This window comes from Eptesicus fuscus, chromosome 6 (assembly GCF_027574615.1).
Source record: "Eptesicus fuscus isolate TK198812 chromosome 6, DD_ASM_mEF_20220401, whole genome shotgun sequence".
Classification (NCBI taxonomy): Eukaryota; Metazoa; Chordata; class Mammalia; order Chiroptera; family Vespertilionidae; genus Eptesicus; species Eptesicus fuscus.
Window position 1 is genome coordinate 39,344,771 of NC_072478.1, and position 285,948 is coordinate 39,630,718.

Below are 285,948 nucleotides of genomic sequence, written 5' to 3' on the forward strand. Positions count from 1 at the left end.
GGTGATTTGGACAAAATGACAGGTTGGACTGACTGCTATCAGGCATTACCTCCAAAACAAGAATTAGACTCAATTACTCTACTGCACTGAAAACCCTAATGCCTACCAGTCAGCCAGGAGATCATGTTTGAGTTGTGTCAACTGTGGTCCCCCCACTCATGTACCTACTTGAGTGGCACCAACAATTGTTACCAGGGCTGACCAGCAGACCCAGAGCGACGGATGAATGATTACCTCTGACACAGGATTGCTGTGAAAGAGAGGGCTAAGGGACTGGCTGGCTAAAGGAACCAGACAGCCTCGGACGCCTGCCTCTTCAGGCTTTTTTTGTAACTGCAATTTGAGATAGAGTTTATCTTTTAGATACAATCAGTAGGGTAAGTAATCTTGGGAGGACACATGTGTCTGCATTGTCCTTTAAGCAAGGACACCTAAAGATTAAGCCTAATGATTCCTGTAAACACCCAAGGGTTCGCACATACACAGACTTGTTTGGAAAGGTCAAGGAACAATTAGGGGCACCGCCTTCAGCCAACTCCCCTAGGTTGGAAATTCCTTCTTAAGAACTTTCCAACCAAGTCTCCTGTGCTCCCCTACAAATTATAAATGCATTTTTTTTCTAGGGCACAATGTGCTTTCCAGAGACTTTAATTCTTATGTGGAAGCCAGGCATTAACTTGCCTCCCTCCTGAAAACATAGTGACACATACTTTAGGAGTAGTCAAAAACAAAACTTCAGCCCTGGAAAGTATTCAGGTAACTTTAACTCACCAGCCAAAATTGTTATGGATGAGGGAATTGCTTAAGACTTCCTCCTGTGCAATTGTTAATGCATCCTGCTCTGCTTGGAGTAAGCCTTGAGCCAAGGGAATTTCCAAGGTAAACTCTGATGTTTATAGGATTTGTTCAGCTTGGAACTCAGGGTAGTGGGGAGAGGGATATGGTTGAAGTTGACTCTATGAATTGGACTTATCCTGGTGCTTGGAGTCTCATTAATAGCAGCTTTTATGTAATACTATATGAAACAATCTGAATAGATTTGATTTTAGCCTCTGTCAATCAGATTAATCAGTGCAATGGCATAGTCATGGGAAAATTTACCAGAAGCTGAGACAGTTGGATTGAAGGGTGGCCCCTAAAAAGATATGTCCATGTCCTAGTCCCCAGAACCTGTAAATGTGACCTTATTTGGAAAAAGTGTTACAGGTTAATTAAGTTAAAGATCTTGAGATGAGATCATCTTGGATTATTGAGGCCCTAAATTCAATAACAAGTGCCCTTATAAGAGAGACACAGGAGAGAAAAGGAGAAGCTCACAGGTAGACAGAGGCAGAGATTGGAGTGACGGAGCTTAGAGTCACCAGAAGCTGGAAGGGACAAGGAAGGATTTGAGTCTTTGGAAGGAATGTGACTGTGCCAACTGTGTCAATTGCTGGCCTCTGTATACAAATAAATTTATGTTGTTTTAAGATACCCAGTTGGTGGTAATTCATTAAGGCACTCTCAGGAAAGTAATACAATGATGTTGAAAGGAGGGTTGGATATTGTTGGGGGGAAATTTTTCCATGAGTATCTCATTTTTCTGTGTATCTTGCATACACGGCACTGGCTGCCCTTTATTCTAGATTGTCTTGGAACAGTCTTGGAAGATATGGTGTCTCCCTTCAGAGCAAAGGACAGGTATGATTACCCCTTTAAAATATTCGGGTTCCCTAAACTGAGTTTCTTCCCTGTAATTCAATCTACTGTATGTTCAGATGTCATCTGGCCCTCTTCACATCACCTGTGGGAATTGGGGCTTGGGGACCAGTGTAAAATGCTGATACTTTGGTAAATGCTATTACTGTGAGTTATAAAGGGTCTGTTGTCTCTAACCCCAGGAGTTTCATATCTTCTACCAACATCCAGGAAAATGGAAAATTAACTTGTTAGTTTGAATGGAGGTTAACTCTCAGCCTCTTCACAGTTACTGACAGATACCATTTTTAAATCTCCTGTAATTAGTCTGTGAGTAACATTTTAGTTCTGTCTCCACCTTTTGTAAATGCCTAGTTTAATTCTATCCCCCTTACAATTTTCTAAAATCATGTGTACATTATTTGTCAAAGAAGCACATAAATTGTAAAGAGGTTGATTTATTATAATATTTTATGTTTTCATCAGTTAGGGAAAGGGAGTAAAGAAGAGAGAAATTTTGCTTTTGAAAATCTGCTGAGTCAAAGGGTAAAGACATTGATGAACATCTGAACGTGAACCAATTTTATTGTCTTCACAAAGTCATGTGTAGCCAAGGATGCTTTTGTTAGAATATATCATTCCTACTTGTCACCTCAATTAGATGGAGAGCTGACTTGTTGACAACTCTTCAGGCAAGAGACACATCCCGCTCCCAGTCTCCCCGCCTCCCCCACCAGCCCCAGAGAGCTGAGATAAGGAATCGCATTGGTGCATGTTGAACTTTATGAAATGACTAATTGGTGCCATTTGTGGTTAGATGTTGTAAATGCATCATATCAGCAATCCTGTCATCATTCAATACTGGGCAGGAGAAAGGAATAGGAAGAATGTTTTACTTAACAAGCCTGAGCGGGTCGGGCAGGCTGGAGGCAAAGTCCTGAAACTGTCTGAGTTTGTCTCTGGCACCACCCATTCCTTTTCTCCTGTTAGCATCTTTCACTGGGATCTTCATGCTACCTCCCAGCTGCCTCGGGCTGTCATACCCCCAGTGCCAGAGCTCTAGTCCTCCCCCATCCCTAACATATCTTCAAAACATACCTGCCCAGACTTTCCAATTGTTCCTGTTGCAAACTAACACCACCCCAGTCATCAATCAAAGCCCTCACAAGAGCCACAGTAGACCCAGGTGGGCAACACAACCCAGGTGGCCATATGCCAAACCTGGGAAACTATCTTTGATAGGTTGAATTGAGAAATGAATTTCTATGTTGTGTACACTCTGCCTTTTACTTTGAGGAAAGCGGGAGAGTAGCCATGAAGAGGGAGGAGAAAGTTCAGATCTTGCTGTGACCTTCTCCCAGCTTTAAGGCGGGGAGTGTGTGAAAACCAGAGGGCCAGACACCACACCGCACAACTCTCTTCTCAGCCACACACACTGTGCCACCTGCTTGCAAGGACTTCACTCGAGACACATTCACTCTGTGACTTCCACTCCCTGTGGGCACTGGGACTGTGGCTGGAGGGGGTGGGTCCTCAGGATCTCTGGGAGGCTCACAGGCAGTGATGCAGTACAAGTGAACGGGACCAAAATGGAGAGACAAACTAATTACTCTCAACCAACAGTGACAACCATGGCTTTTATCAAGACTGTCTCAGTCATAAGGGACACAAACCCAAATCAAACTGGTTCCATTAAAAATGGGTTTAATGACTTAATAATCAAAGTCCAGGGTGGGGTGCATATCAAAGACTCAAGAAACTCCAGTGATGCCAGCAAGTCTCCCCCTGTGTGTGTGTGTGTGTGTGTGTGTGTGCCTCTTCTCTCTCCTCTGCTTCTCTCTGTCAGCCTCCTCCTCTCCCACCACATATGGGTGTGTCTCCTCTGGTGCATGGGTCAGAGAGCTTCCAGCTTCTATCATCCTTGCTCAGCAATTGTAGAGGAGAGAGTGGTTTCTGGCAAGTGCTCATATATAATCCAAGGACTCTGAGTTCCAGCATGTTGGGACTTCTTTCTGACCTGGGCGGCTGAGTCACTCACCCAATCCTACACAGTGATAGCTTCACCAGGGCTAGTGGAATAAGGAAAGCTAAGCTACCTAAAGGATGGTCAGTTCGTTGGGGAAGGGGGAGAGTGAGAGTGTGGAAGTGGAGAGCCGAGCCGGTTCTCAGAAGAGATGCCTGCTTCTAAAGGCCCATGTGGACACAGCTCTGATATGGCTGTGGAAACATTGGGTGCTTCCAGATCTGGACACCTGGGTAGCTCAGGTAGGCCAACTTAATCACACAGCTGGCCTGGGGTTTGCCTACCACACTCCGGAGTTTGGCCAATTTCTGATCACTAGTGTCTTGGGCAAGCACTTTCCAAGGTCCACTGTCAAATATTGCTGGGTCATGGGAAACTGAGTCCCTTCTGAGCTTCAAGGAGACCAGGGCCCTTTAAGCATTGCTGACTATTGATTTCTATATTGTAGGCCACACCTGTTGGCCATCATTAGGATAGGGCAGAAAATCCTGGCATTCCTTCTCCCCACTCCCCACTCCTATGCTCCAGCGGATATAACTAAGGAATCAAAACACTTCCCCCTGAGCCAGAAAGGGCCTCATTCTCCAGGCAGTGGCTCCCTGGTGTGGGTGTTTTTACTGAGGTGAGGGCCTATTTGTTATCCCTGTGCTGTGCTGTCACAAGCCAATTAATTGATAACCTCTTTTTATTAGGCCTTGACCAGTCAACCTAGGCAGCGCCTCCGTGGAATTCCCGTTGGTAAGATTTCGGGCAGGCTGCACCAGATTGAAAAGGGAGCGGGGGCCCGTGTTCTTTGGGGGATGTGGCAAGCGCTGAGCATTGTGGAAAATTCTCTGTTGTTCAGACCTTGTGTGGAAAAGGCATACGAGAACAATAGGTAACCTTTTTTATCCAGATTTTTCCAGCTGTCAGTATACATCCTGTCTCTCCAGATTTTCCTATTTAAGGCTGAATAAACTGAAACAACAAACTAGGGACCGTGACATTTGTTGTAAGTGTGAAAAGCATGGCTCCAAAGACGCCGATTTTCTGTCGGAAAAATGGAAGCCAGCCTTGGAAAGCAGCTCCTTTTTTATCTCAATTACAAGAAAACACTAACTTTATAAAAGAATATGGGAGATACAAAAAGCAACAGATTGGACAGTGTAGAAAACTGAGTTTGAAATGTAAAACACAAGTTTAAGAAGCTTTCCCCAAACCAAAGGCGTGACGGTGAAGAACAGGAATGATATGAATAAAAACAATTAACAAACTTCAGTTATGGATACAAACCTGCAGGAGGTCCAGGTAGTTTTAGAACTGAGCTCTACCGAGCTTTTAAGGAATCTTTGTCATGTATACACTGTTTTGAAGAATAGAAGAAAAAGAGGAAGTTTTCCCAATACATCTTATGAGTCTACAAAAATTCTCAATATCAAAACCAGATACAAACAAGGGAAGAAAAAAGAATTATAGGTCAATTTTACTAATAAATATAGAGTTTTAAAATTCTCTATAAAATGTTAGTAAATCAAATCCAGAAATGTATAAAACAAGAGTCCATCAAATAAATGCAAAGAAATAGGATATTTTAACATTAGAAAATCTGATATAATTCAACATATTATCTGGTTAAAGAAGATAAACTATCTCAGTAAAGCAGAAAATGCACTAGATAAAATTCAGCATTCACTCATAACTTATAAAAAGAGAAATTTAGTAAACTAAGACTAAAAGGGAATTTCCTTAAAATGATGAAGCATATCAGTCAAAAGTCTATATCACACATGGTGTTTTTATGTTGAAATGGTAAACTTTTTCTTTAAAAAATCAGGTACAAAAATGCCAACTATGAACACAGCTATTCCACACCGCAGTGGAGACTGTAGCTGCCCAGGAATGTGGAGACAACAATAGAAGGGATAAGGCCTAAAAAGGAAGACACCAGCCTGTCATTATTCACAGACAACATGAGTTTCTACATTGAGAATCCAAGAGAATCTATAGATTTTTAACGTGTTATTAAACACTTTACATGTTATATATAATAGCATGTGCATGCGTGTTTAGTGAATAATATTGAATGCCTACCTTCTGCCAGGTACTGAGCTACATGCCCAGTGTACAGTAGTGAGTAAAAGAAATAGGGACCCTGCCTTCACAACTTATAACCAGTGAAGGAGATAGGCAGTTAAACAAAAAGGTAATAATACAGTGAGATAAATGTTATTATAGGGGAGGACTTTGAGATTCCAGCAGGAACCTCTAATCCTGTTCAAAGAGAGGCAGGGAATCAAATACATCTTCCCAAAGCAATTGAAATATGATCTGAGGTTTAAGAGTTGAAAGGCAGTTAGGCAAAGAGCCTGGGAAGAGAGTTCCAATGGAGTGCCAGTCGGAGGTGCTAGAGAGCAGAACACGGTAAAGGTCTGTGTAGCTGGAGGTGGGGGGTGAGGCGAAGGGCATTAGAGCCTCAGTCCGTAGTGTGAGCATGGTCCTAAGGGCAATGGAAGCCATCAAAGCATTTAAGCAGCTTCCATGTTAGTGAAGTGGAGAATGACTGAAGAGAGGATGAGTCAGACTGAAGCTAAGGACAGTGGTTAGGGGCACATTGCAGCAATCCAGACAAGAGATGATGGTAGCCTATACAAAGGGGAGGCTGGGAGGAGCTGGATCGATTTGGGATATATTCAGAAGAGTGGGTCACAGGACTAGGAGCCTTGTTGGATACAATGTGTGAAGGAGGAATGACATTCAAGTTTTATGCTAGGATATACCAAAGACTGGAAGGAAATGTACTAAAATGTTAAAATTATCCATTAGTTGTGAACTTATGGGTGATGTTTGTTTTCTTTTTTATATTCACCATTTCCCAGTTTTTTATAATAAATGCTTTCATAATCAAGAAAAGGGGATGGCCCGGCCAGTGTGTGACTCAGTATTTGAGTATTGACCTATGAACCAGGAGGTCACCGTTTGATTCCCAGTCAGGGCACTTGCCCACGTTGTGGGCTCCATCCCCAGTAGGGGGCGTGCTGGAGACAGCCAATCAATTATTCTCTCTCATCATTAATGTTTCTACCTCTCCCTCTCTCTTCCTCTCTGAAATCAATAAAAGTATTTTTTTTAAAAGAAAAGGGGATGGATAACCATATTCTTGTTCCTAACATCTATTCCTTAGGATTCGGCTCTCTTCTAGCAAAACTATTATAATCCATGCTAACAGAATAATGGGCTGGCCATATGCTATTTTTCCATGTAAAGTATTTTGCTTTTAAAAATTGGTGGTTTCTGATGGCAATTTGTAATTCCAAAGAACTTTATGGTTTGGAAGCTAGCAATTAATATGAAAAAGTTGGGAACCCCCAAGTTTTGCAGACCACTACTGCTTACCAGTGTGGTGGTCTTGGGAAAGTTACCGAATATTTCTGGATACACCTCCTGTCACACTTTCAGTGTCAAGTGACCTAATGTGTGTGAAAGCACTTGTCAAACGCCATACTCATGTTAGTAGTTATGTGGCGTTACCTACAGGTAAAGTTCAAACTCCTTTCCTGGCATAAGTCCTTAAACAACCTTCCTGAAATTAACCCTTCAATTCTATCTTCTCACACTTCCCTCTTCTGTTAGGTACTCCCCGTAACTATCCTTCACTTTCTCAACCCCTTGTACATTGAGTATTTGCAAAGACCGAGGCAGTGGTGCACATATTTTCAAAATGATGCCTTAGAGCTTAAGTGATCATGTGTTTTGGTTTGCCTGTTGTCCTGGCATCTCATACAGTTTACATTTATCTTGAACAACTGTGTCTTTTACTGTGCTCAGCTCCAGGGACTTTAGACCTACTTGCTCTGCTAAATCCCCGTGGACTTTGGATTCCATCCATGGGCTCAGACCTTGGACATGTGATCTCTCTTCGATCTTCAGTTTACTCATCTGCATATTGGAAGTAATAATATCCACCCTGTGGTGATTAGAAATAATATTCATAAAGTGACTGGCATGTAATAGGTACTTAATAAATCAAGACCAATATTCCAGAGGTTCTGTAGTAATTAGCCTGATGATTTTGTATTTTCCAAAAAACAAGCAAAAATGCATTATTATCATCAATATGACCAGCTCTTTGGTGAAGGAGGAATATATATTTATTTTTAAAATAAAGATCTTTGTATTCTTATACTACAGGCCCGGTGCACGAAAATCAGGGAGCGGGCCTAAGCCAGCAGTTAGACATCTTTAGCGCTGCCACAGAGGCAGGAGAGGCTCCTGCTATCGCAGCTGCGGCTTCTGGCTGAGCGGCGCTCCCCCTGTGGGAGCGCACTGACTACCAGGGGCAGCTCCTGCATTGAGCATCTGCCCTCTGGTGGTCAGTGTACATCATAGCATCCAGTCGTTCTGCCATTCAGTTGATTTGCATATTAGCCTTTTATTATATAGGATAATGTACAGTTTTCTGTGCTCAGTCTATGTAATTCTTTCACAAATTGACTGTAATTCAAGTAATGGCCAAATATTCAATCAACACAAGAAGTTCTCCAAATCTTTACCACCCACTGAATGTTAAACAAGAGAAAACCTCATTCATTCACCCATTATTCCTCTCAATTCATTTTATAGTTAAAACTAGGTTTTCAGGCACGATGGATAAAACTTGGCAACGCTGCAGGGGAAGGAAAGGTGGAGTGTTAACAACCAGAGGAAAATGTATCCACCAGTCTTCATCCCTTCCTGACAAAGAATGACATGTACTTTCAATTAACACGTGCCCCCTGGGAAGTACAGAATAAAAAAGAACCACTCACTGTGTAAATAAATGCAAAAATGCTTTTTAAAGTTATATTAAAATTAGGTTTCACCCTTTCAAACATCTGGTCTGTGAGTTGGGTCTCAAAACCTTCAGGAGCTACTTCCTCCCTTGGGATAAGAAGTGTCAGCAGCAGTAGCTGTCAAGTGCTTCAAAGGGCTGAGCGGAGATAAGGCCAGGAGGTCCTACCCCGCAGTCAGTCATCAAGGGAGACCAAGGCCCTGGAGGCGCTGATTGGCCCTTAGCAGTGAGGAAGGTCCAGGGCTGGACTGCTGGGGCAACTCGACATTTTTCCATTGGCCTTTGAGGGAAGGAAACGTTTCTTTGCCCCTTTCTAAGACCAGAGAAGCAAAATTCCATTGTCCATTGTCCCTGGAATTCTGACAAGAAAGGGTGATCTGCAAGCACTTGAGCAGCCTGCCTTGTGGGGACTTTGAACCAGGAAACAGGTCCACAATAGGACAGAATGACACAGTCACACATGGTGTGAGGGAAAATCCAAAGAATCAGTCAGCACAGATGTGAACTTAGTTGCATAAGCTGCAATGTTCCTGTGGATTCTTTCTCTCAGAAATTGAGCCTTATCTCATAGACAAGTAATTCCTTTCTCTATTGCTGCTTGGGAAGCCCTGTGAAAATAAGTCAAACTATCGATATATCTATATTAATCTTATTCTCTCTCTCTCTCTCTTTTTTTTCCCCTGACAGCTATAGGATATCTTGCCCATAATCTACTTGGATAATTTCAAGAAATTATTTCACTTTTAATTTTTCTTTTTCTACTTTTGGATATCTTCCTTTGACAGTTAAGGAAGTAATTTGTTGACAAATAGGAATGGCTTTCAGATGGCTTTTTTTCCCAGGAGAGAAATTTCCAAAACAGGCTGTAAATTAAGATAATCAGATGCACTGTTTGCCAGAGATGAATCCCAGGATTTTAATGTTTTGAGGCCTTTATATAGAGCTTTTAAGACCTTCCAAACTATGCCTTCATCTCACCTCTATATTTAGGATTGAAATGGGATCCTGGAGAATTAGATGCCGTGGGTCTCCAGGGGAGCACACGCTGTAGCAGGGACACGGCACAACAGTCACGTATTCAGGCAACGAGTCCAAGGCTGTTTGGTTGCCATTCAAGTGAGCACATTGGGAGCCTGGAGCCAGAATCAGGAGCTGCAGAAAGCATTTGCACTTTGGACGCCTGGAAAGTGCGGGCGGGTTGGGAGTCCTGCACGCACAGGTCACCTCTGCAGGGCTCACGTCCTTTCCACTTGAACTTCAGCACCACGTGTCCTTTCTTTTCCTACTCCGTGAATGTAGACTTGTTCCCATTTCTGCACTTTGTTTTTTAGCAGAAGAATTGGCACCATACCGATGTTCCTACACTTCACGGCAAGAGAAGCATGTGCATGGGTTTTATCAATTCATGAGCTGGAAACCCATACAGTTCGAACTGTTTATAATTCCTTGGGTGACACATGAAGTCAAGAAGTGACATTTTACCTGCGTCAGAGGCCTGAGGATCAGGTCCTTTGGTTTTGATGTCTCTTTGTTTTACCGCCTAATGAAGGGATGAAGGGGCAAGATGTTTAAAAAGCACTGGCTTTAGCCCTGGCTGGCTTGGCTCAGTGGATGGAGCATTGGCCCAAGGACTAAAGGGTCTCGGGTTAGATTCTGGTCAAGGGCACATACCTTGGTTGCGGGCTCAATCCCTGGCCCTGGTTGCATGTGGAAGGCAAGCAATCAATGTATCTCTCATTCACCAATATTTCTTTCTCTCTGTCTCTCCTCCTCCCTTCCACTCTCTCTGAAAATTAAAAATATCCTCGGGTGAGGATTAATGAAAACCACTGACTTTAGAGACAAAAGCAGTTCTGCTTATCAACTGTGTGATGTCTGGTAAGTAATTTCTTTGTACCCACCTGCTTATTGGGGACAAACATGCAGTCTCCTTAGGTGGTTTTGAGAGTCTCCCAGTAACAACACCTGGCCTACGGTGGGCAGTCAGTAAATAGTGGTTTCCCTTCTTTGCCCCAGAGTTTGATCCAACAGCTCTGGAACATGTTATTCCAGCCTATTCACTAAATATAAAATGAAAACCAAGTGGTTCTTTTTGAACACCAGAAACACACAGGAACACAAAAACAGTCCCCATCATGTGCTCAGTACTGTTAGGTGCACGGAGGAATATTTTAAAACTATGAAATATGTAAATAGCACCACTCAATAAGCAAAAAAACAGCCTAATTATCAAGAATATATAAAGAATTCTCACAACAATGAAAAGACAACCCAATTTAAAAAGGGTCTAAAGATTTGAATATACATTTTTCCAAAGAAGATGGCCCACAATCACATGAGGTTCCACTGTCCACCAGGGAAATGCAAACCAAAATCACAGTGAGATACTACTTCACATCCACTGATTGGCTATAGTTGTTTTTAAAAGGTAAGTGTTGGAAAGGATGTGGATACACTGGTACCCTTCACACTGCTAATAGGAGTGTAACATAGCACAGCTGCTTTGTAAAACAGTATGGCACTTCCTCAAAATGTAAATTATAGAGTTACCACATGACATAGCAGTCCTACTCCTAGATGTATACTCAAGAGAATGAAAAACATGTCCATATAAAAACTCATATATGATACTTCAGCATTATTCATAATAGTCCAAAGTGGAAGCAACCCAAAAGTGATATACTCAGACAATGGAATATTATTTAGCAATAAAAAGGAATGAAGTACTAATGCATGCTACCACATGGATGAAACTTACACTAAGTGAAAACATGCTAAGTGAAAGAAAGATTACATATTGTATAATTCCATTATATAAAATGCCCAGAATACATTAACATGTAGAGACTGAAAGTAGGTTAGTGGTACCCAGCCGGTATAGCTCAGTGGTTGAGCGTTGACCTATCAACAGTTTGATTCCCAATCAGGGCACATACCTGGGTTGCAGACTCAATCCCCAGTGTGGGGCATACAGGAGACAGCCAATCAATGATTCTTTATTATCATTGATGTTTCTTTCTCTCTCTCTCTCTCCTCTCCTTGCTGAAATCAATCTTAAAAATATTTTTTAAAAAGAAAATGGACAGGAAACAGTATACAAATCAGACAAAAGTAATTCATTAAAAAAAAAAAAGTAGATTAGTGAGTGCCTATAGTGGGATTGAGGGGGGTTGTTGGGCATTGGGCAGTGAATTAGTTTCCAAGGCTGCCGTAACAAAGAATCACAAATTTGGTGGCTTAGAACAGAAATTTATGCTCTCATAGTTCTGGAAGCTAGAAGTTGAAATGAGTGCTGAAGGACCTAGAAAGAAGGTTCTAGGGACCTAGGGAAGAATCCTTCCTCATTTCTAGCTTCTGGTGTCTGCTTTCCTTGGCTTGTAGGAGCATCATTCCAATCTCGGTCTCAGTCTCGCTCTCAGTCTTCTGTGTGTCTGTGTCTGTGTCCAAATTCCCTCTTCTCATAAGGACATCAGTCTTACTGGCTTTGGGCCCACTCTAATTGAGAATGATCTCATTTTCACTTGAATACATCTGCAAAAAAATCTGTTTCCATTTTAGGCCACATTCACAGGTTCTGTTGTTAGGACTTGAACATATCCCTTGGGGTACACAAGTCAACCCACAGCATGCAGAAAAGGGGAGTGACTGCTGATGGGTATAGATGTCTTTTGGGGATGATGATATGCTAAAATTGATTGTGATGATGGTTGTTCAACTACAGATATACAAAAACTAATGAATTGTACACTTTAAATAGGTGAATTGTATGGTATGTGAATTATATCTCAATAAACCTGTTATTAAAAAAAACAGAACTATAAAACATGGTCCCTGCCCTACTGTAGTTTATGGTCTAGTGAAGAAAACCAGTTTGGCCATGTGAAACAAACAACCGAAGTCGCTGTAGAATGACATGTCAAGTCATGCAATATGATTACAGATACTAGAAAAGAGGGAGATGAATGAGAGCAGCATAATCCCAGAGACATCATAGATAAGTTGTGATTCAAATGGAACCTTGAAATATGAGTAGGACTTAAAATTACTTCTCCAGGAATTTAGAGTGGCTTGAAGTTCCCTCACTATTCAGCGCTCTTTTAACTTCAGGTATTTACATGTGTGGTCCCCTCCACCTCCTTCCTTTCCCCCCTCTGGCACCCTGGGCTGCTGGCTACAGAAGCCAGGTCCTTGGCTTGTGGTACTGATGTTGCCTGGATGGCAGGGTGGGGTGCACTTTCCTGGCTCTCCCCTCAGTCCGCATCACACCAGGGCAGGGTGCAGAGGCGGGACTTTGCTAAAACAGAGACTTCATGTGAGTCAGCTGATCGTGGGAGGGCAGTTTAATGGTCTTTCAGATGCTCTGCTGGGAAAGAAATCCAATCTCTGCAAAAGGCAAGAAGGAGCAGGCAGGCCCCTTCTCTTGCAAGGAGCCAGCACTCTGGGAGGGCTGAGGGGAGGAAAGTATGTTGAAGTGTGGGGAAGAGAGGACACAGAAGCCCAGGGACTCATGGGGTTCTTTGAGAGCTTTCCTGTTCGGACTGAAAGAGACCCATTTCCCTGGGGAGAGTCCAGATTTGCTTTTGTGTTGTTTTCTGGGCTCTATGTGGCTGAGGGCTGGAACTGAGTCTTCTTCATTATAGTATCTCCCAGACAAAGCACACCTCCTGGAGCCCTCAGTAAATATTTATTTGAATGAATATATTATTCAGTTTATTTCCAGCTCTTAGGCACTGCTTAATATGCCACTTAATACTACCTTAATTTCTGAAGAGAAAGTAACAGGTATTTATTGTAGGACATTATGAACATAAATCTTGATAGAGAATGATTTTCATACATTGTACAAAGGTCAAGTAAAAATGATTATACATTAATTATTTTTAAGTAATGCTGTTAGCATTACCAAAGGCTATCATCATCATATTATGTAGGATATTATATTATACGAGAGGCCCAGTGCATGAAAATTCATGCACTGGAGGGGGGGGGGTCCCCTCAGCCCGGCCTGCCCCCTCTTACAGTCTGGGAGCGCTCAGGGGCAGGAGGAGACCTGGCGATCAGGGGAAGGCGATGCCCCATCACAACTCTGCTGCTGCCACTGCCGGCAGCGCAAGTCTAGGCCAGTCCTGGTTACCTAGCCTCGGGCGGCCCTGGGCGGCTGGGTAGCCGCCATCCCAGGCTTGCCTGTGCCTCAGGCCAGCCCTGGGCGGCTGAGGGACTGAGGGGACTGGGGGACTCTGGAGGCAGGCGCATGGAACAGCCTGACTCGCCTGAGGGTGGGCCCGGCCGTGCTGCGCGCTTGCCGCCCCAGCGGGGCTGAAGGGACTGGGCGCTGCCATCTTTGAGGGCGTGGCAGTCAATTAGCATATTCCCTCCTTATTGGCTGTGGGCACCGCCATCTTTGTGAGGGTGTGATGGTCAATTAGTATATTCCCTCTTTATTAGATAGGATTATATTATATTGTATTGTATTATATTATATTATATTATATTATATTATATTATATTATATTATATTTTATTATAAATTCCCTTTTTTCAAGAAGCATATGGGGTATTTTATAATAAGTAACATATAAAAATGGACAAGGAATTCTCAAACTTAATTGAGCATTAGAATACCGGGGTGTTTGGTCAATGCAAATTCTTGAATCTCACTTCTAGAGATTCCGATTAACAGGTCTGCAGAGGGGTCCAGGAATCAGCATTTTAAAAAATACTTTTATTGATTTCAGAGAGGAAGGGAGGGGGAGAGATAGCAATATCAATGATGTTTCTCATCAATGAGAGAGAATCATTGATTGGCTGCCTCCTGCAAGCCCCCTATTGGGGATTGAGCCCGAAACCCGAGCATCTGCCCTGACTGGGAATCGAACCATGACTTCCTGTTATAAGTTGATGCTCAACTACTGAGCCACACCGGCCTGGCATCAGCATTTTTAATAGACACCTCCATAGTCTTCTATTTCTGATTCCAGTCGCTTCCGATTCTGATGCAGGTGGTTCCTAGATCACACTTTGAGAAAATTTTCAATAGAATCCCAAAACTGAAAATCAGGATCAAAGAAAAGAAAACATATAAGAATGGTTCCCGAAAGGATCAATGCAATGTCTCTAACATTGCCTAAATTTATTTTGAGGTTCTGAGCAACTCTTGCAGAGAGAGAGAGAGAGAGAGAGAGAGAGAGAGAGAGAGAGAGAGAGAGAGAGAGAGAGAGAGAGAATTTATATGGCTGTTATTGGAAGAGTGAAAGTGTACTATTCCTGAGAAGAAATAGTTTTCTATCAATAGACACTACAGATGGTTTTTTCATAAGTAGTCTGCCCAGGCTTACTCCTCAGGTTCTTCAGGGCTGGGCGCAGAAAGAGATGTTTGCTGAGCGGGAGGTTGTCATCAGTGGCTCTGCTCTCAGAAATGCAGCAGCGGGAGTGATGACAAACACACAGAGGTAAGTTCTGTACAACAAATATTTATTTGCCATTTACCAAGTGCCAGAAACTCTGCAAAGTTCTGGTGGAAGAGAGAGCCGCTCCTGAGAGGCTGGCCCCCTGGCAGGTGGGCAGCGTCACGGGCTGTAGACTGGATGTGAGCATTGTCTGACGGTTTGTGGGAAATGCCGAGCTGGTTGGACAGGGGCAGGAAAATGTACCTTTCAGTGGGGTGAGCTTTTCAGCTTGCAGAATCTGGGGTCTGGCCTGACAGGAGCCCCCCTCCCCCCATGTCAGAGAGGGCACCCTAAGTGATGATGTCCACTGTGACCTGTCTTTCACATGAGTTAGGTTCCAGATTAGGGAATAAGAAAAAATTACATTTAATCAAAATTACTCTTGTAAAATTCCTCATATTGTCCATAAAATAAAGTGTACATATACAGGGTGGGGCAAAAGTAGGTCTACAGTTCTGAGTACACAAAATACAGAGTTTATTCTTGTATTATTATTTATTAATTATTGTGTTATTTTTCCATATGAACAACTGTAACCCTACTTTGCCCTACAAGGTAGAACCCTGAGATATGTAATTAGTAGAACATGCAAAAGGAAAGTTTTTACTTATTTTAAATTACATCATTTAAGTAATTTTCCTCGTCCTACCTACTTCCCAAGCATAAATGGTTGCTTCACGTAAATTAAAATCATGTATGATGAGATGGCACTGAAATGAATAATGTCCTCAATGGGATTTTTCTTTTTTTTGCAACAAATGCAAAACCAGATTTTACCTGAGAGGTTCTTACAGCCCTCTTCAGTAAAATGTGAATGCTTCACATGAAAGTATAACTCAGTGGAGATGAGTCTAGCATTAAGCGCTGAGTTACTGGGGTCCAAGAGATAGGGTTCAGTGGACTCACTTGCCTGAAGGTAGAATTTAGAGAGCCTCGAATTGCCAAATTCTAAATACTTCGTCCTTATGACATTTCCCAATTACTGCCCCTCTGCAAGGCTCTTTGTAAGAGTTGGGTGGCACCCAGTTTAATTATTTGCTGCCTGGCACGGGCTGAGGCACTGGTCTTCTATTTCTGATTCCAGTCGCTTCCTTTAGGAAAGCAGCAGAGGAGATTGTGCAGATGATGTTCACATAGGACCGTTGTGGAGCCTGCTGTGTTTCCGCCAGAAGAACAGAAGGTTATCCCATATCCACAAAGAGGGTGGGCACACATACAGAGATTTTTCTCAGGAGCACCTTTGGGTCCACCTTAGTACTTACTTACTGTACGCATTCACTTACTGTAAACTAGATCCCGAGTTTCTAAAATAAGGCAGAAATAGTTGTGGTCTGGACAAATGTTCTAAGCAGATGCTAGTGGTTGCCCACTATGAACGTAGAAACCATTCAGGAGCGAATTGTCTAATGGTGAGCAGCATGGTGTTAAAACATACGGCCATTTGCCCAGATGGTGTGGCTCAGTGGTTGAGGGTCAACCTATGAACCAGGAGTTACTGTTTGGTTCCCGGTCAGGGCACATGCCTGGGTTGTGGGCTTCATCCCCAGTGTGGGGTGTACAGGAAGCAGCCGATCAATGATTCTCTCTTGTCATTGATGTTTCTATTTCTCTCTCCCTCTCTGTTCCTCTCTGAAATCAATAAAAATATATTTAAAAAATAGATAATGGCCATTTAAATAAGTCCTAAAAGGTATTATGTTTCTGACTCAGTCTATCTCCAACTTGCTTGCATTTCCTGGCTGGGTTTTGGCCTCACATCCACACTCTCCCTGATACCTGAACCTTGGCAGCTCTTGTGTTGGGGCCCCCCTTCTCAGTGTTGACAGCTCCTAGTGACCTCACTTAGCTCATCAGCAGAGATAGACTACCTCCTTTAAAACTAATTCCCTATGAATGGAATTCTAAGACAGCACTGTCCCGGAGAGCCTGAATAACAGAATGAAATCTCAAAGGTACTCTAAGCCATCATAGGACAACTGTTATTTTCATGCACTGGTAGCCCGTTTGCACGAAGATTCGTGCAATAGACCTTCATTCACCTGGCTGCCTGCACCAGTTTTCTGCCGGCACCGGGGACCCAGGCCTTGGCTGTGGCCACTGCCTTCTACCTTCTTTCAGGGTCCTGGCTTGGCCCTGGGCGGTGGCCTTGGGCTCAGCTGCACCCAGCGTCCCTGCGACCCGATTGCAGGAGCAGACCCCCAGGTCGGCTCGCTCCTGCCATCAGAGCAGGCACCCGGCTGGCGCCCAAGGCCCGGAAAGCCCCGGGCGGCTTTCCGGTCCATGGGCTCCGCCGCACCGCACCCCAGCCGGGTCCCTGCGATCGGAGCAGGCACCCGGCTGGCGCCCAAGGCCCGGAAAGCCCCGGGCGGCTTTCCGGTCCTTGGGCTCCGCCGCACCGCACCCCAGCCGGGTCCCTGCGATCGGAGCAGGCACCCGGCTGGCGCCCAAGGCCCGGAAAGCCCCGGGCGGCTTTCTGGGCCTTGGGCTCCGCCACACCCCAGCGTCCCTGCAACGGTTTCCTGGTGGGCGTGGTTGATGGGCGTGGCTTGGTTGTTGGGCGTGGCTTGGGTGTGGTCAATTTGCATATTTGTCTATTATAAGGTAAGATTCTTCCTCCTCCTCCTCCTCCTCCTCCTCTTCTTCTTCTTCTTCTAATTTCAGAGAGAAAGGGAGAGGGAGAGAAAAATAGAAACATCAATGATGAGAGCAAATCATTGATCGGCTGCCTCCTGCACACCCCCCACTGGGGATTGAGCCCAAAACCTGGGCATGTGCCCAGGACCCTTCAGTCAGTCCACAGGCTGACGCTCTATCCACTGAGCCAAACCGGCCAGGGCTTTTCATGCATTCTTAATACAAGATTTCCATGTGCAACATTATCCTACTCTGACAGTAAATAGTAGCTGTTAATTGTGATTTGGCTGACATAAGAGGTCTACTTTACTATTTAATTTGAGGAGATTATGGCCTCACTTAGCTTTCAGGCTTTTGTGCTTTCACCCAATTTGAAATAGACGTACAGACTGGATGCCTTTGAAGTCAGTCTGCTGGGCCAACCCAGTCGTATGGATTTCTGTCTCCTGTTTTGAGAAATTCCTGGGGTCTTTACCGACAAGATTCATGGGCCAGTGTTTAGGTAGTTTCCTTGGCATGTGCTCTAATACATACACCAGACTAGGGCCCAGCAGCAGCAGGTCTTTCAGAGGTGATGGGGTGTAATTCTAAAGCTGTAAGCATTTTACTAAGATGTCTTCACTATCTCAGAGACTTTCTAAATAGGGCAGGTCCCCAGTCTTCCTACAAAATAGTGAGCCCACCATGTTGATGGATTGATCTTCGATTAGCCTGGAGACACCAGATTGAATTAGGGTCACTATAGAGCAGACAGAGCGTCTGAACTACTAGGTAGTGGCCCGGAATTCTCAGAGCGGGCATTGCCTGTAGAACCACCTGCCTGCACCTGAAAGGGAACGGTGGACATGAATTGAGTGCTTGGGCGCCCTTCTTTGCCATATCTGCCACTAGGTCCCTTACGTATTGGTCATTGAACCTGATGACATATGTAGGATTTCATACCTCTGTTAGATCAGGAAACTGAGGCCTAAGATGATTGGAAACTTGCCTGAGGTCATATACCTCGTAGTTGGCAAACAGAATTAGGATCTGGGGCTGCTTCCATTCTTCCACATCAGCCTGTCATCCTGGGAATATTGTGAGAAAATTTATAATCACATTACTAATTCTTATATGAAACTAACAGATGAAAACAATTTGTGTTGTGTGTGTGTGTGTGTGTGTAGCTACCTAGGTGCTTATGCTTACTCTACAAATGTGTTCCATAAGGTTTACTCAAATGAAGTGTTAGACATGTGGAGCAGTTGACTTCGAACTCTACTATTCGTTCCTCTTTCCCTCTAGGGCCTTCACAAATAGAAAGGCTTGATATAAGACTCACCAGTCAAATGTGGATCTGAGCATAACATTTATATTCATGGTTTAATATCGAGTGAATGGCTTTAAATATATTTTTATTGATTTCAGAGAGGAAGGGAGAGGGAGAGAGAGATAGATAGAAACATCAATGATGAGAGAGAATCATTGATTGGTTGCCTCCTACATGCCCCACACTGGGGATCGAACCTGCAACCTGGGCATGTGCCCTGACTGGGAATCAAAGCGTGACCTACTGGTTCATAAGTCAGTGCTCAACCATTGAGCCACACTGGGCATGGAGTGAGTGGTTTGAGATTGATAAATGGCTGATCAGCATTTCCAGGAAACCACGTTTGAGAATGAAGCCTAGCGCTTCAATCTGTCGGGGTCTTCTGCTCCCTCCTGAGATCCAGACGTTTGCAGCCCACTCTGTGCTCGTACAGAGCAGCCACAGCGAAGCTCAGGCTGGCCTCATCTTCCCAGTCCCCCGAAGGGAGAGGAAGGAGGGAGGAGGAGTGCTTTATGCACTGGGGACAGGAAGTGAAAGGGAGGTGGTGGCTGTCTGATGGCCAGCAGGCCCAAGAGCCACCGGCGACCTGGGGCCTGAGACACAAAATCCTATCTTCTAGCAAAGCCTGGCCCAAGGAATGCCAGGCCTTCCCTCATCGCATTAGCCACCCCTCCCTCACATGGGGAGGACAGCAGGTGTCCTCGGGCCATACTCCCGTCTCATGGCTGGGAACAGAAAATCCCATCCTCTTTGGAAACATGAACAGCGATGATCCACGTTCTTGAGCATTTGAGCTATGTGGAGAGCAAGACTGAAAACCAGAAATAAACAAGAGGCTTTGAGCCAAGACGAGGTCACGGTGACAATCTTGTTATCCAAGCAGACTGTTCAGGGTCAGAGGATTCCAGGGCCTGTGAGTGTCTACCCAGAAGCAGGTGGCATCATCTTCTCTCAGCACAGAGTTTTTCTTAGAATTTGTTTGGATTTAATTTCTATTAGCTTGCTCTTATTTATTTATTTATTTATTTATTTATTTATTTATTTATTTTGCAGTGAAATCTAGAGCTTTATTGGAAAAGTATTGTCCTATTTTTATATAAAATGATTCCAAAACATTATCTTACTGCTTAGTTTAAACTAATTTGCACAACCTTCCAGTGGGCGTTTGAACATACAAACACTGATGTTGCAGCTACTACCCAATTATAGCGGCTAAAGGCATAATTTTGGTTTTGCATTTTATTTGTGCAGTGATATAATTTTCCATGGTAATTACAAATTTACATCAGTCCTATTTCCAATTTGGTGCTTGAGCTTACTTTTTCAACAGCACAAAGTGTAACTATCATCCATTAATTACAGTAGCTAACACTTAGGTGGCACTTTTCACGTGCCAGGCACTGTCCTCCAAACTGAACTCACTGAATCCTTCCTGCAGTCCTATAATGTACTTGCTATTATTAGCTTCACTTTACAGGGGAGGAATGAGGTAAATAAACATTTTGAAACCTATTGTGCTTTTATAAGAGATGGGGATATAGTCTGTATTGCATATTTATGTATGTGTTTATTATACACACACACACTCACTAGTCAAAAGTGTGTGTGTATAATAAATATACATATAAATATGTATTCCCTATATGCTCCCTGGCTCTCATACATACACAAACTCCCCCATTATTAACATTCTTCACCACAGTGCTGTTACATTTGCTACAATTGATGAACCTACACTAAAAACACATCACCCAGAGGTCAGAGTTTATGTTAGGTTCACTCTTGGTGCTGTAATTTCTTTTTTTTCTTTTTTTAATATATTTTATTGATTTTTTACAGAGAGGAAGGGAGAGGGATAGAGAGTCAGAAACATCGATGAGAGAGAAACATCGATCAGCCGCCTCCTGCACACCCTCCACTGGGGATGTGCCCGTAACCAAGGTACATGCCCTTGACTGGAATCGAACCCGGGACCTTTCAGTCCGAAGGCCGACACTCTATCCACTGAGCCAAACTGGTTTCGGCGGTGCTGTAATTTCTATGAGTCTGGACACATTTATACTGAGTTGAACCCACCATTATAGCATCAGACAGAGTAGTTTCACAGCCCTACAAATCCTCTGTGCTCTGCGGACTCATCTCTCTTCCCCCCAATCCCTGGCAACCTTTGGTCTTTTTACCGTCTCCATACTTTCACCTTTTCCAGAAGGTCATATAGGTGCAATCACGCAGTATGTAGCCTCTTTTACTTACTCACAGGCACTGAAGACTTCTCCATGTCTTTTTATGGCTCGATAGCTCACTTCTTTTTTAGCACTGAGTTATTCCATTGTCTGGGTGTACCACAGTTTATCCATTCACCTACTGAAGGACATTTTGGTTGCTTCCAAGTTGTGGCAATTGCGACTAAAGCTGCTATAAACATCCTTTTGCAGGTTTTTGTGTGGGCATAATTTTCCACACCTTTGGGTAAATACCAAGGAACATGATTGCTAGATCATTTGGTAAGAGCATGTCTAGTTTTGTAAGAAACCACCAAACTGTGTTCCAGAGTGGCTGTGCCATTTTGCATTCCCACCAGCAATGAGTGAGCATTCCTGTTCCTTCACAGCCTTGATAACACTTGGTGTCAGTGTTTGGGTTTATGGCAATTCTATCAGGTGCGTGGAGGTAATTCTTTGTTGTTTTAATTTGCAGTTCCCTGATGACACATGATGTGGAGCATCTTTCCATGTGTTATTTGCCAAGTGTATATTTTCTTTGGTTAGGTCTGTGCTAAGTTGTTTGGCCCATTTTAAAATTGGGTTGTTTGTTTTCTTTCTTCTTTTCTTTTCTTTTTTTCTTTTTTCTTTCCTTTTTTTTTTTTGTTAATCCTCACCTGAGGATATTTTTCCATTGATTTTTAGGGAGAATAGAAGGAGAAAGACAGAGAGAAACACCGATGTGAGAGAAACACATCGATTGGTTGCCTCCTGCATGAACCCCAATCAGGGCCCGGGCCGCGGAGGAGCCTGCAACCAACGTACGTGCCCTGACTGGAATCGAACCCGGGACCCTTTGGTCCACAGGCTGATGCTCTATCCACTGAGTCAAACCAGCTACGGAGGGTCGTTTGTTTTCTTATTGTTGAGTTTTACTAGTACGTTGTATTTTTTGCATGACAGTCCTTTATCAGATATAGCTTTTGTAAATATTTTCTCCCAGTCTATAGCTTGTCTGTCATTCTCTTGACAATGACTTTTGCAAACAGGAATATTTATTTTAATGAAATTAATCTTATCATGTGCCTTTGGTGTTGTATCTAACAAATCATCACCAAGCCCAAGGTCATTTGAATTTTCTCCTATGTTATCCTCTAGGAGTTTATAGTTTTGTGTGACACATGTAGGTCTGTGGTCCATTTTCAGTTTATTTTTGTGAAGAGTATATAGTCTGTGTCTAGATAACTTTTTTTGTTGTTGTTGCCTGTAGATTTGTAGTTCTTTCAGCATCCCATTTGTTGAAAAGACTACCGTACCTCTGCTCCATGATTGCCTCTGCTCCTTTGACAAAGATCAGTTGCCTATATTTATGGAGGTTTATTTCTGGGATCTCTCTTTTGTTCCATTAATCTATTTGTCTATTCTTCCACCAATGGCTTACTGTCTTAATTATTATAGCTTTATAGTAAGTCTTGAAATTTCATAGTGTCAGTCTTCTGACTTTGTTCTTTTCATTTATTTTGTATTGGCTATTATGGGTCTTTTGCCTCTCCATATAAACTTTAGAATCAGTTTTCTTTTTATCAACAAAACAATTTGTTGAGATTTTGATTGGGATTGCATTGAATCTATAGATCAAGTTGGAAAAAATTCACATCTGGACAATATTGAATCTTCCTATGCATTAACATAGAATATTTTTTCATTTGTTAGTTCTTTGATTTCTTTTACCAGAATTTTGAAGTTTTCCTACTATAAATATTGAACATATTTTGTTAGATATATAACTAAGTATTTCATTTTGGAGGATGCTGATGTAAATGGTATTGTGTTTTTAATTTCAAATTCCACTTGCTCATTGCTGGTGTATAGGAAAGCAATTGATGTTTGTATATGAACCTTGTATCCTGCAACCTTACTACAAACACAGATTAGTTCTGGGAGTTTTTTAGGGTCAATTCTTTTAATTGTTTTCCACATAGATAATCATGTCAACTGTGAACAAAGACAATTTTATTTCCTCCTTCTTAGTCTGTATACCTTTATTTCTTTTCCTGTCTTACTGTATTTCTAGAACTTCCAGTAGAATGTTGAAAAGGAGTGATGAGAGAGAACATCCTTGCCTTTTTGGAGTTTCTCACCATTAAGTATGTTTGCTGTAGGGTATTTGTAGATGTTATTTATGAAGATGGAGTTGCTCTCTATTTGTAGTTTTCTAAGAGCTCTTATCATGAATGGGTATTGGGTTTTGTCAAATGCTTTTCATGTATCTGCCAATATGATCATGTGATTATATTTGTTTAGTTTGTTGATGTGATGGATTGCATTAACTGATTTTCAGATTGCCAGTGTCCCATGTTGGGCTTCCAGTTTCGAGTGTCCCTGCCACGTCCTGTGTGGTTCAGGGTTCAGGTTCAGGGTTTGGGCTCTGGAGGAGGCCTCACACAAATGAAAGAGACTAGACAAGAAAGTATAAATTTGGGAATATTGGGGGCCAGGCGGGAGCCCAACTCAAGGGGAAGGACTCCACCCTGCCCTGGCCTTGCAATCCCTTTTATTAAGACTATGGGATACACCCCTAGCCTTTAGGCAGGCAATTCCAATAATAGCCAGTCAGCAGGAATTTACATAAAACTAAAAGATGGAAGTTGCTTTAGCTACCATTGTCTCAACTAAACAGTGGGTGTTTGGCTCTGACCTTTCAGAGCTTCCAGGTTGACCAGCCTTCCAGGTTCCTTGTCCACACCTCTCTGCTAGTGAGGACAATGGGCGGCTTCCTACACAAATGTTGACCTACTCTCACAAACTAGAGATAAATCCCACTTGGTCATGGTGTGTAATGCTTTTTATACATTATGGGATTCAATTTGCTGTTTTGTTGAGAGAATTTTTGCATGTATGTTCATAAGAAATATTGGTCTGTAGTTTTTTTGAAATGTCTTTGTATGATTTGAGTATTACGGTAATGCTTGTCTCATGGAATGAGTTAGAAAGTATTTGCTCTGTTTCTGTCTGCTTAAGGAGATTGTGGAGTGATGATATAATTTCTTTATTTAAATGTTTGGTAGTATTCACCAGTGAATCCATCATAGCTGGATGCTTCCTGTTTTGTAAGATTATTAATTATTAATTCAATTATTTAATAGATATAGTCCTATTCAGGTTGCCTATTCATTTGCATTATTTTTATTTATTATGGAAGTGCATTTTATTTCTCTGAAAAATACCAATTCATAGATTTATTATCTCTGAATTGAAGCAATCAAGGGGCTCCAATTAGAGCATTAAACTATCAATAGAACTGAAGAACATGATTTTTAAGTTTAATAATAGATGTACTCATTTGGTTGGAGTGTCATCCCATACACCAAAAGATTGCAGGTTTGATTCCCAGTCAGAGAACATACCTAGATTGTGGGTTTGATCTCTGGTTGGGGCACATATGAAGGCAACTGATTGATGTCTCTCTCTCTCTTGCATCAAAACTTCCAGAGTATTTCCTCTATTTTTATGTATAAAAAGTTAGTAGTTTATAATTAAGGTGACCTAGAGTTAAAGCTTTAGATAATTCTTTAGAGATTTTACAGGTTGCTTTCCTTCTGAGTCCCACTGAATTGGATCAGGTCAATTTGATACTCTGGTTTCTCTTCAGATCACATAAGTCTTTTGCCTTTTACTAAAGAAGACATATAGAAGCTGGGCCATTAATGAAAAATTTAGAATCCAATTCTGACAGTATCCACTCAGACATAGAAAACCACCAAGCTTTTGTTGTTGTTCAGTTTTAGAAGAGGAAAGTATATTATTCCTCTGAGTCTTCCAGGGTTAATCAGTAGGCCATCTTTAGATATGAGATAGCCAAGGTATTTTACTTGAGGCAAGCAAAATTGATGCTTATTCTTTGAGACCTTATGTCCTTTTATGGCTAGCTGTTGTAATGGGTAAATTGTGTCCTCTTGGAAGTCTAGTATGTCCTACATCATCAAAGTAAAGCATCTACATATTGGATTAGAGTGAAGTCTCTGGAAAACTTAATACCATTCAAATCAGCTTTAAGTATCTAAGACAATAGTTGAGGCTCTTTGTATATCCTGGGGCATAACTGTCCAAGCAAACGTATAATTTTCCCAGGTGCAAGGAAAGAGGTAATTCATTCTCTCGTTCTCTCTCTCTCTCTCTCTCTCTTAACGAAATGCTGAAAAAGGCACTGCATAAATCTATTACTGAAAAATATTGTCAGTCCACAGAAATAGCTGATAGTAAGTTATGTGGATTTGGAACCAAAGTTTTTTGGGAATAATTATTTTATTTATAGCTATGAGATTCTGTACACATCTCCATCCTTTCCCATTGAGTTTTTTTACTGGAAGGATAGGAGAATTACAGGGGCTTGTATGTCAAATTATAAGCAGCCTTTTGAAAAAGTAATCTTGTATATTGGGTTCAATTCCAGCTTGTGCATAAAGGATACCAATGACTGAGAAAGTTGTATTGGAACCTCCTGTAACAAACACTCAGACACTCTCAAGATTAGTTTCCTTTTGTGAAGTTTCTTTTAAAATCATTGTTTTCCCATTTGGTTCAGTATCTGATTTACTTACTTCTAAATACATTGCACCCTTCTGGAAAAAGGTATGTAAGCTTCATTGGCTTCAAGAAAATCTTGATTTGATTAGCAAAAATATATGTTGCCCTGTTGGAAGGAACAGGTCCTGATTTAAAAACAGTTATTGGTTAATTAGATATTCCTACCATTTGCACAGAAACTTGACTCTGAGGTAGAAGGCAGTGTAGTCAGGTGTGGTTAAGAACAGATACAGTAACCCCAGTATCTACAAGGGCCTTAGTAATTTCCCCTTTTATGGCAATTTCATTTTCTCTTAAACTATTAGTAAGGGGAAGGGGAAACACCCTCCCATAGTCCTTGGAGCAATCATGTGCTTGTTCCTGTTTTTCTTTCTAAATCCCATCTCCGTTTTCTATAACCCTTCTTAAGGGTTTCTGCAATAAAAACACCTTCTTTGTTGGTATTTCCCAGTGAACCCTAGTTAGTAATCCTGATGTTTTGCTCCAAGAAACCTGTAGGTATATTAATTGGAATAGGTCAGAATAGCCAGGATCACATGTCCTAACAGTTAAATTAAAATTCATTGTGAACCCATCAGAATCCCAGAGAAAATTGGGGAAAGCTTTAGGTAGATTCCTTAATTCTGTTCTCGTCCAAGGAATATATCTATACTAGAGGCCTGATGCATGAAATTCGTGCAAGGGGCTCAGCCCTTGCAGCCCCGGCTTCATCAGGAAGGACGTCCAGAAGGTTGTTCGGCTGTCCGGCCTAATTAGCATATTAGGCTTTTATTATCCTACATAATAAAAGCCTAATATGCTAAGTGTCTGGCCATCTGGTCGGCTATTCAACCAATCAAAGCATAATATGCTAATGATATGCTAAGTCTGTTCAACAGCTCACTATGATGTGCACTGATCACCAGGGGGCAGATGCTCAGACCAATAGGTTAGCTTGCTGCTGGGGTCCGGCTGATTGGGACTGAGCAAGAAGGCTGGATATGCCCTGGAGCCCTCCTGCATCCCTCCCCGGCCCCACCAGTATGGTCCCTCGGCCTGGCCTGCACCCTCTTGCAATCCAGGACCCCTCAGGGGATGTCATAGAGCCGGTTGTGGCCCCATCCTGCAGGCCAGGATGAGGGACCCTACTGGTGCATGAATTTGTGCACCGGGCCTCTAGTTATAGATAATCACTGGTTCATCTCTGCCTGAGACTGGCTTTTTCTTGAAGGGAGCTGATAGAATTCCTGCATTATCCCTGTCTGAATTTCTGTTATTTTCCCTCTGGTCAGTAGGAAGTGTTAGTGGAGGAGATATAGAGAAGACAGAATTGGAAGGAAGAAGAGAGAAGGAGGGAAAATCTGCATGAGGAAGCTCAGACAGCAAAGGATATGGTGGAGGAGCTGTAGAAGTGGGGGGGAATGGAGTGTTGGTATTTATTAGCTTCAGAAGCCTTCATTAATTCAGAGACAGTCTCTAAAATTTCTTATTAAATTTATTTTTTTTAAAAAGAGAATTTATCTGTGCTCCTCCTAGAGGCTTCTAATTTCCAATAAAGATAAACTTCCTATTGATTCAGTTTAATTTAGAGCCGGCTTTTTTCTAAGTTTGCATACAAAAATTATTTTAGGTATCAAAAGAGTTCCATTTTGGTCACCTTAAGTTGATATTACTTCTAGTGATATCTTCACATTTTTGTAAGTACTTATAAGTAACGTCTTCCTATTAATTATAAATCTACTGAAGTATTAATGGAGGCTGGGGCTGGGCCTTGGAGGCATGGATTTCCCATGTTAAATTTAGTTTTCTTTGCATATCTGAAGAGTCTGAACGAATATCTAGGGATAGTGTGTGGTGGGTTGAAGTGTGCTGCTTATGAGCTGAGCTCCAAGGGGCTGTCACCTCCTGAGTTGCATTCAACCCTCTTACATGTCTCAGGTTCTCTCCCCTGCTGTGGGAGTGCTAGGTAACCAACCTGTAGTATGAATTCCTCAATGAGTCAGTTATTTGATTACAGTTGGGTTGAAATTACCTGTGGGGCTCCTGCATGTTGTGAGGACATACCCTCTGACACCTCCACAAAAATTCTTAGTCATATAAGAATACCAGAGGTTGAACTGGAAGGAAGAAATCCCCCTATTTTCGGTGCTGAAAGAGTTCAGGCTCTCATTTATCCAGCAAAAGGTTTTAAATTCAGACTCTCAGAAAGCAATTCCATTGAAAACCAAACGTAAAAACCAGTCACCCATTTTTAATCTTGTCCTGAATTTTTAACTTAACTTTAGCCTAGGTTCTTTCAACCTTTAACCTTCAGTTCCACCTCTACAGTAAAAACAAACAAACAAGCAAACAAACAAATAAATAAATACTAGTAAATAAAAGTCAGGCCTAATGCCACTTCTTCAAAATAGACTCGCCCAGGCCGTGGTATTTTTGTGGAAGAGCCACACTCAAGGGGCCCAAGAGCCGCATGTGGCTCTCGAGCCGCAGTTTGTCGACCACGGCCTTAGGACATCCCAGCCTGACTGCGGAAACGGCAGGGAGAGCGAGGGAACACGCGTGTAACCACTGGCTTGTGGACTTGGCCAGGCTTCATAGGGTGCAGACAGGAAACAGCTTTGTGTTCTCCCTCCGCTGCCTCACACATTTTTTGGGTCAGAAATATTTCCTTGCTCTTCGTGACATTTCCGGTAGATCCCATGGCTTTTCGCCCACTTTCTATTCTAAAAACAGTCCCATGTTCAGCTATGTTGTAGTTTGATCCAACCTAAATGAAAACCTCCACGTCTCATGCAACTCAATGCTTTTCCCTCTTTCCCCAGCTCAGGCCTCACCGCTTTCTAGACCAGAGGCGGAGAAGGGGTGTGATTGTGCATTTCACCTGTGCCTGGTCTCCCCCATGCCTCCTCCAGAGTGAGACTGGGAGTGTGTAGAGAGGAAAAGGACTATTGGTATTACTTCTTTTTTATTTTATTTTTAATTTATTGAGGAAACATTGGTTAATAACATCATATGCGTTTCAGGTGTACAACATTACAATTTGATATCTGTATCTTCCATTGTATGCTCACCACCGGAAGTCTAGTTTCCTTTGGTTACCATACATTGTACTATTTCTTTTGTTAGTCATACACCCTCTCTCATGACACATTTTCAAATTCTGGTTCCTTCTTGGTGTAAAGCCGTGAGTCTTTGGAGATTCCCTTCGGAGACCTTCATACCTGCACCTTTCTGTGGAGCAGACGATTACACTCACCAGCTGACCTCTAAAACACCCCAGGCGCCCACCACCCCCGGCCCCTGCCCTCTTCCTTTTGTTTTTTGTGGGATTTTTTTTTTTGGGGGGGGGTTGTTTAGTTTTGTTTTATTTTGGAATTCAATTCACCCTAACCCTCTTTCTGGGAATCATTTCAAGATGACTGAAGCCCTGTTATGTAATGGTACTATGAAAAAAATGTAAGCATCCTTTTGCTGTCAGATGGCGGAAATCCACCTATTACATTGCATCCTTCCCTGCTTGTCCTACTCTAGAGATTGCTCCTGTCCACTGGCCTCCTCCGGACTCCTCAAAGAAAGAGTCAAGCTCTAGCACTCTGAAGTGACCTTCAAATTTTAGGAGACACAGGTCAGACTCTCTCTCCTAATGAACTTCTGCTGGGCTCGGTCCTGGCCCCACAGCCAGGGAGAGAATGCCAGCCTCCTTTCTTACCAAAGGTCCGCTCCTACAAGCAGATTTCTTTTTTCTTTTTTTTTGTTAATTCTCACCCAAGGATATTTTCTCATTGATTTTTAGAGAAAGTAGAAGAGAGAGGCAGAGACAGAAAGAAACATTGATGTGAGAGAAACACATAGATTATTGCCTCTTGCATGAGCCCTGATGAAGGCCCGGGGCTGGGGAGGAGCCTGCAACCAAGGTATAGTGCCCTTGACTAGAATTGAACCCAGGACCCTTTGTTTTGCAGGACAATGCTTTATCCACTGAGCCAAACCAGCTAGGGCTACAAGCAGATTTCTTAAAGCTTGTTTCACAGGGCTTGCAGTGGGAGGTGAGGGAGCTGAGCACATTGCTCCCCATACCCATCTAGGCTGGCAACTTCTGCCTAACTCCTTTCGATCCCACTTTTGAACTTCTAGTTTTCTCCTTTGTCAGCTGGAGGAGTGTGTTGAGGTGAGCGATGAGGTACCCACTGGCCATCCACCTGGAACGCAATGTCGAATCTCATGCCATAACAAAAAAGTAAATTCCAGATGATTAAAGACTTAAATGTAAAAAAATAAAATGAAAATGGAATGACAATTAAGGAACTATATGACCTAGGATTTCAGGATATCTTTCAAATAACATAGAAGAAAATCTAGAAGCTATAAATAAAAGACACATATTTGAGTACAGAAAAAAAAATCATAAAGAGCTATTTCCTGTCTCTTCCCCTTTCTCATTTCACTTTCTTTTTCCTTTCCTTTCTCTTCCGTTTCCTCCACTCCCGTCTCTTTCCCTTCCCTTCCCTCCCCTACCTGAACAATTCAGTCCTAAAACCATTAGGTGAAACTGAGGTAGATTTCCCGGGGTCTTGAGGGGGTGGAGGGGAGGAGTGAGAGGAAGAAGGTAGAGGGGAGCCCTTAGGAATGAGCTGTCTTTACCTGAGTGGTATGAGGAGAGCATAAGAGAGGGTGTCCCAGGACAAGGTGACAAAGCCTGGATGGGAGAATAATGAAGCTGTCCCCACAGAGCAGCAGACTGGAGTAGTGTGCCAGAGCCCTAATGGGGTGAGGAGGGTTGCTGTGTCGGAGGGCAGCCCAGAAAGAAATGTCAGAATTGAGCTGGATAAAGGAGATGTCCACAGTGTGGTAATTGCAGGGGTAGAGGGTTATGGGTGGGAGAGGGCATAGAGGGGATAAACGGTGATGGAGAAAATTAAATTAGATTATTTTTTTTAAAGGTGTCCACATGGAGGGGTGGCCAGGTGTGATTTGTCAGAGGCCAAGCAGAATAAAGGGTGTATCTAAAAGGGAGGGCTCACACTGGGAAATGTACCAGTGTGGATGTCAGGGCCCACGCAAAGCGAGGAGGGTGTCTGCATAGGAGGACAGCATGGTGCAGGGTATATGGAACATTTAGGATGAAGAAATTGCCCTCACAGGTGGTTGGCTTAGACCGAGGTGTTGGAGCCTGAACTAGGTAGGAGGATATCCTTGTGGGAGATCCTGTGTGGGGAGCAGAAAGGCAGAGCACGGGTGGTGTGAGAGGGGTTTGGTCAAGAAGGAAGGGCCAGCATAGGGCATGGGAAATCCTTATACAGAAGGATTGATAAAAAAAAAAAAGTATGCATACTGAGGAAAATGAGAACCAAGAGAAGGAGTGATAAATATGGAAAGAAGGGAGAAAATAGAATCAGCTCTGTGGTGTTGATTGAAATTAGAAGTATCTTGGGCTCATGGGTTTCAATGTATATAGATATAGAAATAAATATGGACGCCAATGTGTGTGTGTGTGTGTGTGTGTGTGTGTGTGTGTGTGTGTATTCCTTATTAGTCCACTGAGATGGCCTGAGGTAGAGATACTGCAAAAGCTATGAGTACAGTAGTATCAGGATATTAATTTCTGAAAACCACTGTCCACTAAAATGAACCAGGGTTCCTTGGAGAAATGAGATTCCAGGTCTGGAGCAGGGCAATTCCAAAAGGATCCCAGAACATTGTATGGTTCCAAAATGCAAGGAGGTGTCCAAAGAATTTGGGGACATAGCAAAAGAACAGAGAAGCCAGCTTGAAGCGATGCCCACAAATCTGGGACAAATTGATCATCAAAATAAGCAATGAAAGAAACGCATATAAACCTTTGAATAAAATGAAAAAGCATGAATATATATAAAAACATAACATAAATAAATTGAAAGTTTGAGAAGAGAATATTGACTTAGCCTTAAAATACATCCTAAGAAAATACTGTAGGGAGAAAACATAACTTGACAGTGGAGAAGACCAAAGACTTCTTCTTAGTCACGGTATGAAATTGGACAACACCAAATCTAAATCACATGCCGCCTGCTGGGATGCCACATGAGGAACACAACGTCACTTCCGTGATTGTTTTTTCCTAAAGGTGCATAGCCTGAACCTAGTAATGAAGAATATTTTCAAACCCAACTTTTCCAAAATATCTGGCCTATGATTATAAGAATTCAAGAAAGAGAAATGATTTGCAAGTTGAAGGAGATTAAAGAGGCATGATAATAAATGCAATGTGTGATTCTGAACTGAATGGGCCTTTGTGCAAACACTGTTATTGGTGATGATGAGGAAGAGGAGGAGGAGGAGGAGGAGGAAGAGGAGACGACTTACTGGTGATAATGTGTGGATGTCAATGTCCAGATTTTGCTGGTTGTATTGTGGTTATGTAGGAGAATATCTTCGAGGTGATGGGATAACATGTCAGCAACTTACTCTCAGATGGTTCAAGAAAATGAAAGTTCTTTATATAGTACCTGCAATTTTTCTGTAAATTTGAGATTGCTTCAAAATGTTAAACAATTAAAAAGTGAATTTATATGTAAATATAAAAAAATAAAGAAGGTGAAAAGACTAATTCCCAATTGGGAAAAAATGTTAGTAATGACAGTGTTAGATGCAGCTAACATCTTTAACATACAAAGGGGTCTTCTGAAATGGATAAGATAAAGACTAACAAACAAGAGAAAATCCAAATGACAAGTAATCAATAAACAAATAAAAAGAAGTTACCTCATTTGTTATCAGGGTCATGCAATTTAAACTATTAATCCAATATCATACGGCACCAAATGATGTCAATTAAAAAGAATGGCAGCCAGCAAGGGTGATTTGGGGATGTGGAATGAGTATTTTCATACCATGATGATAGAAATCTAAGTTGCTTTGTTTTTATGGAATGAAATCTGGCAATATGTGTTAGAAATGTGCATTCCTCTTAACTCAGAAATTCCATCCTGGGGAATCTATCCTCTACATAAGGACATAGAAACAAGAATGTTTATTGCAGCTTTGTTTTGAGTAGCAAAAAACAAAATAATGAGTGGCTACTAATAGGAAAATGATTGGGAAAACTATGTGACTATTATAAAGAATAAGTTAGTTTTATGCAAGTTGACTAGAAAGGGTTCCTAAAGTATATTTTTAAGAGAATAAAAAGCAAGATACAAATAAAATATATAAGATATAATCTTATTTTTTAAACAAAGTCAATTCTATAATATATTTTGCATATGGTTACAGGAAGGGTAGATACAGATAAGGAGAAGATGATGAACTCTGATACATTGCTCCATTTTGACTGATTTCTATTGCTGTACACACAGTTCTCACAGTCTGGGCTAATTGATTACCGAGATGCTAGCAGTTTGGAGAAATTAATTGAGAAAGACTGCTACTGTGAAAATAGTGAGAAATAACAGTCTGTAGCTCTAAGGCCAAGTCCCAACTGAGAAGGCTGGGATCTGAGAAAACCAGCAGTTGGAAGTAGGACAAGTGACTAACATGCTTAGAAAAAAAATGTTGATAGCAAGGTCCAAAAAAATGTTAAGATAAATCCTACAGGTGATGACTATTTACCAAAAGTGGATGAAGAGGTGGTGAGTGGGAGAGGAAGATTCCAAACATGAGAGTCAGACCTCAGGGAATATTGCAGGCCAAGAATGTGAAAAGACTTAGTATCAACTTCTTGCAGTACGAATCCTGTAAGTGGAAGATGGGTCTGGAGTTTATCTCAGAGACGTAAAGGTGTTGACAAAGCAATGTAGCTGGGTTGGGCCCTCATCTGCTCTTCCTCCTGTAAGGCAGTTCCAAACTCTCATTAAAAGGCTTGGGTAGCTTCTGGTGCCAATAGAAAGGGAAGAGAGACGAGGAAAAAAAAGATAATAAACACAAGATTAAAAATCGAGAATGCTGATGTTATTAAGAGAAAAATGCTCCTAAATTCCTCAATGTAAAATAATCACATCAATACTAATCCTAGTATCTAAATTGCTTTGTTTTTATGGAATGAAATCTGACAATATCTGTTAAAAATGTGCATTCCTCTTGACCCAGAAATTCCATCCTGGGGGATCTATTCTCTACATAAGGACATAGAAAAAGAATGTTTATTGCAGCTTTGTTTTGAGTAGCAAAAACTCAAAATAATGAGTGGCTACTAATAGGAAAATGACTGGGAAAACTATGTGACTATTATAAAGGATAAGTTAGTTCTATGCAAGTTGATTAAAAGGGATACCTAGAGAATATTTTTAAGAGAATAAAAAACAAGATACAAAGAAATATATATATATATTAGTATAGACTAAGACTAGTTAAGATTTACTTAGTTCTTCCAAAGTGCTATGTAAATATGGTATACTAAGCACTCTCTTTTAAAATGTATTATCTCTCTTAAGCTTCACAACAACCTATGAGGTAGGTAACATTATCTTCATTTTATAGATGATGAAACTAGGTCTTAAAATTACATTAGTAAAAATTCTCACAGCCAGGACTCAAAACCCAAGTCTGCCTGACTCTATAGTCTAGCTATTATGTTTGTACAATAACTAACATTTACAATGATGGCCAGGAGTCATCTGTAAATGTTAATTTTTTTGTGTGTCTTTTATTTCAAAAATCAGGGAAACTTGTACTGTATTTCAAACATTTTCCTCCAATTAAAAGATGATTTTTCCAGAGTAATCCATGCTTCAAGGATTCTGGATTGCTGAATCTTTAACTGTACTTTGCAGCTCCTTATTAGATTTCAGTAATTAGATTGATTGAAATCGAGTTTCAAGTAAAATTTGTATGAAATACTATAAAATATATTGGTTGTAAATTCTGAGTACTACATAAACTCTATTGCATTTCTTTTAAAAGTCCTTTTTAAAAATATATGATTTTATGGATTTTTTAGACAGGAAGGAAGGAGAGAGAGAGAGAGAGAGAGAGAGAGAGAGAGAGAGAGAGAGAGAGAGAGAAAAACAGTGATTGGTTGCCTCCCATATGCACACCAACCAGGGACCAAACCCATAACTTGGTTATGTGTCCTGACCAGGAATCGAACCTGCGACCTTTCAGTGCACAGGATGATGCTCAACCAACTGAGCAACACCAGCCAGGATGATCTATTCCAGTTCCTTGTGAGTCTATTTTTTTTTAAGCCTTTTAAATGTTTTTGGCAGAATTTTTTTTTCCTAAATAATACTTCAATATGGACTTTTTCTTGGTAATCCATGTGATTTCCTGGAAGTTCCTGCTGAGTATATCCTTACTGTGTAAACATAAAACTTGATTTCCCCAGGAAAAGCATCAACTATTTGTGAATGCCAATAGACTGTATAAGCAATTTGCCACCTGTAAGGTCATCCTCTTTTTTTCCATATTTTCTCTATTGCTTGTAATATGGGTTACAGAACTCTTAGTAAGGCTATTTGCAAATTCTCTGCTTTAAGACCTCCAGACCTTTTGAGTAAACATTCCTTCGTTTTCCTGAGGTAAAGAATCTGATTTAAAAGCTCTAGCCAGCGTACCTGATCACATTTCCTCCAATATGTCAAGTTAGCCATAACTTCTTTAAACATCTAACCTTTCCTTAACCCCTGTCACATTCATACAACTACACATAACAATATATACAGTTCCTTTTCATTTATCAAAAGAAAGAATCCATGGGGAATAAAGATTTGACAGCTTCTGTTACAAGATAATTGTAATACTTAAAAAAGAGAGAGAGAAAGAGAGATGAGACAGATGGTGTACACTGGAGACATGTGGAAGTTTGCTTGAAAAATAGCTTTAGAAATTCAATTGAGGCTGAAAAGAAATTATGCAAATCATTTTTGTATAAAAGCATCATGGAAAACAAGGAAATGATCTTAATCTTAAGTCTTCCACAATCTTGTCAAAGAGAAAGAATGTCAACTGGACTGATACCTAATCTCAGTTCTATTTCAAAAAAAAGCCTTTGTAGCCTCTCATTTGAATTACAGAGAAAAATAGATTATTTTGAGTGAGCTGATTAAAACCTATTTTCTATATTTCTATGCCTAGGTCTGATTTGTTAACATCAACCATTAATACATATTTTGATGAATTATTCAGTATTTTATTATATATTATGTAATTTACATGGAGAATATTTTATGTTAAATTTATTTGGTATTCTATTTGATTAATTTATAAAGCATAAAATGGTGATGGAAATTTAATTTTTAAAATTGTTTATTACTTTAAAAATGATAAATTTTACATACTTGCCTGATTCATACATCACACACACACACACACACACACACACACACACACACACACACACACACACACACATACCTGTTTAGGAAACTATGAGGACTCACACAATACAATATACAGATGATATATTATAGAACTGTACCCCTGAAACCTATATAAATTTATTAACCAATATCATCCCAATAAATTAAAAAAGAAAATAAAAAGAAGCTATGAGGACAGAAATTCTGTAAGAACAATGTGAAGATTGGGGTGGAAATTTTGGCAGTATAGGGTGAGGTAATGAGAGGCAGAAAAATAGTGAGGAAATATTTCAGTGAAAGGAAGAAAACCATTATTGAATTCAGGCAAGTCTTCAGAAAAACAGATTTGAAGTGCAGCATGACCAGTATCTTGGGTCATGATAATTATGCTTTTAAGAAGATGAATAAACATACATTTAAAAATGTATTTAAAAATATTTTTATTGATTTCAGAGAGGAAGGGAGAGGGAGAGAAACGAACATCAATGATAAGAGAGAATCATTGATCCGCTGCCTCCTGCACACCTCCTACTGGGGATCAAGCCTGCAACCCAAGCATGTGCCTTGACCAGGAATTGAACCCTGACCTCCTGATTCATGGGTCGACGCTCAACCACTGAGCCACACCTGCCAGGCCTAAATACACACTTTATCTAGGAACAAGAAAGTGAGAAAGTGAAGTGTTAGGCTATAGACAAAAGAAAATGTTAGGATGGGATTATTTATACTCATTATTAAATCACAGAATATAGGGTTATATGTTAGGATGGATAAATTGAGAAAGGCCCCAGTGAATTCATTACGTGTGTGTGTGTGTGTGTGTGTGTGTGTGTGTGTGTGTGTTTAAGCTGGCTTATTTAAATGCATTAGAAAAGTCAACCTTTATTTTTAATTTGGTCGGAAAAAGAGGAGTCTGAAAATCGATAAACAATCTTTAATATATAAAGATGGGTTACCAAGGGAGATTATGGAATTTCATTTCCCGAAGATGGTTAGATAGAGTGATGGATATTTATCTACACTCTCTCTAATAGTTTGGCTTAGGTAAGGTTTGCTTAGAAGCAAAAAGACCAGTTCAAGGTTTAAACTCTTAAAATGATAATGGAATTCGACAAGGGAAGGTATTTTTAATGGAAATGAAGAAACCCTATTATATTTTCCACATATAGGTTAAATTTATCTTTCAACTTGGGTCAGAAATGGACTAGGAGCACCTAGTTTTAGGCGTGTTTTCATTGAAATTTAACAGTGCTAAGCAACAGGACCTTCTGAGGCTTGATGTGGGTGATCCTGGTCCATTTTTAGGTAATTTGGGGCCAGCCATGTGTGTTTCCCTCGACAGGCTAATATTTTGGATCCTTTTAAAACTGAAATTAAAAAAATTAAAAAAAAATCTGGCCCTAGCCCATTTGTCTCAGTGGATAGAGCGGTGGCCTGTGGACTGAAGGGTCCGGAGTTTGACTGCGGTCAAGGGCACGTACCTCAGTTGCAGGCTCAATCCATGCCCTGGTCGAGACGTGTGCAGGAGGCAACCAATTGATGTGTCTCTCTCACATCGATGTTTCTGCCTCACCCTCTCCCTTCCACTTTCTCTAAAAATCAATAGAAAAATATCCTCGAGTGAAAATTAACAACAGCAATAACAACAACAACACACACACACACACACACACACACACACACACACACACACACTAAATAATAATAAAAAAACAAGCTAGTGTTTATTAAGAGGAGAAGCTGAGCACTGAACAGTGGAGTGGGCTGAGAAATAGGGGGCAGACTGGAGTGAATAGAGGTGGCAACACTCAATGGCTCTCCTGTGTCTCCAGCGCGAAGCTCCTATATGCTTCTCAACAAAACCAAAGCACTAGAGGGCCCTTTATAAACTAGCTTCCCTAGGCAGCACCTGAGGTGCCCCATTTTCACTGTGCCTCTGGGTGACTCTAGGTTAGGGTTTCTCAAAAATTTGTAGTCTCAGCATCATCTATATTAGAGTCAGCTGATTCTTGAACCCATGCTAGACCTACTAAGTAAGAATCTCTAGGGAGGATGCTACAGTGTCTGCATTTGCAGGTAATTCTGACTGCACGAAACCTCAAGAACCACTCACTCCCTGGAGGCAGATTGGATTTAGAGTCAGTTTAGAGAAATCCAGCTCTCCCCAAGTATTCTGCTGTCAAACAGTTCCTCAAATCTTCAGACCTGTTTCAAGAAGGTGGAGGAAGATGCAGTTCAGTTCCCTCCTACTCATTTCCTAGCATCCATTCCAATTGAACAGAAATCCTTGGGGAGTGTCTATAAATATGCCATCTGCTCAGATTTTTTTTTTCTTTTTTGCCAGACAGTGGAGTTCGCACCACCTTCCCACTACTGCAGACCAAAATAGCTTCGTTGGGTCTGCCCGATTCTAACTACTAGGAGCTTAGTTTCCTGACAACTAGGCACCCCAAGACCACTTGGCTTTTTACAAGGGGATTCCATTATCCTTGGGTATCCTTTATGCAGTTGGGATGGGAGATAAACTTTGAATGCTGGAAAGAACCATAGAGTTAACCCAATCCACTCTCTAACTATATGGAAACAGATGCAGGCAGATATGTATATAGAAAGAAGGCAGGAAATAAACATATCATTGAGTCCCTACCATGTGCCAGAAAGGTACTGCGCTAGATTTTTCAATGAGTTTTGTTATTTTTTAAAGTAGAGAACAGTCTATCCATTTTGTGTAGATAAGGAAGCTGAAACTCAGAAAATTAATTTGCAAAGTCATTCAGTGAACAGGTAGTATAGATCAAGGATGGAATCTAGATTCTAATAAAGAGAACAATATTAGCTATCATTTATTAAGCACTTACCATGTATTGGGCATGGTTCCAAACATTCTGTTTTTATTAACTTATGTAAAACTAGAGCCCCAGTGCACGAAATTCGTGCATGGGTAGGGTCCCTAGGTCTGGCCGGTGATCAGGGCCGATTGGGGCCTTCCAGCTGCCGGCCAGGGCCTTCCTTCATTCCGCGCCGCCCTCTGGTGGTCAGTGCACTCATAGCGAGTGGTCGAACTCCCTGGTCGAACTCCCAAGGGGACAATTTGCATATTAGCCTTTTATTATTTAGGATAAAAGCCACAAAAACCTTGAGGTATGTAGTAGTATTATGCCTTTTTGATAGGGGAAACTCAGGTAGAGAAGACAAAAGTGTGCCTGACGGTCACTCAGTTGATAGGGAAGCCTATGACTCCAAAGTTCTCTCCAGAATCAAGTACCCTAGAGAGAACCGAAGCAGGGAAAGTAGTTATTGTCCACATAGGAGATAAGCAGGCCTGAAGGGACAGATTTAAGAAGCACTCCTGATGGTCTCTGGATCATCTATCTGTATGGATGGGAGGTGGGAGGGGGTGCCGAGGGGGGGGGGTGGGGAGCAGAGGAAGAAGGAAAAATTGAAAATAACTGCATTTCCTTGATTGCTTGCTTGGGAATTAAGTACATGCTGACACCGTTAACTAGACCTAGAATGAAGACAAACTGGCATTGCCTTTATGTTCTGTGTTACATACATGGATGGTATTAGCTGTTTCTCCAGCTGAACTGTGAAAGGTCATGTATCCCCATCTTCTATATAAAAACACATTGATTGATGGATTGACCTTCAACAGAATTTGGGACATGGTCTGCCTGGTTTCCTGTGTGGAGGACAGTGAAGTACTAAAATATATACATATATAAATATATAAAACTTTAGGATGTAATAAATATAATTCTATACTTGATTAATTCCTTATTTGAGAATTATTTTCTGGTACCCACTATGGCCTGGCTATCAAGGATATGGCGGTGAAGAAGACAGACCCAGAGCATACCTTCAGGGACCTTATGTTCAGATCCTTATAGTTACTATATAGACAGTAAATAAAGAATCAAAAATTAGTGAAAAAGTATAAAGATAAAGTGTCGTGGTAGAGTATAACAGTGCAGGGTCCAGGTGATACAAGGTCTTATAATACGTGGTAGCCATTTGATTCCAAGTGTGATAGGAAGAAATTGATGAGTTTTGAGTAAGGGAATAAAATATAATCTGTTACGCATTTTTTTTGGAATTCACTATGAATGCCATTATATTCAGGGCCAGATTGTGAAGATAGAAATGGAAGCAGAAGAGCTGGTTAGGAGGGCCAGAGGCAGACTGATGATGATGACTTAAATATAGGTGACATGAAGGCAAAGGGAAGTGGGTAGAAATTGAAATCTGTTTTCGAGGGGGGTGGGGTAGCTGGCAGAGTTGTTGATAGAAAGGGATGGAGAGGAAGAAAGGGAGAAATCCGAGATAACACCTAGGTTTCTAGTTTAAACAACTAAGTCCTGGCCAAGGTAGCTTAGAGCATCATCCTGATATGCCAAGGTTGTGGGTTCAATCCCTGGTCAGGGCACATACAAGAATCCACAGTGAGTTCATAAATGGGTGGAACAACAAATCAATGTTTCTCTCTCTTCTCTCTCTCTCTCTCTCTCTCTCTCTCTCTCTCTCTCTCTCCCCCTTCCTTTCTCACTCTAAAATCAATATATAAAAATTTAAAAAACCAACAACTGGGTAAATAGTACTATTTACCATTATCATGGTAACTGGAAGAGGAATTAGTTTTGAAGAAAAATGGTGGTCAGACACACGTATGTATATGCATGTGTAAGTATGATACCACAGCTTACCAAAGAGTGTTCTGGACTGGGAATTTAAAAGCCTGATTTGTGTCTTAACATCCTCAGTAAGAGCAATCACCTCTCTACACCCCATTTTTCCCCATCTGCAACATGGGGATGATTATTATATCTGTCTGTTGCTTCAGAGGGATGCTGAGAAGATAAATGAGATAACATATATGAAAAGTACTTTGAAGTCTTGGGAGGATAAAAACTGTGTACAAATCCAAGCTATCATTATTACATACAGGGTGTGTTTGTATTTTTTTTATGTTTCTACTCAAAATCATCAGTATTATCACGCTTATGTTCTTTCCTCCATGTTCAGTTCTCAGAAATGGCAAGATGAACATCTCATTCCCCAACTGTCCCTTCACCTATAGCATTGGTCGGCAAACTCATTAGTCAACAGAGCCAAATATCAACAGTACAATGATTGAAATTTCTTTTGAGAGCCAAATTTTTATTTTATTTTTTTTTTTTTTTATTTTATTGATTTTTTACAGAGAGGAAGGGAGAGAGAGAGAGAGTTAGACACATCAATGAGAGAGAAACATCAATCAGCTGCCTCTTGCACGCCCCCCACTGGGGATGTTCCCGCAACCAAGGTACGTGCCCTTGACCGGAATCGAACCTGGGACCCTTCAGTCCGCAGGCTAACGCTCTATCCACTGAGCCGGTTTTGATCGAGAGCCAAATTTTTTAAACTTAAACTCTATAGGTAGGTACATTGTTATTAACTTAATTAGGGTACTCCTAAGCTGGCCTTTGCTAAAAACTCAAGGGCCAAAGAGCCGCATGTGGCTCTCGAGCCGCAGTTGGCCGACCACTGACCTATAGTATTCTCTTGACAGGATTTTGCAATTATTAGTGTTGTCTCAGATGTTTTTAAGACCCTGGGGAAAAGGGGTTTTCCCCAGTTTGTCTCAGCCTGGGTGATTCTGGCAGATGACGCTGACGATGGCGTCTTTTCTAATAGAGATGCACAGATTATGGAGGATCAGCACGTTGTCTCACTGAAACCTCCAACAACACTCTAAGAAAGGTATTATTTTCATCACCATTTGACAGAGGGGAGATGGCTCAAGGGGTTAAAGTCATTCGCCACAAAATTCATTTTACAGCCGGAGTCATTAAGGCTAATGAAAGAGTTGTGTTCTAAAATATAGCATGAACTAGCACCGGGGATGTTCAAGAGCCTGTAGCCAGGTCCCAGACAATATTCATGGATGTGTGCGCGAGCTTCTTTGATCCCTATCACCTTAGACACAACGTCGTTGGCTCCTGGATAATGGGTGTGACTACTGATTTTCCTGCCTGGAGTTTCAAGAGCTGCAACATGTCACCCATTGCTGTGTGCCAATGTTCTCTCTACATGTAAACAAAACAGGAACAAAACAAATAGTCTCTTGCTCTCCAGAGTAATTACTCGTGATGAATAGGATGGTCTTTTCCTTGGGAGGAGACCCAGTGCACTCAGTTTCCTCTGAGGTGATGTGCAAAGGAGAGGTCCTTGGATGTGGGATCCAGACACACAAGTTTGAATCTTGGTTTAAAATTACTGACTGTGTGACCTGGGGATGAAGTGAACCTACTGGAGCATCAGTTTTTATTTTTTTTTTAAATAAAATTCACCATTTTTAAAAATATATTTTATTGATTTTTTACAGAGAGGAAGGGAGTGGGATAGAGAGTTAGAAACATCGATGAGAGAGAAACATCGATCAGCTGCTTCCTGCACACTCCCTACTGGGGATGTGCCCGCAACCAAGGTACATGCCCTTGACCGGAACTGAACCTGGGACTCTGAGTCCACAGGCTGATTCTCTATCCACTGAGCCAAACGGGTTAGGGCAGGAACATCAGTTTTAATAACTGTAACCTGCCTATAATAATATTTATCTGTTCACTGGCTGTAACCTAGTCAGCTTCACCTTCATCTGCAGAGTTGCAGAAGCACAAGTATATATATATATGGGCTAAGTAGTCACTTTCAGAGTGCCTTGTTTGTAGATTATTGGACTAAAAATTCTCTATTCCGTTCATTCCTTCCCTTGTCTTTCTCAGCAAAAATGCAAATAATAGCAAAAAATGCTATTATTTCCAGTAGTCATACAGTATGGCTCTCAGCATATTTATCCATTTAGAACCAAGCTAAGGAGGAATGACATACAGGGTTGCATGAGGATTGAGTTAATGCATCGGAAACGTGTAACACAGTGACTGGCATACAGTGAATGATGGGTAATTGTTAGCTGTTTTAAATTTTTCTTACTTAGGTGATTCTCATTTTCTTCCATGGTTCGTCTGTGGCCCTGAGTGAAGAAGAGAGAAGACTCTGGCTCCCTTTAAAAATGTCAGCCTAGTCGGTGGGCAGGTAGGGCTTTCTTGCATCCTGTCTGCAACCCTCCCCCTTATTTTTGCCCAGTTTCTGCACACCTAGGAAAGTATCTGGATAACTTTTTTTGTAAGTTGATGGTAAATGCAAATAGAATAATGACAGCTTTGAGAGCAGTGACAACATTTTAACTTGTTTTCCCTCTGAACTGAGTCTGAAAAGCAACCCTAAACCTGTGGACAACTTGTTTTTCAAAACGACACCTCAGCGTTTACAGGTGTGTGCCTGGGGCAACCAAAACAAAGATTACAGCGCTGGTTACGGCTGCCTCCCAGGCTCAGAGAAAAGAGGCGCCTCGCGGTTAGCTTTGCGTGCCAGCTCACCTGAGGTCAGACTTTGAATTTCCCCCACTTACACGGCAGGTAGGACAGGGCCTCCCCAGGCTGGGTTTCAAACCCACACGACTGTTTCCCCAGGCTCTCTCTCTCCCTTCCCATTTTGAGTTTCTGGGGTCCGCCATCCTCCCTGCTGGCTCGGGTGTGCGTCCCGGGGGAGACAGGGTGGTGCCTGGATGTGGGCAGCCGGGGGAGCAACGCTGGGAGGCGGTGGACAGCTGCCCTGGGACTGTCCCCCCAACGGATTCCACATGCCTACGGGGTCACAGCACTCGGCTGGTCCTCTCCCCAGGGTCCCTCCAGGGCTGGGCAAACAGAAGCGCCCCGGGGGTGCAGCGAACGTACCGGAGCTTCCCGCCCTTTCCCGGGACCGGCTCCTCCGCGCCTCCCGGCAGGCGGAGGGCACGGCCGGCCCCCGCCCCTGGCCGCTTCCTCCTGGCCGCGGCCGCCACTCCCCGCCGGCGGCTTCCTTTGGCAGGCGTGCGCCCCCCAGCCCGCCGCCTCGCCGCCCCCTGGGGTCCCCGCGCAGGTGCCCCCGGCGCCGGGCGGAGGCGCGGCGGGCGCTCGTGGGGAGGCGCTGTGGTGCAGGGCGGCCCCTCGCGCCCCGGGCGCCGGCTGCGGCTCGGCCTCCTCCTCCTCCTCCTCCTCCTCCTCCGCTCCCTCCGCCCTCCTGGGCTGGGAAAGTGGGAGGCGGCGGCGTGTGTGTGCGCGCGCGAGGGGGGCGCAGAGAGGAGGCTCCGGTGCCGCCGCCGCCGCCGCCGCCGCCGCGTCAGAGACACCGCGAGCCGCGAGCGCCGCGGGGCCGCATCCGCATCGGCCGCCGCCACCGCCACCGCTGCGGGGCCGCGAACAAAGAGGAGGAGCCGAGGCGCGAGGTAGGGCGCGGGCACAGCCTCGCGGCGGGGAAGGCGGGGGTCGGGCGTCCCCTTCCCCTTCCCTCCGCGCCGCTCACGCTCTCGTCCCCCCCCCCCCCCCCTCGGGTCTCGGCGGGCGCCGAGCCGGGACCTGCGGGAGCCGAGCCCGCGGCCTCGCCGCCTTCTCCCGGCAGGAAGCTGCCCGGGCTCCGCGCCGCAGGCTCCGGCACAGCCCGCTCCCCCCCGCGCCCCGCCGGCTGCGCCTCCCTGGGGACGCCCGCCCCGTCTCCGCGGGGAGGTAGCCGTTTCCCGGCGGCGCTCCGTGGGGCTGACTTTCACAACTTCAGGTGCGGATTTATTTTTAAGTCCTTGGAAACTTCCAGCTGGGGGTGGGGTGGGGTTCGGTGCCCGGCCTGACCCAAAAGGAGGCGGAGATTCAGGAGGTCCCCGTGCGGGCACCGGCCGGGCCGCAGCCCCCGCTCGGGACCCTGTCCTGCGGGTGCGGGCGACACCTGGCCCGGGTGTGTCTGCGGCGCGCGGCCGCGCCTCCCTGCGGCTCCGGTCTACCTGCGGGCGGCGGGGGAGAGGGTGCACCCCGGCGCCCCCGCCCCGGCGCCCCCGCCCCGGCGCTGTCAGGAACAGCTGTGAGCGCTCCCACCCAAACCTCTGCGCCCCCTCTCTCTTAGACGGTCACGTTTCCGTGCATTTCGGTGGTGGTGGGAGAGCGGCGCAGTCCCTGGTGTAAAGGCTCCCCCCCCCGCCCCCCAATGGCCCCGTGTTCATAGGATGCCCCCCAGTTTCCAGTGCAGCATTCCATGGCCAGATTCGTTTAGGTGATAATTTTGCCAGGTTTTCTGAATGGGATCAGGACAGGCCGTTCAGAAATCCGTTTCAGAGTTTGTCCACCACTGCCCTGAAGGCTGCTCTTACAGTTCAGCTGCTTTCTGGCAGATCTGTAGTGGTGTCCTTTAGAATGGTCACAACCTTCAGCTCATTTTTTTTTTTTTTGGTTTGGGCAGGATTAAACAGTGCTATTTTTAAGGCCAGCGAAGAAACATATGTATTCAATATTGGGATCATTTACCACAAGGGATCACATGAGAGGCATGTTTTTTTTTCGTAAACGCTCAAGTATCTTTAAAAATTGGGAATTTTGTTGGACTTCAAAGTGATTTCAGGTGTAGAAAACTTTCAGTTGCTTCTGTTCAGCTTCTCATGCGAGTTGGGGGCTCTAGGTAGGCAGCTCGTAGCACTTGGAGGGCCGAAGACATTATGGTCTTTGATTGCATTTCATAAATCCTATTTATTGCACGAATCCCGTGGAGGACTTCATAGCTGTTTCTGCACAGTGAACTCCTAACTACCGCTAGGGATTAATTTTGAATTGTTTTTAAAAGCCCATTTTGTTTTTAATTGTTGGCTTTGGAGATCAGGAACCACATTCCAAAGCAAAGCTGCACTATTCAGAGGAAGCACTTTTGTGTACTTTTTGGTTCTTGGCTCCTCGGTGAGCCTTTTCCCCAGATAACAATAGTTATTTTTTTTCCCTCCCTCTCCCCCCCTCCCTTCCGCACTCCCCTCCCGTGACTCCAGAGCACAGTCTGAAATGGATGTTACATGAATCACTTCAAGGGCTGCATACAACCATGAACATTTCTGAAGCTTTTCCTCAGTAAGCGATAAAGATGGATGAATCTGCCTTGTTGGATCTTCTGGAGTGTCCTGTGTGTCTAGAGCGGCTGGATGCTTCTGCCAAGGTTTTGCCTTGCCAGCACACGTTTTGCAAACGGTGTTTGCTGGGGATCGTAGGTTCCCGAAATGAACTCCGATGTCCCGAGTGCAGGACTCTGGTGGGCTCGGGCGTGGAGGAGCTTCCCAGTAACATCCTGCTGGTCAGACTCCTGGATGGCATCAAGCAGAGGCCTTGGAAGCCTGGCCCTGGTGGGGGCAGCGGGACGAACTGCACCAACGCATTGAGAGGTCAGAGCAGCTCCGTGGCTAACTGTAGCTCGAAAGATCTGCAGAGCTCCCAGGGTGGACAGCAGCAGCGTGTGCAAGCCTGGAGCCCCCCAGTGAGGGTGAGTAGCCTGCAAAGCAGTTTGCTTAATAAGGGTGTGGTGATGGCCACGTATTTTTTCTTTATTCTCCAACTTGATGTTTTCTAAAGCAGCCCATTGCTAAAAAAGCCACACGGACTGTAACAGATAGGAAATGATGCTTCAGGGTATTTTTCTTCCCTTTTGGAATGGAATTGGATATAAATAATCAATTTTCTTGTTTTTAAAATTTCTCCAGATAATCTCTATTATCTTTTAGGAAACAAGTAGCAATTCAGTGAAACCTAAAACACAGCATCTTTTTGTGACCAATTTAAAAATGGAAATTTGTTACGGTTTTACTTGGTTGATGGATTTGGGAGAGCCATAGTTATGTATGTATGTGTACATTTGTGTATACGTGTTATAAACATGTGTGAGAGTAAATCCTAAGTAGGAAGTCAGGCCTTAATTTTTATGTTGCTTAGAGCACAGAATTTTCTGGTTGGGGGAATTCTTAACAAATCATGGCCACAGGTAGCAGAGTTTCGTTGCTGTAGCAACGAAATGTCATTTAGGACTATGCCAAAACAGCAAGAGAATCTAGCTTTATGTTGGGTTTTACAGAAAGTGAAATTAAATATTCCATTAAAGTGGTTTTTCTTGGGTTTTGGGTTTGGGCTGAAATAATTTTAAGTGAAGTTAAATATTTGGATAGTTATTATAACTTAAATTTCTAGAAGGTAAGGTATTCTGAATAAATCTGAATTTATGTTGTGGGTGATGACACACCAATAAGATATGCTTTGCTCATCTTTATAATAATAACAAGTAATTATGGGCTGCATACAACTATGAATATTTGTATAGTTAAAACAATTCCATTTGTGTTGGAAGAAACAGTTTTGATAATTGGCCAAAACTGATAAAAAATATTTTTAAAGAACAGTTAATCTGGATGAGAATATTTTTTTTTCAAATATTTGTAGTACACACACAAAACTGGCTTCTTTTATTTAATGTTGGAACAACCCATTGGGACAGCATTAGATGGTATAAATTCATAAATGTGACTATCAGACAACTGTAGCTGAGTACAGCCTTATAACCATTCCCTTCCTTCTCAGGCCATCTTTTAAAATGCTATATTATATCACTAGATGTAACATATGTAAAGCATTTTAATCACTAGAAAATAGTTTCATCACTAGCATGGTAAGATTTCTCTTGCTTCTCATATTTAAGATTTTTAAGATAGTAATGACTTTGGCTTATGGAGGTTTTCTTTCCCTATTTGAAGCTCACATGTAAAATTGATCTGCTTATAGCTCTTTTCTTAGACTTCTTTTATTTTATGGAGTTTACCGATACCTTGATTAGTGGATATGGACTCATCAATATTTCAACTACAGAATCAGTGATCAAGTTGATCATTTCTGAGACACCTGACCCAGGTCTGCTTAGTTTAATTAGGGAGTAGATTTACTTCTTTGGAGAGATTTGGTTTCCTTGTTAATTAGACTAGAGAAGGCATAGCTTCTGGCTATGAATAGAAGTTTCTTAGTGGTTGACACCTTGCCTTACCTGTTGTGAGGAATGCATTGAAGGTTTGATTACTGATAAAAAAGGAATTTAACAAGAGGGCTCAAGCATTCAGCTTGACATTTTCCTTTCTAACAGAAATTGACTATGAAATGCTTTAATGTCCATTTGTTTGAACTGCTAAGCTCCCAAAATTGAGTTTCACTTTTCTTAGTGAAATTTTTGTGAGATTTTGTTGATGTTAGTATTATTTTTTCTGGCTTATACGATTTTCCTAATTCATTTCATGTTCCTTCTTTAGCATGAGAAAAATTACTCACCAAGAAGGGCAACTCATCTTGAGCCTTATAACTTGAATTGTTGAAGTCCATAAAGGAGATAATATCTGTTACTTTGTGGGTGGCACGGAGAGTGTTGGATGAAACAACCGGGATTTTTCAGTTATCTGAGTGGATGCAAATGCTGCAATACTTAAAAATATAGTTTTTTTTCCAAGTCTAAAAAATTTCTTATCAGTACTTTTTATCTTCAAGTGTTCAAAACAACCAGGCATCTCAAAGGTAAAACATCTCAGAAAATACTCCTTTAAAAAGTAAGAAATCTACTAGATACAGACATGTGGAGGTTGTAATGTACTCCTTCGGTCGGACCCTTCCCTTAGGTGAGGGACCATAATAAATACCAAACGTGTATCCTCCTCCCTTAGATGTTCTGACATGACCAAGCGGCGCATGAGCCTTTTCCCACATGTTGCACAAAGCTGAAAGTGATAACATGTGGAATGTTGCTTCAGTTTATTAGTTATGTTCTATGATCCGTTAGATTGTGACCATGTGGCTTCCTCATGTGTTGAGCCGAGGTAGATTGAGTGTTATCAGCAGATACGAACATTTCCAATGTGTGACACACATCTTGTTCCCAGAATTTTAGTGTTTCCTGTCTCATATGAAGGAGAAAATGAAACAGTGTTGGGTTGGAGTCACCAAGGGAGTCCATCGGCTCTACCCCAAGTAAAGAATTGCTGTTGGTTTTAAGCCAAAGTCAAGCAGTGGAGTGAGCCACAGGGAGGGGGTAGTTGCAGATAATCTGTTTAATGGACTAAAAAATACCTGCAGAAGGTAGATTTTTATATATATGCAAAGTGAGATAAGGAAAACATATCTAAGTAATTCCTATAGAAGTACTACCTAAGAGCATAGTTAAATTTCTGCTTTCTGTGTGTGATCCCATTGTTCAGGATCTATATCAGTGCGTGTGTGTGTCTATCTAGGTATTATTACATAATGATTTCACACTGCCTCAAAGTGAGTTTATTCAGCAGAAATAGATCACACAACGATTGATTTACACTGATTTACACATCACTTACTCTTTTTTTAAAAGTCTAAAACATATTGAGCACTTATAAGGTTCCAGGCACTGCCCTGGCTGCTGGATAGATAATGATGGACAAACCAGATACAGATTCTGCTTAGCAATTAATGAGCATGTGTCAGTCTCATTGGAGAGACACACTAACAATAACAATAGCAATGCAGGTAGGTAATTAAACACAGTGAGTGTCATAGAGAGCCATGGGAGAGGAAAGAAGGGTCTGTGTTAACTATGAGGGTAAATTGTGTGTGCGCATGTGTGCGCGTGTGTGCGTGTGTGTGTGTGTGTGTGTGTGTGTGAGTGAGAGAGAGAGAGAGAGAGAGAGAGAGAGATTTTCAAAAACTTGCTTGAAGAAGAGGTATTTGAGCTGAGGTCTGAAGGGTGAAATGATACTATTGGAGATGGGGCTGGGCAGCCACAGGGGCAGAGGGGATGAGTATTCCAAAGGCCCTGACAGACAGCGCAGGGCATGGCTCCTAGAAAGAACCAACGGAAGGTGAGTGTGAACTAAGCAAGGGACAGGGATTGTGACCTAAGACGAGGCCTCAAGCGCAGCAATGTGCAAGGCATCAAGGGCCACCACAAGGCCACCTGGGGTCAGGGCCAGATGGGTGGTGTAGCTAGTCAGTGCTCTGCATCGGAGTTAGAAAGACTGAAAATCATTGAGACAGGAGTGATCACAAACCTTCAGAACAGAAATGGAGCCTGGGGTCAAAGCTCTGAGAGACAGGAAAGGTAGGGCATTCTGGATATTGGTGGGGGACACACAGATGAGATTTCCTCTCTCCCGCAAATGCCCAGGATGCTTCAGTTTCTCCAGAGTCATACCCACACCTCCCTTCTCTCCCTCTCCTTATTGCTGACTATTATGGGCTGAATCGTTTTCCCCAGCATTCGTAAATTGAAGTCCCATCTCCCAGCACCTCAGAATACGGCTGTGTTTGGGGAATAGCACCTCTAAAGAAGTGGTGAAGGTAAAATGAGTGTATATGGGTGAGGCCTAAATCCACGATATGACGGTTAATCCTCATTAGAGGAGGAGATTAGGAGACAGACACAGAGGTAAGGCCACGTGAAGACCCATGGAGAAGATGGTCATCTACAAGCCGAGGAGAGAGGCCTTCAGAAGAACCCAGTCCTGCCCGCACCTTCACCTTAGACTTGTGGCCTCCAGGACTGAGGAAATGAATGTCGGTGGCTAAAGCCAGCCAGTCTGCAATACTTGCTAAGGGCAGCTCTAGCAGAGTAATACACTCCCTGGGGGTGTATTCCTGAAGGTCGGCCCATCGAGGGGCCTTTCGGTCGGTCCACTGCCAGTTCCATTCAGCCCCCGTTTCCCCATAGACCTGCCGTGCGTGGTCCAGCTCGGCTGAGGTGCAAAAACCTTGAGAAATTCTTCAGTCCCTACGCACCCTCTTAGATGCCCCAATGGCCCGGCATAGTTTTATAAAATGGACGGGAGGTTTATGTGGCAAGATACCGGATTCACCAAAGGTTTTGGAGGCGAGGGAGGGAGGTGCTGGGAGAAGAGAGGTTCTAACACTGTTCTCTCTCTCCAGTTCTTCTGTAAGTGGAGTCTAGAGAGCGTGCTTTATTGGACGTAGCGGTGTCCACCTGAGGCACCACCCAAAGGAAAGGCAGCAGGAAGAGCATGGGAGGAAGAGAGGAGGAGAAAGGCAGGATGGCAGGAGACTCCAGGGAGAGCGGGGAAAGCTAGTGCAAGATCTGAGTTGCCCCAGGGGCCGCCTTTGACCATCAGTGAGGGCACGGGGACTTGGGGAGTGTTCCTTTCAGGCTCCCTTCCGTGCTGTAGTCTGGCCTAGGGCAGAGGTGGCATTAGTGCTTGTTTCTGTTGAAAACATTTACACTTTGGGGGAAGTAATACATCCAAGAAACAGCAAATAAGTCAGCATATAGTGAAACTGCAAACTCTGGGGTAAGATATGGAATATGTCAGCCCAGCCAGCGCGTCTGTCAGCCTGCGCACTGCAGGGTTGCTGGTTTGAGTCCCAGTCGGGGCACATACCTGGCTTGTGGATTTGATCCCTGGTTGGGGCACTTAGGGAAGGCACCTGATCAATGTTTCTCTCTCTCTCTCCCCTCGTCTCCCTTCCTCTCTCTAAGCATGTCCTTGGGTAAGGTTAGAAAAAAAGAAAAGGTATGGAATAGGTCTCTATAGTGAGGTCCGTGTCGAGTCGGCCCTGGATTTAGTGTCTGGTCAAAGGGTAGATGGAGTAACTGGGTTAGAGTGGACAGGGACACAGAAGCACATACTCCCCTGGTGTGGAAGGTTCAGTCCAGACTCTGGTAAAGGAATTGATGTGTCTGCACAGGCGGGGATGGGTACCTGTCTTCATCCACACTGGACCCAAGCACGACCTCTCATGTGGTTTAGATGAGGGAGACTCCGCCATTTCCTAATGAGGAGAGAGAGAATCCTAGATAGGCTGCCTCCTGCACATCCCTTCCTGGGGATGGAGCCCACAACCCGGGAATTGAACCATGACCTTCTGGTTGTTAGGTCAACGCTCAACCACTGAGCCATACTGGCAGGGCAGTCCCTACCTCTGATGCCCTTTCTGTTGCCTGTGGTCTCTTCCTCACCATTCCAAGAGCCCCTGGCTCCTCTTTGCCGCCCTCCCTTCCCGAACTCTCTTCCTCCTCCAGGAAGGATGCTCCTTTTCCCCACGGCAGTCGGACACTCACTCTGCTCGAGTAATCCAGCCCCTCTGCCATCCATTGCTTTCACATGGTTTAAGCCAACCTGAGACAATACATGACAAGCCTCTTTTATTCTAAGGTCAAGAGGCAAATGACTTTGCAGTTCACTTTGTAGCAGGATTCTTCAGGAGGATCCACAATGGTAGAGCAGCGTCACGCGTGCAGTATAGCGAAGCGTGTTGGTGATAGAAATCTCACACATGGAAACAGCTTTGCTAGGAAGCCTCCCTCATCGTGGAACGTAGCGGACCTTCCCTCTCCCAGAGCTTTTATCATCAACAGTGTGTATATCTCCCGCCCCTCTTTCTCCTACTTCTCCTTTTTACATTTCAGAGACTTCTGAAAGGAGTGACCTTAAGAAGAGCATTTCTGAGCCCCACCACCCTCTCTGAAGCCCTGCAGTCCTTTGTCGTGTATGTGCCTGCCAGTGCCTTAGTCAAGGGGATGGCAGCAGTTGCTTCATGAATGGCAACATATGGGTAGCTGTAAACACGGCCAATTTAAACACAGATGTGTGAGTGGGCTCTTTGGGGGTGGCTGAGAAGGGAATGGAGGTGCCATTTCAAAGGGTTGACAGTAGCAGTTAAGTGGCAGATTATTTGCATTGTGAGACATGGCAAAAGAGCAGTAGGAGGATGTGCAGATCAATTTTGAGTTACATTAAATATAGTACAGAAAGGCAAGGACTGTCAAGCATAAACATTTTGTTCTGTTAGCCTAAGGAAATAATAAATTTCTTAAAGTATTTTTTTTTATAAGAAAAGAAATCCTTTTGAAACACTGCCTGTTCAAATCCAGCAATGAATGGAGTGAATTTTCATTTTTTTAAAGTATAGTAAGTGAACCTAAGCATTGAAATACAGAAATGAAATAAAAGTTTACTCTAGGATGCTCCATGTCTAGTTTTTTTTTTTTTATTTTTATTTCAGAGAGAAAAGGAGAGGGAGAGAGAGATAGAAACATCAATGATGAGAGAGAATCGTTAATTGGCTGCCTCCTGCACACCCCCTACTGGGGATCGAGCTCACAACCCTAGCATGTGCCCTGTCTGGGAATCCAACTGTGACCTCCTGGTTCATAAGTGAACACTCAACCACTGAGCCACACCGCTGGGCCCATGTCTAGTTTTATGTGAGATACCCTCCCAAACAATATAGTAATAATAGAATCAAGAATATCAGTGTGGAATACATATAGCTCTGGCATTTGTACCAGGTGTACCGGTTAATAATGCAGATTTTGTAATAAAAGAAAATATGATAATTTCAAGAGAAACTTCAAAAGTGCTTTATTCAAAGTAATGTCCATCGCTAGCTACACATTTCCCCCATCTTTCAGGTAATTTGTGGATACCGTCCCAATAGTACTTTTCTTGTTTTGAGGCAAACCATTCACAGACCCAATTTTCCACTTCTTCATACATTTTGAAGTGCTGCTCAGAAAGTGTGTGTGCCATCAATCAGAACAAGTGGTCATCTGAAGGAGCAAGGTCTGGTGAATACGGCGGGTGGGTTAATACTTCCCAGGCAAGATCTTTTGAGGTGTCTTTAACTGGTTTTGAAGTGTGTGATGGTGCGTTATCATGAAGCAAAATTACTTTGCCATGTCTTCTGGCACATTCTGGTCGTTTTACAATCAAAGCGTGGTTCAAATTGATTATTTGTTATCAGTAGCGCTCAGTATTAACGGTTTCACCTGGTTTTAGAAGCTCAAAATACACCACACCTTCCTGATCCCACCAAACGCAGAGCATTGTCTTCTTTCCGAAGTGATTTTGCCTTGCAGTCAATGTTGATGGTTGACCTGGATCAACCGATGATTTTGTGCATTTGGGATTCTCAAAATATATCCACTTTTCATCAACAGTCACGATTCAATGCAAAAAAGACTTTCTTTCGTGCCGTTGAAGCAACATTTTACTGATGACTTTACGGTTTTCCATTTGTCTTTCGTTGATGTGGCACCCATTTTCCTTCCTTTAAAATCTTTCCCATTGCTTGTAAATGATCGGAAATTGTTTGCTGAGCAACGTTTAATCTTTGTGCAAGTTGTTTTTGAGTTTGACACGGATCTTCATCCAATAATGCTTGTAATTGTTGGTCTTCAGACTTTTTCGGTTGACCTGGACGTTCTTTGTCTTTCACATCGAAATCATCACTTTTAAAGCATTTAAACCAGTGTTCACAATTATCTTGAGATGGAGCATGTTCACCATAAGCTTCCCGAAGTATACGATAATCTTCAGTAGCACTTTTCTTCAAAATAATGAATTAAAACTTCCTATAAATGCTTTTTTTGGCACGAAATTCGACATTTTTAAGCGTAAAAATATCTATGATGTTAACACCTTCAGCAAATTTGACATAGGAAGTTTTTAAGCTTGCTGTCAATACAACCAAATAGCATACATATCAAATCGCATATATATCAACGTGTAACCCCATCTATTGAAAAAATCCACATTATTAACTGGTACACCGGAGGTGTGTTTGAGCACTGATACTTGAAAGTTGAACTTTTGATTTATTAAAAGGAGATTCAGTTCCTATAAAGGTAAAAATATTCTTCCACTTCTAATTATATCACTGCTTAGTTTTAAAGATCTTTAAGTACATTTAAAAGTTCTTTAACTCATTGAATACATAGATTAAACATTAACATATGTAATAAAATTAAATTTCAAACCTTAAATATTTGTTTTGCTCAGCTTATGCAAAGTGACGTTACTTAGCAAATCTCTCCATATTTTTCCATTGTTAAACTTGTCTTTTAAGCACACTCTTGGATAAATTATTTCCAGCATTTCATGTGTTTTTACTTTTTTTCCCCCATAGTAGAGCACGATTGAAGAGTTTAAGTCCATGAGGCAAAATATTTTGGTAGGCCTAATTATTTTCATTCAGTATTATGTATTTCATAGTACGTAATATTATGTGCTGGTATGAGCACTTTCTTGTTTTATAAAACAAGTCCAGAATACTAGAAGGTATTGAAAGCCTTGATTCTTTTGTACAAAGGCAGGGATACTGTTGGAAGTGAAGTGTTGGTTGAAAGGCACCATCACGTGACAGCTTGAAATGTTGACATATTCCAAGATAGCCCAACTCCGGCACCAGAGAAGTACTGGGTCTCCGCGTCGGAGTATGAAAATGTATGCCGTGTGGAAACCGAGGATCCACCTATATGGTGGCAAGAAAGAAGGAGACCTGGGTTCTCGTCTTGCCTTTGTGACTGTAAGCCGGTGATTTCTCTTCCACAGGCCTGAGTTTCCTCTTTTAGACAATGAGGGCTTGTCTCATAGCAGAGTCCCTTTGCTGCCTTGACATTTTGGAAATAATTACCCTAGCAAAGGCCAACTTTGATAGTGAGCATTGAGAACAAACTGAGATTGGGGTCTGGATATCCCCTTGGTGCTGTGAGATGAATGTGCCTCTCACAGTCACCCATGGGCACCAGGATCTGCCCTAAATCCCCTTAGAAGCCAGGCCACACTGTGTCTGCCACAGGAACCTCCGGATGAATCGATGAGGAATCAGGGCGTGAGAAGAGAGGCAGAGCAGAAAAGCAAGGGCAGCTTGGGGAGCCTGGCCTAGGATCCGTCTCTAAACTGGGCTGGTGTGCGTGAGGGGCCTTCAGTGGCCTGGAATGATCTACCCCGAGGATATTTTTTTGCATTGATTTTTTTTTTTTTTTAAGAGAGAGTGGAAGGGAGAGAGGGGTGAAAGAGAGACAGAGAAAGAGGGAGAGGGAGAGAAAGAGAAACATCGATGTGAGAGAGACACATCGATTGGTTACCTCCTGCATGTGACCCGACTGGGCAGGGGATCAAACCTGCAACCCAGGTATGTGCCCTTGACCGGGAATCAAACCCGCAACCCTTTGGTACACAGGCCAATGCTCTAACCATTGAGCACACCGGCCAGGGCAGGAATGATATACCTTTATTCTGCCTGAATACTACCTTCGTGTACAGTTGTCGCACTGCCTGAAATTTCAGCACTTAGAGATTGAAATTGAGTTGTCCACATACTAAAATGTTCTCTTTGACAGGGTATGGATTTATCCAGTCCCATTGCTTTTCCCATTCTTACTGAGGTGAGAACACCCACTCTAATGGACAGGAAGTTTTATGCTGAAAGGGGAGGGGTGGACACGGAGTTTCTTTGGGGTCAGACAAGCCTGCATGGGGGAAGTGCAGTGAGGGGCTAAGGTGGGGTTTAATTTATCCCCTACCCTGGGACACTTTTGAGAGGAAAAGGGATGCTGCTGATACTTTTGCAGAGTCAACAGCAGTCCTCCGGGACTGTCTGGGGCAAACAGGGCCATGTGGTTACCCTAACCGAGGGCAGTGTGAGCGAGCCCAGGACACAGAAGGTGGTTTCACCAAGTGTGGGGAAGATGCCAAAGAACACAGAAGCTCTTTCAAAAATGTGCAGGGGAAGTGAGGGGAATTGATTTCTTCCTCTGAATGCTCCTTTCTGTGTGCTTTGTGGTTTTGCTGGAGCAAAAAATGGGATGTAGTACAAAAGGCAGGGGGTTTTCGCATCAGGCCAGCCTTCTTCTATTTCTTGTTATCTGTGTGGCTCTTGGGCATGTTATTTCCTTAGTCTAATTTCTTAATTTGTAAAATGATGACAATCTGCTTTCCAGGGTGGTGAGGATTACAGGAGATAAGAGATCGTAAGCACCCAGGACCTAGTAGATACTCAGTAAATGCCAGTACCGTCTGTTTTCAATCTTTCCAGATATTAGAACTTTTAGTACCATATATCAGTTATATTGTAAAATGAAATCTGTGTGTGTGAGGGTACATATGTTGGTGGGTGTGGTATGATAATTTATTTTTTCAAAAATTTTTATTAATTTCAGAGAGGAAGGGAGAGGAAGAGATGGACACATCAATGAGAAAAAAATCATTGATTGGCTTCCTCCTGCACGTTCCCTACTGGAGATCAAGCCTGCAACCCGGGCATGTGCCCTGACGGGGAATCACACCGTGACTGCCTGGTTCATAGGGCAATGCTCAACCACTGAGCCACACTGGCAGGGCTGATAGTTTAATTAGTCAACATTTATAATGTTAATGCCATAGGATATTTAGTTCTGTTTTAAGCAGCCAACTTAAACTTCAGGTACACAAGCTGTTCATCAGTTAGTGACTGCAAATGATGTCACTAAACAGGTGGTTTGTTCTGGTCCTCCCAGTACTTGTAGTGTGACACGGGTTCTCTGGGTCTCACTTGTGAAAGGAGATGGTGAACACCATTATCTCTTGTACTCCTTCCTGTTCCCTCATCCTGGGGTGAGAGACCCAGCCAGCAGGATCAAGTATCTGTTACACAATCTGTGACTGGTTTCATTGCTTCTCTTTTTTTTTTTTCCTTTTCTCTTGATGATGTGGGGAAACTAATAACTCAAATATTTTCTTATTTTTTCTTTTTAATTTTATTAATTTATTTTTATTGAATTTATTGGGGTGATATTGGTTAATAAAATTATACAGGTTTCAAGTATACAATTCTATGATGCATCATCTATATATTGCATTGTGTGTCCACCACCCAAAGTCAAACCTTCTGTCACCATATATTTGACACTTAGCTCCTTTAAGAGTGTCTTCGGTGGAGCTTTGGGAAGGCTCCGATGGCCGTGTCTTTAAGGCAGAGAGAATCTTGAGTAACTGCAGGAAGTAATGACCATGTGGAAGAGAGCTGTGGAGGAGCTGGAGGCCGTCACCGAGACCGTTTGGCACAGAAGGGTATGGAATGCATAAACAAGTTTTGTCCTGTTGAATGCCAAACTCTCCCTTAAAAAGAAATGCCAAAGAGACCTTTTAATAGTTTTAGAGAGGAGACTCATTTTGGAACTTACCAGAATAAAAATGTGAGATAGGGAAGAATTGTCAATAATTTGTATATCCTATCTAATAAAAGAGTAATATGCAAATTGACCATCATTCCAACACAGAAGATGGCTGCCCCCATGTGGACACATGATGGCCGCCACAAGATGGCCAGCAGGGGAGGGCAGTTGGGAGGGACCAGGCCTGCAAGGGGGGGCAGTTGGGGGCGATCAAGCCTGCAGGGGAGGGCAGTTAGGGGTGACCAGGCCGGCAGAGGAGGGAAGTTGGAGGTGACTGGGCCTGCAGGGAAGGGCAGTTAGGGGTAACCAGGCCTGCAGAGGAGGGCAGTTAGGGGTGACCAGGCCTATAGGAGAGGGCAGTTAGGGGCAAACAGGCTGGCAGGGGAGCAGTTAGGCATCAATCAGGCTGGCAGGAGAGTGGTTAGGGGGTGATCAGGCTGGCAGGCAGAAGCGGTTAAGGGGCAATCAGGAAGGCAGGCAGACGAGCAGTTGGGAGCCAGCAGTCCTGGATTGTGAGAGGGATGTCCGATTGCCCGTTTAGGCCCGATCCTAGTAGGACAGTCAGACATCCCTCGAGGGGTCCCAGATTGGAGAGGGTGCAGGCTGGGCTGAGGGACACCCTGGGCCCCCCCCCCCCCCCCCCCTCCCCCGTGCACAAATTTCGTGCAATGGGCCTCTAGTTTTTTTTAATAAGAAACAAGATCATTTCACTTGTGCATCTCCTCTCCACAGAAACTTCCATTCCCTGTGTCTTCCACATTGCTGTACCCAGAGTCTGTTCGGTCTCACAGCTCCAATCATGTCATTCTCCCCAAAAGTCTGCTGTGGATCCCTATTACCTTGAACAGTAGTTTTCAAACTTTTAGATTTTCATTGCAGAATCCTTTTATGAAGGGAAATCTGTATAGATTTTGTCTGTATCTATTTATGTGTATTTATATCAATTTATATTTATCTATTTTTTTGAAGACAGACTTTTTATAAGTTCAGAATAATAATATTTAATTATTATCAAGTTGACCAAAGAAACTATTCTGATAAAGAGACCTTTGAAATTAGGCAGTGAAATATAGATGAGAATGAATATTAGTGTTATTCAACATTAGTAGTCAATATCTGCATTTTATTATAATAAAAAGAAAACCCTGATCCATGCAGATAGTCATAAATCTGTTGACATTTTATCCAGACTTATCCTTTAAAAATGCAAACCTGATTACCACATTTCACTAACTCCAAAATGCCATCAACTGTACGTTATTTTATGAATAGCACAGAAAGAAAAAAAAATGCTAATTAAATTTGATTCTGGGGATAAGACGTAAAATAAAAGTGTACCTCACAATCATTGGAATTTAGTATTCCAGTCACTTCATCCTCTTAAAAATCAATGGCTCTGGTTCGCTCAGTATCAGGACAAAGCTCCCGATTATGTTCTAAGAAGCCTGCTTGGCCTCGCTACCCTGATCTCTGCACTTCAGCCGCACGGGCCTTCTTTCCAGTCGCCCAGTCTTCCAGATGGCAGATCAAGCCTCAGTTCCTCTGGAGAGCCTTCCTCGACCTCCCCGACCAGGCCACATCCTCGAGCACTTGTGTGTTTCTCCCTGACGGCACTTACCATGGTTGACATCTCGTTTGGTTCACATCTCAGTTCAGCTTACGTGCTTATTTGCTCAGCATCCAGCTCCCTGAGGGCACAGAACATGTGCTTTTGCTCCCTTCTGTATCCTTGGTGGTGCGCACAGCACCCAGTAGCACCCGCTAGTAGAAAGCACTCAAACATTTGTTGAGTAAATTAAAATCACTTTGTTGCCGATTTTAGGATACTCTTCAATTCAGAGGATCCAGGAGATCCAAACATGCGAGAGTAGGTAATTAAGACTTTAATTTTAGAGTTGAATTACCAGTATCTACCAAATTCTGTGCTCTTGTCGCAAATACCAAGTTCAGACAAAAAGCACTGAAAATTGCTTACTGTGTGTTAACCCTTTAGCTTGATGTTATCATCACAAGGTGGTCATTGTGTTTTGGGGGGAACTCTCAAGTTCCATGATCTCTGCTGAGATGGTGCATCTGAGCTTCTCCTGATCTTCAGGCTTTCTCTGTCTGACTGTACCTGCCTTGTACAGACACGAATCCAAACAGGGTTGATCATAGCTCAGCCTTCCCAAACAATGACACATTTGTGAGAAAGTCTACTGTATTCACAGTGATGACGGATGCTTTCCTCTGTGGCCTGCACCAAAACATGTTCATCTAGATTTTGGAAGCACAAGTTAAGACGTTAAAATTTGATACATAAAACACGTGAAGGTGTCGGTATTTCCTTTGTGGTACAACTTTTAAATTAGTGAAAAATTATTCCCAAAGAGAAGATTTGAATGAAATGCCTGTGGAACCTCACTGGTCCATTTATTTGTAAAACCAAAGGGTGATTTGAAAACCACTGACTGGCTGGATCAAGTCTTAATTCTTGATTTACACTTCCTGATCTGCTCCTGGCTGCTCCTCAGTGGTACGGACACCGGGCGTTACTAGTACATCCTGCAGTAGTCCATGATTTATCACTCACCCCCGGAACAAGCGCTGGGCTCACACATCCTTGGCTCACGTGACTGTCCCTCGCTCTTTGTCTTCATCTCAGCTCACATCTAGGCCTCATGAAGTCTTCTTGGACCCAGGCAGGATACCTTCCGATGCTCTCACCAGATGGCTCAGATCTCCACTGTCCAATCCCCTTGCTGTCGTCTTTTTTTTTTTTTTTAGAGTAGAACTTTTTTTTTTTCTTAAATATATCTTATTGATTTTTTACAGAGAGGAAGGGAGAGGGATAGAGAGTTAGAAACATCGATGAGAGAGAAACATCGATCAGCTGCCTCCTGTACACCCCTTACTGGGGATGTGCCTGCAACCAAGGTACATGCCCTTGACCGGAATCGAACCTGGGACTCTTCAGTCCGCAGGCGGACGCTCTATCCACTGAGCCTAACCAGTCAGGGCCTGATAACTTTCTGATGGCTTTTGGAAATGCAGCCACAGTGAAGAGCCATACTGTACTTCAACTTTCAATAAGTTGGTATGTTTTTTTAAGGGAGCTTCTATTTATAGTTAAAATATCCACTTCCTGATTTTGTAGGGTAAGAAAGGACATGGAGTGAACATGTTCCGAAGATGTCTTGGGGAAAAAAAAAAAAAAAAGTCTTCCGAAAAGAACGTTTCAAAAGCTTACTGGTAACTTATTCCAGTGCCTTGCAATCTTCCTAGCCAGGAAGTTGTTTTTTGTTTTTGTTTTTTTGTATCAAATACAAATTCCTGTCCTTGCCGTTCAGTCACATTCCTCTCGTCCCATCCTTAATGGGGAAGAAGCGCTCCCCTGTGCGCTGTCCTTCCTAACCTTGCGGCTGTTGTGCCGCCAGCCTCCTCCCTAGCATCTTTATCTGGCCTAAATAACTGTTTCCTTTGCGCGTCCTCTTAGGACCCATTTCCTAACGTTTTAATCATTTTAGTCGCTCTCCCTTGGACGCTCTCCAACCTCTGCTGGTCTTGCTCAGGTTCAGGTCCAAAATAGCTCTTAGGCAGATAATAATAAAGTTCCTTCTGTGGAAGGGCTATCCCGTGACTCTCCTGGGCAAGCTGCTCCTTTTTTACCTGATCTTAGGCACCTTTAAAAATAACTCACCGCATTGCTCCTTTCTACCTTGCCTCGACCCTCAGACAGTTCTCCTCTACTTACATCAGTTTGGGTTTCTCCCATTTGTCACTTGAGCCGTCAGTTTTTACTGCCATCCTAATTAAACTGCCTCCCGTGGTTTCTGTCATCCTTATGGTAGTATCAGCAATTGGTAGCTACCAACGGGAACTAAAAACAGTGTCAATCCAAGATGCTATTGCTTTAGTAGATATTTGTAATTATATGAATGCTTCGTTTTAAAACACATATATAACTTGTTTATTACATTTATTTTTAGGTATCCTGTTCCCCCAGTTGGTATTTGATTGCTCTCTAATTGACGGTGTTTTACTTTTGGCTTCCAAGTGATAAGTAACTTGAGAGCTGGGACTCTTTATGTTTTAAACCTTCTTTTCTCTTCTTGACACTTGAAAAAGTAGCAGCCGTTCCAGTCAGTAAATACATCGTGATGGGAGTGATAGATGGTTCACATTCCAGAATTCCAAGGTCCATTTGGACGCATTCAGATCTTCATAAGAGAGAGTACCTAGCCACACGTATAGTTTTGGTGCACTTAATGGTATTCATTTTCCATTATTTAAGTCAGCTATGAAACTATTACCCAAAGGCTGGGTAAACCCTCATGAAACTTAGATGTAATTGGGTCCTGAATAACAGTTCTCTTGAGGGTGGCCCTCGAAACATTTGTGTTGCACCCACCGTGGTGGTCTAGAAATCATGTTTTCCTAGTTTATTAGAAAGAATGTTCTGCTGAATTTAATCAGAAGCCTTATAAAAGGCTTGAAATCTGTCACCTGTGTTCTCGTATCCCCCAGGCACATCATCATTCTGACATAGAGGAAAATGAAATGGAGTTACTAGGATGCATGTGATCTTTACCAAACACCTTGTAATTTCTCGGCTTGAAAATCTCCGCCTTGGGAATGAAAATGTTACGTGTAATAACGGCCTCTGTTTTGATGCAGATTATCGGCATACTAAGCAATTCCCGTGTCAGGTGATTCTATGGATGGTAGGAAGCACAGGTCCTGATGTGGTTAGCAATAGCACCTTCCCATGCTCAATCCCAGAAGAGGCAGCATGCACATTCACAATGAAATTACAATTCTTGAGCCCAAAGAGGGAAGGGGGAAGGAAAGGGTAGTTAGAAGAATAAATCAGCCCCAAGACACTCTTTGCAGTTCTTGAATCATGGACCAGCCAACTCTGCTATGAAACCCCACAAGGACCCCGGGCTCTCTAGTTCAGATACCTGTGATGAGTCTCTGTGGTTGTTAATGTATCAACTATTTAACTATAATGCATAGATATATACCTTGAGTTTATATTAGCTCTCAAGAGACTAAGCTATGTGATACCTACAAATAAGTCACATTAAAGTCTACCTAACACAGGGGTAGGGAATCTCTTTTCTGCCCAGGGCCATTTGGATATTTATTTATAACATTATTTGCAAGCCATACATTCATTATCAACTTAACAATTAGCCTGCTATATTTGGTCGAACATTTAATTAACTCCTAATGCCTTGGAAGGGCCAGACCAAATGATTTTGTGGGCCTTACATGGCCCTCGGGCCGGACATTCCCCACCCCTGAGTCCTAACGTTTCATTATAGATGAAAGAGAATGGCATATCTCGAGGATCAGCATGTTAGGAGGACTTGGTAACTTTAGAAATGTGTCACGCTGTGGTTTCTAGGTATGTTATGAATGAAGAAGGGCTTTGTGTGGGAGGAGTGGCAATGCTATATGAATGTTTATATGTCCATTTGCGTGTGTTGCTGGGTTAAGTTTCTTCTTTGTGACCCTAGCTTTCTTTATTTCTCTTTTCCACATTAACCTGCTATGTAAATTTCTCAGCCCCCGCTGGTGGTTTTTTTTTTCTCCTTCCAATTGTCTGGGCAGGGAGTACTCATCATTAGCAACTAGTTAGTGTCTTGTCTTTGTTTAACTGCAGCCAGGCTATGGTCTGCCAATTCCGTCTGTAACTGGGGGCTGTTAGCCAATGTGGGATTTATCAAATATGGCTTAAGTTCAATGATTATATATTGAAATTTGGAATGTATGAAAAGGACGCATGTAGCAGTTGTTCAGTATACATTTCTTCTCTGTGCCTGGGCTGGAAGGTCACCATTTCTTGGCACTGTTATCAGACACATGGGCATGTTCGGCAGAAGAACCAAACAGGTGGGGGTAAGGATAGATGAAAACCAAAATTGATTTTCAGTTTGATACTTACTATCAGTTTTCCTAGTCAGGTGAGTGTTATCTGACAAGTATGCAGAGTTGCTAATTCTTGGCAGCCATGCATTAGATACTACAATCTGCAAAGTCAGGGGTAATTAGATCACAACTGTCTATCAATAGCCTTAGAATGGCAACCGTAGCAGTGTTAGCTGGACAGCAGAATCACTTTGAAGTGGTCATGGGGTCATTTTAAGAGCTGATCCTATGGAATAATGTCTGTCCGTTCGAAGAAAGTAAATTATTGACTACCTGAACTTGGGGGAAAATATGTAACAAGATGTTTTGTGATCTTGAAAGGGTGAAGCAATGGTTTAGTAACCGTGTTCCATTTGTTGCATCCAGGTTAGCCATGGATGAATTCATTCTGTCCTCAAAGAATTTGTTTTGCAGCGATGTCACTATGAAAGGATGCTGTGGTAATAAATTTCATAAGCTGAAACACTCATGCCCTAAATGTGAAAATGCAGGACTCCTTTTATATACTAAGTGCAACCTGAAACCTTAGGTTGCCTTTACCTTCCACATCTCACGTGGTTCTTGAGTCTCTAGTCAGCCTACCAGAGACCCTATCCCTGTAGATAGTTTTCATTCCTGATAAATACACTTATTTGGCACAATCAAAGGTGATCTGAACAATCATACATAGTTTTTCTGTGTTGTTTTTTTTTTTTTTTTTAAAACATATTTTTATTGCTTTCAGAGAGGAAGGGAGAGGGAGAGAGAGATAGAAACATCAATGAGAGAGAATCATTGATCATCTGCCTCCTGCACACCCCCCACTGGGGATCGAGCCCACAACCCAGGCATGTGCCCTTGACTGGAATCGAACCTGGGACCCTTCAGCCTGCAGGCCGATGCTCTATCCACTGAGCCAAACTGGCCAGGGCATACATAGTTTTGATTAACGAACATGCTAGGCTTTTTTGGTAAGGTTAGAACAAAGAATGATATCACTAGCAGTTTTGCTAATAAAATAAATACAGATTAAAGACTGGAACCATTTCTGGTAGACTGTGCAGCCTTAAATCATTCAAAAGTAATGAAGCAGTTTTCTGCCACAGATTGTGTTTCCTGATGAAGGAAGCCACCTTTGTTCCCTGTCCCTGATGCATTCCTTGAAGGTGAGGTCACTGCATTACTGATATCTTTTTCCTTTCAGAAAAAGGGAGATGTGGCCCGCTCCCAGTGCATTCCATTTCTCACAGCCTGTAAAATAAGCTTAAATGTACCTGTCAATTAAAAGCTTTTGAAGGACAAAAGCCAACCTCAGAGGCTTTGTGAGCCATGAATTGACAATAAAAGACAGTATGCTTCTGTTTTTCAGATAGCCTATTTAAGGACAAAAGAACTATTCACTCCTACAGGACTTTCATGTAGTTATAATAAGGGGGGGGGTGGGGAGGATGGTCATAGTTTGGGCAAGATTTTAAGGCTGCTCGACTGCGATGATTTGAAACCTGTTTTCACTTATTCAAACTACTAAAGTCACTGAGTGTGTATCTGTGTATAGAGTATATAAATGTCTTTATATCTGTATCTTTAGATAGAATTAAATATAAGAAGTAGCTGCCCACCCCCCTATAAAATCTAAGCTTCTAGAGCAGGGGTAGGGAGAGTCAGTCCCGTGGGCCATATACTAAGGCCCGTGAAATCATTGGGCCTGGCCCTGCAAAGGCATCAGGGGTGAGGTAATTAAATGTTTGACCAAATACAGCAGGCTAATTTTGAAGTTGCTAATTTTGTGTGGCCCGAGAAGGATGTTATAAATATCCAAATGGCCCTTGGTAGGAAAAAGGTTCCCCACCCCTGATTTAGAGAATATCGGGGTAAGCTCAAACTATCGAAATAGTCTCCTGACTATAATCTTCCCAGTCCACCTCTGTCGCCTAGAGTCATTCATTCCCTTGCATCTCAGTTAGTGTGACATGACACTCTCTTGATCAAAAACTATGCAGTGGCCCGTGAGACTGAAGTGATATAACTGAGCCATCCATGCCTTTTCCTCCACCTTATCGGATGCTCATTCTATATTTTGCTCCAGCTGTACAGATCCTCTGGCTGTTCATCAAACCAGCAAGGCCTGGGGCCTTAGCACCTGCTTTTTGCCCTGCCTCAAAGGAAGGTCTTCCCCCCCGGATTTCAACATGGCTCGCACCTTTACTTCAGTTTGATCTCTTCTCAAATGCCATTTCCTTAGAAGGTTCTTCTCTGACCACCATATCCAAATAAGCCCCTCCTTCTCCTCCTGTCAGTCTTCCTGCCTTGCCCTGCTTTATTTTTCTTGGTAGCACTTATGTCTGTTTAAAATTATATATTTATTTGTCTACTCCCCATCCCTTCCCCCAGTAGACAGGAAGGTCTATGAGGTCCAGGACTTGGCCTGAACTTATCCCTGTCTGTATCCTCAGCCAATGGAACACTGCCTGGTGCGTAGTAGACCCTCGATAAGCGTTTGTTAAATGAACCAATCAGCGAGTGAGGTTTCCTTGATGTTCTGGATGTTATGTTGGTCTCAGTTGCTCTGCCAACCTCATGTTGAAAAATGTGGCAAACAGGAAAATGATTGTTAATCATTTCAGATGTTTAGGTTGGAACTAAGGATTTTTATAGAGAAGAGAATTAAAGTGTCATACTTGCTCGTGGAGTGATTCATTTTGTGTTGTTTTGTTTTTATGAAGATAAATGTGGAATGATTTAAAAAAATAATCTTGCCATGAGTCTTTATTTTTTTTCAACCCAGGAGATGAGCAACATGATTTCAAACTACAGCAGTATCTCTGCTTTTAGCTTTCGGAAATGAATATGTACCCTTTGTCACCGACTGCGTCGGTGGAATTCAGTACTCATACATTTAAAGCTACCCAGAGCACCAGGTAGTAAGAGTATGGCAAGGAACGCTGTCTTTTGCATATATTTCTGCAAACTCCTATGCTTAACATATTCTTGGGAAGAGAAGTGACATTGTTTTCTGTACCTAAAACTGTTTAAGAAGTGGGTGGAAACACCTATTAATCTTGGCTGTGTCGTGACTTGAGCATATTTCCTCCTATGAGGTAGTGTGGATTCAAATTAGCCTTCAGATATCCTTTATTTTTCCTTTGCAGAATAATGCAACTGGATTGTGGGTGGATTCTGGTGAGTGTCCTGAGCCTGTTGATTAATGCCAGAAATGAATTTCCTTTTTCTAATCTAATCCTGGCGGCATACATTACAAGTGGAATTCATTTAAGTGTCTCTGTAGGCACTCATAAACATGACTGCAGTCACATGTTTCACCAAAGACCATACTTAAGTCCGCACGTGTTTTCTCCAGCTTACTGACTCGGGGAGTCACAGCCTGCTGAAAACCCCCTTTCCCCATGTTGCCTTCCGTGTCCAACAATGGAATTTCGCCGACAGATTCTTCTCTGCTTCCCCATGTATTGGTCCTTGGTCTGCTTTCCGCGTAGAATTAGAGGACGTCTTCTCTACTCCCTAATGGGGAACCACCAAAAACTATTTGGGGCAGTTCTGCAAGGTCACTGTAAGTAAGTGGGCAGCGAATTCAAGCTGGGGGAACGCTCCGTGTCAGCATCTGAATCATCACAGACACTGACTGAGCTGTCCCGGCCCAGCCCTGCTTTGGGAAATGGGACATTTCATGCGGGTGTTTCCCTTTCCTATTTCTGTTCCCACTGTCAGCTACAGAGTTTCCATCATCATCTACAGGAATGTCATGCTCCCCGCTCAGACTCCGATCCCAAGGTCCACACCCCCTGCGTTGTCTCCAGTTAGGTGATGCTATTCCCTCTGGCCCTAAGCACAAATGGTGGCCCCTCCCAGGTCTGTGTGTTACTATTATTTGTAACCTTCCAGATTGCGGCCTCCTGGTCAGAGCTGGGGCAGGGACGTGGTGATCTGCAGCTGGCCGCCAGGTTCCCCCAGCTCCAGGCTCTAGCTCCCACCTTCACATTCGCCTCACATCACCAGGCCTGTGGGTTCGCTCCGTGGCTCCGCTCACTTGTCACTGGTTAATGACTGTCCTCTGGATCAGGTACACACCTCTGAGGTCGCTGTGGACACCGGCCACCATTCATTCACTCGGTAAATATTTATCTGGGAAAAGCTCCCTGAGCTGGTTTGACGGCCTCCCCTGTGCAGGCGCTGCGATCCCTGTGTAAAGCCATGACGCTTGCTTTTTCTCACCCTCCCCCCTGCCCCACACCTTTTCACTTTTTGTTTGCCTTTTCTTGTCCGTCCTTGCTACCTACCCCCTCCCAGCCCCATCTCCAGTTTCAGTGCCCGAGCCTTTGTCTTACTCTGTTCCACAGTCCCTGATGCCCTTTTTAAATTGCTTAACTACATTGGATTCACAGTAGAAAAACCCATAGAGAATAGAGAACGTAGTAGCCCGGCCGGTGTGCCTCAGTGGTTGAGCATCAACCTATGAACCAGGAAGTCACTGGTTTGATTCCCAGTCAGGGCACATGCCCAGGTTGTGGGCTTGATCCCCAGTGTGGGATGTGCAAGAGGCAGCTGATGGGATGATTCTCTTTAATCATTGATGTTTCTATCTCCCTCTCTCTCTCTCCTTTCCTTTCTGAAATCAATAAAAAAAAATTTTTTTTTATATAAAGAACATAGTAAAAGGCAGCTTTAAGAGCACACTTCTCTAAAGTTCCTGCAAAATGGAACTTTATCTCCTCCCACCTTCCTGTTTCAAAGAAGAGCTATGAGATGATTTAAGTTTTTCTACAGTGCCTGGCAAGATCGTCCCATTTACCAGGAATTATTTTATAGAGGAAAACATTTGAATTGGCTTTTAGTTTCAGAGTAAATAATTGCTAGTTAAGTGACTTACATTCGTGGGTCAGATCCAGGTAATGTAAATTTGCCTCTCTTAAAAAATAAAAATTGAGAAGTGAAATTTGTCCCTTGGTAATCTGATTGGTAGAAAGTGGGGAACAAAGGATTCCAAACAGGGCTTTTAAAATCAGTTCTAATTAATTGTGTGTGCAGATGCATCAGCTAAGATTGGGAGGCAATTAGTCTAATTATGTTTAAAATACAGTTGCATGCTTAAATAGATAATCACACCCTCAGGCCTGCCTATCTTTTTCTGCTTTCCCCTTTAGGCACGTAGTGAATTTTTTTGGCCATGAAGCATGTCCTCATCAGTGTCTTTTTTAGCAGAACAAAGTGACAGAATACCCATGAGCAGGATTGTACATCGTCCCAGCTCAGCCCGATATTTCAAAGATAATACCCACACAACATACCTAGATGGAAAGATTAAGATATGCTGGGGAAAATGTAAAAGCCTCCCTCCCTCTTAAATCTTATTTTTGGAAGGCTGAGTTAGTTCTCTCTGTAAACTATTTTTCTCAGGCTCCAATTTGGAAGAAACTATAGCTGAGTCCTATTGTGAATGGTATGAAAGAATTTGAATTGCAGAGTAAAACTTGAGTAAGTAACACCTTGCCTAACAACATACTATTAGTGTGAAAGACTCAGTTGCAGACCAGGGAGAGGGGCCGGTAAAATTGCCACCTGGGCTTCTGGAGTAGCTTTATACCCATCAGGTCATCAGTTGGTACAGCTTACAGTGGATGTGACACTCCTGAAAAACTGTGCTTTCCTTTCCAAGTTAAGCAATTGATATTTGTACAGGTGAACGAACAGAGATACTTTCCCTGCCTTTCATTAAAAACTAAGGTGACCATTTTTCTCTTCGGTAGATTGTTTTATGGGAAGAATCTATTGAAGGTGGTCTTGTATAAATACTCCCCTATTGCCCTTCCTTTGGTTTCTGGTAGCATCAAAAATGATTTATAAATTACATCTTCATTTTATAGGATATCCTGCAGTTATAAGACTACAGTCTTTATTTCTTACCTTCCGCGGCGATTTTTCTTTTTCTTTCGGCAGTGTTGACTGTATTTCTGACCAATTTTTTTGTAGCAGAAAACTGAAATTTACTATCATTGCTTTATTTATACTGGATTATGTGGTTTCTCCAGGTAGGTTTTCACCCATTGGAATGGGATCTTGAGGATGGATAGCTGGTGTGTTAGGACAGTTGGAGCTTTGTTTTCTGGACTGTTTTTGCTAATCTACATATATATAAAACCCTAATATGCAAATAGACTGAACAGTGGAACAACTGTTTGCTGTGATGTGTGCCGACCACCAGGGGGTGTGCGGAACATGGTGGCGTCAGCCGCGGCGGGATGGTGGAGCAGATGAGTGGGGGCGCCAGATCAAGGAGGGGTGCCGGTTGCTGTCATCGGGGCGAGCCTCTGATGGTTACTGAAAATTCTTTGCTTTAGTGCGCCACGGTCCCGCCTGGTGCTTGCTCCTGCTGCCGGCGCCAGCCCCGCTTGTACCTGCTGCCAGTGCCCGGCCCCAGCCTCGATTGCTTGGTGCTGTCAGCAGGTGCGAGTGGTGGCTGCTGGCCCCAATTGCCCTTGAGGGCTTCTCCACCTCCCCCTGCTCCTGAGGGGTGATTGGGGCAGCATCTGCCACTCACACCTGCTGACAGTGCCAGCCCTAATCGCTCTGCGCCATCAGCGGGTGCGAGCGGGGCGATGTGGTGGTGGCGGGAGTGGGGCTGCCAGCAGACGGGACCGGGGGTGGGTGGGGGGGGGGACCACGGCAAGAGGGACTGGGCGGGGGTGCAGAGGATGGGCCAAGACCCGCCCCTGTGCCCACTGCAGCCTTGCAGCCCACAGCTCCTTTCAAGGTGCACAAATTTGTGCACTAGGCCCCTAGTCCTGGTATAAGAACACAAGCTTACTACATCAGTGGGTTTGTGTGTACAGTAGACAAACCCGGATGGAGATTTGAAACATGGACATTTGAATATGTAGATTTTTGGTCAACGTGGCCTGTGCTGTTGTTACAGGAGAGGAAGGTGCCTCATCTCCCCCTGTTGCTGCTGGGGGGTGGAGTTATCGGGATACCACTAGAGTAAGCATTTCCAGAGGCCTCCTCGGGAGGATGCAATATGGTAGAAAGCTTTATTTCTGTGGAATTACACCCCTGAGACTCCAGAGTCCCATTTCCCTTTGTTCACTCATAGGAGGAGTATAGCTGGGGTTTCAGTAGATCCAGAAGCAGAACCAGTGTCCAGAGTTACCTTTCTATGTTGGAGCCGGGTCCCATCCAGCATCAGGTTAGTTACGGTCCATTAGTCCATTGTGTGTGGGGTCCGCGTGGTCGTGGGCCATAGGGGTGAATGCAAGAGAACCAAGAGAGCCGACTCCTATGTTCAGGGGGATATGTATTCCCAAATGTTCTCCCGCTTGCAATGGCCATGCCCATCTCTGTCTCCAGGTGTGATTAACAGGAAAGTACCTTCCCTATCTCACCCCAACTTTACTGGGAATGCATCTATCTTCCCTTTGTTGGACTCCTCCCCCCCAAACTCCCCTACCCCCAGGGGGAGAGCAAAGTTGTAGCTTCCTGGTGAAGCTGCCCAAATGACATGTCTATAATTTCTGGCCTTCCCTTTGCACCTTTCCTATTATTAATAGCGAGCTAATTATGACGGTATCACCATGACTTCAGTATGCACATTCATTAGGGCCTTCTGTTCACATGACATCCAAGACACAGGCTTATATCTACTAGTAAGTGGATTTGTTCAGAGGTGACAAATGAAAAAAGTTTTGTTTTATTTCCTTCTTTGAGTCTATCTTGCCAGAGTTGGTAGAGTTAAAGCTGTGTTTGAGAGCTTCATCCTTCCTTTTTATCTTTGAATCAGCCTACTCTTCTTATTATGGTAAACATAAGCACATTTTTCAAACTGTAGACCAATTTAGGAGTTTGGTTTGTGTTACAGCAAAAGGTAGATATATTATCAGATGTGTGATGCCAATCCTGCCATCTCATGATGGGATATCTGCTTACAGATACGGGATGTGTTTGCTGCCATGTATTGTCTTCTGTGTGTTGAATGATCTATATAAATATGTGACTGTGTTTTATGTAACCTTAACTAAGAACTGGGTAACTCACATTTTTGGTATCTTTAGGACCTTTTTCACACACAGCCTTATATACCATCCTTTTTGTTTATTATTAATGAAACATTAAATAATAGAACGATATATAATAATAAAAGCATAATATGCTAATTAAACCAGAATCCTTCCGGACGACCTTCCAGATGAAGCCGGGGCTGTGAGGGAAGCTGGGGTCCCGGGTGCCGGAGGGAAGCAGGTGCCAGCAGCCAGGGGAAGGAGGCCTACTCTTGCACGAATTTCGTGCATCGGGCCTCTATTTAAAGATATTAAAGGAATTGACAGATTATAACAACAGTACTGGAAAACACTGACTTAAGTTTAGAAAAGCTTAGCTCTGTGTCCTAGTTAAAAATGTGCAACTTAAAAAAACACACATTATTCTGTCTTATGTATTATTTTTTTTAGATATTCTTCACATATCAGTTTATCTTCAATAGTCCTCCATGCATTTTGCTTAGTTAGGACACTGGGTTTTGTGTCTTTCCCCATTAAGTAATGCTGGTTATAGTTAGATGAATTTAAATTATTAATTTATGGTCTAGGAGAATTTAGATTGATTGACATTCTGGCATTGGCAGTATATTGTCTTCTTGAGCCTACAAAAAAGGTGTCTTGTAAAACTCTAGAATTGGAAGAAAGAGATAATCCATCTGGGAAGAGCTTTTACAAAAGCAGCAGGAAGTACCTACTGAATCAGCACTGGTCCATTGTGTAGAGGGGTTTGCAAATTTCTAATTAAGCCACGGAATACGTAGGTCCTCAATTCATATAGAAAAAATATTTAATGGTGGTGAGGTGCGCGCTGGTGGTGTGTGTAGGGTAGCACATGTAATGACTGACAGTGAAAATTAGAAAAAGTAATATGTGTGGAAACAGCGAGAAAAATTGAAACAGTGTCTTAAAAAAAAAAAAAAAAGTGGAACAATAACAGCAGAGTCCCTCCATGTAATTTTAAGATCAGACAAAAGAATGGCCGGAGTGTAATGGGAGCATGTAGAAGCCTGTAGCTAAATCAGAAATGAACAGGAATGCAGTTCAAAACCTCATTTACTGCTCTTTAGTCTGTTGTCCTAGAGACAGACTTAACATATTGACTTTGGCAACTTCGGGGTAGCTTGCCGCGTCTGCAGCTATTTAAGTGGAAATCTGAATTTGTGATTTGAAAATATACGTTTACTGTGGTCAGTGCAACAAATTACATTTGGGCTTGGGTGGGAATTCCCAGAAGGTCCTGAGTCATCTTCTAGAAAACAATGAAATAAATGGATCAAATAAAGAATTCTGATTCTAAAGAGTTCAAATAGGGAGATGCAGAAAAGGAAAGCAGGACTCATTGAAAACCCAGGGCAAGAGGCTGTTGAGACTGATTTAAATTTCAGGCACCCTCTCACTTTGTAGCGTGACTGAGGTAACTGGAGAATGCAGATAGCAAAATTAATAGTCACGGGGGTGCTTAAAATATTGTTTAAAGGTTAAAATGAGAAATTTAGCTTAGAATGATCAAGATCCCATCCAGTTCCAATTTTCAGTGATTCCTAAAAACCAAGTGAGTTTTTCAGCTTTCTCTGACTCTGCCTGCCATGCTTTGCCTTGTGGTGTTATTGTTACTCTGTAGTTGCAGGGAAAATTACATTTCAAAGGTTTTCTTGAAAAACATTAATCCAGCTAGGGATTGTTTCAAAAGTGTCAAATGAAAAAAAAAAAATCATGGAGTTGGGAGAAGGGGCTTGAAGACTGGACAGCTATCATGAAAATGAATTCTCTTCGCTGCAGCGCTATTTTTCAAGACCACCTGTATGGGAAACACCAGAATGCTGATTAAAAATGCAGATTCCTAGTCTCGCCCCAGACCCAATGATTTTGATTTCTTAGGGCTAGGACACAGGAATCTGTATTTTGAACATGTTCTTCTGCACACTGGATGTTTGCGGGAAAACACTTCCAAAATTGAAGTGCAAATCTTAGCTATTAAGACATACACATTTAATGTTTCAAATGTCTCTTTCCTCTGGGTATCATTTTGGAAGTGGTATTTCATCCTAAAAAATATTGCTGAAAGGGAAAGATGAATTAGATGCTAGAACTTGAGGCACTGCACAATTGAGGTGTCCGTGTGGGTAGAAAAGTTTTCATGGAAAGAACTTTTATGTGTGTGATTAAATCACATATCAGATTGATGATTGAAGTGGTTTAGGCAGAGTATTTCCCCTTTGGGAGCAGTGGCAGAGAATCATTAAGCACTGTAACTTTTACGCCTATTAAAAATGAAGCCCTGGTGTGTGGCTCAGTAGTAGAGTGTTGACCGGACCTCCGAAGGGTCCAGGGTTTGATTCCCAGTCAGGGGCACATACCTGGGTTGCAGGTTCAATCCCCAGCCTTGGTTGGGGCGGGCATGTGCAGGAACCAATTGATGTGTCTGTCTGTCTGTTACTTTCTCTCTCTCTCCCCGCCTCTCCTTTCCACTCTCTCTCTCTAAAAAAAAAAAAAAAAAAAAAAAAAAAAAAAAAAAAAATCAATGAAGAAATATCCTCTGGTGAGGATTAACAAAAAAAAATGTATTCTAGTTGAAGTAGAAAAATATTTGATTAAGACTGAAATCCCTTCCTTCCCATCAGAGGATCCTATTTATAATATTTTTGGCACATAAGCTATATTGTTCATATATATAATCTTCATATTTTATTCAAAATATAAATGACGTGAAACTCAAATGACCTAAAACTTGATCGCATTTAAAAAATGTTTTTATTGATTTGAGAGAGAGAAAGAGAGAGAGAGAAACATGGAGGAGAGGGAAACATTGATTAGCTGCCTCCTGCATGCCCCTTACTGGGGATCAAGCCCATAACCTGGGCATGTGCCCTGACCTGAAATCGAACCCGAGACCTCTTGGTGCATGGTATGGTGCTCAACCTACTGAGCCACACTGGCCAGGGCTTTATGTATATATTTAAGATCAGTTTTGAATGTTATGCTTTCTGCTGTTTAAACTTACCTGGTCATCAGACTTAGAGACTCCGGCCATATGAGCCAGAGAAGCCGGCGGCATTGACTCTGCCATGCATCACAGGGCCTTATGGGTGAGAGCTAGCCCCGTGTTCCTAGAGCAGTATGTATTTCAGTAACGACACCCCTGGGTCTAGTTGTCTGACTGGCATTTCAGTCGGATTTCAGCCTGTGCTTTTGAGTTTTCATTTTAGAGAGATAGCCACACTCACCTTTGGATTAGATGCATTTCTGGAGCAGCTGAACTTGGGCCCTGACTCCAGGACGTGCCCAGGTGGAGCTCAGGTGTGCTGATGTTGGTAGTGGGCCTGTACGGAAGCACGTCTCACGGTTCAGGTGCTTACCAACCCGTCTCTTCCCCCAAGGCTTTACTTTAGTGAATGATGATTTAAATACAAACAGAACCCCCAGAAATCCAGACCAAACAATTCTGGGTGAATTTTACTGCCTGTCTGCTGAAGGGTGAATATGTTGAAGGAAATCTATTCAAGTCTCTTCTAAAGAGTATATAGCATGTATTTCCTGTATTAATTGGGGAATGTTTAAACTTAGGTTCATTTCAAATAGACTTGAGCAGGGGCATAGGTTTAAATTTTTTTAGCCGCTAGTAGATGGCTTAAAAAGAAGGCTTGACTTCTTTCTAAAAGGCCTCCCTGCAATGAGAGAATGATTAGACGATGTTTAGTTAGGTCTTCTAAGCACATGGGCCGTTGTATTATGAGGGGCTGGTATAGAAGTGGTGTAAGTCAGGTCAAGAATAAAGCAGGTTAGTATCCTAAGGTAGTCACCATTTCTCAAACCAGTTCCTTAAATATTTAAGTGCAACTGCATTTATTATAAAACACCTTTGAATTCATTAAATGACTTTGAATAAGTTGATTGTCTTAAGATCCCACTCTTAGATGTTCCAGTGTACACTTTGAGAGTTTGTGCTTTGTAAATCTCATTGTAGACCTTAATTATCTTTAAAGAGAAGATTTAATGGATAGGTTTCATGTTATAATTGACAGTTAATTGATTGCAATGATTCTGCTTTAAAACACTGCACTCATTTCCTCAGTGTAGAAATGTTTGATGGAGAGGTGGACGTTGCTAAAGCTGGAATCGTTAAATGTTTTAAACCTTAGACAGACGGTGCCTTTTAGTTTCTTAGGAGAAGTCTTTGAACAGTTAATTGAATAAAAACACATAGACTATGCGCACTGAGTAGCAGTGACTAGTTCCAAGGTTGATCCTTACAGACGTCTGCTTTGTTTCCCGAACAACACTCGTGACTCCGAGTATGCATATTAACCTCTCATTATTTCTCTCTGTGCGTGACTTCTGGAACATCACCTTCTTTCTGTGTTTCACTTGCGCACTTGGCCTGCATCATATTCTTCATGGTTTAATAGAAATAAGTGATGGTAACAAAAATAGTCCCTTTATGCAAAGTAGGTAGAGATGCAGTTTTGGCTGAAACAGAGGACCATCTAAGGTGTGAAAAGGCAAAAATTCCATGTTGAAGAGGGAGGTAAATAAGAAAAAAAGATTGAGAAAGCATTACTGAAATGAGCCAAATGTATATTTTAATATTTAAGAGTTGAGCAAGAGCAGTGCCAACAATTAAACTATCATTTTTGAGAGTGCGTGAAAGACCAGTATTTTAGTATCTAGACACAGGAAAAGGGCCAGGGAGGAAAAAAAAATTAGTTTGAGAATTATTTACCTGTCAGTTTTTATGCCTGAAATAGTTAGATACCCTAGAAATCAAATTGGAGGAAAAAGGACCGGGAAGCTGTCAGTGCTGCTTTTGCAGTGTAAAAGGAGGCAGAACCGAATGCCAGTGATAAAAGAATTCTTTACAGCAGTATATTAGCGCAGCCAAAACACTTTCAGAGGCGGAAGTGAGTATCCCTGCGCTGACGAGCCTGTAGTAAGTTTTGTTTAGCACGTAGATGATGTGGAGGAGTGAACCCTGCTGTACTGTTGACTGAGTTGTGCCAGAATAATGGAGGCAAGGACTTGTTCATTGTGGAAGCAGCCCCGAATTGATCCTTGACCGTTCTGTTGTCAAATCTGATCTTGAGAAAGTCCGTTCACCCTGACAGACAGTAGCCCTGAGTTCTCAGGTTCTGTCCCTCACAGGTGTCTCTTAGGACAGATCTGTAAGGAGGGGCTGTGTGTTTGGCGCAGAGGCGTCCCATAGGTTCCTGGCATTGGGAAGTTGGGAAGGCAGTGGAGTCTCTACGGCAGCTTTACATTCTGTGTTTTCCCTAGTGGTGAAGATGGCTTGTGGCCACACCATTTGGCCGGGTCCAGAGTTCCCCCATGGACTGGACACCTGGCGGACTCCCTTCCCCTCTGCTGGACTTGGGCTGCCGCCCAGTCCTGGAGATACTCTCAGTTATCAACTATTCTTTTTGGAACCTCACGCCTCAGTATTATCGTTTCTCACCAGTCACACTGTAGAAAAAGATTGGTATTTGAGCAACATTTTTCTAAAGGTGTCCTGGCGTGGTGACCAAGTGCTTACAGAGGCTGTATGGTCCTCTGGCTCATCCCTTTGTTCTGAGGCTCAGAACAAGTCAAACGGATGCTTTTAGCTTCCCATCTTCTAGGTCCCCGGAAGAGGAAGTTTTTATGCTATTCCCTCAGTTTCTTCTCTTTGTCCTTTGACTTGGATGTCCAGAAACCTCTGATATTTCTTCTCTTTTCTTCTGAGTTTGTCTGAAGAATTCTGTGTGTACCTGAAAATGTGTCTTTTTTTTTTTTTCTGAAGGGAGGATCCACACATTTTCCTCAGCTTTCCTAAGAGCTCTATAACCCCAAATGTTAAGAACCTCAGATCTCGAATAAGCTTATTTCTTGTTTCCTGATTAAGACTACAGTATTCTCTCTCTGCAGTCTTATTACTAATTCCTTATCTATACTAATAAAAGCCTAGGTCAGTGATGGGCAACCTTTTGAGCTTGGTGTGTCAAACTTCGCCAAAAAACTGAGCATAACTCGGGTAGTGTGTCCCTTTGAGGAAAAAACATTATTTCGCAAATGTTTCATCCTCAGGAGCAGCAAATGTTTCATCGTCGGCATGCGGCCGCCTTAGCGGCCGCGTGTCAGTGCTGACACGCGTGTCATAGGTTCGCCATTACTGGCCTAGGTAGTCCTCATGTGCGACGTTGTCACAAGATGGCCACCACAAGATGGCCGTGCGCACAGCGGAGGCAGGGCCCGGTGGCCGCTCTGCGTGGTGAGGCCTGGGGGTGCCATGGCTCCGTGCAGCGTGGAGGAGGCGGGTTGTGGCAGGGGAGGGCAGTTGGGGGCAATCGGGCCAGCAGGGGAGGGCAGTTGGGGGTGATCAGGCTGGCAGGGGAGCAGTTAGGGGGCGATCAGGTTGGTAGGCAGAAGTGGTTAGGGGCAATCAGGAAGGCAGGCAGGAGAGCAGTTGGGAGCCAGCAGTCCTGGATTGTGAGAGGGATGTCCGACTTCCTGTTTTGGCCTGATCCCTGGAATCATGCCTAAACTGGCAATCGGACATCCCCTGAGGGGGTCCCAGATTGGAGAGGGTGCAGGCCGGGCTGAGGGACCTCCTCCCCCTGCACAAATTTCATGCACTGGGCCTCTAGTCAGTAATATATGTCCAGCGGCCCTTCATCTTAACTATCTTGTATCCTCTTGCTGACCCTTCTGGTCTCAGGGCTCTCTCCTTAATTTTTTAAAAACTCTATATAACTCGCCTGGATTTCATCACACTACATGTGACTCAACTGGATATGTCTGTCCCTCCATTAGCCACCTTCAGGGCCTTGTAATTCAAATCTGCATTCAAAAATATAAATTGTTGTTGATGTGGGCAACCAACTTATAGGCAAGAATAACCATTTCCCTTCGTGAAATCAGTCTTGCTTTTCTCCTGAGTAAATAAAAAGTGCCTTTGGATGATTATGCTTTTTAAAATGTTGTACGATCCCAAGCGTGACCCTCTTTCTAACCAAATCATCTTCACTGTGTGTCTAGGAACATTTCAGGTTGGTTTTCCACATCACATCACTCCTTTTCCGTCTGTGCATGCTGTTCCCAGTTACTAGATGTCAGGTGCTGGTTTATTAGTAGACACTACTGTGCATGTCACACAGCCAGTTGGCAACACATTTTTGGCTCCTTCTGATGATTCTCTTTCTAGTTGGCTGGCAAATGGAATCTGTTCATTGAGAAGAGTGAGAGTGTGTGTGTGTGTGTGTGTGTGTGTGTGTGTGTGTGTGTGTTTATATGTATTCCTGGCGGAGGATGAGGCAGAAGCAAAAGTTGGGCTGGTTAAATACAGTCATCTCTCTTCTGTTTTCTTTTATTCTTTTTTCATTATTTTGTAGCTGAGGAGATTTGGGGTTCTGTTGTTCAGTTTTTATGCCTGTCAGTCAATTATTTGTTAGTTGTTGAGTCTGCACACTTAGCCTTTTATTATTAGAACTAGAGGCCCTATGCACAAAGATTTGTGCAAGAATGGGCCTTCCTTTCCCTGGCTGCTGGCACCGCTTTTGCTCAGGCCTCGGGACTCCCTTTCTGCCTTCCCACGCTGCCCAGAGGCCTGGAGCGGCTGGGGCGGTGAGGAACGCCTGCGTCGTCGCCATGGCTGCTGGGCCCTGTGTATGCAAATTAACCCACCATCTTTGTTGGGTTAACTTGCATACTCCTGGTTGGCTGGTGGGCATTATGAAGGTATGGTCAATTTGCATCTTTCTCTTTTATTATTGCAGATTATTGTAGATAATAAGACACGTGGAGAGCAGCTACAGTATTTGGACAGGTTCAAGCCTCAGACTAATGAGAGGGCACAGTCCTCTCATTGCCACATGCATGTCCCAGCTTGGAGGGCGGAGCCCTTCCAGCACAATTATAGCCAACAGCTATAGTTGTAAGCTTAAACCTATGGTCCGAACACATGGCCCCACGTGCCTGAGTGATGTGGGCTTGATTGAGTTCAGGTGCATGTAATTGAGTAGGATCAAAACTCACGAGAATGTTGTAAACATCTTGACCATGCCCTTACTCTGCCTCGTGGCATCTGGCTATAAAATAAAGACACGGCTTGTAGTCCGTGGCGCTGTCTCTTCATCAGAGAGGCAGCGTCCCACCGAGACCCAGCTTTCATCTCTTGTCTGTCTTTTTTCAATCCTTCACTGCCCCCACTCAGGTTCACCCTAGGCCGTGCTGGCGGGGCACAAAGACACACTATAGAAACATACATTTATGTATCCATTGCTCATGTTGTGAGACACTTGACCACGGTGATAATATGCGTTAGCTTGCATGAGAGTCTCTAGGGTAAATAGTGTGTCCTTGCTGTGTGCCAGGCAGTGCTCTGGGGCTTTACGTGTACTAACTTGCTGAGTTCTCACAGCATTCAGCAAGTTAGTACATTATGAGGTAGTTGCTGTTATTATCTCAACCTACAAAGGAGGAAATAGACACAGGAAGGTTAAGTAACTCGTGTAAGGTCACCTAGCTAATAAGTAACTATATTATTTAGAAGAGGCTAAGCTATGATAAAGTAACAAACAACCCTTACATTGGAGAGGCTTCACACAACCAACACTTACTTCTTACTCATGATACATGTTCAGTGCGTGATCGCAGGGGGCTCTACTCATAGTAGTTAGTTACATAGAGACCCAGGCAACACATACCAGTACTTCCAGGAGGGGGACTGGTGAACTGAGCTCTGGCTTTTAAAGCTTCCTCTTGGTAGTGACACCGTTTACTGCTGCTCGGATTCACTGACCAAATGAAGTCACTTAAAGGAGGTAGGGAAGTGTAATTGGCCATGTGCCCAGAGGGAGAGAAGGGTTGGCATGTTTGTGACCAGCCCTAAAAATTACCACGGTGGCCGGGCCCGGACTAGAGTCCTGGCAGTCGGGCAGCAGAGGCTGTGCCACGATTACAGCACAGTGACCGTAACTGTAAGAAAACCCATGGCGGGTGTCCTGAGGCATATATAGTCCAGAACAGTTTGGTCACTTAGGATGCGGAGGGCATGTCATTGAAAGAAATTAAGGTAAAGTCTCCTGTAATATGCTCATTATTACATGGTTTGTAATTGTTAAGACAGCATGCTATTATTTGAAACGCAGTGTAGGGTAATAGGTAAGAGTGTGGATCCTGGAGTTAGGCTGCCGGGGTTGAAATGCCAGCTGTCACAGATGACCTGCGTGACCTTGGGCACCTTGCTTAATGGCTTTGTGCTTCATTTGCCTCATATTCAAATATATACAGTATTTTTCTTGATTTCAGAGAGGAAGGCAGAGGAAGAGAGATTAAAAACATCAATCATGAGAGAGAATCATTGATTGCCTCCGGCATGCCCCCTACTAGGGATTGAGCCTGAAACCAGGGCATGTGCCCTGACTGGGTACCGAACTGTGACCTCCTGGTTCATAGGTTGATGCTCAACTCCTGAATCACACTGGCCGGGCAGTTGCCTCATACTTAAATGAGAATGTAATAGTACCTGTCATATAGAGTTATTGTGTCACTGAAAGGGATTTTAAAAAATTGTGTGTATGTGTATTGCTATTAGAATAGTAAGTATGGAATTCATAGTAAATATTGAATATATGTTAGTGTTTTTATTATGAATTTTAATGTCACAGAAAATGACATCTCTAAAAACTTAACTATAAGCAAAGAATTTTGATGACCAGGTTAGTCTGTAAGGTTATTATGTAAGCTAAATTTGTTTTTCATAATGCTTGGGTATTTTTAATGTTTATAAATTTCCATCTGTATTAATTAAGAATTAAAGAAGTATCTTACTGAGTATTGCTTCCCACCGTTAGATTATAGGTGGGATCCTGTTTTAAGAATATCAGCATAAAATAATTTGTTAAACTTAGTTATCCTATATAATAAAACCCTAATATGCAAATTGACCCAACGGTGGAATGACCAGTCACTATGGCACGCACTGACCCCCAGGGGGCAGATGCTCAATGCAGGAGCTGCCCTCTGATGGTCACTGCGCTCCCACAGGGGGAGCGCCGCTCAGCCAGAAGTTGGGCTCACGGCTGGTGAGCGCAGCGGCGGTGGCGGGAGCCTTTCCCCCCTCCAAGGCAGTGCTAAGGAGCAGCAAGCCCGGCTTCTGGGTCACGGCTGGCGAGCCTCTCCCGCCTCCACTGTAGGCGGGTGGTAAGGAGCGAGGGGTCCTGGACTGCGAGAGGGCGCAGGCTGGGCTGAGTGACCTCACCCAGTGCATGAAATTTCATGCACCGGGCCTCTAGTTAAATATATTAATACCCAGAAGAACATAGGAAATCTGGATGTGGGAAACTTAAACTAGAGGTTGTGTTTTGTTTTGTTTAAGCTCTAGAATGATGGTTGTCAATGGGGAACTGGGGGTGATTTTACCCCCCAGGGGACATTGGCAGTGTTTGGGATGTATTGTCATACTGGACTGGGGAAGGTGATGCTACTGATGTCTAGCGAGTGGAGGTCAGACGTGTGCTCAGTATCCTACAATTCACAGGACAGCCACCCTCCCCAACAAAGAATTATTGAGCCCAAGTGTCAATAGTGCCAAGGTTGAGAAACCCTGACCTAGAAATAGGAATTGATTTACTATGGGTTACTTTAAATAGAAGGAACCCTTAGAGTGCAGGTGGATTCCTGCTGTAGTAAATGCCACTGTAATGACCTTCTGGAACTAGTACGAGGCTGTTTCCAAACACCGCCAGGCAGCTTATTCTAGCAAAGCTGTGCTCTGAGGTAGAGAGCAGTTTTTATTAAATGAGAAGTCTCGTGTCACAAGTGTGTTAATTAATCCTCACCCATGAAAGCAGCACTTAGGACCTCTCTCTTTAGATGTAGTGAATGTTCTTCACCAAAACCGATGTTCTTTAACTGCCATGGGAGTATCTATTTGAGGAGTTGTATGTCAGTTCACTTCCTGTGAGAATGGGAAGATGGTGGTACCAGGTCCAAGATCATATTCTAGATCAGGGTTTCTCAGCCTCACACCACTGACCTTTTGGGCTAGATAATTCTTTCTTTGTGAGGTCTGTTCGGTGCATTGTAGGATATTTATTTAGCAGCATCCTTGAAATCTACTCACTAGATGCCAGTAGCACCTCCACTCAAACAATAGGGACAATTAAAAAATCGGCATTGCCAAGTGTTCTCTTTTGGGGGAAGGAGGCGAGGGGATTGCACTCAGTGAAGGTCCAGAGTAATTTGGAGGAGGGTGCAGGGGCGTTCAGGTAGACTGAACGGATAGGTTTAGCAGGGTGAGGTAGGAACGGAAAACAACGACAAACCAGGAGTGCTTTACAGCTTTAGGAATAGAGAATTGGAATGATAGTTGGAGAATATCTCAGAGTGCAGCATGGTAACGAATAGGGACAGAAAATGCTTTATAGCTGCTGTGGGGCAGGGGCAAAAATAGAGAAATTGAGGGGGAAGGAAGACCCTCAGACTTACCTGAAAGCTAGATTTTCAATTATGTCCCTTAATGAAATGTCAGCTCGTAAGGGCAGAGCTGACAAGTATGGAAGAGTAATGGTTCTGTGAAATAATAGGGTAGAGGGAGGTGGTTTTCTGATTAAGTTGCTCATTATCTGGAGGCTATGAAGAAAATCAGTCAATGAGTTATTATGGTGAAATATAACCTTCATTTTCCTAGAAGCCAAACCTCCAAAAAAAAAAAAAATTAAACTAACCAGATTTGTTTTTCATGACTTACAGTGACGATTCTTGTTTATCTGAGTCAAGTGTAATGCAATGTGTTAATAGATATAAAAAACTGAATACATGCCCCATGGTGAGCTTTCAATAAGTGTTAGTTATCATTAGCTGTTAAAAATGAAGACCATGAATAATCATATTCAATATGGTTTTACTTTTAAATGATTTTACTCTAAGTCTTTGAAAATTGGTAATTCTACTATGATGTATAGACTACATGTTAGCTGTCAGATAATCAGAATATTACATTAACCAGAACATCCCTTTTACAACTATTTAGAGTAAACCACAGTTTTAATATAATCTGCTACATATTAAGACTTACTTAATATTTACACCCAGCCAGTTTCCACCATTGACCAGATTCATAGATTATATGATGTCCAGAATTTATGGATTAAACTAAATTCCTGCTTAATTGTTTGATGGGCATGAACCTTATTTGGAGGTTTGAGCGCATCACTGAAGAAAGGTAAAACATACCTCAGAGCAGCCGACTTTCAGGACTAAAGCACAGTTAATAAAAATTACTGGACCGACTTGGTTTTATATAGCTGTGATGTATGCACTATGCTTTTTCATTCACAGTATCTGATTAGTCAGGTTCAGCTCATTTGCCCCAGCTAAACCAGGCTCATTACTACTCCGGGGTGTGATGTGACTTATTTTAACTTCAAGAAGTTGGACAGAGAGAGCCAGTGGAATGAGAAGACTTGGATACAAGGGGCCATTTTAGCCATTATTTCATCATTATTATATGACCTTTGGCAAGTCTTTTGATCTTGTCGAAGCTCAGTTTTTGACATTAAATGGGAATAATAATGCCTACTGCACACAAAGTTATTTTAAGAGTGAACTCATTTGGAAGGCACTGAGAATCATGAAGCTTGATGACTTGGTCTCCCTCCCTGGCTTTTTAATTTTTTTAATTTTTTATTTTTAGTTTCTACTTCTATTTTTTATTCTCTACATCTCTACAATTGTGGGTCTCAACACTAACTTCCTTGTTTAAATTTCTTCAGAGCCATCTATTGAATAGAGAATTGAGTCCAAACATTTTAACACAGTCTACAAAGGAGTCTGCTCGGCCTAAATCCACTTTGTCACCTCACAGGTGCCCTCACTGGCCATGCAGGGTTGAGAATGCTCCAAGCCAGTTCTGCACGGCTGCCTTTGTGCACCCATCCCCTCTACCTGTGACTTTTTCCCTCTACCTGTGTTTTTTCCTCCTCCCTTCGTCCACCTGACCAGCACCCTGGCTTGGCACGCTCTCCCCTCAGCAAGGCAGTCAGGCCGTTGTTTTTTTTTTTACCAGTATAATAAATTCTAGAATGGAAATATATCTAAATATGTGTTGGACGTATTTCCATTCTATCATTATTTCTTTTTCACTTTTCTTCTTCAAGACTAATAGGTTTTGAAAGAGAGGGCCTCAAGCTTACATATCTTTATATTTCTGATGTCAAACAGTGCCCAGCACGTAGTAGGTATTTGATAGATACAGTTGAGTGAATCAATAGTTGAAGAGAGATGGCTCCAGACAGAAGTAGAGGAAGAAAAGCATTGGTCATTGAGGACTGTGATGGGCACAGAAGTGGGCAGTTGGTGGAGGAGTAAGTGTCCTGTCAGAGCTTTGGGCAAACACTGATCTTGGCCATTTAGAGTCTTGAGTGTAGGAGAAATTAAATTTATTTTTTGTATTTATGAATAACAGATTTGGGCCAACCAACATGATCAGATAGAGAGTAGTAAAGCAACGAAAATATAATAATTAGACACATTTGTTGAATGTGTATGTGCCAGTACGATTCGAAGTGCTTGGCATATTTTAGCTCAGTTACTTCTCAGAATAATCCCATGAGGTAGGTGTTATCACCTGTCCCATTTATAAGTGAAGAAATGTGGGCGCTGAGAAGGCACATAAGCCCAGGCACACAGCTGCTGAGAGGCGAGCTGGGACCCACCCCAGACCCAGAGCTGAGGTCTCTAGCTATCTTTTATCACCTCACAGCAGGACACTCATTGGCCAAAGACTTTGCTTTAAAACCTCTCCAGCCTCGTGTGTTGTTTTTGCTTAGTGGCCATAAATTTAAATAAGTAGATCTCATTTTTATAGAAATTTTAAAAAGAGGGAGCCAGTCATATTTAAATAGTTATTAGTATTTGAAGCTTAAAGTTGAGATTTTAACATTAAGATTGAAATACTTCTCGAATTTTATGGAAAAATGGGGAAAACCATTTAAAAGGAAATTTCCATTTCTTCCAAATTCACCTTACTTTATTTTAATTGAATATTATTTTGGATTAACTCAGTGGATGAAGAAAAAAATCCTTCGCAGTGCACTTTATGAATCTGCTGTTTATATATAGTGATGGAACGTCTATGGCTCTGTCTGAGGGCCAGCATTTTGAGTAAGAGACATTTTGAGTATTTATAAACATGCTGTGGTTTGTTTGGACTTGGATCATTTAAAGTCATATTGGGTTAAACATTATTTCTTTTAAATGACCCATCCATATAAATACAGTTAGAGGCTGCAGTATATTTTCATGTTTGTGTTGTTTCAAGTAAATCTTAGTCATGGTTGCAACTTGGCATTCTTTCTATATTTGACATTTGCAAGTATATCTCATAAACTCTCAAGGGCTAAACTGAGGCTGGTTTCGTTCCCACTTGTGATGAGAATGCTCTGAAGGGCTCAATAAGTAATACTCGGAGGAGATATTCTCTACATCAGTATTCTCACTGTCTGGCCTCAGCCCAGGGAATTTATAGCGGTGTTAAGGCAACGTTCTGAAAACAGTGAGGTCAAGCAAAGTTAGACGTTTCAGTGCTTCGAGATGTAAAAGTTTTATACAACTAATGTGCATTGTGACCCTCAAAAGGGGACATAGTGTATGTACATCCTTTCCTAAATGTATGTGACCAGAGAATAGGGTTGTTTGTTTTATTTATTTATTTATTTATTTATTTATTTATTTATTTATTTATTTTTAAGGTATATCAATTTGCATTTCCAGGTGTTCCAAGGAACCCAGTCAGTTTGGGGAACCAAAAAGTCAGGTATTTTAGAATAAATTTATTACTGCTTAAATTGCTGTTTCCAGAAATTGTTTCTTTGTTCATTATTCAAAGAAATGGGCCAACAGAAGTATTAGAGAATTGAGTTGTTTGACAAAAGAACCGTTCTTAATTAAGTCCCAATATGTGTTTTAATTATTCTATGTAAGTCTCTTCATGTACTAGAAAAAAAAAGTAGAGAGTTGTAAAGATGAGTCTATTTTCCCACAAATGAGGTTAGAGTTAAAATGTCATGATTTATTTTTATTGGAAAGCAGTGACAGTTGAGACAGAGTTCAGATATCTTTGGTTAACCAAATGGAGACTTAAGGGTTTCTGGAAAAACTCACTCTTTTGAGAGAAAGCAAAGTTAACTGAACAAAAGTATAGCCATAGGTCAACCTGCCTTTAGCAGAATGAATTATAACTATAGGCAGGAACCTTTTCTAGAATAAGCCCTGAAATGCGATTACTGTAGTAGATATCAAACTCTTCGTGAACTGAGAAGAGCTCTATTGTTCTTTGATTGTTTTTTTTTTTTTCTAAGTGTTTTTATTGATTTTAGAGTGAGAGGAAAAGAATGGGGGGGAGAGAGAGAGAGAGAGAGAGAGAAATTGATGAGAGAGAATCATCAATTGGCTGCCTCCTGCACACTCCCCACTGGGGACTGAGCCCAAAACCCCAGCATGTGCCCTGAATGGGAGTCAACCAGCAACCTCTTGGTGCATGGGATGACGCTCAGCTGGATGGGTTTGATTGTTATTTTTAAATATATTTTCTGGTTTTCACTCTTAGAACTATATGGAAGTTCTCTCAAGAACAGATTTAAAAATTTCTTTAACGCTACAAAATTATAGGAGATTTTTGTGGTGTTATTCAGCCGAGTTAGTCTAGGACCCATAAATTAAACCAGGGAAATCCCAAGAAAATTTTTGTTTGTTTGTGGATATAGTGTATATCTGTGTATCTGTAGGAAAAAATACAATGTTACGTGTACTAACATGATTACAAATTGTGGCAGGCAGAATAATGTCCTTCTCCCCCAAAGATGTCCATCAAATCCACTAACCCTGTGAATATGTTGTTACATAGCAAAGGGGAATTAAGATTGGGATGGAATTAAGGTTGCTATATTAGCTGACCTTGAGATAAGGAGATGATCCTGGAGTATTCAGATGGGTCCAATGTAATCACAAGGGCCGTTAGAAGTGGAAGAGCGAAGCAGAGAAGGTCAGAGTAATGTCATGTTGAGGAGGGCTCACACCGCTCTGACTGGCCTTGAGGATGGAGGAAGGACCCATGAGCCAATGAATACAGGCAACCCCTATAGGAGCAAGAAAAGGGATTCTTCCTTAGAGCCCCTAGAAAGGAATGCAGTCCTATCGACACCTTGATTTTAGCCCAGTGAGACCCCCTTTTTGACTTCTGACCTCCAGAATTGTAAGATAATTTGTATTGTTTTAAGCCACAAAGTTATACTAGTTGGTTACAGCAGGCACGAGAAACTAACACAGTACACATGTATATTGTGATCTGTTTAGGCCAGTGATCGGCAAACTCATTAGTCAACAGAGCCAAATATCAACAGTACAATGATTTAAATTTCTTTTGAGAGCCAAATTTTTTAAACTTAAACTTCTTCTAACGCCACTTCTTCAAAATAGACTCGCCCAGGCCGTGGTATTTTGTGGAAGAGCCACACTCAAGGGGCCAAAGAGCCGCATGTGGCTCGCGAGCCGCAGTTTGCCGACCATGGGTTTAGGCGAATTACCTGTGTGTGAATCACTTATAGCCAATATTTTCTGGTGCAGGCTTTTAGTTCTCATAGAAGGTATACATTTAAAATATGTATCAATGAAGATCTGCCTATGGCTCCTGGAAACAGTTAAAAAAGTAGCATAGAGAAACAGTTTGCTGAAGAAAGACAAGAATTGAAAATGCACTATGTTACTTTTATAGGAAAGAAAATCCTTAATAAAGTTCAGATCAGGCATTTGGGATTTAGAATCACTTCATGACTCCAGGATTTATGGAGTTCCCTTCATTTACTCTTGTGGCATTGTTTTTAAAAAGTTTTCCTTTTAAGTTTCCTGAATGAAAGCATTTTGGGATGCTGTAGATTCTGTTCAAGTATCCAAAAATGGTATATGTATCCATGCGGGAGATTCCATTAGAGCTATTTCATTGCTCTTTGACATTCATTCCCCTTTAAAGTGGCTGGGTTTGCCCTGGCCGGGTGGCTCAGTTGGCCAGAGGGTCATCTCACACACCGGAAGGTTGCGGGTTCAATTCCCGGTAAGGGCACATACCTAGGTTGCAGGTTCGATCCCCAGTTGAAGCACATAATGGGAGGCAACCGATCGATGTTTCTCTCTCACATGGATGTTTCTCCCTCTCCTTACCTCTCTCTCTCAAATCAATAAACATATCCTCGGGTGAGGATAAAAAAATAAAAGAGTGTCTGGGTTTATCTGGGTGGAACATGTCTGCTGCCTGGGGACACGTAGTCTCTCCATTCTCAAGTTGTTTCCAGTCCACCAGCGGAGAAAGGCTCACGGGGAGTAATTATAGATCAATATGGTAGTATAGTAAACTAAGTAATGCATAGAGGGTATGGAACACCCAGGGATCCCGGCTACCCCCTGCCGAGTGTTGTTTCAGAATATGAAATGCTAATTCAGATTTTAAAAGGAGCATTATGTTGCTGTGGGCTCCATAACAAGTTGTCAGGCATAAATTCCAACCTGACACCTATTAAGAAAACCACATACTTTTGGAGCCAGGGATGGTCTCCATGAGTCATTTTGCCATGTACCTATCAGTGAAAGATGAAATATTTGGAGACACATACAGTTTACTCAAGAAGAACATTTTTAAAATATGTAAAGTAGGGAATAGTTCTTCGTTTCTCGTTTGCCATTTTGAATCGTTTTAGTGTTGAATGAACTTAAGAGTTTTTTGAAAAATAGGTTATTGATCTGTGTGGTCGTCTTGTGATTTTTAAATTCTCTCCTATTTTTATCATTTTGTAATTGGAACTAATTGAACTCTCGGTTCTTTTTGTGGGTGTCTTTAAAACCGGTTAGGTAATTGAGATAGTACAACTTAGGTTCAGAATTAGGGGTAAGTAATGTTGTTTTAACTCGTTCAGTGCTTCTCCCAGTCACAGTTATTATAAGGCTTTCGCTTCACTGACTATTTTGGCACACTGCGTAAAAGATAGTTACAAAGATATATTTTCATTATCTATAGTAGTTTCCTGTAAAATGGATGGTGCATCATGGCCATATATTAAAAAGGGTCCCGACCTAGACATTTGCTGCTGGCTGTGCCTTTTCTGTTTTTTTGGGGGGAGGGGTAGTCAGCATGTGATATGATTGATTATTTCATGTTTAATTCATCTATGTTTTCTGTTTTTTCATCTCCTTTTAAAAAGAAAAAAAGTCAGGCCCCATCCTATTTTTCCTTGTTATAGCATTATATATATTTTGCTTTTCCCTGCTGTGGAATGGTGGTGGTACGGTAACCAGGAAAAATTTTTATATATGCACATGACAACTACGGCAAAAAGCAGAATCCTTTGATTTATGAAGTTGAAACTGATTGTAAATGTCAGTGAGTGTGAAAGACAAACCAAGTAGGAGTTTAAATTATTTTCAGAAACAAAAGACACTTTTTAAAAACATAGGGTGCTTTGCATTGTCTGGAAGAGTTCTTCTTCATTTGCCAAAGGCACGTAACTACCCACCTCTTTTCATTCACACGAAGGATATTAAACAAAGGAGGCACACGTGAGTCACAACATTTGGTTGTTCCGATGTCACGGCATTATCTAGAATAATGGCATTAGTCAGAATATTGTTCTTCCTAAAAGTGGTGATCAGAAGTATGTTAGCATATTGTTCCTACCCTCATTGGTCACCCCATCACTTCACATATTCTCGTCTCCAGTCTTGGTCAGAGGGGGCTGTCAGCAACCCGGCAGTACTGTGGGTCACATCTTCTCTGTCTGCCAAGAACAAGTGTCCCTTCTCTCCAAGGGTATCCTGTCTGCCCATCTTTTCTCTTACCTTATTCCTTAGTAGGTGGTTTCATCCCTGCAATTTTAGTCTCTCCCTTTCCATTGATTTTTTTCTCTTTAAGCTCCTCAAATTCATATTCTCTTTCTCTCTCCCCCCCCTCACACATACACACACACACACACACACACACACACACACACACACACACACACCCCTCCCCTCAAATCTGCTGCTCCCTCAAGTGACCACTCCTTATATTACCTTCCTTTTATAAACAAGCCTTGACAGATAGTGTGTACTCATCTCCATTTCCTAGACTGACTCACTTCCTTTCTCTCTTGATGAAATTGCACTCTAGACAGTTCCTGCGAATTCTTAGTCACAGAATCCATCAGGTTTTTCTCAGTCTTTATCCTCCTTTACATCTGGGCATGTGACCTTTTTGCACACAGCTGGATTCTTGAAACTGCCTCTTCCCGTTCTCCTGTGCCCAGAATTCTGTTCAAGATTTTCTCTGCCCACCCCTTCTCTGGTGGTGACACCAGACACGTGACTTTAGGGGTCAACATGGTGATGATGACTCGCAGACCGTGATCCCGGCCCTCACCTGTGCATGAGCTCTGGTTACACATATTCAGCTGATTCTCCTACGTGTGAGGTTGGCCAGCACTCAAACCCAGGGTGTCCGACACACTGCCTCTCTTGTCACATGCTTGTCTCTCTCCATGGTGCCTGGCTTTGTCCATGGCCCCACCATCTTCCTGTCTCCCAGGGCTGACTCTCCGGGTCAGCCGGTCCCTCACCAGCACTTCCTTTGTCTTTGTGTTGCCTTTTGGATTCATCGGTGCAGAGCCTGCTGCAGGACTGGTCTCCCTCTCTCCAGTCTCTTCTCTTGTCCATTTAGCCTGCACGCGGCTGTTGGATTACTCTGCTTAAGCAGGAAGTCCTTTTTCAGTACTGTCACCTGCAGAACGAGGCCACACATCTTGGGCTGGCTCTCCAGGCCCTTGGCTGTCCAGGCCCTTAGCGATCCAGTCCAACTCCCCGTTCCAACCTCATCTCCGACTTCCCCGCTTCAGCCCTCTGCCCCAGCTGGGTAAGCCACCTTAGGCACAGTCTGATGTCTCTTCCTTCAGAATACCCCGATGCTCTTCAGCCGTCCACTGTAAGCCACCCAGTCCTCGCTGCCCCATTTCCTGGGTGAGTGCAGTGCCTTGGACTCTTTGAATCCCTTCTTTTCTCCCTCCATTCTGCTCTCCGCTCACATATCACCTCATGGATCACTCCCATAGAAATCCCCCAGGTCACTATCTGTTTGCCACCGCCTGTCTCTTACCTGCACACTTATTTGTGGGTCTGCTTGTCTAGCTCCTCCACTGGAAAAGAGCTCTGTGGCAGCAGTGAGTGTGCCTGTCCTGTTCCCAGGGTAGGAGCAACACGGAGGCCGTGTTCACCGTGTTCAATAAACCTTTGTTGACCGAGTCACTTTAAGATACGAGTCACTTTAAGATACGGAGTAGAATCAGTTTAAGACACGAACCGAGTGAACGAGCACATGTCTGACACTTGCCTGCCTCATGTCATCCTACTGTCCCATGTGCTGAGCACAGCACCTTGCACTCGGGGGGCATCCGTAAACTGTCAGTTGGATAGGTGTCTTTTTTTCATTGGTTTTTTTGGAGAGAGAGTGGAAGGAAGGGGTGGGGAGAGAGAGAAGCATCGATGTGAGAGAGACACATTGACTGGTTGCCTCCTGCATGCACAGGGGCCAAGGATTGCACCTGCAACCCAGGTACATGCCCTTGATCAGGAATGGAACCGGAGAGCCTTCAGTGCGCGGGGGCAGGTGGGAGGGGCGGGAGGGGTGGGGGAGCCACGCTCTCATCACTGAGCAACACCGACCGGGGCGGATAGGTGTCCTTTATAACTTCCTGAGAGAAAAGTTCCCCCTTGACGTTTCATGTCTAGAAGGCCCTGGAGGAGTGTCCTAAGGTAGTCTGTGTGTTGGAGGACTGATGGCCAGTTGGGAAGAAAGTTGGAGGCAATAGTGGGTGTGCTTCACCTTGGGGAAGAGCTGCAGCTGGGCAAGCCAGGTGGGGCACGGCCCTGGACCTGATGGAAATGCACAGAGTTCGGGGGTGCTGTTTACACAGGCATTTGCAACGGCTGGGTCTGCTTCGTAGTCAGACAGCTCAGAACTTTTCATTTCATACTGAGTTTTCTCAGATGAGCTCATGTAGTGGCGGCCTGGTAGGGAGCCGGATGGAACGTGGGGAATAAACATGTTCCATAAAAGTTAAAGTGTCACAAGGTAGAGAGTTGTTAACGTTAAGTTCTTTCTCGCGTTTGGTTGTAAAATGCATTTTAGCAGGTGAAAGATTAACGAGGGAAGCAATAAACTGACTGAAATTTGTCCCTCAGATTGTGATTCCACTTTTATTGTAGCAGACTTTGTTATTATTTTGTTACGGTATTTAGCCAACACTTGTTCATTTGGAGTTAATTCTATTATCTTAAGTCCTTGTTAGGAAGGTGTCAAAATATACAGAATAGCCAATAATTTATAATTTAAAGCTTGTAATAATAACCACATTGCTGATGTTACATTGTGGTGTGCTTTGCCTTGGGAGGAAATATAAGCCAACCTTAAAAAATAGCAAATGGGTTGAATATATATTATCACGCAATGGACGTGGCACTCGATAATATTGGCACTCGATAATATTATAAGAAAAAACTAGTAGTAGAGAATTTTTGAGATGGGCGAGGGGAGGAAGATTTATAGAAGGATGAATTGTATAGTTTATTATGATTCTAGTCTGTTTATCCACTAAGCACTAATTTATGCTTTAGCTTAGCAGCTCACTCTGTGTGCTCTATAAAGATCCTATATATAGGATCCCTCTAATAAAAGGCTATCAGAATTGTAGAATGCAGATATTACGTGAATGGTGAATTTTAAAATTCATGACAAATTTTAGGGAGTAACAGATGAAATGCTGTATCACCTTGGATTTAACAGCTATGTTCTTAATATTGTAAGGCATAAAAGATGTCCCATTTAATTGTAAATGATAAGGTGTGTTACAAGGAGTCTAGTGTTTATATGTTAAAACTAGAGGCCCGGTGCATGAAATTCATGCACTTGGGGTGGGGTGTCCCTCAGCCCGGATTGCAAGAGGGCGCAGGCCAGGCCGAGGAACCTTGCCGGTGTACAATCTGGGCCGGGGAGAGACGCGAAAGGTTAGCCAGCAGGGGAGGGGCCTTGGGAGGGCTCCAGGGCATGTCCAGTTCCTCTCGCTCAGTCCCTATTGGCCAGACCCAGCTGTAAGCTAAGCTACTGGTCGGAGCATCTGCCCCCTGGTGGTCAGTGCACATCATAGCGAGCGGTTGAGCAGCCTTAGCATATCATCAGCATATTATGCTTTGATTGGTTGAATGGCTAACCGGATGACCAGACACTTAGCATATTAGGTTTTCTTATATAGGATGAATTGCTGTCACGAAGAAGGTTTTTAGTCCAGTGCATGTATTTGGCTGAACCTTCTTATCCAATGTTACTGTTTTCCAAAATTTCCCAGAACAGAATTGTCAATATTTTTGGTTATGGTCAATCTTGCGTTAGGCATTGCTTTTCTTTGATGGAGATCAACACCAACAATTTGGGCAATTTATGAGTGTCATTTTTGTGGAAAGCAGGACTCAAAAGTGCTTCCAAATCCACGTCTGTGCCATGAGGACTCTCGGCTGGTAGATTGTCCATCACAGTTTGTTGGAAATACGCGCGCGCGTGTGTGTGTGTGTGTGTGTGTGTGTGTTCAAATGCTCCTCAGAATTGTGATTATAAACATTGTCAGAAGCAGAGAGTGTTAAGAATCTTCCACTTGAAAGAAAAATGACAAAAAGAATAAAATCATGACCTGACTTGCCCGTGGCTCTGGGCTCAGCCTCTCATCTCGATGCCATTGAGGGTTACTCCTGCTCACCAGAGAGCACAGAGGGATGTCGTGTCAGCAGTTTGAGAGCCGTGTAAAATGCAGTGTGTGCCTCTCATTTCTGAGTAACCACTTGAGACCTTTTGGTATTAAAGTTAGGTTGTGTTTAAACTATTCCGACACATGATGTTCAAAGACTTTTAACTAACCCACAATTACTCTTCTGCTAGACCTCTGCCTTGAAGGCAAATTTTACCTGTGACTGACCTTCAATATCATTAAATCTCACAATAATGAAAACCTCTGCAATGACTCTGTTCTTGAAAATTATAGATACTCACCTCATAAAATGTATGGATTTATAGGTTCTTATTCCAGATAGCATTTTCGTGTAATTACAAGTTCCTCTGTGCGTTACATACCAATAAATAATAAGAGGTTGTTAGTCGGTTCAGGCTTTGGGTTGCATAATTGGGAACTCTCCGGGGCCTCGTGGGCCAGTTGTCTCACTGAGGAACCCAGCAGTGGTAGCTAATTCCACCGGAGCTGGGTGCTCAGGTGCCCAGACTGCTGGAAGGTGGGCAGGATTTCAAATCGCTAAAATGGCCAATGGCCAGGTGATGGTTGCTTTCTTGGAACAAAGCATGCGTCCCCCATCCCCTCCCCAACACCTGCCCACTCCCCAATCCACCCTTGCCAAAGTATGCACTCTAAAAGTACTAGGAAAAGGAAAATGTATTCCACAAGGAGAGGATCAAAGAGATTCATTCATTTTTGACTGAGGAAAGCTAGTGTAAATATTTAATCGTATAACTCGTGAAGTGACATGTATTTAAAATGAAATTTATTCTTCCTGTGAAGAGTCAGCTAGCTGTGGACACCGCTTGATGTTTTTCTGCCAGTTGTAGTTATAAGAAGTTCAGAGTAAAGAAATAAAATTATGACAATTTAAATTTTAGTATTACAGTTGTGAAAATTAAGCACGGTTTATGACACACAATAATGTCCTGCGTTACGTAGTTACTTCTCTCTTAGAGATGGGCAGTGCAGTGTGAGGTGTGCTCACAGACGATGCCCTTTGACTGATTTGAAGTAAATTTAGTATTTCATTGAAACATAAACCACAAGTTTCTCCTCCCTTTGTTCTTCTTTCCTCCCGTCTGTGTTCCCCCTCGTTGAGATTATCAGAGCCTAATTTTAATTGATTGCATGGATATTGATTGTTGATAAAAAAAAAAAAAACCCACACAAAACACCTGTCTATCCAAGTATCATTCTAGTCAGCTGAGATTTAATAAAAATCTGGGGATGAAAAGCATGACATTTACGTGGATAAAATGATTTTGCAGAGGGTGACAAGTTACTGATTCAAGTGATTGTGTGCTTGATAAGAGGAAAGAGTAGAAGGGCACAAATGAAGAAGTACTTTCATCTACATTTATAAACCCTTGGTTGCAACAGCAAGAATGCATGAAAAAACAAACAAACAAACAAGCAAGAATGCATGAACATGGTTCTTGAGCTTGGGCTCTTCGAATAGTCAGAGCAGCTGTCTGCTGGCCCTCGGGCCCTTGGCCTGCACACAGGCTAAAGGAAACAGAAAACAGGAGACAGGGAAGAACAAACACAAGCTGCCCCTTATACACATCCCTCAAATGTTTGGTAAGGGATTTCAGAGGAGAGCTCGTTCGTTTTTTTAGCGATCTTTGGTAGTATTGAAATATTTTCTTTCAGGAAGCAAGCCTTGAGAATAAAGCAGTGGCTCCTTTATTTGACATTGATTAGGACATAAGGTGTTCTCGTGGATGAATATTTATCTAACTGGAGTTTATTATGTCAAATACCAGAACCTTTTTTTTTTTCTTTTTGTAATTTTAATTCAGTCTTTCCTTCACTACTTCAAGCACTCCTCACATCGATTGAACAACGACTCCACCACACAGATGAACCCATTCCGGGGGATTTAGGATCGCCTCCATTATCTACCCTCCGGGCGCTCCGAGCCTCAGCACAGGCCAGAGCCTGTTTCTCTCTCTGTCTTGTGTGAGGTCAGGCTGTAGTCTTCATCTCCTCCACGTTATCGTGCCACATCTATCAGCTACTCCTCCTGACTTTTTTATGAGTCGAGAAGTCAGGTAACTGGACTTACAGTGAACTCTCTGTTATATAAGGAAGGGTTATTAAGGAGTGTGTGGTAAGTTGTATTTGGGTGGAGGAATTCATTAGTCATGAATTAATATCGTGCTGAAAGTTCAGGGCTATGTTTCAGGGGGGTGGGTCCATCAAACATCTGACTTCTAAATATTGTAGATCACTAGGTTCTAAGGCGTCTTGAAAGAATGGTTAACTCCTAATGACCTGAAGTACAATTTTACTTCCAGATGACCTTATACTTAACATTTTAAAATTCTGAGATGCACCCTGGCTGATGTGGTTCAGCGGTTAGAGCGTTGGCTTGGGCACCAAAAGGTCATGGGTACCAAAGGGTCACGGGTTTGATTCCCACCCCAGTCGGTCAGTGTGCATACGGGAGGCAACCACTTGATGTGTCTCTCTTACATTGATATTTCTCTTTCTTTCTCTCTTTCTTTCTTCCCCCCCCTCCCCCCCTCTCTTCTTATCCCTCCCTTCCACTCTCTCTAAAAATTAATGGAAAAAATATACTTGGGTGAGGATTAAAAACAGCAACAACATAATAAAAAAAAAAAAACAATAAAATTCCGAGATGCTTCTTCCCATTAATTTAATTCATGGATTTATTAGATGCTACACTAACGTTGCAAGCCTCAAATGCGTTTTAATATTAGTTTCAGCCAGCTACACTTAAACAGTTAATGCTGCTCTAAACCTTAAGCTAACAATAAATGACTTGGGGTTTGCCTCATTTTGGACCACGGGTTGTGGTGTTCCCTTTCGGTCCTGCTCCACAGCCTTCCCTCCCTGCGTTGAGAGTGGCTGAACCCCCATCCAGAGGCTCCTGGTCCCAGCTCCAGGAGAATGGGTGAAAGGAGTTTCAGTTCGGGCCAGTGATTTTTATGGGGAGAGGGGCAAATATTTAAATATTTTAAATAACAAAATATTTGACCCTCCAAATGTATGTGTATATGTGTATGTATTTTTTATGTTGTGTTATATGTATACATTTGTACATGCACATTTAAAATAAAGATGACTATCAAACTTGATTCTGACGTAAACCCTAGCTATTGTTTATTCCCCCTAGGGATAAAAGCATTCACATTTGAGTTAATATCGTGCTGGAAGTTCAAATATGTAGACTCCTCTTTGTACTGTAGTGATTTGGAGGATCATAGGAAATTTCTTAGGGAAATTGAAGAGACCCAGTAATTTCTTGTTTGTTTGATTTAAAAAATATATATATTTTTAATTGATTTCAGAGAGGAAGGGGGAGGGAGAGATAGAAACATCAATGATGAGATAGAATCATTGATCGGCTGCCTCCTGCATGCCCCCTACTGGGGATCGAGCCTGCAACCCAGGCATGTGCCCTGACCAGGAATCTAACCATGATTTCCTGATTCATAGGTCAGTGCCAGGCTGGAACCCCTGGTTTAGTAACTTGTCTACCCCTGAGGTCCAGCCTAGTGTCCTGGGCCCTTTGGCTGACTGGTTTTCTCTGATTTTGCCAGCCATTACCTACCCTGATTTCCTGTTTCTGATTCACTGCCTCGTGATGGAGACAGCTTTGTTGGTCATTCCTGATGGAGACAGCGTTGTTGGTCATTTCTCTGTTGCCTAGTTGTTGGCTTTGGTCTAGCTTCTAGACTTCTTCCCAGATTAATCTGTTTTCCTGGTAATTGCCTTTATTGGAATTGGTCCTGTCCAGCCTGCCCAGCTCATGGTGGTTAACCAAGCCTTGCCTGACCATGTGAAAAATAGTATCAGGCAGATTTTAAATTCTAAACTAGCTTCTTTTATTGAAGGCCATGGGAATTCTACTAGACAAGGAACTAAATGGTATTTTATTTTAAAATGTAACTATAAAAAATGAAATGCCAAATGTATTTCATTTACCAAAAATGTAAACAGCAGGAAAAATCCTGAAGACTTAACTATCTTTCCAAAAATAATTTTTGAGTTAGTGATTAATGAATAATGCAAAAGGAATGGAAGAATAATTCCCTTAATAGATTTGACTGTATGTTTAGGAAATTTGTATTTACCCAAGTTATGAAGATAATTCCCTGTTGTTATATTGCCGTTTATTGTTGTGTAATAAACCACCACTAAATGTGATTTCTTAAAACAACAATTTATTATTTTTCATGATTCTTAGGTTTGCTGAGCTCAGCTGTGCAGTTCTTCTGTTCCATGTGCATATCAGCTGGGGTCACTCATTAGACTGTACTCAGTGAGGGGCCTGACTGGGGCTGGAACATTCAAGGTGCACTCTCATGTCTGGCACCTCAGCAAAGTCTTCCTGGGCCTTTCTCTCCATGGTCCATCAGTCTAGTCCACCTTCGTTGCATGGTGGCAGTATCCCAAGACAGTTTTTATTACCTTTTTATTCTAACCTTTTTAAAACTTTATTTCTAACGTGATTTTATTAGTTTACTCTTTTAAAGAAATAGTTAAATACACCAATCCTAACATATAAAAAGCCAGGGGCCGTCACGACCGAAACAACCAGATGGACGACTGAACAGTAGGCTGCGTGGGGCGACAAGGCTGGCAGGGGGTTTAGTGAGGGACGACCAAATGACTGAACAGCAGGCTATGGGGGGCAACCAGGCAGGCAGTGGGGTTAGTGAGGGACGACCAAACGACTGAGCAGCAGGCTGCGTGGGGCGACCAGGCCAGCAGGGGGACAGTTGGGGGCGACCAGGCCGGCAGGGAGGCAGTTGGAGGCAACCAGGCTGGCAGGGGGACAGTTGGGGGCAACCAAGCCGATGCGGGGGGGCAGTTGGGGGTGACCAGGTAGGCAGGGGGGCAGTTTGGGGCAATCAGGCTAGCATCAGGCAGAGGCGGTTAAGGGTGATCAGGCTGGCAGGGGGGGCAGTTAGGGGTGATCAGGCAGGCAGGCAAGTGAGCAGTAAGGAGCCAGCAGTCCCAGATTGTGAGAGGGATGTCTGAATGCCGTTTTAGGCCCAATCCCTGAGATTGGGCCTAAAACGGCAGTCGGACATCCACCGAGGGGTCCCAGATTGGAGAGGGTGCAGGCTGGGCTGAGGGACACTCCCCCTCCCAATGCACCAATTTCATGCATCGGGCCTCTAGTTGTTATATATAACAATTTGTGTGTGTGTGTGTGTGTGTGTGTGTGTGTGTGTGTGTGTGTGTATCTGGTAGACTAAAGAAGATAATTTTTGCTTGGAATAACTAGACAGTTATACTGCTTTGCACATGTTGATATAATTTTCAAATGAATTGCTCTCATGAGATCTTCCTCATATATTAAGAGCATAACATGAGTCTTTGATATGAAAACATGAGGAGAAAGTATTTCTTGTTTCTAACAGACATTTTTATGCTCCATAGTAGCCATTGCATACTTATATTTATACTCACATCAATGACAAAATAAGTAAGGGCAGCTATAGAAAATTTACCCCCCAAAAGTGGATTTCAAAATTAAAAACACATTACTATTTACATTAGCATGTCCAAAAATGAAATACTTATGTGTAAATCTAGCAAAATATGTATAAAATCTATATGAAGAAAACTATAAAACTGTGATGAAAGAAATCAAAGCACAACTTAGTAAGTGGAGAGATACTTCATGTTCATGAATAGGAAAACTCCATGTTGTCAAGATATCAGTTCTTCCAACTTGATCTCTAAATTCAATGCAATCCCAATGAATTTTGTTATTTTGTGGATATCAGCAAACTGATTCCAGAGTTTATGTGAGAGGCTAAGACCCAGAGCAGCCAAAGAAGAACAAAGTTGGTGTAATGACACTCCCTGACTTTAATACTTAATACAAAGCTAACAGTAATCAAGACAGGGTGGTTTTGAAAAGAACAGACAAATATTCAATGGAATAGAATAGAACAGTGGTCGCCAACGGGTGGTCTATGGACCACTGGTGGTCCGTGAGGTCCGAAAGGTTGGCAACTGCTGGAATAGAAGCCTCAGAAGTAGAACTACATAAATACCGTCAAGTGATCTTTGACATAGAATCAAAGACAATGTAATTGCTAAAAGATAGTCTTTTAAACAAATGCTACTGGAAAAATTGGACATCAGCATGCAATAAAATGAATCTAGACACAGACCTTATACCCTTCGCAAAAACTTACTCAAAATGAATCATAGACCTAAATATAAAATGCCAAAGTGTAAAATTCCTCGAAGATAACACGGGAGATCATCTAAGTGACTTTGGATATGATGATGACTTTTTAGATACAACGCCAAAGGCACAATCCATGAAGGAAAAGCTAAGAAGCTGGACTTTATCAAAATTAAAAATTTGTTCTTCAAAAGACACCGCCAAGAGAATAAGAAGATCTATAAGAATTAACACTTAACAGTAAGAAAGCAAACAACCTTACTAAATAAAACTGGGCAAAAGACCTGAACAGACACGTCACCAAAGAATGTATAGAGATAGCAAATAAGCATGTGGGAAAATGCTCCCTATCATATGTCATCAGGGAAGTGCAAATTAAAACCACAGCGAGATAGCTACCACACACTATTAAATCAGCCAAAATCCAGAACACTGACCAAATGCTGTTGAGGTTGTGGAGCAACAGAAATTCTTTTTTATTGCTGATGGTAATGCAAAATGGTACAACCACTTTGGAAGGCAGTTTGGCAGTTGCTTACAAAACTGAACATACTCTTAGCATATGATCCACAATTGTGCTCCTTAATGTTTACTCAAATGAGTAAAAACTTATGTTCATACAGGTGTTTATAGCATAAATGCCAAAAACTTGAAAGCAACCAAGATTACCTTCAGTAGGTGAAAGGATAAATTGTGCTACAATGAAATATTTTTCAGTACCAAAAAGAAATGAGCTACCAAGCCATGAAAAGACATGGAGGAATCTTAAATGCATATTGCTTAGTGAAAGAAGCCAATCTGAAAAAGTTACATATTGTGTGATTCCAACTATATATAACATTCTGGAAGAGGTAAAACTATGGAGACAATAAGAAGATCAGTGGTTGCCAGGAGTTATGGTGGAGGGATGGAGGAATTGTGGAGGAGGGAAACTACACTGAGTGGCCCGATTATGATGATCTCTGAACGCATAATAATCTGGCCACTCATTATATATATTAGAGGCCTCGTGCTTGAATTCATGCATGGGTGGAGTCCGGCCAGTCTGTCCAGGGGAGGGGACATGGGCGGTTGGCCGGCCTGCCTGCCAGTTGAACTCCTGGTCAAGGGGACAATTTGCATATTAGCCTTTTATTATATAGGATATACACTGAGTGGCCAGATTATTATGCGTTTAGAGATCATCATAATCTGGCCAACTCAGTGTATATTGTGTATAATACTATAATATTAAGTGGATATCATTATTCATTTGTCAGAACCCATAGAGTGTACAACATCAAGAGAGAATTCTAGCCCTGGCCAGTGTGGCTCAGTTGGTTGGAGTCTTGAGTCTTGTCCCATATACCAAAAAGTGGTGGGTTCCATTCCTGGTCAGGGCATATTACCCATGTTGCAGGTTCGATACCTGGTCCAGGTACATGCGGGAGGCTACGGACTGATGTTTCTCCCTCACATCAGCGTTTCTCCCCCCTCCCTCTCTCTCTACCCCCTTAAAAAAATTACAATTAAAAAATTTAAAATATTTTCTTAAAAAAAAGAGTGAACTCTAACTTACAATTTGGACTTTGGATGATAAAAATGTGTCAGTGTAGGTACATTGATTGTCACAAATGTACCCCTCTGGTGGGGGATGTAAGTGGGCCAAAGAGTATATGGGAAATCTCTTCTGAGTAATGCTGAATTTTTTTTCTGTGAACCTAAAACTGCTCTAAAAGTAAAGTCTACTTAAAGGGGGGAAATGAAAGAAAATTGTGGAAAAAAAAAAAGGATGTTTGGTTAAATATTAAAAGGACTAGTGGCCTGGTGCACGGATTCGTGAACATCTAAAGGAAATTAATTACTGCCAAGTCACTGTAGCTCAGCAGTAAACCAGATTCGGGGCCAACAGTGCCCCAGCAACATTGTAACCCATGGCTGAAGGTGCAAACGTGCGTGGCCCTGCGAGCAATCGGGCTCCCTTCTCTCTGGTTCCTGGGTGCGTCACCCAAGAACTGCAGCTTGGCAGCTCCTGCATTGAACATTTGCCCCCTGGTGGTCTGTGCATGTCATATGTACTGATGGTCAGATGATCGGATGGTCACTTAGCCTTTTATATATATAGATTCTTGGGGTTATTGTGTCATTCTATCGTTTCAAGCTGGAAATTTTGACTTTTTAAAATATAATTAGCTATTTCAGAGGATACTTTAGAAACCAGACATCACAGATATTACAGAAATATTTCTTGTAAACACTTTTTGTGAAAGGCTAAGTAGTGATATGAAAGTTGGGGATATTAGCTACAGTTGGGAAGAGGTATCTAAATCTGGTTTTTGCAGTTTTTCTAATATTTTTGGTATTAAGGTGTAAAATAGATTAGAAGTTAATATCACTCTTTTTTGTTTGTTTGTTTTTTGTTAATCCTACCCGAGGATATTTTTCCATTGATTTTTAGAGAGTGGAAGGGAAGGGGAGAGACATACACTGAGAGAAACATCGATGTAAGGGAGACACATTGATTGGTTGCCTTTTGCACACGCCCTGGTGTTGAAGCCTACAACTGAGGTGCATGCCCTTGACCGGAATCGAACCTGGGACCCTTCAGTCTTCGGGCTGATGCTCTATCCACTGAGCTAAACCGGCTAGGGCTAATACCAGTTAAAAAAGCCTTTTCTGTGACGTGGAGTCGGGAGTGGTGGCCATTCAGATGGCGACTTCTGGTGGGGTCGGGTGGGGTCAGCACGATTTTGTGCCAGTTTTATTGACTTCTGACAAATTACCCAAATTCACTGAAATAAAACCTGTGAAGACTTTCATCCACTAATCACACACATAATTTATGTGTCCGTTATCTAGGCTCTAATTGTTCATGGAGCATTCCCACTTTGATTGAGAAAAATGCTGTAGAAGAATACAAGGCCTTCATTTGGATTAAAGCAACAAAGAGCCGCTTGACCTGGTTCCTTTTCACTGTGGCCAAGTGCTGATGCGATAACTGCATATTCTGAGTTCTCCAGTGAAGGGTGGCAACAGGCTGATGTTGAATTTAGTTCCTTAGAGAATGGGGTGAACTACCAAAACCTCCTCATGAGTGGACAGTAGAGTGGAGACTTTTTATGGGAGTTTGAGTTTCAGGATATAAGGGTTTTGTCTTTTGTTTTTATTTTCATTGTCCTGTGGAAATAAATAATTCTATTTTGATGAAAGTATGTTTTGTTTCTTTTTTTACAGCCTAACATTGAGGCTGCATCCCCAAAATAAAATAATAATTATGCAAAGTTGTGCACATTATTATGAAACTTTTCTTTCACAAACTAGGTAAATGCAATTCTATTTCAGTAGGATTTTTTCTTTAATTATTTAATTTTTTTGTTGACATATTTTTATTGATTTCAGAGAAGAAGGGAGAGGGAGAAATCAATAGAAACATCATTGATAAGAGAGAATCATTGATTGGCCACCTCCTGCATACCCCCCACTGGGGATCGAGCCAGCAACTCGGGCATGTGCCCTGACTGGGAATTGAACCCAGACCTCCTGGTTCATTGGTCGATGCTCAACCACTGAGCCACACCGGCTGGGCTTCTTTAATTTTAAACAACCCATTAGGCCTAGACCTGTTTTGGAAATAATAAACTCAAGTCTGCATAATGTTTCATTATTATTTATGAAATTAGCATTTGCTTCGATTTTTGCATCATGCTATAAATAATCATAGGTGGTTAAAACATATCCAGAGTAGGAGCTAAGTTGTCACATAAAATATTTTGTCTTAGAGTAATTTAGAAGGGAAAAAAATCTTGTTTTCAAACGTGGTAAAACGATGGAAATAAACAGCAAGAGGAGCAGAAGGAAGAAACTAAGAAAATAGAGTAGGGCAAATGGCAGAAAGACTCCGACAAGATGGATGTGAGAAGGAGAGAGGTATTGGTGAGGGAGGGGGGCAGGGAGGGACCTATCAGAGTGGAGAGATCTGAGGCCTAAAGGAAAGGCATGAAGACAGGAGAACACTGGCGCTTACTGAGTGCTGTGAGCTGTGCCAGCACTTCCTGGTATATTACAGTGTTATGTATCTTACTTTCAACATTGTGCAGGTCAGGAAACTCGAGTAATTTATGTCACTGTGGGAGTTAACGATGGAACCAGGGTTTGAACTCATATTGTTTAATTTTTCTAGTACTATTTACTGACTCTCCCCGTGGGCCAAGCTTGACATTGAGAATAATACAGTTACAACCTGGGTGTGGTCCCTGCCCTCACAGAACTTAAATTTCACTGGGGAAGGTAGAGAAGTGATGATGCAGTTACAATGCATGGTGATAAGTTCTGTAGATAGGAGAATTCGAACACATGACATCCGGAAAATTCTGTTTGGTGTGCTTTTCATTTTTTTTTTTTTTTCGAATCTCCCCCTCCCCCCCCCCACACCTAATCCCATGGGTGTTTTTTTTTAGCCATAGAAACCAGAGCCTTGAAACAATTCTTATATTTTATTCATGCCTGGGATTTTTTTTTTTCTCGCATGGTTAGGGCTCACAGCCTACTTGGCTTTGTCCCCTGAATGTCAAATTACTTGCAGTCAGTGTTGGGCAGCTTTCTAGGAGCACGGCCTGCGTGAAGGAGGTAGACAAGGCAAGCCTGCCGGCAGCTTCAGACCAGAAGTTTGATGCTTGATTCAAAACTCCATTTTCATCGCATTTTGTATTTGGGATTGGTATAATTAAAGATGGCTAGTTGTCATTTACTGGCCTTTTAGGTTACGTGTATTTATTTGATTTAATAGATAGGCATGGAAAGTATTTATTTACTGAATCATTAGAAAAGTAACATTTGACTTGATAGCAACGTTTCAAGTGTTACTAAAGCTAACATAAAACAGATTGCACATATAACACATCTTTTTTTTTTTAAGGAACTTTTGTGTTTGTCTTACTAAAAAGAAGTGTAGCTTTATAGTGTAAAAATTTATTTTTCATCCTCCCCACCCCACCCAGCGGTAACTATTTCCTTTTTCTGAAGACTTTCTTTAGGGGTAAAGTAAAAGTGAGAGGGCACGGGAGGGCACGGTGGGTTTCAGTGGGTAACAATAGGATGAATGGAATTCCTACAGAAGATAAAGTGGGTGGAAGGGCAAAGGTCATTTAAACTCTGGACAGAAACTGCTAATACTTGGAGTCTTGGAGTCAGCCAGGAGGGGCATGGATGAAGGAGGTTAGTGAAGGAATGTGATTTCCTTTTAGAAAAACAAAACAAAACACACACACACACACACACACACACACACACACACACACACACAAAGGCCTTAAATAAGCAAGTCTGAGCTAAATCTTTACATTACTAAATAAAGTTCTTTTACTTGAGTGTGTTTCATTTTATCTGCTCGGCACCGCAGACAGGAAAACTTGGCAGATCAGACTGGAGGCGCGACTCACCCGGTTTTGTTTGGGTTTTCCCCCAGGCCCTGCCCTCAGTGAGGTGCAGGAGGACACCCCCCGTGGTGGTGTCATTAGCCCTGTGATCTGAGTCCAGCCCCGCTGGGTTGGACTTTGGGTTGTTCCTTTGGCAAGTGGCACCTGTATAAACAAACGCGTCTCCCGTTGTCCCCTGTTGAGTCTTGGTGGTTTGTGACCCACCAAGCAGTTAAGGAAAAGGGAGCTTTCTAAACAGTGTCCTCCACAGAGGTAGACCGGCTGGAACGGGCCCGGCCATCACAGTCTACTGTGGAGTGTATCTTCCCAGCGGAGCTCACAGCAACAGGATCTTATTAGCCCACCGTGGAGCTGACCACAAAGAGCTAGAGCTCTGAGCTCCTCAAGTTCTTCCCCGGGTCCTATCACATCGATTCAGAGGCTAGTCTAGTCCTGCAAGGTGTTAGTACTTTGTGGTGACTCGTTTTAGAATGGGGGGATTTGCTTATGCAGATGGTAGACTATCCAGAAGTTAGCAGATCTCATTTCTTTTCAGATGACTGCCCCATTCGCGTTGTCCCTGGCCATTGGTAAGAGGACAGCACGGAACGTAATTTTCTTACATCTCCCATGGCTCGGTGTGTCTTTTGCTGCATTCCCTATAAAGGTTGGACCTCCGAGGCCCCCGGGGGGTATCCTGAGAGCCTGGGGCAGGGATTCTCAGTATAACTTACCTTCATAGCACTTTTGCAGAGCACGGCACATGGCAAGCGCTTGACCCGAATGTTTCTTGACTTCATTTACTTAATATTACGGAATTCTATGAGCAGTGTGTGTGTGTGTGTGTGTGTGTGTGTGTGTGTGTGTGTGTGTGTGTGTGTGTGTTTTAATGTTAGACCCTGACGCAGTGTTGGCAACCCCTGGGAGCTAAATTACTACAAGGGGTCATGAGTCCAGTGGAACTTACAGCATCCTGTGTAACTGGAGTCAGGTATGGCACGAAAAGGCATCGTTTTCAGGGATTTGGAAGCGCTGTGTCATTTGTAGCAGTAAATATTTCATAGGTCTCGTCATATTTTCTCTATATTCTCTTTTAGTGTTCTGACATTCAAAAGTGCTCATCAGAACTACTGTTCTAAATTCCTTGAAATTATTGATCTTGAGAGAGAAACGTTAGGTGTCTCTCAGGTTGCTGCTTTTGCTGCAATTTAGAGTTCCATCATTATTTATTCCACTTAAAAATATGTATGAAAAAGATGTATTTCGCTCTAGCCGGGTTGGCTCAGTGGATAGAACGTCAGCCCATGGGCTGAAAGGTCCCGGGTTCAATTCCTGTTGAGGGCAAGTATCTCAGCCCCATCCTGGGCCCTGGTTGGAAGGCAACTGATTCTCACATTGATGTCTCTCTCTGTTTCTCCCCCTCCCTTTCACTCTCTCTAAAAATCAACGGAAAAAGAACCTTGAGTATCAGGATTTTTTTTAAAAAAGTATGTATTGTTCCTGTGTTGACAGTGAGGGGAAAACCAACTGCACGAGGCCCAGCATTCTCAGCATAGCTAAACTGTAAACGCCTCCCGTGAGCGGGAATGGCTTTTTCAGAGGCCTTTTTGCTAAAGGGGATCTGAGACGCTCTGGGGATATGGTTTGCTTGTTTTCTCAAGTCAGGATTTGGGGTTTTCCTGTGCGTCTGTGTTGTTAAGAAATTCTTTCAATATTCCTGGCTTCCTTCCCTTACCTCGAGTCAGGAGAATGCCACGCAGCGTCAGTGTGCTGTGTTGGCAAATTTCAAGGAAGGGCAAGATAGGAATTTATTAGTCCACTTAAGGATGTCATTGGGCTCCTCTCAGAGTTACTAGCCGTGCTACTCTGTGAAAAAATACGCTGGAAGGTTTTTCTGACAGGAGAGTATTTGTCAACACTTTAATGAGACCAAATTGCTTAAAAATAACCCCAGAAGAGTGGGCTCAGTGCTGCACTGTGCCCCTCGGGTTAGAGCAGTATATTTGACCTGCTTGGAAATTGGCCTGCTTTTTTAGGTGATCTGACCTTATTTGTACAAAAAATCGCAGTTATTCATATAAAAGAGAGCGCGCTGGGGAGAGTTTGCCATGCTTATTACTGCCTTATCAGTGAGATTACAGAAATATAAATTAGTTTCCGTGATGGAAATCTGACAAGTAATTTCTGTTCCTCCGAAGTCATACATGTGGTATTAATTTCGACCTCATTCATAGGTCCTCGGATACCCTAACACACAAGAAGTGTGTGTAAAATAGCTAGACTTATTGGCTTGAACTTTCTTGCAGCTCTTGCCAACAAAGAAACACTATGTACTGAATTTGAATCTGGTTTCAAAACAAATGTCAAGATTTTAAAACACTGGGTTTACTGGAAATGTAAATAGCGCATTTAATGAAGCTATTTCTCTTGACTCGCTCGTTAGTCTGTCAGCACATCAGGTAACTCCGCGTCGCTGGTGAATTTCCATTTTAATATGTGATTCCCATCTTTCCTTCATTCACGAATGACTGACACAGAGAAAGGAACTTCTGCCCTCTTATAAAGTCTTCTAATCAACAGATCAACCTCTCAATATTATAAATTGCTACAAATTCCAGAAACAAGGTAAATAGAAGCCCAGACTCATCAAAGGCGAGAAGTTGATGGTATCTATGATAACAAGATTTAGTCTTTTTTTTTTTTTGTATGTAAATTGGGTACACACTAAATACCCAACTTCATACTCTAATTGTTTGTAGTGTATGTAGAACATTAAACTTGGCTTACTTTGGCACATTTTTATGCTTGAGGGCTGTTGGAGGAAAAGAGATAGCATATTATTTTATCATAAAACTGTGCTATTTTGATCTGGAAGACGAGCCTTTGTCTGGGAATAGGGTAATTTTTTTGTCCATTTTATTTTATTATTTTAAAATTTAATTTAATATTTCCCATCACCAATTATCCCCTAGGAGTCGGGTAATTGTGCTGGAAGCTTTGTTGCATTCGTTTGGTTAAAAGAAGAGGTACACCTCAACATGGAAAGAAACTGCAATACTGAAGACCTTTAGGAAAAGGGGTGGGGAATAGTATTACAGTCTGTAGAAGCGCCTTTCTTATTTTATCATGTTCAATGTGGGATTCGTTCTGGCTTACTTTATCTCATTTAGTAGTCTGCCGCAAAGTTTTACTTATCCCCGAGTTTCTTTCTCCTCAGGGTGTAAGTTAGGGAACAGTAAATTAGAATGAGGGAGAGAGAGAGAGAGAGAGAGAGATGACTGGTCATTTTTGAATCTTTCTATGTGTTCTAGGATTATGCCAGGCACTTTCTGCACAGTAGTCTTGGGGGATGAAAACAGTTTTAATTCCTATTTTGCTAAAAGCAACTGCTCAAAGCTAGCTAGTAGTGCAGCCAGCCTTTCTTTCTTCTGTAATGTGCTCCTAAATAAATGTTTTCATAGACTCTCAGGCTGCTGGTACCTCCTCGGAAGTCTGGAAGAGAATTCAGAAGACCTATCTCTTGACTAGAATAAGGGGGAGGAGGGGAAGAGGATTGTTCAATCCTTCAGTCAACCAATATTTGATATGCCAGATACTATTCTAGGTGTACCTTCAACCAAAGTGGCAAAACAGCTTACATTCCTTTATATCATTTAGCTATGATTTATACGTTTCTAGAAGATAATTCCTATATCTGGTAGGGATTGGGGAACAATTAGAGACCCACCCTAGGTTATCTTCATTTTGAGGGAACTACAAACAGCAACGTGTTTTGAGTTGTGAGTTAATATTCTGGGGTGCACCTTTAGCAACTGTTAATATGTGGCATAATTACAAAGTACTAAATAACAGCATGTCTTTAGGTGAGTTCTGTGGGGTTTGGCCAAGGAATTTTCGGAAATGCTTTGTGAAGGACAAATAAACAGGTTTCCTTATTGCAAAACTTCTTAGAGCCCTTAAGATGGTAAGGTGCACTGTTAGTCTTGTGCATTGTTTCCCAAGGGTATGTGGTCGTGGGCCTTTTTATCTAAGAACAGTCTAGCCCAGTGGTCGGCAAACTCATTAGTCAGCAGAGCCAAATATCAACAGTACAACGATGGAGATTTCTTCTGAGAGCCGAATTTTTTAAACGTAAACTTCTTCTAACGCCACTTCTTCAAAATAGACTCGCCCAGACGGTGGTATTTTGTGGAAGAGCCACACTCAAGGGGCCAAAGAGCCGCATGTGGCTCACAAGCCGCAGTTTGCCGACCACGGGTCTAGCCCAAGCATGTCAAACTCGAGGCCCGTAGGCCGCACGCCACGTTTATTTGGCCCGTGTTAGCCTTTGAGTTTGACATGCCTGGTCTACTAGCCCCAACAGTGTTCAAGAGTGCTTCCATTACCATCAGATACAGAAAGCTGTGTCTTCCTCCTTCACTCCCCCACCCGCCTTTTTCTGCTTAAAAGCACACAGTCACCTTTCAAAGTTTCTTTCATTGAAGAGCAACCATCTCAGCATTGCTAATGGTAAATTAATTGTTTTACTTTTGAGGCGCAAAGATTAAATAACCGATGACAGTAATGTACCTAAGGAACTCCCAGGGGTTAGGCTTTCTTTCACTTTGTCCTCAACGGTTTCTCTGCTTGTCATGAAGTTGCGAGGGTAAATTTTTATGTTCTGTCTTTAGACATAGGCACTTACATAGGCCTGGAATGGACTGATACACTTGGGTTTCTGGAGATAGGGATTTACTGCCATTGTGTTTTCAGAGGTTCAGACAATGGTCACTGTGCTTTAAACCCAAATACTAATTATCGGCTGGCTACACGCTGAAGACTTTTATTTTAAATGACCCTTTAAAAAGAACCACGTCCCTTCCTTCAGATGGGATGGCAAATTGAAACAGTTCTGCGCACCCCGTGCTCCATTTCCCATCCACACAGAGACTCACTGTTCGAGGTGGTTAAATGCGTGCTCTATTCGCCTGGAAGTGTGGGCACGGGGAAAATAACGGAAAATACAGGTTGATCTCATACCAGGAACCAGCCTCCTACGGAGCGAGGTAAGCATTACACTGAGGAAGCCAGGGGAAGAAACAGTTTTTGTTAGAGCCCCAGTGCAAACACTGGTCTTCAGGTCCCCAGCACCCACACTTCTGGCACAAAGCAGGCACTCCATAAATATTTGCTGAATGGCTAAAACAATCGCTTCCTCTTCAATTCCATATCCCGAGGTCAGAGGTGACTGTGTCTGTCCCGGGGAACTCAAGGTGGTTTCTTCCGTTGACATTTGCCAGGTGCTGTGCTAAATGTCTTATACACGCTGTCTCTCGTTCAATTCTCACGACCAGATGAAGCACTTTTGCGTTTACGGGCGGGAAAACTGAAGCTTGGGAATGGTAGATACTGTGCCCCAACGCATATCCCCTCCCTGCTGGAGCCTGGGTACGAATCCAAGTAGACGGACCCCGCTGGCGTTTGCCGTTTTAGCCAGTGTCATGTGCTGCTAGGGTTCTCGTCGCGCCTCTGTAGTCATGATAGATGGGGTTTCGGTTTCAGACCATGCCCCCAGAACTTTTAATAGTAAACCTGGTGTTTACATTGGAGAGAATGAAACCAACGTGTGATTTTGACTGGGAAGTCGGAGCTGTGGGGAGGTCAGTCGTGTTTTCTCTGTGACATCACAGGAAGTTGCCATGGGAATGAATATGGTGTTATGAACACAGAATTATAACCGCGAGTGGGAAAGAAACTGCCCAAGGAGACAAAACGCGGAGGAGCAGTGAAGTCGATGAAGCGCCTTTTAGATTTCCGACGAACGATGGACAGACTTAGCAAAATGAGGCCTAAATGCCTAGTCTCTCTCCGCATTCCCAAACATCAGGGTTAAATCAGTCCGTTAACTCTCCCCGGTTCTGTGACTACATTCGAAACTTGTTGAAAGTAAAATAATTCCCATGTGTGCTTTTCAGTTTAGCAAATATTGTTTTTCTTTACAGAGCCTCCCCAACCCAGGCCCCCTCTAATCCCTTCTTCCAGATATTCCCAGTGGAGATAAACTGTTTTCTGGTGTTTGCATCAACAAATTCCCTGTAGAGTAAGTTAGCACTGGTATTTGTTAATTGTTCCAGCCAATTCTGGCAGTTGGATGGAGGATGTGTAGTAAGAAAGTGTTATTTTTTCCAACAGACACTTTAATTCCAAATCCCATCTTTCCTATTGCTGTTCAGTAGATGCAATAAAAAAAAACTGCTTATTTAAAAAACATTGGACATATATCTTAAACCTTGTCATGGGAGAAAAAAATTTTTAAAATATATTTTATTGATTTTTTTGCAGAGGGGAAAGGAGAGGGATAGAGTTAGAAACATCGATGAGAGAGAAACATCGATTCAGCTGCCTCTTGCACACTCCCCACTGGGGATGTGCCCGCAACCAAGGTACATGCCCTTGACCGGAATCGAACCTGGGACCCTTCAGTTCACAGGCTGATGCTCTATCCACTGAGCCAAACCGGTTAGGGTGGGAGAAAATTTTTTGATCTCCAGTAATTGGAAGTGGCACAATACTCTATCATTGTTCACCATCTAATTTCTGTATATTTACGTTAGGTCTTACTGGCTCCAGGGCACACAGAAGACTTCTGCTAATTACTGCTGTCATTTTACTTTGAAAGGGCTAACATTCTAGACAGGAACCTCATAGTACTTTTGGTCCCTTAAGCTCTAGAAACTTGTCATTTTACTCATTTTAGATAGAACAGTGAAACCTCAGTTCTTGAATGTCTCCCATCGCAAACAGTTCGGTTCTCGGAAAAACGTGTCTAGGTTGTCCAACAAAACTTTGGTTCTCAACCTGACAACCCTTTCATGCCTATACCTCATCATGACGAAAAGTATCTCTCAGGCCACAAACAAAGGAGAGAATGTGCCAACGTGAGTCAGTTTACCACTAAACCTCCTATTGTTAACATCTCAGGAAATTGTGCTATGAATATTTTGGTGGTTTTTTGTTTTGTTTTGTTTCGTTTTTGTTTTGTGCTGGAAGCTTTGTTGCATTCGTTTGGTTAAAAGAAGAGGTACACCTCAAAATGGAAAGAAACTACAATACTGAAGACCTGTTTTTGCTGGGGAAATGGATGATTAGCACAATTTTGAAACATAAAGAGAAAAACAAACAGACCATAAAGAGGCCATCAAGAATGCTGATGTGTCTAAGGATGTGCAAGTGCTCACAAAACAACAATCACAGGCAATTGGAAGAGGTAGAAAAACTGTTGTTGATTTGGATAAACAAAAAGCAATTAGCCAATGGGTGATAACATTCTGGGGCAATGATAAGTGAAAAAGTGAAGATGCTGCATACTGACCTGCTGAAAGACACCCCTGGGATGAGTGCTGAAAGTGGTTCTTTTAGGGCTAGTAGGTGGTTCGATAAATTTAAGAAAGAAGTGTTTGCTTATAGATTAAACCATATACCTGGCATATACTGTATATAAAAAAGGCCAAAGCAGGGAATCATTTGGGGTCTGGAACAAATTAATTCAATTTATATTATTTCTAGTTTGGGGGGGGGGGGGGGGGCGCGGGATGGGGCAGGGAATGATTTGGTTTTCTAACAAATCTCTTCTCAAACAGCCTTCCAGAATGAATTAAGTTTGAGAACCGAGCTTCCACTGTACCACAATTACTCTGGGATTCAAAGTATTTTTCTCCCCTGTCTATTCTGATTTCAGTATTTTCCTAATCTGTGATTACAAAGAGAATAGTGAATAGCAGTGGAGCTTTCTATTAAATAAAAGGGAATTTTAAAATGATAAAAGGAACACATAGAGAGTTGGTCATAGATGTGTGTGCCGGTGCTTGAGATAATAGTAATATTTGATATATACAAAAGACTAAGGTCTATCTGTTATAGAATTTATGTACATATTGGTGAGCCTGCCACCTTATTTAAGAGTTGAACATTACCAATACCATTGAGGTTACTTGAATGCTCTTTCATTGTTCTATTCCCCTAGCAATGTGTGTTTTAACATGCATTTGTCTTGTAAAAATTGAGTTGTGAAGTTTACTACATAAGTACAAATAGTTGTGAAGAAATGGTCACACATTTGCTATAGCAATTTGTTTCTTTCCTTCAATATTATGCTTCTTAGTCCTGCATATTGTGAGCTGTGGTTTATTCCTACTGATGTGTACATTTCCTTTCCAAACTCTACTTTGACTTATGGGTTATTTTGAAATGTTTTAAAAATTTCCCAGCACATGGGGATTTTAAATTTATCTTTATATTATTGACTTTTAACTAACATGCTTTGTGATTAGGGGACATGGTCTACATAATACCTATTCTTAGAAGTCCATTAAGTCCATTTGAAAATGTGCATGTGAAAAGAATGTATACTCTTTCATTATTTGGTGTACTACATGTTTTTACTATATCAAATATGCTTTGCAGTCTTCTACTAAATAATGGGTTCATTAATTTTTCCTGTGTTTTTATTAAATTTTGCTCTATACATATTTGAGGCTACTTTAATAGATGTATTCATATATAGAATTATTATACCTTCCTATTAAGTTAGATTTTTAAAAGTCATTATGTGGATGCTCTTATCCTTTTCATTTTTTTCTGTGAAGTTCATAAATGATGATAGTGTATTTTAAATAATCTTCATTTAGGTTAATATTTACCTGGTTTACTTACTCAGGGTTTCAGCCTTTCATGTCTTTGCTTTATGTGTATCTCTTATAAATAGCATATTGCTAGATTTTATTATTATTGTTTTAAAACACATTAAAACAATCTAATGTTTAACTGATATTATTTTACATTTATTGTGATTAATGATATGTTCGATGTTGTACTATCATTTTTATACTTTCCATTTGTCTCAGTTTTTTATTCTTCTCTTTTTCCTTTATTGTCCTTCTTTTTTAATTGCTTGAATTTTGTTTAGTTTCTTACTCTGCTGCTCCATGCCACTGGTTTGGAAGCTGTGATGAAGATTCCTAGTTGAGCTCCTAAACTTATGGCCTCTTACTCTTGAGCACACAACATTTCCCATCCTCCCTTGCTGTTACACATTGCCATGTGGCTGAGGTTCAGCCAATGGAATTTGAAGAGACCTGATATGTGCTATTTTTGGGGGCCTAGATTTTTAAGGAGTACCTAAACCTCATCCATATTCCCCTTCACCTTCTGCTTTCTGGATGCAGAAGGTGACGAGACCCTAAGAATTGGTAGAGCCACAGATGGAAAGAACCTGAGGTCTGAATCTCTGTGTGGCGGAAAACCGCTTGCCATTCAGACATTAGACTCTTCTGAAAAATATTATGTTAAGCCACTGAAATCTGGGGGTTTCTTATAGCAGCTAATGCTTTCCTAAATAATGGCAAAATTATACACTGTTTTTATTCTTTTAATGGTACCCACAAAATTGACCATGCATAACTAGCAGAGTCTAAAGTTAAGCCCGATTTTAAACCCTTATGGAATAACACAAGGATCTTGAAACACAACTCTAATTGTCTCCCTTCTATCTTATTTTTTTTAAAAAAACCCAGACATCATCACTGTTTTGATTTGCCTGCATTTTACTAATTTATTTGCTTACCTTTCCTTCTGGCAACTCAGCCTTGCTTTCTAGGGTTATTTTCCTTCTTGAAGTATGTCCATTAGAAGCTCTAATGGGTAAAACTCTACTGGTAATGAATCCTTTCAGTTTTTATCTGTCTGAATATGTATTTATTTTTCTTTTGTCTTTTAAGCCTAGGTTTTAAGTGTAGATTGATGGCTATTTTCTTTAAGCACTTTAAAGCTATTTTCACTAACTTTTGGCCTCCATTGTTTCTGTTTTTGTTGGAATTTGTTTTCGGCCTAATTGTCATTTGTTTGTTACATATTCCATGTTTTTTTCTCATTTAAAGTCTCATTTTTGTGTTTGATGTTCTGCAGTTTCATTATAGTATGTCTATGTGTGGTTTTTATATATTTATCTTCTTTACTATTCATTTTGCTTAATGTACTTATTTGTACATTTATAAAGACTTATGTAAATTGGGTGATTTAAAAAAGGTCAGTCATTTGATTTATTTCCACAGACCATGCATTTATTTTAATAACATGAATTTCTTTGTAAATAGTTTACAAATCAGGATGCATGTGTTGGTACATATACATTATATTGAACATGATATAAAAAAGCAGGAGCAAAACCAAAAATGTATATTTTTGGACATTTGAAAAGGTGTATAATTTCAAATACACATTTATATTGACTAGCCATCTGAAAAAATTACAGCATATAAAGTGTTAAGAATCTGGTGATTTAATACTCTTTTTATATGTAGACTCTATGAAGTGCAGAAGCAGAACACTAATATTAATATAACCAGGGATGTAAAGAGTATTTATTTGCCTGTATTCTAAGAATAAGGCCTTTCATTTGTGATTTAAAGCGTTGAAAGCTACAGTATCTTGACAATCAATTTCTGATTAAAGAAAGCAAATGAGAGGTAGAGACAGAGGACCTTGTTTTGGACCTTTCCATAAGGTAATTTACCTTTTTTTCCAGCCCAAAAATATTGCCAGAAATGGTGAAAACATTATTAGATGGAATAATTTTGGACCAATTAAGTTTTCTAAAGCACTATTATGAACATTTCCATTTTTCCCTTCAAAGGCAAACATTCTGATTTTATATTTAGCAGTCAGAAGTCAGAGGGTAAGGGGTGGATGAGGATGAAAAGGCCGAGCACAAAGGACTTTTAGGGCTTTGAAAATACTCTGTATACTCTAATGATGGATAGATGCCATTGTACATTTGTCTAAACCCATATAATAAATAGAATGTACAACACCAAGAGTGAACCATAATATAAACTATGGATTTTGGGTGGTTGTGATATGCAAATGTGGGTTTATAAGTTATAACAAATTTACTACTCTAGTGGGAGATGTTGGTAATGGGGGATGGGCTATGCATGGGGGGGGGGTTGTTTTGGAGTTTTTCCATAAGGTAATTTACCTTTTTCCCATTTACCAAATGGGAAACCTTTGTACGTTTCTCTTAATCTTGCTATGAACCTAAAACTTCTTTAAAAATAGTCTTTAAATAAAAAAATTGTTTGGAAGCATTGAGGAGGTTATAAGATCATGAAGAATTATGGGACCAAGAGCAGGGAGAATGGAGGCCCCGTTTCTAATAATCTCATCTCCTGAAATTAGATTAAGGGGGTTCCACAGTACTAATCCCACAGGTGTGCAGAAACAAGCCCAAATCTCTTCCTAAAGAATATAAATTATCTTAGTCCTCCAATTATTTCTACTAACAATTTTGCAAAAGCAGTGTCTAACAATAAAAAATAAACAGTTGAGAGGAAAGATAACATTAGCAAAACCCAGAAAAACAATAGCAATAGAAAATGCATACAAGCTTCATATATGGGTGTTATCAGAAACAGACTTTAAAATTATTATGTTTATTATTTTCAAGGAAAGACAAGTCAAAGGAACTGGAAAGTATAAATAAGAACCAAATGGAAATTCTAGAACTGGAAATTACAATAACCAGAGAGCAACTCAGTAGATAGGTTTAACAACAGATTAGATATAACTAAAGACAGAATTAGCAACCTATAAAATAACTGAAAGAAAATGCAAAATAAAACAGAGCAAAAGGATGAAAAATGCAGAAGAGAGGTTAAGAGACATAAAGAATGTGCCTAGAGTTTTAACATACTTGTAATTGGGAATCTTTGAAGGAAATGAGTTCTGAAATGGGACACAGCAATATTTGAATAGAAAATAGCTCAGATCTTTCTAACTGATAAATAACTCTATCTACAAACTCAAGAAATTCTATGAACTCCAAGAAGGATAAATGAAAAGAAACTCAGACCTAGACATACCATTGTAAAACTGATGAAAGCAGTAACAAAGAGAAGATCTTAAAAGCAGCCAAAGCAAAAAAGACAAAATTACTTTCCAAGAAGCTACACTTACACAAACAACTGATTTCTTAGCAGAAACAGTGGAAGCCAGAAACAATGGAATGATATCCTAAAAGCATGGAAAGAAAAAAACTGCCAACTTAGAGTTCTCTGCCCAACAAAACATTCTTCAAGTATGAGGATGAAATAAAGACATTTTCAGACAAACAAAACTTCAAAGACTGTCACCAACAGATTTTAGCCAAAGAAAATATTAAAGAGTGTTATTTAGGTAGGAGAAAAGTTATCCCTGATATTTAGAAATACAATTATAAATATGCTGTCTAGAGAAATCTAATAACTTTTGACTACCTAAATTAGTGACACTTTTGTTGGGTTTAAACTATACGGAGTGTTAAAACACATGATAAATGGGTTTTGAAAAGGTGCTCAGCATAATTTGTCACAGGGAGAGGGGAGATACAATTTCCCTGAAAATAGTGAGATATCATTACCCTCCACCAAGTATGGCAAGGGTACATGGCAACCGGAGCTTTCAGAAGCTACTGTTGGGGAACAGGAGTTGATCCAACCCCTTTCGAAAGTGGGTGTCATCTACAAAAGTTCATGATATGCATACCCTGTGATCCAGCAATTTCACTTCTTAGTATACACTTAACAGAAATGCATATAAGCGACATATTCAAGAATGTTTATAACAGCACCATTCATAATAACTAAAACCTGGAAAGAACTCAAAATGGAGCAATTGTTGTATATTCGTGTGGTGGAATTATGTCAATGAAAGGGAATACACTGACAATTACATGTAAACACCTGGATAAATTTCACAAACTCAATGTGAAGCAAAAGAAGCTAGACACCAAAAAACAAACAAACACGCAAAAAAAAACAACACAAGGTTGCATGGTTCCTTTAAGTAACATTAAAAAAAATGAAACAGAACCATAATAATGTGTCCAAATGTATACTTAGGTAAAAGTCGGGTTGGTGGCTGGCTTTCGGGAAGGGGCAGGGGGCTAGTTATCAGTGGGATCATGAGAGAAGGGAGGCTTCTAGGTTCTGGCAAGTTCTGAGTGTCTCCTTTTGTGATAAACATTTGAACTGCGCATCTTGTGCATATTTCTTTGAATGATATATTCATTAAAATACATGCTAGTCCTATATAATAAAAGAGTAATATGCAAATTGACCATCACTCCAAGACACAAGATGTCCACCCCCCATGTGGTCAAAGATGTTATCAGAAACAGACACAAGATGGCTGCCACCAGATGGCCTGCAGGGGAGGGCAGTTGTGGGCAGTTAGGGGTGACCAGGCGAGCAGAGGAGGGCAGTTGGGGGTGACCAGGCTGGCAGAGGAGGGCAGTTGGGGGAGACCAGGCCAGCAATGGAGGGCAGTTGTGGGGGAAACCAGGCCTGCAGTGGAGGGCAGTTAGGGGGGGGACCAGGCCTGCAGGGGAGGGCAGTTATGGGGGGACCAGGCCTGCAGGGGAGGGCAGTTGGGGGAGACCAGGCCTGCAGGGTCTGACATCCCTCCAGGGGTCCCAAATTGGAGAGGGTGCAGGCTGGGTGAGGGACACCCCTGCCCCCCCCCATGCACGAATTTTGTGCACGGGTCTCTAGTATTCATATAATTTTCAAGCCATACAGAAAAATTTTTAGATGGAGAACTAACCTAAGTTTATATGATCTCACTGTGTGTGTCTGTCTCTGTCTTTTTAAAAAATACGTTGAGGTTCTCCTGGTACCGTTTTTCAGCAGCTCTCAGACCAGCTGCCAGGAGTAGGTGAGTCCCCTCGTCCCCCTTTACCTCTGGGGCCCGAACATGAACAAAATCCCGAAGGTTGCCTTAGCACAGCTGAGAAAAGATTTTTACCAAATATCCAGAGAGGAAACGGCAAGGGGAAAAAAAAAAAATTACCAGGAACAACAAAGGAACATCAACCTGAAATACAGTCTCTTCTGTGCAGATTTGAATCTCACAGCAGCTAATTTATTCCCAAGGCTCGTGGACTCTGTCCTCTTCCATGACTGAGAGTGTCTGTTAACTTCTAAATAGAGATCTCATACGCTTGCAGTTCCCTGGCCAAGGGACCGTTCCTTCTTGCGTCTGGCCGACGACTTCCCTGACAGGGCCGACACTGTAATAATTACTCCGCTGCACTAGAAGCCCAGCATCCTTGGGAACAAAGACTATTTCTTTGCCCCAGAAGGAACGACTGTGGAATGACGGCTTTAACTTGCAGACTTCTTTTTTTTTTTTTTTTTTTTTTTTTTTTTTTTTTTTTTTTTAATTTCTTTATTGATTAAGGTGTCACATATTTGTCCTCATCCCCCCATTCCCATCCCACCCCTCTCCCCACGCATGCCCCAATCCCCTGTTGAACTTAACCGTTGGATAGGCTTATATGCATGCATACAGGTCCTTTGGTTGAACTCTCCCCCTCCCCCCCACCCTCCCCCTACCCTCCCCTATCCTCCCTCTGAGGCCCGATAGTCCGATCGATGCCTCCTTGATTCTGGTTCTGTTCTTGTTCCTCAGTCTATGTTGTTCATCATTTCCTCTAGATGAATGAGATCAAATGTCACTAGATATATACTAATAAGAACTGAATGTGAGACGAGCAATAATATTTATGCTGACAGGCAAATGAATCAATCTGTAGCGAGCTTCCCCCTGGACCAACAGTTCTTTTGAGACCCAATTTCGATGTCCAGTAGTTCCTTATGTGTACATGTCAGCACTGACCCCTCAGCTCTGGATGGTGGACAAATGGTGGTAATGGAGGTCCGACTCCCTCTGGTTTGGTCTCGGCCGAACCCAGGGGCACGGCGTCACCTGGACTAAGGGGCACGTGGCCTCACCCATACCCAAGGGGCGCGTGGTCTCACCCGGGCCTGGGACCCAGCCTCACCCGGATGGATCCAGGGGCGCACGGCCTCACCCGGACCCAGGATCTGGCTTCACCCGTACCCAGGGACGCTTGGCCTCTCCCAGACCCAGGGGCACGTGGCCTCACCCGGGCTTAGTTGCACAAGGCCTCACCTGGATCCAGGGACACATGGTCTCACCCAGACCCAGGAACGTTTGGCCACTCCCAGACCCAGGGCCACTTGGGCTCACCCGGGCCTAGGTGCACGAGGCCTCATCCGGATCCAGGGACGCATGGTCTCACCCGGACCCAGGGATGCTTGGCCTCTCCCAGACCCAGGGCCACTTGGGCTCACCCGGGCCTAGGTGCACGAGGCCTCACCCGGATCCTGGGACACATGGTCTCACCCGGACCCAGGGATGCTTGGCCTCTCCCAGACCCAGGGCCACTTGGGCTCACCCGGGCCTAGGTGCACGAGGCCTCACCCGGATCCAGGGACACATGGTCTCACCCGGACCCAGGGACGCTTGGCCTCTCCCAGACCCAGGGCCACTTGGGCTCACCCGGGCCTAGGTGCACGAGGCCTCACCCGGATCCAGGGACACATGGTCTCACCCGGACCCAGGGACGCTTGGCCTCTCCCAGACCCAGGGCCACTTGGGCTCACCCGGGCCTAGGTGCACGAGGCCTCATCCGGATCCAGGGACACATGGTCTCACCCGGACCCAGGGACGCTTGGCCTCTCCCCGACCCAGGGCCACTTGGGCTCACCCGGGCCTAGGTGCACGAGGCCTCATCCGGATCCAGGGACGCATGGTCTCACCCGGACCCAGGGACGCTTGGCCTCTCCCAGACCCAGGGCCACTTGGGCTCACCCGGGCCTAGGTGCACGAGGCCTCACGCGGATCCTGGGACACATGGTCTCACCCGGACCCAGGGATGCTTGGCCTCTCCCAGACCCAGGGCCACTTGGGCTCACCCGGGCCTAGGTGCACGAGGCCTCACCCGGATCCAGGGACACATGGTCTCACCCGGACCCAGGGACGCTTGGCCTCTCCCCGACCCAGGGCCACTTGGGCTCACCCGGGCCTAGGTGCACGAGGCCTCATCCGGATCCAGGGACACATGGTCTCACCCGGACCCAGGGACGCTTGGCCTCTCCCAGACCCAGGGCCACTTGGGCTTACCCGGGCCTAGGTGCACGAGGCCTCATCCGGATCCAGGGACACATGGTCTCACCCGGACCCAGGGACGCTTGGCCTCTCCCAGACCCAGGGCCACTTGGGCTCACCCGGGCCTAGGTGCACGAGGCCTCACCCGGATCCTGGAACACATGGTCTCACCCGGACCCAGGGATGCTTGGCCTCTCCCAGACCCAGGGCCACTTGGGCTCACCCGGGCCTAGGTGCACGAGGCCTCACCCGGATCCAGGGACACATGGTCTCACCCGGACCCAGGGACACTTGGCCTCTCCCAGACCCAGGGCCACTTGGGCTCACCCGGGCCTAGGTGCACGAGGCCTCACCCGGATCCAGGGACACATGGTCTCACCCGGACCCAGGGACGCTTGGCCTCTCCCAGACCCAGGGCCACTTGGGCTCACCCGGGCCTAGGTGCACGAGGCCTCACCCGGATCCAGGGACACATGGTCTCACCCGGACCCAGGGACGCTTGGCCTCTCCCAGACCCAGGGCCACTTGGGCTCACCCGGGCCTAGGTGCACGAGGCCTCACCCGGATCCAGGGACACATGGTCTCACCCGGACCCAGGGACGCTTGGCCTCTCCCAGACCCAGGGCCACTTGGGCTCACCCGGGCCTAGGTGCACGAGGCCTCATCCGGATCCAGGGACACATGGTCTCACCCGGACCCAGGGACGCTTGGCCTCTCCCCGACCCAGGGCCACTTGGGCTCACCCGGGCCTAGGTGCACGAGGCCTCATCCGGATCCAGGGACGCATGGTCTCACCCGGACCCAGGGACGCTTGGCCTCTCCCAGACCCAGGGCCACTTGGGCTCACCCGGGCCTAGGTGCACGAGGCCTCACCCGGATCCTGGGACACATGGTCTCACCCGGACCCAGGGATGCTTGGCCTCTCCCAGACCCAGGGACACTTGGGCTCACCCGGGCCTAGGTGCACGAGGCCTCACCCGGATCCAGGGACACATGGTCTCACCCGGACCCAGGGACACTTGGCCTCTCCCAGACCCAGGGCCACTTGGGCTCACCCGGGCCTAGGTGCACGAGGCCTCACCCGGATCCAGGGACACATGGTCTCACCCGGACCCAGGGACGCTTGGCCTCTCCCAGACCCAGGGCCACTTGGGCTCACCCGGGCCTAGGTGCACGAGGCCTCACCCGGATCCAGGGACACATGGTCTCACCCGGACCCAGGGACGCTTGGCCTCTCCCAGACCCAGGGCCACTTGGGCTCACCCGGGCCTAGGTGCACGAGGCCTCACCCGGATCCAGGGACACATGGTCTCACCCGGACCCAGGGACGCTTGGCCTCTCCCAGACCCAGGGCCACTTGGGCTCACCCGGGCCTAGGTGCACGAGGCCTCATCCGGATCCAGGGACCCATGGTCTCACCCGGACCCAGGGACGCTTGGCCTCTCCCCGACCCAGGGCCACTTGGGCTCACCCGGGCCTAGGTGCACGAGGCCTCATCCGGATCCAGGGACGCATGGTCTCACCCGGACCCAGGGACGCTTGGCCTCTCCCAGACCCAGGGCCACTTGGGCTCACCCGGGCCTAGGTGCACGAGGCCTCACCCGGATCCTGGGACACATGGTCTCACCCGGACCCAGGGATGCTTGGCCTCTCCCAGACCCAGGGACACTTGGGCTCACCCGGGCCTAGGTGCACGAGGCCTCACCCGGATCCAGGGACACATGGTCTCACCCGGATCCAGGGACACTTGGCCTCTCCCAGACCCAGGGCCACTTGGGCTCACCCGGGCCTAGGTGCACGAGGCCTCACCCGGATCCAGGGACACATGGTCTCACCCGGACCCAGGGACGCTTGGCCTCTCCCAGACCCAGGGCCACTTGGGCTCACCCGGGCCTAGGTGCACGAGGCCTCACCCGGATCCAGGGACACATGGTCTCACCCGGACCCAGGGACGCTTGGCCTCTCCCCGACCCAGGGCCACTTGGGCTCACCCGGGCCTAGGTGCACGAGGCCTCACCCGGATCCAGGGACACATGGTCTCACCCGGACCCAGGGACGCTTGGCCTCTCCCCGACCCAGGGCCACTTGGGCTCACCCGGGCCTAGGTGCACGAGGCCTCACCCGGACCCAGGGACGCTTGGCCTCTCCCAGACCCAGGGCCACTTGGGCTCACCCGGGCCTAGGTGCACGAGGCCTCACCCGGATCCAGGGACACATGGTCTCACCCGGACCCAGGGACGCTTGGCCTCTCCCCGACCCAGGGCCACTTGGGCTCACCCGGGCCTAGGTGCACGAGGCCTCACCCGGATCCAGGGACACATGGTCTCACCCGGACCCAGGGACGCTTGGCCTCTCCCCGACCCAGGGCCACTTGGGCTCACCCGGGCCTAGGTGCACGAGGCCTCACCCAGATCCAGGGACGCATGGTCTCACCCGGACCCAGGGACGCTTGGCCTCTCCCAGACCCAGGGCCACTTGGGCTCACCCGGACCTAGATGCACGAGGCCTCATCCGGATCCAGGGACACATGGTATCACCCGGACCCAGGGACGCTTGGCCTCTCCCAGACCCAGGGCCACTTGGGCTCACCCGGGCCTAGGTGCACGAGGCCTCAAGCGGATCCAGGGACCCATGGTCTCGCCCGGACCCAGGGACGCTTGGCCTCTCCCAGACCCAGGGGCACGTGGCCTCACCCGGGCCTAGGTGCCCGAGGCCTCACCCGGATCCAGGGACACATGGTCTCGCCTGGACCCAGGGGTGTGTGGGCTCTCCCAGACCCAGGGGCGCTTGGCCTCGCCCGGGCACGGGATCCAGTGTCATCCGGGTCCAGGGGCACTTGGCCTCACCTGGACCCGGAGTCCTGCCTCACCTGGACCCAGGGGCATGTGGCCTCACCTAGACCCAGGGACGTGAGGCCTCTCTTATACCCAGAGGCGTGTGACCACACCCGAGCCCAGAGGCGCGCAACCCCGCCCGCACCCGGGTCTCAGCGGGGCCCCGTCTTCCCGATCCCAATTCCTGCCGGTCAATCCCCCCTCAGCAATTCCCCTGGCCATCCTTCCGGAGCTCCAGTATGGCTGCTGCAGAACTCGTCGGGCGGCGGCTCGGCGAAGTTCCGGTGCACCCGGTGCATGGCGGTGGGCCAGTCTGGCGTCGCTGTGTCGGCCCTTGGGACTGCATCGGTGGCCGGTCGCCGAGCATGCGCACCTGGCCGCTTCCGGGGCGTTGAGATTCTTGACGGACTCAGAGGTCAGCAAGCGCGGAGTCTCCCACCCCATGTCTCATAGGGGCTCGTCTGTCCGTGCTTGGCTGCCAGTGGAGCCGTCCCCTCAGCCGGAGACCGCCGGGGGAACTGCGCCGAGCACGTTCCAGGCCGCTGTTGTATCGCCTGAGCCATAGTTCTTTTGTGTCGCCTGAGCTGTAGTTCTTAAAGTGTGGTCTTTGGGTCACCTGCATCAGCATCATCCCACATCCCCCTCTTTTATTCTAGTTGTAGAGCATCTACTCAGCCAGCCCTATGGTGGTCTTGGATGGTGTCTGCTCTGCTCTCTTGTCGTAGTCTCAAAGTTGTTGTGGTAGGCAACAATCAGGCTTCCGCCCTATGCCTCCATCTTGGTCCTCCTTTGTATAGTTAAGTCTTGATTGTTGTTGGTGTCACTGGGGGGGCTCTCTTTGTCTATAAAGGAAGAGTTGCTGTGCAGGAGACACGTTTATGGGCCGGGTCTTGGTGCAGCAAAGCTTTGGCGCTCACTGAATATTCCCGTTGAATGTGTCCCTTATGCACGTGGTTGAAATCTGGTGTCATCTCCCACAGACCACTAGATGCCCTCGTTTCTGGGTCTCCAATGGGGTGTAGATCAGCTACTGCCTTAGGCACTCAGCAAGGATTACAGCAAAAACTGTAGTTTCTTCCTCCTGTCTGAGTGGCCCTGGAGCAGTCCGACTAGAACAGCAGATCATCTGGTCCGCTGCCAGAGGGCAGTCCACCCACATGCATAAGCCGTTGCTTGGGGCGCAGGTGTGCCTGCAAGACTTGCGGGGCAGGTCTTCAAGACGTGCGGGGCGGGTCCCAGGGCGGGGCGGGGTCTCAGGGCGCCAACAGGCCATGGTGCGGCGAGCCTCGATGGCTGTGAGTCTGGTCCTTCTGCCTTCCATGTATCTAAGTCCCCTCGTTCCGCACTCCAGCGCAGCAAACACTGATTGCTGGGCGCACCTCTGCAAGAGTCCCGCCTCTCCCCGCAGGCATCTGGGTCTCCCGGGGTTCGCCAGAAGATGGGTTTCAGGGTGATGGAGAGCTAATCTCCCTTAGGTTTGGAACAAAAGCCCCTTTCCCCCGCCACCAGCCAGACCCACGCACCTCCACACCTCATCCCCTCCGATTTCGCTGGGTGCGAGGCAACAGAACAGCCTTTAACCTCCGCCGCCATCTTTTTCAAACTTGTCAATTTGTACTTCTTAATCCCTTCATTTCAGTCAACTGTACTGAAGTCTAGCGCCGCCGGGAGGTGCACGGAAAGGGCGCCCGGGCCTCCGTCCGGTGCGCGGTGCGCGCGTCCCGCGAAACCAGGCACGCGAGGGCCGCGCGGCTGGGACGGGCGCTGGGCGGCCGCCGAGCTCCAGGCACCGCCATCGCCGTGTTCCGGACGTCGCCGCTGCGGCGTCCCACCAATTTATACTTCTTAATCCCTTGAATTCAGTCAACTCTACTGAAGTCTAGCGCCGCCGGGAGGTGCACGGAGAGGGCGCCCGGGCCTCCGTCCGGTGTGCGGGGCGCGCGGCCCGCGGCAACTTGCAGACTTCTTATCTGGATACGCTGAAGTCGCACACCACAGCCCCGAAATAGCTGCAGGCACTTGTTTATGTTGAAAAGAAAAAAAACAAAACACAGGCCCCAAATAACTCCCCTGGGGTCCGAGTCCTCGCTCTTCGTCTCTTGGAGGCAGTGTTTCTGCTGAAACTTTAAACTGCGACCTGAACTTAGCTGGGGGAAGAAGGGGAAGAAGAGGAAAAGGAGCTCCCGGGTGTGGACTGTCCCCGACCTCCGTGGCCGCAGGTGTTTCGCTTTCTTGCCCTCTCTCTTCAGCCCCACCTCACTCCGATGAAGAAACGGAACTTCAGGGACGTTGAGCGGTTTGCGGTTTGCCCGAGAGCACACCGCACGGCACGGTGGAGCAGGGAGCGGTCCCCACGCTTGTCCTTTCCCTGTGCACCTGACTTGCTCTTACAGCGCCGGGGAAATACTGATACTTTATCTCACACCTAAGCCGTGGTCGGCACACTGCGGCTTGCCAGCCACATGCGGCTCTTTGGCCCCTTGAGTGGGGCTCTTCCACAAAATACCACGGCCTGGGCGAGTCTATTTTGAAGAAGTGGCGTTAGAAGAAGTGTAAGTTTAAAAAATTCGGCTCTCAAAAGAAATGTCAATCGTTGTACTGTTGATATTTGGCTCCGTTGACTAATGAGTTTGCCGACCACTGGCCTAGGGTACGGCAGGGATGGCCCTTGAAACAGAGAATCTGTGCCTGTCGCAAGCTCCGCAGAGGGGCCCCTGGCAGCGGAGAGCAGTCGCGGACCTGCCCTCGCACCCAGTTCTTCCCCTGCCCCAATGCCCATCTCCTGTGGCTTTTCACGTGCAGGGCTGTGATGAAAAGTAAGGACACGCACGCTAACTCACCAGGACTTCCTGGCCCCACTTGGCCCCACTCGGCCCCACGTGGCCCCCGTAGAAATGAAAGGAGAGTGCTTTAATGGGACTGAAATAACAGCACAGTATCCACTGCGGGTGCTGACGGCTTTACTGCGTTAGGACGCCTTTGACTAATTTCCGAGCTTCTTTTCTAAGTTGACTGCAATGGTTTAGGGAGGGTATTGAGTTCATTATTGTGATAAACGTTCTCTTTATTCTGGGGGCACTTGAATGTTGCGTCAGTGGAAATAGAATTGTGGCAACCACAGTGTGCTTCGTCTTAAACATGTGGAAAAGCTTCTACTTGAACCGGTAAGAGTCTCTTCAGAACGACGATTTCAGCCAAAGCCATCTTTCCCCGAGTGAGACGGTTTAGTTGTGTCCCCGTGAAATTCTCCTTTTCACTGTGTATGTGTGTGTGCATATATTTGCTCCCCCCACTACACCTAACTTGTTGAAAATGTCGACGTGAGTCCATAATTTTATTGAAAAGTCAGTTCCAGGGGATACATTGATAAACTGTTTCCTTATTGACCCAGCCCCCAAAATATTGGAGAAGAAAAGAGCATGTGTTTAACATTCCCTGCGGAAAGCTTGAAGCGCGCGCGCGCGCGCGCGCACACACACACACACACACACACACACACACACACACACAACTGATAGAGGGAGTATGGAAGAAATTATTTTGCCAATTTTGGCCACTTTTGCACAAAGTTTCATTTAGAATGTATTGAGCTGTGGCAGGCAGGTTGAAATTATTAAGTAAGCCAGAAAAGCTTTAAAGATTTTTAAGTATGTCGATGGGTTTAGATGTGGGCTTTTTCCCTGTCAGATTTTCAATGGATGATAATGATTCCAACTGCGTTTTCATTACTTTTCTGTACTGTAAATAAGGGCAGGGTTTTCAGAAACGATTAGAGAAACACAGCGTATTGTTCCTCTGGGATCGTACCATTAGAATAACAGTCTTTGTACAGTGCCCTTGATTTTGGTAATTTGGTTTTGCTTTTACCTTGCAGCCGTGAAAGGGTACGTGGATGAGCTGCATGGTTTACAATGAGAGTGATGAAGGACATGTAATGATTGTGTCGTCGTTAATATTAAGGAGGAAGCTGCTCTGGGATGATGTATCCTTGCTGCCTTAGGATTTCATTTTAAAAACAGATGGGTCATAGGGAAGCTATTTTTCGCCAATCATGCCTTTCAGTCAAAGATATTATAGCAGCTTCCATGGCTCCTGTAGCAAATTACCACAAACTGGGTAGCGTAAAACAATAGACATTTACTCTCTCACAGTTCTGCAGGTAAGAAGGCTGAAATCACCCTCGCCGGTTTGGCTCAGTGGATAGAGCGTCGGCCTGCGGACAGAAGGGTCCTGGGTTCAATTCTGGTCAAGGGCACAAACCTCGCTTGCAGGCTTCATCCCCTGCCCTAGTTGGGACAGTGCAGGAGGCAGCCAATCAATGTGTCTCTCTCACATCGAGTTTTTTCACTCTCTCTCTCCCCTTCCACTCTCTCTAAAAATCAATGGAAAAATATCCTCTGGTGAGGATTGACAAAAAAAAAAAGAAGAAGAAGAAAGTAGAAGAAGGAGGCAGAAATCCAGGTGTTTGCAGGGCCATGCTCCCACAGAAGCTCCTAGGAGGAACCCTTTCTTCTGTCTTTTTTTTTTTTTTTTTTTTTTTACAGAGAGGAAGAGAGAGGGATAGACAGAAACATCGATGATAGAGATACATCGATCAGCTGCCTCCTGCACACCCCCTACTGGGGATGTGCCCGCAACCAAGGTACATGCCCTTGACCGGAATTGAACCCGGGACCTTTCAGTCCACAGGCCGACGCTCTATCCACTGAGCCAAACCGGTTTCGGCTGTCTTTTTTTTTTTGATACTATATTTTATTGATTTCAGAGAAGAAGGGAGAAGGAGAGAGAGAGAGAAAAAAACATCAATGAGGAGAGAGAATCATTGATAGGCTGCTTCTTGCCATGCCCCCTACAGGGGATCAAGCTGGCAACCCGGGCATGTGCCCTGACTGGGAATCAAACTATGACCTCCTGCTTCATAGGTGGATGCTCAACCACTGAGCCACGCCGGCCAGGCACCTTTCTTCTGTCTCCTTAGCGTGTGGTGATGGCCAGTGATCCTGGGTGGTTTTGGGTTTGCACCTCTTCCCTCTGTGTATGTCGCTCTGTGTCTTTACCTGGTCTTCGTATAACGACCCCAGTTATTGGATTTAAATCCACAACAATCCAGCATGACCTCATTTTACCAAATTACATCTGCAGAGACCCTATTTCCAAATAAGGTCACATCCTGAGGTTCCAGGTGGACATGAATTTCAGATTATTTAACCCAGGACAGATTACCCGTCCTTATTTGTTCCAAAGCATATTTACTTCACTTTACTGATACCTTCTTTATATCTGGAATTAACTTGCTTAAGAATGTTAACTTACAGGTTGCAGATACCTGGTTAGATGTTAAATTTTAATAAGACCGTCATTACTTGATTAGTTCTGGGCATTGCTCTTGTGAACATGGGAAGTTGCTTATCAACTAGAAGAGCGAGAGAGAAAGTCTTGTCATAAATAAAACAATACTATATGAAACAAGTTAATTTAAAGCTTTTAATCAGAAACTAGAAAAACAGTTGCCAGTAGCCCTAATAGTTTAAGAAAGGATCGTGTTGTGTAAAAAAGAGAACTTGAGGTATTGCGGAGAATCCTAATGATCTGGGAGTAGAGATGGGCCTATACCTACCTTTAAAGAACAGATTCTTTATTGACAGAATATTTTAATAGTCCAAGAAATTGTATCTGTGGAAATACTGTTTTTATTATTAACATTGGTATTTTCTAAAGAATATTTTGGAACATATGAAGTTAAAGGGATACTTTTAAAATACAAGGTGCAATTTTCCTTACTTCTTGCACTTAAAAGGAACAGGATACTTTATAGTGGGATCTGAAAGAAAGTAGGATTTTATATCAACACTAGTGGCCCAATGCACGAAATTCGTGCAAGAGTAGGCCTTCCTTCCCCCGGGTGCTGGCACCGGCTTCCCTCTGGCACCCGGGACCCGGGCTTCCCTCGCAGCCCCGGCTTCGTCCGGAAGGTGGTTCAGAAGGATGTCTGGTCATATTAGCATATTACGCTTTTATTATTATAGATTTCCTAGTCAGTCTTTGAGAATAACTTCAGTTTGGTAAAGTGAGATACCTAAACCGCCTAAACAAACTTCTGACAGTGGAGTTAGGCACCACTCTAAAGGTAAGCACTCAGAAAATAGGGCAGCCGTTACTTGTGTTGGAAGACAGATTCACCTCTTTCCTTGCACTGCATTTCCATATAACCTGCAGGTTCCTAAGTCTGTCAGCTTTGTAACATTCCTCTCTCCTTAGCAGTTAAATAACATGAGTCCCCATCCCACATATTTTGGGAAGTCCAGGGTCCTCCCTGATGTTTCTGAGGATCTTGGGAAGGAAATGGGCAGTAGAGGGTATGTCTGTATGTGTGGAGGAAGCTTGTGGCGTGCATTTTTCTGGTCTCTGTAACTTTGGAATCCTACTCCCCCTGGGTTGTGAGTGCCATGTATGCTTCTTCCCAGCCATGATTGCTGCCCTCTCAGGCCTCATTGCTTCAAGCAGGGGGAAAAAAAATCCCCTCCTCTCAATCCTCAAAGCACCCTTTCCCCAAAGCTGGTGTATCTAACACTCTACTGAAGGCGTGGGGGATAAAGGAAACCAAATCAGAAAATAGTTTAAAACAGTTTAACATCTTCAAGTTCCTATCATTCTTGAAACCTAAAGCTTGGGGCTGAGACTGTGATGCTGGGCTCACCCCCACCATCCTAGACCCATCTTTCTGGGGCCTTCAACCCCCCCCCCCCCCCCCCCCCCGCGCCCGTTTCCTCCCGAGTGAGCAGAGACTGGGCAGCTCTCCGATTCCTTTTACCTCGTTATGCAGAAGAAGTCAACTCTATCTCTCGCCAATGTGCCCCAGCTTTTAGGGTAGAGGATAGCGGTTGGTAATCGCCTTTTAACTAAAATACTTTCCTGAAAGAAAAATAATGCTCACTTTAAACGTTTTAGAATTCCTTCTCTGCAGTACATCTAGAATGTCTTCACTGTTTGAGAAGTCTGGAGTTGAATTTCCTCCTGCCGCTGTTTCTCTCTTGGCAGGTGACCCTGAACTCAGGTGTGGGCTCCCAGCTGCAGAGGCTGTATCTTCCTGTTCATCTATTTTATGTTCAGTGTCTAGCATGGAGCTCGGTGTGCGGTAGGTACCTATTCCGCACCTAGTCAGTGTGCAAAAAAAAAAAAATAAATAACAAAGCTCTCTTACCTCAGGTCATTGGGAAGTTAGAACCTTTTCTCCACCAGCCTTCATCATCCAGAGATAGACATCGTCTTCTCCGTGGCTCGTAGTTAATTAGGGATTGCTGTGGATTGCATTTAAAGGTCCTGAGGCTTAGCTCTCTTCAGCATATTATGGCATTGTTAAATAGGAATGGCTAACTATTTGTGGGATGAGTGAGAAAAATAGAAGAACAAACTCTCTCTATATAAGGAAGGAAATCTTGAAATTCTTATTAAAACATGCCCCTGTCCATTGAAACTTCTTGTGGAAAGCTGGTAATACAAAAAACACAGTTGGAAACACTCGGCGTGGGGAGGCTTTTATCTTAGTGGTCCTGCAACCTCACTGTTTGAAAACTAAGGTGAGGCACAAAGAATGTGAGTTGGGAAATAAAATCTTTTATCTTGCAGATAATCCTTCACATGTCCAATCTTGTCCATGCCTGTCCATTTTTCTCTCATGTAGTCCAGTGTAGGCGGTGGAACCCAACATATAATTTAGATTGAACACCTAGGGCACAGACTTTCTTGGCATATTCCACACTTTGCCAGCATGCAAAAATAACAAAACTCTCTCACCTCAGGTAATTGGGAACGTAGAGACCTTTTCTCCACCAGCCTTCATCATCCAGAGATAGGCATCTTTTTTCCAGGGGCTCATAGTTAATTAGTGGGCCCTGTGGATTGCATGTAAAGGTCATGAGGCTTAGCTCTCTTCAGAATATTACTGCGCTGTTAAATAGGAATGGCTCAAAAGGAAGAGAATAGCCTTCCTCATGGGGCTCAGGAAAGTCAAGTAGCTTGTGATGAAGTGAAGCAGCCTGGATTCAAGCCCAGGTCTGACAGACTTCACGGCCCGTGTTGGTTACACGCTGCTTCATGGCCTCACCATCTGGTTTTCTAGAATGTTCATGTGGGGAAGGTCAGCTCTGTTTCGATAGGTGCATGTATGATGGGCCCTGGTATTGCCGATGAGCTAGAAACACCTTAAGATTTAGAGTTGAATAAAGAGTCTTGCAGTGAGGCATTCAGTAGATAATTTGCTCTGAAAATAGAGATTTCCTGCAAGAGATCTCCTGCTATATGGGATGGATTTCGGAGGTGGGGGATGTAGGCCCCCAGCCAGCCTGAGGATGGGTACCTTGAGGTCTAGTTCCTCCTGTGAGTGAATTTCCATTAGTCACCAAGGATTGTTTGTTAATGCTCTCAGCCTCCTGGCTGCTAAATCCCAGGTGGCAGATTTAAGGAAAAGAATGACATCAGCTGTTACTACTTTTAAAAACAAACAACCCTTCCTGTTAGCCTTGCTAATGGAGATAATCTGTCAACTTTATCTGTGTAGTCCCATAAACTTCATGATTTTATAGAAATAGTAAGTCCCTTCCCTACATTCCTATTATCTTACAAAGGCTTCCAACAAGTAGTCATGTCCTAACTCATTTGTTTCTTGTTGACATTTTACAAATTTAAGCAGTTACTAAAAAGTCTTGAAAAACACTACTAAAAGCCATCTTTCCTCTTTTCTTTTATGACACAAAAAGCAACTCTTTACCTGCTCACTTATTTCAGAGTGTCATCTCTGTAAGGAAACAGTAAGCATCCTAGTGTCTGGACAGTCAGTGTACTGTTTATTCTTTACACTTAACCACGTTGTCTTGTGGATGAAAAGGGGCCACGTGCTAAACTGACTAGCTCAGGGAAGGCCCGCATGGCAACCTTGCAAACTCAGTGACCTAACGTAACCTCAAAGGATGGTCTGAAATTAAAACTTTTTAACTAAAAGCAGTTTATGGTGGGTAGTCATGTCCTAGGCTGGTGTCTTCCCTGACAAAGGTCAATCTTTACCTTAATTGAGCTTGTCTATTGTCTTTTGCACCTATGATAACATATCGATGGAATGTCAAAGTAATTTTCTTTTTTCCGGATCCCTCAAAGCACAGACACCACTCTGTGGAGACCACAAATCCCCTCATTGTCATTGAGTTAATTGTTGACTGTTAACTATCCTGCACCCACCTCTGTAAAAGAAGTGTGTGTCTATCATTTTCTTTTTATCTAATCCCAGAGGTTTCCCAGCTTTGCTTTCTCTCACCTCCCTAATTTGTCAACAGTGAATTTCAAACATCTGCTCTTTGGGTTGTAATGTATAAAATAAGGTGCAAAACTGCCATTCTCCGGAGCATTATCTCAATCCATTGAGATTTTTGCTTCCTGGCAATTGTCAACAATTTGGCTCAAATAAACTCACAAAAATTCTTCACAGGTTTGAATGTTACTTATGCTCACAGTCTCCTCTCAGTCCTTTTGTAACAGAACCTGCTATGAAAACAGGTAAGAAAGAAACGACTGTTAGCAAATGACCCATCATTTGTGTTCTGGAAAAACATTACCCGTAAGTCCTTTGTGATCACATGAGAGCAGGATTGAATCTAAAAATCCCCAGATTAATCTGTGATAGACTAATGAAATGTCTCTTTTATTTTTAAACTGTAGAGGTTAGTTTTTATGTTATGTTAGTTTCCATACTCTCAGAGTTTCCATCGTATTTTAGAGGAGTTTTGAATTTTGTAGGCAGTGTTAGGAAATTGAGAATACTTTGAAAAGAGAATATCTTGGCATTCTTAATTACTCATGTGCCGAAACATGTGGATCATGCTACCTGTGTCCTCCTGTACAAGCACCTGCTCAGTAAATGACTATTTTTGGCCGTCCTCTTTTGTAAATGATTGTATTTTACCTGATTTTAATGTAAAAATCAGCTATTTCTAACAAATCAGTTGTAATAATGTGTTCTCCCTTTTTTTCATTTATCAAATAAAATACAAATAACTTTAAAATTATTAAGTTGATTGCATTGAATCAAGGATATATATATAGTGTAAGTATGTCAAGCACATATATGTGTTTTCCAGAATAGTCACCATTTCAAATGTTCTATTCAGTTCTCCTACATATGGTCACAAAACTCCATTTACTCATTGAACAAATATTATTTGAGTACGTACATTATGCCAGGCATAGCTCCAGACACTGAGTATATAGCAGTAAATAAAACAAACATGGTCCCTCTTCTCATTTTAATAGGAGAGATGCAATATACAACAAAAAATAGATACCTAATAGATTATCATAGGTATGTCTATAGATTGATATGAAACAGACTATAAGTATATAAAGAAAAATAAAACAGAGTAAGAGGCTTTAGAGATTGTGGAAACATAAACATCAAACCATTTTTGTCAGACCATACATCTTAATAATCTAATCTAATAATAGACAAATATGCAAATTGACCGCACCTTTGCCACGCCCACCAACCAATCAGGACGAGTATGCAAATTGCCCCACAAAGATGGCGGCTAATTTGCATATCAAGACAGTGTCCAAAGAAGCCAAGAGCTGCAGAAGGGAGTAAAGCTTCGAAGAAGCAAGCAAGCCGGGGGGCGGGGGGGGGGGAGGAGAAGGGAGGAGCGAAGTCAGGGCCAGGGGCGAAGGGAAAAGCAGGCGGGCTGGTGGAGAAGGCGGGCGGGTGACAAGGGAGGAACGGAGGCGGGGTAGAGTGCAGCAGGAAATCCTATTGCAGGATTTTTCCTGCAACGGGAAAGCTAGTTAGTTTAAAAAAACGTAGTCAGGAAAAAATGTCTATTGTCATTTTTGCCAATAGCATTGGTGAAACTCTGAAGGGAGAGGTGAACTGCCTCTGAGACCTCTTTGCAGAAATGACCGATTGGGTGATGACCTTAGACCTTATGTTCAGCTCAGAGAGGCCCAAGGTTTGATGCTGTTCTCCACTCTACTCTTATCTGGTACCACAATCTTAGAAGAATGAGAATAAGCGGAAAACAGTAGAAGTATAAAAAGACAGAGTGAGCCCTGACCAGCTTTCTCAGTGGTTAGAGCGGCAGCCTGCAGACCAAAGGGTTGCAGGTTCAATTCATGGTCAAGGGCACATACCTTGGTTGCAGGTTCCCGGTACAGATGCCTGCAGGAGGCAACCAGTCGATGTTTCTCACACGTCGATGTTTCTCTCTCTCTTCCCCTCCTCCCTCCCTTCTACTCTCTCTAGAAATCAATGGAGGGAATATTTTTGGGTGAGGATTAAAAAGAAAAAGAAAAGGATAGAGTGAGCGAGATAGTGGATTTTGAGGGTATGAAGTTTCAGTTATACAAGAAGAAGTTTTTAGTGATCTGCTGTACAGGATTGTGCCTGTAGTTAACAATATTGTATTCTACACATGAACATTTGTTGAGCATAGATATCATGTTAAATGTTCTTATCACAATAAAATAAAAATTAAATAGGAGGAGTTAAATTTATATGACGGTAATAGATGTCCCTACGATAAAGAGTTTTATACACTTAAATATCATCGGGTGCTTCAGATTTCACCATTATTTTCATTTATTTGGCACCTAAAATACCTTATTGATCTTCAGGAGTCTTCTATTAAAAGGTTTTCCAAAGTGAGTGTAATATGTAATGTTAAGAATTCAGGGAGGTGGGGAATCAGTATGTGTACACACAGTTTTGGATATGGGTCATAGGTAGGAAGGGATGAGGAGAAGATGAGGTACCATCACAATAAGGGAGGAGAGACATGTTAACTTACACAGAAAGGCCGTTATTTTCAGCACGGCTCCCAGATAGAACACGAGCCCAGCGCTGGTTCTGCCCTCAGCCTGGAGCAGCGGCAGGGGGAACTGGCCCACCACGGGTCGCTCGGCATAGCAGGGCTCTATGGTTTAATTGTGACGGGAGAGAAAGAGATCCAAGTTCTGTTTCTTCTGTAAAACAAGAGGAGTGGAATGAATGATCTCTAAACGTCCAGATTTAATAGTGAGAGAGGGCTGTGGTCCCAAACCATTGGAAAGGAATCCTTGGCATCCCAGTGGAAGGATTGGGCATTTCTGCACGGTGTGCCTATGAACACTCAGAATATACCAGATGGGATTTTCCTGATTCCCTGGGTTGGGCTACATCTCAGATTTAATTTACCAAGAAAAGAACACAGCGCCCTCCTTTCCCTAGGGGGAATGTGTGATTATAGAGACAGGAAGGGTCCCTGGTAGGTGAAACTCTTCCTCCGGCCAGTGAGGGGAAATGCTCATTTTGAAAGCAATGTTTTGTTCGTGTAGGTTAGAGTTGAAAAGTTGAGAAATGAAAGTGTCTAAAAGTGTTGGGTTTAAGTTGTTTGAAGGGCTTATGTTAAAGTTGTTGATGTTGATAAAGATGAAGAACAAAAGTGCCTGAGTTTGTTTCATACACACACTAATCTGATGTAAAGAAGATATATATATATATATTTTTTACCATATCACATTGAACGTGAGGGCTTTTACTGAATCTTATTGACTTAAGTAGGCAACAACCGAAGGCTGGACCAACAAACAACCACAAAAATCCAAGTTGGGGTGGGTGAGGGGAACCCCTGGAATCCAACTCCTAGATGGACCAGACTTACGCTGGGTTAGTCTGCATCCTGAATGCTCATTCTTTTCTTTCCCCACATTTGCTTTGAAGCTCCACACAAATGTAGCCGGGGAAGGGCAATTCACTGGAGTAGTTAACATTCCTCGGGTTGTGGCAGTGTGTTAAGCTGTAGTGTTATTATTGTATCTGGCTAATTATGTAATGTCAACAATTCAGTGAGGTGGAGGATCAGTGTTTACACAAGCGGGACTTGGAACATGAGCCTTTGGACTCTCCGGTTTGGGCACATTTTTCTCGTATGCAAGTTTTCAGTTTAACTTCTTTTTCCCCCCCTTTTCTCCTCATACTACATTATTCTTCCTGGGTAATCCTTTCCCAAGTTGGGACACAGTAAATTGGAACCTAGAAAGGAAAGAATCAGTTAGGGGTTGGGTCCCATTTTGCTGCATTTGCTTCTTTTGCCTCGGCTGTTGCACAGATGGTCTGGCTCAGCCCGAGAACCACAAGTTTTCCTTGAATTCTGCTTGCCCTTCTATGCACTGTGTATGCCCCTCTATGCAATGGGTATGACCAAGGCTTATGCAGATTTCCGTTGCATTAAATTTAAGGCATTCGGTCTATTCACACCTTCCTCTAAAAAGCTTAGTGCAGGATGGAAATCCAGAGGATTTGCATTCACACTGTAATTTACCATGATTACGAAGGCTTCTGGAATGACTTAGTGGGTGGAACAGCATGTCTTAGGAAAAAAATACATAATTCTGACAAGATGCTTTTTGAAAAGTCCAACCAGCTGTTTCAAGTAGAACACTGTAAAATTTATTCAAAGTCAATTTTATTTCACTTGGAAGCAAATGTAGTTCAAAGAATGAGCTAAAGTAAACAGTGAAATTTAACTCACTCCAAGTTCGTGCAGTGTTGTCTTTGTACAGGGCTTTCAGCAGCTTTCTTTTCTGTTGTCAGGCTGTGTGCACCCTTCTCCTGAGTTATCCTTGCATAACCCGAGGGCTGTGGGAACTTCCTCAGAGAGGGATGTGATGGAAGGCTGGCTCTGTCCCTCGGGGCCTTGGGCAGTAGACTGACCAAGGGATGAGAATGTGGGATATTGATTCACATAGTGAATTAATTTTCTTTGGCCTCTGTAACAAATGACCATGAACGTAGTGACTTAAGCAACACATATCCTATATAATAAAAGGCTAATACGCAAATAGACCAAACAGTGGAACAACTGAACAACTGGTCGATATGATGTGTGCTGCCCACCAGGGGGCATGCACAGAACATGGCAGGCGTCGGCTGCAGTGGGATGGTGGAGCGGGTGAGCGCGGGGGGGGGGGGGGGTGTCACCAGACCAAGGCGGCGTACCGGTTGCTGTCATCGGGGCGAGACTCTGGTGGTTACTAAAAATTCTTTGCTCCCGTGCACCGTGGTCCCGCCTGGTGCTTGCACCTGCCACCGGCCCTGATCGCTTGGCGCCATCAGCGGGTGTGAGTGGTGGCTGCTGGCCCCAATCGCCCCTCAGGGCTTCTCCACCTCCCCTGCTCCTGAGAAGTGATTGGGGGCCGGCAGCTGCCACTTGCACCCGCTGTCGGTGCCCAGTGCTGGTCCCAATTGCTCGGCACCGTCAGCGGGTGCGAGTGGCAGCTGCTCCACCTCCCCCTGCTCCTGAGGGGCGATCAGAGCAGCAGCCACTGCTCACATCCTCTGATGGCGCTGGCCCCACTTGTGTACCTGCTGGGAGCGGTGGTGGTGGGAGCAGGGCTGCCAGCACAGAGGGGACCGGGGGCAGGGGGGCGCAGCAGGAGGGACCAGGCGAGGGCACAGAGGATGGGCCGAGACCCACCCTTGTGCCCACCGCAGCCTTGCAGCCCACAGTTCCTTTCAAGGTGCACGAATTCATGCACTGGGCCCCTAGTTCATTATAATTTTGTAGGTCAGAAGCCCCACACGGGTCTCTCTGGCCTGAAATCAAGGTGTAGGAACGGCTTTGCTGCTTTCTGGATGCTCTAAGAGAGAATTTGTTTTCTTGCATTTTCCATGGTCTGGAGGCTGCTCATGTTCCTTGGCTGGTGGTCTTCCATCTCATAGCCAGTAATGATGCATCTCTGCACCAGTATTCACAGCCTACAGGGTTCCTCCATAGACCTATCAGCCTCTGACCGAACTCGGCTGGGATTGTTTTCTGAATCTAAGGGCCCTGTGACTACATCCGGCCCACGTAGGTAATCTAGGGTAACCTGCCCATCTCAGGGTTCTTCACTTCATCCCACTTGCCGTGTCACTTTTGCCATTAGAGTAATATCTTCTCAGGTGTTAGGGTCCTGGCTTTGCCACTAACCAGCTGTGTGATTTTGGGCATTCAGCTCTCCTTTCTGTCCTGGTGTGTGGGAGTTGGGCTGAAAATCCTTTGGGTCCCTTTCAGCCCTAACATCCTAGGATTATGTACCTCAAACAGGGGCAGTTTCAGAGTTACTAAGTGTTTAAAAAAAACCAAAACTCTCAAGAATGTCATCTGTGAGAACCAAGGTCTTACACCTTTATCAACTTTGTGAGTATCTGTGTATATATTCACATTATACACACACATATGCAATGTTTTCCATTCAAATATACAGGGAACTGTGACTATAAAGTACATAGTTTAACCCCTTACCTCCGTAGAAATCTGTTTACATATATCTAAGGAATTTGAAAGTATAGAGCTATTTTAAAACATTTGAATATTTAAAAATAGTAGATCACACAGCTAAAGCACAGTTAACATGTCCTTCACTATAAAATTGTTAACATGTAAAATGGTTTATATTAGACTAATCCCTTTAGTGTTATGGACATACACAATGGGCTATGAATGTTCTTTTTTGTTTACTTAATGAACTTTTATTGCATTTACAATTTTATTGTGTGCTCGGTAAAATCAGCGTGGGGATCTTTCAGAGTTTAATTTAATAACTTCTCTTTGTTTCTGTTCTTGCAAGTGTTGTCCTTTGTCTAGTTGATGTCATCTTATTTAATGAGACGATGAAAAAAATATCTCCTTTGGTACAAGTGGGTGTTTATAAAGTAAAATTCTCTAGGGTACAAGCTGAGGAAATCTTTAGGAAAAGATCTCTATTTTATAAAAGAATTTTGAATTGGAGGACAAAGAGGTAAGCAAAACCCTAATTGTGAGTACACTTGTGACTAACAGGCAGCTATGTGCAGGGGTTGACGTAGGATGGCATAACATCCCTGATTTCTTTTACAATTGAATTCTAATTTAAGTGCTATTCCCTAAGACGGCTTGTCATCCCTTAAATGTAACTGGCTGACACTGCTTTTGAAGAGTTGTAAAAATCACCATTCAGTGTTCCTTGCTGTGGATTTGAAGTGGGTGTTTAGATCAAAAAGGAAGCGTGTCTTTGAAGAATAGTGATGAGAAGAGGAAGGGACCTATGAGCCCCCGCCCACACTGGCCATTTTCTGGGCAGTATAATGACAGATGGTTAGCCAGCCTGCACTGGTTTACTGCTGTTGACCAGGAGCTCATTATTGGAAAATTTCTCCCATACATTGGATAAGAGCTTGTAGCTTCCCTCTGTTGTTACCTTATCTCTTATTCAATCTGCTGTTAAGGCAGGTCTCCTGTAGTTTCCTGTACCTGTGTGAGTGGCTTTAAACAATGAAATGCACAAGTTTATGTTCATCCCAGTAAATGTTTTTTTTTGTTTGTCCCATGTTGATTATCAATGAAAATCTTTCAAAATCCTTTTTCTGTTATCCAATGTATTAGTTAGCTTTCCCTTCTAGGATTGTGTTACTAGCAAATTAATCATGCCCTAAATACCTTCATTCATTTTATTAGTGAAAGTGCTGGACATCCTAAAGGGTAGAGAGCTACGGAGCTCTGGGACGATGGTTACTTTCTGTTGAGTCATTCATTTTACCCAATGCCTTAGTCAATTCGGGCTACTGTAACAATAACCAGACCGGTGGCTTACAACAACAGACATTTATTTCTTACAATTCTGGAGGGCGGAAAGTTAAAGATCAAGGTTCTGGCAGATTTGTGTTACTGGTGAGGACCTTTTTTCTGGCTTGGAGATGTCCACCTTCTTGCATGGCTTTTTCTTGGGGTACATGTGTGGGGAGAGAGGAAGAAGAAGCAAGCTCTCTGGTGTTTCCTCATATAAGGACACTAATACCATTGTGAGAGCTCCAAACCTAATTATCTCCTAAAGGCCTCGCCTCCCAATACCATCACACTGGAGATTAGGGCTTCAGCATAGGAATTTTGAGCAGGACATACATATTCTGTTCATAAAAACCAACACGCAGTGCCCACTACTTGATAGACACTTAATAGGCACAGGCCTGGGGTCCTACCTCGAACAAGACAAACTCACTATCTTTTAGACCTTATGGTCTAGTGCAGTGGTCGGCAAACTGCGGCTCGCGAGCGAGGTTTGCCGCTCTGTTGACTAACGAGTTTGCCGACCACCTGTCTGGTGTTTTGGGGTGGGTGGGGAGAGACAATAAACAAGCCAACAAATGAATAACTAGTGTAACTGCAGGTGGTGATCAATGCCATGAAGGAAGTGAGCAGGGTCCCAAGTGCAAGGTGAGGAGATTATGGTGGGTTCTGGTTGTTTGGGGGCTGATTTGATACAGTTACGGGAGGATTGTTTGGGGTGACATTGGAGTAGAGAACTGAACAGTGAGCAAGGATACGCCTGTAAAGAATATTGCAGGCTTAGGAAAAATGAGAGAAAGATCCTGAAGCAGAGAAGAGCCTGGAGTGGTCACGGGCAGCAGCAGAGCCAACCGTTGTAGGCCAACCGTAGTTGGAGGTTAAGGGGTGAAAGAAATTGGAGAGAGCGAGCCAGAAAGTCAAGCAGGGGCCAGATTGTAGAAAGCCTTGGGGGCCATGGGAGGGAGCTTGTGTTTTATTGTAAGGGGGAGGGAAAGCCAGTGGGAGGTAATCAGGCAATAGTGTGGACAGCAGGTGCTAGGTGTTTTAAGACCGACAATACCTAGAGAGTGTTGCCTTGGCTTTAGCTGGTAGCAGGAGAAGCTGTAATATGTGGACTGGTTTGGGCTCGATTTTGAAGGTAGAGACCCAGTAGGCTTGCTGGATGTGGGATGTGGAAAATCAGGAATGGAAGCATCATGGTAAAGCTTAGTGTTTGCACCCAAGCAGCTGGCTGAATGGTGGGGCCTTTCACCCCAATGGGAAAACCTGGTAGAGGATTTGTTTTGATGCAGGCCTTTGGAAATCAAGAGGTCTATTTGAGCCTGGCCAGTGTGGCTCATTGGTTGAGCATAGACCCATGAACTAAGAGGTCATCGGGTTAATTCTGGTCAGGGCACATGCCCGGGTTGTCGGCTCGATCCTCAGTAGGAGTGCAGGAGGCAGCCAATCGAGGATGTTTCTCTCTATCCTTCTCTGTTCCTCTCTCTAAAAATCAATGAAAACATTAAAAAAAAAAAAAGGTCTATTTCAGACAACTTGGAGACGCCTATGAAATATTCAAGAGGAGACGTGGAGTAGGCACTTGGAGCGCGTGGGAGAGGCGGCAGCTGAGGTCAGGCTTGGGAGACATCAGTGTGCCAGGTCTTAGCCCTTTATGTGAAAACCATTAGGGAACTTTTTAAAAATCTATACTTCTGACCCAACACCGGAAATTTTTATTTAATTGGTTTGGAGTAAGGCTTTAAAAGAAGAAAAAGTCCCTAGTTGATCCTAATTATGCAGCCAGGGTTGGTAACAGGTGGTATACATGGTTTTAAGAGGATGAGATCCCCTTGGGCAGTGGTCGGCAAACTCATCAGTCAACAGAGTGGCAAACCGCGGCCCGAAAGCCGAAGTTTGCCGACCACTGCCCTTGGGAGTGAATTTAAAGAGAACAGAGAAACTTTGAGCACTGGAGCAACTGGGGAAGAAGAAACAGAAGCCATAGATCTATACCTATCTCTCTACATAAAATGGCTCGGGAAATTAGAATGGAAGTATAATGCTGTATATCCTTAAAAGTCAGATCGATGGTGATGGTGGTGGGTGTGCTCTTACATTTTTAAAAAGACATTGTGAGAAAGAGAGAAGTGCCTTTATTTTAAGCATTTTAAAATCTCATCTCTGGTTAATCAAGTGTTTTTGACTGCGGTTCTAAGAATTCATATACTGTCCACTTGCTACCCGCCCCCCTCTTTAAAAACAGCTTGTAAATGACTGAATACTGGTAGTTTGAGTCACACTTTGGTTTCTTAAGTTTGCTTAAGAAGTAGGTATTTAAGGAACTTGACGTGTCGAGAGACTTCCATGTATTTCACAAGTTCAGTACACAAACCCCTCTTGAATGGAGAGAAGGGATTTACGCTTTTATTTCTTCCAAAGCCAACACACTTAGCTCTCCAGGCTCCATGCACAGCGTCTCAGGACCGCCAGCTACTAGACATAAATTCTCAAGGTGATTAATCAAATCACAAGGTCTCGCAGAAATAGGGTGTGTGATTGTGGAGACAGTTTATGTCCTTCCTCTCTTCTTTTTTTAAACAACTGGACTTACCATATATATTTCTTCAGGAAGGAATTTTTTTTTCCAGTAAAAAAAATTAGTGCAGCAAACTAAAAGTCTGTATTTATTATAAAGATAGAGTTTGAATAACAAGGGAGGTGCATAGTGGAAACGAAACCTGACTCATGTTCTGTTGCTATTCCAGTACAAGAGTCCATTAGGAGTAACTTGGAGTGGGAGTAGGGGATGTGTATTTAAGTCTATCTAGTTTTTCTTCTTTTCATTTTCTTTCAAAAGCTATTATGTGGTTGGTAAAGGAGGCTTCACTTGCATTTAAAATGCTTTATTTCTCAAGTTAGGTTGCGAGTGCAGGGTTATCTTTTAAATTATTCATCTTCTTAGTATGTCTGAATTATTTAATAAACAAGAGACTATTAAATTTTATAGTGAGTACATTAGAATTTTACACACTGCATTTTTTCTTATACATTTTATTTTTAAAGTTATACCTGTTCCTGATAGAAAATATATAACCACACAGAAGATTCTACAGTAAAAGTGTCCCTTCTCTCATACTGTAGCCCCCTTTTCCCGAGCGAAGTGATCACACTGGTCTCTGTTTTTTACTTCTACCAGGTAGCTTTCCAACCTCAAATAATATATCTCTTATTTCTTGATTTTTTTTTTTTTTTTAGGCTTTGAGGATGTCAATTTCAGATACCAAGTAAAAAAAATGTAGATTATTTCTGCATCCCACCTCCCTTTCCCTAACTCCTGATTTTTGTTCAGTACAGTTATTATTTTTTTTATGTTATCAGAGTTTATAACATTCTATTCTATGGGTATAATTAATTCTTCTTTGTTATATGAGATTGATTCTGAAAACTGAAACCCCATAAAAACAGCATTTGCAGGATTATGATTATATAAACACTCTTTACTGCAGTGTGGTGGCTCCATAAAGAAGGAACCATAACCCATGTCCCCAGATCCTGCCTCACTGCAAGTGGTGTCAATCCAGCTCGAAGCCCAGTGGCTCCTCTTTAAATTTATTTTCCATTTTCTTAGCCATCCGTGTTTCTTCTATCACATGTCACCTCTCTAGGAGTTTTCTGTACTTTTGGGGAGGTAAGTGGAAGATACCGCCTTGGATAATTTTTTTTTTTCCATTTGAAATGCACAGGGGATAAATTCTCTGAGGTTTTATTCATTAAAAAATATGGGGTTTTGTTTTATTTTGTTGTCCATACACTTATTTAACAGTTTAGCTTGCTAAGTTTTCCTGAGTCATGTTGTCTTAGAAATTTAAAGGCGTTGCTCTGTTCTCTATAATCCATTATTACTTACCAAGAAATCAGATTCTAGTTCTAGAATGGTAAACTCCTTTGGTCTAAATCTTTCACATTTTTTTCTTATCTTTGCAATTTTGAAATGTAATTAAATGAATATGAATCCCTTTTTCCTCCCTTATTAATCCTGCTTGGTCCTTACTGAGACTGTTCTAGCTGAGATTTTGGGTGTCTTTAGCTGAGGACAGATATCTTTTATTACTCTATTTCTTTCATGATGATTCTCCTCCTTACTGTCTCTACTCCTTTTTCTTCTTTTATGAAATTCACTTTAGATGGATATTGGATCTTTTTAGAGTTATCTTTCATTTCTCTTAACTTTTTAAATTTTTCATCTTTGTCTTTTCCCCCTCTCTACTTCCTGAGGAAGGTCAACACCATCTCTTTTAGCCATACCCTATATATTTTTCAACCCAGCCTTTGAAATTTTTCTGATTCCATTTGCTTTCATTCTGCTTTGATGTTCCTGAAATTTTTCTAGTATGCTAATGGATGTTTTCCCTATTTTCTAGAACTGCTGTGGTTTTATTTTTTAAAAGCATACTTTTTGTAATTTTCATTTGACCTCAGGAGGGAGGCCACTCAGGCAATTAAATGCATGCGCTTAGCTCACCCCACTGCAAACTACTGCCTTGATTTAAGTCTCTTCCTTTGATTTCCTGGCCTAGGTCAGGTATAACAGCAAAAAATGCAGGCAGACCCCACGTCAGTGCCCTGACCTTTTGCTTGGTTGGTACGTATAGGCAAATAGCCACTAAAATTTCCTAAGCAAAATTCCTTCGAGTGGGACACCTAACACAGACTGCCCACTTGAACAGAGGTACAAGCTAAAAGTGGAGAAACTTGCCCCTCTTTCTCTGAATTGTCTAGTAGGCGGGCAGAAGAGTTGTTGTAACAACTCTTACAACAGGGGAGGGATTGACATAATTCATTTCAGTAAATATGCTTACTATATATAATGTGTAGTACTAGACTCTGCAGGTGATTCAAGAAGGCAGAAGAGACCATCCCTGTCCTCAGAGGGTTTCAGTCTAGCAGGGTTATTATTTAAGTACACAAATGCATATTATAAGAGGTACAATGAAGCCAATAGAGGACTATAAACAAAACCTCTTGGGGTTCAAAAGAAGACTCTACATCCATATTGGGAAATCAGGAAGGGCTTGGAAAATGTGGTATTTGAATTGTGTCTTGAAGGGTGAGTGGAATTCTGACAAGTGGACGTGAGGTGTGGGAAAGAGGGTTTTTGGGGTGGAGTGAGTGGCAGAAAAAGGCCCCGAAGTGGGAGAAGAGAAACCATATTACAGGAACTGGAGGAAATCTGGTTTAATTAGGCTGTTGGATTCTTGTTGGAGAGGAGTGTGAAGTATTTGATAAACAGTTTGGGGTCAGAATGTGGGCATCTTTTTTTTTTTAATATATTTTTATTGATTTCAGAGAGGAAGGAAGAGGGAGAGAGAGATAGAAACATCAATGATGAGAGAGAGTCATTGATCGGCTGCCTTCTGCATGACCCCACTGGGGATCGAGCCCACAACCTGGGCACGTGCCCTTGACTAGAATCGAACCCGGGACCCTTCAGTCTGCAGGCCGATGCTCTATCCACTGAACCAAACCGGGTAGGGCAGAATGTGGGCATCTTAAGTGCCAAACAAGCTTGGAACTGATTTTGGTAGAAAGGGAAGAAAAAGTGGATAGGACAGACGATCTCGTAAATATACATTTTTAAGAAGGTGAATCTGGCAGATCTCTGTAGGATGGAATGAAGTAAGAAGCAGCAGAAAAGCAGTCATCTCATGAGTTGATTCTGTGCTATAGGTTGGGCTGTCAGGATTCAAAAATGAATGAGATACATTCTCTGTCCTCAAGTTGCTCACAGCCAGTGAACATGAAAAACTAGTTGCTTTGCCCAAAGAAACACTTAGTTAAATAATTTTTTAAACATACAAATGTAGTGTATTACATGAATAGACATGTTAAAAACTGTAATTTAATCTGTTGCCATGACCATCTCAAATTACCAATTTTCTTATTATCTCAATTTTCTATTATTATAAATATAGATAGAATGATATTCTTATGCAATACATATTAAATGTTTAATAAAAGTAGTCTCAGATGTACACATGTGGAATCTTGCTTAATTTTATATTATTTGCTATGTATTTAATCACCTAGAAATATGAAAATTAATGTATCACTTTTATATAATGGTTATGTTGGTTGAAAATAACTGTAATTCGTATCCTACTGTTTAATGATTTAAGTGAAAATAAAAGAGTTGCATTTGGGCTTGTCAGAACTGGCTTAGTTAGTAAAGCTTTTCCCCTTAAGTTTCTCTTATTTCTTATTTTTGGTGATTAATATACTTAAACTTGAATACTCTTTTTTTTTGGAGGGGAGCTTTAATAAAACTGCTTGTTTTAAAATAACTCTTGGTAAAATTATTCATTGCAAAATGGATATTTTTTTCCTTATCGTAGCATTTCTTGCACGGTTATGTAATGGAGAATTTAGAAAGGAAAGGCAGTTGGTGTTTTCTAGTAACACTCATTTTAGTAGCACAGAATATTTGCAAGTCTTCTTTAAGCATCATTTTACAATAGACTTACTCAAAGGTGAAATAGCTTAGTTGAAACACCTCTAAGATTGTCTCTGCATTCAGTTAATACCTTTAATACTTTTTAAAGCCAGAATTTCAAATCATAATGCATATTTTAATAAAAAGACTTAATTATATTTTAAAGACCTTCTTTCTACCCTATGGGTTTCACAGGATTGGTTTTATATCATTGATCCATTTCAAAGTAAGAGGGTGTTATCCTGCAGTAATTATTCAATCATCACTATGTAAACCTCACACTTAATTGACTAGCAGAACACTCCTTTGAAGAGTAGTAACAGAAAAACACACATTATGTGTTACTTTTTCAATGTAAGCAAAGGTAGTGAGATGAGAGACAGCCTGGTGTGCTTGACCACAGCTGAGCTTGCCTCTTTTTTTTTTTCTAACAAGATTGTAATAGGTTGTGAAAGACTTTGGAGTATTGAAGCTGGCTTCATTTGATTTGATTTCTGCAGGCTAATTCATATTCTCACACCCCCCCCCAAATGTCCCCTCCCTGCTCACTCTCCCATAACTCATTACTACTTCTATTCTTGAGATTCCACTCCTTAAAAAGAAAGGACAAAATTAATCAAGACTAAAATTATTCTTTCAAATGGTCTGATTGCCAAAGAAATCATAGCGTTATTAGAGATTGTAAATTATAATCTGTTCCTTTGCTTGTGGGCAGAACCAAACTTGTGAAGCTTTCTTATTTTTAAGAGTTTCCAGTGAAAGATCATAATCCATTGTGATATCCTTTAACACCCTTCACCATCAGGAAATTCCTTTATCCAGTTTAAATAATGCACACATCGGTTTAAGCAGGTATTTTTTTTTCCTTCAGTGAACATGAAGCTGACTTACTTTCCCTGGGTAAGACCTTTTCCTTGTATTTGAAGACTTCCTTTAATACTACCCACTAATATATCGCAGTTTCTGCACCTTGTCTGTCATAATATTTTCCAGACACTTTTATCATTTATATCTCTCCCCACTGAATACTGCAGTTCCTTTTGTTTATGGAACTCAGAATCTATCCTGGACATCTAGTGAGAGATTGGCTCGTAAATGCAGGGTCCAATTATAGCAGAAACCCTACATTACGGATACCTGTCTCTGTACCTCAGGGATGGGTCCCTTTTGGGAAAGGGGCCATCTTCCTAAGCTCTATACTTCAGATTTCTGTTTTTTCCAGTTTGCCACTCTCTTGATTACCAGTGTAGCTTGTTATCACTGTGGTACTTTTATATCTTTTCCTCCATGCAGATCTGCTATAAGTGGTCATTTCTAATTTTTGTTTTTTACAAGTGCTGCTCCTGTTTTATAAAAACATTTTAATATTGAGGTAAAATTTACATATGTGAATTGCAGATCTTAAACATGCAATGTATTAAGTTTTGAGGGATATTTTTAACAATATATATTTTTATTGATTTCAGAGAGGAAGGGAGAGGGAGAGAGAGAAAGAAACATCAATGATGAGAGAGAATCATCGATTGGCTGCCTCCTGCATGCCCCACACTGGGAATTGAGTCCATAACCTGGGCATGTGCCCTGACTGGGAATTGAACCAGGACCTTCTGGCTCACTGGTCAACGCTCAATCACTGAACCACGTCGGCTGGGCTGAGGGATTCCTGTGCCTGGATAACCAACATCCCAGTCAAGATATAGATTACAGTAGTCTCCCTTTATCCACAGGGGATATGTTCCAAGACCCCCAGTGGATGCCTCTGAAACCTTGGATAGTACAAAACCCTAAATATACTATATTTTGTCCTATACATACATACCTGTGGTATACTTTAATTTCTAAATTAGGCACAGTAAGAGATTAATAATAATACCTAATAATACAGTAGAACAATTATAATAATACTAGAGGCCCGGTGCATAAAACTTGTGCACACATAGGGTCCCTAGGCCTGGCTGGAGATCAGGGCCAATTGGGGCCTTCTGGCTGCCAGCCAGGGCTTTCCTATCAGCTGCCAGCTGCCAGGCCAGGGCCTTCCTTCCCCCAGTTGCCAGGTGCCAGCTGGGGGCTTCCTTTGTTCCACGCCACCCCTGGTGGTCAGCACACATCATAGCGAGCGGTTGAACTCCCGTCGAACTCACGAGGGGACAATTTGCATATTAGGCTTTTATTATATAGGATACTATAGTAAATGTTATATGAATGTAATCTTTCAAAATTGTACTGTACTTGCCTTTCTCCTTGTGATGATGTGAGATGATACAATGCCTAAGCGATGAGGTGACGTGAGGTGAATGTCGTAGGCACTGTGCCTACTATAAGGGTGACTTGAACACAAGGACTCCCAGCACTGTGATACCCACAGTCAGTCAGATAGCTGAGATAGCTATGACGTGATGGACGGGTGGGGAACATATGCAGTGTGGAAGGTCTGGCCAAAGGGATGAATCACGTCCTGGGTAGGACGGAGCAGATGGTGTGAGATTTCACCAAACTACTCAGAATGATTTAAAATTTATGAATTATTTGTGAAATTTTCCATTTAATATTTTTGAACCACAGTTCACCACGAGTAATTAAAACCATGGAAATCAAAACCACAGATAAGGGCAGGGGGACTACTAGATAATAACAGAAATTCTTCTCATGTCTCCTTTCATTTATTCTCCACCCCCTACAGACAACTACTCTTCTGATTTCTATTACAGTAGATTGGTTTTAACTATTATTAAATGCATGTAAATGTAACCATATAATTTTTTAAATGTTTTTATTGAACAGAGAGAAGAAGGGAGAGGGAAAGAGAGATAGAAACATCAATGATGAGAGAGAATCATGGATCAGCTGCCTCCTGTACGCCCCCTACAGGGGATGGAGCCTGCAACCTGGGCATGTGCCCCCAACCAGAATTGAACCCGGGACCCTTCGGTCCGCAGGCTGACGCTCTAGCCACTGAACCAAAGTGGCTAGGGCCATACAATTTTTATTCTGATTTTTTTTCACTTGTGTGTATCAGTAATTCATTTTTTTTTTTTTCTAAATAAGGATTCCAGTATTTATCTAGTCTCCTGTCCTGATGGACATTTTGGGTTTTCAATTTTTGGTATTATGAATAGTGCTGCAGCAGGCATTTCTGTACAAGTCTTTGTGTGGACATATATCTTTATCTCCTAGGTTAATACCTAGGATTGGAGTTGCTGCTTCATAGAGTAAGTGTATGTGTAACTTTATAAGAAACTGCCAAACAGTTTTCCAAAGTGGTTGTACCACTTTAGACTTGCACTAGCAATGTATGAGTTCTGTTTGCTCTATATCTTTGACAATGTCAGTCTTTTTCTAAATATATTTTTATTGATTTCAGAGAGGAAGAGAAAGGGAGAGAGAGAGAGAGAGAAACATCTATGATGACGAGAGAGAATCATCGATCAGCCTCTTCCTGCATACCTCCTAGTAGGATTGAGCCTGAAACCAGGCATGTGCCTCGACTGGGAATCGAACCATGACCTCCTCTAGACAGTCTTTTAAAAAATGTTAACCATTCCAATAGGTGTGATATAATATCTCATTGTGGTGTTAATTTGCATTTCCCCGATTACTAATGATCTTGACTACCTCTTCATGACTATGTATGTATCTTTATGAAGCGTGTTCAAATGTTTTGTCTTTTTTTAAATTAGGTTGTTTGTTGTTGATTTGTAGGAGTTCTTTATGTTTCTGGATTCATGTCCTTGGTCATATATATGTATTGCAAATATTTTCCCTATGTGTGCCTTGGATTTCTTATTTCCCTAATTGTGTGTTTTTTTAAATATATTTTTATTGATTTCAAAGAGGAAGGGAGAGGAAGAGAGAGATATAAACATAAATGATGAGCGAGAATCATTGATTGGCTGCCTCCTGCACGCCCCCCACTGGGGATCGAGGCCGCAACCCTGGGCATATGCCCTGACCGGGAATCGAACCGGTGACCTCTTGGTTCCTGGGTCTATGCTCAACTGATGAGCTACACCAGGCTAGGCCCTAATTGTGTTTTTTGATGAACAGAATTTTTAAGTTTTGATGAAATCCTATTTATAAATTTTTATGGTTAGTTAAGCTTCTTTTTTGGCATACCTCATCCCTTAGATATTCTCCCTTACTTTCTGCTAGAAAACTTACAGTTTTGGCTTTTACATGTGATTCTGGGATTTATCTCTTGATTAATTTTTGTATATGATGTGTGAGGTAGGAGTCAAGACTCATTCCGCCCCTCCCCTGCTGAGCTTCTAATTATTCTAGAACCAGCTGTTGAAAAGGCTTTACTTTCCCCAGTTGAGTTGCCTTAGCACTTTTATCTAATTGTCCATATAGGTTTGAGTGTATTCTAATGTTGTTTTAATTCTGAAATTGTGAGTCATCTTTCCCCAATTAATGTCATGTTTAAATTACATGAGTAAACTCTCTCCAGGATATTCATGAAAGCACTGGACAAGAAACAGTCTAAAACCAGGCAATTGAATTAGATCAAGGCCTTTCCTGCCCTTTTTATTTAATTGTAAAACCTGCTCCCACACACTCCTCTCCCTCTGTGTCCCTGACTCTCCCTACCTTCCTGGGTTTCTGTATGGAGTAGACAAGGCCACGCAGATGGTTATTCCTTCCTATCTAGTCCCACATCGCCGGGGGCAGGTGGGAGGCTTAGGCAGGGCAAAGGGAAGGGCAGGAATCAAGCTGTTTTTCAAAGAGATAGAAACTTGACCTTTTACCAGGACTTATCCCTCATCCTGCCTTACGTTCTCATGATAGTAGCTCCTGTTACGACAGGGAATTTTCTCAATAAGTGTTCTTGCTCTTTGCAAAATACTATGGTAATTATCAAGCATGTGATGAAACAGAAAACTAACATTCAGGGCAACGAGTGGTATGAATTTCCTGCATTTTAGTTCAGTGACTGCATCTCAGTGGCTATGTTCCCTTAGAGAAATGAATAAGATTTGTTTTCTTTAATGATCTGTCTGTCTGTTGAATACTCCCTTTTTAAGGCCATCCAAGATAAAAGCCGTAAATCATTTTCATGACTATTTCCTCATAACTCCCGAGTGAGTCTGTAAGGAAAATATTTGTTTGCTGTGGTTGGCTGCATAATTCATTTCACATTTTTCAAACGCCGACAATTTGCTCAGTACAGAGCACTCAGCTGCCCATTTCCAGAATGCATTGTGTTCCCAGAGCTTATTGAAGTGGACACCAGCCAGCAGTACCAGCTCTCATTTCCCCGGGGTGTCCTGTACCACCTTGGTGTGCCCAGGTGCCCCGGCGACCTTGGGGCATGGGAATGACGCCCCTCCTTCCGTGTTCCTGCTCCTCTCATGTCTCAGTGTCGCATGTCCCCCAAGTGCTGTGTGGGAGGCACTGTTTCAAAAGCAGAGGCGGGCCCTGACCGGTTTGGCTCAGTGGATAGAGCGTCGGCCTGCGGACTGAAAGGTCCCAGGTTCGATTCCGGTCAAGGGCATGTACCTTGGCTGCGGGCACATCCCCAGTAGGAGGTGTGCAGGAGGCAGCTGATCGATGTTTCTCGCTCATCGATGTTTCTAACTCTCTATCTCTCTCCCTTCCTCTCTGTCAAAAAAAAAAAATCAATAAAAAATCAATAAAATATATTTTAAAAAATAAAATGCCTTTCCTCCTGTTTCCCAATTGGTCAAAAATAATCTGTTTGGTTTTTTGTTTTTTTTTTTTTAAAGCAGAGGCTAATGGTCTGCCATTCATGTGGAGTACCAGGAACACATAAATATTCAAACCTGCTGAGCCTGACTCTCTCTAGAATTGTTTTTCAAGTTGCTTTTTCTTTTCTTTTCTTTTTAAAATTTATTTCGCAGAGGAAGGGCGAAGGAGAGCGAGAGAAACATACATGATGAGAGAGAATCATTGATTGGCTGCCTCCTGCACATCCCTACAGGGGATCAAACCCGAAACCTGTGTATGTGCCCAGCTGGGAATCAAACCGCAGCCTCCGGGTTCCCAGGTTGACACCCAGTCACTGAGCCCCAGCGGCCCGGCTTTCAGGTTGCTTTTTCTTTGGGTATGGCATTTTTCCACGTAGGTGTCCACATTTTAACACTCAGCCCAGTAGAGAGAACGTTAACAAAAAAAGTTTGGTTTGCTTTTTATTGCTTTATTGAGAGAGAGGAAGGAAGAGGGAGAGAAAGAAACGTCGATGTCTGAGAGAAACATTGATCTGCTGCCTCCCACTCCCCTCCTGCCAGGATGGAGCTGGCCACCCGGGCATGTGCCCCGACTGGCGACCTTTCGGAGGATGACGCTCAGCCAACTGAGCCACACCCAGAACAGTTTTTTCCTTTATTCCTATAGCAAGGATTCACTTACCGACACCGAGGTAGAAGCTTATAACGTAAGGATGGATGACACGTGGTCCCAGATTTCACGGAGGTTACCATCTTTACAGTCTAGTAGGCGGAAGCCGGCTGTAAACTGAGTGAGAGCAAGGCTGTAACAGGAGTAATGCACGAGACATTCTGTGGGAGCAGCAGAGCAGCACCTTCTGCAGACCTGGGGGCGGTGGGGAGACTCCTCCCCAAGGCGGCAGTGCTGCCCTGCGTCCTAGAGCACAGGCTGCCATTGTATCTGAGAGCGGGTCTGTTTTGTGGCCTTACACCAGCATCATCTTATTCACATCTGATTCTAGACAACAGAAGCAGCCCTCCTGGAAAGACACAGAGATGTAAGTGAAAGAAACGGCAGCGTAATTATCAACTGCAGCCGTCTAATCACCCATAAACAAGTGCTGGGGACTCCCGAGGTAGGAAGGTGGAGGGAGAGTGGGCTGTTCTTGATGAATGTGGGTGCCGGAGTGCCTTAGTCCATTTGGGCTGCTCTAGTCAAGTACCACAGACTCTGGGTGGTGCTTCATAAACAACAGAAGTCACTTGTCACAGTTCTGGATGCTGGGAAGTCCAGGATCAAGGCACCTGCGTGGCTGAGTTCTGGGGAAGGCCCTTTTCCTGGTTATCGCCGGCAGCTTCTCACTGTGTCCTCTCGGGCGAAAGGGGTTAGAGAGCGCTGTGGGGCCTCCTTTATAAGAGCGCTAATCCCATTCGCGAGGGCTCCAGCCTCATGACCTCGTCACCTCCCAGAGACCCCACCTCCTAACACCATCACCTTTGGGGGTCAGGATAGCAACACATGAATTTGTAGGGGGACACAACATCCGGGCAATAGCACGGAGGAACGGCATGTTTGAGGTTGGAGGCGATGACAGCAGCCTGGTTTGCCTGCTGAGTGTGGAAAATACGACGTGGAACGGTCAGTCCAAATGGAGGGCCATAAAACGCACTGTGTGGAACGTTGATGGTATAAGTGGGAATCGTTTCCAGGTTGTAAAGACATGGGTGATGTGGATAAGGCATTGTTTTCGATACAAGGGTGGTTTTCTGCTGGTCCTCTTCCTGACCTCTAGTTCTTGGTGTTTTTAGCCCCTCAATATGGGCATTTCCTAAACAGTGCCCCTTAGTCCACTTCTCTCCCTACAGCATTGCCCTCCAGACTGCGCTCCAGGGTGTGCCCTCAGGATCTCCTGGACAAGTAGGAGCGAGGAACCCAGGGGATGGCTGTGCCTGACTCCATCCCACACAGACTCATTTACCTGTTCTCTATATTGTGGATCATAGAAAAGAATTTAACAAAGAGTCTAAGATCATTTTTTTTCTTGTTAGAAAACTCTGCTATTTTATCTCTGATGTTTGAACATAATCTTTTTACTTCAACTAACTTCATTTATATTTGGTTCAGTATTTGACTCCTGTGGGAGGATGGAATTCTCAGTCCCTACTGATATTGCTTTGGCAAAGTAACTTGTAATGTTCACCTGGGATGTTTGTTAAAATGAAGTGGAAATATTTCAAGTGATGGTTCAAAGATATTTAAGTGATGATCCAACCTAGACATCTTGAGATTAATATTTAAGACTTACGAACGATGAAAGAATCAGTATTTTTATGAAATAGTTATTATATCCTGGTAGATATTTCACTTTTTAGAGAAAAGCCAACATGTATTTCATTGTACAAAGGACGTTTTTAAAAAATCCTTTCCTCAACCCATTTTGCTACTCATTTCTTTGTGTGCATTACCTCCTATTGCTGTGATTTCCTTGTGCCTCGATTCTTTCTGGGTAGTTTTTAAAATTCAAGTTGGAATAAGCCTGAGTTTGTGCCAGTTTAGATATAACTAAATTACTAAATTATACACAGTTTATTGCTGTTCCCATGACCAGAGTATCTTCTAGATATTCTTTTTTAGTAGGTCATTGAATCTTTTTTACTTTATGGAGCAGTAAGAAATGCACGAAGGAATTTGAATTTCAGGAGGCTGTCTTGCATTTATATCTGAGCATTGGCATTTAGAGTCTATAAAATAAATTGTCAGTGAATGTTTTATTTACCTGTTAGACTCTCAGCAAGATCATCAAATAGTGCTTTGCCAGATATATTGGGATGCACTTGATGGTACAGAAATGGAGAGTAAAGCATTTCATCAAAAATATTTGTGTGCTGATCTCATGAGGATTTTAATGTCAGATAAAATACCTGTACATATAACATAGAAGCAAAAATTATCTGAGAAGTAAAACTGGCTCACTGTCATAGGTATTCTTTTTTTTTCTGTGAGCAAGAGAGTCATCATTTATTGAAATGTATTTTAGATTTAGAATTGTTATACTGCCTCCCCTGTCTAAATTGCCAAGTTTTTTGATAAAGCTGGCAGCGTGATTGACAGCTGCAAACCCCAGGTTAGACTGCGGAGTTGGCTTCTCCCTGGCTTTCTCTCCTTTTAAGCCTCCCTTTCATGTGGAGCCAAGTGAAATGTAAGCTCTGCAGCTCCTCGGGGGCCGTGGCCTGACGAGAGGACACAGAAGAAAGGCGGCCGTTCGGAAAGCCTGCCGAAGGCACCGAGGGCAGAGGGCCCGGGTGCTGACATGACTCCCCGACCTCTCCAAGGAGATGAATGAGGAGGCAGTGCCTCCGTGAGCTCTGGGTGTATTTCACCCACACGAGTAGTCCTAGGCTATCCAACCCAGTATTCTGACTTTATCCTGCAGATGTTGCAGAAGGAAAATGCATTCTTTTATTGTTCTTCCAAGTCGTTAACCGTTTAGCCTTAATCATCTGCAGTCTGTGTGGGAAGAGGTCTTTTAAAGATCACTGAACTTGGCTTGATTTGAAATCAGAGTAGAATTCATTTCATTTAATGTGGGAAACCTTCTTTTGAGACATTTGACACAAACTGGCTTCTTAGCCTCTTTGAATTGAAAAAGAACACCATAGAGAAACACAGCCAGATGCACAAATGTCTGCTGCTGGGTTAGATTGCCATAAGCTTTATGACTCTTTCTCTGCGGTTATTGATCATTGAAATAACCTTAGCACGTCAGTGTGAATGAGTGCATGTCAGGTTGCAGTCACAGAGATGTAACTAGGCTAACCATTGTGGGTGCCCCGGTGATAGGTTTTATCCTTGCCGCTCATTGTGATAAGCATGACGGATGATTTTAGGTGGAAACGTTAGTAAGTCTGTGAGGCCGCTGGTGTGTAGAAGTGATCTGTGAAGGAATAAATTCCTTCAGTTCCCACAGCAGCGTATCACCAGAGAACCACACTGTGGGTAGTTTGGAATGTTACAGATCTCCTCAAGGAGCAGTTGAGAATGGCTTCTAAGAGTGCCCGCTCAGTATCTCGGTGCATGGCTTTGGCTGGCATGGATTTGGGCAGACTAGGCCAAAAAGAGCTAATTGAGGCGGGGGGAGGGGGAAATCGAGAGAACAGGCCGTAATGGTGAATAGAGTTATTTGTCACCAAGTTTGTAATAGGATTTTCAATTAATTCATGCAGGCCTCCAGTGCCTTACATTAGCCCTGTCAAGATGAACCACAGCCACCTCTAAAACGCCATCCCCTATTAAACGGTGCATGTCCGTGAATTTGTAATTTCTTCTGTTCAACCAGAAGATGAATGGATTCCACTCGGAAAGCAAATGTGGGCTTCAGAAGTGCACGTTTCGAAAGCCCCAGCACTTCCTAGGAGGAGCATTCTTTGCATTGTTCTGCAGTGACTATGTATTAACATGTAATTGCTGTGTGGAATCGTCCAGAAAGAAAGGCGTCCAGCTGCATGGAGACAAATGCATTTTCAGGTGCTGTGTTTCCCTGGCGAACAGGCTTTTCATTCTGGGTGATGACGATGATGATGATCGTTCATGCTCGTAGCACTTGCTGCCTGCTGGGCCATTTGTAGTGGTTTTCATACCTTCCTTCACTGAATCCTCACGACGACCCAGATGAAGAAAAGGAGGCCCAGAAAGGTCAAGCTGCTCAAGATCACACAGCTTGTAAGTGGCTGAGCTGGGATGCAAACCCAGGCATTTGGCTCTGGAGTTGGGGCTCCCAAAAGGTGCCCTTTGCTGTCCGATCATGGTCCCGTCAGCTATGTTCCAAGAATTCGTTTACTGCAGTAGTTGTCAGTGCGCTCTGTCTCTGGCTCGATCACTCTTACTCTCTCGCTCATAGTAATATTTTTTAAAATATATTTTTATTGATTTCGGAGAGGAAGGGAAAGGGGGAGAGAGAGAGAGAGAAACATCAGTGATGAGAGAGAATCATTGATAGGCTGCCTCCTGCACACCCCCCACTAGGAATCGAGCCCGCAACCCGGGCATGTGCCCTGACCGGGAATCGAACCAGGACCTCCTGGTTCACAGGTCGACGCTCACCCACGGAGCCATGCTGGCTGGGCTCTCACAGTAATATTTATTGCTGTGTTTATTTACTGTTATTTCCTCAAACCTGACTTGGGAAATATTGTTAAATTGTGGTAACCATACTTCAAGAAAGCCATAGTAAAAAAGGGAATGTAGGGAGGTCTCTCCATGAGAGTAGACAGAGATTAGAACCCTTCCATAAGGTTGGACCTTGAATGGAATATGACCCAAATTCACAGGTTTGTGAAGCACCCGAGTTCCTGATGGGCGTTTCCCTTCTGGGGAAGCCCAAGGGTGCAGCCGGGTTGTTTACAAGATTAGGTCAAGGATGGGCAGCAGGAGTCAGGCCATTTGAGGCAGGATCTTAAGGCAGGGCCCCAAAGTCAGAGGGTACACGAGGGTCCCAGGATTCTGGAAGGCTCAACTCCTGTCTTCCGGAGTATTGGCCTCCAAGCAGCTCTCATTAACCAAACACAACATCCTACAGGCCAAGCCAAGACAAGACGCCTGCCAATAGCATGTTGAGATCCAAGAATTGGCTGGTCCCCTTCAGCCAAACAAAATGAACAAAAAAAAAAAGTTTGGCTTTTATAAGTAGGTCAGACTCTAAATCTCTGACTAGAAACCAAACTGTTGTTTGTTTTTTTAACTACATTATGAAGTTTTGTTGCCATCCAGGGTGTAACACTTTCATCTGCTTTTCTTGTGGGGGCGGGGGCCAGGGAGAGGGTAGTAACACGAGTAATGCTCCCTCTTGCTCGACTTCATTAGAAAGAGGAAACTTAAAAACTGTTTCAACTAGTTGAGGCCTGTGCTTTGCCCAGAGCTGTCTGCCTGCCAGCCCACTTCCTGTCCGCTTTCCATCCCGCTGCCAGACTCATCTGCCTGGCACACAGCTCTTCTCCGGGCTGGCTGTGCTTCCCGCCTGGGCGTGGCGTGTCACTGCCGGAGGGACACGGCAATCGAAGCTCTTTCACATGTCTTTCAAGACTCTCCATGACCGAGCCTCTGCTCACCTCTCCTAACCTGATATTCCACAGCCCCACCCGTGTTCTGTATAAAACCCCACTCCCGCTGCACAGCACGCTCCACGTCTTTGCTGGGGCTGTGTTCTCTGCCTGCAATGCCCTCGCTCCTCTTTCCTTCTTCCACTCCAGCTTTGCCCGGCTGACTCCTCTGTCTCCTTTCATTGGCTCAGGTGTCCTCGAGGAAGTGTTTCACTTTTCACCCACCACAGACCTGCGCTTCCTAAAGCACCTCTGCCGTATCTCTGTTGTTGAATTCCGTATCCGAGCATAACGCTATCATTGCACTCACTACCCTGTATTATAATTATATCTAATTTCTTGTCCTTTAAGGATAAGAACTGAGCCCTGTCCCTCGTTCAGTTCTCAGCACTAGCATGTTGCCTGCGATACATGTTTTCTGGATGAATGGATAAATTAATAACTACGTGAAAAAGCAGGAGCCCGGTAATCTCATTCGGCGAAATTACGATATACGTGTTTGATTTGCCGTTTAGTCTTCCAATCAGTGAGAGGCAGCAGTGTCCCAGATAGGCCAGAGCTCTTCTTAAAGTGACAGCTAGTGCTCAAGAAGGGGCACCGCCAATGCCATTGGGAAATATCATATTTAACCCATTTGATGGTTAGGTTGCCTTGGGGCACCCCCACACATTTTTAAACCTGTCATTTAAAATCAGAATGCAATTAGTAACGTTCAAAACCTCCACTATTAGCATATCAACCCAGTGGTGCTCTGTAACCAGGAAAGTGCAAAGTTGAAGGATCTTATCAGATTGTGAACGACCCTGCATGTCTGTATGATCACCGATGATACACTCTGAGAGGGCAGCAGCCGTGGCGCTCTGAGTCACTGTTGTATTCCAGGCCCTGGCACATAGTAGACCCTCAATAAATACCAGAGTTCATGAGACAATAGGTCCTACTGTCCACATTAAAAGCAGCTGGGAAAGTTTTGCCCAAAGCCAAACTCTGATTCTTAACCACCAAGTTTAAGAGCAGTCACTAAGTGAGTGAATTGTGCTTCTATGTAAATTTTTCTTCTCGATGCTTATCATGTATCCTGCCGAATAAGGTAGTTACTATCAGGCAATAAGTTCGTTTTTTTTTTTTTACGTGTTTTTGAATTTTACACCAGGGAGCCAGACTCAGGAGTTGTATTTCCATGGATTAAATAAATACTCCAAACCCCACAAAATGAGACTCAGGAGCAGAAGGCTAACTCCCAGGGGGTGTGCATGGGTGGTCAACTCCTCTTATTTCACTGTGACATTCGTTTGTTTGCAGTTTTTTGGTGAGACACATGCATAATTTTTTTATGTGAGTTTTTTTTTATTCCAAGGGCAAAATGTTGGTTTGACCTTGGCTTGAAAAGAATGATAACACAGTTAAGTTTTCAGACACGTTGGGGATGTTTTTCCACTAAAACTCATCTCTTTTGTTTCAGGGTATACCTCAGTTACCATGTGCCAAAGCATTATACAACTACGAAGGGAAAGAGCCCGGAGACCTTAAATTCAGCAAAGGTGACATCATCATTCTGCGGCGACAAGTGGATGAAAATTGGTACCACGGGGAAGTCAACGGGATCCATGGGTTTTTCCCCACCAACTTTGTGCAGATTATCAAGCCGTTACCTCAGCCCCCACCTCAGTGCAAAGCACTTTATGACTTTGAGGTGAAAGACAAGGAAGCAGACAAAGATTGCCTTCCATTTGCAAAGGTAATGTCAGGGTGGGGTGGTTTTCCTCTTGCCAGTTAGTCCCCTGTACCTGGAATCACAGCAATAGGGCTCCTGTTTCATTTTGGAAAAAAAAAAAAAAAAGGTAAAATGGTGTTGTGTGAACTATACCACTGTGCTTTTAAAAACACCTGGAAGCAGTCTTCTTAAAAGTCCCACAGAAAGGAATTCTGTGCTTGGGCTGTTCTATGTGAAAGGTAATTTTGGTTGATGCTCTGTGTGGTATCATTTTCATATTTAGAGCCTAAATTTAATTCTAGGTTGCTATACGGGGTATGTGTGCCCACCAGGGGTTTTAATTCACTGAATTGTGAATAACAAAATGAAACAGCATTACTTCCTTATTTTCTATGTAAATTTCTTTGCTGGAAAGCACATAGGAATATATCAACTGAATTGATAATCCCTGTGTGCTTTGGAATTTTAAGTAGGATATTGTGTTTTATGTAAAGAAAAACAGTGGGATATGCATTTAAATGGGCATTCGGTGTATTATCAGAGAGAAAGTGACAAGAGCCCGAGAATCCATCTAAAACATGGGTTTAAGAGGCTGGGGAGCACTAGAGGTTGCAATCTGTGGATCTAAACAAAGTGAGCAACCAACCCCTGGTTAGAAGGGGTTCCTAGTTTAACAACTTTCTGAAGGGACACCAGGTTGACTGAACGTTACCATTTAGTTCATCAAAACATTGGATTCATGTACTAAAGGCATGTCACAGGGCTTTTATCATGTTTTCTTAAAACTTTAGTCCCTCTATTGAAAAGATAATAAGTGACAAGCTTGATGGGGTCAGGTAGACTAATATTTATTGTTTCTTTAGGATGATGTTCTGACTGTGATCCGCAGAGTGGATGAAAACTGGGCTGAAGGAATGCTGGCAGACAAAATAGGAATATTTCCAATTTCATATGTCGAGGTAAGTTCATCTGTAGACACATATATCATGTTCGTATTTAGCTTAGCAAACAAATTTTAATCAAGCCATTGGAATATTAAGAAGTCCTAATAATCGTTTTGCAATATAGACATATATTAAATTGTTGTGTTGCATACCTTAAAAAAATACAATGTTGTATGCCAATTACATATCAGTAAAACTTTGGTTGGGGGAGACAAAAACCTAGTCTTTTAAAAAAAATAATGTCCTCGTCCTGGCAGGGTAGCTCTGTTGGTAGGAGTATCATCTTGTACACCAAAAGGTTTTAGGTTCAATTCCTGGTCAGGGCACATACCTAGGTTGTGGGTTTGGTCCCCAGTAGGGGTCAGTACAGGAGGCAACTGATTGATGTTTCTCTCTTTCTCCCGTCCTCTCTAAGATCAATAGAAATATCCTTGGGTGAGGATTAAAATAATAATAATAATAATAATAATAGTAGTAGTAGTAGTAGTAGTAGTAGTAGTAGTAATGTCCTCACAACACGGAGCACTGGGAATGCCCTGTTCCAGATCACTGGAGGGATCAGGAGGAATTCCTCCCTCCTGCACTATAATAAGGGAAGATTATGAGACTGAAATATTTGAAGCCCTTCATTTTGTGCCCCTGCTGAAAGCGTCCCTGTGTGTTGTGAAACCTCACTGTATGCTTCCTATGCCGTTTCCAGGTGTTCTCTCCCACTTGCCAGCTTGGGTTCAGAGGGCTGATAAAGTCCCTGAGTAAGGTGGAAGACGAATGTATCTGGTTATTTGTTTACCTTTATTATCGGCCACATCATCAGAATGAGAATAGTGATTTTCAGAATAGGCCTCCAATAAACTTCAAGTGAATGAATGAATTTCTCTTCTATCCCAAGAGCAGCTTTTCCCTTCTCCCCCCTTTTTAATCAGCTTTATTCAGAAAGGTTATGGCCAATCTGATGAAGTGAAGTCTTTTTAGAGAATATGTCTAAAATAACATGGTTGCATTATTTTAAGGAATAACACGGATTAAAAATGAACCAGGAAGTTGCAATTTACAGTAAGCCCTCATTACACGATATACACTTTCATGTCCTTTAGGTGAAATAATTTTTTTTTTCTGAAAACAAAATAGAAGGCAGTCTCAAAGAATGAAACAGAGCCCAAACAATGATACAAAGTTAGCTGAGGTCACAGAAGGTTTCTGGAAGAGTGAGTTCTTAGTGGGTATCTGTGTGATGGATAAAAGGGGGTTAACCAAGAGAAATGGAAAAGATGAATTTTTATGGCAGGAAGAACATTCATGCAGGCAGACCAGCGTGTGCAAAAGCCAAAAAGTAAGAGCACTGATTGTTTGGGGAACTGAATGCAATTCTGTTATTTAAGACATCAAAGCATATAAAAGAGAAAAACCACTATCACTTATTTTCCCATCTTTTTATCTGAGGCATTTGTTTTGGCATGATTCTCAAAGCTAAAATGACACTCGGTTCCCCCCACAGATAGTGTGATATTGCCAAAGTTCCCATGAAAAACCAGTTGGAAAAGTAATTCAGACCATCTATGAGCCTTGAACTTGATCCATGCCCTTCAGATAGTCTTGTTTATTGAAATATTTTTTTCCTCCTTTGAAAGTAAACACCAAAAACAAGTCTTAACTCTCAGTCATTCCTTCCTGTATATTATTTATATATTCCGACTCTGGGTCATGGACAATGACCACAATTTCCAAGAATTCGAATAGTTACGCTGCGGAGCATGGGTAAGCACAAGCTTCGCAGTGAAAGCCTGTCTTTACTTGTTAGGTATTATCAATATTGCATGCCAGTACTTGGTGTGTGAGGCAGGAAGAAGGATTGCTCTGCTTTTGTTATTGGACGGGTGTAGAATTGCTCAGAGAGGCATAAAGATCCACCCAGGAGAAGTCCGGAGTCACTCGAGTCATTGGATTCTTTACTCTGCCTTAAGTTGGAAAGAGAAACTACTGCCCGAGTGGAAAGGATTTTCATTCTTTTCTCCTGCCTCTTTTCTTTCAAACGAGCATTTTCCTCATTTGAACCAGAACTTTGCCAGTTGAGACCAGGTAAATAAATCATCCATCTCTCGGAGACGCTGGCTATTTCTTTGATGTCAGGCCATCAGATGGAAGTTTCTGGTGGGGAGGGAAGCATGCGGGGATGAGTGGCACCTGGCTTAGCCGTTTTGGTGATACAGGGGAGAACATTTCAATAGCAATCTACTGAAATTCAACCATTTGAGTAAAGTTGACACGGTCTTACGAGGCAGTCTCAGAGCAGAGCCAACTCTAGGAATCAAACTTGGGGCTTTTTTTCTGAATAATGCTTTTTCTTTTACTCTATAAACCACTTCAGGGGCCAGACCATCCCCAGTATAAAAACAGGCTGTGTTAGAAAAATTCATTTGTGAATTATTTTCTTTAGATCTTGTAAACATATATTTAAGTCTCCATCAATATTAGTTACTTTTGCTTTTTCCACTGTGCTGCCAAAAACTGACCCCCTCCTCCCCAGCCAGATGTTTTGAGAAGATCAAATGAGATAATATATCTCAAAGGGTCTGGCACTGCTATGTCTTATGCACAGTGGTTTGAAGCTCAGATCAGACTGTGACTCAGAGTATGCCAGAGTGCAGTCATGATCAAATAAAAGACTCACCACCATGTATAATGAGGGAAATGAGTTCAGAATTGAATTCCAAGTTTCCAGAGGAATGTCTTCATTTGCTACAGGCTTGCCAGCAGAAGCTGGGACCTCCCCCACCACCCCAGTTCCTCCGTTGGCTTTGGTAATGGGAAGGCCCAAGGAACTTACATGTGTCAGAAACTAAACAGGATGGGCCTGGGGGTAGGATTCTGGACCTGGAGTAGATTCTCTGGGGTCAGAGGTTCAGCTGTGGGATTAAGGGATGGAATGATTTGAAAGGAGCTGAGCATTAGAGATAGGTAAAGAGAGAATTGGGTGGGAGGACTGAGATAGTGGGAAACACTCCTGGACTAGTTGGCCCTCCCTTCTTATCTTCAATTGTCTTTTCTCTTCTTCCTCAACTTTCTGTAACTGTGGACTGTGGTCTCTACCTGTGTTAGGGTAGGTAATAAAATGGTGGTAGTGATCGCGTGAGTTGCAAACAGATGGCCTGTGATTAAAATACAGAATTCTCCAAGAGAAACTTGGTTGGGGGTTTTGGGTAGGGGCAAGAATGGCTGTATAAATGGCTTTGCATTCTGTCCCTGGGAGCCTTTGTTTAAATTCTTAAGATAGTGTTCTCTTGCTGTTATCACATCCTCTCTTCCCTCCTGGGAACGCTTGCCTCAGACCCCTCTCCACTGAAGTCCCAGAGGTTGTGGATTCCAGTCTGTTTAGACCGGAGCTTCCTAAATTTGAGCAGGTTGGAAATGGTGAGGAGTAAGACTTTCTTGGGGGAAGCCCAGGGAATTCTTGAGGACACCCTGGCAGGATATGTATAAAAAAGTATATTTGTCAAGAACTGACTACAGTTAAAAAAAAAAAAGAATGTAGTATCTTGCTTCTTTCTTTGTTCAAAAATACCAGTGTTCTACCAACTAGAATGGAAAGATTTTTAGCACGCTCATTAATTCGGAGCTGACTCATGCAAGTTTAGCCGTCATTTGGGCAAGGATGACATGATTCTTAGCAAGCAGAAGGTTTGAACGAAGTAAGTGCTAAACATCGGATTATGGATGGTTTTTCAAACACCATTGTGTATTGCAGGCTTATGATAAACGTACATTTTCATTAAATTTATCATTTTACTTTGATTCCTGGTCATGTGTTTAAAATACCACTTACCCAGTTTTAAAAACACTGGCAACTTGCTCCTCTGCTGTAGATGTAACATAAAAAGAAGCATTCCTTATGTGCATAAGGCATAAAGTAGGCGTGGCCTAATAGTCAAGTACTCTGAGTCTTTAGTTCCTGCCAGAAAGCAGTGCTCCCTGTCTTGTGCTTTAGATTTCTGCTCAACGGTCACTTCTGACAGGCTTCCCCTCACCACCTTCTCTAAAGTCATTCTTCCTCCTCCGTTTGCTGTACTTCACACAAGGTGGTGTGATCATGGGGGGGAAAACTTGGACTCTGAGCCCAGGTGGCTGAGATTCAAGTCTTGGCTCTGCCACTGATTGTCTGAGGGACTTTGGGCCTGGCCTCCTCATTTGTCAAATAATAGAACCCCTTCTTAGAGTGAGCTTAATTCCAATGATACTTATACACAGTGCCTGGCACCTGGTACGAGCTGAGTATGTGATAACTATAGTTATCATCCGTGTAGTGTTCCCCCTTCATAGCACTTTTTATTTTCTGTAACTCTTTTAAGTTATTTGTTAATGTGGTTACTGTCTCCCAATATTCCAGGCCGCCATTAGCATGTGAAGTCCCGAGGCAGCGTCTTGTCTTTCTGGTTTACCTTGGGCTCCTGAGGTTCTGGTACAGCACCTGCCCTTAGTAGGCTCTCATTGGTTGAATGAATGAGTGAGCAACCTAAGAACCTTTTGGACCAAAACCAAGAATGAACTGGTTTTTAGATGTTGCCAACTTTTATGTATTTTTTTTCGGTATTACCATCTAAGCATAAATTTTATCGTTGGTTTATCTTCCTGCTATATTTGGAAGGTGTCTTGGGTAACCACTGAGATCTTTTTAAAATGAAGTTGGGTGAGTGTTTGGTTACACCAAATTTAGAATTCTTCCAGACTAAGATAATGGTGAATTATTTTGGATACTCTGGAGATTAGATCATGGAGCCTCTATCTTTTATCTCTAATACTAGAGGCCCGATGCATGAAATTCATGCAAGAGTAGGCCTTCCTTTTCCCCAGCTGCTGGCACCAGCTTCCCTCTGGCACCCGGGATCCGGGCTTCCCTCCGGCTGCCGGCAGGCACCTGGGACTCGGGCTTCCCTCGTAGCCCCAGCTTCCTCCGGAAGGACGTCTGGTCTAATTGGCATTTTACGCTCTTATGATTATAGATAGAGAAGATTCCCTAATACTTTCTGAGATTAATTGCCACCTGCTTGAGATTATTCCTTTGGTTATTCCTTATTGTCAGGGAGCCTCATTTAAAAAAAATAACGTTATTGAGTTATGAATGACATAGAATAAACTGCACATATTTAATGTGTACAATTGGAGGTATTGTTTGTTGGTTTCAACTTACGGAACCAACTCAAAAGCAAATCTCAGAGGACCTTCCCATGGCAAGGAATAGAATGAGTGTTATCTGTCTTTTTTTTTTTAATTTCTTTATTGATTAAGGTATCACATATTTGTCCTCATCCCCCCATTCCCATCCCACACCCCTCTCATGCATGCCCCCACCCCCCTGTTGTCCTTAACCACTGGTTAGGCTCATATGCATGCACACAAGTCCTTTGGTTGATCTCTCCCCTATATCCCCACCCTCCCCTACCCTCCCTCTGAGGCCCGACAGTCTGATACATTCCTCCTTGTTTCTGGGTCTGTTCTTGTTCATCAGTCTGTGTTGTTCATCATTTCCCCTAGATGAGTGAGATCATGTGCTACTAGAAATACACTTATAAGAACCAAAAATGAGACAAGCAATAATGGTTATGCTGAAAGGCAAATGAATCAGTCTGTAGTGAGTTTCTTTCTGGGCTAACAGTTCTTTTGAGACCCAATTTCAGTGTCAAACAGTTCCTTATGTGCACATGTCAGCAGTGATATTTCAGTTCTGGATGGTGGACAAATGGTGGTAATACAGGTCCGACCCTCTCTGGTTCGGTCCTGGGCAACCTGCAGTGACGCACAGCTGCTGACTGCTAGTATGGCAAGGCGATGTTAGTGTCTTCCATCTCTGGACTGCTTCTCTTCTGTCTTCATGGCTGGAGTAGTCCTGTTGATTCCTCTCTGTTGCCGGAATCCACATGGTCTCGGAGTTGTTTCCTGAAAATATACAAACATATTCTCGACCAAAAGTTAATAAAGGAATATTTCCTATAAATTTGACTTGGGATCCTTTTTCATTTTTTGCCCAAATGATTTTCCTCAGGCTTGTTTTGACACCATGTGTGTTTTTCATGGGTGTCTTGCTTTTAGCATTACAATTATTTTCTAAAGTACAAATTTTCTAGATGTAATTTACTTACAGGATATTTTTCCTTACATGATATTCTTCTACTATCCCCCCCTTTTTTGATTTAAATATTAGGAGGCTTTTGAAAATGTTTTAATGTAGTCTTGATAGCTTTTAAATTTTATTTTTGCACTATAATATGACTGCTTTAGGTTCATTACATGTTATGCGATTTTATCATGAGATGAACTACCAATAAAAATTTTAGTTAACACTTTAGGAATTGTTTTTTGTCCAGTACTATTACTTTTTCTAGAATATTCGCTTGTTTCAATTAGCCAATTTAAATTAGCCTGAAAACTTGACTACTATTTTACTGTCAAATTTATTACTCTAACAACAATCTTATTTTACCCTGTAAATATTAGTGGAAAGGGTTATTTGCCTTCTTGAGTAGGCCCTGAGCATTCCTGGTGGTAGGCTGGATTTAGATATCAAAAACCCACTTCCCACACCATGGGTTCAAGACAACTCAAACAATTCTTGTTGCAGTGAGAGGGCAGCTGCTGTCGGCCAAGTCTCTGTCTGTTACCCGGGTCCCGATTTGAGCTGGGCATAGGACGTTAAGCAGCCATGGGGGCAGGAGACTTCCTTTAGAAGGGGTGAGGGTTCAGGCCCCTGCTAAGTTAGGGGGGTGAGGGTCTGTGCCCCACCTCTGTTGACCCCCAAGTTCTCTCCTGATGGCCCCTCTGCGACTGTGCCTGTCTTAGGTTGTTCCTTCCTTGAGGAATCTTACCCGTCTCTGGCTAACCAGCCATCCTCTGGGGCCAAGCATGGTGATGTGAGGTTCAGTTCTGTCTCCTTGGTACCCTATGTCCCCGTGGCCTCCACGCCCAGCACCTGCCTTGGGATCCCCTCGCCTGCTGGCGGGGCCCCAGCACTGATCACATATCTTGGGGAACCCGGGTTTCTTCTCCAGGGAGGGCCCAGCTTGCCCCACTGGGTGAGAGGCAGATCCATGGTACCAGCCATCACGAGGCTTCAGGGTGTTATCTGTCTTAATGGAAAATCCTGTGTGTGGGCCTTAAGGGTCCGACTGCAACTTCCTCTCCTAAGGAGTTAGGGAACTGGGAAATACCGTCTGTGTTCCAAGGAAGAAGAATGGAGGTTTGGGCACAGAGTGTGAAGTTGCCAAGGTTATCTTTGTTTCTTAACGTAAAGCCTTTGCTCTGGAAAATAATGAGAGCAGAAGACCCAAATCAGTCTTTGATTTCATGATCAGAATTGACGGAACAATATAAAGAGATTCTACCACTTGTATTTTTGAATGTATTCTTTTTTCCTTTAAAATTAAAAAGTTACATGTTCACCTCATCCATTGCTGGTGGAGCTGTGAAAGAGCGCAGTCACTTTGGAAGATAATTTGGCCGTTCTTTAAAAGGTTCAACATAGAGTTATATTAAAAAGAATAGTGACTGTTCAATTGATTGAAATCTTATTAACAGATGGGGGGCGGGAGTTGGGAAGACAGAATTACTATATGACTCAGCATCCAGATCCCCCCTTTATTTCGGAGGCAAATTAATTTTTATAAAAGCAATTTAGAGAAATTGTTGGAAAGGCAGAATTGCTGTGTTGCTTGTCACTCTAACTTTCTCCTTCAATTCTGAAGTAAATTAGTTTTTATAAGTGAAAGTTAGAGAGATTGTTAAGAACTCAGTAAGGGAGAATTATTCCGTTGCTTAGCACCAGATGTTCGTCTTTCATTCTGATTCTCTGAATACTTTGGAGCAGCATTTGTGCTTCATTTTTTCAGTGCTGTGGGCTCTGTCCCATGGTGCAGGTTTTCATGTCTTCTGAATGTTACCAGCTTGATACAAGTAATTGTTGCCTTCCATTCTGCCACAACGGCAGAAGGAAAATGAGCACTGGCTCCTGAATTTCTAAGGGCACAGGCAGGTCTCTGGACTCCAAGAACAACTCCTTAATCTATATGGCTAGAGGCCACCGGACTAGGCTCTGTCTGAAAGGAGTCCTTTAAATTAGGTAAGGAACTTTATTTAGGGCAGTTTATGCTCTAGCTGTTCTTCAGCAGCCTCTTCCTAACTTAGAGTTTCCTTTTGTTTTCCATTAGGAAAACCTCAGGGAGCTGAGGTTCTAAAGACCAGTTCATGTTTATTGAGTTCTCCCTGCGTGAATGGACCGTTTGCGGTCCTCTGGGTAGTTTTCAGAGAACATAAAAATGCAGGTCTCCTGTAGAGCCTTAATCAGAGGCCGAGGATAATGACCAAATGGTGTCTAATGTCCTCAAGGACTCCCCGAGGAGTCCTCAAATTCTTTAGCCTGGCCATTTTCCCCTCCGCATGCCAAGAGCCTCAGCTAAGTTGGCCTTGTGATCATTCGTGGAAAATAAGATACCTTGGAACTGCTGCCTGTACAGCTCACCTGGGGTATTTCTTCGTACCTGTATCTGTGGAAAGCGCAACTTTTTCTCCAGCTTCCAATGAAGACTCTTATTCCTCAAGAAGCCTTTCCTCCCTAATTCTCATGTGCATAAACAGAACAGAACAACTGTCCCCTGGCTGCACGCGTCCACGGAATGCTCAGTTTGTACCGTTCTTACACACGTGGCACATGCCAAGGGTATAGTTCTGTGTGGAGATGATTTGATGTTTTCCTGTGTTCCTTGAAAGCCGAATCTTACATAAAAATATTTCAAGTCATTTATTTCTGTAATATAACCACATTCCAGAAAAGTTGGAAAGTAAATAACCTTTAGTCCCATCACATATAATTTTCTGAAATATCCTTTCATTCTTTTTCTTTGTGCTTTAATGATATGACACACATGATCTTGCCTTTCTATACATTATTATAGTACTGCTAACCATCAGTTGTTATGACCATGTAATAAGCATTCTAGTAGCTAAACCATAATATGGTTAATCTCCCCCCCCCCACCCCCCACTGTTTAAACAAGTTAAGTGACTTGTTTGGGAGTGCACGCCCAGTAATTGAGAAGTGAATCATGGTGTCTGTCCATCATTGCCCTGAGCTCCTGCACCAGCCTCAGAGCACATGCATCTTAGTTAGTCTTTCGAATGTTGGAACAGGATCCCTATTTTTATAAAGATTCCTTAAGAAGTGTGGAGCACATTTTGATTTTTCATCAAGAATAATGAAGATTTTCAAGTTCTAACGCATAAAAGGTTTATTTTGGTTCATGCACACCCAGGGATACAAAAAAAAAAAAAAAGCTAATTTTCACAAATGATTCATTACTCAACAATTTCAAATATCTGAGGCTTTTTGAAAAGAGGAAAATCACTAATTTAAAACCTTAATATTTTAAATTTTATTATTTATTTTAAAAAGTTATTATGTTGCTATATACTAGTACATCCTCAGTTTTCTTAGTAACTAAGGTTTTAAGAAGCAGAGGCGGTTCACTGGAATTAACCAAGTGTTTGACCATGTCTGTACCCCGTGAAGAAGACCGAATGGCAGTCCTGTGCTGTCCTACACTCTTGTGTGCACATGTGACATATAATAACATGAACAGACCAAGTGTCTTATTAAACCAACTAGGGGCCCAGTGCACGAAATTCGTGCACATTAAAAGGGAATTAATTAGAGGAAATATTTTAATATTGCTATTTGCCCTTTCTCTGTAATAGAAGTGTCAGAGATGAAAGAAAATTAGTAAAATGTATATGAAAATCTCCCTCCTGTCAGAGTCTGGGGCACATTGCGGGACCCAGAGTCAAGTCCCCGCCCACCCCCGTGCCTCGTAATCACGTGAGACCCAGACCCGGCCGGACCCACCCCTGTCAAGCCCCGCAGGGTGAGGGGCACAGCCTCAGGTCCCCTGTCAAGCCCCACCAGGCGGGGGGTGCAGCCTCAGGTCCCCCGGCGCTGTGGTGGGGGGCATGGCCTTAGGTCCCCCAGTCCCAGCACCGGGGTGGCAGGCGCGGCCTCAGGTCCCCCGGCCTTGGCACAAGGGTGTGAGAGCGTGATGACCATTTGCATATTAGCTCTTTATTATATAGGATGGGGAACAAGTTTCTCAGTAATGAAATAGAATGTGTTTCAGGAAAAATTTTTCTAAGTGTTATAAAACGACATTGCCTTCAATTATAGAGGTTCATGGCAGTGTACCTATTAGGTTTCCATATGTATGGAGCAAAAATTTGTCTATATGCTGAGAAGAAGGAAGATTTTAAACAAAAGTATGAAGTCATTATGGTCAATACTCAAAGCATTCTCTTTCCGTGCTAAATTCCTTCTTGGTGATCCCCCTTCTTCCATGTTCTTTACATCTCGCACGCGTGCGTGCACACACACACACATACTCTTACTTTAGGTATCAGTGCTGGGGGACGATTCATTCACTGATTTATTAACCATTTACACATCACTATGGAATTTTCTATCAGTGGGTCATTTCACATTGGCAAAGTGTTACTTAGAATTTAAGGACGATTCCATATTCTTAACCTCCTGGGATATATGTATATTTCTTCTGTAGTATTCCTACACCTGGTAATGAGGTCCCTGACAATGAATTGTGTCCATGGAATGTATCTTTTTGGTTTATAGACATTTCTTATTTATGGTGTGCATTTGATGAACAAATACCAAACGGGAAAAAAAGCATACACAGAAGCGAAGCTGGTGTATTGTCATATCCAATGAGCATTGAACTGAACTGAGTCAGATTTTTAAATTATTCATCAGTCTGTCTCCTCAGCAATATAATTAGATTGTAGATCTATCTGTTGCTTCAGAAGTAACATTACTTATTTATTAAGTATTACTAAGTATTACTGCCTCTTTAACCTCATCTTTCAGGGGAGAGCTTTCCTCTTTCTTGACATCTTTTCTGCATATTCACTGTTCACAGCCTCCCTCTCATCTTGGTGGATGAAGTGTTTCTTTTCCTTTTCCTTTGCAGTTGCCCCCTCCTTCCTCCTGCGTCTTTCATCATCAGCAACTTGGTCACATCACATATATAATATTCTTCGACTGCATTCCCCTCCAGTTATGAAACTACCTCTTTCCTTCCTTTCTCTGCCAAAATCTTCACAAGAATCACTTATACCCGCTCACTGCCTCTGCTTTCTTACTCCCTGCAATTAAGCCTTTGGCCCCTCCAGTCCCTGAAAGTGCCCTCCTGCTTGCCACCTCAATGCCCTTTTTTTTTTTTTTAGCTCTTCTTTTGTTCCTTTATCCTCCAGTGACATCTACCTCTTTCTTTCTCTTTTTCCCTCCTCCCTCCCTCCCTTCCTCCCTCCCTCTTTCCCTCCCTCCCTCCCTCCCTCCCTCCCTCCCTCCCTCCCTCCCTCCCTCCCTCCCTCCGTTCCCTCCTTCCTTCCAAAATTAAACCATTGTGACCACCATTCTTAGTCTCCCTAAAACTCTGCCTTTTTTATTTCTGGGGAATTGGCTGGATGGTTGGTCTGGGAAACTGTGCAAGGTCTTTCCATAGCCTGAGAATTCTGTGCCTTTTGCGCTTCCTCCTGTCCTTGCTATCTGACCTACATTTTTCTCCCTAAGTCAGAGAACACTTACTAGTATGATGCCACATGACTTTTATGTTTGGCTTGCAGAGTGGTTTTGTTTTAATTGGTTGTAAAGATAGAAAAATCAGATTTTACATAGGCCTAAATTCCCACCTTTCCTTTAAAAACAATCAATCAATCAATCAATGGATACTGGCAAGCAGCTGCCCCCTGAGAGAGGGCAGACACCCCTGAGTTCACCCTGGTGTCCGTGTCCACCACCCCCTGTTGGTCTCTATCTTGCCTTCTTCAGTCATTGACCTCCTTTGCTCAAGCTCTGCTGGCATGTGAATGTGCACCTCCTTCCCTTAATGTTAGAAACCCGTAGTGCTGTTTCCTGGGTCCTCTTTTTCTGAGGGGGCTGCTTCTCTGTTTCCCCCTTCCCCCCACCCATTACTATGGTGAGCTTACAATAGTCACTCGACATTTGAATTGAGTGGAAGGCTCCATTGGGTTTGATTCAGAATAATTTTGTTTGGGGTTGAGAAGAGTTATTTGTATTTTACATAGGCATAGACCTTGACAGATCATTGAGTCCAACGTCACGTTACATATGATAAATGTGAGACACACACGAGATCATGTGACTTACCCAAGGCAACAGAGCAAAGGAAGGGCTGGCTGGCACCCCTCAGTGAGTAGTGAGAATAGTTTGCATTCACCTAGCCCTGTGGTCTGCAAACTGCGGCTCTTTGGCCCCTTGAGTGTGGCTCTTCCACAAAATACCACGGCCTGGGCAAGTCTATTTTGAAGAAGTGGCGTTAGAAGAAGTTTAAGTTTAAAAAATTTGGCTCTCAAAAGAAATTTCAATCGTTGTACTGTTGATATTTGGCTCTGTTGACTAATGAGTTTGCCGACCACTGGCCTAGCCCTTTAACCTGTTCTCGTTTCTGCCTAGAGTATGCAGAACTGGTACTACCTTCCCATTGTGTACAGCTGAGGAAACTGAAGCCACCGAATTTAAATGGTTCACCCACGATTCCTCAGCCAGTGCGGGCAGAGACCTGACTCCAGTCTAGACCTTTCAAGTTCCAAGCTTTTCCTATGGTTTTTCTATGGCAGTTCTTTATTCAGCTCTCTAAGCTAAAGTTCTTTTTAGGCTGTCCATGAAACGCACCCTCCCATCGTCCCTTACATTTCAAAAGTCAGAAACGTCGGGGGAGAAAAGCGCATTCTGGTTTATTTATTTATTTTTTAACAGCTCAGGGCCAACCGAGGTGATGTTTCCTCTCCCTCACCAGCAGTGTAGGGAGAAGGTTACTTTGAAAATCCTTTCCCTGGGCAGGATGTCCAGTGGGGTATATTGTGGGTCCGTGCTCCTCACTGCCCTCCTGTGAAAGGGGTGACCCTCGCTGTCCTTGCTAGTGAGCTGCTTCAGGGCTCAGGAGGCTTCAGAAATGTGGGCCCTGGGAAGTCAGGGGAGTCGTTTCAGTCATCCTTTTGTTGATGGAAGAAAGGCCTGAACCTGTAGAAAATCTTCATGCGTTTATTTGAGCCAAACTGACAGTTGCAGGGAAGCAAAATTTCAATGGATTGAGAAAGTGCTCTGGAGAATGGCAGTTTTGCAGCTTATTTTATACATTAGAATCAAAGGAGGAGATGTAGGGGGGTTGCATGAAATTCACTGGTGGTAGATTAGGGAGTAGGAGAAAGCAAAGCAGGGAGGTCTCTGGGACTGGATAAAGAGTAATGAGTAAAACGGGGAGACACGTACTTCTTTTACATTGGTGGGTACAGGATAGTTAATAATTAACATTTACAGCGCTAAGGAGATGGTTCTCAGGGAACAGGATCATAATGAGGGGCTGTGTTCTCCTGCTCTAGTGTGAAGTTGCACCCTGAGGGGTCCAGAAAAAGGGGATTGCTCTGACACTCCAAGGGTGTGTTATTGTAAATGCAGAAAGACAATAGATAGACAGACTTACTTAGGGTAAAGCTTGACCTTTGTCAAGGAAGTGACAGGCCTAGGTTGTGACTACCCACCATGCCCTGCTTTTAGTTAGGAATTTTCATCCTAGGCTGTTATTTTCGGTCTCTTGAGTTTGTAGGGCCTTCCGTGGAGGCCTCCCTGAGCTTGTCCGGTTTAGCACGTGGCCTCTTTTTGTCCACACTTTGTGTTCAGCCGGTCATTGTGCTTAGTGACCCTCTGTATCTGGCCACCTTGGGTGCAGCTCCACTCCCGCCTCGAGCTCCTGAGTTTCCAACTGCGCTGTCCAATATGTAGGGCTATCAAGTACTTGAATTGTGGCTGCTCCAGATTGAGATGTGATATAAGGGTACAGTGCCCACTGGATTGCAAAAACTCGATACAAAAAATAGGGGAGAGAATGTAACCGTCTGAATAATGATTACATGGTAAAGTGGTAAATAAAACATATTATGAAAATTCATTTTACCTGTTTCTTTTTATCTTTTAAAAACGTGGCTATTGGAAAACTTAAAACTATGCATGTGACTCATATTATACTTCAACTGGACAGGGCTGGGCTGGGAGGCAGCTCTTTCTTCCCTTGTTAGTGTTAAGACACCAACATTTTCATTCATTCAACAAGTGTTTAGAGAGGCCTAAATGGAGTTGCTACCTGAGGGAGGCTTTTGGATCAATTTGAAAAGACTCCTGAGTAATCCCATCACTCTCTCTAATTATTCCTCCTCTGTGGGGGGAGTCTTGTATTATACATGAAGACTGAGCTTGCTTTTGTACTTAGGTCATCCCCAAACAAAAACCTTGTTACCTAAATTGTGGGGAAGAATACACGACTAAAGGAAATACAAATTCCCCATTGCCATTATGTAAGATACATTTTGCAAAGGATTGTAATGTGAGGCCAAGTATTCTCATGTCTTTTAGGAGGAGGTCAGTGCATGGATTTCTGTCCCACAGTTCTTCCCAGTGTCTGCTTCTGGGGAGGGCACGCTGGACCTGGCCGTGTGGCAGAATGCTGAAGAGCTCCACTTCCCTCTTTTCTTTTTTTAAAATATATTTTTAGTGATTTCAGAGAGGAAAGGAGAGGAGAGATAGAAACATCAATGATGAGAGAGAATCATTGATTGGCTGCATGCCCCCCACTGGGGATTGAGCCCACAACCTGGTTATGTGCCCCGACCGGGAATCGAAACTGTGACCTCCTGGTTCACAGGTCGACGCTCAACCACTGAGCCACGCTGGCCAGGCTCTCTTCTTTTTTAAATTAAATTTATTGTGGTAACATTGGTTAATAACATTATATAAAATTCAAGCATATAACTTTAGACTACAACTTTTAATCATGGCTTTATGAAGGTGGAATTTGGGGAAGATGGACCGTTAGCTAAGTGGTGATGGCACCGCTACTGAGCCATGTGGGAAAGCAAAGTGCTAGCCACACCTGGTTCTTTACACAAAACCAGTGCTTCACAGGGTCAAATATTGAGATGTAAAAAGAAAGCAAAGGAAGGAAGGAAAATACTAGGAAAAAACGCGTTTTCTTTTTAAAAATAATTATGGAATAAGATTTTTAAAGCATGATGTTAAATTGAGATGCCATAATGGAAAAAGATTGATAAATTTGGCTCATAATATAAAAATGTATGTATAGCCAACATATATCAAATTAAAAAACAAATTGAAACAATATTTTTACTTTGATGGATATATTTATATATATAAAAAGCCAGCATCCGGAACGCCGGAATGAGCAGAACGACTGGAACGACCAATCGCTATGACGCCCACTGTGGCTGGCCAACCTCCCGCAGCCCCTCCCCGGCCAGCCCGGCCCCTGATCGGCCCACCCCACTCCACCCCAATTGGGGTCAGGGCCAGCTGGCCAACTGCCCGTGGCCCTACCCCCATGCCGGGCTGGCCCCAATCAGCCCCCATCAAGGCTGGCTGGCCAGACCCCACCTGTGCACGAATTCAAGCACCGGGCCTTTAGTACACATATAAATATATACATGCATTCATATTATGTTAGAGAATGATTTATATAATGCCTAAAGAACACATATAAATGTATAAGAAAATATCAATAATCTAATAGAAATATGGATAAAGTATGAGAATAAGCAAATCCTAGGAAAAAAAATAGACACTTAATCTCATTAATAAATGGAGAAATACAAATGAAAACAGTTTTCTTACCTCTCCAACTAATAGAAGTTTTAAAATTAATGATAACACTTAATACTGTTAACAATATAGGAAACGGACCTTTTTATACATTATGGGGGGTGATGAAAATTGACCTTTTTTTGGAGTTCAGTATGATAGTATCCTTCAAAAAAATGTCCTAAGTCTACACTTCGATCTAACAGTTTCAAATAAAAATGTATGTTGGCGATATATACATTTTTATATTATGAGCCAAGTTTATCAATCTTTTTTCATTACGGTATCTCAATTTAGAAGTTTTCCCTGAAGATCTGCTTGCCCAGACTTGCCAGGCTGTATTACACGATGACATGTGTGCACTGTGGGACAGCAGACTGTCAGCCTGTGTCTGTTGATGTGAACAGGAGCTCACGCGATGCTGTTAGAGGCGAGGAGAGTATGTGCTGCTCTGTTAAGATTAGTGGAGTAGATGGATATTTAACAGCATCCATATAGGAAATATATTACATTTATAATATATTGCATTTATAATATGTTTTTTCAAATCCTTATTTGCCTTTTATTGAAAAACTGTTAGGTTCTGGGAACTCTAGTGTATTTGTATTCTCTAGTGTTCAAAAACTAGAGTCTGATTCATCTCTAAAGCGTCATATAAAATAGTCAATATTCAAGTTAGTTCACATTAAATTTTTTGTTCCCTTTTTAAAAAATTTTAAGTCCCAATTGTTAAAAAGGCCATATTCTCTTTAGCAAAGAGGACAGCCATATACACAAAAATTATTTTGGTATTTCTTAAGCTGCCTTGTGGTTGTCATTATTTTGTCAGTATTTTCTTTTTTATGTTCATGTATACTTTTGATAATCTCAAAGATGAGTTCTTTCTAAATTTTAAGGTTTGCCAAGTTCTAAGATCAACAAATCCAGCTAGACCATGCTTTTTGCACCTGTGTGCTGAATTTTATCTTGTATTCAACCTGAGTCTTATCAGATATTCCTTACCAAGTGTTGGGAAGAAGGTATGTTAGTGTATACATTTATTCTGCAGGTGATGAGTGCACTCCTAAACTAAAGGTCACGGCTAGATAAATGCCATGGGAAGGCTATGCTACTGAGCTCAAACATTCACAAATGTTTCAACAAAATCCTATTAAAAGCTGTGAGGTCCTTGCTTTCCTGTTGTTACTCCAGGTTAAGTCACACTTACAGCAAAAGCCTCCTTAAGTTTCCTCCTGATTTACTTAATGCCTCTACCAAATAGACCTCACTTTATGATTTTCTTTGTGACTTGTAAGGCAGCAAATACTGTCCTTAATACTAACCTCTGCTGCTTTAGAAGAACTCTAAAGTAATTTTAAAATACGACAACATTCTGCTAACAAATATTAACATCCACGTGTGAAAATGAAATGCAGGAAAGCTATACTAGGCTATTTAGAGGAATAGGAATTTAGAGAGATGGAATGGGAAAATGATCGCTGTTTAAAGTGAGATCGTTATCCGTGTGGGGAGCGAAAAGAGACAAAAAGATCACTGGCTCCAACCTCCTTAGTTCATAGAGGCAGAAGCTGCCAGCAAGAGCAGTCACAAAGTTAATGGCTGTGCTGGGCCTACAACTGTGGTCTTCGGCCTGCAGTTTGCTAGTTGCATCACACTGTGTCTCCACCTGCGTTACACATGTTTGTGCACATAGACTCTGTTTTTCTAAACATGCCAACCCTATGGCCCAGCAGTTCCACTTCTGAACATATACTCAGTATCCACCAAAAAGACATGTACAAGATGATTCATGGCAGCATTGCTGTTAACCAAAATCTATAGGAAGGAAGGAAGGAGAATGGGAAGGAGAGGGGGTAGGAGAAAGAAGAGGGAAGGAGAGAAGAAAGGAGGGGAGGGAAGGGGAACCCAAATGTAAATCAACAGAAGGGTGGATAAATGAACTATGGTCTGTTCACACAATGAAATATTACGCAGCCGTTAAAAAGAATGACTGATTCATGGAGCAATATGAATAAACCTGGGCCAGGGAAGGGGGGGTGGGGAGGGAGCATGTTGTTGAGTGAAAGAAGCCAGACGTAGGAAATTATGGAGCGCATTTGTGTTCTACTTATGTCTGTTTATAAACTCCTTAAGGTCAGGGACCATTTCTCTGCCCCTGTAGATCTCCATCACCTAGCACATTATCTGGCACATAGCAGGTGCTCAAAGTGTAGTTGCTGTAATGGAAAGTATATGATATAGAAAAAAATCACATGGCAAGTTTTTTTTTTTTTTCTATTGAGAAAAGCAGTAGGAAATATAGGGAACAATAATTAATTCTCGGATGTTTTTATGAGAGCGCAGCATGTGGAAACCTGAAACATCCGCACAATATTAACTATAACCGGCACTTGGCTAGGGATGACCATAACTAGACTCTGGTAATATCTCAGACTTTTTCAATACAGACACTGCTGTTGGAGCCTATGATTTGGTCTCAGAATGAATTCAGCCACGATACCAAGCAGATGGAATAGTTTTCTCTAGTCATATTTGTGGCCTCAGTGAGGAGGAAGTCGACTCGGTCCCTTCCCTGTTTCTGTTCAGTGCAACAGAAGTGCTGCTGAGCTAATCAGCACACTGAGTAGGTCATGCTTTTGAGGATTCGTGCCTTGGGGACCAAATGAGCTTACCCTGGAAGAAGGCTTTCTCCGACTCCTTGTCCTCTGGCGTCGCCGGGGGACTGGCCGTCTCTTTGGGGTGACACGTTTGGGATGAGGGGAATGGAGCAGCTCTTCTGTCTGCTTTGATTTCAGACTCCTCCTTCCCAGCTTGTGTAGGGATGAGGACCCAACCGCCACATGGGTTGCTGAGGTTGATTAGCATCCCACACCGAGGTTTGGGCAATTCCCACCACAAAAAAATAAGACATTACATTGCTTCCTTCAGGTATTTGATTGTCTTGGAGACCACCCAGACGGTGAGATGGCTAAACTAAGGTGGGATCGGTAAACTCTGGATCTCCTGGTCGAATGCCATCGCAATGCTATTGTAAGACTACCTTGAAACCTACCTCACTTCTTCATCCCTAAACACGTAGCACAGTGAGACGTGGCTTCTCTCTCCTGCCGTGGGTGCCTCCGGCATCGATGGGTGGTGCTGTGGCATTCCTGCCCACTGTTCCAGGCTGTCACGTGGAAGAAGCCCTAGAGGCCTGAAGGAAAGGTCTGCTTATGTTTGAAAAAGATGTGCCCCACTATTTATAGATCAGACAGGCCCAGTGAATTCGAGTCCTTGGGGGAACCCAGGGACAAACTGTTCATCAATTTGCAATCATCTATAGAAGCACGGCGTATCGAGCTGCAGTTACTACAGCTTTGTGAGCAGCCACTTGTGCCAGAGCAAGTTCACTGTTAATTAAATGCTGACCGGCAGGATTCCCATTCGGCTCGTAGGACATTCGCATCAACAGGATGAAAAGACGTGGTCCTAACCAGTTAGGTGGGTGAAAAATAGCATTTGGTGATGTTGGTTAACCTAAAGGTATGTGTGAAGTGCTGAGCAGGCCGTGCGGAGGTGGAAAAAGCTCTGTTACTTTTCCTATTACCTAAATGACCTTTAAAAGGTTTATTTTTTTATCTCTGTGTTTCATGAGAGTTAAATTATACTCGGTGGTTTCCCATTATTCTATTATCTGGGTAAGTTATATGCAGCTTGTTTTCACTGGAGCTTCCCCGGAACTTATTTTACCGCAGGGAAAACAAAACCCTTAGGTTCTCTCCTTTCTTGCTGGTGTTATCAGCCCCGTGCACAGCTTTCCACCCGGTGGGCCATTACTTCATTCACACACAGGCAACTTGTCAAATACAGCGAGGTAGCTTGCCAACAGGATGTGAATGTCATGTCTTACCCTCTTACGATTTAAAATTTAATAACTGACATGATGATGTGACAAAATACATATCAGGAGTTTTTACCAACCATTTTGTGAGGCTCCCCCACATTTGTGTGGAAGTAGATGAGTTAACATCTCTGCTTTCGTTCTTCATTGTCTCGCTCATTTTCGCCAAGCCCAAAAGTTGCCCCTTTGGATGTTCAGTTGTGCTTCCAGCAAACCCCCAGCCATTGCTGGACAATAGAGTCATCAGTTGGACAAACATACCCTTTCTGATTGATCGTCTCTAAATTTCATCAGTGAACTAAAATAAACCTTTATCTGTTAATGGCAATTTTAAAAATTCTGAAGATTCTTGGAAAAAATGTTTCTTAACCTTGTCAGTCTTGCATTGAACCATTTCTTCTTCTTTTTTTAAAAAAAGTATTTTATTGATTTTTTTTACAGAGAGGAAGGGAGAAGGATAGAGAGTTAGAAACACTGATGAGAGAGAAACATCGATCACCTGCCTCCTGCACACTCCCTACTGGGGGATGTGCCCACAACCAAGGTACATGCCCTTGACCGGAATCGAACCTGGGACCTTTCAGTCCGCAGGCTGACGCTCTATCCACTGAGGCAAACCGGTTAGGGCTGAACCATTTCTTCTTGATTTAGCGTCCCAGTATGGAGAGAAAAAGTATCTCACGTGGAAAAAATATATACCCACTTGCATATGCAAACTTCAAAGTGGTGATGTTAAATTTCAGATGAAAATGTGTTGAAAATAACCCTGGCCTGGTGGCTGAGGTGGTTGGAGCATCATCCTGTACACCAAAAGACTTGGGGTTTAATTCCAGGTCAGGGCACATACCTAGGTTTCAGGTTTGATTTCCGGTTGGCACACGTATGGGAAGTGACCAATTGATGTTTCTCTCTCGTATCAGTATTTTTTTTCTCTCTCTCCCTTCCTCTCTCAAATCAATAAACGTATCCTCGGGTGAGGATTTTTAAAAAGCATGTTGAAAATAAGTGTCAGTGAGTCCTTGAGAATTGCCTAACTGGAACTAATTTGTTGGTTTGCAGTTTAACTCAGCCGCTAAGCAGCTGATAGAATGGGATAAGCCTCCTGGGCCAGGAGCTGATGCTGGAGAAGGCACCTCGGCAGCAGCTCAGGGCAGCACTGCCTCAAAGCACTCCGACACCAAGAAAAACACCAAAAAGCGGCACTCCTTCACGTCCCTCACCATGGCCAACAAATCCTCCCAGGCGTCCCAGAACCGCCACTCCATGGAGATCAGCCCCCCTGTCCTCATCAGCTCCAGCAACCCCACGGCCGCCGCGCGGATCAGCGAGCTGTCCGGGCTCTCCTGCAGTGCCCCTTCTCAGGTAGGTCACCCAAAAGGCGGGAGAAGAGGTCAGCCACAAAATGATCTAGTCACGAACCAGTTTGTTCACCAGCCAGAAAATCTTGTTTGTTGTAGCCTTCGGAAGGTAGTAGCTCTCCTGGGGAGCAAAGCCTTTCAAGGTAGTAGCTCTCCTGGGGAGCAAAGCCTTTCTCGTTTTGCAGGTGGAAAAGGAGAAGAGAGAAATGACTTGAGCATATTCACCCAGAGCTACACAGGCATTTTCAAAGGAAAGATCCAAAATCGCAAGATGAATTAAATAATACTTATCAGTCTCACTAAGCACTCAGTTTTACAGAAAGCTGCTTCGGGAGTTCTTGCCAACTAAAACTTTTATCGCCATCCAAACTGAAGATGCTGTGGTTGAAACTTGTGAAGTTTGCAGTTGCCTACATCGGTGTGACTTACCTTGGTATTTGGGCTTCTTAGTCAGAGTTCTAGAAAAAGGGCATAAAGAAACATTTAAGGTAGAAATTGGCCTAGCATTTTTTACAAGCTCATTAATTCATCAAGACTTTGGACTGTCTTAAAAAAATAGCTACGTATTATTCTTGTGTTAATAAAAAGGCTCAAGATGATGGGGAACATTGGTTTAATCATTTGACAAACCTTTGCTGGGTGCCTTATTGTAGATTCTTCATGGAACTGCGTACACCAAACACAATAAGGTGTAGGACTTGCCCGTTTTAGGCTTAATTCTGGACTGCAGCATGAGCCCCGCTGTGCCCTGCTCTAGTCATCCAATTAGATGATGGCTGTATTCTTTTCAACCCAAAGTCCAGAGAGCCTAGTCCAAAGTAGCCTGCCACAAGTGGGAGAAATGTCTTTCAAGTCTCATGTTTTATTTTAAAAATTTATATGAGCAGATTTTATATTCTACTCTATAGTATATATAGCTGTGATTTTAAAAAACACATAAAATAAATTGTTTTTCCTTAAAGGGAAAAAGGAGAGGGGAGGGGAGGAAGGGAGAGGGAAGGAAGGAAGGAAGGAAGGAAGGAAGGAAGGAAGGAAGGAAGGGAGGGAGGGAGGGAGGGAGGGAGGGAGGGAGGGAGGGAGGGAGGGAGGGAGAGAGAGAGAAAGGGAGGGAGGGAGAGGAAAGGAAGGGAGGGAGGGAGGGAGGGAGGGAGGGAGAGAGAGAGAGAGAGAGAGAGAGAGAGAGATGAAGGAAGGGATGAAGGAAGGAAGGAGCAAGAAGCCAACAGCCCTGGCCAGGTAGCTCAGTTGGTTAGAGAATCATCCCGATACACCAAAGTTGGGGGTTTGCTCCCTGGTCAGGGGCACATACAAGAATCAACCAAAGAATGCATGATAACTGGAACAATAAATCAATGTCTCTCTCTCTCTCAAAATCAATAAATAAAACTTTTTAAAAAGCCAATAAATATATACTCCTTATCCTCAAGAAACCTACAGAGTTTAATAAGTATCTGTTTTGGACCACAGAATAAATATTTACAACAGTTTTTGGTATTCCTTGCTAATATTACTAAAAATTATTTTGTCTCAGACTCATTTATTTTACCTTGCTCCTTTAGATTCACACTGTAGGTTGTGAGATAAATGCTTTCATTCTCTGAATGGGATTGTGTTTTTTTTAAAATATATTTTATTGATTTTTTACAGAGAGGAAGAGAGAGGGATAGAGAGTTAGAAACATCGATGTGAGAGAAACATGGATCAGCTGCCTCTTGCACAACCCCCACTTGGGATGTGCCCGCAACCAAGGTACATGCCCTTGACCGAAATCGAACCTGGGACCCTTGAGTCCGCAGGCCGACACTCTATCCACTGAGCCAAACCGGTTTCGGCGGGATTGTGTTTTGTTGTGTTTTAGGCAGTAGGGCCATGAAACTTTTGATCTTAGGAGGGAAATAGGACACACACACACACACACACACACACACACACACACACACAAGGGACTAGAACATGAGGGTGATGAGGGCAGAGGTCTTTGTTTTGTTCACTGATATGTCCCAAATGGCAGACAAACAGTAACCACGCAATAACTATTTGTTGAATGAATGAGTCACTTGAATAATGGGTAGAGAGTCACGTGCTATTTTACATGTAACTAGCTGTCTGAAAAATAGACTAAATCAGAGCACCAAGTACCAACTGAGGTTCCTCTGGAGAGATTCCAAACGGAAGGTTTTGAATGAGGTTCTGAGGGAGGAGGCTAGTCAAGGTGGCCGTTCACTAATAGAAAACAGGATCGTTTGAGTGTGTTTTTTATTGTGTGACCTAGCAACATTTTCACAGTGATGTTTTCTTAAAAGATAAGTGTTCACTAAGTATAATGGCAGCTCACAGTGGGAATTGCTTTAAGAGAATAGACAGTAATCCTGGCAGTAGAGAAAATTAGAAGAGAAAGGAAGATAATACAGCGTTTATGTGTTTGCTAGCGAACATGGCAGTCGGGTGTGAGCTTGCCTGACGCTGCCACACTAGCGCTGGGAACAGAGACGATAAAGGGCGAGCGACTGTTGTTTTGGTTTGAGTAGCTTGGGAAACAAGGCTGGTTCTCTATTCCCTGAAGGCAGTTTCCCCTTCAGCCATTCCCCATGCCTCCCTCCCGCGTTCCAGTTCCTCCTGTTTTCCGTGGCAGCGTGTTGCCTGGGGCGAAGTTATGTCTAGAAGAGGATGGGAGGTGTTTGAAGTGCCGCCTGGCTCCTCCCGCCTCGGTTTACAGAAAACACTCCTGTCTGGGTGCTGTGTACATTGGAGGGAACCACAGTCCACAACAGAGCGATGAGTACGTGTAGCCCATGTGACCAGCAAACGCTCTCCTGCCAGGGAGATGAGTGGAGATGGGAAAACGGCGCGTGGGAGGCCATGTAAAATAGGGCTCTCCTCTGCTCCCCAGAAAAGGACCTCTCAGGAGGGTTGGCTGAGGCCCGTGGCCGAATATGTCTCCTGCTATTGGCCTGATACTTGCTTTTCCTTAATTAGGTTTGGTTTCATTTATGTAAAAATCCGAAGTAAGGGGCCTAAAGAAGTGAGGGTTGTGATCTCACCCAAGTGAGATCCACATAGAGGCAGGTCGGTGCTGGAGCGATGGGGGCTTCCAGCTCACCTTTTCACCACGTGGTTAGGTCCTTGTCCTCCCGTTTCTGGATGGCAAATTCCAAATTCCAGGCGACAGGATGGGCAGTGAGCCGAAGAAAGGAGCAAAGGGCTCGCTTCCTATTTTACTTGGCGACTAATGAGTGAGGGCTGCACTTCCCGGTATGTGAGTCGACAGATTGTGTATAGGCCCCGCTGTCCAGGTGGGTGATCAGGACAGATGTGCAAAGATGTCTGTGACTAACAACACCTGTAAAAGCATGTGACGCTGCAAGCAACCCAGACATTTTGTCTGCTCCTCTGGCCACACCCATGGTACTTTTTGGCCTCTGCCAGCTGGAGGAGTGATTCATAAGAGGGAGAGTTTTTTGTGGCATGTCTACCAGTATATTGCCAGTGGCTTCGGGGGAGGCAAGAACATTCACCCATTCATTTCCTTTTGCTCTCCCCACCTCTTTCCTCTCTGCATAGCCCTTCCCAGTAGAGAGACTGATCTGCGGTTTCATGAGCAAAGGATGAGGACAGCGTCAGGTCAGGTTGTCCCCAGGCAGGGCATTTATTCTGGACACGCACCCCCTCAGCCACTTTTCTCCTGCTTTTAGTCATTCTTTGGGGACCGTTCCCTCTTCCTTTGCTCCAGTGCTAGGATGCTGCACGGAGGCTGGCAAGATTCTCGAATTCGGTGCCTCACTCCTACGTTTGCTGCCAGAGACCTTAGGGAACCTCTGTCCAGCTCGTCACGGGGGTCCAGAGACCTGAACTGCCTTACGTGTCCTAGATCATGAGTTTATTAGCAGCTAATTATCCTGACTCCCAGTCTGGGGCTTTTAGGGAAACGTCAGTCCATCGTGAGGTCCTTTTTAGATATTGGTAGGGTCAGGCCCAGGAAGCTGTATTTTGGGCGGGTTTTCGTCTGCCCTTAAAGGCTCCTGGATACTGGTGCACACTTGGAAGTGAGCGTCATTGCATTTCCTAAGAAAGACTCCCATCTTCTGTGTGGTGCCCACTTGCAGATGCCCTGGGAGTGTGTACATAAAAGACTTATTGGATAAAGTAGCGGCAGGCCGTGAGGTTTTATTCGAAGAATGAAAAACCCCTGTGCTTCCCATTACAATTTGATTAGAAATAGACTTTGATTCACAGAAGAGAGAAAATGAGGGTTTGAAGAGAAACCCTTGTTCGTGGCACCCCTTGAATCTGCTTCGGTCAGTCAAAATCTGAGCTGACAGGCACCGAGGTGGTTTTAAAAGGACATGGATGCCGTGTACAGATTTATTGGTGAAAATAATTCGATGCTGGGATGCTGATTCTCCCGGCCTCAGCAGGGGCTAACCCAGTGGGACACTGAACGTTCCGTCAGGCCCTCCGGGAAGTAACTAATCTCGGAGCTTTTCTTTGTCCTGATAATCTTTCTCTGAATTTATGGGAATTGACGAAAGTATGTTTGGGATTAATTTTTTATTACAAAAGGCCTGGCATGTTTGGTACAGCATTGTTTCCAGGGGAAGACAAGGTACCAGCAGCCACGCACATTTCTTTAACCATTTGTTACACCATAAGCGTGTATAGATGAAGCGGCGGACCTTTTTTAATTAAATTCAAAATATTGTGGTAGTTAACTGGTTAAATAGCGAAGGAAAAACCTAGTTTTTGCAGGAGCCCCTGTCCCTAGTTCTGCACCATCCTAGTCACACCGATGCACTCTGCAGTCAGACCTGTGTACAACTTGACTGAAAGGGATCAAGTAACCAAACGCAGGCCATGAACTGACCTGAATAACTCCATTTCTTTCTAGTAAATTAACCTGAGGTGGTATCATGGATAAGACACTGTGAAAACAGTGGGTTTGACTTGACATCATTCCCATAAAGGCTTTATCAGGGATTGTCTGCTGTAGGCATGTTTAGGAAGCTGCATTTTAATTATGTGTCCCCGCTGAAAGGTAGAAATCATGAAAGTGATTCTGAAAATAGCAGAACAGCTTAGGCATTTCACATAGATTTAACATATTGATAGGCAGGTGAGAATTCAGCCACAACCCAACCCAACAGGATCTTGAGGGGAATTGCCAGGAGGCTGGTGGCGCTAAGGCCTGACCATCTGAAAAGCCAGTTGGGTTGGCGGTAGCATCCCAGGTGAGGCAGCGTGTTCCTGTGAAAGGCAGCCGTAGTTGAATTCTGTATGTGAAACATTGCAGTGGCCAGTGTTGATCACGTGAGTTCCTAGTGTCTTCATACAAATTAGGTAAGCAGTAAATTTGTGTTGAATAAACTGAAAGGGATTGTGCCTTCCAAAAAAGAAAATACAGATTAAAAAAAAAATTGTTACTTGCCTTCCCAAGGTTTAGCTGGTATAATCTATTGTATTAAATATAGCCTTTTGCTCAGTGGTTGAGCTTTGACCTATATGAACCAGGAGGTCACGGTTTGATTCCCGGTCAGGGCACATGCCCGGGTTGCAGGCTTGATCCCCAGCTGGGAGCGTGCAGGAGGCAGCTGATCAATGATCCTCTCTCATCATTGATGTTTCTGTCTCTCTCTCCCTCTCTGAAATCAATGAAAAAAATAAGTGTTTTAAATGTAGCCTTTTTATTAACTTTTTTTTCTTGACAGGTTCATATAAGTACCACCGGGTTAATTGTGACCCCACCCCCAAGCAGCCCAGTGACAACTGGCCCTTCGTTCACATTCCCATCAGATGTCCCCTACACAGCTGCACTTGGAGTGAGTATAGTTTCTCCCATCTGTTTCTCTCTTAGGGATTTTTTACGTTAACCTGGCACACTCCACCTCGGAGCACCTGCAGTTTACATGACACATGCTAGGTGGGGTGTGTCTCTTATTTTTTTATCTGTTATCTCTGTTAATTTCACACACACACACAAATAGAATCTCTTGCCTGCAGTCTGCCCAAGTTCTTAACAGTGAGGATCAGTGGCCTGAAACTATTAGAACTCTGTAAAATCCTTTGAATTTTCATCATGGTTCATCCTGATTTCCTGAAGGCTTAACCTTCATTCTTTTGAGTTTCTAGACCTTGCTTACTTCTTACAAAAACACATTAATAGAAATCCAGAGGAAGCTGGCTAAATGGTTTTCTTGAGTCACATGACAAGTCGATTTTAAATCTCTGCATGTACGATTCCCCTTTTCGTTTCTTGTCTTCTGTGGTATAACCATAGCCATGGCTGCCCAGAGGTCCCTGCTGCCTTGGAAGAACCCTTACATTACGTTTGATTTTCTTTCTGCAAACATAGCATCCTGCAGACAGAATCTAAGCACTAATTGCTTTAAAACATCCTTAAGGGGGGAAATGAATAGGAAGAATGAGGGCAGGCCAGGGAGAGGGACACAAAGACGAAGATCACTCTGGAGAAGAAACAAGCAAATACAACCTCAGGTAGCAGAAGCACGGTCGTTAAATCCCTGTTTCCAGAAATTACAGGCAATTAAATGGCGAGGAACCAGCCATTGTGAGACATCTCTCACCCAGGCCAGTGCCTTGGCTTATACTTTCAGACTGTGTCTGCCAGTGCGGAGTTGAATGAGGATAGAAAAGATCACTAAATCGGATGTCCCCAGTGCGCCCCACCCCTGTAAATTGCTTTGCCCAAGCTCACCTGGTGGTGATGCTTCCAGAGAAATGGTGTGGCACAGGCCGGGGTTGGAAGCCCAGTTGAGCCACTTACTGTTTTATGAGCAAGAAAAGTTACGTGGCCTCTTTAAGCCTCCGTGTTCCTACCCGTGAAAGGAGACTAATAGTACCTGCTTCGGAGAGGTAGAACCTAGAATGTAGAGAGAGCAGGGTGACTATTATCGATCTGGTTATTGACCTCTTCGACTCTTTCAAGGTGGGCCTGTGACATGGGCCACCGCTTTGCTCTATAAGAATGCCTTGGAGGGCCTGGTTCATTTTGTCATTCGGTTTTCTCTGCTCTTCGTACCAGGAATAGTGAGGCTTCTAAGCAGCTGGTTTATTTTTAGGTTGTGGATGTTATATATGTTATAAAGATTACATTTCCCTATGCTAGAATGCTTAGAGCCAAATTGGTACCCTTCTCTAGCTGGGACCTTATTAGTCAAAGTTGGCTCCATCTAGTTTTACTGTCCTCAGTTTCCTTTTGCCCCATTTTTCTTATTTTATGTTTTTCTTGATACATTTTATAAATCATTGAAAACGGACTTTGAAACAAGGTGGGATATAAATAAATGCAGTTACTACCTAGCTTGACTTAGACTTTTGAAAAGGTTTTATAGAGTTAAACATGTTCTTATTTTTACATGGAAGTTAATAATGTTCTGGTTATGCCCGGTGGCTCCATTAGTTGGAGCGTCGTCCCATGCACCAAAAGGTTGCTGGTTCGATTCCAGTCAGGGCACATACGTACCTAGTTTGCAGATTCGATTGGGATGCATATGGGAGGCAAGCAATGTTCCACTCTCTCTAAACATCAGTGGAAAAACTATCCTTGGATGAGGACTAACAGCAAAAGATAAAAAAATAAGTAAAATAAAATTTAAAAAATAATAATAGTGTTCTGGTTAAAGATTAAAGTTGTAGTTTTTTGTTGTTTTGTTTTTGTTTTTTTAAATGTTCCCAGAACAGTATAGCTTCCTTGACAGTACAAGTGTTTGGATTGGGAGGGTGAGTTGCATTAATCCATCCGGGGAGACGGTGAAATTCAGTTAACTTACCGACATGGGGTTTCCCTGGGATTCTGGTAGCACCTGGGTGTTTTGATTGGAGCCAAGTACCATAATCATCCTGCCCTCTCACCTCCAGAGAGGACCCTCTTTCCCTCCCTTCCCTATCCACCCCAACACTTGCACAACCAGTTACTTTTCCCATTCCAGATGACTGCTTTGCATGGGAAAATTCTTACTTGATTTCTTTTTTCTTTTTTTAATGTTTTTTTTTATTGATTTCATAGAGAGGAAGGGAGAGGGAGAGAGAGATAGAAACATCAATGATGAGAGAGAATCATTGGTCGGCTACCTCTCCTGTACGCCCCACACTGGGGATCGAGCCTGCATCTTGGGCATGTGTCCTGACCAGGGATTGAACTGTGACCTCCTGGTTCATAGGATCACTGAGCCATACTGGCTGGGCCTCTAACTTGATTTCTTAACAGGGGGGGGAAAAAAACCTGATTTTCCTGATCTTAGAAAAGTTAATTAGTGGAAAAGACACAGAGCTGAGTCTCACCCCTTGTGGGTTAAAAATTTTACCATGTACGAAATGGCCAGTCGCTCTTAGCTGGAGGTGCACTGTCAGGCCAATCAAAGGGACAGGTCACAAGAGAGCATGAATATACAAAAATTAATTCACATTCAGTGATTTCATCCTGGGATTCCATGAGAAAGCTTGCATGTTAAGCAAGAGGAAGGTTTATTAAATGGTATGTCTACGGTGCCGATTTCACTTAATGAAAATCGAATTATAAACAGACATATCTGTCATCCCAGGAGATGTCTAGGTCTCAAAGCCCCTGGCAGGTTGGCAGAAATGTTTTGCATTTAAAATGTTGGGTTTAAGTGGAAAAGACTCTCAGGAGCAGGTACCCTCTGCATTTCTCTTTAATCATGGCCAGTATCCTTTTTGAAATTTGAGGCATTTCCCAAAACTTTGAGCAGTATCGCAGCAATAGTGTGCAGCCTGGCAGGGAGGAAACCATGCTTTTCATGGCGTGGATTTATAGGTAATAAATGCCCCCACTACAATAGAAAATGAAAGCTTTTTCTATGAATTGATCATTTTTAATCTTCTCTGCCAAATGAAGTTATGAGCATATTGTCTCATACATTTCACAAGGAACTGTTAAAATGTTAAATATCTAATCTTAGGAACAAACTGTTATTACATCTATCTGATTCAGACATTAGTCTATTATTAGTAGTGAGGGTTTTTTCCAACTAATTTTTGGAGGGGAGGAGGATGAAGCTCTTAGTCGTGTATCTTCTGTACAGTGGCAGGAGAGCTTTTAAATGAGTGATTCTTAATCCCCGACCCTCTGTGCTGGCTGAGAGGTGTTTAGCCTAAGATGTCACAGGGTGCCCAGGTCATTAAAGGCCATATATAGCCCATAGCCAACTTATAAACAGATTACATTCCAAAAATGTGTTACCCTATTTTTTATTTTACTTACACACACACACACACACACACACACACACACACACACACACACGGTTTAAAGATACAAAATTAGCCTTGCTGGTTTGTCCCAGTGGTTGAAGATCGACAGTGGTTGAAGGTCAACCTGTCAACCAGGAGGTCATGGTTCAATTCCTGTGCAGCGCACATGCCTGGGTTATGGTCTCAATCCCCAGTAGGGGGTATGCAGGAGGCAGCCGATTAATAATTTTCTCTCATCATTGATGTTTCTACCTCTCTATCTCTCCCTCTCCCTTCCTCTTGGAAATCAATAAAAGTATGTTTTAAAAAGTAAACAAAATGTAAATGATGTCAGGTTCTCAGATGAGCCAATATGTAATTAATTCATTATAGCTCAGAATTTACTGCAGTCGACAGGATCAGGGAAGGCCTCTGGAAGTGAAAGGATGAGCCTGCCATCCTGGCAGTTTGAGAGGAAGAAGTAGAGCCTTTGGAATTGGCAGGAGTTCTGAACATCAGGATGAGGGGTAGGATATGGCCAACACCGTCATAGCAACAGAAAAGGACTCCAGCATCTCAGAAACTGAGGCCTTTGGATCCATTGCTCGTTGTTCTAAGGCAGTGGTCGCAAACTCATTAGTCAACAGAGCCAAATATCAACAGTACAACGATTGAAATTTCTTTTGAGAGCCAAATTTTTTAAACTTAAACTTCTTCTAATGCCACTTCTTCAAAATAGACTCGCCCAGGCCGTGGTATTTTGTGGAAGAGCCACACTCAAGGGGCCAAAGAGCCGCATGTGGCTCGCGAGCCACAGTTTGCCGACCACGGTTCTAAGGGATGGAGGCACAGCATGTTTTCTCACTCATGAAACACTCACTGAGGATTTGTTATCTCTGTCTGCCGAGCCCGGTGCCGGCAGCACAGAGATGAGTAAGTAAGGCTGTCTCGAACTTCCCAGTCTCACGAATCACAACAGTAGCTGCCATTTATGAGCTTCTGTGGTGCTCCCGGCACAGGAAAGGCAGCGCACCTAAACTAGTTCTGATTATAAGGCCGCCTCACAGGTCCATATATTAAGGCCTGGAGACCTTATGTAATTTATACAAAGTCAATTAACTAGTACAGGTATCTCTTCTTACAGATCAACTGCAGAACAACAAACACACAATTTGTGAGCGAAATTCCATTCCCCAAGAGATTTTTTCTAATTCTCAATTCCATCTTCCCCTTTAGACATAATCTTCTAAGCATTGACTTCTAGCATTTTAAAGTAGATTCTTTAATGTTTTTCTTCATAGCTGTACCCACAGTTGACTGGTTTAATTCCAGTGAACATCCACCTGAGACAAAAGACTCACTTCTTTTCATCTTTATCTTAATTTTATTGGATTCTGACATCTAAGTTATTTTTTTTAATCACTAGTATCAGCACTTTCACCTTCCTACTTCCTACTCATTGCTATAAAAAATAAGGTAAAATACTTAAATAATTGTACACACACTGCCTTGTGCCGATGGTGATGCTGCTGAAATTGGTAACACTGTTGACTGGCGGGCGTGTGCCCAGCAGCAGCTGGGCCTGTTTCATCACCAGCCAGTGCACTTGTTTCTGTGTCCAGTACACAGACAGGCAGTTCAGAGAGGTCCATTTGTAGGGTTGAAAGTGGGTTGACTAGAAATCAGATTTACAAAGAAACCATTATGAGATTGGGGGATATTAAGTGGTATTTGCCCAAAGGATCTAGAAATGCCTGAAGTCTGTCCTTCGGTCACTTTTTTATTTTGGGAGGTGTGTGAGGGAGATGCATACATTAAGGGACAGTTGGAAAGAAAATGAACCCTTCATTGTCCGTTGACCTTGTAGCTAAAACTCCAGTGCAAAGCGCTTTATAGATAAGTCTTTGCCCCAGTTTAAACCCCTATGTTCATTGCAGTGTTACTTATAATAGTTAAGATTTGGAAGTAGCTCAGGTGTCCATAAGTAGATGAATAAAAAGCTGTAGTACATTTACACAATGGAATACCACTTAGCTATAAAAAAGAAGGAAATCTTACCTTTTGTAACAGCATGGATAGGCCTAGAGAGCATTATGCTAAGTGAAATAAGTCTGTCAGAGAGACAAGTAGCATGTGATTTCACTTATAGGTGAAATCTAATGAACAAAATAAACTAACAAACAACATAGAAACAGACTCATAGATAGAGAAAATAGACTGATAACTGTCAGAGGGGACGGGTTTGGGGGGCTGGGTGGAAAAGGTGAAGGGATTAAGCAAAGAAAATCCACAGTCTTCATAGACACAGACAACAGTGATTAGCAGAGGGAAAAGGGAGGTGGGGCAGAAGAAGGTAAAAGGGGGAAAAATGGTGATGGAAGGAAAACTGACTTTGGATGGGGTACAAACTATACGATATACAGATGATGTATTATAGAATTGTACACCTGAAACCTATATAATTTTATTAACCAATGTCCCCCCAATAAATTCAATAAAAATTAAAAATTTTAAGAAATATTTTTTTTAATGGGGGTTAGAATTGAAGTATGAAGCTACAAAACAGGGAAGAAATATCATTTCAGTACTTAATTACAAGTGTCAGGATTTTGATACTGGGTCTTATTTCAGTGTCAGTCCTGACGAGAATAACTTCCTTACTGAAGTTTGGAGTCCTATTTATATTTAGCTCACTGGACAGATTTTTTTTGTTTTTTAATCTTTACCTGAGGATATTTTTCTCATTGATTTATAAAGTAGAAGGAAGGGAAGGAAGGGGAGGAAAGGGAGAGAGAGACACCAATGTGAGAGAGACACATCGATTGGTTGCCTCCCACATGCACCCTGACTGGGCATGGGATCAACCTGCATTCCTTGACCGGAAATTGAACCCATGACCCTTCACATGGGCTGACGCTCTACCCACTGATCACACGGGCCAGGGCTGGACAGGTGATTTTACTGGTTGCTGTATACATTAAACCCAAAGCAAAAGAAAAAGAAATAAAAAGACTTAACCGACCTTGCCCTCAGTCCTTAGCCAAATCCAGATCGTGTAAACACTGTCTCTGGGCTAGTTTCATGAAAGGGCAAGAGGAGGAGAGAGCACCCAAGAGAAGGGGTCTCACACCTAGTAACTGAACTTTTCACGCACCGTGTCCAGTAGCAAATGTGGCAGGTCCGTGGCCTGTAATCCAGTCTGAGAGAGCACTTCTCTTCTGGTGCTCACTCTAGCAAAGGGGGGAAATCGAGGACTGCCTTATATGGCTGAGCCTGGGTTAGAATCTGTGTTTTTCTGCCCCCACAACCATGCTTCTACCATGTAAAACTTCGTCTTCTTTCAAGATCAGAGAGTCGTGGGAAGGAACCTGGACACTCAAAATAGGACCAGTTTACAGTAGCTGACCACTAAGGCCTGTATTTGAGCTAAGTGTTGTTCAGAAGTAGTCATTCTGGCCTCAGATCATGACCTCCTCCTGGTAAATGGAAGGTCTGGATCTACAGAAACAGGAAGCTCATTTTTAATGCATGTCAGAATGACATCACGGGTTCTGCGTCAGTATTTCTGTGGCCTGGGCCATAGCGATGGACAACTTGACCTTGATCACACGGACTTGCTGAGTTTCCGTAAAGCTACAAGGGATGAACGCTGTGAAGCCCCTATTAAGTGACCCATGCAGCATCTGGTGAACGTGGCGTTTCCCTGTGGTACCTGGTTCTGTACAATGGCACGTTAACGACGTATTACTAGCAACGTGTCACCTGTGCTCCTGGCAGGGCCGTGGACGCGTTTGTTTTTTCCTTCTGGGGGAGAGTGCCTGTTGGCCTCTGCGGCCGCGCCCAGCCCGGGCTGTGAAATAACGGGCGGGTCTCGGGGTCGGCTCTGGGTGAGTGAAAGGCTGTGGTTTGCGCTGTAGAAATTTCAGGTCTTGCAGGATAGCAAACTGCCCGAAGCACAACACACAGTGGATTACCTTTTGAACTTCCACATCACCAGATTATTTCAGTTGAGGTTGTTTATAAAGCAACCCACAGAACTTCCTCGTCTGTCACAGCCCTGGACTCACCAGAGCCCTATCATTTTACCAGCCCCGCAGGGCTGAGCAACATCTAGGAATCTGATTTTAATCAGACTCTCCCTCTTGGCCTTTGTCTGTGTGCTTCTATACCCACGAATACACATCATGCACTCACAGATGCACATTTCCCCGAAGATGGGTAACCCAGCACTGGGAAAAATCCTGTCCGATTTTTTTTTTTTAAGACTGCCTGTTTCAGGCACAATCTTTGAGGTCTATTAGAATATCCCCTTTTATCCATATTTTAAATGCTTACTGTTTACTCTTTGTAAAAGTAGCATGCATGAAACATTTGTTTACTATATTTATTAACTACAAGGGGTGACCTATTTTTACATTTTGTTAACAAAATGTGATGTATATTTTGATCAGACCTGTCGATGTCCTTGCCTCCTTCTTTTTAGGACCAATTTAATACCGCCTCTTTTATTTTTTAATATTTTATTGATTTTTTACAGAGAGGAAGGGAGAGGGATAGAGAGTTAGAAACATTGATGAGAGAGAAACATCGATCAGCTGCCTCCTGCACACTCCCCACTGGGGATGTGCCTGCAACCAAGGTATATGCCCTTGACCGGAATCGAACCTGGGACCTTTCAGTCCACAGGCGGACGCTCTATCCACTGAGCCAAACCGGTTAGGGCCCGCCTCTGTTTTAATAAGTTAAAATATAACAAGCGATTTTCATTTTCTTTCCTCTTGAAGATGGAGTTCTGCAGAGAGTGAGAAGGGGAGCCTTTTGGTTCTGTGCCTTCTGCACTCTGCTTGGGAATTCCTAGGAGTTGTGATTGCAGGGCTCCTGCCGCGCGTGTGCCATTTGTCTTCTGCCTCGCCGCCACAGCCACGCTGTTTTGAGATTGGGTTTAGGAAGGTTTAAATGGAAACCAGCTAAGTGGTAATTTTATAATCTCCGGTGGTATATTAGTCGCTGTACAGTCTGGACTTGTTACCTCACCTGTCAAGCCACCGGTGTGTCATTGCCCATGAACTAACTGACCAGGTCACGTTTGCTGAGCGTCTTACCAAGGATTAGCGCTCCTTCTCTCCACGTTGCCACTGGGAGGAGATGAAATGGAACGGATGCTTGTCCTTCTCCAGGTTAAAGGGTTTGAAGGCTCTGAGCCCAAGTCTGTGCCAATTCCAAAGCTGTGACAAATCGGAATGCTGCCCTCGTTCCTAGGGGGAGCGTGAAGAACGTCCAGGAAGCTCTGACTTTCTGAGCTGCCCGTGGCCTTGCCCGAGTGAGCACCGTGTAAGCAGCTCCGTGCCCCACTTATTTCTGCACTGGCTGCTCTGCACCACCTTCAGCTGCTTTTTGGGGAAAACTTCCAGAAAGTCACTTTAGCAAAAAAATTAAATAGGAGTGTGTGAGACAGTTGCAACACGCATGTCTAGAAATTGGAAAATTGTTCCACTCCGCTTATTATGTTTGTGGAGCTATGTACTTTAATAGGCAGATGCAGTCAGTGTTGTTGATGAGATTCACATTTTTATTTCATAAAAATAGACATGAAATGACTGTTAGGGTCTATGTTTAGAAGTCATTGGATTTTTCTTACTAATATGCTGATGTGTCTAAGCCATCTATGCTTTCATAGGTACATTCTTTACTCCTCCTTTCTCCTTTGATTCAGTTTTTACATTTAGTGGTTCAAAGATTTGGGGGAGGGTTGGGTGGGGGTTCAAGCGGGTCTTTCTGTGCCTGTGTTCCCAGGAGTTTCAGTGTACAGACCCTAAAGAATTATCTGGGGTGTGTGGATCAGAAGGTAACAATTGCTCCATTGATTTTCAAAAGGCATGGAATCCTGTAGGCAGAACCCCATTAGTCTGTGCCCATAAAAGAACCAGCAGCTTTTCACTGGTGTACTTGTTAAAGATTACCAGCCTTGATAGTCCTAAATTTCAAACGCTGGCAGAGTTAAGAAAAGAATAAGCAAAAGTAGCAACAACAGCCCAGTGATTGCGGCTTGCTATTGTTTGGGCTTTGTGGAGACCGGGCATCAAAAGAAATTTTCTTTGAAGGCATGGCTTGCGATATAGTATAGCCCTATTGTTTTGTGTTGTGTTTAAGTTTCAGGTTACAGAAACAATCACAAATTAATTCCCAGCAAGCAGTGAGACATTATAGCTGCCCCTTTGAAAAGCATTTGGATTCTTGGCCAAGTCTTATACTTAAAAGTCTTATTCATCTTAAAATTACACACAATTGTTTCGTGTGGTGTTTTTGTGGTGTGTGTGTGTGTGTGTGTGTGTTTTCTTTCCCTCCTCCCAAGCGGGATTACTTACCTGTTTGCTGGAAAAAATTGCCATGGCTTTAAGATCTTAAAGGAGAACAAGACTGGAGTCTTGGGGGGGCGGGGGGGGGGGGCTGTGTTTGTTTGTTTATTTTGTTTTAAGGAGGCTTTCATCTTAGATAGCTTGCTGGTTCTGTTCTGTTTGGATTCCATTGAAGTCCTTTCCCATGGATTTCTGATTCCTTTTCCTTCCCACCTTCCATAAAAGACGTAAATAAACATTTTGTTCCTTTTTGTTCCCCTCTCTTTCTTATCCCAGACTATGAACCCTCCTCTGCCCCCGCCCCCTCTCCTGGTCTCCACACCTCCGGGCGCCGCCGCTGCTGCTGCTGCTGCTGGAACGGGACCGAGGCCCACAGCGGGGCCCACTGACCAGATTGCACATTTACGGCCTCAGACTCGCCCCAGCGTGTAAGTGAGGGTGTCATTTATTGCTGCTTAAACGTGCATTTCAAACTCGGCCCAAAGAGCAGAGGCAGAGAAACACCTTTCTGATATGAGCTGCTGACAGGCTTATGGCTTCCAAAGTGGTTTGTGTTCTGCAAACTTCTACCCAGTCATGCATATAATGAGGCGACTGCTGAAACAAAATGGGCCTGATACAAGCGCTCGCTAGGCAGCCGTCCTGCTGAGGGAAGGCCTTTCAGAGTTTAGGGAGAGAGCTGTTTGCTCCTCCATAACATTATATGTGTACGGAGCTGCCTTTTGAGCCTTTTGTCTCGTTTTCGTTCCTTGCATTGGGATACTAAGGAATGAGAAGGTATTCCATACAAACCAGGTCTACTTGTAGCATGCATGTGAAAAGCTGTAGGTCCCTAGTATCCAGAAAAGTCTAGTTATCTCCTTCAGAGTTCATCCGTGGCAGAGTACAGCGAGGTTTTCGTGGGTCTTACATTGTGTGAGTTTATACGTGGAACAGGTTAGCCCGGGGAAGAACAGTTGGTTAGCGTAGCCTGCCTGGTTTCCCTATGGTGGCGGCACAGTCACCTTGCATGGCGGGGCTCTTCTGTACGCTCTGTGATCTGGACTTTTATTTCCCTTTGACGTTTTCCATCTCAGCCTTGTTCCTGGCTGAGCACACAAAAGCAGGTGCAGCCCAAGCCTCTGGGTTCAGCCTGTGTGTGGAAGGCAGCATGCGGTGCCTCCCGGTGGGGTTTCACACCATATGTCCACATTTGGGGCTCCTCCCCAAGTCTAACAAGTGCCATTTGAAGAGCTCAATTTTCCCAGTGGGTACCTAATCCCCAGCAGCAGGTTAGGCACTCTGGGAAGCTGCCTTAATTCTTTCACACCCGGCAAGTACCATGTGGTGGGGTGGTCACCTTCACGCTGTGGGGACCAGGTTGGCAGTTCCTAATCAGGAAAGCCTCTGCCTTTTCTTTCTTTTTCTTTTGGGGGCGGGAGGGGTGGGGGCGGGGAACGCTGCCTTTTCAGTGTCGATGGCAAAACCTCTTTCAGCGGACAAGTACCAATACTGCTTACGGATGAAAGGACTGTACTTTCTGTTTTCATTTGTGCAAGATATTCAAGACTTCACACCAAGGATGAGCTTTGAGCATCTTGGGTTTCGGTGCTTACTCAGCCCGAAATCAGATATTCTTTCTATTCCAGGTATGTTGCTATATATCCATACACTCCCCGGAAAGAGGATGAGCTGGAGCTGAGGAAAGGGGAGATGTTTTTGGTGTTTGAACGTTGCCAGGATGGCTGGTTCAAAGGGACATCGATGCATACCAGCAAGATCGGGGTTTTCCCTGGTAATTATGTGGCACCCGTCACAAGGTATGGCTTTGAACAAGTGGTTTACTAAGATCCAAACAGAGAAGCTTTGTTCTCCTCCGTGGCGCTCAGCCTGTCTAGATTCCTTCTCACGTTATAATTGCCGGTTACACAGCCAACATTAAAAAAAAAAAAAAAAAAAAGCCGTATCTGTGCTTGCTGAGATCCCTTCTAACTCTAAAATGCTTGGCTTACTTTTCACATGGCTATATGTGAAATTGTAGGTTTCCACGAATAAATGCACTGGGTTTTAAGTTATTTGCTTTAAGTAACATGTAGAAGACCATTTTCAGTACTTTTCTGCTTGACAGAGCATAACGTTTCATCTAAACAAAAGCTGTATCATTAATACTCCCATGTTTCTATAATGCTTGCTATGTGCCAGGCAGGCAGGTTTCTAAATGCGTTGCACACGTTAACTCCCAAGTCCTTGAACAACTCGTCGTGGTAGTTTCTGTTATCATCCCCTCTTGATAGATGAGGAAATGGAGGTACCAAGAGATTAAATAACTGGTCTGAGATCGCATAGTGACGAAGTGCTCAGACCCAGGTGGTCCGACTCTTGTGTTCTAAGAGCTTGATTACCTCTGAGTTCTGGCAATTAAGTTCTGTAATACCAGTCAGAAATAAAATTCCTTAGCTGTGGTATAGATTCTCTGTCCTACTGAAGGTGATTTTGCTTCCCTGAGGGAATTTGGCAATGTGTGGACACACATTTGATTGGCGGGGAGGGGGAAGAGCGGTTGGTGCTGGCACCTAGTGCACCTAAGCTAAGGATGCTGCCGGAGGTCCTGCAGGACACAGGCACCTCCCACAGGAGGGAATTAGCTGGCCCCAGGTGTCGGGAGGTGGGGAAGCCCTGTTACAGGGTAATGGGAAGTCAGGGCTGTTAGATATACAGACATGTTCTTTATTTCATTTCGAGATAAGCCCATCATCTGGTCACTGAGGAAAGTAGCCTTGGAAACTGAATGGAATGCCCTTAATGGCAGCGATATTCAGGGAGCCTCAGTTTCTGGCCACCGGGCTCTTAAATGGTCCAGGTTTAACTGTGATAAATCATTCCTTAAACCCTCTGATTCTGAATAAATGGCTTAATGAATTGACATGTTTGTCAGCTGTTGGCCTTGACTTATAGGTTGGCCAGCAGCCTAATCAAGTATAAATCACTGTTGTTGCAGATGGTGCTAGCTTTCATTTGACTTGCAGATTTTTAATCGATATAAACCTTCTTTTCTGTCTATGTTAAAATCTACATTCAGGATCCAGAAGGTAAATCCTGATAGGCCCTTCCTGGTGGGAAAAACACACACACAAAAAAAAAACCCAACAACAAACCACAGAAACAACTAGGGGAAGTAAAATAAACCAAAACCAAAATATTAAGCTAATAGAGGAAAACATTTTCATAAGACTCAAAAAACAAATTATATAAAGTCTCTGGAGAGTTGCTTACTTAGAGTTAATTCTTTGTTACTCCTCCTGGTACATAATAAGAACGTTCAAGTTAATGAAGTAGTCTACTTAGTAGAAAGTTACTATAAATAGAATTGATGTTTAAATGAATTTAGAATATTAAAAAAACATTACACAAAACTATGCCAAACCTAAGTTAATTAAATTCAACCAATAAGTATTTGTTTAGAGCTGGCAGTACCACTAAAACTACAAATCCTGGAGAAATGGAAAAGAACCATTGCACACTGGCCCGGTCTTCAAGGAACTTTGACTGAGTCAGGAGTATTTAATAAGGAATTTTCTAAAAAAACAATACACTCATTTTTGTAATCAGGGTCATTGGACAGAGAAATCCACATGAAAGATAATAGTAAAGTCTTCAGCCTAAGCCTTAGGCAAGACTTCTTGAAATGATAGGATTTCTGCTGGATCTTGAAACAAATGAGATTAAGGTAAGTCAAGAGAAGCTGGAGAGGACATTGCGCGAGTATGTGTATATGTGTATGTGCGCCCATACGCATGTACACAAGCCCTTGGGTGACGGGCTGGGGCCAAGTAGGAGAAGAGCAGAAAACATGGGCAGGGCCATGGCATGTGATTGTAAGCCTGGCTTCTTGGATAGCAGAAGTAGGAATATGCAGGGCCTCAAGTCAGTGGAGGGGTTCGGCCTTGGTGTGGGAAGCTGAGCCCCGGTAACTGGATGTTCTTGAGCAGAATACAATGCGTGATTTTCTGTGACTCAGAATACATTTCAAGACCGCTCTCTGCCTCAGGGCCATTGTGAGTTTGAATTTGCTATTTTTACACTTTGTAAAAAGAATCCCCCATTCATTTTTTAAAATGTTTTGTCGTAAAGCTTTGAGTCTTTCTTTTTTTTTTTTTTCCTTTTAATTGTTCTCTCCCCCACTTCGCTAATGGATGGGGCTGTCTGTTTTTCTGTCTCGGCAGGGCGATGACAAATGCTTCCCAAGCTAAAGTTCCTGTGTCTACAGCTGGTCAGACAAGTCGGGGGGTGACCATGGTCAGTCCCTCCACTGCAGGAGGGCCTGCCCAGAAGCTCCAGGGAAATGGGATGGCCGGGAGTCCCAGTGTGGTCCCCACAGCGGTGGTGTCAGCAGCTCACATCCACACGAGTCCTCAGGCTAAGGTCTTGTTGAACATGACGGGGCAGATGACAGTCAACCAGGCCCGCAATGCTGTGAGGACAGGTAAGGAGGAAACCGGACTGGGAAGCAGCAGGAAAAGGGTCGTCTGCCTAGTATCAGATCTTCCGTGACAGATGTTGACAAAAGCAGATATGATGTAAGGTAACCAATAACAGGAAATAGAAGTAGGCAGAGTCCAGTCAGTGGCACTTTACGTCTGCTGACTTTGGCCAAGCCTTCCCTGATCTGTAGATCGAAAGCCTGAAAGAGACTAGGCCGATCCTAAGAATGTCAGTAGTATTTGCAAAATGGGACTTCTGTAGCCAGGATCACATGATCTCAAATCTCACTGCACATCTACTGCAGCTAAGTGTGCGGATAATTTTTTATGAATTTAGTCACAAGTCTATTTTAGACCCAGTGGGACCTTAAATCGATTTCTTTTTTCTATAACGTTGAACACCTACCAAGAATCTTGGGTAACAATGGGAGTAGTAAACTTGTGACTTTTCTCTGGAAAAAAAAAACAACAACAAAGAAAATGGTGAATAAGAAAAGAGAATAATTTTAAAAAGGACCAGAGGCCAGTGCAGTTTGACAGGGTAGACCACCAGCAGAGGCTGGCTCCGAGTCTCTCATTCTGTGGAAAGGCCTCCTTTCTCTAACTGAAGGGCCTCGGGGGTCACAGCTAAGCTTCTAGGCACTCAACAGACTCCAGAGCCAACCTGGAAGGGAAGTGCATCCCGGGACCCGGCTAAGATTAAGTGCTTTTAAACCACCTCATAGCCCTTATTTATTGTAAGGACGCAATAGCAACCTTTCATTATGGACGGATGCAATGAAATGACTCACATTTTGATGAGCGGCATTTATTGGAAAGTCGAATCTTACCCTGTTCCCTGCTGTCGTTTACTAGTTTTGGCACACAACCAAGAACGCCCCACGGCAGCGGTGACGCCCATCCAAGTACAGAACGCCAGCGGGCTGGGCCCTGCGTCCGTGGGCCTGCCCCATCACCCTTTGGCCTCCCCGCAGCCTCCGCCTCCGATGGCTGCCGTCAGTATGGGTCGAGCCAGCGCCCCCTTAGCCTGTGCTGCGGCTGCTTCGATCACCTCCCCCAGCATCACCTCCGCCTCCCTGGAGACCGAGCCCAGCAGCCAGATAATGGCCATTCTCTCTGGACTCCCCGCCTCTCCGGACAGCGCTTCATCAGCTTGTGGGAACAGTTCAGCAGCCAAACCGGACAAAGATAGTAAAGTAAGGCCAACATCCCGTTTCTCTGCTGGTGCTGTGTCCCATCATTTCTACTAACGAAGGGACCCGTTCCACATCCCTTCAAGTGCTTAACTGTGCGCGCTTCTGTGCCGGTTGCTAGATTCGCGTTTCTCTGCATTTCAGCACCCGCTAGTTGCCAGGCCCCGTATTAGGTGCTGGGGAGATCACAGTGAGTAAGACTTAGTTGCTTCTCCACCTGTGGCTTACATCTCATGGAGGAATTTCCTTTTCCTTTCCTCATCCTGTCATCATCTTGCTGTCCTTAATTCTTCCTGTCCAGTCAGTTTGCTTTTTGTTAGCAGTTCTGCAATAGCTATATATGTGCAGATAGATAGGTGATAGATAGATATTTAACATACAAAGGGGATGAAACTGTTGATGAGAAGTGTTATTTGTGGACTTGTTTATTTATACCACTAGTATACTTGATCATAATCAGAATGAATAGTTTTTCTCTTGACTTGAAATTTAGGGGGAAATTATTGTATAAATCCTTTGATCTTTTATAAGTCTCTAAGTTGGGGCTGAATTTCAAAGAAAATATACATGGGAGGCTGTGTTTGGAAGACTAACCTCTTGTTGGGTTTGGAGACAGGTGGTTGGAGCCAAGGGGAGTTGATGGTGATGAAATGTGAACAGAAAGAGAAGAGTGATAACAAAGTCTGGAGAATTGCATTATGTTCATGACCTTTTCCTCAGCATGTTATGCATTTCTCCTTTTAAAAAGCCCAGTTCTAGGAAGCTCTAGGGGTGATTATAAACAGCCACCTGGTCGGTGGTAATGGATGTTGCTCTATTTAAAAGGTTAGGTAAGCCTGTAAATAGGGCTTTATAAGGAAATAAACTTTGCGGCTTACTAAAAAGTTAATATTTAATTGTTGGGTTAACATGAGTGTTTTTTGAAAAAGATTGGTATCTGTCCAGCGTTTATAATTAACTACATTAAACTTGCATTCAAGCTGACATGTTCAACTTTGTCAATTCCTTTAAAAGAATAATTTCATAGTTTAGATTTTAAGAAGTTTTGGAACAGTGTCTCTTAGGGCCCTTGTCACTGAGTAGAACAGGGACTTTTCGGCCCCTGACCTCCCAGAAAAGAATTTGCTGAATCTCTGAGGCTTGGGAGGGCCTGTGCTAGACAGAATAAAGGCTCCCGAAAGATGGCCATGGCCTACTCCCTGAAATTTGAGACTATTTCCCTCCATAGCAAAAGGGATTTTTACAGGTGAGATTAAAGTAAAGATTTTAAAGGGATTATCCTGGATTACCAGGGTGGGATGTATGTAATCACAAGGGTCTTCATGAAGGGGAGGCAGGAGGATCAGGGCCAGAGGAGAATGGTCTAGAAGCAGAGATCGGGTGATTCGAGGGAGGAGCCACAAACTAAGAAATGCAAGGAGCTACTAGAAGTTGGAAAAAGCAAGGAAATAGACTATTCCCTAGGTCCCAGAAGGAATGCAGCCCTGCCAACACCTTGATTTCCAGACCTGATTTTTATCCCCAAGTTTGTGATAAACCAATACAGGACCTTACTTGGGTTAATCTGTTGAGCACCCATCCTCAGCAGATGGCCACTGGCCCGTGTGGATACCATATTGACCCCGAGTGCCCTAGCTCCAGAGTGTCCATGCCATTTTCTTTTTTGAGGTGCTATTGAGAAATTATTGATCTCCTTCCTTATATGATGTCTTAAAGTATTTCAGGGTCATCTTTTTTTTTTTTTTGAGCCTACACTCTTGAAGTTTTTTTCGCTTTTCCTCATGTCACAGGTTACAACTTTTGCCTTCCTAAATCTACCTCTCATTTAATGTTCCAAGTCCACTAAAGAGGCTTTTTCTGATTGATGGGAGTTCAGTGAATCCACGATTAACATGACCAGAGTGTGTCATTCAGCCCACATTTCTCCATCCTGTCCACCAGGATATCGTGGAAGAACTTTTCAAACCTCCATCGAGATCCAAGCGTCTTTTACGTCCTCCCATCCAAACAGTTCCCCAGAGGCCCCATCATTTTGGCGCTACTTGTTGTTAGCAAGCATGCCCTGGAGGAGTCTACTCCTCAGAGTCTCATTTCCTTTCTTGAGTAGGCCTTTCATTTAAAACACTATTCTAGAATTTTCCAGATGGTCTACAAAATACATTTTTGTTTTCTTTTTGAAAATTAGGTCTACACATGCTCTTCTTTGGCCTGTTGAATTGACCCGATCTCAGGTCCACCAGGATCTATCAAAGATTATTGGTAGCATTTCAGCTGTTAATTTTCTTTGTGCTCTGGGGTAAATTCAACCTGCCAAGAGTAGTCATTTGATCTCTAAGTCTCGATCTCTTTATCCATTTCCCTCTTAGCAAGGTTTGTTCTTCCTTTCCCGTCAGAAGATTATCCTTGTCTTTCTTATCATCTGAGAACCACCATCTGTCCCAAACAGCAGGTCTGTGTCTTTCTTGTTGTCAGTTCAAACATAACTTTTAAGCAATGTAGCCTCCCCGCCCCCCGCCCAACTTTTTTTTTTTTTTTTTTTTGGTCTTTAGCATTTTTGCAATTTTAAGCTCATATGGACCATGTGAATGTTCTTTCATAAGGACCCTTCTCTTGATCTTTTTGTAGCAGTCCTTTAAAAATTTGAGCTCATTAGGCTGCCCCCTGGGGGATCACATCAGTACCTTTAGATGGCTCTACATTTTCATCTGCTGGGATAATTTGCAATTGTATAGTTAGAATTTTATTCTGGAGAGCCCTCCCTCTTGAAGTATCTTTCCTTTTGAGTTTCAGGTCAAGCATATATTTTCTTTGAACTTTTAAAATCAGTTCTTTTAAACTTTAGGGTTCAAATCTTACTATAGGGAACTTCTCTTTGCGTGCTTACCTCTAAGTTCTCAGTGTTTCTGCTTCACCAGCCATAGCTCTTCACCCCCTACCTGGCCGCTTCCTTGTACTCCCCTCACCCCCACCCCCACCATTTGTTGATCAGAATTAGAGCCAAAGTTGCAGTTTGTTCAACTTTCTGTGAGATTAATTTATCAGAATGTCAAGGACAAAGTGTATCAGAGATTCTAGTTTCAGATGAAACTTCCAGCAAATATATAGGTATTTGACCATTCCCTCCTTATTTCTTTCTCCTTTTGTCATTTTGTGATCACCCTCTGACTTACACTCTCCAGGCAGTGTCGGTGTGTCCCCCAACAATAGCTTGTCAGTTGCCCTCTTCTTTCCTCTGTACCCAAAAGCTCTGCCATGGCTGGTGTGTCATGGAGCGTGTACATTTTCCACACGCACATGGGGCCATTGCAGCTCTGTATCCAGCTGGGCTGTTCCTTTGAACAATATGTTATTTGAAAGCCCTGTATCACAGTCTCAGAAACGTGTTTTTGTCCTTGACTTAAGCCTCTAGCTAATTTGGCCTGGTACCTGCATTCCGTGCTTTGATAAGTAGGCATCTGAAGCTCTGTAACATCTTTCCAAACATCATCTCCGTTATGTCTGGTCCGAATCCTGGGCCTTTCTGCCATTGTTGTTGTTCTTTCTATGAGATTTCTGATATCTTCTGCAGTTAACAGTTTAACAGCTTCATCCGGACATTTTTCTAACTTCATATTCTGTTTAAAGGCTTCATTATTTGGTCAGCTAGTCTCCAGGCAAATGTGTTTGCCGATCCTTACGAGATGCTCATGTATATGTATGTGTGTGTGTGTGTGTGTGTGTGTGTGTGTATTTTTTTTACTGTGTTTTCTTATTATAAAAAAATTTAATTATACATATTTATTTAGAAGTTAGAGAAAATCCAAACAGAAAACCTAAATATAATCCAAGATTTCAAAGAAAGTCATTAATATTATTGTGTATAAGTGTTTTTCCCCCTAGATACCAAAATGTAAGAAATACTATTTTGGTATAGTAAGCTCTCATCTAGAAAATAAAATCATTTTCTTCAGCGTCAATTATGTAATTAACTGTTTATATACTCTCTAAATTCTGTTAAAAGATAAACTGGGGTATATTTTACAAATTTAAAGAGTTTATTTGAGCAAATATCTATTAAAATCAGGCAGCGCCCAACCAGAAGTTGGTCAGGAGCACTCACCAACAAGAGTCAAGGGCAAGGCTTTTATAGAGAAGACAGGAAGCAAAGCCAGGAAATTATTTGATTGGCTATGGCTTGAGCAGTTGCCTTATTCGGGAAAGCCTAGTTGGCCGTTTGTGATTGGCGTCCTTAGGTTTTGATTTCTTAACCTTGAGGCATTGACAGATTTAGGTTTTGGTTTGCTACTGCAGGCTGCTCAGGCCTTAGAAGCACCTCAGTCTAATGGCCGCTAAATTAATTTAACAGGTTTAACCCTCACATCAGAAAAAGAGAAGAAACCACCTCCACTGCCCCAAGTGCTTCCATGTCCCACCCCCGCCTTCCTAGTCTGGGGATGCTTCAGGAGTCTTCTCTGACGGTGACCGTTCTTCCCATAGGAGTTAGCAGGAGTGGTGTTGGTTCTCTGCCACATCTTCGATATGTTCCTGAAAGGCAGCATTTTTGCAAGAGGTCTCAACATTTAGTGCCACAAACCTCCCACCCAGATTCCTGATGACTCTCCCCTGAGCTAACCACAGGTTTTCTTCAATCAATCTGCTAACGTTTGAGGACCTTTGCTATTATTCTTAGCTTTCTTAAGAAGAAGGACCATCTAGTTTTTAAGTGCCCATTTTCTTCTCTCCTGAACACATGTCCTTAAAGTCCCTATGGATCACTCTTTGCTCACATGGTCTTCCTTTCTCTCCAGTTTTTATTTTGCTGTCAAAAATGAGATGGTCTGGCCCGGCCGTCATGGCTCAGTGGTTGAGCGTCGACCTATGAACCAAGAGGTCACGGTTCGATTCCCAGTCAGGGCATATGCCCAGGTTGCAGGCTCGATCCCCAGTGTGGGGTGTGCAGGAGGCAGCCAGTCAATAATTTTCTCTCATCATTGATGTTTCTATCTCTCTAGCCCTCTCCCTTCCTCTCTGAAATCAATAAAAATATATTTTAAAAATGAGATGGTCTGTGGGCTTCGCCATTTCATTTTCTTAAGTGGTTGGAGTCACTGTTGCTACCCCTGCCAACAGCTGGGCCTCAGACTAGGTCTGGACAGTGCAAATCTGCACACGGAGTTTGGCTCATAGTGACCTTGGTGATCAGCAGCCCTGGGTCAGTGTGTCTGCTCTTGCTGTCCATTGCACAGAGTAAACTGCTTCTGGAGACATTGCCTGTGCTGAACTCACAGAAGCGTGAGGGTTTGGCTCTGATATAACCCCTTCCTAGCAGTGTGATTCTAGGCAAACTTAGGGAGGTGTAGACAGTGAGAATAGCATTGACCCTATCTCATCAGGTGGATGAGTGTGAGGAATACATGTGGAAATCTTTATAAAATGCATTAAGATTCTTGAATCCAGTGGTATTTAACCACCTCTAGAATATCATATGGCCTTTCCCTCTTTCTATGCACTTTAAAAAAAAAATGCTTTCCTGCCTCCTCTCCTACCCTTCCGCCTCCAGACAACAGCCCCCCACGGCCCCAGTCATTCTCTCTCCCCTGACCCTGCTTTATATTTCTACAGAGCACCAGTTTCACAGCCATGATGGTGTCTGTCTAGAGAATGTGAACTGCTTGTTGTCTTGCCCACTACTGTATTCCCAGAGACTGGCACATTGTTGGTTCATACATGACAGTCATATCTGTTAAGAGAATGAGTGATTGTTAATAGACAATCATATGAATTAAGTTTTTGAAATTCCTTACCTAAGGAAAGTGACTCTGATTATTGGGAGTCTGACTGCATAGATTTTCAATGACCAATGGCCTGGAAGACTATTTACCTTTTGCTACTCTCTCTGTACATCTGAGGTCAAGGAAAGGAATAAGAGGAAGACTCAGGGATAGAGTGTGGTTAATTGGCTGTTGCTGTATGAAATTTATTTTTGCTTGGGAAGGAGCTTTGACTTGATGTTTCCCATATGGTACTCATTTTTTGTCATGTGACTAATAGAAAGTTAGTAAGTTGATGTTCAGAAATTAATGTTATATGTAAAAATTATTCTTTCTGTTATCTGGTGGTTATTTTCTGACCCAAATAGTTCTTTCCCCCGCCCCGTTTTGTTGTTGTTTTGTCTGAGAAGCCATTTTATTTTATTTTTAAATATATTTTATTGATTTTTTACAGAGAGGAAGAGAGAGAGATAGAGAGTTAGAAACATCGATGAGAGAGAAACATCAATCAGCTGCCTCCTGCACACCCCCTACTGGGGATGTGCCCACAACCAAGGTACATGCCCTTGACCAGAATCGAACCTGGGACCCTTCAGTCCACAGGCTGACGCTCTATCCACTGAACCAAACCAGTTAGGGCAAAGCCATTTTAAATCATCAAATCTTCTGACGAGAAAATGATGACCATAACATTATTTCATCTACGAATAATTTCTTGGGAAACCCACAAGAGAAGAATTATTAAGGTTTATGTTCAAAGACATGCCCCCCGTTTTTTATGCATGCTCACATTACATTTAAAAAACTGCTTTGCTGAGATGTAGTCTTTATTAATTCATCTGTAGTTTTCTGCCCCTGGATTTTGAAAAAAACAAAGGCGCCCGGAGATGATAAGTATCTGAGTGTGCAAAATAATCTCTTTCATGTGCACATTGTTCTGCTCACATAGAAAACATCGGAATATGATATTAAAAGCACAGCATCTGAGAACAGGGCATCATCTTTGCCGTGTGACTACCCAGCCCCTACCCGCGCACCCCGAGACAGCACCTAATCCTCCACCGTCTGCTCCTCGGATCATCGGCAGCGGCTGATGATGAGAACACATCCCGAGAAGCCATTAACGCAATCTGTATTTAATGTGTTTAATCATTTTAGATGAACCAAGTCATCTTTCTTCTTAATCACTTTAGAGGCTGTTCCCTGGGCTCCCTTCAGTTAACTGGTATTTTTCTGAGTGCCCAGACTGAGCTTTTAAGAAACATTTTTAGCTGAGGCTTGCTGAGATTGCAGTTTATCAATGGACTTGATGTTCTCAGTAGGTCTGTGGGGGTCCGGGGATTAGAGAGTGCTTTCCTGCATCCTGGCAGAAACAGCTGGAAGCGGAGGCTGACTGCTGCTTTAGACCTGGAGCCAGTGAATGGTATACTTTCCCTGCCCATTTCCCGGCCCCCCAGACCTCAGGCTCCTTAAAGAAGTGTGCCAGCAGCTCCAACAGGCTTCCACCAGCCCACTTCACTGGCCGTTGTGTAGAGGGAAGTCTTTATCTCCACTGGATGACCCAAAAACATCCCCTTCCTTCTGTAGCCCTGGGTTGAGCTAAATATTTTCCCTTCCTCCCACCTGCCTCATGCTCTTGCGGTCTTGGCCCCTCGGCTCAGGAGGTGCCGGGCTCTGTACCAGGCAGGCACTGGGTGTGATGCACGGGTGTATGAGCTCCAGGCACTGCCCTCAAGCAGGTCGTCCAACTTTATAGGCTCATTTACTGGAACGCATAGAGTAAGCTGTTGGCGAATGTGAAGTGAGTTCCATGAAGCAATAGCTAGGAAGGTGTGTTGAGAGGCTGGACCTTAAAGAGAAACGCAAAGGAGTCTTCCTCTGGCTGGGGTGGGGAGAAAGAGGGTCCGCAATCGATGGATTGGCTCTTCTTGTCTGCAGCCTGCTTTGGGCATGGACTGCACTCCCACCGTCTTGCCCCTCCCTCCGTTTCTGACCCATGAGTCAGCGCATACTGTGAGCACAGCACGTTAGGGCGGTGAACGGGCCTGTGGCGCGGTCTCCCCAGGTGCCTTTCATCGTCTGATAAATGGTTATGTGTGTCGCTTCCTTTTTTCCTGCCATTCGGTGTCGGATGGAACTGTGTCATTATGGAGTCGAACTCTTTTCCCCAATGGATTTCCACTGGGTATGACCTAACTCATATTCCCAAGAAAAATTTTTCATTGTTATATCTCGTTGTTATATCTCATAATTCTATTTTTCTACTAGTGGACCTTAATAATTCCAACTTGTCTATAGAGTTTTCTAAAGAATTGCTTCTATATGAAATGTTTTATTTTCAAGTCCTGTTTCCATTCAGAGGACTTTATGACATAGCTGACATCTTAGTAAAACAGTTTAAAATGACGATTGTTACCTATGTTTCATCATCAGAAAGAACATTGAGCCCTGGCCGGTGTGGCTCAGTTGGTTGAGCTTTGCCCTGTGCACCGAGTGGTCATGGTTCGATTCCTGGTCAGGGCACATGACAGTGCTCAGTCCCCAGTAGGGGGCGTGCAGGAGGTAGCCACTCCATGTTTCTCTCTCATTGATACTACTCTCTCTCTTCCTTCTCCTTTTCTCTCTCTCTAAAATCAATCAAAAAGTATTTTTCTTAAAAAAAAAAAAAAGAACATTGACATTTAAGGCTTGGGGATGAAGGGGAGCTGGTTCAAGATCTGGTTTTCTGAGAGGAGCAAAGAGCAAAGATGTCAGAAGAGACAGAGATTCAAGAGATAGCTTCTGTGGAGGGCTATTGCTGGGGAAAATTCTTATTTGTACATTTACTTGCAAAAAGAGACACACAGTGGTTTTCATTGTACTGAAGCTTTCTTTAACTTTTTGTAGATTTTTTTTTTTTTTTTTTTTTTGGCTTTCTGAACAAGGAGGTACTTGTACAATAGAAATGGTTTGACTTCTGGTTTGGGCTTGTTAAATTTTATAAAGATGGCATGTGAGAAGTAGGTTAGCCTTTAACTCTGATCAAGACATCACTATTGCTAGATAAATATAAGAAGTCAAGTCTGCGGGTAGAGAGTAAAATGCGATTAGGTTTGTGTTTAATTCAGCATGCAAGAACTAGAGACAGGATAGGCCAAATTTCAGGGAATTAAATCCATAATCAGAGATCTCCATTTTGTCCTAAAAATATCTGCTTCTGCCTTCACCACGCCTGAGAGGTGAATCGGTGAGTTTTTTTGTTTTACATCTTTTTTATCTGCTTATCCTGCCTCAGTAGAAGATAGTGATGAGCAATGGAATGCCCCAAACAAGTAAAAACTTGCAGGCAGAAAAGGAGAAGAAAGAGAAGCAAATGGTTGGGTTAATACCACTCAGAATTGACAGGTAGATCATGGGTTAGCCACAGGAATAATATTAAAAGATCAAACCAAAAGTTGAAACTGTAGTGCCCTATAGATTATAATGCAATGTTACTGTCAGTTTTCAACTAATGCACTCTCTTTTTTTTCTTTTTTTTTTTTTTCTAGAAAGAAAGAAAGGGTTTGTTGAAGTTGCTTTCTGGCGCCTCCACCAAACGGAAGCCCCGAGTGTCCCCTCCAGCCTCACCCACCCTGGAAGTGGAGCTGGGTGGCGGTGGCGGTGGCAGCAGCAGCGAGTTGCCTCTGCAGGGAGCGGTGGGTCCCGAGCTGCCGCTAGGGGGCGCCCACGGCAGGGTGGGCTCCTGCCCCATGGATGGAGATGGTCCCACCCAGGCAGTGGCTGTGGGAGCAGCTCTGGCCCAGGAGGTCCTTCACCGAAAGACTAGCTCCCTGGACTCTGCCGTTCCCATCGCTCCACCTCCTCGCCAGCCGTGCTCCTCCCTGGGCTCGGTCATGAATGAGTCTAGGCCTGTTGTTTGCGAAAGGTGAGTTCAGTGCTTTTCCAGCAGAAAACTAAGACATGCGTGGCAAGCTTCGTGCTGGAATATTTATCCTGACATTTAAGGTATTTTCCCACATCCTCCTCTCCGTTTTTTTGTTTTTTTTTTAAATATATTTCATTGATCCCCCACAGAGAGGAAGAGAGAGGGACAGAGAGTCAGAAACATCGATGAGAGAGAAACATCGATCAGCTGCCTCCTGCACACCCCCCACCGGGGATGCGCCCGCAACCAAGGCACATGCCCCCGACCGGAATCGAACCTGGGACCCCTGTGTCCGCAGGCCGACACTCTATCCACCGAGCCAAACCGGTCCCGGCCTCTCCGTTTTTTTAAACTAACTATATAATAACAACCAAGCATTGGCTTTCTTTTACCACTTGCTGGAACAGACTCTAGTCCCTGCTTTTCCTTCCTGTGTGTCTTTCCTGGGTGTAGGCCTCCCGCCTTCTTTTTGTGTATTTTCTCCAGACAACCAATCCAGGATGGTACCTGGATGAAATTCGTCAGTCACCGGAGACTTGTTCATATCTGTTCCTCCTTCTTGCTTCTCTTCTGTCGCCAGCAATGGCGCCCTAGTGTGTCCTCCTTTGCCTTTTTATACTCGTACCTGCTGCTTGTAAAGCAACCGGAGAATTCCGCCAACTAGGAGGATTCTCTTTTTATTCTTCCTGAGCCAGAAGAGAGTGGCTCTGTTCTCGAGACCTGCCACCTCTCCGGGCCCAGTGACTTGGCTCAGCTACACTCCGAGCAATGAACCCTGTTTGAGGGATTCTGGCCTTGAACAACTATTACAGATGTGAGCAGTTCTGTTGGATACAGTCACTGGGGATCTAGGAGTGCATTAGGAAAGAAAATATACTTAGTCAGACAAATATCTGCTAGGATTCTATGAACTGAAAATGAAGCGCTGTTGGTTCCGCAGGAAAACATCATGAAATACACTAAAAGTAGCGGACTGTTTTCACATAACGCATAAACATATAAACATTTTTTTTCGAAGAGTGTCATCTGGTTCATTGTTTCTATAAGCGTTAGGCCCTGGGGACTTGCATTTCACAAGCAAAGCAGATTTCTCATTTGTGGAGGTCTTGCCTTTTAGTTAGCATTTCCTGTTGCGGATCCAAAATCTTACGATCCAAGTGTTTACACTTTAAAATGACTTCAGTGCACCTAACTCGGTATTTCAGATGAACATTTGTACCCACCAAAATCTGAAGCCTTCATTCCTATATGTATATTTTTTACACCCATAAATAAACTGCAAAAGAATAAACTTCAAACAACCTATGTGCATTAAGTACAAAGTACACAACTTATTGTGTGTTTTTATAGTGAGGTGGGATAATTTTCTGTAATTGTAATCCTTATAAAACCAGTCTTTGCCCATCAACGAAATCCTCCTGTCTTTCCCCTCATCTGCTGTGCTCTCGGTGAAGCTTTGGGGTTTTGTCCTGAATTCGCGCCCTCCTTGATTCTGACAGTAGCCTCTTTTTCTGCAACCTCCCTCTGCTTTCCAGGGACGGAGCCTCTGCGCCTGGCGTGAGTCCAGCGACTTGTTTACTTTCTTTTGGCCACAAAGGCTCCTCCTCTCCCCAGCCCCAGGCATTGAGCTGCAGCTTTCCCTTCATGCCTTGAATCACTCTCTTCTTTCTCCTGTCATTTGTGGTGTTTGTGTGACTGTTCTGAGTGCTCATTCACTTTGCCCAGACTCTCCCTTGGCACTGGCCCGGGCACCACTCTCCCGCCCCCCTTTTATGGGATCCTTTTCAGTCGCCAGATGTCCTCCATCTCCGTGGCCTCTGCATTCCAGCCCCTTCCTCTGAGAGGAGCCTGTTTGGAACAGCAGGCTCCCGCTGTTCAGTGCGTCTGAAAAGGGGAACAGACAGGTGATGGCGGTTCAGGGAGTGCGGGACGCACATCAGAAAGGGGACGCGGAGACTTTGATGCTGGGACAGATGGGCATGGACACGCTGGAATTCTCTGCACTGTTTTTTATAGGACCATTCCCATTTTTACAAGTAGGAAAGGGGCCTTTGGGGAAGATTTCTGCCCAAGTTTATATTTTTATAACCCACATGTTCAGTGGAATATTAAATGCTGTAGCCTGACCCGATTTTCACAGCCCCTTTGCCTTCCTACCACGATGGCGATAATATTTATTTAACTTGGAGTCTTAGGTCTGCCTGGCTATAACAACGAAGGGAAAAACGTGTGGAAACAAGTAGTAGGGGAAAACATCCCATTATTCACTGGGAATGAAATGTCTTGCCAACTGTATCATTTTGATATTTCAAAACTTTCAGCACACAAGTGCTTAATGCTAAACATGAAGGAAAAATGAACTTTCTCACCAGTATGATTCAGAAAGAGTTTCAGGATCCTAGATTCCTTGATTCACAATCTAAATATCCACAACTCCTGCCCTGACAGAGTACAGAATGCCTGTGGTTCTCTAGGTAGAATTTTTACTGATAAAATTTCATGGAACTATTTTTCAATGGATAGTATTGTCACAGTGCGAGATAGGATCCAGCTGCAGATTATAATGAGAACAAGCGTACAGTTTCTTCTCAAACCCTGACCGTGTCCCATTGATCTAGAGGAAAAGACTGTGACTAGGGCAGCCAGTGCTGTCTGTCAGAGAAAGAAGCCTCCGCGTGACAGGAAGACTAAAAGAGTCTCACAGTGAGGAAGGAGGGACCTTGAGGTGTGCTGACAGGTCCTGGTGTCAGCTGAGAGGATTCTCTGAGGAACTAAAGGATTCTTTTGTGTTTGTCCGAGAGACGGAAAGAAACAAGCAAGAAATAACGCTCTGTCCCAGAGGCAGCAAATGTATAATTGATGACAGCAAAAATAATAAAGCAAGTATTTTGGGCTCTACTTTAGACGGATTGAGGAAAAAATAATCAGAAATTGCAAACAGAAAGTGGAAATTAAATTATTTCAGAAGAGATGGCAAATAAAAGAAAGCATATGTGACAGCTTTATTTTGTCTTCTAAAAACCACACAAATAAAGGGCTTAAGGAGACATAGCACATCATCTCTGTGTATATTTTTAAGTTTAGGAATTAAATTGAGAACCACATACCTGTAAGCCCATCTCCTAAATTAGAAAAGAACCTGTGATCTTTGATCAGGGATTAAACGAAAATACTTGGAAACATACAAATTGGATAGAGTTGGATTTACAGAAAGGCAGCCGGCTTAACCAGCATGATCAATTTGAGTCAGTGACATTGAACCCACAGGGTGAAGCAATGGACATCATTTGCTTGGACTGCAAGCAAACTGCCGAGAGAGCTTGTATGGTTTTGCTAGTAAAATACTTAATTGGCTGTTCGATTGTTATAGCAACTAACAGCAGTGAATGGTTACCCACCCAGACCAGGGTGATGGGCAGATGCTTCCCAGAGCCACCGGGGACCCAATTTGGGCCATACCAGGGGAGATTAGAAACAAAAATGTATCAACTACAGAGTATGCAAGGGAAGCCAGAAAAAAGTAAAGGAAATGGAAAACGAACACTAATAAAGATTGCAAGTGCCCATTTAGATGGAAGCCAGAACACCACAGCCCAAACCAGGAAGATAGGCATTGGGAAGTCAGTGGGACTTCTTCACATAGCAAACCTCTATTCCTCCCATTCCACACGGACACTGTCGCCAGAAACTGAGCCCGGGTCCACCAGCCACAAGGGCCAGAGGCCCATCCACGGCCACGTCTGTGAGCCACACTGCCTCCCAGGGCTCCGTTCAAAGGGAGCAGCGGGTACTTTCCAGCAACCACAGTATCATTTTTCTCTAATCGTTCCATTATTTTTATTCACTCATTCATTCATTTTTAACATCGTGATAAAAAATATACATAAAATATGCCATTCCTTCCGTTTCAAATTCAGTGGCATTAAGTACTTCCACAATGTTGTATAACCATCGCCACGATCCATTTCTAGAACTCTTCCATCATCTTAAACAGTTTCATCTTAAACTGAAACTCTGCGCCCATTAAACACTAACTCCCCACTCCCTCTCCCAGCCCCCGTCAACCAACTTCTACTTTCTGTCTCTATGAGCTTGACTAGTCTGTGGATGCGTGAAATTGGGCGATATTATCCTTTTCTGTGTGGCTTATTTTACTTAGCATAATATTTCAAGGTTCATCCATGTTGTGTACTATGTGTCAGAATTTCATTCCTTTTTAAGGAGCTTTATACATTTTAAAAAGTAGTTTTGCTGTATAATGAGGCCTTTCCTTTTTGTCATTCAGCATGCTTATTAAGAATTATCGTATGTGCTGTGCTAAGTAGTGTGAGACAAGTGAATTACCATCATCTCACCCCTCAGGCAGCTTACCGTCTAGTACAGTGATGGCGAACCTATGACACGCGTGTGTAGCCATTTCTGATGACACGCGGCCACTGAGGCGACTGCATGCCGAGGATGAAACATTTGCTGCTCCTGAGGATGAAACATTTGCGAAATAATGTTTTTTTCCTCAAAGTGACACACTACCCGAGTTATGCTCAGTTTTTTGGCGAAGTTTGACACACCAAGCTCAAAAGGTTGCCCATCACTGGTCTAGTAGAATAAATGTGATAGGGATGTAGATGGCAATAATACCATGTAGACTGGGCCAAAGGCACTAAAAAACATACACGAGGCCTCTGGAATCTGGTCAAGCATGAAATTACTTCCAGTCGTGGGGCTTGAGAAGGTTTCACAGGGGAGCATTGGAGAGCCTGATTGGGTCTGAATAGGCAGAGCGGTCCTCAAAGGGAGTTCCCAGTGAGTTAATGCCTGTTTAACTCACAACAACCCATGAGCCAAGGTATGGAGTGGGGGAGGTAGAGGTCAAATTTGGGGGACATGTTCAGGTTTAGACAAGTGTTTGGTACGTTCATGGAGATAATAGCAACTACAGCTATGAAGAGGAGGCCGGGTCATTGAGGGCCTGAGGATTATCCTGGCAGGCAGTGAGAAGACGGGAACGATTTTTGAGTGACAGGTAGCTGCAAATGGAGTGGACAGTTAAGGAAATGAATGTGTTCAGTGTAGAATGGAATGCGGACCAGAAGAGATTTGAGGCAGGGAGGACAGGGAGGTTATTTGACCAGGTGGAAGTTCATGAGTTCGTCCACAAATGATGGTGGCCATGACCATAAAGAGGAATGGACGGGGTGCAGATTTTGAGGGTGGATCAGCAGGTCCCATGGAGGTCATGGGAGAGAAGTCTTTGACTCCTGAGGTTCAGACCTTCCCCAAAGCCCTCTCCCACTGAAGACAAGCATGATCCGAGCGAGGCTCAGGGTGCAGCAGCAGACGGGGAGGGCCGCCACAGCTGTGCCTCACATCTGTTTGTTGGTCTGTAAACTTTCTACTTGGCAAACCCTCTCTGTGCCTGAGATGGCAGGCCAGTTGTGCCCAGGATTTGGCTTTAAGGGTTCGTATTAGAAATCTGTATGCAAACTACCTCATAAGGCTCCAGGCCAGAATCGGAGCTGGACGATGTCTAAGGAGAGTCTGTGCCTGCTGCACCTGGGAGTCTTCATGCAATCAAGGCTGTGTCACAGTTTCCATTATGCACATGGTGTCTCCTTCCACCCCCCAGAGGCTTAGAACTTAGCAGCGAAAATGTGCTTCCCTTGGGAATGGAGCAGGAAGATTATGTTCTTAGCCCAGCAGCAGTTCTAGTTGAAAAGAATGTTGACAAAATTGGTTTAGTGCATTTTGTAAAATGCAAATATTCATCTAGTTCACTTCAAGTTTTTCGAGAACTATTTTTGTTTCATTTTCCCTTGAAGGCAGAACTGGTGGGGAGCACATTTCATCACACATCTACTCTGAATGGGATCTGAGTCACTTGTGCACTTTTTTACCCCCAGAATTTTAAAGCTTTGCTTAAATTTTAACTTTCCTCAAATGGCAATTGTTTACATTGCTTTTTACATGGATTTTTAGCATGTTGGCAACAGACGTGAGAAATTTCATTTGGATCCCTGCCTTCAGAGAAGTCAGAGAAGGTATTGGTCTTGCTTTTATAGATGTAAAGGATTAGAAAGAATTCCAAAACCTTAAACTACACCATTCTAAAGTTTGTCAAGTCTCATTATCAGGCAGGTTTCCTTTACGTTGTGTTGAGTCTGTTTCTTGCGTAGCGGTTGCCAGCTACTGACTGGCCCATTCTTCACCTCCTTGGAGCGCCAGGCCCCTGCCTGCTTTGGCCGAATGATCATGCTGGAGTGTGAACTATGTGAGCATCACACATAATGATCTCACTACGTTACGTGATAACACCTGTTTAACTCACTACAGTCCTACTCTACAGACAAGGAAACTGAGACCAAGACACCCGAGATAATTGGCCCAACGTTAATCTGCTCCAAATGACCTTATGGCTGTGTCAGACTCCAGGCCAGGCCTCTCTCCCCAGTGCCATGCCTTTGCCCTCATCCCATGTTTGATTGAACCCTAAGCCTTGTTGTCTATAAATATTCATGTTTGAATTGAACCTTTTTTAAGGAACAACAAGCCAGCCTCCTTGCTGTGCGTTTGCGTCCGTCTTGGAGGATAATTTGCTCTGTTGCCCAAAGTAGCTCTGGAATTGTTTGGGCAGCCACTAGACCTTTGCAGAGATGCCTTTTTAATAGAGCAATCGCCTGGGACTCTCCCTATGGTCCTTCTTAATGAGAATAGATTCTGTCTCTTATGGGTAGGAGACTGGTGAAACGAGCCATCTTCCGAAAGGGCTAGGCTCCGATGGGTTTGAGGAGTTCGGGAGCAGTGTATAGAATTTGTTCTGCTGGTCATGTTTTAAGCCATAACATTATTTACTTACAGTCAAGAGAGGGTCCTACAATCAGCTGTGTAACAAATTACCCCCAAAACTTAGTGGCTTAAAGCAATAAACATTTATTACCTCACAGTTTGTGTGGGTTGGGAAGTTGGGAGCAGCTTACCTGGGTGGCTCTAGCTTAGGATATTTCTCGAGATCCCACCCCAGATGTCAGCCTGAGCTGCAGCCATCTGACGGCCTGCCTGGGCTGGGACTGCCTTTCACGGTGGCCCACTCACATCACGATAGGCGAGCTAGTTTTGGTTTTGGGGAGGAGACCTCAGGCACCCACCATGTGGTCCTCTCCATGGGGATGGTGAATTTTATCACAGCATGGCAGCTTGCTTTTTCCCAGAGCCCATGATCCAAGAAAGAGTAAACTAGAAGCCACATGCCTTTTATGACCTAGCCTCCAAAGTCACACACGGTCATTTCTCGGTGTATTATTGCTCACCATCGTGGTTGGAGGAGGCTACGTTAGATGTGACTACCAGGGGGCAAGGCTCCCCGGGGCCAGCTTGGAGGCTGACTACCATGCACCACCATTTCCCCGCTTTGGTTGGGAAAAGAAGGAGAGGTGTGAAGGGGAGCGTTAACGCTGGAAAAATAAAAAGGGTTGAAAGGATATAGAGCATAGCCCTGGTTGGTGTGGCTCAGTGGTTAAAGCGCCGGCCCACCGACCAAAGGGTTGCGGGTTCGATTCTTGGTGAAGGTCATGTACCGGGGTTGCAGGTTCCCCAGCCCCAGTAGGGGCACGTGCGGGAGGCAACCAATCGATACGTCTCTCTGACTTCGATGTTTCTCTCTCCCCCCTCATCCCTTCCTCCCGCTCTCTCTAGAAATCAATGGAAAAAATATCCTCGGGTGAGGATTTAAAAAAAAAGGTATAGAGCATAAAACACGCCCACCCACACCTCCACCCCCCTTTTCTGGCTTCCGTGGCTGCTAGCCATTTTGCAGAAGTGGAGACCAAGGAGCATGGAAATGGGGTAGATAACATTAAATCAGCAGGGCCTCTGGGGTTTCTAAGTGATAATGACTCCTTTTCCTGCTGAGGGGAGTGGGGGCCAGTGGAGAAGCAGACACAGTTACTGCACTAAGAGAGATCCCAATGTCAGCCTTGTTCCTGACAGTGTTGGACTGAACTTGTGGCCACAGTCTTCCCCTCCCTGTCTAGACCTTAGGACCACCTGCCCGAGGGAGAATGTGAGTGTGTAAAGCAGGTGAGCTTCCTTAGATTTGCTGCCTCGCCCCTGTCAAGCCCCAATGTCAGGGACACAGAGAGGCCGCCTTGGAGACCCCAGTCCAGAAGGCAGGCCCGAGCCTGGCCACTCCGAGCTCACAGCATGACGAGAGGCCGGGCACAGCCCCTGGGCCTGAGGCAGGCAGAGCAGAGAGCGCTGGCGCCTCCAGTGTCCCCAGTCAAATAAATCCACTCCTTTCTTCTTGAGAAAAGAGAAGGACAGGCCATTTCCTCCAGGGAAATGGAATACGATTTTTCTTCTGTGCTATAAACGTTTGAGGGGGACAAGATGGCTCTCTGTCAAGGGCATTCATATAAAGCAGTCCGGGTCATCCATAGTGGGCCGTTCAGCATATCCAGACCGTCAGTACCAAGTCCCTGCTTCACAGAGCACAGCTGGATCCTGAGTGGTTTTACAGACATTACCAACAGAACCCATGCTGCTTCCCCTTCTGCTTGTGCACACCGTTCTTGCCACTGCTTGGAAGGGCCTTCCCTAAAATCTCTCTCTCTTTTCTAGGCACAGGGTGGTGGTGTCCTACCCTCCGCAGAGCGAGGCCGAGCTTGAACTTAAGGAGGGAGATATTGTGTTTGTTCATAAAAAGCGAGAGGACGGCTGGTTCAAAGGCACGTTGCAACGCAATGGGAAAACTGGCCTTTTCCCAGGAAGCTTTGTGGAGAACATCTGAGGGGACTCAGCCTCGGGAAGGCCTAACATCCTGTCACTCCACAAGATAGCACAGCGCAGTGTCACGGAAAGAGCACATCGGTGGACTTCTAGGTGGCTGGGAGACGAGCGGAGGACAGACAGGTGACCCCAGGGCCCCAACACATGGAGACCTGCAAGCGGCGTGACGAGAGCGTGGTTGTGGGTTTTGTCACTCTGGATTCGGATGAGGAAGGTGTGCCTTGTACTGTCTGATTGACTACACAGAGAAACTGTTGGTTTTTTTTTTTTTTTTTAGATATATAGCTAAAATGGACAATTGTTTACAAGGCTTAACTAATTTATTTGCTGTTTTAAACTTGAATTTTTCTCGTTATGGATCAATTCTTTGGGTTATGATTTTAAGGAATTATTAATTTATGAAATGATAGCTAAGGAGAAGCTGGATTCTCTCCTGTTGAGAGCAAGAGATTCTTTTTAACAGAGAATGAACTCCCCCTTTCCCACACTGATATTTTTTTGCCTTTTTTTTTCTTTTTTTTCTTTTTGAAGACAGAAATGCCAGTTCTCTGATTTGGTTTTCCTCTTTGGGAAACCACAACGTGCAACTGAATCAGTACCAATAAGGGCCTGGGGTTGGGAGACAGAAACTTGAGAAAAGAGACGTTAACGATGGCTTGTCTTTCTGGTTTGGTCAGGAATCGCCTTAAGACCTAGTCCTCGATTTAATGTTATGAGCTTTTTAATTTTCCTAGAGTGAAATCAGTGAAGCGACAAGGAAGAGTAAAGCACAACCCTTGAACAACAACAAAAATGTATTCAGAAATCTGTTTAGTTTTATAAGAGAAGCAGCTTGATTTCATTGGTTGGCAGTTGGGAAGTCTGAAGTTGGACTCCTGTCCGAGAATGGCTGCGAAATGTCACGTGCCCGTTTTCCCCGGAGTGGTCTGCATGCCCGGGACACAGTGAAGCGTTTGTGAGGTAGTGGTGGTCCGTGATGCACCCGTGCGGAAGTCAGTGGCTATGAGACACACTGTGAAACGTTTACACACACCCATCGTGAGTCCTTTCCCATGTGTGCATGTGGCTGGGTTGGTTCCCACAGGAATCTCCGCTGTGCATGGTCTGTATATTTCATTGCAATTTCCTGTCGAGGTGAGTTTGTGCTCGGAATTGACCGATGCAGGAGCTGGAAGATAAACAGTACTCCTTTTTTTTCGACCCCAAAGCCACTACTGACCGATGTCTCTGAGTGCACTCCCCCTCTCCCTGGCCAGGGTATCCGTCAGCCGTGACACAAGTCATTAGTGAAAACGGGCCTTTATCCGTGCTCCCGGCTGCGGAGGGATGTCAGGGGTGAGCCAGGAGGCCGCTGCTGTCACCTTTCTCTCCCAGCCCTCGGAGGCTCGGCACGAGGGAGGGTGCCCACACCTTACAATTGTGGCGGGATCCAGCTGAGCCTGTCTTTTTATATCCGTCCTTGGACGTCATCGGCCTCTTCCTCCCATTTCATTCCCGTGCCACGCAGCCGTGGGTCTGAGTAGTCCTAAAAAAAACAAAAGGAGGGAAGACAGCCTGGGAGTGAATGAAATCATTGCCACAGTTTCCTCATGAGCAAACACACACAAAAACCTTTTTATTTCTTACTTTTAAGAATTACAACCGGGAAATAGAAACATGAACAGAAAAGTCCTCTTGCAACAGCAGGAGGTTTCATGGTCTTAAAAAGATATATGATGTGGTTGAAATGAAAATCATTCCTAAATTAACCATTTTTTTATAAGACACTGTACATTATGTTCCTGTGTGTTGAATTTTTTTAAAAAAATACTTGGATATTCATGTAATATATAAAGGTTTGGTGAGATGAACTTTAGTTAGGAAAAAAAAGCTGCTATCAGCTTTCATCTGTGTAAGTTGACACCAATGTGTCATAATATTCTTTATTTTGGGAAATTAGTGTATTTTATAAAAATTTTAAAAAGTAAAAAGACTACTACAGGTTAAGATAATTTTTTACCTGTCTTTTCTCCATATTTTAAGCTATGTGATTGAAGTACCTCTGTTAATAGTTTCCTGGTATGAAGTTGGTTAAAATTTCATCTGTTAATAGATCACTTAGATAATATAATGTATGGGTTTTTCTATTGGTTTTGGGGGGAGACAATAGATGGAGATTTTGTAACAAAGTCTTGTTACACATTGATAGGGTGATGATTAAATTGCCATTTATCATGTTAATAATTTGAAGACTGGAGAAAAGGTTCAAGATTAAAATTTGATGTTCATCCTTTACCATGCCCCTTGTGTCCGTCCTTACAATTCTTTTCTTTTTTCTTTTTTTTTTTTTAATCTGGGACATATTGTACTTAGTTTCTACTTCATAAAAATTCTTTGCATGCACCTCAGACAGAAAATGCCTACAATAATCGTTTTGGTGGTTTTACTACATTTTACCTCTCCAACTAATAAACGTTCTTTGGTTAGTTCCCCCAAGAAGTTCAAAGTCTTTTAGAGCTTGTGGAGTTTCACCAAGTGTAACCCTTCTGCTCCCGCCCCCTCGCTATGATGACGGCATAGTCTGGACCGCTCGCAGTCTTGTCTTAGCCATAGGAAGAGCACCAGACCTGCAAGCAACTGTGTGGTAACCCATGGGCCTCAGCAAGGCCTGGGAACATAACCTGTGATTTTAATCTTTTATGGAAGGCCAACAAGTCGTAAGGTTAGAAGGACCATGTATGTCATTAGAATATATATATTTTCCTCTTTTAACTTTTAGTTTCTATCAAATTACTTATCAGAATGAGAAATCAGGAATTCTAGGTTGTATCATAGCTTTGCCAAAAAAACTCTCCTTGTAACCGCTTGGACAAGTCAATTATTATTTAGTTTCTTCCGGTTGCTGCTCTGAGTACCTCCCTAGGTGAAGAGGAGCAAAGGAGACAGTGCCATTGTTTTGAAACGTGCTATTTTAATATACTTTCATCTCTGGTTTCAGATATTTCATCTCACTCCCTTACAAGTTAAAGCACACACAACCTGATTGTGTTAGAAACCCTCCCAAGATTATGCATATAATGCCTTTATTGGAGTCTAATTGGATTTAGAAGGAACAAAGTAAGGTGATGTTTCCAACTGCTGTGCATTTAGTTTTCTGTTCATAATGACAATAGGACGTTTTTCATGCCTCTGTAAGTTCAGGTGAATATTTCAATCCAGAACTCTAATCATTAGAATTCAAGCTTAGAACATGTTTTCCATACACTAAGTTGTACAGCTCACTATGTGTATCCATGTGAAGTTTTTAGAAATATGTTTTCAACCAGTTAAACGATGTTCTTACCGAGGTAGCATCCTATTGAAATGACTCCTTTCCAGGAAAAAGAATTTGCCAACCTACCACAGTAATTGAGAGGATAGTTACAGAAGAGATTAGCCAGCGTCCAGGCTTAGCAAGGCCTCACCGCTCCCTCCCTCCTGTGAGCTCCTGGCTGGAGTGGCTGTGCTGGGGGCTCTCTTGTTCCTGGCAGTAAATCACCTGGGACAGGACAGCTCTTCGAGTGGAAATCAACCATTGGGAACCGTGACAGTTTAAAATACCCTCCCTCTGGTTTACAAATGAACGTTTCTCTTCTGTTTCCTATTAATAACTTTCTGACATGGCTCTTCCCATTGAAAAGCACCACCTTGATTTCACTCAATGCAAATTCCTATTGTACTGCAACGACCCAGATCCCCAGGAACCAGGTTGAAGGGACCTGCAGCGAGTGGCATTAATCTTGGAGCCGTCATCCAATACTATTATTGTTGGGTCGGACCACTTTTAGCCTTAATGCCACACCCCCTCAATACAGCTGTTGTAGGCAAGAGGGGCAACAACAACAAAAAACAAACACTAAGACTCCCTTCACAGAGCAGAAAGTGTGTGAGCAAGTAAGATGTCACATTCTGAGTCCTTGTGGCATTGTGGCTAGAGCTTTCTCCAGCCCTTTCTGCAGATTCTCAAGCTTGGCTTTCCAGAAATCCAGTTATTTTTGAAAGTGGAGTCTCTTGAGCGAGAGACTGTTAAAGATCATTAGATCACAAAACCTAATTGATAAGGCTAACGGTCTAATAGCAGTTGTAAATTTTGATTGCTATTTCAATGTTTGGACACTGAATATATATGTTATGAGAGCATAGATTATAGGGATATAAACTTCATCAGTATCTGTTGTCTAGAACAGTGCTGTCCAGTAGAACTTCTGCTCTTGTAAGCGGTGGAAATGTTTTAGATCTGTGCTCTCCATTCCGGTAGCTACTAGCCATATGTGCCTCTCAACCCTTGAAAGGCTGCTGTGACTGAGGAACTGAGCTTCTCATTTGATTTCATTTTAATTAAAATTCATAAATATCCATATGCATATAAATGGCTACCGTATGAGACAGTGCAGTTTTGGAGAATAAAAATCTATTGTTAAATGAGCATCCAGAAAAGGGATAAAGGAAAATGTTACACTCTATCCGGCCTCTGCTTTGGAGGCACCAACTTATAAGTTAAAGCACACAGAACCTGATTGTGTTAGAAACCCTCCCAAGATCATGTGAAAACAACTTGGAGCAGTAGAGATTATTTCTTTAATTTTTTTAAAATATATTTTTATTGATTTCAGGGAGGAAGGGAGAGGGAGAGAGAGATAGAAACATCAGTGATGAGAGAGAATCATTGATTGGCTGCATCCTGCACGCCCCTTATGAGGATTGAACCTACAACCCACGCATGTGCCCTTGACTGGAATCAAACCCAGGACCCTTCAGTCTTCAGGCCAACGATCTATCCACTGAGCCAAACCAGCGAGGGCTATTTCTTTAATTTTGATAGTTTCTTCCTTCCTCTGCTCTACACCCGCCCCCTCCCCCCCCCCCCAAAAAAAAGATGAAGCTAAAGATTAGATTTAAGGAGAAAATGGGGGGATTCTGCCAGAGCCTTGTGGTGTGGCTAGTGGCCCAGTGCCTTCTATGCAAGCAGAGACCCTGTAAGTCCTCAAAGGCCAGGTCTCGTCTTGATTGTAACTTTCACCGTGATCTTGGATTCACCAAGGATCACCGGAATAAACACAGGACTCCCAAAGCTGTTCAGATGATGGGATGATGTGTCTACTGTGAACTTAATGAGCATTGTCTCCACAGATGGAGGTTGGGGTTTATAGAGGGGGAGGGGGAAAGGAATGCTCACCCAGTAATTAAACATGAAATGCCACCTCTAAAACAAAGGCCATGCTTCTTATTCCCCAGCCCCTGAGCAAGGTCAGTTCAAGTGAAGGCCAGCGCCTTATCTTTCCAATCACATCCATTTCATTTCTTTGGCTGGCGAAAATTGAAAGCTTAATGGAATTACCTTTTCTCTTTTTTTAAGCACTCAAGGGTGCTACAAGACATAAAGCAAAAACGTCCCTTTGAGTAAAACCAATTTCCTTATAAATTATATCACAAAAGCACACTCGATAAACTCCCTAGAGGCAGAAACAAAGTCAAGACTGATGCTTGGCTGCCAGCTTACCCTTTAATACACGCTAATTCAATCATCACCTGCGTCTCCATTGTAAACCCCCTCCCCCTTTTCTGCTTTTCCTTTTTAACTAAGGTTTAATAAGAAGTTCTGTAAAGAAGTGATGCTGATTGAGAATCCTGATTTTTTATTTTTTGAGGGGTGTGTGGATCTTGCGAGTCTTTTGTGTGACACGGGTGTCTTTAAACCACTCCTTATCCAGTGAGACCACCTTGGTTGTGCAGATCCTCTGTGTACAGTAAAAGAAGATGGACATAGCCCAGCCAGTGTTGCTCAGTGGTTGAGCATCAACCTACGAACCAGGAGGTCACGGTTCGATTCCTGGTCAGGGCACAATCCCCAGGACGAGGAGTGCACGGGGCAGCCGATCAATGATTCTCTCTGATCATTGATGTTTCTATCTCTCCCTCTCTCTGCCTCTCTGAAATCAACAAAAACATTAAAAACAAACGTAAAAAAGGTTTGAAACATGGCAGATGACGTGGACCAGCAACAAACTACCAACGCTGTAGAAGAGCCCCTGGATCTTATCAGGCTCAGCCTGGATGAGTGAATTTATGTGAAAATGACAAATGACAGCTTCGAGGTAAATTTACATACTTATGATCAACATTTAAATATAATATTGGGCCGAAACCGGTTTGGCTCAGTGGATAGAGCATCGGCCTGAGGACTCAAGGGCCCCAGGTTCGATTCCGGTCAAGGGCATGTACCTTGGTTGCGGGCACATCCCCAGTAGGGGAGTGTGCAAGAGGCAGCTGATCAATGTTTCTCTCTCATGGATGTTTCTACTCTCTATCCCTCTCTCTTCCTCTCTGTAAAAAATCAATAAAATATGTTTTTTTAAATATGATATTGGGAGATGTGGAAGAAACTGTGACTATAGAAATTGATGAAGAAAGATATGAAGAGATATATAAATCAACAAAACGGGATGTTCCAATGCTTTTTGTCCGGGGAGATGGTGTTGTTCTAGTTGCCCCTCCATTGAGGGTTGAAACAAAGAATGTATCCTGTGTGGAAATTAGGAGACTTTGTATGATTGCGTCTTTAAAGGTAGAAAATATTCAAAAGAGAAACCTGCATAAATTTTGATATTAAGAAATGACCAAGGATTCTTCTGCTCCTGAAATGAGTTTATTTGCACATAACTCACAAATTCTTAAGTGCCAGAAGCCAGTTCCAGCATGTCATCAGGGCTGAATCATCTGGAGATGGCTGAGGGCATTTCCCCAAACCTGAAAAGGATGATTGCTTGCTGCCAGGCAGCTCAGGGCATCTTAATCTACATGTTATTGCCTCCTACTGGCCAAACACCTGAACAGCCGAAGGCAGTTTCTCCAAAACCTGATAATATGACAATGGATTGTGTATACGAAACCCTACCCTTTGATGTGTATAGCTCCACCTTGCCTTAGGACAAATTGTGTAAATAAATAGCAAGGGGTCCTGAGACAAGGAGAACTTGGTTTCTTTAGCCAAGCTCCTCTGGCCCCCCAAATGCCTTTCAAAATTATGTTTCATCTCTATGGACTCTTATTTAATTTACGCACAGCGCCTTCTCCAGGTTCCTGAACCCTTCTAGATGCCAGACCAAGACCACTAGCACTTAAACTAAATGGCATTTTTATTTTTCTCCAACCCTTCCAATAAATGTGATCACCAAAACACACACACACACACACACACACACACACGTAAAAAAGATGGACATAGAGAATAACTTGAGACATAGTTATTAAAAGTGGCTCGTATATTATGTAGACCCCACGACTCTCAAGCAGCCAAGCCCAGGCACCTGCTAGGACACAAGTCTGAGGTAAGGAGCGAGGACCGGTTCCTCCATTCCTTCTGGAAGGAAGAGCTGGGCCCTCGCAGACAGGAGGGACTGTGGACAGCCGCCCGCGCCCTCTCTTCCTCTGGCCACCATGGCACTGGGGCCATCTCCATATATAGCCCGCACGGCTCGTTCTGGGGTAGCAATTGTGGATTCCTGTGATGTGGTGATGGTTGCAGAAATCAAAGCGGGGCTTGAATTTCTACTCTTTAAGTTGAAATGTTCTTTCCTATGATTTATTTACCCACCAAGACAGATGTGTGGCACTGGCAGATTATCAAGTCAGCAGCCCCTATAATAAAACCGAAGCGAGTGAAGCTTTCAAGAAGAAAGAAGGTCGCAAAAGAAATGCTGCACAAAAGCAAAGCTGTAATAATCTCCCCTCCATCTGCCTTCACCGTGGCTGAGGCATGGTGAAAGCAGGCCTAGAACTTGCAGAGTCAGACGTTAGCCTTGGGTTCTGAGTTCAACTGTTCCTCACCCTGGAGAAGGCCTTTTTCCTTGCCTTAGGAAAAACTGTGTTTTGGATTATTCTTTTCTTACCTCACTGCCTCTCTGTCTCTGTGTCTGTCTCCATCTCTGCCGGCCCCTACCCTTCTCCGCCCCCTGCCCCTGCCCCACTCTTTTCAGTGTAGGTGTTGGGTAATGGAGGTTGGTGTCTAGTGGAGTAGTCCATGAACGAGTGTCCTCAGCCCAAAATGGTCTGCCAACTACTCCCCTTCAGTCCATCTGAAGAGCCATTGAGATTTTTGTTGTTTGTTTGTGCCTTTTCTCTCTTTAGTTTTGTTGTATCAAGTCGTTATCAGGGTCTGGGATATATAAAAAAAAAAAGATAGCACAGCTGAATCAGAGGGGGAAATGACTTCAATAATTCCATTTTCAATTCGTATTCTGAAGGAGCTGAATATATTCCTTAGTTGTCTGAAATGAATACACACGTGCCCTACTATATTTCAAACTTACCATGTATTTATTGAGTGGGTTCTCACAAACCACTGTGTTTTTAGCTAGCACAGTGATAGGTATTATGAAAGATACAGAAGCAATGCTTTTTTATCCAGTTTTTTTTTATTTGGAGATAAGTTACAAGAATGTATACACTAAAAATGGTGAAAATAAAAATAGGTAAAATGTAGGGTCATAGAGCACAGGAGACTTTCAAAAGGAGGGATAATTCAGAAAAAATAAAAGCCATTGTCTTGTCCTCAAGGAGTCTACAGTCTGGTTGGGGAGGAAATACAAACTGAAAATTAGAAGATTAGAGGACAATGCATCATGATAGTAACTTCAAGGTAGGGATCACAAATACAGTATGAGTTCAGAGGAGAGGGAGAGGCAGGACTAAGATTTACTAGTAGATAGAAAGGTGATAGGACCAGGACAACGAATGGGGAAACTTTGAGGAGGCATCAGGAAGTGAATGACTTTCTGGGGACAGGACGCAGAGCACGATAATAGCTCCACAACAGTTGGGCCAGAGATGGAAAACCCATGACTCAGGCAGAAATGTGGGTTTTTGTTGTTGTTGTTGTTGTTGTGTGTGTGTGTGTGTGTGTGTGTGTGTGTGTGTGTAGTTAGTTTAGGCCAGGTACTAAGAAATGTGTGGGGTTTTTTGTGCAGAAATGTGTATTTTTTTTTATAGTTAAAGCCAGGAATGTGTGTGCATGTGTGTGTGCGTGTGCGTGTGTGTGTGTGCGTGTGTGTGTGTTTGTTTTTTAGTTTAGGCCAGGTATTAAGAAATGTGGTGGGGTTTTGTTTTTTTTTGCAGAAATGTGTACTACTATTTATTTGTTTATTTATTTTTGTGGTTAGTTTAGGCCAGTTACTGAGAAGTCATGAAAGCCAAGCAGAAGTATTTACATACCTTGATGCTGTAGAGGTTTCCTGATACAGAAGTGACCTGCAACAGCCTGTAAGATGAGGAGTAGGGGAGCAGGGAGCTAGGGACAGCATGAAGAGGTGGGGGCCTATTCCATGGGGGAGAGGGGAGTGCAGAGAGGGAATGATGAGGGAAGTAAAGCAAGGAGAGACATTTTTGGGGAAAAAGTTAATGGATGGCTGACTGAATATAGAAAATGGAGTGATGAAACCAGAATCACACCTGCCATCTCCATCAAGCTGAGCGTGGCAGCGGCGGAGCCTTTGAGGGGGTACAGACACTGGATGGAGAGTATTTCCAGGTGAAAATGGTAAATTTTATTTTGGAAATACTGAGTTTGAAATGATTGCAGGAGTTTAAACTGTAAATGCCTATAGGCAGCTGAAAATACAGACTTTAAATTTAAGAAGGTTCACAGTGAGAAAAAAAATCTCAACTGGGTGATTCTGAACTCCTTCAAGGAAAAGGGGACCAAAGGCTACTCCTGGTGAAGTCATGGGCAGGCGCCTGCGTGGAGGGGACATCACACAGCACTTCCTTCTGGCGAGGGCAGGAGGGCAGGAGGGGGGCGCCAGGATAAGTCACACATCCAGGACCCAGGAGAGCTGCTCCAGGAATGGTCAGCAGCACCCATCACAGCAGACAGAGGAACTGAGGAAGTTTGTATTTCCCAGTTTCCTCGCACACCCCTGACAATCCCAACGGAATCCCCATTCGGGATGTTGCATTTGACATTCTGAGAAATTCTGCTCAGAATGCTTTGGAACCGAACCAAGCAGGTCTTGGCAGCTGTCCTGACCCTTCTCCCTCCTCTGTTTTAAAAAATAAATAAATAAAAGAAAGGAAGAAAGAGGGGGGAAAGGGCGGAAGGGAGAAAGGAAGGAAGGAAGCTATACCTCTTGTGGAAAAGAATGTAAAGATTGTGTAGACCCAATCAAAGTGGACACAACGGTCCTGTGCTCTTGTAATGTGATTGTGAATGACATGTAAATCCTGCTGGCAGATCATATGGGGACTAACATATAAAAAGATGTCTTTAAAAATCACATAAAAATCTAATTGAACACAGCACAGTATTTGCTATGTAAACATGACAGTGTTTTCCCGAGCATTGATTTTTCTTCTTCTGCAAAATAAGAACACATCATTTATGAGAACAGTCACATATCCCCCAGGCCTCCTGGGCTATGCCCACAACTGCGTGCAGAGGACCTACCTCCCTGGTACACACGGGGAGCAAGTTCGGCAAGTGCTCGGTGCTGCGGACACTGACAAGCATTTCCACTTGGTGTTTGGATTCCCATCTTGGCCGGTTGTTGGCTTTATGCGATTTCCCCCATCTCTAATCGTTTTCTCTGCTTCTTAGATTACATCGCTCCCTCTGGGCCCGTGGCCACGGGGAGGGAGGGAACACACGCTGTTGTTGGCTCTGCAGGGCTCCTGATGTCTGTTAACTCTGCTGGTGATTTTTTGAAGATCAAGAACACAGGGTGACTTGGAACAGTGTTCCCTTCCTGACAGGACAAAATGAGGAGTGCCCAGGATTGTCTGTGTTTCTTCCTTGCAGAAAGAAAACATCCTGGGAGGCGGTCCTCAAAGATAGCGTGTCCAGACGGTGCGTCCCTGTGTCTCAGATTGCCACGCGTGCTCCCCTTGCTAACGCTGGGGGCCCAAAGCTGCCCCTTGGAGCTGGCCGGGCACTGGCTGGGAGGTGTCCCCTGAAGTGACTCCAGATTCTCCCCAGCAGCCCGTGTTTGTAGCGACTCCGCCTGTTCCTTCTGCCCTGGGCTGATAGCTCCATGGGCAGGCGCCTGCATGGAGGAGACATCACACAGCACTTCCTTCTGCCAAAGGCAGGAGGGGGCCGTCAGGGTAAGTCACACATCCAAGAACCAGGAGAGCTGCTGCAGGAATGGACCCATCACAGCAGACAGAGGAACTGCGGAACACACAACCGTGCAATAGCAAGGGACGTCGGGTGTCACAAGGGTCCGTTCTACCCAGTAGACTAGGTGGTGTGGTGGGTCGGACTGTAAAGTGCAGTTTTGTTGCAAACTCATGTCCTCCGAGGCCCAGCTCTGCTCCTGCTCCTCCTCCGCTGGCAGGTAACTGCCAGGTGTCCGTGCAGAACGCTGCTGAGGGGGGCTGCGGTGCTGTGATTTATAATGAGAAATATATGATTGGTTTTCGTCCCCATTTCTGTCAGAGAGCTCCTAAAACCCTTGAAATTTCCTGTGATGAGAGCAGCAAAGGTGTCTCTTATTATGTTAATGAGGTGACTTTGGGAGGCTGTTAAGGATGGGGCTGGCTGCCAGTGGAGCCAACCCTGCGATTAGAGAGCTGGAACTTTTAGTCCCACCCCCTGAACTTCAGGAGGGGAGGGGCTAGAGGTTGACTCCATCACCAGTGGCCAATGATGTAATCAATCATACCTATGTAATGAGGCCTCCATAAAAGCCCCAAAGGACAGGGTTTGTAGAGCGTCTGGGTTGGCGAACGCGTGAAGATTTGGGGAGAGTGACGCCCCTGGGGATGGCCTGGAAGCTCCAGGTCCTTTCCCCAGACTTTGCTCTTTAAATACCTTCCATCCGGCTGCTCCTGCTGCTCCTGCGTTAGATCATTTGATGAGAAACCAGTCATCTAGTAAGTAAAATGTTGCTGAGTTCTGTGAGCCACTCTTGCAAATAAATCAAACCCAAGGAGGAGGTTGCTGGAACCTCGGATTTGCAGCCCGTTGGTCCCAGGCACCGGTGCTAACCTGGGCTTGCACTGGCTGGTGTGTGAGGCAGGGAGGCGGGCCCGTCTTGCAGGACGGGACCCTTTACCTGTGGAATCTGACACCGTCTCCCGGTCGATAGCGTCAGAATTGGATTGAATTCTTGGACACCCTGCTGGTCCCTGGGAACCGCTTGGTGTTGTGTGGGGAGCACCTCCCTCCCCTCTTCCCCAGTACACACATTGGAATTGGGTCCCGAGACCTAGATTAGAGGCCCACCTGGAAACTGTCTTTTGCAATTACTCCTTCGGAATGCGAGTTAAACCGTCTCTAAGTGTGTGTGCGTCTCTCAGTATTCTTTGAAAGGAGCCAGTTATTCTGGTATCGCAGGCTGGTCTCCTCGGCACTGTTCAGTCTTTTCAAACAAGTAGACTTTGGTCTGTTGTTATTTTGCTTATCCTTCAAGACGGGAGTCGATGTGTATCTGATAATGGGAACTGAGATATGTTCTTTTATTTTATTTTTGTTAATCCTCACCCTGAGGATATTTTTCCATTTGTGCTTTTGTTTTTTTAGGGAGAGAGGAAGTCAGAGAGAAACATCGATGTGAGAGAAACACATCGATTGGTTGCCTCCTGCATGAGCCCTGACCAGGGCCTGGGCCAGGGAGGAGCCTGCAACTGAGGTATATGCCCTTGACCAGAATTGAACCCGGGACCCTTTAGTCTGCAGTCCGACGCTCTATCCACTGAGCCAAAATCAGCTAGGGCTGTTCTCTTAGAATGGTGTGGATTCTGCTGCAAACCTTTGGGAGATGGGAAATGTTTATATTTGCTGTAGTTTTCTTTGACATCTTACAGATAAGGATGAGACTTGGAGGGTTGTGGTACCAAAGGCCATATCTTCCAGACCTAAAGATTTTGGGGAGGAATAACATGACCCATTTCATCCCCAGAGAGCAAAAGTTCAAGAGCACCTTCCGCCCACCCTCCTCCCCCAGTCAACTTCCCATGATGACAGGAAACCCAGAGGTCAGTCTTGCTGAAATGCTCCAACTCTTTTCTTCGTATCTGTCTGAGTTTCCTAGTAGTTTGGTGTGGAGGTAGGTCCAGATGGGCTGGATCCCATGTCAGTAAGTGAGTAGGGTGGAGAAGAACCGCTGACTGAACAGGGACTTGCTATGTCCAGAGCCCAGAGCTGGACAAAGCCCCGAACCCGTATTCAGGAGAGAGGCAGTACCTCCTGCAGACATTGATCTCAGTTTGTACTCCATCTCTTCCCGTCTTCCTGGCCTGGAGGTTAAAGATGTTGCACATTCCCTTCACCTCAGGGAAGGAGGCTCCCAGCCACACTGGCTCAGGGACTTTCAGTCCACCTCCTTTCATTCCTTGTCCGCTCTGAGTGCAGGGTGGAGAGGAGGGTGGTGAGCACCAGCAGCTAAGGAGTTGGGACTGGTTGGGTCTTCTCAGGAGAAGGGGGTGGAGTAGGGATTGAAGTTGTCCCTAAATGTTGTGTGTCTGTAGAGCAAAGCCCTTTGTAGGACCTCACTCCCTACTAGACCCAAGCCCAGAGTGTCGCACGCTTTAGTGACCAACTCTTTCATCAGAAGCACATCTGCCCGAGGGGCGTAAACCCACCCAGGGGAGCGGCCACCGCTTTGTGCAGCTGCAGGGAGCACCATCTCACGTCTTGTGTGTGGGTGACACCTCAGCAGCACCCCCAGAGCCTGGGTTGGAATGACTTCAACTCACCACTCTACGGACAAGACTGCCCCCAGCCTCCTGCACTACAGGGGTCTCTTTATTGAGGGCTGGGGTAGATTTCCTTTCAAACCCTCAAAGCACAAAGTGTCCTGTGCATTTGCCCCTTTCTCCAGGCAATGTGGATTTGGACCCATGCCTATTCTCCTCTCGGGGTATTCTCTTTCATTCTCACCAAATTGGGAAATGTCTCAATGCGAATTCCTGGCAGGCTCCACCTTAAAAAGGTGCCCACCACACAGATGTCTCGCCGCCATCTGAAGTTACCCAGGGCGGTGCCCTTGCTCTAACTACACAGCTGCCCGTATTGGAGCCAGAGTAGAGAGGGCTGACTAGCTCATCACCCCATCTGTGCAAAATGTAAGCCCAAGCACTACAGCCAGATGTCCCTGGCATGCGACCCAGCATCTGGTAACGTCTAAGAGGCCTCACTGGGTCCAATTGTCCCTGTTCCAACTGCCCAGTGGCCTCATCGCCAGCCGCACCGCACCCTAGCCCAAACCAGAAAGGTTGGTCAGTTCCCACCGGGAGTGGCTGCCCGTCTCTCAGACAGGACCTTCCCCTCTGATACAATGGGTCATGGCCTGGTTGATCCTCCTTTTTCTCTGGTCTTGACCACAATCCATGTCAAAGAAGCGCCTCTGTTGTTGGCATGGGGATAGCACTGTCCCCTACCTACTGTGAGTCGAATAGAGGTTTAACCACATTGTTTTCTTGAGGTCATTTCAAGGAGAATTTAGAAGAGCCAGGGGCATCTGGACATGATGTGTTGCTAGTTCCTCTGGAGGACTTTATGGAAACTACCTCTGCAGGGGAAGCATCACAGGTCTGCCAAGGAGCGCTGGTCCCTTCCTGGTCCCTTCCTTGTCCCTCCTTGTCTCGAATTCTTTACAATGACCTAACCGCCCACATCTCTGAATCTCCACCCCTGGAACTCCAGGCACCGTTTAATGAGTTCATTCTCAGAAAGCCCTGATGTGCAGGTTCTGCGGGCTTGAATTGAAGAGTAGGCAGAATGAAAGAAAGTGTGCCCTCCAGGAAGCAGCAATCTCAGAGAACCTCGTTTGACTAAATAGAAAAATGAAACATTCAGTTAAAGCAATTGAGTGAGAACTGACTGTGCCCGTTTTAAAACTATAAAAGAAAAACGTCTTCTACCATAGGGTGACTGGGTATCACCTCTGAGGAATCATGAAAAGTAACAGGGTGTCAGTGGGCGGTCAGGAGATGGGTAGGGGATGTTGTGCTTCTGTCTCCCCTCCGGCTTTCTCCCACCTTCTCTCCCTCCCTCTTCCTCCCCCCACCCTCTGCCGATTATTCTCTCAACTTCCTGTTTTTTTTTTTCTTCCCTCTGTGCACTTGGTTCTTTAGGAATTAAATAGAAGTCTGGCAATTTTTGAATTCAAATTGCTAGTTTGCAGCTTCAACAAATTTCGTAGGAATTATGGAGAATATAAAAAATTTAGAGGGAAAAAAAATTTAGAGGAATATGGAGTATTTAATCATATTACCCTGGATAGAATCGTTCTCCTTGAAAACAACCTCTCTCCTCTGTTTTCTCACCTGCCTCATTCTCCTCCTCCTTTCTTAGACATTTCTCTTTCTCACCTCCAGCCACATTTCTAATGGTCTGAATATTTCATAATAACAGAATAGTGGATATTTGTGCACAAAATAATTCATCTTAATATAATAATTATAAGATTGGATGATTCTAAGTAACCTTTTGAAATAATCTCACAAATGCTTGGTTGTCCAAAGATATGTCAACTGCATTGAGACTAACAGGTGATGTTTAATGAAGTTAATTAAGGCCCGGATGATATAAACTACCTTTAACAAGTCTTTCATATTTTTTCTGTGGTAGAATCTATACAATAATAGTAATGAAGTTCAAATGGCCAGAAGGTATGCTTGGGATATGTTATAGTTGTCAGTTTTGCCCCCCCACATTTATGAGGTACACACTATGAAAAAAGTGTGTTTAGAGTTGAGGGCATGGGGTTTTGTTCAGACATTTGACATTGCAGACAAGATGGGCTAAGCCTTGCCTTGATTTTCAGGGATGTGGGCAGGCTTGGAGGGCATCCTGTAATGTCAGCTGATGGTGTCGTCTTCATAATAACAGAGCGTGGAATTCCTCAACTCTTGCTTTACTTCTGTGTTCTCAAAGAAGAATGTTCTTCAAACTAAAAAGTGCAAATCCAATCTATGAGAAAGTTGTATGAAAGTATTTTCCTGGTCAGGAGAATTGGATCCTAGGATGTTGAGAGAATTTGCAGAAATGATTGAGAAATCTTTTGGATAATCTCTGAGGAATCATGAAGAAGAAGAGAGTCACAAGAAATGGGAAAATGTGCATTGTAATTTTCAAAAAGAGGAAGAAGGCAGATTCTAGAACCTGTGCATTAGTGAGCTTGGTATTGATCCCCAGTTGGAGTCTTGAAGAGAATGCTAGGAGGTGGTTTCTGAGCTCTTAGGAAGGAAAGCAGTGCGTATGAAGAGCCAGCACAAGATCACTAAAAATAGTGTCAGTCTGTTTTCATCTCCTTCCTTGACAGGATGATTGGACTGACAAACCTGTAAATGAGATTGATATAATGTGCCTACATGCCAGGAAGGAATCTGACATGTTCACTCCAGTACCATGGGGAGAAGGTAGAGAAGCAGGCTATTACTCACTGTGTTTAGGTCACAAACAACAGAAACAAATTCTAGATAATTTCAGCAAAGAAATGGATTTTATTCAAGGATATAGGGCAGCTTGTAGACTCTCCAGGAGGGCTAGACAACCAGGCTTGGACATCACACATCGAAACCACATCCCAAAACCACAGAACAGGTCTGATGAGGACATGACAGCTTTTTTTAAAAAAATCTTTATTGTTGACAGTATTACAGATGTCCCTCTTTTTCCCCACATTGCCCGCCTCCACCTAGTTCCCGTCCTGCCCCAGGCCTTCACCACCCTATTGTCTGTATCCGTAAGTAATGCATACATGCATATAAGATCTTGGATTAATCTCTAGGACATGACAGGTTTTCAACACTGGCATGAACACCATTGCTTGTATTGCTGACACCACGGCTCCTGATGTCTGGGAAAGGGCAGAAAACTGTCCCCACCCTCTGCCAGCAGGGAATCCTTAAAGTCTCAACTGCTTTGCATCTCTAGCTCCTGGGTCAAAGTTCAGCATGATGCCTCTGATCGGAGAAGCCTAGATTGCATACCTAGACCCTAGCTGCAAAGGAAGCTGGGAAAGCCAGTAGTGACATTTTTCACTTTTCACCTGGGAGGTGGTCTCTGCCTTCTGACTCATAAGGTAGATAGCTGCCCCAGATGGAAAAGGGGTTCAGATGATGGCTGTCATAGAGAATGGCTAATGTTCTCCACACAGGGGTTGAGGAATAGGGTAATTGGGTAGGTTTATACATGGTTAAGGAATCACACTAAAGGTTGCTAAATTAATCACTCCTTTGTAATATAAAAGAAGGTTTTTAATTGACATACCACAGGACTCTGCATTTTTGTGCTACACAAGATTTTTTTTTAATCAGTGGCTTGGCTAAAGACAGAAAATATGTTTATTTTATTTGCAGGTGACATAGAGCTAGAGCAGAATGCTAATACATTCAAGGGAAAAATCAGAATTGCAAAAGATCTCTAAAGTCTGAACCGATCAGCCCAAACTTCAAGACCAGTCTATCAGTAGTAAATGGCAGGCTCTGTTTTGGGCTTTGAAAAATCCAGCTACTCAAATACCTAGTTGCTGCTAAGAAACAAGCCATGGTTGAATGTGGTTGTCAAGAAAGCTAATTAAACCCTAGACTGTGTGAATAGATGCATAGCATTTAGAACAAAGCCTGCCTCGCTCTGCACTAAATAGACCAGAGCTGAGCACTGTGCCAGGCTGTGAGCACAGCGTGTACGAGGGACCTGACAAGCTGGAGGGTGTGTGGAGGGGAGCACCAGGATGGTAAGCCGTCTCAGATCCCGGGATAGGAAGAAGGGTCACAGAAACGGAGGGAGGTTGGCCTGTGAAGAAAGGCCTTCAAGGGAGGGATAAGATGCAGGCTTACCTTATTTTGTTGCGTGTCTACAAATGTGGGTTGTTGTTTTTTTTTGTTTTTTTACAAATTGAAGGCAAGGCCCTCCACCAGCAAAAAGATTATGACTCGCTTTTTAAAGGTTCTTGCTTTATTGTGGTGGTCTGCAACCGAACCTGCGATATCTCAAAGGTATGTCTGTGTGGTCACCGATTACCCCAAAAATTCCACCTGGACGAGGCTAAGAATTATCCCACTGGGTGTCAAGAGGTGAGCCTAAGGCCACTAATGCAAATTATAGAGAGTCGTCAATAAAAGGGAGGCTTTCTGTCTGAACAATCCAAAGCTGAAGAGTCTGTGCTCAGAGGTGGTGAGTGACCTGTCATGAAGAGGTCCAGATAAGAGATTGGGAGCCAGCATTTAGAGGTGCTGTTGAGAGGCCTCAAGCTATGTGTAGATTAAATGAACCTACAACTTTTTTTGTTTTAATATTCTTATTAAAATTTTTATTGAGATAGAATTGATATAACAGGTGTACAATGTAATGATTTGCTATCCTATATAATAAAAGGCTAATATGCAAATCAACTGAACAGGAGAATGACCACTCGCTATGATGCGCACTGACCACCAGGGGACAGGTGCTCAACACAGGAGCTGCCCCCTGGTGGCCAGTGTGCTCCCACAGGGAAAGTGCTGCTCAGCCAGAAACTGGGCTCACGGAGAGCGGGCCTAAGCCGGCAGACGGACATCCCCCTGAGGGGACTCAGACTGCGAGAGGTCACAGGTCAGTCTAAGGGACCCCCCCTAGTGCACAAATGTCATGCATCAGGCCTCTAGTTTGTATGTATTGTAAAATGGTTACCATAATAAGTCTGGTTAACACTGGTTACCTTACCTTACAGAGTTACAAAACTTTTTTTCTTATGAGGAGAACTTTTAAGAGCTAATCCCTTAGCAACTTTGCAATGCACAATGCAGTATTATTAACTATCGTCACCATGATGTACATTACATCCCCATGATCTATTTGTTTCTTAATTAGAAGTTTGTACCTTTTGATTCCCTTCACCCATTTTGCCACACCCCTCCTCCCCCTCTCACCTCCCCCCACCTCCAACACCTCTGGCAACAAGCAATCTATTCTCTGTATCTATGAGTTCAGTTAGTTTGTTTTATTTTTATATTTTTAAAGAGTCTACAGATAAGTGAGTCCATTGGTATTTATCTTTCTCTGTCTGGCTTATTTTGCTTAGCACGTTGTCACAAATGGCAGGATTTTCTTCTTCTTATGGCTGAATTATATTCGTGTGTGTGTGTGTGTGTGTGTGTGTGTGTATGTGTGTCTTTCTTTAGCCATTCATCTGTCGATAGACACTTAGATTCTATGTCTTGGCTATGGTAAATAATGCTGCAGTGATTATGGGGTGCATGTACCTTTTTGAGTTAGTGTTTTCATTTTCTTCTTATATATACCCAGAAGTAAAAATTGCTGGATTATATGGTAGTTCATTTTTAAGTTTTAAAAAAATATATATTTTATTGATTTTTTACAGAGAGGAAGGGAGAGGGATAGAGAGTTAGAAACATCGATGAGAGAGAAACATCAATCAGCTGCATCCTGCACACTCCCTACTGGGTATGTGCCCACAACCAAGGTACATGCCCTTGACCGGAATTGAACCTGGGACCCTTGAGTCCACAGGCCGATGCTCTATCCACTGAGCCAAACCAGTTAGGGCCATTTTTAAGTTTTTAAGGAACCTCTATACTGGTTTTCATAGTGGCTGTGCCATTTATGTTTCCAACAGTGCACAGGGGTTCCCTTTTCTCCACATCTTTGCCAACAGTTGTTATTTCCTATCTTTTTTATAACTATTGGAACAGGTATGAGGTCATATCTCACTGTGGTTTGAATTTGCATTTCTCTTACACTTAGTGATATTGAGCACCTTTTCATGTACCCGTGGGCCATCTGTATGTCTTCTTTGGAAAGCTGTCTATTCAAATCTTCTGCCCATTTTTAAATGGATTATTTGTTTTTTTGTTATTGAGTTGTATGAATTTTTATACATTTTGAATATCACCCCTTATTAAATATACTAGCGTTCCCGTTGCAGGAAAAATCCTGCAATAGGGTTTCCTGCTGCACTCTACCCGGCCCCGCCTCCGCTCCTCCCTTGTCCCCTGGCCCACCTTCTCCGCCAGCCTGCCCCGCTCTCCTTCCTTCTCCCCCGGCCCCGCCTTCGCTCCTCCCTTCTCCTCCCCCCCGCTCCCCCCCCCCCCCCCCCCCGCCGCTTGCTTGCTTCTCCGCAGCTTTGCTCCCTTCAGCAACTCTTGGCTTCTTTCTAAGCTGTCTTGATATGCAAATTACCCGCCATCTTTGTTGGGGTAATTTGCATACTCGTCCTGATTGGTTGGTGGGCGTGGCTTGGCTGGTGGGCGTGGCTTGGGCATAGCGAAGGTGCGGTCAATTTGCATATTTGTCTATTATTAGGTAGGATGATTTGCAAATATTTTTTCCCATTCAGTAGGTTGCCTTTGCATTTTGTTGACGGTTTCCTTTGCCACGCAGAAACGTTTTAGATTGATGGAGACCCACTTGCTTATTTTTGCTTAGAACTTTTAACTTTAAGATTCTATTTTTTTTATGAAAATACAAGGCATTCCAAAGGTAAGATAATTAGCTCTAATGTACATGTGATCATTTTAAAAGATTGTTTAATATAAAAACTGCCTAAAATTGTCTTGTGGGTGACCCAAAGCCTACAAAGATTGCTTACGTACACAGGAACCTCCAAAGGCTGAGTAGACATGCTGTGGGGTGGGGCGCATGGATGGACAAAGGCAAGGGTCTCCCTGGCCTGTTTGATTTGGGCTCTGTGAGTGTGGGCCCCCAACAGAAAATACATCCCCAAGAATTCAGTCCCTCTCTTAAGGACGGACTCAGAACAGCTGAGTCTGCAGTCCTGGAGAGCTCCGTGTTTTCTGGCCTCATGCAAGCCAACAAGCTGCTCCCCGAGGACAACCAAGCAGACAGCCAGTACTCTCTAGCTTCGTCTCCACTGAATACTTGGGCTCCCCCCAACGTATCATGGAACTTACAGAACGTCCCCCTTTTACCTTCATGATTTGTAATGCTTTCATCTCAGTTGCTCATGAATCATTCCAGTCACGTAGGCCTGGGAGCAGCAGGGAATAAATGAAATTACTCCAGAGAAAGCCAACAAGGACGTTTAGCTCCGGGGCACTTGGAGAACCACAGTCTGAGCCTCTCACCCACACACCCAGAGAAAAGGAATTCAGGGGCCTAACAAAGGGAGGCAGGCTGGTCAGACTGGTTGAACACCTGGCAGACTGCACGCAGCTAGACGGGTGGTGTCTGGGAGGTACTCCTAACCATTGAGGATGTCATTTAAAGAGCACAGTTGTAACAAATGTATACGCTGTCACTTTCTCCTTCCAACGTATTAGTCAGATTAAACCAGAAAGAAACAAGGGAAAACGTAGACAAGCATCATATTCTTAGGTTAGGACATCACGGTAGTGATGATGATTAGGATGACAGTGGAGCTATCTGTTTTCATATCAGTGTTCAATGTTCATGTCACCTGCATAAAAAACCAATTGTTTCTCTCTCCTGAATACTTCCCCAAATCAGAATTCTGGAAGTTCAGAGTAGTGCTGTGCTAGTAGGTTTCTGGAAGTTCAAAGTATTCCTGTCCTGGCCAGGTAACTCAGTTGGTTAGAGTATCATCCCCATACACCAAGGTCACGGGTTCAATCCCCAGTCAGGGCACATATAAAATCAACCAATAAGTATATGAATAATGAATAAGGGGAACAACAAATCAGTGTTTCTCTCTCTCTCTCCCACTCTCTCTCCCACTTTACCCCTTCTCTCCCTCCATTCATCTGCCCTCCTCTCTCTCTCTCTCTCTCTCTCACACACACACAAATCAACAAATTAACAAAAAAGTATTCCTGTATGCCTGGTCCAGGTCCTGCTAATCACACCCAAAAATGTAGGCAAGGACAGCATACAAGGCTGCCTTTGTGACTGAAACCTTTGGGGGCATTGAGGGGGAGGGCAGGGCTTTCTAATGGGTATAGTGGGTTTCATATTTGTAGTGACATCTCAGATGTGCAAAATCGGTGCTTTCTTTCTCCATAACTGCACTCAATTTGCCTATGAGGTAGTGGAAACCTCAGTCTTGGCACTTTAGGATAATTGATTCCCTTCTGGCTTAAAAGCCTCTTCTGGGTAATTCCTCAGTCCATTCAGGATTTTAACTCCATCAGGGCTGTTTTCTCTCGTCTTTTCCTCCCAGATGAATCCTGGGTGAGTCCCATGCTTCCCATTTTCTGGCCCAAATTGGCCTGAAGTTTATGTAATCTAAGGGGCCCTCTTTATAAAAAAAAAATCGTATTACCAAATTTGTTATGACATAACGAATAAAGAAATCACAACGAATTCCATATTTTAAAAAGTTAATGATACAAAATCCAGGAAATGAATATAATATCTTTTGTTAATTAATTGACTGCTATGCTTCCATGTTACCTTCTTCCTATAGCCTCTGGCTGTATATTCTTTAGTCACCCTTTTTAAAGAAAACACTTGTTTAATTTCATTTTCTCTAGAGGATAGAATCATTCCATCGTTCCTCTGGCATAACTGATTGAAATTTGTTCAGGGATAGTTTGAAAGAATTGTTATTGGTAATATTGGTTGCAGTTCTGGGGTTGTTGTTAAATTTGGGATAACCTCTATCAAGTTCTCTTTATATATAAGCTGTAGAATCTGGAAGAATTTTCCCCCAGACTGGCTTCTGGCTCCATGTGTTTCAAACTATGTTTTAAGTTCACGATCCACACACTTATGGATGCCAGAAGCCACAGTACAATCTACACTGTGATGCAAACTCTTGTCATGCTGCTGGGTGAGCTGGCCCAATGGGTGGTAGCTTTCCTGGAAGCCATTCTGACATCGGATGACTAGCAGTAACTATACACAGACGTGCCTGGGAGCCAGATGAATATATTCCACTAAGTCCAACGACATGTGTCCTCAACTCAACTTCCCCTCCTCTGGATCCCCAAGATGCTCATGGCCACTTCTATGCCATCCAGCACAGGGGTGTAGGGTGGAATGCGATTGGTCTTAACCATCTGAAGTTAAAACAGTTTATGTCTGTGTATTTTATTTGAAAACAGATGAACACATTGCTAGGGGCCTCCTAGGACATTGGAAAGAGCCTGAGCACATGAAAGAAGCTTCATTTTCATTGACCTCACAGGGTAGCCACATGGGATGGGATGGAGGCTACGGAGTGAGGACAGAAACCAGGTAGATTTCTGCAGAGAAGACCACACACAAGACCACAACATGCAATGTCCAGTTCAAGTTCAGTGACCCGCCGACAATGTCATTTGAAGGAGGGGTGTGGGGGGGGATAAATAAAGCCCGAGTGGCAACTCAGAGACGGAGAGGATGTCCCGCAGGCTCTTGAGCACTTGCTTGCCCCTGTGCCCACTAGCCTAGGCAGACCACCCCCCCCCCCACCACCACCTGGCACAGCCTCACCGCCATGCGTTTCAGGAGAGATTTAAGCAAGGTCTCTGCCACCTTAACTTTTTGGACATTCAAGTGATGTGGTTTTTGTTATCACCCTGTTTTCCTTCTACGCTATGCTACTGCTGCGAATGGCCATTACAGTGGGTGTTCAGTGACGTTTGGGAATGAGGGGTGAGCTTTGATAGCGGAAAACGCAGTGCCTCTGCCATCCTGGTGTGCTGGAGTTTGGTGGGGAGCCAAACTGATTGAGAGGCCACAAAGGCAGCATTTACCTGAGGAATTGCCGTGGCGACCCACTGGGGTCTATTTTCCTCCGCCGGCAAAAGTTAATGTGTTTCCCGGTCGCTACCAGGGAAGGACGGGCCCCGGGAGATCCGGGTTCAACAATGACTGTGTTCTGTAACAGCCACTGGCTTTACGGCCGCCTCAGGAACCGCTGAGGAACATCATGAGGAGCTGCCCTTTCTCCCTGCACCTCACACGGGAAAAGATAGAGCCGCAGGGCTCTGGGGACCTCTTGCATAAGAAACGTCTTTGTTTAAGGCCAGAATGACGACCAAAAAGTCAGCAAGGAACAGTGAGTCTGTGCGGTTATGAACCAGTGCTTCTCCTGGCACCGCCGAGCCTCTCTGGTGTGATCAGATATTTTCTCAACACCCCTCCTCTTCGGTGCTGTCAGAATTTTAGGAGTGATGCTTAAGTAATTACCCTCCCCTCCCCCCTCCCCATTTTCTCTTCCCTCTGAATCACTGCCAAAGCGGCCAGAGCCATATAATTTTAGAGCTGGAAGCTCAGGGAGAGAGGTTTGGATCATGACGAGCCAAGCGCGGGGGAGAGACTTGAAAAAAAAAAAATTGAACAACCCTTAGTTGTTGATCCTACACATTTACTTAATATTAGCCGGTGTTGGCGGAGGTTTATATTGGAAAGACTGTGGCTTTCCGTGCCCCTCATAAGCAAGATAAAACTCGGGGAAAGGAGTGTTGGTTTAATTTAGCAAGGCTCTGGTTTTTATTGGATGCTAAACAAATCATGGCGTTTACAAGTCCTGTGACTCTCAAAGATTTACCCAGCCTGTTTTAGTGTGCTCTAGAGGGTCGATGGAGATGCCAAGATGGGGGCTTTGGAAACACGAAACATCTGTAAATTATAACCCTTGGGTATTTCACCTGTGGCTGCTTCTTTTCTTGATGTTATTTTGTTGTAATATTAATTTGGATCTGGCATCCTCTTTCTGTCCCTCAAATGCCAAAACATATATTTTTGGAACCAGAGGCCCATGGGATGGTCAAGCTGAATTCTGTTATTCCCCAACCTGTCACCTTTTGCTTTTAACACTAGCATTTGTATATATGGATTTATAAACCTCGTCCAGTGTAAGTCATGGACGTCCATGGTTATATTGAGTATTTTGCAACCAGGATTTCCAATGCTTTGGTTTAACTAGTAGAACACATCTCTGGCGTGTCCTCTGCGCGCTGCAGGCTGGGCACGGCAGGAGGTACGTTCCCTCTCCCTTTGCCCCGGGCAGGCCGAGGAGTTTCTCAGAGGGGACTCGTTTCCTCTTCTGCTTCCTGTGTGCCAGGCCTGACGAGGGCTCCCTGTTCCTGTACCCTCGCCTCCAAAATAAGACACAACAACACTGCCGAGAAGATGACTTCTGCCATCCTGACAATCAATGTAGATGTGTAGAACTGATGTTGTGCTCCAACAGGCTCCCCCCAAAACAATCGTGAGAGACTCCAGGCCGTCTTGCCTGCCCTGATGGGCACGACCTTAGCTACAAGGAAGAAAAGAGGCCATGTTTTCTTATAACTTGTCCATGAGGAAAGCTACAAGGGGGAGTGGTATATAAGTCACTAAAAGAATGGGGAGCCCTAACCAGTTCAGCCCACAGACTGAAGGGTCCCGGGTTCGATTCAGGTCAAGGGCATGTACCTTGGTTGCAGGCTCGATCCCCAGTAGGGGGCGTGCAAGAGGCAGCTGATTGATGTTTCTATCTCTCCCTCTCCTTTCCTTTCTCTAAAAAATATAATAAAAAATATTTTTTAAAAATGGAGACGTGTTGGTGACTGTCCAAGTTTCCTTAATTTGAAAGAGAACTCTACGGTGTTGACCTGCAAAGCCTAAGACCCCCAGAGGCATGGTGCCGCCACAGTGGTCCCGGGAACCTAGGCCTGAGGGATGCAGTAGGCAGTGCGACTTTCAGAGTTTCTGATCCACTCCTCTCCCCCAGGGAAATGTGGGACTCAAATGTTTTGCTGGAAAGGAAGCAGACTTTAGGAGGTCTGGTGTCGGGGGTGCTCCGGGAGCTGAATGTTACATTTTATTTGTTCCAGAAAGTCCTGGCAACTTGGTGCAGCACATGTGATCAGCGCCATACACCCGGCCTGTCTCAGCCATGGAGCCGTGCGTGTGACAAGGACTGCAGAGCAGCATGTGCTGGAGGGGGGCGGGGGGTGACAGACACAGGAAGGAGAAGCCGGGAGCACTAAACTGTTCCCAGTGGTGCAGCGAGGAATGGGGACAACTGCCTGGCAGAGATGCGTGTTGGCTGGAAGAGGGGGTGATCAGCAGGGCTGGCAGGAAGAGGAGACTGTGTGAGCTAACAGAAGAGGCTGCAGTCTGCAGGAACCTCAGATCACAGAGCCCGGAGAGAGAGGGGTTTCATCTCTCCCCACCTGGGAGCTGGGTGGGGGGCCCAAAGGGACCTTTCACGGGAACTCTGGCAAGGGCTCCTCCCTTCCAGAGCGATGAGCTGGGAACCGGAAGCTGATTGTCTTCAAAGGCTTAAAAGTCAGAGGCAGTTGCCTTCTGTTTGTTGAAAGACACTTTGTGGGGAGGATTTCTACTTAGATTCTGGCTGGAAATAAATACCCACCCTTTCTCCCCCTATCATGATCCTTTCTCCTGCCCAGCCGGTGTGGCTCAGGGTTGAGTGTCGGCCTATGAACCAGGAGGCCACGGTTCAATTCCCGGTCAGGGCACATGCCCAGGTTGCGGGCTTGCTCCCCAGTGTGGGGTGTGCAGGAGGCAGCTAATCAATGATTCTCTCTCATTATTGATGTTTCTCTCTTTCCCTCTCTCTTCCTCTCTGAAATTAATTTTTAAAAATGTGTACTTAAAAAAAAAAAAGATTCTTTCTCCTTGCAGAAGTCTAAAACTCACAGGTTTGCCCCAGGGTTTCTCACATTTCTCTCAAGTGGGATGACCAGTGCATTGGGCCTGCAAAGCTATTTACCAGAACGTAGCCATCACCACATTGAGCCTACCATGTGGCCCGTGTGACTGATGTGTATGAGACAGTGGTGTTTCCAGCGAGGGCCTGAATGAAAGAAGTGAGGTCAGAGCGGTTTGTCAGCTTTGGAAATGGGGAATTTTCTAGAGCAGGAGCCTTAGACAGACAGCCGTAAGCCTATGGAAAGAGACTCATTGACTCGTCCAAAGGGAGGGAGCAGAACACAGGGAACCTTTGGAGGAAGAGTCACGGGGGCACTCTTCTCCCACTTTCCCAGGTCACACAGGCTCACACACACCCTGGGGAGAATGATGGTCCCTGGGACTCATGGCGTGCTCTGGAGTTTTGGCTCAGAAAGGCACCATGGCATTAAGTGACCCAGTGACCCTGCTCTTAGAATGAAGCCTGAGCTCAGGGGCACAGTGTGGGGGTGGCCAGAAAGGAAGTGTCTCTGTCACTGTGCTTGGCTTACAAGGAATTGTCACCACAGGAGCTTGTTAGCTTCTGTCAGTGGATCGGTGACTCCCCAAGCTGGTGGCTAACCTTAAGAGGCCTGTTATAGACATTGTGGGGCCCATGGCCAGGGAAAAGAATAACTACCTCCCCCTCTATCCCATGACCCCTGGCAGTCTGGTCAACATGATGGCCTTTTGTTCCTGGAGAGGACAGGCACTTTGGAAAGTGGGGTCATTCCTTGCTTCTGTAGGTCATCTTCCCAGACTTGCCTAAGTCTTCTGCTCTGTTTTGCACATCTGGTTTTTGAACTTTTTAAAAAAACTTATGAACTACTGTATTTCAAGCATGCAGAAGAATGCATAAAATAATATAATAGATAACCAAGTATCCACCATCCAGATTTAACAAATACTAACATTTTGCCCCATGTGTATCAGATATTTTTAAAAATTACAGATAGACTTAAAACCCATGCATATCTATTTTTTAGTATACAGAAAAGCATGTTTATTTTTTATATATATATTTTATTGATTTTTTTACAGAGAGGAAGGGAGAGGGATAGAGAGTTAGAAACATCGATGAGAGAGAAACATCAATCGGCTGCATCCTGCACGCCCCTTACTGGGGATGTGCCTGCAACCAAGGTACATGCCCTTGACCGGAATCGAACCTGGGACCCTTTAGTCTGCAGGCCGACGCTCTATCCACTGAGCCAAACCAGCTAGGGCAACAAGTTTAATTCCTACTAACTTGTTCACTATTCACAGCAGCTTCCTTTGAGTCTTCAAATAATGGAAACTTTGTGGATTTGGGCACAGCACTGAAGACCCAGAAATTTGCCCCAGCAATTCTGACTCTGCTATATGCTAGTTGCATTCATGACCATGCCAACCAGAAAGATTGCAAATAGTGTTTGTCTCAACACTTGAACAAAATTTCTCCAATTTATATTGTGTATCTTTCTCCACTGGTTTTCCAAATGTCCACAGAGTTAATACTCACCCCAGCCAAATGCCAGGAACCTTCTGGTTCCAAAGGTTGTAGGTGTGAAAAAATACACTCTATCTACTCAGAGTCTTGCCTCTTGAATAAGAAAGGACTACTAAATATTTTTGGAAAATTAACCCTTTAAATAATGTTCAAAATTTTTCAATGTCCACATCAGAAACACTCTTGGAAAGCTAAGTGTTAATTTGCCCATTGTGACAGAGGTTAGTTATTTAAGGCGTTATAGAGAGACATCACTCCTGAATTCTAGTCCTAAATTTCCAATTCAATTCATTTCTACCAGAATGCCTGCAAATGGTTCGAACTTGAAATGCCTGAAGCCAAACTCATTCTCTTTCCATCTGATTCTGTCTTCTTTCCAGTTTCTCTATTTTTCCATTAAAGGCACTACCAGTTTTCCAGCCACACGGAATCAAAGCCTTGGAGGCTGTCTCAATCCCCTGTCACCTTTGTCTTCAACACCCAGCAACTCACTAAGTTCTACTGAATCTTTCTTCAACGTTTCTAACATCTGTTTACTCCATTCAAATCCCACTGCTACCCTTCAAGTGGAGATATTTTTCACCTTTATGGTTTGGTTATTACAGCAGATTCTGCCTTTCCCCTTTCTCCTTTCAATCTATTATCAGTATCAGATTAATCTTCCGAAAGAAGCATTTTGTGCCATTCTGCTCAAAGTGATTCAGTGGCTCCCAGAGTTTATCAAATGCCAGCTTTTTAAAAACAAACAAACAAACCAGAACCTTCAGTGGCTTTTCATAATATTTTCTATCTCCAATTTTCTCTATGTTTCCCACATTTTTACCCCACTGAAGCTTCTGCCCAGAGACACAGTACTACTTGCCCTCTCTGATTCTCTGAGTGATGTTCCATTATTTTCTCTGCCTGAATCTCCTTTCCTTTCCTTCATTAAACTAACCAACCTTCATGGCACCTAATATGGATGGATCTTGTGGTAGTTCAAAGCACAACAGTGAACAAGATAGACATAATTCCTGCTTATACAAACCTTATGACCTAGTAGAGAAAGCAAAAGAATGAATAGGCAATTGACATTCCAGGCTTTGCAGGAAGTACTATGGCAAAGACAAGAATCCCAGACTCAGGCATGGAGCTCAGAGCCAGCTTTCCAGAGGAAGGGACATCCAAATTATGATTCATTCTTTATGGTGGTTAGCTAGGTGAAGAAGAGGAAGAAAAGGAGGAAAAGAACTTTGCAGCAGAGAGAATCATTCTGCTCAACTCCTACGCATCCTTTAATACCAGCTCAAATGTCTTCTTGACCAGGCAAGTGTATTCTGGGAGCACAGGTTGAAAGTTGAACAGACCCAAATTATAATTCTGACTCTGCTATATGCTAGTTGCATTAATGACCACGCCTAATCTACACAATTTTACTAAGAGTCAATCTCTTAATCTATAAAAATATGAACTCATATCAAGAATTTACTTATTCAATAAATACACATTAAGCATAAGAGTCAGGTACTCTTGGTGATAAGAACACAACTGTAATTATTATAGAAATCCTGGCTTTTATGGCACTTTTATTCTAGTAGAGAAAAATAAGCATAAAATAAAATAAATATGTAGCTTCTACAGTATAATAGAGGGTAAGTTCTATGGAGAAAGTAAATCAGAAAGGGATAGAGAGTGCAGAGGGGTTGCAATTTTATTTATTTATTCATTTATTTTTAACTCATTTATTTATTTTTAAAAATAGTTTTGGGCATGCCAGGCACTGTTCTAGGCCCTGGAATGCAGCAGGAAGCAACAGACAAAACCCCTTGCCTTTATGGAGCTCACATTCTTGTAGAGGGAGAGAGAGAGAAGAAACAAGATAAAGAATTGGAAAATATGGAGATGCTATGTAAAGCTGGAAGAATGGATGGAAAAATGAGTAGAGGTATTCAAATATTAGGGAGGCCAGCTAAGCCTACTGAGAAAGCAATAGTTAATTAAGAACACAGAGATAGTGATGAGTAAAATCATGTGACCAAATGGAGGAAGGAATTCCAAGAGCAGCAAATACGAAGGTGCCAAAGTAGGACTCTGCTGGTGTGGGCAGGAGAAGTGAGCAGGGGGTGGATAGGTACGGACTGTGAGGTGGTCAGGTTGTTGTGAGGACTCTGGCTTTCATTTGGAGTGACATGGATAGCCAGCTTGGCTCAGACAAATGATTTGATGAGACTTAACATTTTAACAGGATCACTCTGGCTGCTGGGTCAGCAATAGTCTGAAGGGGGACTCGGGCAGAACCTGGGGGCGCAGTTGGGAGACTACTGTAATAATTGAGGCAAGGGGGAATGGTGGTTTGGATCAGGGCGGTAGCAATGGAGGTGAGGAGAAGTGATAAGGTACTGGATCTATTTTAAAGGCAGGACCAACAGGACTTGTGGTGGACCAGATATGGGGTGCAGTAGAAATAATTTGATTCCAGTTTTGGCTGGAGCCACTGGAAGAATGAAATTGCTCTTGACTGAGATAGGAGAAGACTCTGGGAAGAACAGATTGGGGGAAGTATTAAGAGTTCAGCTTTGGACATGTTGACTCTGATTTAGAGTGCCAGTAAGTTTCTCTGAAAAGGAGACGGATCAGTAAAGACTTGAAGGAGATGAAGAGGCAAAACGTGGGAGGACTATATAAGAAGATGAGAGAGCACCTAGCCCAGTGCAGTGCCAGACAAGCTCAGGCCCAGTTAATTCCGTTCGCCGGCCATAAAGATCTGCTTATGCTCCAGGAGGCAGCAACGGATGCTAATTCATCATGACATCCTCCCTTCAGTGGGCAGACCCTACCTTGTCCATTGAAGTTGTAAACAATATTTTCTGAGTGCCTGAGAGAAAGGAATCAACTATGATCAGTAAAGGAGACTGTTCCCAGCCATCTTCCCTTCCAAGGATGAGATTCTGGCCAAGATGCTTTGCACTTGGGGGAGGGGAACCGGGGGGCTGAGGCTCTATCTTCCAGGTAATGCAGTAAGGGGGTTCTCCAAATGTGGCACCACCTGCAGCAGCAGCAGCAGGGACCGGGGCCAAATTCCTGGACTCTCTCCCAGACCTTCTTAATCTGAATTTCTAGGGGAAGAAGCTGGGCTCTCTCTGATATATAAAAAAAAATCAATCTCAAGTGATTTTTCAGAAACTAAGATTTAAAAGAACTACCGACACTAAAGATGACTGTTTTCCTTGGAGGCAGATCTTGTCTAATTGTGAGGTGGGGACTGCAGCCGCTCTGCAATTTGATGATAATGTGTGCTCGTCACCTAGTCCCGTGGTCGGCCAACTGCGGCTCGCGAGCCACATGCAGCTCTTTGGCCCCTTGAGTGTGGCTCTTCCACAAAATACCACGGCCTGGGCGAGTCTATTTTGAAGAAGTTTAAGTTTAAAAAATTTGGCTCTCAAAAGAAATTTCAATCGTTGTACTGTTGATATTTGGCTCTGTTGACTAATGAGTTTGCTGACCACTGACCTAGTCGAATCGCTCCAGTTGCGTTAGACCCTGGCTGGCTCCAAGCCCCACGGGCATTGTCAGGTGACTGCTTCAGCAGGAGAGGCCTTTTGCCAAATACCTCTCGGGTGAACTTTGCAGCTTGAGGAGAGAAGTATGAGGGAATGCATAAATGCCAAATCTTTTATTGTTCCAGGAGTTTTCAAACAATAAATGTCATTCTGATGCACATTGTCAAGAAATAAGGCAGCACACCTATTTTAGTCTTAAGTTATGATGCAGCAGCAAACTTGGCTTCTTCCCGTCATCGGTGAGTCTCTCCCATGTTGACTTCTGGTACCATATCTGAAGAGGGACAAAGAAGCTGCTGCAGGAGCCCGGAAAAGAATTGGACGAAAGAGAAAAAGGCAAGAAATCAGACGAAGAGAATCGGAATGATGAAAGCGCCGTGGGCAAAGTTGTACCTGGCAAATTTATGGTTGAAAAGTCTAAAATAAATGAGAGTGACAGGGATTACAGGGAGGGGGAGGGAATTATGAAGGAGATCAAGAGCGCAGACTTTGGAAAAAAGAGACTGCAGGTGGAAGGAGCTCCAAGGGAAAGAGGAGGCTTTTTTTAAAAAAGGGAAGAAGAAATGAAAAAAGAGAATGAAGCACTTTGGGATAAAGGAAAGAAGACAAAGTACAGTCATTTGGCAGCTCAGAAAAAAATAAAATAAAAACTGGGAAGGGGGAGTGGCTAAGAGAGATCACATAAGAAGCAAGGATGGCTAGCAATGCCGCTTTACCAACCAGGAGCTTGAAGCCGATAACCTCTGTCTGGAGGTCACAGCACCAATTCTGGGGACTCAGCAATAAAGAAAAGTAGGTCTCATGATCTGAGTGTGTACCCCTGCACCAATATGTGTTCCTGTTAAGTAACAACCTCTAGTCTTAGCTTGCTTTGTTTTATTTATTTTTTAAAATGTTTTTTTTTTTTTTTTTTTTTTTTTTATTTCAGAGAGGAAGGGAGAGGGAAAGAGACATAGAACCATCAATGATGAGAGAGAATCATTGATTGGCTGCATGCCCCACACTGGTGATTAAGCCTACAACCTGGTTATGTGCCCTGACCGGGAATTGAACCGTGACCTCCTGGTTCATAGGTCGATGCTCAACCACGGAGCCATACCGGCTGGGCTAATGTGATTTTTTTTCCATCACCATGTATCCCCTCTAGGCCCTCTTTCACCTCCCTCCCACAATCACCACACTGTGGTCCGTGTCCATGAGTTCTCTTTCTCTCTTTCTTTTTTCCCTTTTTTGCTCAATCTCTCCACTCCCCTACCTCCAACAGCCTGCACCAGAGCTGTCTGCCTGCTCTCCATCTGTGAGTTAGCTTGTTTTGCAGTGATGTCAATAAATAACATCACTCAAAACAAAACCAAACAAAAAGCCTTTTATGGCCCACCTTCCCACGCCACTAAAACGTTACCCCCTAAGGGGCTGTTCGTGGTGTTCATTGCTCTCTCTCCAGCACCTAGGAGAGTGCCGGGCACACAGTAGTCGCCCGAGGAGTATCTGTGGATGAATGAATAAATCCCTCCCGCTTCCTGAAGGGAAGAGCCACACTTGCACACATTCCCACCTGTGGAGGATCACTGTTTCCTGTCGTTTCCTTCCACATGCCTCACCTCGCCAGTTAACTACCCCCTGAATAAACCTCCGCAGTTTTCACTTCAGATATAACTTTCTGGTGACCCCATAAAAATTTGGCAGAAATTCCCGGGAAGGATGATATTGTAATTGGTCTTGTGGGGGATCCATGGAGGGATCCATTTCACATTATTCTTGTTTCCAGATGGGCTGTAGTCCCCAGGGCAGTCATTCCAGAACCTTTTCTCAGTCTTAAGTTTACTCTAAGAAATATAAATAGTGATTTAGGGCTTGATTGCTCCCACAAAAGGCTCCCGTGTTTTTGGTGCAGGGTGGGAAGTAGGGCAGAGGGGAAGGCGGCTGAGAAGCAGGATGAGGAGCTGGTGCCCACAGGGAGGGTGCTGTGTGGGAACGAGATGCTGGGGTGCAGGGCCTTCCTGGAGGAGGAGGGTTTGGGGGGCAAAGGGGTGGGCTAGAGATAGAATTGTCTGCATGGTCAGGAGCTCTGAGCGGCAATAAGCCTTGGATGCTGGCATGCCAGGTTGGAGCACATGTGGGTCCATCTCACCCTTCCACAAAAAGTCTCCAATGCCAAGGCTGGTATCCAAGGCTACTTAGCTCAGCTGAGTGAGGCGCTATATGACTAATGTTTACTGGTGGCATTTCTTGAGCTTTTACTAGACTAATATAATAAATCCTTCAATAAATACTGGTATTTATGTGTCAGCCTCTGTGCTGGCTACTAGGGACACAGCCATGAACAAGGATGTGAGATACATTTTTATCAGAGAACTCTTGTCTGTTTCACGGCCTCAGATATGAGCCCTAGTCAGATATTTCTTCAAATGCCTGCTGTTGTTTTCAAAGGGATACATGCAGAGGAGACAGATCAGGGTAAATTCCTCAGGAATTTTCAACTGTGGGTCAGAGGAACCCCATATTCTAAGGATATAATGTAAGGGATTGAAAATCATCCAAACACACACTAGGCACTCGATTCATGTAAGGCTCAGCCAGAATTCCAGTGTGACAGCCATTCCTTTGTGAAGGAGGGTTGCATAGCTTACCTGGACCGCTGCAAAGCCTCCTAACAGGAATCCTTGCTTCCACTCTTCCTCTGCAGAGTCTTTCTTCCCCACGGTGGGCAAAGTATTTTACCACAGCCTGGCTGACAATACTCCAATGACTTCCTGTTGCAATGGTATCAAATCCCATCTCCTTAGGAGCTTCACTGCCTCAGGACCTGGCTTCCCCTTACATCGCTGACTTCTCTAAAAGCTTATTCTGGCCTTGGAGTTGACCTAAAAGCTCTCCCCGCCTTTTCTTTGCTTGCCTAGCTCTTCATTATTCAGGGTTCAGTTCAAATGTCTTCTAAGAGAGGTCCTTTCTCACCACCCCATCTTAAGTAGCTCCTTACCTCTTCCGCACAGTCTCTTGACCCCATTAGCATGTTTCATATTCTTTGTAGCACAGACTTCAAGCGGTTCATCTTAATTATTTGATTACATATTATTACCCATCTCCTTCTACTAGAACGTAAATGCCTTGAGAGCAGGAGCGCAGGTGGTACTCAATAAATACTTATTCAACGAATTATTGCCTATCACCTTTCCTAAGCACCCAAAGGTTTTCTGGGACTATTATTACAAATCCTATTTGAAATCATGGTACATGACACAGAGCCCCAGCACCTGGTGTGAACCCACTGCTTAACATATTTTTTGTCAAACTGACTTGAGCTCAATTAGCATCAGGCCAGAGACTGGAAAAATTACAAGTGACTGAAGAATCCCATTAATTTCTTCAGGCAGTCCCAGAAGGGTAAGTCCATAATGACTACTTGTTCAAGAGTTGATGTCCTCCCACATCTCCTTTACTGGAAATGCGGGGCTATGGCAGAGGCCAGGAGCATGGTGCTACCCAAAAAAGGGACATCCCTAACGGGGCTGGGTGAAATGTGATGGGAGGGTAATGGCACAGTGGTCTTGCACTTGATGTCACCTTGAGACTCGATGTTGGTAGGATGGTGTCCTTCCGTAATGCATTTGGTAGCTTCACTTACTGAACTGACAGCCTCTATGTTTAAAACTGACAAGGAGAAAATTAGGGTTTCCCTTGCTTTTGTGTGTGTCACACACGAATAACCAATTGCTTGGCAGCTAGTTAAAACTCATATTTCCCTTGTCAGGTTTTTAGCAACTGTGAAGATCAGGTTACTATGTCTCCCCTGCCTTTGCCCTCTGGGCTAACTAGTTAGTTATATTTGCATTTATTTTACTTTTTAAAAAATATGTTTTTATTGATTTCAGAAAGAGGAAGGGAGACAGAAAGAAATCAATGATGAGAGAGAATCATTGACTGGCTGCCTCCTGCATGCCCACTACTGGGGATTGAGCCTGCAACCCGGGCATGTGCCCTGACCGGGAATCGAACCGTCGTGATCTCCTGGATTATAAGTTGACCCTCAACCATTGAGCCACATGGGCCACACTGCATTTATATTTATATAAATCTTTTTCTTCTGTCCCTTTGACAGCATGGTATCTAAAATGGCATATTATCTTCACAGATGTTCCATGTTGGAATGTGTTTGCTCTTATATAAACTCAGACATAAAAAGACATTTTGCATCCTGGCTGGTGTGACTCAGTGGTTGAGCGTCAACCTGTGAACCAGGAGGTCACAGTTTGATTCCTGGTCAGGACACATGCCTAGGTTGTGGCCTTGATCCCCAGTGTGGGGCATGCAGGAGGCAGCCGATCAATGATTCTCTCTCATCATTAATGTTTCTATCTCTCTCTCTCCCTCTCCCTTCCTCTCTGAAATCAATATATATCATGTATAATAAAAGCCTAATATGCTAAGTGTCAGACTATTCGTTCGACCATTCAACCAGTCACTATGATGCACACTGACCACCAGGGGGCATTTGCTCCGACCAGTAGGTTAGCTTGCTGCTGGAGTATGGCAGATTGGGACTGGGCAAGATAGGCCAGACATGCCCTGGAGCCTCCCTGGCTGGCCAATCTCCTGTGGTCCTTCCCCAGCCTCTAAAATATTTCTTCTAATTAATTTCCTTCCAATGTGCATGAATTCATGCACTGGGCCTCTAGTATATATATCTGACATGTTGCATATATGTACTAAATCTTTGTAATGACTTAAGGTCAAAAAATTTTTTTTTTCTCAGTGGACTCACCATCAACAAAAAAGATTTGTTAACTACAAGGAATTTGAGAGTTTTCTAATTCTGCTGGAAAAGGAAGTTCTAAACATTTGTGAAATAGATTTTTCCTCTGTATAGGTTCATTTACAGATCCTATGCCATACAATTGTGTCCTGACTCGTGGAAAAGAAGACACCTCAATTTAGCATGTTTTTCATGCTACACACCTGGAATGGAATCCTTCTCTCCTTTCTCAGTTCCGTGGGACGATCAAATCTCAGAACTGTGGGAAACAGACAAGCTCTGCTCCAACCCTCTCTTCCTGTCTCTTCTTGATCTACAACTTACATAGAAATGCAGCTGAGAATCACTTACTGGCAGCTGTAGCCACAGATCTTCTCTCCACATTTCAGAGAAATAACTGGGCAGGGAATTAAGAGTTGTCTCGAGGTTTCACAAACAATGCCTCCGGACCACGGCGGTCATCACCCTGCACAAAGGATGAGAACCAGAGAGCAGGATATGAAGTTTTCTCACCCCAAGGAAACCCCGGGGAGATATTCTCTTAAGGTTTATAGGAAATGCGTTTCTGACCCACAGGTCACAGAATAGCTCACCATGAATTTTAATTGGCTGCCAAGTCATTGCTAATTCATCTCTGACTTATGCAGAAAAAAAGTGATTGTTATCAAAAGGAATCTAACAGGAACACTTTTTCTTTGTCTTCATCTTTCTTTCTTTCTTTCTTTCTTTCTTTCTTTCTTTCTTTCTTCCTTCCTTCCTTCCTTCCTTCCTTCCTTCCTTCCTTCCTTCCTTCCTTCCTTCTTTCCTTCCTTCCTTTCTTTCTCTCTTTTTTTTTTTTACATGAGCATAATTTTACAGCTGCTAAAAGTCTAACAGAGGGGATGGTAAATAAACATATGGAGCTAGGGTGCATTCATTTTCAGAACTTTCTGCTTGAAGAGGAGCCTGGAAAACTGTAAGATTCACTTTGGGTTATAAATCTTTTATTCTGGGAGAAACCAAGATGGCAGCACAGGTAAACACCTGAACTTGCTGCCTCGCACAACCACTGCAAAACTACAACTAAAAGACGAAACGGACATCACCCAGAACCACAGGAAGGCTGGCTGAGTGGAAATTCTACAACTAGAAGGAAAGAGAAAAGCACACTGAGACTCAGAGGAGCTGCGGAAGTAAAGTGCAGAGGTACCAAGGTGCATGGGCACGCGGAGAGGGCTGGCAGCTGAGGACGCGACTGGCTTTTTCAATCCACAGGGAGACACAAGCTCTCAACTGCTCTGAACTCTAGTTCTGGGCGAGTCTCTGGGGACCCAGACTCATACAGGGAGAAACTGGACTGTCTGGCAGCGGGCAGAACTCCAGGGTGGCTTTCTCTCAGAGGTGCTTGCAGCGATTACCAAGGGACCCTGAGACCCAGGGGCCTCTTATGGCAGGGCTGACAGGAAGCCATTGCTGTTTGCTCCACCCTGAGACTCTGTCCCATCCTAGCTGTGTGCAGAGGCTTTTGCATATGAATGGCCTGGTCCTTTGAAATCTAAACTTACCTAACAAACTGCAGCTGAGTCAGTGAGACCCAGACATCCAAAAGAAGGCCCAAGGCCCCGCAGCAGCTTGCATTGCTTCACAGCTGGGCCTCATATGGGCACCTCCAAAACCCAAACAAAGAAGAGGAATCTGTAGATCTCTCCATAGCTCCTGCTGGGTGGCCTCAGGCAGAGGCTAAATTAGCACCTCCTTGGAGATCCAAGAGCCAGTGTACCCAGGGGTCAGAGTACAACCATCCAGATTACAACTCCTCAGATCCAAAAGGGACACACTCAGGGGGCAGACTCAGTGAGCACCAAAGCCCCACTGAAGCAAGTCTTGCTTCATAAGGGTGTCTCCAGCACAGAAGTTCTCCCATCGTAGACACAGCTGATCCTCACAACCAATTGTCCTGGAGGTCAATTCCTCCCAGTGATACCAACAACAATCAAGGCTTAACTACAACAAGACTGTGCACACAGCCCACAAAGGGGTGCACCAAGAGTGTCCACCTCAGGTAACTAGGGAGGCTGAGCCACTGGGCCCTATAGGACACCTAACTCACACAGCCACTCTATCAACTCAGGGAAGCAGCCAAAATGCTGAGACAAAGAAACAGGTCACAAATGAAAGAAATGGAGGAAATCAAACTACTGGATATAGAGTTCAAAACCACGGTTATAAGGTTTTTCAAGAATTTTCTAGAAAAGGCCAATAAAGTTAGTGAGACCCTCGAGGATATGAAAAAAGGACCAACTAGAAATTAACCATGCACTGACTGAAATAAAAATAATATACAGAGATCCAACAGCAGACTAGAGGATCGCAAGAATCAAGTCAAAGATTTAAAATACAAAGAAGCAAAAACCACCCAACCGGAAAAGCAAAAAGCAAAAAGAATCCTAAAATATGAAGATAGTGTAAGGAGCCTCTGGGACAATTCAAGTGTACCAACATCTGAATTATGGGGGTGCCAGAAGAAGAGAGAGAGCAAGATACTGAAAACCTATTTGAAGAAATAATGACTGAAAACTTCCCCCACCTAGTGAAAGAAATAGACTTACAAGTGCAGGAAGCACACAGAACCCCAAAGAAAAGGAATCCAAAGAGGACCACACCAAGACACATCATAATTAAAATGCCAAGAGCAAAATACAAAGAGAGAATATTAAAAGCAGCAAGAGAAAAACAGTTAGTTACCTACAAGGGAGCATCCATATGATTGTCAGCTGATTTCTCAACAGAAACTATGCAGGCCAGTCAAGAGTGGCAAGAAATATTCAAAGTGATGAATAGCAAGAACCTACAACCAAGATTACTCAGCAAAGCTATCATTTAGAATTGAAGGTCAGATAAAGAGCTTCACAGATAAGAAAAAGCTAAAGGAGTTCATTACCGCCAAACCAGTATTATATGAAATGCTGAAAGGTATTCTTTAAGAAGAGGAGGAAGAAGAAAAAGGTAAAGATAACAATTATGAAGAACAAATACATATCTATCAACAAGTGAATCTAAAAATCAAGTGAATAAAAAATCTGATGAACAAAAATAAATAAATAAATAGATAAATGTTTTATTCTAACAAGGGAGTTATCATCTTGCTACTGCCCAAACCAGGCCAAACCAATTTTGTGATGCTGTGAGACAAGCTGGAGGGACAGGGCATGAGGACCTGTCACACTGAACATGTCAAATGAAACCAACACCAACATGTCTTTAGTTTGAGGCACTGAACTCCTAGGCCACTGACCTCCTCCCTGCCTGTCCTCGGCTTCAGAGGATCCATCTTTGTCCCTACCCATTCCTCCCATTTCTTTCTTCCCCATTCCCCCCTTGACTGTTCTCTCTTCAAACTCATTTTCTTTCTTTCTCCTCCTTGGTGTTAAGATTGATCGAGCAATTGAACTGATACCCCTCCCCCCGGGAACTGGCTTTTCAGGCTACTTCATTATGGACATTCCTTTTGCTGAAGACCACATTTCACTTGCGGTGACCACATTCCAATATCTCCCCTCCAGGTATGCATAAAGAAGTCTCTCCCCAGAAAAAAAGCCTGCCAAAAGTCCTTTAAAAGCTGCTGACTCCTGTCATTGGGGGCTGGAGCCATCCAGGCTCAGCCACCTGGTGTGTGGATGATTGAATAAATTCGTAATCTCTCACCACTCTGGCCTCGTGTGTTCCTCCTTCAGCAACCTAACACTTGGTACCTATTACATACACTGAGTGGCCAGATTATTATGATCTCTGACGCATAATAATCTGGTCACTCAGCATATAATCTATATAATAAAAGGCTAATATGCAAATTCTCCCCTCGACCAGGAGTTCGACCAGCAGGCAGGCCGGTCAACTGCCCATGTCCCCCGCTTGGCCATGCTGGCCGGACCCCACCCATGCACGAATCCATGCACCGGGCCTCTAATATATATATATATATATATACTGAGTGGCCAGATTATTATGCATTCAGAGATCATAATAATCTGGCCACTCATATATACTCATTATAATATGTTTTAAAAATTCGCAGCCAACTCATCAAACATCCAATGGTCTGTAATGAAATCGAGCACTCTTTCTGGGAATGTGTGCTTCTTGACAGGTAATGTCAAACTGTTCATTCAACACACATTCCCGGTCACCTTTGCCCTTGTTTCCTTTATTGTAGAGGCTAGAAAGAAAAATTGTCAACTTTACAGCTTCTCTCTTTCTTTTTAAAGGGACTTTTAAATGTTTTTCTCCATAAAGGTTTTTTAGCTTCCCAACTTCTCTTGCAACTAGTTGAAGCCTGAAGAATCTGATTGAAAACTTCTGTTGAAATTTTTCAGGTCTGACAACAGGCGATTCCAAAGGCTTTACCTGGCAAACCTCCAAGGAGAAAGCTGTCTGCAGACACCAGACCACTTCACAGCTGGTGTGTTGTGATCTCTAAGGAGCATTGCCATCAGGGACTCAGGGATCCCTGGCCTGCCATGGTCTTACCCATAGTTGCATTCCTAGCCCAGGTGCCTCTATTGGAGGGTCTCCTCACTAGGGAACCTTGAAGACATTTTTTTTTCCCTCTGACTCAGTACTTTTCCACTCTTAACCCTGCTCCTTACACTCTTCCATCCCCACAGGTCCGTAAAACTGCAGGAATCTTTTGCTCAGGGCTCCCTCAAGAATAAGACAACCCAGGTCCATGCTGGTCCGCCCTGTGGTGTGGGAGTACAGTCCATGGGGGGAAATGAAACTGGGGGTATAGGCGCTTTCTCAGGTTAACCTCCTGCTTATACTGTTTCACTAAGCGATTTAAGACTTCATGTTGCTTTCCTTTTGGTTCATTGTTGCTTGAATTAGCAGCTCCAATACCTGGCTCACCTGAGCTCCTGACAGAGAACTATGTGACACAACTTTGGACAATAAATCAAAGAAGTCAGCTGTATGGCGTAGAAGAAAGCTATTACTTTCCTGCTCAGGCAAGTAAGGTATTGGGGATTGGAGGACAAATGGCATTCTGCCTTCACCTGCCTAGAATACAGCTGTGATGTCTGTAGATGCAGCAGTCACTGTATGAATATACTAGTGTCCTGGTGCACGGATTTGTGCACATTGAAAGGAAATTAATTATAAGAAATATTTTAATATCACTATTCACTTCTTGCTAATGAAAAGAAAATAGGATTCTACTGAGTCTCCTATCTACCTACTCCAGGACTTCTGTGAGGATCAAATGAGATGAGGCATCGGAAAACGCATCACAAACGTTTAGTTAAACTGTAAAATGTTTGCACCTGGCTATAAAGCAAGTCGGGTTCCTGGGCTGAAGAAACTCCAAGGAGGCTAGCTGCCAGGGAGAGAAAGCTGGGCGTTGCTACGTGACATCATTACCTGGTGCCCACAGTGATCATTTCTGGGCTGGGCTGGGCCGTGGGCCTCAGTTTGCACCATGGGGTCTTGGCAGCGTTGGTTGTGATTTGGTGGGGTGTTGCTCTGGGGTGGTGGTGGGGCCTGTATCCCACTTGGGGGAAGCCGAGAGTTGCTTTGTGGGCCAGGTTTGTGGTACCATTTATTCTTAAATGGCCAGTGAACATCATGGCAGCTCCTGTGTTGAGCGTCTGTCCCCTGGTGGTCAATGTGCATCATAGCTACCAGTCGGACGGTTGGACAGACACTTAACCTTTTATATGCTATATAATAAAAGCCTAATATGCAAATTGATCAAACGGCAGAACGACCAGTCACTATGACACACACTGAACACCAGGGGGCAGACGCTCAATGCAGGAGCTGTCCCTGGTGTTCAGTGTGCTCCCACAGAGGGCAGGTCCACAGCTGCTCAGCTGACCAGGATGAGTGTGCTCCCATAGCAGGCTGATCCCCACAGGCCACGCCCCCCCCACCAGTGCATGAATCCCGTGCACTGGGCCTCTAGTATATAGATAACATGAGAAGCCAAGCCCTTAAAGATGTTGAGAAGAAAGGTGGAAAGAGCCTGGGTTCTTGATAACAGTGCTGAGCCACTGCAACAGCCTTGGGATATTTCTCTCTGTACTTCCTCTTGTGTAAGAAAAATAGACTTCTTATAGTAATTTAAAAATATGTCCACAACTTCTTTGACCCTCTTCCCATCAAAAGGAAAAGTCCAATTCCCCTCTCCTTAGTTATGGGTTAGCCTTAGCTCATTGCTTACAACAAACAGAATATAGCAAACATGATGCCGAAGCCAGGTCTTGTTCTTGTTCTTTCTCTTTCTCTTTCCCTCTCTCTCTCAACACATGCCTCAGAGGCCCTTAGCTGACAGATAAGCTGTCCAGCTCTACTAGAGAGACCACATTTTATTTATTATTTATTTTACATGAGCATGAGCCTGCAGCTGCTGACAGTCTAACAGAGGGAATGGTAAATCAACATATGAGCCAGGGATAGATCGCTGGAATGTCGAGCCCTAGGATTTGGATTACTTAGGGTTTAGAATGAATCATTCTTGGGGGATTAAGGGGAGAGTAATGAATGCTACTAATTAGCCTGCTAAGCGTTCTCTGTAACTAGAGGATATTTGGTTGCAACTAGAACGCTGAAGTAATTATCTCTTTATTATGTATGAATCTGTTTCCATGACCCACATGGGCATTTATGACTGGTTAACTCAGATAAATGGATGGCCAGGCTAATGACAGGATTATAGAGTTATGCCCTGTCGCTTCCTTTTATTCTAGGGCAATGGGCTCCAGCCCTTGTAGTACAAGGTGGCCACTGAGTCTGAAAGCACAAATATTATTTTATCATGGAATATTAATAAGCCACTCATTATGCATTTATATGTGTTCCCAGAATGTGGTGGCCACCCTGAGAGATACTTCTGGGGGATGTATCTTTACCAAAACTTAATATTTCTGCTCTCAACCCTCCCACCTTCTCTGAGAAATACTTCTGATTCACGTCCGTGGGCTCCAGGCGACTCTGCCTGTGTGATGCGAGCTCGCTGGCCTCAGATGACTGAACAAGAGGTGAGCACTTGATTCCAGGAGGGCCAATCACATTCTCTCCCGGAAGTAGGAATGGAGAGCCAGCCAGGCAGTCTCTGCTAATGACTGGAACAGTCACAAATACATTCATTAGCTGCGATGCAGCTACATTTGGACTTATGGGAACGGAATCAGAGGAAGCTGGACCCTAAACATTAGAGAACAAAGCAGATGTACTCTCCCCACCCCCCCCCCCCAAAAAAAAAAAAAAAAGCACAGAAGAGACAGTCCAAGAGTACATCTTAGGAATGTGGTTGCTATTCATTTCTTAGTTTTATTTTATTTTTCCCAACACCATGTATCTCCTCTAAGCCATCTTCCACCACCACCACCCCTGCCCCACCGCCCCCCACACACGCAGTCACCACACTGCTGTGCATGTCCGTGGGTTCTCTTAGTTCCAGCCTTTCCCAAGGTCAGGCTGTGCTCCTGCCCTTCGTTCCTTGGCATGCTATAGAATCCTTATACCAAATCCCCGCTCGGTGCTTAAGGCAAATTCAGTTGGTATTTGTTACTTGCCACCAAGAGTCTAGCTAACCTAACTTTAAACTGTAGGGGAGGAAAGGTAATTTTCTGTCTACCTTTCTGAGTCCTTAGAGGAGACTCCTGGAATAAAAATTAACGAGAAAAAACAAACAGAAGTTTATTAACATGTATAGCTCATATACACAGGGAAGATGCCCAGGGAAAAATGAGTAACTCCCCAAGGTGATTTAAAATTCACAATTAAATAGCATCTTACTATTGCAAGGGGTGAGGAGAGGTTGGATTCTTAGGGGAGAGTAAATGATTTTTAGGAGAAGTGAATGGGCCCTTAGAAGAACAGACAGGAGGCATTTGTGGCAAAATTCATCTCGGTGTGGTGTCCACTTCTCATCTTTTCTGTGACAGTCTCTCCTGGCTGACAAAACTCCTGGGAGGGGATTGATGACAATGGAGTTCCTTTTGGAGGCTCTGTCTTTCAGCAGATAAGCCTCTACCTGCATTTGCTGTTTTTCAAATGCCTGCAGCTCAAAATAATCAATAGATCCAAGCTGCATATCTTGGGGGTGGCACATTGTGCTACCCTTCAAAACCTTGTCCACTGTCTCCCCCGGGGCTGCCACTGGCCGCCGGGTCAGCAAGGTCCAGGTAGATAAGTGAGAATCCATTGTCACTGAAGTGGAGGCAATTTAAGAGCACCCAGAAGGGCCCCAGACACATCTGCTTTAAACACAAAGGGCCGCCACAGCCGTCCCCCAAGCATGGCAAGCTCTCTGTCCAGTCCCAAATTGATTTTTTTTTCCTAATAGAAAAGAATTTCCCTGAGGTACCAACTAAAGAATCTGCTCTTCACAAAACAATTCCAAATCCTCCCACTCCAGCAGATCTTTGCTGAAATGAAAACATGTCCTCAAATAGCCACAGCTGAATTGTCGGTTATTTGCACTGTCCTTCACTAAAACAAATTCCATTGGGTAGAACCAAAGGAAACTGCTCTCCAGGCTTAGTTCTATGTAGAATGCCTCCAAACTCACTCTGTTTGGTATTGCTTCTGTTTTGTTTTTTAACCCTCACCTGAGGATATATATTTTTAAATAGATTTTCATTGGTTTTTAGAGAGGAAGAGAAAGATAGAAGCATCCATGATGAGAGAGAATCATTGATCGGCTGCCTCCTGCACGCCCCCTACTGGGGATCAAGCCTGCAACCTGGGTATTTGCCCTGACCGGGAATTGAACCGAGACTCTTCGGTCCATGAGACAATGCTCCAACCGACTGAGCCACACCTGCAGGGGCTGTTTCCGGTGTTTTTAATGGTAGGCAAAAGGAGGCTTTCTTATGTCAGTCTAATGTCCCTTTTTGTTTACAGCTAATAACTTTACCAGGCTGAGCAACAAGTAAGGGGAACATGGCAAAGGACTTTAAATGTAAACATGAAAAGCAAGGATAAACGAAAGAGAGAGGCTAACAACCCACATAGCATGACAAGAAGCACAGAGTCGGGGAGCAGGTCAGCAAGGGAGGCCCCTCCGGGCTAGACAAGGACCACTTTGTCCCAGAGCCACACACTCCACCTGGACTAGAACAGGAAATGAAGACGCGTTTGTCGGGTTAACTGACTGAATGAACAAATGATTGAAAGGATTGATAAAACAAAGGGCAAAAGACTAGATTACCCGCTGCTCATAGGACACGCATTTGTTTCTGTTGAATTTGAAGTATTGACTCTGAGTTTGTCCAATCTCGTTAGAATCTGATGTAGCCCCTGGGTATGAAGAGTAAAATTCTAAAAGCTTGTCAGGCGCCCACAGTTAATGATCTTATGTCATTTTGAATGTGGATGTAAGACCTCCTCACTGTGTAGCTAAGCAGGGGGCCACTCTGTGCCTGCAGGGAAAACCTCTCTGTGCAGTGTCTGCTCTACGTGGGCCACCAACTTCACAGAAGACAAGAGTGGGAGGAAGCGCCTCTGCCCCCGGTGTCCCCAGTCTGGTGCCAGCCCTGGCGCGGGGCACAGGGAACCAGCGCCACCCCTTTTAATTACAGTCTCTGGAAGACGAGGCTGAACCCCCTCTGATTTGGAGCAAGGCTGGTGTCATCATCTTATTAACAATATCATATCCCAGCGCTCCAGTAATTACAGACTCTTCCCGAAGCAATCAAATTGCCTGTTTGAAAGACTGTTTCCTTCCCCTAATGAATGTGAGCGGCTCCCCAGAGCCCAAAGGTGATGTGTTTGAATGCCCCGCCGTAACAATGAAAAACGATGATAAATAAATGGCACAGAGCTGCTCTGTTCTTAAAAATCGCCGCATGATCAATTTGAGAGACATGCATGGAGATGGGACTCATGAGAATTTGTTTTAATTATTCTGCCTGAAGGAAAAAGAGACTTAGTTCTTTGCTGGCACCATGTACACCAAGGCTTAAAGAGACTTTGAAAACGCTATCCTTTTCATCCTTTTCAAACCACTGGCAGGTACAGCCGCCCTCATTTTGTAGGAGGGGAAACTGAGGTCCAGATGGATGTGTGTGTCTGTTCTGAACAGGCTCTTTAAAGGTTCAGATGCCATCCTCTCCAACAGATGTTTAGGTCTCTCCCCTCGTCAAAACTACTCTGATAATTGTTTATGACTGAAAATTCACCATAAGGGGAGACATTAACAGAAGGCTATGAAGAAGAAGGTGCCAACTTTTAAAAATTAATTTATAATGAGGTAGGGGTGTGTGTGTGTGTGTGTGTGTGTGTGTGTGTGTGTGTGTACACGTGTGAGTAAGTACATCTTGGTTTTGGGGTCAGGAAATAGGAAGGCTGGAAGGATGGGAGGAGGCAAGGACATTCCATTCAGCCATTGACATTGAAGCAACTGCCCTTCCCCGAAAGTTGTAGCATATGAGGGAGAGGGCTTGGGACAGCCAGAGATCAGAGCTGGACTGATGAAAAATCATCTAAATTACACTTCTTTTGGAATAAAGAACAATACCAGTGGGACAAAATATTTTAAACTGTAAAGAAGAAACCTTGTTACTAGTTGATACAGGACCCCATCTGAGTTCACCGGCTGCCCAGAATGGCAGTTTATAATTAGATTTTCGTTCAAGGGTCACACTGCAGACTATCGAGAAGGCTCTCAGAGACCATATTGAGAAATCAGCCCATTAGCATTTGCCATTTATAAAATATGAAAATTGAATCCATTTGAAATTTATAGATATGAGTCCAGAATTCTCAACAACTTAAACTAAACATTTGTTCCTCAGGATCCCAGAAGTTTCTATTTCCAGAGATTCTTTCCTGCAGTTTGAAGCTATCAGTACTTCTTTGATGAGTTTCTTGGTTCAGGGTGACACTGCATTTTTGCACAACTCTCAGCAATATGACATTCACCAGGAGTTGGCGGAGTCCCTGCCCGCCCCCCGCCCCCACCAAATTCAGAGGAACCTTATGCCTGCTAACTTTTAAAGGATAAGAACACAGAAATTACTTAGAATTGTTTCTGAAATGTGGCTATTGATGTGGTTTGATAGTTTTAAAGGAAGCAACTAATCATGTTGACCAAGTCGCTATGTAATTCACTAAATCAATCAGCTGAAGTCATTGTTTGGTTGCTGATCAATTCTGTTTGTTTTTGATATGGTAGACACAGCTCAAGTTAAGCAAACCAATCTTGTCAATGCTTACGGAACAGAAGTGGACAATATTTTTGCCATGACCAGGTAGCTCAGTTGGTTAGAACATTGTCCCGATAAGTCAAGGTTGTAGGTTCGATCCCTGGTCAGGGCACATACAAGAAGCAACCAATGAATGCATAAGTAAGTGGAACAACCTCTCTCTCTCTCCCTCTCCCTCTCTCTCTCTCTCTCTCTCTCTCTCTCTCTCCCTCTCTCTCTCTCTCATTAATTAAAAGAGAAGTGGACAATATTTTTTAAATGTGGCAGTCCATATGGAAAACAGACCCTCATTAAAGAATTAGATGGAATTAAATGGGTTAAGCTCAACAGAAAAATAAAATAAAATAAAAGGAAAGACTGTTCTTGCCAAGGAATGAAGTCTCTGCAGAAATTGATTATAGGGAGGGTCTCTCTGGGCCTTGGAACAATTAGCTCTCGGATAATTAGAGGACAGCCTTTGTGCTTCTGGGGATTCGAATGTAGCAGGTGTCTCCTGTCCCTTAGGAAACTGCTCACTCCTTCCAGCCTCTCATTTTTTGGATGCTTGCCCCTGCAGGGTAAACCCAAGCCTTTGAGAATTAAAGATTTCAAGTCATAGGGAGTCTGAATAATTGGATTCTTGGAAGACACCACTTTTGCAAGACTCTACCACAAATGTACCTTTCTATTAAAAAAAAATGCTTTCTATTAAAAAAAAATGCTTTCTATTAAAAAAAAAATCCCCCTTCTATTGAGAAAAGTAAGAGCTAAGATACTAAAGTGGGTGATGGAGAGGCTATTTTTTTCTGTTCCTTTACTAACGTTATTCTTAGGGCAAAGTGAGCAGGGGGAGAAGGTGAGTAGGCCTTAATCTTCTAGATGCCTGAGAAGAATGAAATGTGATCTTCGTAGTGGGCATTGTTAGGCATTTAGAGAAACGGGGAGCACAAGGGAAGGTGGCAAAGGTGAACAATTTTCTCATTTTACCTGCTGAAACGATTCGATGTGTTTCTGCCGGGTGGGTGTTATTAACCTGATGAAGGACAACCTGACAGAGAGTTAATGAAGGATCTCGAGTGTAAGGAGCCAGAGAAATAGATATCCCCTCTTGGGGTGGAGGAGGGAGGTGTGGGAAAGGGAATTAGAATAGGAGGGTGAATACTTACCCAACAAGGAGGAGTCAGCACACTCTTCCTTCAGGGTGAGAGACTTGACACATTTTGGCATGAGGTTCAGAATACTGCATATTTTTAGCAGCTGATGTGAAAATTCCTCTTAGGGCAGAGACTCATCTTTGAGGAAATTGCCTAGAAAAGTTCCTCTGGGAGGAGCAGTGGCTCCTGGGGTTTGACGAGGTCATGGTCCAGCTTTCAGGTGACTTTGTCTAATAGAGGATGAGGCCTGAGAGGAAGAGGAGACAGACAGGCAGGCAGACAGATAATATAAAAATAAATATATAGATGATAGATAGATGATAGATAGATAGATAGATAGATAGATAGATAGATAGACAGACAGGTCAACCAGATAGACTTCAGAGGGGCTTCAGGATAGGCTAAACATGGCAAGGTGTTTGGAAGAAATGCATATATCAGTGGGGTTGATCACCTAGGAGTGGAACACAGATAGAATGTGTGGATGTAGGATCTGGAAACCTGTAAGTCCATGGTAGGGCCCAAGAGCCATAGGGGGTCCTCTCTGAGGTCTGACTATAGAGTAAAGCAAAGTCAATTAAAGAGGACATGCTGTATTTTACTATGTGGCTGCAGAGATCAACACATCAGACTCCTACCTGAAGAAGAGAGAATTGCTTTGCAATTTAGAAGTCTACTTCCAGTGGTCATTCTCATTTAAGTGTTTGCATCGACACATCTTTTTGGAGGGATTTTTGGCAGTGTCTGTCAAAACTTACAAGGGGCCCATCTTCCAACTCAATAATTATACTGCAAGGAATCTGCCCTATAGAAAAAACACATGTGTAAATATGGAAGATCAAGGAGGTTTTTACTGAAGTATGATTTGTAATAGCAAAAAGTTGAAAACAACCTGGTTGTCCACAAATAGGGTAATGGTTACATTGGTTAGTATACAGCTGTATGGAAATATCTCCAAGATACTGAGAACTGATGTTCTTTAATTGATATAAAATTCACATAACATAAAATGAACCCTGAATCATTTTGAAGTGTGCAACTGAGTGGCATTTAAGACAGTCACAGTGTCACACAACCATCACCTGTCTAGTCCCAGGGTATTTTCATCACTCCAAAAGGAAACCCCAAACCCATTAAGCAGTCACTCCCCTTTAACCCTCGAAATGGCTTTTAAATGTCAGAATAGTGTGTACAGTATTATTCCACTTATGTTTTTGAAAACCTCCAAACTCTGTGCTGTATACCCACACACCTACAGAGGCAAGGTGCAGGCGTGGTTATAGGTGGGAGCTCTGGAGCCAGCCTGCCTGTTTCATATCCTGGCCCTAACAGAGACAGCTGTGCATCTCTGGGCAAATAGTTAGCCTCTCTGTGCTATGAGAAGCATGTGTGATTTCCCATTAAAAAAGAAAAATTTAGTCCTGCCTGGGCAGTGTGATTCAGTGGTTGAGCATCCACCCATGCACCAGGAGGTCGCTGGTTGATTCCAGGTCAGAGCACATGCCTGGGTTGTGGGCTCGATCCCCAATAGGGGGCGTGTAGGAGGCAGCCCATCGATGTTTCTCTTTCCCCCTCTCTCAGAAATCAAATATATATATATATATGTCCTAATCTACACTGAGGTCAGAAAGATAACAGTACAAAGCTGCTATGTGCCCATAGAAACCACGACACTGACAATCCCCTGAGAAGCCTTTAAATTGTTTCTAAATCTGGACGTAGCCCCATGCAGAGTCTGGGGTGCCAGGCTGGCTTAGGTTTGGGAATATCTAATGAGGTTTGAAGGTGGTAAAGGGAGAGCTTGGGTCCCCTCCATTTCCTCAGCAAAGAACGTGGACGTGCCAGTGTGGGGTTTGCCAAGTCTTGCAGAATGAAAAAGTGAGCTACTGTCTTTTCAAAGGGAACAGCTTAAATCTCACATGCCACAGAGCCACCCAAAATGAGGACGATAGCTAGCATTTTGCTAGCATATGTTTTCCAGGATTTAAAAAAAATATGTGCTTCTGTTGATTTGATTAAGTGATTCAAAAAGGTGAAGCAGGGTTTGGCATCTTCAAAAGGGCGATTTTGCTTCTGATAGCTTTCCAGAAAAATTAAATGTGTTGTGAAGGATAAATTACAGTTTGATCCGAGTTGTCTTGTTAAAATGTCATTCCTCTTTCCCAGCAAACTACTTCCCGTCTCATTAAGCCAGTTGACTAGATATATCTAGACAATTATGACGGTGATTTACTACCTTACTGCTGTGCGTCTCTGGGCTCAGTGGTTCTGGGAGCTGAAGGGTGGGGGGAGGGAAATAGCACTTCCATCTTCTGTGGCTCGTGGAGGGTGATCAGCTCCCCGGCTGTAGCATTAAACACAGCCATAGAAAGCAGAGACACAGTAAGGCATTTTCACTGCTGTTCTGAGCTGAGATATAAAATGAGATTTATTTGCAACAATCTGATAGAGAAAATTGAGTCCTGGGGAATGGATGTCCCAGAAAGCCTAAAAAGTCAGCCAGGAGTTACTAGAGGATGTGAGTCACACAGCAAAGTATGAGTCGGAAGAGGAAAAAAAAAATCGAGCTTTGACATTTTCTGCAGCCACTATTAAAGATAAAGGAATTGACCAGTTTGTACACTATGAATTATGGCCACAATTACAGTCTTCACTCCCAACCGTTAGATACCTTGGGCCCTTAAATTGGTGCCATAATTCAGCCTTTTGCTTTTTTTTTTTTTTAATGCTATTCTTCTACAGATGGAATGCCAAATAAACAAAACCCACAACAATGGTGCTCTCTTTTTCCCAAAAAGGTTTAATCCTAATAAATAATTTCAAATCATTGGGATGGTTCTTCTGGAATTGCACAGTTTATTTCTTGTTTTATGAAAACTACCATTGAAATTTGAATTTGATGATACAGCCATCCCCAGTCAATGTTTTCAAATGAGAATGGAAATTTGAAATTTATGTTCAATTTCATGTACTCGGGTATTCATTCAGCAGCCAATATTTGTCAAAATTCTGTGTGTCTGACATGGCAGAGCTAAGTTCAGAGATTAGAAATATGTGATTTTTCAATTTGTGTGATTTGCTTCCAGAATCTTTTCCAAGTCTCTACATGTTTGCAAACTACCAGAGATCAAAGATAAAACTAAAAAAAAAAAAAAAGTGAAGGTTCCTAAATATATGAGGGCTTTGCCAAAATCAGGGATGGCTCCCTTCTCTGTAAAGCCAAGGTCACTTCTTTTTATTAAACAAGGAGTCTGAAGCTCAGAACCCCGGCGACTAAAGTTCTTCTATAGGCTCCTCTATATTCTACCTAAGATAATGTGATACAACATTCATATAATAGCCACACCTGTTTCAGCTGCTTGGGAGAGTAATTTTTTCAATAGTTACAGCAATATGGACTCCCCCGGCACTTGATTTTGGGATTTTTGCCCCTAATATAAAGCTATTTCTATGAGTGACCAAATGACCACTTTGAAAGGGAAAACTTTCTGACACCTTTATTACCCTCTCTAGACAGAAACTGGGGCCGTGATAACATTCAAGGGTCACAGGCATATTCTATCATAACTCACTACCTCACCTGAGGCAACCGGGGTTGGTCCAATGGATGGCTTCTCTTTTATTCTCCTAAAAGAGAGTTTGTGTAGAATTTTGCAAGCATTTCTTGTTCTGTTTGTTGTGAATATGTACAATTTATCTTTTGGGGGAAAGTGCATACAGTTTTTGCGTAATTTGCTTAATAGTGACAATTTGTTAATTTCTTCTTCCTTTTTTTTTTCCCCTGAGAGAGGTGGGAAAAATGATTGTGTGGGAGGTGACAGGGAGTCTTTCTTTGGTCCATAAAAGGTAATTGAATCAAGAGTTTCCCAAAATCAAGAGTTTCTCAAAATAATTGATTTGAAAGTTTACATATGCATCATATTTATATTTACCTTATTTTTGACCTGTGGTTCATCCTTGAATAACACTCTTTTAAAGTACATTTAACACTCTTTTAAAGTACATAGATAGATGGATGGATAGATAGATAGATAGATAGATAGATAGATAGATATTACTGATTTCAGAAAGAAAAGGAGCGGTAGAGAGAGATGGAAACATCAATGATGAGACACATTGATCGGTTGCCTCCTGTACACCCCCTACTCAAGATCGAACCTGCAACCTGGGCATGTGCCCTGATCAGGAATCGAACCATGACCTCTTGGTACATAGGTGGATGCTCAACCACTGAACCACACCGGCCGGGCTTGAATAACACTCTTAAATTCAATTCTCTAACTAAAATTTTGAAAATATTTTCATTGTTGTATTTACCATTCATCATCCAAAGGCTATGTATTATTCCCTACTTTATTCCCCCCTACTCCAAACTTTTTTCTCTTTCTGTAATTGTAATATTTTATCTAGCTTAAAACTAGATGAGAACTTTTAAAGAAAACAATTGCCGGTTACATTCAGAAAAGATACTTTGGACAGTCAGTTATCTCTTTTTTTCTGATTATTGGCTGACTTTTTTATTTTATTTAAAAAAGCTTTTTATTTAGAAATAATTCTAGACTCACTGAAAGTAGCAAAATAAATGCTTAGAGTTCTCTGTACTCTTCATTTATCATCCCCTGATGGTGACATCTTATATAAGTGTAGCACAATATCAAAAACAGTAAACATCAACTAGACCATAGACCAGTGGTTCCCAACCTTTTTTTGGCCATGCCCCACGTAAGCATCTCTAACATCCTCATGCCCAACCCCGACCCCCATGACATATAATTCTTATTATTCAAAAAGTGAACTCCTATTCATGTGGAGGAAGCCTAAAAGGCCATTAACTTGGTCTAAACAAGCTTCCAAAGAAAAAAATAAAAGAACAAAATGACAGGTGAAGTACTGAGGAAGAAATCACTAAGAAATTGTTAAAAATAATAATATGAAGTGGTATGAAAAAAATAGCAAAGTTTCAAAACATATAATAGAGAACAGAAATGCATAAATACATCACAAAATATATTTACATACTGCATATGAGGTCCCTAGGACCATAAGAAATGCAAAAAATTCACTGTTAATGACTCATTTTTTAATTGTCCCCCTTAAATATCAAGTTACCTCCCTGTGTGGCATGTGCCCCACATTGGGAACCACTGCAACAGACCTTACTTCGTTTTCTGCCAGTATTGTGTGCGTTGATAGTTCTGCATGGTTTGACCCCAGGGGTCAATCTGTATAACCAGCACCACAGTTAAGATCAGAACTGTGCCCTCACCACAGAGGAATTCCTTTATTCTCCTCCTTTACGTTCACATCCTCCCTCCCACCATCCCCTGGCCCACACCCCTGGCAACCACTAACCCGTTCTCCATCTCTGCACTTTTGTCATTTATGGATGTTATATAACGGGAATCACACAGTAGGTAACCTTTTGAGACTGACTTTTTTCACTAAGCATAGCGCCCTTAGATCCATCCAGGTTGTTGCACGTTTCAATAGTTCATTCTTTTATGCAGCTGAGTAGTATTGGATGGTATGGATGTTCCAGGTTAAACCATTCACTCGTGGAAAGACATTTGGGTTATTTCCAGGTTTTGCTATTACAAAGATAGTGGCCATAAACACTCATGTATGTGTGTGTGTGTGAACATCAGTTTTCATTTCTCTGGGATAAATGCCCAAGAATATAGGATGGCTAGGTTGTATGGAAAGTGAGTGTTTAGTTTGCCCTACAAATTTTTCCAGAGTGGCTGTACCATTTTCTATTTCCCTGAGCAGTGGTGGGAGGGATTATTGTTCTGTATCCTTGCCAGCGTCGAACTTTTTCAGATTGGTAAATGAGCATCAAGACATGGTAAGAAGACAGGAAGGCTGCATACAGACTGAGCAGCGTGTGTGCAAAGAGGTACTTGGCTTGTACACGAGCCTTAGACAACTTTTTCAGGAGGGCTGACAGCAACATGTGTTGTAATATAAAATTCCCTGGGCCTTGTCAGCCTGTAGCCACACATCAGTTAACAGTGGCTGCAGGTGAGAGAAAGCCCAGCTACTGCCAGCTACGCACCCGGGGCTATTTCCTCTATAACAAGAAGTCCGGCCATCAGAGGTTGCAGAGGCTCAAGCTGATGGCAGCTGCAGCTTCAAGAATCACGTCGACATTCCTTTGGGGAAAAGAGAGAAGGCGAAAAGGCAGTGTTGGCATCAGGAAGGAAAATATTTTGCCAGGAACATCACAACGGTCTTCTGTTTTTGTTGCATTGCCCTGAACGCTGTCCTGCGTCCCTTGTGGCTGGAATGTTGAAGGGAGAAGGGTCTTGGAATGCTGGTTATTTCAGGCATTGCCCATTGTCTGCCACAGGGAGATAGTCAACATTAACAGTCCCCTTTGGCCAGCTTAAGGCTTCACCTGACCGTGCATGGCCTCGTCTTCTTGCAGTATCCCCATCCTCCAGTATTGCTGGGTGTGACCCTGGGGGTACCCCACTTGTGCTTGTAAACAAAGCCCTGCCCCACTCAGTACTACCCTGCTCAGGCAGGTCCCGGTGAGGTAGGACAACGCCCACAGGGCCTGCCCTCCGCCAGGCCTCTGCCCTGGCCCTCTTGCTGTCCCCCTGGAGGATCAGGAACGCTCACACCAACTGGGCTGCATTTCTTGCCACAGTGGGGAGAGGCTCATCCTCCCTGCCACATGCACCCTTTTCACACAGTGTGCCTTGTGCCTCATGAAGCCCTCCTGAACCCGTTTCCTCAGCTGGGCCTGTCACCCTTCACTCTTCATTGGTTCTGACCTTGCCCATGGCAGGTGACCAGACACTGGCAATCCTTTTCACGGGTATGTCTTTCTCATTCTTGACACTCACACAGAAGTACACGCCAGCATGCCCTTTTAGAGGCAAAATATCTCATGCAAATAGACAACTGTGGAGGGGACTCCACCAGCCTCCTCACCTGCCCAGACACAAATCTCAGTTTAAGCCTGAGAGGCCCACCCTTACACACTGTCTTCTTGTTTGATCACCTGTGTTCATTCAGCTGGTCTAACTGGCTGGATCACTAGCTCCGTCCTCCCTCACCGCTCAACGTTTGTTTCCCTGGTGGTAGTGTTGGAGCCAAAAGGGTCTGTTTTCCAATCAAGAATGGACACCTTTCCCTAGCTGGTTTGGCTCAGTGGATAGCGTGTCGGTCTGTGGAGGAAGGGTCCTGGGCTCGATTCCTGAAAAGGGCATGTATCTCGGTTGCAGGCTCGATCCCTGGCCCTGGTCAGGGCACCTGTGGGAGGCAACCAATCAATGTGTCTCTCTCACATCAATGTTTCTCTCTCTCTGTCTTTTCCCCTCCTTTCCACTCTCTCTCTAAAAAGCCCCCACAAAAAATACAAAAAACACAACAATGGAAAAAATATCCTCAGGTGAGGATTAACAACAACAGAAAAGAATGGAGACCCAGTTAGAGCCTTCCTTAAATGCCTATGCTCTTCCTACGCTAACTGCTGCCTTCTTAGCATAGTATATGCAACAGTAGTTGGGATCTGCATTAGTTAAGATGCAAATGCCAGTTGCTATAACAGAGACTCCAATATAACCACGGTTTAAGCAAGACAGAAATTTATTTTTCTTGCTGGGCTCTGAACTGTTAGGGCACCTTGCTGCCTTAGATCTTACTGCTCTGACATCCTCAACAGGTGACTTCAAACCCTGTGTCCTGAATGGCTAGCTCTCAGCATCAGTTCACACCTAGACAGTGAGAAGCAGGAAAGTAGAATGGGAGGAAATACTCCTTTTATTTTATGGGCATAACCAGGAAGTTCTCCACATAATTTTTGCTTAAATCCTATTAACCTAACTTTTGTGCCATTGCTCCTTTTAGCTGCAAGGGAGTGAGGGAAGTGGGTTCCTTGTTCTAGACCGCCACAAGATTAGCTAGAGCTTCTATTAGAACAGGATTATAGATATTGGCAAGTGACTAGCAGAATGGGGTATAATGCCTTCTAGATTTGGGGACAGGAAGGAGTGCTATAATTTAGGTTCTCAACCAGGAGCAGTTTTCCAGTCGAGAATGGAGACCCAGTTAGAGCCTTTTGGAGACATTTGGCAATGTCTGGAGATATCATTGGTTGTCTAAACTGGGGGTAGGGGGTGCTACTGGCATCTAGTGGGTAAATGCTGCTAAACATGCTACCCAACAGGATGGCCCGCCACAACAAAAACACTAGCCTAAATGTAAGCAGTGCTGAAGCTGAGAAACCCTACCTGAGGGATATATCTTTACAAATCCTTAGTCCACCACATGTTAACCACCCCTCTTGGCTTTCATTCTGTGTTTTCCTAAGAAAATTTCTAAGACCAGTGTCCTTGCAGGTGAGATTTGGGTGATATGAATATGCTTCCGATAAATTAGAATTGAAACTTACTATGGTCTGAATGCTTGTGTCCCTCACCCCACGCCCCCAGTTCATAAATTGGAATTCTGATGCCTGATGTGATGGTCTGAGGAGGTGGGGCCTTGGTGCTATGCTGAGGTCATGGGGGTGCACTCCTCATGTATAGGATTAATGCCTGTGTAAAAGACACCCCACAGAGCTCCTTTGCCCCTTCCACCATGTGAGAACAGAGTGAAAAGTTGCTGGCTCTGAACCTGAAAGAGGGTCATCTAACCTTTAAGATCACGTTCCTGGCCCCTTGATGTTGAACTTCCCGGCTCCAGAACTGTGAGAAATACATTTTTTCTTTGTTTATAAAATACTCCGTCTGTGGTGTTTTGTTATAGCAGTCCAAACAGACTTAGACAGAACTATAAGACAGTTGCCAGAGGCTATTTCAATAAAGGAATAACACTTGGCGACCATAGTGTGTATTTGCCTGGTAGCTATTACAACCCAGCTCTAGTCCTGAAGAGGAAGATTTCCTTCTTGGGGTTTTCCCCAGCTATTTAATAATATATACGACACCAGTAATCCAGAGGAAAGCAGGAAATCCATTCAATTAGAGACAAGTGTAATTTTGTACAATTAATCATAATCTTCTTAAGGGAAATAAAAATAATTTGTTTTTAGTAAGAGGGAGCCTATAATTATTCGTGAGAGCAGAAAACCCACTCATTAATACATCATGTTTACTTTGAATGTGGTGACATACGTTGCAGTTTTGCAGTTAGTCTTTGGCCTGAAAATGTATGTGTTAAGTCTTGTCATTTCTGGTTCCATAATCTGCTTTGGTGACAGATTAAAAATGCAGTTTGGCATTTCAGGACATAAATCTGAAATAATCAACCCAAGAGAACAGCACCAAACCCTCAGAGAAGTTTCCAACAGGAGACGATGGCACTTAATAAACTCCAGGATCTGTGATGTGACTTGTCCCTGGTTCAGCCAGAAGGAGCAGGAGAAGGTCACAGTTGCTACAGTGACCACTCAGAAGTGTGTTCTATAAATCTGGACAATCGGCTTCTGGAAACTCTCCCCTGGGATGAAGATACAGTGTGTGTCAGCCATGTATCACGAAACCTTTGATTATTGGGAGCTGTGATTTAGGCAGAAGGCATTTTTCTTGTGCACAGAAACAAGCGCGGTGTTCCTCATTTCCCATCTCCCTGGACCTGAGAGACCTAAGTCCTTCATAAAACTTTATAGTCAGCTCTCTTAAACATCCATTTCACAGCGAATCACAGACTACTTTTGCACTTTTGTTCTATTTCTTTTTAAATTTTTTGTTTCTTTTTAAAATATGTTTTTATTGGTTTCAGAGAGAAGAAGAAGAAGAAGAAGAAGAAGAAGAAGAAGAAGAAGAAGAAGAGAGAGAGAGAGAGAGAGAGAGAGAGAGAGAGAGAGAGAGAGAGAGAGAGAGAGAAACATCAATGATGAGAATCATCGATTGGCTGCCTCCTGCATGCCATCTACTGGTGATCGAGCCTGCAACCCGGGCATGTGCCCTGACCAGGAATCCAACTGGGACCTCCTGGTTCATGGGTTGATACTCAACCGCTGAGCCACACTGTTGGGCTCTGTCTACTTCTACATTTTTCACAACTCTAGTTTTGTCTTTCCTATGAGACAGTAAATATCTTGAGGAAAAAATTCACTGCTTATGTTTTGTTTTTCCCGTGACATTTAATACAGTTCCTTACACATACATCTTCACTGATGCTCGTGTTTTAGCTTTACTTAGTACCGTGGTTAGTAAGCATGATGTTGGAGCCACAGTTACACTTATCAGCATTTTAAGGCTGTATGCCATTACATTGCTCTTAATTAGAAACACAACAGAATTTGGAACATTAGAGAATAAGAGATTGGATTTTGTGTGATTAGGAGATATTTTAAATAGGGAAATAAGTACACACATATACATGCAAATAATATACAGAATTTTATTTTTTTGTATCTGTGATATCTAGTAAAGACCATTTAAAGCAGAATGCATCAGAAATGTTAAGCTTATGTGGCGATGAAAGAAAGCTTTTTAATATCTGTGTTCATTTGTGAGGTGGAAAGAGCATAGCTCTAGCAACCAAGACGACTGAAGCCGCTGGTCACAGTTCACCACTTATTAGCTGTGTGTCTGTGAGAAAGTTACGTGAACCTCCAGGAGCCTGCCTTTCCCTGGGCATGAGATGGGGATTGTGATATATTCCTTCCCCAGGCTGTATCACATGTTAAATCAAAGGAATTTACATGTAAAGGACTTGGCGCCCTGTCTGAGATACTGGAAGTAACAGGTATCAGAAAAAGAAACCAAGGAAAAGAAAGCTTTTTATATACTACTTTATTTTTAGTATTTTTAGAATGCTTTAAAAATAAGAAACCAGAAGAATGATATAAGACAATGCTTTAAATAGTGATTGCTAAGCCATGGTTCTTAGTGCATATGCCCAGAGTTCCAATTGAAATAAAGTACCATTAATTATTAGTAATTCTGAAGTGACAGCATTGTGCTAAGTGCTTTGTACAGGATCAACTCATATTATGCTTGTAAATAATCTGATATGATTATAACTTTCCCCATTTTGCTGATAAAGAAATTTTAACCCAAATTAAAATGACAATGAGGTATCATCTCACACCTGCCAGAATGGCTACCATCAGTAAATCAACAAAAAGCAAGTGCTGGTGAGGATGTGGAGAAAAGCGAAACCTAGTGCACTAATGGTGAGAATGCAGAATGGTGTAGCCACTGTGGAAAACACTACAGAGTCTCCTCAAAAAATTAAAATTGGAACTGCCTTTTGACCCAGTGATCCCAATTCTGGGAATATATCCTAAGAATATATGTACTCCTGTGTTCATAGCAGCATCTATATATATAAAATCATTATATGCAAATAGACCGAATAGCAGAACAACTAAACAACCAGTCGCAATGACATGCGCTGACCACGAGGGGGCATGCAAGGAACATGGCAGGCATTGGCAGCCGGTGGCAGAGTGCAGAACATAGTGGGCATTAGCTGTGGCAGGATGGTGGAGCAGGTGAGCGGGGGCACCAGACCAAGGCGGGGTGCTGGTCGCTGTCATTGGGGTGAGCCTCTGGTGGTTACTAAAAATGTTTTGCTCCCACATGCCGCAGTCCTGCCCAGTGCTAGCACCTGCTGCTGGCGTTGGCCCCGCTCCCACCCGCTGCCAGGCCTGGCACCGGCCCCAATTGCTCGGTGCTATCAGCGGGTCCAAGCGGCTGCTGCTGGCCCCAATCACCCCTGAGGGCTTCTTCACCTCCCTCTGCTCCTGAGGGGCAATTGGGCCAGCAGCCGCCACTTGCACCCACTGCTGGTGCCAACACCAATCACTCCGTGCCATCAGCAGGTGCGAGTGGGGCCGGTGCCATCAGTGCATGGGAGTGGTGGCGGCAGGAGTGGGGCTGTCGGCAGACAGGGGACCGGGGACCACTGCAGGAGGGGCGAGGGAGGGGCATGGAGGATGGGCCAAGACCCGCCTCTGTGCCCACCGCAGCCTCACAGCCCACAGTTCCTTTCAAGGTGCACGAATTCGTGCACTGGGCCCTTAGTTACTTATAATAGCCAAGATCTGGAAACAGCCCAAGTGCCCATCAGTAGATGAGTGTACATTTACACAATGGAATACTACGCAGCCATGAAAAAAGGAAATGTTACTTTTTGAAACAGCATAGATGGATCTGGCGATTCTTGTCCTAAGTGAAATAAGCCAGTCAGAGAAAGACAAATACCATATCATCTCACTTATATGTGGAATGTAATGAACAAAATAAACTGATGAATAGACACAGAGGCACGAATACATGGAACAGACTGACAGATGACAGAGGGTTGGGGCAGGGGAAAACTGGATGAAATAAGGTGAAATTAGCCAAACAACATATATGCATAATCTATAGATACAGAAAACAGGGTGGTAATGGCCAGAGGGAAAGATGAGAAGGGGTTGGGTGGAGATATCTGTAATAGTGTCAACAATAAAAATAAAGTAAAAAAAAAAAAAAAAAGATTAAAAACAAAAAAAGTTGCTGTTCTGACTTGTACCTGGGGCGATCTTTCCTCCAGGCTTGCAGATGGCTGTCCTCTCGCTGTGTCCTCACATGGCCTTTCCTCTGTGTGCACACAGAGGGAGAGAGAAAAAGAGGGAGCTTCTTCTCCTTATAATGACACCTGTCCTCTGGGATCAGGGCCTCACCCTTACTGTAGACTGAATGTTTGGGTCTCCCCACAATTCATCTGTTGAAATCCCAGTCCCTAGTGTGATGGTATTAGGCACTGAGGCTTTGGGGCCCGAGGGCAGAGCCCCTATGAATGGGATTCCTGCTCTTATAAAAGAGACCTCGGAGCGCTCCTTTGCCCCTTGTGCAGTGAGAGGTCATAGTGAGAAGAACCAGGAAGAGCATCCTCACCAGACCCCGAATCTGCCAGCGACTTGGTCTTGGGCTTCCCAGCCTCCAGAGCTGTGGGAATAACTTGGCTGTTAATAAGCCACCCTGTATTTTGTTATAGAAACCAAAATGGACTAAGACAGCTCTTATGACCTCATCTAATGTTAACTGATTTTCCTGAAAGGCTCAGTTCCAAAGGCAGTCACATTGAGGGTTGGAGCTTCAACATATGAATCTTTGGGGGCACCGTTCAGTCCATTCACATGAATCCCAACTGGAGACCTAGTTATTTTTTTTGTAATATTTCTTAGTTATTAGTCATTTACTTAGTGAAGGTTATATTCTCAAAGAATCCTTCTCTGACCTGAGACCCCATTTGGATCAAAGCCCCCAGCCATGCCCTCTCCTAGCAGCCTGTACTTCTCCTTTATAGGCCTTCTCACTATTGCAATTAAATAGTAATTGCATGATTAATTGTTTAATGTCTTTCTTCCCTGCCAGATTATTTCCCCAATGAAAACAGGAACCAGGTCTATTTTAATAACAGCCATATCCAACACTGGTTCTTGCCCATAGCAATAAATTCTTTTTAAGTGAGTTATTTCATTCACTCACTTATTCATCCATTAGCTAACATATTAAGTATTCACAAGCCCTAGGAACTGTGCTGTAAACAGGGAAGCAAACATAAATGTGCCTGCAAAGAATTCACAATTTAGTACAGAACATTCCTCTTGAGAACATGGTGAAAGAAATGGTTCCTCTCTCCAGAAACTACCCATCTATAATGAATGCGAGGTTTTGTATTGAGCTTGCTGTTCACAGAGACCTGGAAGTCTATTCACTGTCTTCCTAAAATGTATTGATTTCTGAAATCAGAATCCCCTTCTGAAAGGCAGACTTGAAAACACGTACAAGGTAAGGAGAGGAATCGAGGAGGGCATCAGCATGTCCTGCTGTGGGTCAGAAAGGGCTTCCACTGGAAATGAGGTGATTTCACCAGGAGAAGAAGTGAGAGCATCAGAGGTTAAGGAAGACAGTGTTTGTTTGGAAAAGCATGGAGGCGTAAAAGAGCATGTATCTTGTATAGATGGGAATGTGTGACCGGGAAGAAGCTCGGTGGTGAGGAGTAGGGAGACGTTGTCAGCAGAGGATACTGCAGAGGTAACTAAATCTAAGTAGATCAGGGAGGACTTCATCCTGGGCTTGACGAGTGGTTTTTGTTTGTTTGTTTGTTTTTGTTTTTTAATTGCAGGGTGTTATTCAGGGAGTGACAGGATGAGTCTTGCAGTTTAGAAGGAGCCTTCTGGTGGTGGTGTTGAGGGCCTCTTGGAGCCTGCAGGCCAGCTGTACAAGTCATTTAGGCTCCAAGGCCTGACCAAAGGTTAGACAAGGGGATTTAAGGAGAGGGTAGAGGCTGGTGATATTTAGGAAGGAGAATCAGCAGAGCTCTGTGGAGTGGATGTGGAGTGTGTGAGAGAGGGTAGGG

At 43.6% G+C, this 285,948-nt stretch overlaps 1 protein-coding gene, 1 long non-coding RNA gene and 1 pseudogene across 5 annotated transcripts in view; 2 read left to right on the forward strand and 1 right to left on the reverse strand.

Annotated features, from left to right (window-relative positions):
- LOC114231588 (uncharacterized) overlaps positions 1-8,819 on the reverse strand; it is a 19,823-nt gene extending 11,004 nt beyond the window's left edge. For 2 of the 3 annotated variants that reach the window (XR_003617576.2, XR_008556234.1), the window contains exons 1-2: positions 8,485-8,819; positions 7,526-7,643 (exon numbers count right to left, since the gene is read on the reverse strand). This is a non-coding gene — a long non-coding RNA (uncharacterized LOC114231588). Of the gene's footprint in view, positions 1-5,485; positions 5,609-7,525; positions 7,644-8,484 lie in introns of those variants that run through there. The other variant, XR_003617577.2, reaches the window with a different exon arrangement.
- A 35,190-nt stretch (positions 8,820-44,009) lies between these two features.
- On the forward strand, positions 44,010-225,267 carry SH3RF1 (SH3 domain containing ring finger 1). 2 transcript variants are annotated; one of them, XM_054717653.1, is made up of 12 exons: positions 44,010-44,239; positions 45,812-46,296; positions 161,203-161,478; positions 162,318-162,413; positions 183,047-183,349; positions 189,048-189,158; positions 199,182-199,333; positions 200,534-200,704; positions 203,108-203,367; positions 204,221-204,561; positions 213,836-214,212; positions 222,826-225,267. In XM_054717653.1, exons 2-12 carry the CDS (start codon positions 45,904-45,906, stop codon positions 222,992-222,994), a joined length of 2,649 nt encoding a protein of 882 aa, XP_054573628.1. In that variant the 5' UTR covers positions 44,010-44,239; positions 45,812-45,903; the 3' UTR covers positions 222,995-225,267. The 2 variants fall into 2 exon arrangements, with proteins under 2 accessions (XP_054573628.1, XP_028008464.2); XM_028152663.2 differs by lacking the exon at positions 44,010-44,239 and adding an exon at positions 44,360-44,565.
- A 3,722-nt stretch (positions 225,268-228,989) lies between these two features.
- LOC129149235 (U6 snRNA-associated Sm-like protein LSm3) lies at positions 228,990-229,615 on the forward strand (annotated as a pseudogene).
- Positions 229,616-285,948: the final 56,333 nt, after the last annotated feature.

Excerpts from the sequence above, each read along its gene's own strand:
- SH3RF1 (XM_054717653.1), top strand. The coding sequence starts at position 45,904 with ATGGATGAATCTGCCTTGTTGGATCTTCTGGAGTGTCCTGTGTGTCTA. Across the intron at positions 161,479-162,317 it reads ATTGCCTTCCATTTGCAAAG|GATGATGTTCTGACTGTGAT; the intron begins GTAATGTCAGGG and ends TTGTTTCTTTAG. Across the intron at positions 200,705-203,107 it reads TATGTGGCACCCGTCACAAG|GGCGATGACAAATGCTTCCC; the intron begins GTATGGCTTTGA and ends CTGTCTCGGCAG.